The sequence below is a fragment of the Siniperca chuatsi genome, linkage group LG17, assembly GCF_020085105.1.
Source record: "Siniperca chuatsi isolate FFG_IHB_CAS linkage group LG17, ASM2008510v1, whole genome shotgun sequence".
Taxonomy (NCBI): domain Eukaryota; kingdom Metazoa; phylum Chordata; class Actinopteri; order Centrarchiformes; family Sinipercidae; genus Siniperca; species Siniperca chuatsi.
In genome coordinates this window covers 14,125,283-14,413,640 of record NC_058058.1, presented here as the reverse complement: position 1 = coordinate 14,413,640, position 288,358 = coordinate 14,125,283, and the positions used below count along the sequence as shown (strand labels likewise).

The 288,358-nt window shown below is 40.0% G+C and overlaps 13 protein-coding genes, 1 long non-coding RNA gene and 1 other non-coding gene across 35 annotated transcripts in view; 6 read left to right on the top strand and 9 right to left on the bottom strand.

Moving 5' to 3' along the window:
• Window positions 1–19,157, bottom strand: part of necab1 (N-terminal EF-hand calcium binding protein 1) — a 40,673-nt gene extending 21,516 nt beyond the window's left edge. The window contains exons 1-5 of one of the 2 annotated variants that reach the window (XM_044170754.1): window positions 18,978–19,157; window positions 16,540–16,564; window positions 12,921–13,029; window positions 3,478–3,503; window positions 3,092–3,189 (exon numbers count right to left, since the gene is read on the bottom strand). In XM_044170754.1, coding sequence (XP_044026689.1) covers window positions 3,092–3,189; window positions 3,478–3,503; window positions 12,921–13,029; window positions 16,540–16,564; window positions 18,978–19,067 — 348 coding nt within the window. In that variant the 5' untranslated portion in view covers window positions 19,068–19,157. The remainder of the gene's footprint in view (window positions 1–3,091; window positions 3,190–3,477; window positions 3,504–12,920; window positions 13,030–16,539; window positions 16,565–18,977) is intronic. The other variant, XM_044170753.1, reaches the window with a different exon arrangement.
• A 2,391-nt stretch (window positions 19,158–21,548) lies between these two features.
• On the top strand, window positions 21,549–35,669 carry tmem64 (transmembrane protein 64). Of its 3 annotated transcripts, none has more exons than XM_044170752.1 (4): window positions 21,549–21,821; window positions 22,011–23,121; window positions 30,469–30,624; window positions 32,522–35,669. In XM_044170752.1, the coding sequence occupies exons 2-4, from the start codon at window positions 22,411–22,413 to the stop codon at window positions 32,711–32,713; spliced, it is 1,059 nt and encodes a 352-aa protein (XP_044026687.1). In that variant the 5' UTR covers window positions 21,549–21,821; window positions 22,011–22,410; the 3' UTR covers window positions 32,714–35,669. The 3 variants fall into 3 exon arrangements, with proteins under 3 accessions (XP_044026687.1, XP_044026686.1, XP_044026685.1); XM_044170751.1 differs by having other exon boundaries at window positions 21,987–23,121; XM_044170750.1 differs by having other exon boundaries at window positions 21,549–23,121.
• Window positions 35,670–39,516: 3,847 nt separating this feature from the next.
• tdp2b (tyrosyl-DNA phosphodiesterase 2b) lies at window positions 39,517–42,361 on the bottom strand. Its single transcript, XM_044170749.1, has 7 exons — window positions 41,919–42,361; window positions 41,554–41,672; window positions 41,265–41,414; window positions 40,944–41,035; window positions 40,470–40,588; window positions 40,201–40,371; window positions 39,517–40,070 (listed from the first exon to the last, which is right to left on the bottom strand). The coding sequence occupies exons 1-7, from the start codon at window positions 42,063–42,065 to the stop codon at window positions 39,789–39,791; spliced, it is 1,080 nt and encodes a 359-aa protein (XP_044026684.1). The 5' UTR covers window positions 42,066–42,361; the 3' UTR covers window positions 39,517–39,788.
• Window positions 42,362–46,951: 4,590 nt separating this feature from the next.
• Window positions 46,952–48,628, top strand: acot13 (acyl-CoA thioesterase 13). The gene is made up of 3 exons (XM_044170748.1): window positions 46,952–47,168; window positions 47,321–47,505; window positions 48,174–48,628. Exons 1-3 carry the CDS (start codon window positions 47,085–47,087, stop codon window positions 48,331–48,333), a joined length of 429 nt encoding a protein of 142 aa, XP_044026683.1. The 5' UTR covers window positions 46,952–47,084; the 3' UTR covers window positions 48,334–48,628.
• A 1-nt stretch (window position 48,629) lies between these two features.
• Window positions 48,630–53,623, bottom strand: lg17h6orf62 (linkage group 17 C6orf62 homolog). The gene is made up of 5 exons (XM_044170747.1): window positions 51,976–53,623; window positions 51,589–51,765; window positions 51,372–51,497; window positions 50,094–50,228; window positions 48,630–49,989 (listed from the first exon to the last, which is right to left on the bottom strand). The coding sequence occupies exons 1-5, from the start codon at window positions 52,102–52,104 to the stop codon at window positions 49,864–49,866; spliced, it is 693 nt and encodes a 230-aa protein (XP_044026682.1). The 5' UTR covers window positions 52,105–53,623; the 3' UTR covers window positions 48,630–49,863.
• A 62-nt stretch (window positions 53,624–53,685) lies between these two features.
• On the top strand, window positions 53,686–58,329 carry gmnn (geminin DNA replication inhibitor). 4 transcript variants are annotated; one of them, XM_044170742.1, is made up of 7 exons: window positions 53,693–53,810; window positions 54,213–54,284; window positions 55,469–55,585; window positions 55,757–55,910; window positions 56,487–56,569; window positions 57,004–57,114; window positions 57,282–58,329. In XM_044170742.1, exons 2-7 carry the CDS (start codon window positions 54,228–54,230, stop codon window positions 57,471–57,473), a joined length of 714 nt encoding a protein of 237 aa, XP_044026677.1. In that variant the 5' UTR covers window positions 53,693–53,810; window positions 54,213–54,227; the 3' UTR covers window positions 57,474–58,329. The 4 variants fall into 4 exon arrangements, with proteins under 4 accessions (XP_044026681.1, XP_044026677.1, XP_044026679.1 ...); XM_044170744.1 differs by having other exon boundaries at window positions 53,722–53,810; window positions 55,484–55,585; XM_044170745.1 differs by lacking the exon at window positions 53,693–53,810 and adding an exon at window positions 53,973–53,991 and having other exon boundaries at window positions 55,484–55,585.
• A 2,103-nt stretch (window positions 58,330–60,432) lies between these two features.
• ripor2 (RHO family interacting cell polarization regulator 2) lies at window positions 60,433–129,144 on the bottom strand. Of its 7 annotated transcripts, XM_044170740.1 has the most exons (24): window positions 106,725–107,027; window positions 98,926–98,977; window positions 86,649–86,769; window positions 81,622–81,777; window positions 80,989–81,067; window positions 80,265–80,288; window positions 79,719–79,772; window positions 72,868–73,017; window positions 72,390–72,453; window positions 71,896–71,939; window positions 71,457–71,582; window positions 70,999–71,147; window positions 69,794–69,923; window positions 69,163–69,309; window positions 67,968–68,720; window positions 67,442–67,623; window positions 66,899–67,061; window positions 66,610–66,742; window positions 66,294–66,455; window positions 65,755–65,928; window positions 64,897–65,099; window positions 64,696–64,779; window positions 63,660–63,750; window positions 60,433–63,090 (listed from the first exon to the last, which is right to left on the bottom strand). In XM_044170740.1, the coding sequence occupies exons 3-24, from the start codon at window positions 86,741–86,743 to the stop codon at window positions 62,990–62,992; spliced, it is 3,264 nt and encodes a 1,087-aa protein (XP_044026675.1). In that variant the 5' UTR covers window positions 86,744–86,769; window positions 98,926–98,977; window positions 106,725–107,027; the 3' UTR covers window positions 60,433–62,989. The 7 variants fall into 7 exon arrangements, with proteins under 7 accessions (XP_044026675.1, XP_044026672.1, XP_044026669.1 ...); XM_044170737.1 differs by lacking the exons at window positions 98,926–98,977; window positions 106,725–107,027 and adding an exon at window positions 129,105–129,144; XM_044170734.1 differs by lacking the exons at window positions 98,926–98,977; window positions 106,725–107,027 and adding an exon at window positions 122,727–123,139.
• Window positions 129,145–136,263: 7,119 nt separating this feature from the next.
• trnat-cgu lies at window positions 136,264–136,335 on the top strand. Its single transcript has one exon. It is a non-coding gene; the product is annotated as a tRNA-Thr (tRNA).
• A 5,675-nt stretch (window positions 136,336–142,010) lies between these two features.
• On the bottom strand, window positions 142,011–157,086 carry si:dkeyp-120h9.1 (Y+L amino acid transporter 2-like). Of its 3 annotated transcripts, none has more exons than XM_044170732.1 (13): window positions 156,930–157,039; window positions 156,694–156,778; window positions 155,130–155,517; window positions 154,600–154,775; window positions 153,697–153,839; window positions 152,241–152,366; window positions 151,472–151,616; window positions 151,127–151,250; window positions 149,459–149,562; window positions 149,226–149,322; window positions 148,963–149,112; window positions 147,086–147,269; window positions 142,011–144,670 (listed from the first exon to the last, which is right to left on the bottom strand). In XM_044170732.1, exons 3-13 carry the CDS (start codon window positions 155,256–155,258, stop codon window positions 144,576–144,578), a joined length of 1,473 nt encoding a protein of 490 aa, XP_044026667.1. In that variant the 5' UTR covers window positions 155,259–155,517; window positions 156,694–156,778; window positions 156,930–157,039; the 3' UTR covers window positions 142,011–144,575. The 3 variants fall into 3 exon arrangements, with proteins under 3 accessions (XP_044026667.1, XP_044026668.1, XP_044026666.1); XM_044170733.1 differs by having other exon boundaries at window positions 156,694–156,781; window positions 156,930–156,944; XM_044170731.1 differs by lacking the exon at window positions 156,694–156,778 and having other exon boundaries at window positions 156,930–157,086.
• Window positions 157,087–159,164: 2,078 nt separating this feature from the next.
• stmn2b (stathmin 2b) lies at window positions 159,165–170,058 on the top strand. 2 transcript variants are annotated; one of them, XM_044170730.1, is made up of 5 exons: window positions 159,165–159,330; window positions 165,272–165,367; window positions 165,485–165,657; window positions 166,343–166,534; window positions 168,265–170,058. In XM_044170730.1, exons 1-5 carry the CDS (start codon window positions 159,312–159,314, stop codon window positions 168,310–168,312), a joined length of 528 nt encoding a protein of 175 aa, XP_044026665.1. In that variant the 5' UTR covers window positions 159,165–159,311; the 3' UTR covers window positions 168,313–170,058. The 2 variants fall into 2 exon arrangements, with proteins under 2 accessions (XP_044026665.1, XP_044026664.1); XM_044170729.1 differs by lacking the exon at window positions 159,165–159,330 and having other exon boundaries at window positions 165,235–165,367.
• Window positions 170,059–171,949: 1,891 nt separating this feature from the next.
• On the bottom strand, window positions 171,950–174,945 carry hey1 (hes-related family bHLH transcription factor with YRPW motif 1). The gene is given in 6 exon segments (XM_044170727.1): window positions 171,950–173,471; window positions 173,474–173,710; window positions 174,075–174,156; window positions 174,300–174,383; window positions 174,508–174,583; window positions 174,749–174,945. Coding segments are annotated over 6 exon segments (996 nt in total). The 5' UTR covers window positions 174,835–174,945; the 3' UTR covers window positions 171,950–173,040.
• Window positions 174,946–184,264: 9,319 nt separating this feature from the next.
• On the bottom strand, window positions 184,265–198,289 carry LOC122863886. The gene is made up of 3 exons (XR_006375104.1): window positions 198,160–198,289; window positions 185,791–186,142; window positions 184,265–184,868 (listed from the first exon to the last, which is right to left on the bottom strand). It is a non-coding gene; the product is annotated as an uncharacterized LOC122863886 (long non-coding RNA).
• A 27,139-nt stretch (window positions 198,290–225,428) lies between these two features.
• Window positions 225,429–249,330, bottom strand: zbtb10 (zinc finger and BTB domain containing 10). 2 transcript variants are annotated; one of them, XM_044170720.1, is made up of 5 exons: window positions 248,369–249,330; window positions 240,572–241,598; window positions 232,049–232,114; window positions 229,560–229,735; window positions 225,429–228,530 (listed from the first exon to the last, which is right to left on the bottom strand). In XM_044170720.1, exons 1-5 carry the CDS (start codon window positions 249,041–249,043, stop codon window positions 228,240–228,242), a joined length of 2,235 nt encoding a protein of 744 aa, XP_044026655.1. In that variant the 5' UTR covers window positions 249,044–249,330; the 3' UTR covers window positions 225,429–228,239. The 2 variants fall into 2 exon arrangements, with proteins under 2 accessions (XP_044026655.1, XP_044026656.1); XM_044170721.1 differs by lacking the exon at window positions 232,049–232,114.
• Window positions 249,331–251,395: 2,065 nt separating this feature from the next.
• On the top strand, window positions 251,396–272,076 carry tpd52 (tumor protein D52). Of its 5 annotated transcripts, none has more exons than XM_044170724.1 (7): window positions 251,396–251,551; window positions 264,197–264,324; window positions 265,513–265,661; window positions 266,266–266,367; window positions 267,942–267,983; window positions 269,272–269,320; window positions 269,707–272,076. In XM_044170724.1, the coding sequence occupies exons 1-7, from the start codon at window positions 251,533–251,535 to the stop codon at window positions 269,827–269,829; spliced, it is 612 nt and encodes a 203-aa protein (XP_044026659.1). In that variant the 5' UTR covers window positions 251,396–251,532; the 3' UTR covers window positions 269,830–272,076. The 5 variants fall into 5 exon arrangements, with proteins under 5 accessions (XP_044026659.1, XP_044026660.1, XP_044026661.1 ...); XM_044170722.1 differs by lacking the exon at window positions 251,396–251,551 and adding an exon at window positions 259,745–260,338; XM_044170725.1 differs by lacking the exon at window positions 267,942–267,983.
• A 9,550-nt stretch (window positions 272,077–281,626) lies between these two features.
• Window positions 281,627–288,358, bottom strand: part of znf704 (zinc finger protein 704) — a 52,120-nt gene continuing 45,388 nt past the window's right edge. Inside the window, 5 exon segments of the mRNA XM_044170711.1 lie at window positions 281,627–285,616; window positions 286,279–286,370; window positions 286,474–286,608; window positions 287,603–287,762; window positions 287,764–287,895. Of these exon segments, the coding sequence (XP_044026646.1) occupies window positions 285,502–285,616; window positions 286,279–286,370; window positions 286,474–286,608; window positions 287,603–287,762; window positions 287,764–287,895 (634 nt within the window). The 3' untranslated portion in view covers window positions 281,627–285,501.

Here is a 288,358-nt window from a genome sequence, read left to right as displayed (position 1 = left end):
ACGAACGCAGCATCTTCTCCTTCTCGCTCAGCCAGTACTTACTAACGTGTGTCATTCGTTTCTTCTCTCTCTTTTCTTGTGCTATGACTCATATCATTTATGGTGTCACATGCCACATGTCAAGAGTAAACACTTTAAAAAAGCTCCTGGGGTAGTCTGAAACCATCTCTGTTCACAGTGTTGTAATTTGATTTCAAAGTTACTGCCTTGGTCAATTACTCCTCAATTCTGTCCAATGAGTGACTCATTTTCATTTGAGCTCAAATATCCATTTTGTGCTGTATGTCAGTGAAGTATAACAGTGAAGAGTGTGTTGATGGAAAAAACATGATTTGTGAGATTGACTGAGGTAGAGTGGTTTTTCCTGTGTATTTCACGAGAGCTGATTTAATGCTTTTAAAAGTCCACAGCAAGGTGAATTATCCCTCTCCAAATGACAAAAACTTAAAATACACATCCACTGCCTCTGCTGTTTCTCCTCTGTCTCTCATGCTGTCTCACTTCCCGCTCTCAACTATTCTCTTGGAAAACAGAAAAATGATTTAAGGTGCAATTTGATTTTTCGCACCTCATCAAAGCTTGGCACATGTTGAGGTCTATGAAAAATTGCAAAGGGATTGTGAAAGTATCTGTATGTTTCATTTACTTTGCAGAAATAAAGGCTGAATTTCAGGCACAAGTAATTCACTGCTGTGGTCCTGCATGCCAAACCTTTTTGTAACCTATTTCTAGAAAAATACCTTTCTCTTGGAGTGAAAAAGTTATGTCAAGGATATAAATTGTTTTTTCTACTATTTCATTTATTTATACATTATGTTCACTTATCTGTTGAAATTATGTTACCATTTTTTCTTAAAATCTCCCCTCACTGCTGTTTTTTCCTATTCATGTGTCCAAACATTTACTAACCAAAATCTTTATCTGCCGTTGCCGTTTAGCTTTGTCACCACAGTTTTTAAGTTAGATGTCATCATGTGTTACCTCTTTCTGTGCTAATAAAAAACTGCCACTGACAAATGAACGGTTTGACTCCGATACTGTGTTTCAGAAGGAGCCACAATGAGACGCTTCGGTGCAGATCTGAGGGGCAATTTGAGCTTCACAGCGTGTGTCATATGTGCCAGATGAGAAACTACATAGAAAGAAAAAGAAACTGTCCTTGCAGATCTAATAAGCCACCTCTCGTCCTCATCCTAACATCCTTTTCCCCATTTCTCGTCATCATTTGTCCCTTCAGTCCTCCTTTTTTCTTCTGTCATCTCTGATCATTTACCTTCATCTCTGTCTGTGTGCCTTTCTCTCCCTCGCCACCCTCATCCCTCTTCTTCTCCCTTCTGATAATGTAAAAGGTACTCAGCTTAAGTCACAGCTCTACAGTAAGATCAAGAGGATATAAAGCTTTTTCCAGAGCATGATCAAAAGCAATATTTGTTTGGCAATGCAGCCGCAACCCATTTAATTCCTTATAAGTCCAAAAAGAAGCATAACATGTTTTGTTCTGGAGGTTAATTAGTAGCATAAATGTGCCCTGCCTTGTCCTTTTTGGCTCTGTAATGGAAATCTGACTAATGGGAGATCTGAGGAAGCCAGCTGGGCAGCAGAGGAGCATGCTGGGAAAGATTTGCAGTGTGAAGTTTAGGCCACACTGTGAGTAAATCAAACATCTCTTATTATTATCATTATGTTCACTGTGTGGAGGTGTGGGTGTGTGAGCTTGTCACAGGGATGTAATATGAATACACTGTTCGGATATGAACAGATAATGTACTCTAAACAGACACAAACAGCATCCACACACACACACCGCTAACTCACTCTTTACACTGGAGTCAGGATCTCCAATATCCACCAAAAATAAATGCCCATAAATCCATTTAGAAATGACATATAATAATTGTGGCTCATCAGATTCAGGCTTTTTCTGAAGTATTTAAAAGTAACACAGGTGGTCCACCACTGTTGTCTAGACTGAAATATCTCTACAACTATTTGATGGTTTGCCGCAAAATTTTATAGAGAAATTCATGGTCCCCAGATTTCTTTTTAGGCATCAGATAGTGATAGCTGCAGAGAAAGACAGGAAAGGCGGGAGAGAGGTGATGACATGCAGCATTTCTAATGACTTTGATCCCCTGCCAAAGTTTTCACTTCTGTGAAATATCTCAAAATCTATTAGATGCATTGGCACAAACGTTTGTACAGACATTGATGGTTCCCAGAGGATGAATCCTAATAATTTTGGTGATCCCTTAACTTTTCCTCTAGCGCCATCATCAGGTGAAAATTTCAATTTGTCCAATACTTTGGTTTATGACCAAATACCAGAAAAACAGACATTCTCATCATCCTCAGCTGTAGTTAGTATTTACTGCTAATTAGCAAATGTTAGCATGCTAACATGGTAAACTAAGACTTGATAGCATCAATACCTTCAATCTTTAAACACACTTTATTTTCATCAGGATCACCTCCCATCATATACACAACCTCTAGTTTTTAAAGAAAAATCATACAATAATGTAATTCTGACTAGTATTTTCCCAATGTTAAAACCTCCTATTTTCTGTGTAGATTTCCATGTGTGAGTTCAATTACAAATTAAGCTTTATTATTTGATTAATTTAGTTACTTGGTTAAAATACTATGTTACTTTGTATATTTTGTGAGCAGCTATACATATACTGTACATATATACGTATATAGCCTTTCTAGTCTTCCGACCTCTCAAAGCGCTTCACATTACATATCACATTCACACATACACTGGTGGCAGGTGCCAACTGCTCATCAGTACAAAGAAACTAACTCATTCACATACACACAAAAACACACAGCCCTCAGGAGCAATTTGGGGTTCAGTGTCTTGCCCAACGATACTTTGACATGTGGGCTGGTGGAAGCCAGGACCGAACCGCCAGCCTTCCGATTAGCAGACGACCCACTCTACCACTAAGCCACAGTCACCCATGTTACAGATTACAGATCAGAATACAGACATTAACAGACACAGATACACATAGCAGCTTTGCAATACACCCCTTGTGTGTTATGACGAGAAAAGCAGGGTTAGCTTTCATTTCTATCATCTTACCTTCTTTGTTTTGTCCATCGCCTTCAGTATCGACATATTCAGGTCTTCTAAGGAAGCGAGAACATTCTCATATTCACTGAGGTGCTGGGAGAAATACTCTTTGCAGCAGAGAGACAAAAAAAGGAAACTTTTTGTGAGTTAAACAACTAGGACAGGGCTGTAGGTGTTTTGTTTAAGCAGCATTGGTGTGACACCTCAGTCACACAGCCTGTAGGGGTTTGATGTGACCACATCTAACATAGTTCTTTCCTTATGCTGGGAAAACATCAAATAGCATTTGAGTCTATGGTGTTCCTGACTGTGAGGTAAAGCAAGATAAAGCTAGAACAAAACAGCTTATTACTGATATTAAAAGTAGTTCTTATTTAGGTGAAGGATCAACTTACCACAGAGTTCATCAGTGTCCACATTGCTGCAAAACAAAAAAATTAGAGAAACATTTAAATAAAAAGAATTCCTTAAAAACAAAAGTTTCCAAGGTTAAAGGAAGTGACAGGCTAATCTTTCATCTCTGCAAAACCTTTTCCTGGGCAGACTATGATTTGGTGAATCAGTGTGTGGTGACAACGGGAGCGAGTTAAATATGTCTTGAGGCGTAGAGACCAGACAGCGAATCCCTCACAGACAGCCCTTGAGGAATTTTGGCTGTTTGTGATAAATGTCCATGCATGAGTGTGTTTTGGGGAGGTCTCGGTGTGTATACAGCAAGAGCGTAACTTTGGGTTGAACATGGGGGCACCCATGTGGGGTTATTGGTGGGGTTTCATCTCCCCTGTAATTTACGCCTTTGGTATACAGTATGTGTGTCTGAAAGAGAGAGACAGAAACAGAGAAATAAAGAAGAGCAAGTGGAAATTTAGCCATTGTATCCTCTGTCCAGCAAGAGACCCAAAAGAGACATCTTATTCCTTGTTACAGTGAAAGAGGCTGGGGATTTACACTGGTTTTAACTCTATTGCGCACACAAGCTGTAGCTGTCATTCACAGGGGGGAAAGTGCCTTAGAAATCAATTGGTTCAAACAGGAGAAAACACTTAGAGCCACAGAGGACAGACAAAGACAGGGGATTACCAGAGGTTAGACACTAAACCGAGTAACAGACTAAAAAGCTCTTGCTTGTGTTGCTTGAAACTTGGATGACATTTTAAGATACATTATCTACTAAGACTATAAGAAACATGATGAATTATAGTAGAGTCTAGTTAAACAGAAATGTAATTAAATCCATTAATTTTGCACATGCTGGACTCCTTGTGTGAAACTGCACTACAAGATCTTCAAGTTAAACTGTCTGCATTTACAGATTACATGCAACATCATGTAGTCTGTAAATACATGTGAATATCATGCAGCATTTTAAAATGATCTAATAAGTATCGAATAACCTTTCAGTCTTCGACATCAACCTGAGCAGGTTAGCCAGCCTGTCAGGCAGACCTTACAGTTCAGTGACTCATTCTTTAATCAATGCACGATTCAATTTAACACCTCCAAATTACTTCCTAACAACTTTGCCATCTGCTTCCCTTTGTGTTAATTTCACAGAGGGAGGCACATATTAATTTTGGTTTAACATGAAGTCGTTAGTACGCTGTCATGGTGGCTGCGATGATAATGATGATGACAATGTGTGTGTATGTTTAAATTGGATGCAGATGTATATCAGCCGGAGGTGCAAATAATATACATTTGTTTGTGCATCTAATTACTCTTTAGACATATATGAAATACTTCATGTAGCATCATCTTTGTTGACAATGGTGGTTAACACAGGTAAATTACACATCTTATGATATTCATATAATGAGGGTAACAAATTACATCATGGATAAAAGTGATCATTATGTTGTTCGTAATCATCGGAATGACTGTTTGAATTACTCATCTTTGTCCCTTTGACTGCTGAGGCATTCAATCAGCATCAATACTAAACTGTGGAATTAAATACCATGACTCCTAATCACATCAGCAATGAGAAACATATAATGAAAACATAAAATAACCTAAAATTGATCCCTGAGGCACACCAAAGTAATTTCTAACACCAGAAAAATAACTCTGAGGCAGGACTAGAGCCATTTGATGGTACTAGCTGTCAGAGAGAGCAATATATTCACAGTATGTAGTCTATAGTAGTAACTCTTGAATCTGTGGAAAAACACACATTATAGAAAAGAAGCTAGAGGAACACAGCTCTTTTCATTAAGAATTTATGGTGTTGTCTATGAAATATGTTAAAAATGGTTAGGTTTAGGTATAAGGCAAGAAATGTTTACTTGTAGTTTGCATTCAGTTTAACTCTTCAACCTTGCTGGACCCACCTGTCTCCATCATTACAAACTATTGTTGTATACAAATGCACATATAATAATAAACTTATAGCATCTTTCATGCACAAAATGTAGCACAAAGTTCAGCACAAAACAAAAAACCAAAGCAGACAATTCAAACAACAGTTTAAATATTAATTAGTCAGTAATTTAATTTTAAATATGTTGAGATCCCCTTGTTCCCTAAGATACCACAAATGTCAGGGTGAATTACAAGGAAAAATGACACAGCTCAGCACATTCAATTCATTCACTCACTCACGCTTCCCTACAATGACACTCGTAATAAAGTTTAGGATATGATTCATCATAATTTTGCAACATCACTGACAGGTGTAAGGATTGCCTCGGGTTCGAATATATCCCTCATATTATCACATATGTGATAGTGACGTCTCAGTGAGAAACAAACAGTTTTGTTTCATTACTTTAAAGCTGCTCAGGTGAAAATTTATGGGTGTATATTTAGAACAGCTGACCAGTTAAAAATATTTGTAGAAACTCTCTGGTGTATTTGTATGAGTTCAGTACAGTAGTTTCACAAGATTAGATTTTTTATTTTATTGATTATTGGAGGCATATATTTTTGTAATGTTTCAACTTGTTAACCAACAGTAATATATTTAGTTTTTTCCCAAGATGAGTAGATTATTCTTAGATCATTTAGGCTTTTACACAGCATTAACCTGGATGTGTATATATGAGAAATGACAGCAAAAGATTTGTAGACAAAGATTTTGTCATTATTGAATGCAAGCAGTTTTTAGTTCACTTTCAATTCCACCAGTGAGGTTTATTAAATGAAATCACAATCTGCAGACTGAAATATTGACTTCTGGTCTGAGATTGTTGTTACATTGAGAATAAATGCTGTGTTTACTGAGTTAATTGGAAGTGGATCAAAATTAGCAATACATTTTCCAGTGTTGATGTCATCAAGGCAGAAGTGACACCATCATCATGGAGGATGTACTATGGCGCTCATTACATGTCCTCACTTCCATACTTTTTAAAATAATACAATTTTAAAAGCAAAATCTTTAATATTGTTGAAAACAGATTAGTGTGTTTGTGTTCCTTTTCCATGGAATTCATTGTGTCATCAAATAATCGTTTTATACTTTCGATGAACATCTCCATGCAGTAGTCCCCATTGACATTGTTTGGCTCCCTTGAGTTCCAGATGACGTAGCTGAACCTGGAACCATCACTCCACCTCCATTCGTTCTCCTGAAAGATGAAGCTTAATTTCAGAACATTAACCTTTTGAAATTTGCACAGTAACAAAATGTGAGTGCTGCCAATAGGGCTGGCTCAAGCCTTTTAGGGTATTAAGACAACCACAATGTCTTGGTTCCCAGTGCATAAATTGCATTCTGTGGTCACACAGCTGTCGATCTGTGTAAAAACTTGATAACAGTAATGACACAAGAATGTGGTGAACTTAAAAGTAACCATAAACCAGAATGCAAAACATTTAAGCAAGGTAACCTCTTTCAGCATTATATTCCCAAAAACAATTTAAGGTTAAGCAATAAGCATGACAAGAATTCCCAATGTGAGAAAATGGAGGTGGAGGAGGGCATTGTGGCTCTTATACCATTACGAACAAAGGAAAAATGTGGGGCTGTAAGTATGTTTGTAGTCAGCTTAACCCATGGTAGCTGAAAGCAATATTACTGTGAAAATAGTAATTTTCACATATGTTGTTTATTGGAATCTTCAGGACGTTTAGTTAATATACAGTCATTTTTCAGTTTCTATGATTTCAGAAACACAAATGTGCACATATCTAATAAAATTTCCTGCAGGTATTTGTTGTTGTTAGCCTTGGCTTGGCTTCAGCATAAGAAAAATACAGTTACAATCCTACACAACATGCACATACTTCTTGTAATCACACTTGAATTGAAGTGATCACAATAAATAATAAAACTATAAAAAAAGAGCAAATGTTTATAGGACTAACTGTCAGCTGCAGATGTCAGCTGTAAACAGAAAGAAAACATTATCAGCAGTTCACTTTAAACTGATTAAACATTTTAAAACATAAACTAAACTCCAATTAATTCTTTAACCATTTTGCTGCACTAAACATAGACATATTTTTAACTGAAAATAAACAATGTTTATTTAATTTTCAAATACGTTTGGTGCTATTATAAACACGACACAGGGCCAGGGGAGACTAACGTGGGACAGAAATTTAGTTAAGTGTTATAAAGAAGAAATATTAATAACACAAGTTTTTCTATAGATTTTACTTACAACACACTGCATGGCTGTTTGCATGCAGACAAAGCACAAGAGCAAGGCAGCCATATCCCTGGGTTCCTTTAAACATATTTTTGATTAACTATAATTAAAAATGTACACTCAAGACTCACATAATAGCAAGTCAGGCTTAAGCACCTTGAATCCACCTCTGTGTATGAAACTGCCTTGCCTTACTGATGGATAGGATAACAGAAAAAATAGAATATGTTTGATAACTTCAAGGAATCAAGGCATCACTTACTACTTGTGTTTATGTCTTTCTACTGCAATGACTAGCAGTAATAAAAGTGATACTTAAAGTCTTGGTAAGGTAAATGTCAGAAATAATGCTTACAAATGATAACAGCATTGCCTGGAACTGTTGAAGTGTATTGTTTTAAGATTTCAAACTTAAAATAAATAACATATAAATGTGGAGAGGGAAAATGTCAGGCAATGCAACTTGGTGGCATTAGAGCAAAAAAAGATTTCTCTTTTTGAAGGAAGTGCAAAATATGGACTAATGATCAACAGCACAGATCAATAATCTTTTTTTGATACTGAGAAGTAAGAGTGAATCCTGCAGTCTTACCTTTGTTGTGATGATCAGTTGCAGCAGCAGGTAGCAAGTTAATTAGGGAGAGAAAACGTAGCCTTTATAAACCTCCTTCAGCTGCTGTGGCTCAGAGCGTCTCATCCTCTGGTCTGTTTAATTATACCAGTGAAGGCCGTAACACGATTGACACACTGCCTTGAGTCAATGTTTAATGAACATCCTTGTTAGGATGTTCATTAAACATTGTTAATAAAATCAAGCAAAGCCATTTGCTTCAGGTGACACAGACGACAAGCATCCACCTGCTACTATTATTCATCAGCAACCACCACAGCTGAATGTTGAAGATGCTGACTGACTATACTGAACTGAACAAAGCCTCCACTTCTCTCTTAAAATTACTTTCAGTAGTTACATTATACTAAATTTCATGTATCTTTCTGCATCTTGGTTTGTATTATACTTGCAAGGACTCTCCCTCGACATACCATTTCCCCCTTTTGTTTGCCCTGTTGTTGACACTGCACTGATTTTACACATGAAGTTCAGTTTACTTGTCACTATTGAGACTATTGAGTTGCATTATGGGAAATGTATGATCCAGTGTTTTTGGAGCTTGACCTGTACTAAAGACTAAAAGTCGGGATATTTCGTCTTCTGCCGCTTTGATTTTGACCATCGTTTTTATTTGTTTTGTTTTTTCAAATCTGACTCTTGTGAGTTCCCCCAATTTTATGTGAGTGCGATACTAAATCACTGGAGTAATCATTTAAGTAGCTTTAAGGTTGTTTAAATCATGTTATTCCACACTGTCTGATCGTATTATTTAGTATTATGTAATGTATTAGCTTGTTTTATGGCTTTCTACATATACATGTTTCCCTGAAATTCAGTCTGACATAAATAAAATTTAATAACACAATATAAAAGTTCTATGGGTTTGAACAATCTGTCCTTGCTCTCAATGTCTGAAAATCAAATTTGTCCCTGGACAGAAGACATACAAACACACACACACACACACACAGTGGCGGACTCAGGCTGTCTGAGGGGCAGGGACAAAAAAACAAGGTCACCAGCTGCATATAATGGGGAACCAGCACGCAGAAAGTCATGATACATTTATGTTGAAACTGTTCTATTATGTTTAAATCTGTGACACATATTAAAAAGTATAAAGTATTACACCTACACATTAAAGTACTACACCTCTGTAATAAAAATGCACAGGGAACTATTAACTATTTATTCATTTAGAGGCATGTAGTGGCCAACAAATTTTCTAGCATGTAGGGCAGCCTTTATGGCACTGCATGGTGTTTTCTCCATTTTAAGGGCACCCATTAGTGCACTTAATCACTTTTTCTTCACTGGAAGGGCACCCTACAGGGAGTTATCTACCACACACATATCCAGGCTGTATGATCCTGCGCTACAAAGTGCACTATTCTACACTAAGTTGCAGCATCACTCTACTCTACTACTAGAAAAGCTGCCACAGTCCTTTTAACAGGGCCAGAATGTTCATTGGACCAAAACCCTCATCACATTATTGTGCGTTAGCCAAATGTCTTTCTTAGCCTGACCAAACAACAAACAACTGCTACAGACTATATTCAAAAGTCACAGAGAAACAGGTCTCCCTTGACAGACCATTAATTGAGACCATATCTATCAATATATTAAACTGATTCAAGCCCCAAATCATAACTATTAGACAATGAATATCATGATTTTTCCAAGTGTAGCGCAGCGTGGGTTGTTCAAACAGGTATTCAGTTACTTTAAAGCATCAGAGAAAGAGAAAGATATTGCTAACAGCACCACAGTAGCATCTCTTACAGCAAAATCCAGCCATAACAAGACAACTTTCATTTTCCATAATACAAAAACTGTTTCAAAATGATTCTCAGGGGTTTTTCATCCTTTTCTATCACAGGACAGAAGAACTGCTACAATTATGCGATGTAAGGTTGCTTGACTAACGTTATCTGACTAGTTGATCTTAAAGCCTATAGATATATTGTGTTTTATCCCATTTATTATTTCTAATTTCACTTGTCTACAAGGAAGTATACACATACTGTAAATACATATCTCGAATAAAAAGTCTATCTCTGGCCTTCATCACAGCCAGTGCTATCCCAAATGTTCACCTCAAATGTCACCCCTGTATAATGCAGCACATTAATGACTTTCACATAATATTTCCATGTTTAATCTCAATCAGGATATTAGTTAAAGTTAAACAATATCATCATACAAACCTGTCCATAGGGGTTTGCTCAAAGGATGCATGCAAATTATAGGTGGAGGGGCTCTTTTCATACTTTTCTCTCAGTGGGAAACAGCCTCAGTGCTGAACAGTCATTTGAGCCATTTTATTGCAGCAATAAAAGGTACCAAAGCTGTCATTGCCTGAATGGCTATATAAAATAAAATATAAATGACCAAAGGCAAATTTTTTGCTGATCACTTATTCAGTCTGTCTGTCCAAGGCGTATGTCCGGACTCCCCTTAAAACATAATGGTCCTCAGAGGATGAATGCTAATGACTTTGATGATCCCCTGACTTTTCTTCAAGCGCCACCAGCAGATTAATATTTTCACTTGTCTAACTCTTGCGTAAAGAGTTAACTTTTTTACTGTAACAGCAAACTGAAAAGCAAAGTTTCACTGACCTCTTCTGGTTGAAAGTCTGTTGTTGCAGACTTTGTGTGTGTGCTCTGTTGCACTTGTAACTACACCTGACAGAGATGCTGATGTGTACTGAACACACCGTGAGTGCACTTCACTACAGCAGAAAACAGGATTTTGAGCAGCCGTTAAATAATTCTTTAAATTCATGACAAAGATAACCTTCAGTGTCTGATAGCTGACTGTGCCGTTAAAGATAAGGGTGACAATCGTATTTGGGAGATTATTTAAGTTTCAGTCATCGCTATATCACCTCAGCTCATCTCTGCTGGCCTGTGTTTCCCTCCCTGACATAACAGTGATCTTGTTACCTCCTCCATGTGTCTGTTAGGAGGATTCAGCTGGTGAGGGTGCAGTCCATAAGCACACTTGCTTAACTTAAAACTGAAGGCATGCAGCTGGTCCCAGTTGAGTACTGAATTTTGAATGAAGACCTTGCATCAAATGCAAAGCACTGATGGTGTGCATTGGGGACATGGAAATTAAAGTAATAAATTATGCAATATATAAAATGGTTATTAATTAAATGTTTTAGTTGCTAAGTAATAAAACATGCATGAAAAAAGGCAATACAATGTGGGAATGGACTATAGGCCTGTTGTTGATGTAAAAAATATAACAATGCTGTTGTTCACTTAAAGTACATTTTGTAATTCCAACAATATAAAATGATTTATTTATTTACCCTTGTAGCCTTAGATAAATAAATAAATATATATATATATTATCTATCTATCTATCTATCTATCTATCTATCTATATATATATATATATATATATATATATATATATATATATATATATATATATATATATATATATATATGTATTATCTATATATAACTGAGACTGATTTCTAACTTAGATTAAATTAAATGGAAGCAGTGGAGGATAATCTTCCAATTCCTCTCAGCCTAATATTAAAGGGATGTACAAGACCCGCACATTGGCAGCAACAAAGTATGCATGCATGTATTCCTAATTCTTATTTTATCTATATGCCTATATCTTGTTATTTCATGCAGTGGTGCGCATGAAGTATGTTTGTGGTGGTTGATAGATGGATGGTAAGGGTTTCAGACGGTTATTATGCATCATCAGGTGGTTTCCGTGCAGTTGCCTGTTGCTACGGTGGTACTACCACCATAGTGCTCTGAGTGGTTACTAGAGTGTTGCTAAGTGGTTGCTATGATGTTTAGTATGGTTGTCAGGGTAATTCTGGGTAGTTGCTGGTGTTTTGAAGTCTGTAAGGGTAGCAAGTGATGTGTTGTGAAAATGTGCAATATTTAAATATATATATATATATATATATATATATATATATATATATATATATATATATATATATATATATATATATATATATATATATATATATATACATATATATATATGTAAATCTGTCTTTAATCCTTACATATAATAAATAAGAGTGTGAGTGTGTCTTCTCTTCACATCTTGGTCCGCTTATCATCACTTGAACAATTCTGAGCTTATGACTAGAAATGTATTATCAGAGTGTGGCCCAAAGTATTTTATATGAGCCACTTTCTTTTGGATGTTTCATATTATTTTCGGTACACTGTACAATACAATGATAAATAAATACAACATGATTGATTACTTATACAACTTCATGGCTGTGAGTGTACAGCTTGGTTTGAAAACATGTCTATTCATCAACCAGTGGTTCACTGTTCCTGTACACTCACACTCATGTGTCACATGTTATATATGTTCTGATATTGTAGAAGTTCATACAAAAATTCAGTGTTTTTTGAATAGTGTATTATACGGGGACTATGCCAAGGTTATGTTTATATTTGCTATTATTCTTTCTTTAAGCACTAGACCACAGTCACATATATTTTGGTTATTTTCGACAGGTGATAGAGCTGTAAGGCGGGTTTAGTCTGCGTGGGTAAAGAAGTTTAGGAACAACGTGGTGCTTGTAAGATGTAGAAAAGTCTACAAAACTTAATTGACTTACTCTGTGTTATGAGTGTCAATTGTGTGGAAGAGCTCCTTTAATTCCTCAGCTGTCAAGACTCCATCAGAGAAGTAGGCTTTGAATTCATCAAAGGACAGCTTTCCATCGTCTGAGGGGGGGGGAGCACAAATGCAACATGTCAACACAGTGTCAGAACGACTCAGTCAGGACCGGAACATGCTGTGAGGTGAGGCGGCCATTTTCTAAAAAAATTCTTATATAAATAAAAAACTTGTTTTGGTCAAATGAGCATTCTGGTTTGTGTCTGCAGCAGTGGTGGATGAAGTATTCAGATCCTTTACATGAGTTACAAAGTCCTGCACTGAAAATGTTACTTAAGTAAAAGTGTGTAAGTATAATCAGGGAAATGTACTTAAATGATCAAAAGTATGCAATGCATAAAAATGTCCCCTGTGACTGTTATGCTATTATATATTATGTATCATTAGATTATTATTACTCATGCATTAATATAAAACCAGGATTTTACTGCTGTTTAATGTTGCCTATTAATTTTCTGTCAATCGACTAACTGATTAATCAACTAATCGTTTCAGCTGTACTTGTATATACTGTTGGGTAGTTTAATTTATAACAAAGCATCATATTTTATAAGATATGTATGTTTTGTGTGCAAACATCTTTATTTGTAAAGTAACTAGTAACTAAAGCTGTCAGATAAATGTAGTGGAGAAAAAGTACAATATTTCCCGCTGAAATGTGGTGGAGTAGAAGTAGAAAGTGGCATGAAAAGAAAAGAGTCAAATTAAGTATAAGTACCTCAAATTTAAAGTACAGTTCTTGAGCAAATGTACTTAGTTACATTCCACCGCTGACTGCAGGTGTGTTGCACATAAAAATGTAATGAAATGTATCATGGAAGTGAAAAGATTTGAAGATGGTCAGCAGCACAGATTTCTTTCCTCATCATCCCATTAGGAAATTGGTATAATAACTTTTAATGAAGAATTTTAGTCCACCGCCTGAGCTGGAGCTGAATCGGCAAAAGATGGCATCAGGTGTATAGATCAAATTCCCTTCAAAGTAGAAAAAGCAGTAATAAAACCTAACAAAATAACTCCACAGTGAAACATTCTTCCTTGTTTTTATTATTATAGTTAACAACACTGTGAACGTACAGGGTCATCACCACTTGTTCAGCTAGACCAACTTAACGGTAATCTCAAACAATCAGTCATTTTTATGCTTTGAGGTTCTGCAATTATGAGTAGAATAAAAAAGGCCCAAGCTGTGTGAAATATTCATGAGGTGAAAATAAACAGAATTTCAAAATGAGCAGCCCCAAACTGAATATCCTTCAGCAAAATGAAGATAATCAACCACAGACAACATATTTTTCACACAGCTCTGGCTCCAGTGGTTTCTTTGGTCTTTTAAATCTTCTCTGCTGACCTGCTGCTCTGGAGGTGATGTTCAGTCTTGCTATCTTGTCACTATAGTTGCTGTGAGCAAGAGCCCCTTTTAGAAGATGCACAAAGGCAAACACACATGCACATAAATCAATGACTCACTGTCGATGAGTTCAGAAAGACTTTTGGAACAGCCCTGACATATAAGTGCTGCTGTTTGCACAACACTAAAAACAAACATGTAGGATGACTTCTTATATTGCTGCACAACAAGACCTCAAATCATTCACAGCGTGGGACAGACATTTAATGAATAATGAAGCATGTCATGCTGTGTGAATAATGAATTCTGATTAGCTATTTTTGCATGTAAAGGAAATTATTTTTGATGTCAGGGTCTCTGTCAAAATGTCAGAAGAAACCTGATTTCAGTGTGCTCCTTAACTAAAGACACTCAATTTGATGTGTTTCGACTGTGTGATACCAGCAATGAACAAAGCCTGTGGGAATATTTAACATGATGTGTGAAAGTGTGTGTCAGTCGGGCTAAATTTTACAACTAGTGTTAGCTTAACAAAAAAGATACTGTCAGTGTACAGTCATACAAGCAAATGGTGGTCTCATCTCCAATCTGTAGGATACACCATATGCATTTTGACAGAGGTTCCAAAATATAAGCAGCACACTGGACAAAGCACATTATACATTATTAATATTATTTCATTATATAAAAACCTTAATCAGAGTGTTCGTCGAGATTAATAGAGGCAAATCTTATCTGAAGCACAGCTGTAAGAGCTTCAGATTAGATTTCTTACTGTGGTATTATAGTGTATCTACACTTTTATTTGCATGGCAGGGCCATTAATGAAAAAACAATTTATATTTAAAGGTATATTTAAGGTATATATACTGAATATCCCTCCCAAAAATGGAAGAAATTAAGAACGAAGAGAACAGTTTGACATTTTGGGAAATTCACTTATTCACCTTCTTGCAGAGAATTAAATGAGAAGATTGATACCACTCTTATATCTGTACACTACATATGAAGCTAAAGCCAGCAGCCAGTTAGCTTAGCTTAGCATAAAGACTGGAGACAAGAGGAAACATGCTAGCCTGGCTCTGTCCAAAGGCAACAAAATCTGTCTACCAGCACCTCTAAAGCTCACTAACACGTTATATCTAATTTGTTCAATCTGTGAGCAGTGAAAGTGTAAAAACGATATTTCGTGGTTTTACGGGGGTTATATCCGGGACTATTTCTTGGCAGGGAGCAGTTGCCAGGCAACCAGTGGAGACTCCAGGAAGTTTCTGGTCCTGGCCAAGAAATAGTTTAGTCCAGCAAATAACCTCCCATAAAACTGCTTATTCTCATTTTTACACTTTGTTTTTTTTTTCAAAATTTTATTTTTCCAGCAAAGAAAAACTAAATCAACACTTTTATTTGCATTTAATCTATATTAGTTTATACATTAGTTAAAATTAAAAATATACACATAGGCTACTGTATGTGTTACTCAGAAATGAAGGAAAATGCTTTTAGTACAGAAAAATATGAGTGATCGCTGTGATTTATTGCAAATATGACATTTAAAAATGTTATTACTGTAATTGAAGGAATTTTATTTAATTTTTTGACTGCACACAAATGCAAGAAAAGCAGTCTATCAGACCGACTTGAATAAATCAGACTCAATAAATTAAAAAGCTAGAGATCCACAGCGTTATTTCACTTCTTCCTTTTGGATCTCCTGCCTTTGTGGTTTGTTAAAGAGTATTTAGGTTGAGGGGAACAGGATGGATGGGCAGATAACCTGGATTCAGACTCCTGCTGTCCCTAGTTAATAACAAAATAAATTATATATATTACAATATATGTTTATACTGCATATTATGATAATACTGCACAAGACAGCAGAGGTGAAACAGCAGAATTTGCCCTGAAGCTCCAGGCTATACACCTCTAAGTCATTAAGCATGTAGTGCCACAATAAAAATGTCAAATTGGTGCAAATTTTTGACGTTTTTCTTCGTTAATGTTCTGATACTGAACCTCAGTGAGCATAGTCAGTTTCCTGTTTCCATGGAAACTGAAAGAGTATCAGCAGAGAGTCATGATCGGAATTTCATTGAGAAAGTACATCTGCTTTCACAAACGAGAAAGAAAGGTTGAAGTAATGCCAAAGAGAGAGGTGTGTGTGTGTTCATGTGTGAGTCTGGAGGGAGCTTTTTGGTGCAATATTTACCGTTTTTATCAGCTCTCCGCAAAATCTGTAATGAGAAAAGGAAAAAAAAGAGAGACATCAAAAAAGGTTTCACATCATCAAAGTTAAAGTAAGTGTGTGTGTGTGGGGATCATCGATCACACGCTCAAAAGCAATGTGTCATTAAATTATTGATAGTGCTGCTCCCGAGTCCAGAAGAGATGAAAGGCAGAGCGGCAATGACCACATCAGCTTTAAAAAAGGGTTGAACCACCTCCAAATAGCAAGGCCCACTTTCTCATCTTGTTGGGTTTGAACAATTTGACCAGGCTTTGTATTTCCACATTTTCACTATAGGCTAAATCTGACAGCATAACGCTTCATGTGCAAGATCAAAATTTTAAAATGCCATCCTTCCATTTTTGGATTTTCCTTGCTTGGGGGACTTCAGCTCTGCGCCACAAAGGGGTAAAAATACTAATAAAAAATATCCTCCCACCTTCTTCTAGCTCCTGGCAGTCTGTCGTGTGTTCAGACTTACATAATTTGTTCACATTTTCCTGCTAATCAGTCTTTGGCACCTCTTTTTCTATCCCCAACCCATTGTTTCCATCTCAGTTGTACCTGTTACCCATCTCTGATCCATCTCTAATTTCTATAATCAATCAATTAAATTCAATTAGATTCAATACAACTTTATTTATCTTAGCAAGGCAATTGTACGCAGCAGCATCCTCCCCACCCAGGTCAACACATACACACACACAAAAAAACAATAATGTCAATCTCAAAGTTAAAACAATCAATCATCACTTCTCCATGCCTTCATCCCATATTGCTTCATTATCTTTTATCTACAGCTGCAACCATTAACTGATTAATTGATTAGCTGACTGACAGAGGATTAATCAGCAACTATTTTGATAATCAATTAATAAAGTCAGTTTTTAAGCAAAAATGCCCCAAAAATGTGATGGTTCTCAAATGTGAGAATTTGCTGCCTTTTATTGTCTCTAATTATAATAAATTGAGTATTTGTGGCTTTTGGACTGCAAGTCAGACAAAACAAGACAATTTATGGCATCACCTTGGGCTTTAAGATAATGTAATAGAAATGTTTCATGGTTTTCTGAGGTTTTATAGACCTAACAATGAACTGATTAATTGAGAAGATAATCTGCAGATTAATCGATAATGAAAATAATCATTAGTCGCAGCCCTACTTTTATCTGCTCTCCAAACTCATCTACAGGACAACTGCTCCTTCTGCTCTTGTTAACTCATGTGTATGATCCATCTCATCTCATCCTAATTAATCTTTGACATCTAATGAGTAAGATGAATTAATTTAACCAAGAATAGAAGTCTGAGGGTCCTTTTCAATTTTCCCTTCTATTGTCTGGTAATAAAGTGGAAATCTGGCACCACAACAGCATCAAAATAAGAAAGAAAAACACACATGGAGACACAGCACATACTGTAACCTGTTGCAGGATGAAACGACTGTTTGGAGTCAGCATGTCTGTTTTAATGATACACAACCAACTAAGGCGAAAGCTATAGGAGACGTCAAGAACAGAGGCAACACTCTGTCGACCAACTCGCCTCTGAAGACAAGCAGTGGTTTCATTCCCTGACACTCACAAGACAGAGCACCTGTTCAACACCGGTGAGACATTTGATGTGGCGGATACGGCTTTCCATCTTGACTCTTGCATCCTCCCCTGTCTTTCTCAAACACTGAAGCCAGCCAACAGTTTACATCACAAGCAAATGAAAGAATGGAAGAACGAGGGGAATATAATTAGATGGTGGGTACGGAGGCAGAATGAAACGGGAAGAAAAGCTCTTGAGAAAGACGCACTTGAGGAAAATCAGTAGCTGTACTGATATGCATGTAATATGTGATTTTAATATTTAAATCCTCATCATCTGAGGGAGATGAATCCTCATTGTATTGTCATAGTATTTCAATAAAAAATGATCTTCTGAGATTGAAAAAGTTCTAAATAGCAATATTATGTTTTGCCTAATTGAGCTAGATTTGACTTAGTAAGGTCAGTATGACCCTGACTTTTATCAACGTTTCATTAACTTGGTATTTGGTTATGAACACTGACATAAAAATGGACGGAACAGCCTCTGAAATCCTTACACCATGAAGCTAAATTAAAGGTCAGCCTTGTCAAATTAATGAATTCTATAAAGCAGGGAACCCTCTGTACCCTGCATACATTAGGGGGATCCCATGAACTAAAACCTCCAACAGAAAATCACTGAAACTTGGATTTAAAAAGTAAAATAAATTTTTCACCCCTTGTGTTCAGGCTATAGATTGTTAAATAGGAAAATTTGAAAATTATATTATAGACCATTAAGTTTTTGCACTTAATCAAAATGATACCTCAGTGTAAGTATTAATATTGACGATGAAATATATTTTGTACTATAAGTAAGGATTTAAAATTTGTTTTACTTACATCAATGAAAATCGACATTCCCTTTTTTAGCTCCATTTGAGCGCTGGGCTCCTCAGACACAGACTGAACCTCCTCTGAACAATCCATCATTCAAAATGTGGCTTCACTTGCAAACTGCAGAAGAATGTGTCCGCTTGAACCTCTTATCTGATCAAAGCCACTGGTCAGAAAGAGCCTCCGTACCACTGTCAAGTCAGTCGGAGTAAAACACATGACTTCCGGATTAAAATTTCACAATTCACCATTCATCGTAGCTTCGTGGGATACCATAATAAAAAAAAACAGATATATATATATATATATATATATATATATATATATATATATATATATATATATATATATATATATATATATATATTTATTTTTTTACTGCTCTCCTTTCCCTCCACATGTTTCGCACAAATATGATCTGAATTGTTCTGCGGATGCTTTTGAGGCTGTTCTTTGCATTGGGCCTACACACACTTGACACCATATGCTTTTATTTTGAAAGCACAATCACCAGACTTCCTGTCACTTACCGGCCTCACCCTGTCAGTCTTCACACCGCGGTACTCGCCTCAGCTGCTGCTGTAATGAGTCCAAACCTGCAGCGCGTCTCCGTTGGAGCAAGCAAAGTGTCACTCAAATGCACACGCGTTTCATTGTGTTTTGCACTTTAACATCGCGGCGCACAGGGTAATTAACTTCCACTGACTGATACTCCGAACAGAAAACATCACTGTAATCAATTATCATGTTTGCAGTACAACATACAGCCAAACGAGCAGCACAAATAGCTTATATGTGCCCAGATAAAAATGCTTTTTTTTAAAGATGCAAAGGCCAGATTAAAGGTCATTTCATGCGCTCCTTTAAATTGACCATAGTGGTTGGATTTTAGTTGAAATGACGTTTCTATTTGGTCATTATTTATGTTTGCATTGATTTATTTCATCAAGTTGTAACATCTACAGCATCACAATAACATTATAAACTGCTTTTTGCATACCATCAATTTGGAAATATAATAATATGGGAAAATACACTTTCTACGGTTTATAAATTGTTAGTTAATCCAACTCATAAATTCTACCAAGCAGCAGCAGCAATGTGCTTGGATCGGGTTGTAAAACAGTGTAACAGCTCCATCTAGCGGAGTGTTCAAACAGCACAGCAGTCAATCCCACCAACAAACTAACCATGAGCATCTTTAAGTGTGAAGCCTTTAATGTAATCTATGTCTGTATCTCTGTCTATACTACGCGTCACTTCAATGAGAAAGCCTTTGAGAAAGTGGAGGTGACACAAAGTTTCTTTGTGGACTACCACCTGAAGGCTTTCTTTGCCCACAGCTGGGAGAGCCAGCTGTGGGCAAATTGATAGCTATGGTTTAGCAGATTAAGATTTGAAATTAATATGTGAGCAGCCTATAAATTATGATGCACATAAAAAGCCACTATAAAAAAGCACTATAAAATGATGTTGCAGCTTACATGTTCATTTGTCAGTAGTAATAATCCAATCATATTAATTGTATAAAAACATAGCTCTCTGAAAGAGGCCATTCTGCATAATGTGTGTAATGGGTAGCATTTTAACTACATTGTGTTGAGAATATACTTACAAACTATTACTTAAGTAAAGTTTTGAATGAAAGACTTTTACGTCTAATGGAGTATTTGGATATTGAGATATTACTTTTACTTGAGTAAAGGATGTGAGTACCACCACTGCTAATTATCAGCATAGTTTATCAACATATTTTCTTCCTAACAGTGGTGGAAAGTAACTAAGTACATTTACTGAAACACTCCACTCAAGGCCATTCTGCATAAGGTGTACTTTTGGCAACCTACTTTAAGTACATTTTGTTTATAATACTTATAATATAATGTATATATGTATAATGTTTTTTTACTAAAGGAAATGAATGAATGCAAGATGTTTACTTGTAATGGAGTTTTTCTATGCTACTTAATGCATCTTCTCAAATACATTTCAGAGAGAAATATTGTACTTTTTAACTACATTTATCTCACAAGTTACATTTCAGATAAAGTTTTTTCAAACAAAACACATGATCAACTTATAAAATTTGATGCTTTGTTGTAGGGTAAACAACCCAATAGTGTAGCTCCTACACTAGCTCCACTTCTGCAAGCTACATTAAAATTCATATTAATGCATGAAGATCTTGTGGTATTGATAGTTTCATAGATAAGTAAAATATCTAAGTACATCTTCCACCACTGCTTCCTACTTGATAAAGTGCTTCTCATTCTTGAGTTCTGTGAAGCCAGATACGTGGTTAGATTTGAAAGCCCTATTAATTTAAGAATCAAAATAATTGAAGTAAAATAATACAATTTGAAAGTGAATTAATTTGCACATCATGGCACTAGTAGTAGTAGTTTATTCTGCGTATGTGGCAGCAAAGTGGCTGGCAGCAAAAACCAAAGATTATATTATTATTATTTTTAATTATTTTATTTCTCGCGAAACCCCGCGGAAATCTCGCGATGACAATCGGAGCGCTCTGATTGGATGAGAACGTCAGACGGTCGGTCACGTGGGCTGGGGTTACTTGGCATTCTGGGAAACAGTGCTCGGTATGAATACAGTTAACAGCGACAACAGCAGCAGCAGCCACTGTGGAAGGAAGGCGACGAGAGAAACAACAACACCCAGCTAGTAGAGAAACAGCAAATTGGTTTTTCATATCCGACTTCTGTTTTTTGTTTGTCCCTCTGTTGTCCGGGAGAAGCGGGCGAGGAGGCCAGCTATGGCGGTTTAACGTTAGTCTCTGAAATGCAACGGTGGACTTTATCCACGCAGAGAGTTATTTAGCTAACGACAGGAGTAAGTTAGCCTTATATTGATTTATGCTAATGTGTTGACGTTAGCTGGATGGCACTGCTGGTGGAGTTATAAAAGTTGATGTTCTTGCACCACTTCGATGGTTCGATGATTTCTGGTCATCTCAGTCTAAAGAAGCGTTTGGTTGTTTTGTCCCTGTCCTCACAGCTCGTCTCTTTCCTGCCCTGACAGCTCCCTCCATCCATTGACTCTACATTGTCCTGAGCTGAAGGGTGACGACTCTGAATATGGCGAGTGTTTCGGACAGAGACAACAAAACTGGCACTTTAAAGTCATTGGACTGGCACGTTGCCCAGCTAGTGTTCCCAAGATAAACATTGTTTAATTGGACAATTCGTGTAATGGCCAAGGAGAGCGACGGGTTTTATCTTTGTGTCTCACTACACAGTTAAGCCATCTTCTTTAAAGTTCATAAATGCTTTCCTCTATTGAAGCTCAATAAATTGATATTGACATGGACTTGCGCTGGATGTAAAGACTGTCTGGAAATCTCAAACGTCACAGCTGTCTCCAGGTCGGACAGTTCACCTGAGCCCTGCAGCTGGTCCCCAGAGCTTACTTGAGGGCCAACATGTCAATGTCGGGGTCCACGACTGTGCATCTTTTCACCAAGCTTGTCAAGCATGCGATGGGCAAGGCGCAGATTCAGCTGAACCGCTGGCTGCAGAGGACTGCCACAGATGAGTGTGACAAAATTGACATCCTGATATGCAGCGCCTTTGACGAGACTGGGGCCGGCATAGGGAAGTCAGACGGTGACCCCGAGGTTATCAGTGCCACAGGGGGAACGACCTTCAGCAACAGTGGAGAGTTCAGACATCCATGCTGTATCACCACCTTTTGCTTCAAGAGCGCCTTGCTGGCATGCGTCCTGACTGCTGTGTGCTTCTCCTCGGTGGCCCTCGTGCGCCAATACCTCAAGGACCTCCTGCTCTGGGTGGAAAGCTTGGACAGCCTTGTCGGAGCCTTGCTGTTTATAGTTGGGTTGATTATCGTGTCATTCCCATGCGGATGGGGATATATTGTTCTTAATGTGGCCGCTGGCTACCTCTACGGCTTTGTGCTGGGCATGGGACTAGTTATGGTGGGAGTTTTAATAGGGACCTTTGTAGCACACCTGGTGTGCAAACGACTATTGACTGACTGGGTGCTGAACAAGGTTGGGAACAGTGAACAGCTCAGTGCTGTCATACGAGTTGTGGAGGGAGGAAGTGGACTCAAAGTTGTGGCCTTAGCAAGACTCACTCCCATACCTTTTGGGCTCCAAAATGCAGTTTTCTCGGTGAGTATGAAAACACTATTACCAGCTTTTCCTTTTCACTTCAGAAGGACATTAGACAGTCATGTAATGTCCATGGTAAACTCATATGGGTTTAAGCAGAAAGGTCACAGCAATGGACCAGTCACGTGCAGAGCTCATTAACTTGCTGGGGAACCATTCAACAAATCACTTGCACTGGTGTGAATCGAACTTGTGACCTTTTTGATTTTCGAAGGAAATTATTTTCTTATTGCTAGGCCAACCTACTACACGGGGGAAATCATAACTAGCCGGAAAACACTCTCAAGGAACAGACAGGAAGTATTGCATGTAGATGTTTATCATTGTAGTTGTGATGAATTTCAGATGTTGAGCATAGTAGTTGACCTGTTACTTCACTATTCAAGGCAGGCCACAGTCTAATAGCAGACATGAAAATATAAGTTCAGTCCCAAGGGAACTCATTCCTCTTGTGGATAGAGGAAGTGGAATGGATTCTATAGCAGCCTAAGGACATCAATTATTTTATCAATTTGATAAAAAAGTCCTAGTTTGGGTTTTCATATTTGGAGCCATGTTTGTCCTGAACTCAATAATGATCTGGTGATGTTAACATAATGTAGATTCACACACACACATTGATGATGGACACATGTTTTTTTCTGTAAGGTAAATCTGAAGTCATTGGTGACCTACATTATAAAACTAAGCAGTATCAGGATATTGCTTTCCGCTGCATTCCTACATTTAACCTGAGGCCCTTGACCTTCATACATACCATAAATAATTTATACTCGTTAATTGCCCTTCTCAGGCAACTCATTGATACCTCCAAATAGTAAAAGCCTTGATGTATGTGTTACTGTATTGTAGAAAATCAGCTGGGAGGCCATGCAACATGAAAAATGTTATGCCAGTTGTAATTGAATGAAAAAGATCTCCAGAGTAGTATGAGCCATGCTGCTGCAAAATCACTGTCTCCAATTGCACCAGATTATAAAATATTTTTCACATTGAGCTGGAATTGCCTCACCAGTACCAAATTTCCAGACTGGTTCCTTTCACATAATTGTCTTACATTAGCCTGTCTCCTAAAAAATATTCACAAGGTTATTTACTCTAAATATTGAAATAATAAGGCTGCAAAAATTGAGAAAATTTAGATTAAATAGTTGTTACTTCAGTGTACTGGAGAAGCACTAACGGCAAATCAGTTTCAGGTTTTGCACAATAGAAAACTTTATAGTAAAAAGTAGTTTCCTGCTTGTATCGTGTGTGTGTGTGTGTGTGTGTGTGTGTGTGTGTGTGTATATATATATATATATATATATATATATATATATATATATATATATATATATATAAGAAAGCAACTGCAGAGTTAGTTTGTTAATGTGCATGGCATACATATATACAACTATACACAAACATTTTGACCTGACTTGTCTGATCTGACTGGGATGAAACAATGTCCATCTATATACATTTGTGGTTCAGAGTCAATGTGCAAGCATTAATGTTTTTATCAATATATGCAGGCACAAATTTTGGAATGTGAGTCAGGCTGGTCAAATTGACGCTCATGCAATGCGATACTTAAAATGACTAAAATATAACTAGCATTGAAATGTGTCCAAGGATGAAGTCAGCAAAAAGGACAAAGTTCAGTTCATTCTAGTTAAATCGGAATTTAACCTGTGTACACACTACGTACGAACACCTCATTTCAGTAGCAGGATGCATATTTTAAAACAATTAACATGCCAGAAAGCAGCTGGATCAAAAGGCAGTCAAAGCCATCATCATACGCAGTATTCCATTCCATTAACTTTTTTTGAATATTGCACTGTGTTTATGGAAAAATATCTGGCGAGAACAGAATCAAAATAGTGTTGAAGGCAGAAACCAACAGTAGCACAAACATCCAGATGCATAGTGGGGAGCTTGAAAGGCATTTATAGCTTAAAGCATGAAGGACTTGATGCACAGGCCTTAGGCAGGAAAAGGAAAAAGTACATGACGTAAGTGAGTTTCACAAGCACAGTAATTGCATGCTGTAAAACCAGTAAGTTTTCTGGGGTGACTGATTTACTTAGACATTTCTCGGCTGTATGGAGATTGGGTATACGGCTTTGGCTTTTAACAGTTCGATGTACGCACACTCATAACCACCTACAATAAACACTCACTATGTGAAACTCACATATTCTCGATTGTGTCAGAGCTACATTGACCCAACTCTAAATTTTGAGGCTATAGTTGGCAGAAGTTTTACATTTGATTTCATTGTATTGAAAGCTGTTTTTAATGATTTGTCAACCCTCATTAACACGCATAGGGGTGCAACATATTAGAAACCTTGTTCAAAATGATGTAACCCAAAATAATAATACCCCTACAGCCTCCAAAATCACTATAGAGTTGAGTCAACACCTGCTCTCTGTTGACAGTGTCAACAGAAATTAGAAGTAAAATGTTTCAGTCATAGTATTTATTACTGGATTGGATTGCATTGCAGCGGTGTAGATCAGATTCCTGTGCAGAGTTTTGATGCCTTACTCTAATTGTAGTATGTTAGCATGGTGGGCTGCCTTTTCCAAACTATTTTTGTCATATGTTATGGTAAAGATAATGTGTTGAAGATTAGTTATAATTAACTTGTTATAATATACATGTATTCCATGTGGTCCAGCTCAATATATTTTAATTCAGCATCAAATATAATTATTGTCAGTGCAGTATATGTTTGTATTAAGTGACAGAAAGGCCACCAGTGAGATCATCCCAGGAATCAGTTGACTGTAGGTACAAGAAGTACTGCTGGCACTAAATGTTTGTGCTGCACTTGTACATTAACCGGTTATTTGAGAAGCATCTCAAATTCAAATGCTTGAGCTGTGACATTAGAGTTGAACAGTGAGGCAGTGATTTTAGCATCAACTAACAAAAATATGTGGTGAGAGTCAGGAGCTGACTTGTTGAGGTGCTGTTGAAAAGAGATCATTTATTTGTAAGCTCGTTTGAATGGAGGATGAGGCTGAAGGCGAGTGTATCCCTCCATTGTTAAGACGTTTGCTTCACAACTCTACATTTGTTTTAAATTGAGGGTTTAAGAAACTTGTTTATCCACAAGTTGTTTTTTACGGCTGTTGTGATGGCTACACTGGAAATACTGCTGTGAACAGTTTGTGATGGTAAAAGTGTTCCTTTGTGTTAGCTCCTCTTTATGGTCAGCTGTTCACCTGTAAAACAGGACTTACAACCCTAGCAGATGGTCTTTTTTTTGCCTGACTGACTTAAATGGCTTCTGTTGGGTCATACTTTCGGGTTCATGTTTGGGACGTAGCTCCGTGTCCAAAGGTTGAAATGTCCCTCTCATGTCAGGATCGTGACTCAAGCTTTAACAGTAGTTACAACATTGAACTTAACTGTTCTAGTCTGCAGAGGTGAAAATGAGGTGTCAAAGGGACGTACTTTTTACAGTGTTGCCCAGTTGCTGCCACTGTCAGTGGCATTATTGGTGCTCCATAATCAGTTTGCCAGAGTCAAATTAAAAGGCGGGCTAATTGACAGCCTTGTAAAATACTGTTTTTGAGCTTGCTCTGGGTCATTATCTACAACCAAACAAAGACACAGGATGTCAGCTTTCAAGCAGCTCAACCGCAACTGCTACAAAAGTGGGTCATATTTGGTTTGTATGACAATTTACATTTGTCATATTTCCGTTGGTTAGTTTCAACTTTTGACAGCTGTTTGTCTTTGAAAATGCAGCTTGCCTGTTTTTGACTCATTGTCATGACTTTTGGGATGGTTCCCTTTTTTATATATTTTAGGTTTACAGATTTAGAGACCTATCAAACAGGTTTTTTTTTTTTTTTTGGTTTTTTTTACTGATGCACCTACATTTTGGGCAAAGGTTTGGCCTCTTTTCAGCTGAGTTGATTGGGTAATGTTGTTTTGAAATCTCACATATCAAAGTCCTGATTTCCACACCTGTTTTATTGAGACATCATTTTGTCTACTACCTGTATCTCAATTGAAGTTAAACTAACTAGCATTTCTTTAAAGCCTCTATAATCAATATTTTTATAATAACAATGTGTCAAATGATAATGTGAAAGGGGTTGCTTGTAGTGATGAACCTACAGAGAATTATCAAATTATTGAATCTGCAGCTTTCCTTGGCTTTATGGGGCTTTTATAGTGAGTTTCAGCTCAATGTTTAGCTGTTTGTTTTTGGACACAGCAGGCAGCGGTTTTCAGTGTAAAAACTACCTGCTCAGGACCAAACAGCGGACAGACAAAGTTAGGGCCCAGCTGGTGAACATAGGGGTGCATTTAGCTGCTAAAGAGCCACATATTTCCTTCAGGAGTTGGTGGAGACCAAAAACAGAGCTACTGTAAAAGAAGAGTGAATATTGGACATTTTTCAGGTGGACACGACTCCAAATTAATAATATTGTAGCTCCATAACTACTGGATGTATAAATAAGCAACTGTTTGTTAACATGTTTGCTGACAACTTAAAAGGTGATATGTCAATGTTGTGTTCACATCTTGTTTCTGCTCCCCCAAAGTGGCCAAAAAAAGTACAAAGTTATTGCAAATTTAATAACCAAACCATCATTCAGGGTTGGTGGAACTGGAGAAAATCGGGTGACTCCTCACACACAAACCTCAGTGTGAAACTATTTTTCTTCCAGCTGGTGAAGTGAATATCTGTGTGTAGCCTTCACTGGGGAGTTTAGCCGGCCCTGCCAGAAGCAGACTAATAAGCTGAATCCCCCAGTTCACCTGCCTCCACTGCTACATTTTCACTTCCCAGCCCCAAGGGGTTTCAAACCCAGCTCAGCCTCTCACTGTACACCTTGTAATTCATCTTATCTGTAGGCTCATTATTAAGCCTAGCTGATATTGTATCTTTATGATCTTATTCTCAACAATAAAAGGTGAAACTAGCAGCGGGTGGGTACTTCTAGACCTGTACTAGCTCGTGATGGAAATATGTGTTGTCTGCTCTGCCCTTGGTAAGCACTTTCTGTGGATGAGGCTACATTTCACCGTGCCCCCCGCTTCTTTCTGCTGAAGTGGATGGTGCTACATTATAGCGGGTAACCTTAAACGACACAAAGACTATTGCAGTTAGCAAAACAATGGGACTGCTCAGGAAAAATGTTTGTGAATCCTTTGCGGACGAAGTGGACATATTCATGTCTCCATGTGTATTTTATTACAGCCTTAAAACCTTTAACGCTGCTCACTGGCCTGGCTCAATCTCTCTGCTGTCATAATGAGCTGATGAAGCAATTAGGGAATTCATCGAGTGATTTATAGGACCCTAACTACAGGCAAACATGTTTGTGCAACCTTTAATTATGCCCTGTGCTTCACCCTTCGTTTCAAAAGGGTAAACTCTGCATGTGTCCAGATAAAAAGGGATACAGCATCACAGAAGCAATCCTAAAATTTACTATACCATCAAGATACCCTACTTCCTGTTTTGTTTATGAGCACAAACTCAGACCTGCATTGCTGCTGCTCTGAATAAATCAGGTAAAGCCAAGGATGGGTGTTTTTTTGTTGTTGTTGTTTTTCCTTGAATTTGCAGATTATCTTGATACACAGGCTTGCAAAAGCGAGTAGGAGGTTCAGTGGGAATTCTCTGCACGGTTATAAAAATACCAATGACTAGCCCTTCCCTGGTCGTATATAAGACAGCTGCTAGATGCCTGGGTGGGAAGAGACTTCAGAGGACATGTGTCTTCACAGCTCGGGGATGATGGCTGAGAGAAAGAGAGTGCATTCCTTTTCTTCTTCTGCAGCTCTCACATGCTCACAAGTCATGTCTCAGAGATCAGCTGAAGGCATTTTGACTGTGTTGACACGTTATGTGGACACATCAGTGCTGATCTTTCAAGGACAAAGGCCTGTTACATGATTGTACTGATGAAAAAATGCTCAACTAAACATAATATATGAGAAAAAACAGCTTGATAACAACATTAGCTTGATTAACCACATTTTGATAACGTCAGTGTCCTATGAAGTGTAACCCTGGCTCTTATTACTGTGTAGTGTGATAACAGGAGAGGATTTACTATCTATCTTTCCAGGAGACATTTCGTCTGGATCTAGCATAAACGTTTTCCTGCCCTGATAACATTTTGGCACAGGCAGTGTCTTGCAGCAACACGCCACGGCCCCCGGCACACCGCCATCAGCCACAGTTTAGTCACAGGGTACACAGTGCCAAGGTCACATCCTCACACACCCGGCACAGACGGCTGATGTCATCACTTAATCAAGGGATCAAGGGTGACATTGACACAGACATTTGTTTATATTTAGGTGGTTGTAATGAGATATGAAATGAGACCCTGAGCTGGACGTGTGATGGCATGTTGTAGTTCAAGGTAATTACACAAGATGATATTTGGAATCTATTTACCAGCCCACCAGGATCGTGCAGATATTTTTGTAGTTATTGTGACTCAAAATGAATACATTTGCAGTTTATATCAAAAATTACATTATAGCTTGTGATCTTTTGTGTATTTTTAAAAAGAATTGTGGTAGTTTAAGTCACAAAGAAAATATATTTAAAAAAACAAAACATTGGTGCACTTAAGCCTCACTTCAAGACAAGAGAGTCATTCAGCTATTGAATGTATTTTACAGAGCAATTTGTTTTGTCAAAGTGTGAATTCATTTGACCTGCACTCAGTGGTGGAAGAAGTATTCAGATCCTTTACTTAAGTAAAAGTACCAGTACAGCAATTTAAAAATACTCTATTACAAGTAAACGTTGTGCATTTTAAATCCTACTTAAGTAAAAAAGTATCATCAGGAAGTATGTAAGTACTTAGTATATAGAGACCGTTTCATTAAGGGCCAATTCATTCAGGGCAAGAATCCAGTGACAGTATTTTTGGAATTACCTTGTATAGCACACAGGGCAGCTATGTTCTATAAAACCTTTAACAGGTTACAAGAAGATATCCTAGGACCTAGGGTGTGATCTGAGCGAGGAGGAATGATTAAAAATACTATCAAATACCTTAGAAGTCTGTTACTTTTGTACGCAGACAAATTGCAGGCCTCCAAGAGTAATGCAGGAAATTATTCAATTTGAAGTATTTTCTATTCATTTCATCTGAATGAAATGACGAAACAGTGATGCAGGAAATGCTATTGAACCTCAACCCTAATCTTTATTATGAATGCATAATAGAGGATTGACATTGGCTTGTTGACTGAAAAATAATTTTCTCATTTCAGTGTAGAACTATAGTATAGTATAGTTTTTTCCAGTGTGCTTAAATCCTTTTATTTTTTTTTTAAGTTTGTAAGATGTTTCTCCATTCTAAGATCACAGACGTGTCCTTGCCAAACTACCTGGTGGCCTCCTCTGTGGGTCTGTTGCCCACTCAGCTTCTCAACTCCTACCTGGGCACCACGCTTCGCACCATGGAGGATGTCATCGCTGAGCAGAGCGTCAGCGGCTACTTTGTGTTCAGCCTGCAGGTGAGCTGATGGTGATAATACATTAAGTGTGAAGGTACTCATTCCTAAATGTGCTGAAATAACCCTTTGCTTTGTAGTGGTCTTAAAATGTCAAAGTCAGTGTTAAGCAGCGTATCTTCACTCCTTTACATATGCTGCATGAGCTAGATTACGTAGCAAATCTTTGGCACGTTGATTGACCAGGTACATTATTTAGTCCACTAGGATATTGAGATGGCAACAGAAAGAAACCTTCTTTTCAAGCCCAGACTGCCTCTAGCACACAGACACAAGAGACTGCACGCTGTTTGGTTCGGAGAAATGCAGCTTGAACATTTTGCTTCAGAGTTCCAGTAATCTCTTTTAAACACAGTGATAATGATGATGATAATACATCAAGCACACGCAGACTGCTGGTGACACACCTGTTCCTCCTTTTTGAGAACAACATTTAGAAGCAGTGATGAGTGAAGCTGCAGTGCTTGTTGATAATAGTGAAGTGACACACAGCTCTGGATCACACCCTCAAGATTAAGGGATATGTTTTCTTGGTGGATCAGTGCTTTCTTCCCTCCCCTATATTCAAAGTATATCTTGTCTACCAAGTCAGTCAAACCTTATCCTAGTGCAAAAGCATTGACATCTGACCTTCCCTCAAGTCTATAGTTACATAAACGTCTAGAGTATGAATGCTAAGCCATATGTAGAAATGCGAAATATGCCCACAGTTCACTTCAGCTCACCCAAAGGTCATTTGAAGCTGTCACGACATCACCAAAACCTGTTCAGCTTCATTTATTCCTCACAGGTGTTCAGGGACCTTTTTTTAACACTAGTGGTGGGAAACTCCATCTGGAAAAAAGATATCTCTTACTGATGTGTAAGGATACACATAATACACATAATAAATACAAACATTTATTTTTCTCAGTGACAAATATATAGAAACAAACAAATATCAAGAATCTTGAGGAATATGGATTTTTTGTGGCCCATTACTTTTACCTACTAGTAGGGAAGGTTTGATCCGATTTGCCGGATGGGAATCTGGGGCCAATACTGACCGGACGCCAGGCCTATCCACATTAAATACATTTCTTTGTCAGTGTTATTTTAAAATTCAGTGTTTCCACTATCAGTTGCCGGCCGCCGACTCCGTTTTTAGTGCCATAGCAATCCTGACCTCATGCTTACGGGAGTCTTTCCTGGAGTCTTCACCAGTTGCTTGGCAACTGCCTAGCCAATGGATAGTCCGGCACATATCCCCCATAAAATGGCAAATTGTAGATGAGATACAACATGTTAATTATTAAGATTTAGAGGTGCTGGAAGATAGATTGTGTTACCTTTGAACAAAGCCAGGCTAGTGGTTTCCCCCTGTTTCCAGTCTTTGTGCTAAGCTAAGCTCACCAGATGCAGGTTGTAGCTTCATGTTTATCATACAGATTTTATATTTGGGAATAACAGAGCATTTGTATCAGATCGACAGATACTGACACCCTACCCCTGATTTGAGGCATCTGAATTTGTATCGGGATAGAAAGAATCTCAGCGGTGCATCCCTACCTACCAACATCTGTCCCAGACGGCTAGGTAGTAACTTACTAAGTAGCAAACTAGCTTCTTTGCTCTATACAGGCAGTTTTTCCTAAGATTTTTAATAAATTTTATAGCTGCTTGGTCTATCTGAAGGTCTCACAATAGACTCAGAAGAGTTGACTGTGCTGAATACTATAGTAATTTTTGAGACAAGAGTTTGTGGTTGTTGTAATGCACCTCAGAATATAATGAAGTTCAATTCACCACCACCACACCAAAACCCGAAGCCTCAAAAATGACTAATGAATAAACAAGAAATGGCCGCTGTGTGCGGCTGTGTTGAACACAGCATCATGACTTCCTCCTCTGTCCTCTGCAGATCGTCATCAGCATCGGCCTGATGTTCTACGTCGTGCACCGGGCTCAGGTAGAGCTCAACGCAGCCATCGCCGCCTGCCAGATGGAGCTGAAGTCATCACACATGAACGGCTCCTCCACCAATCACAGCGGCTTCACCTACTGCAGCAAGAGGGCGATGGCTGGCGGTGGAAACTGCGTTAATGTGGTGTGACGCACGAGACAGAAGCTCTTATGACTTGGTCACTGAATTGTAAGACTGCAGAGCTTAGGGGAACCCGCTGAGATTAGACGGTGTCTGAAATATGTTGGTGGCGTGGTATTTAATTTTCAACATCATTAAAACCCTAAAAGCGTATGTCTTGAGTCATTATGGTGTTTTAGAAGTGTGGGACCAGGCACCTTTGGATAAAATGGTGCTGATGGAAATGGTTTTGCAGTACATTATGTTGGGAGTTTTTTTAATTTATATTAAGGATATGTCAATGAAATGACGATGTTTAGAAATAACAGACGTGGCTAAGCGAGTAATACAAAAATAGCAGGCAGTTAATGTCTAGCTAACACTATGAATGTGCAATCTGGAGCTTTCTAGAGAACCAAGGAATTGTTTTTCCATTTCAGTGTCAAAAGAATGCCAACCTATGCACCTTTCTTTCATACTACATCTGTTTTTGTTTTATTTTAAGAGATTTTATGATTTGTCTACATCCAGTGCTAATTCACAATACAAATGATAAGGGCATTATTAATATTTTTGAAAAATTTGGCTGTTTAGTCCAGTTCATTTGTGTTCAAGTGTCTTATTTTTGAAATTTCGAGAGAGGGGGAAAGCTCTCACTGAGCAGTGCCGGCCTCTCCGACTGTGATTTCTGCTGACTTACAGCCACATCAGCTGAATTGGCCTTGCCTGCCCGGAGATCATTTAAGTGCTTCTGCAGTTTTGATAAGAGCAGCTGGAGAGGAGAGCAGATTTCACAGCAGGAAACTCAGGAATGTTTCTGCCAGGAAAGTTGAAGTGCAGCGTGATCAGCTCCCCGGTAGCACAGCCACATGTTCTGCTACAGAAAGATTCCCACACTGAACTGAAACTGAGATGTCAAGTGTTCCTGTAAATGTTTATAATGCATTTTGGATTTTACATTTGTTTTTGTTTAGCATTTTTATTTAGCTGTTAGGATAATTACATAGTTTTTGCTTAAGATTGTAGTTTAGACAATTCTGTGCAATACGAAGAACAGTGACAAAATGGCATGAATGTCATATTTCAGTGCTGAAACCAAACTAATCAGAGATGCTCTCACGCATACAAAATAACACAAACCTACGTCTGTGTTTATTAAAGGTTTTACTTACTTTATAGACTAGTAAGCTAGATGAGATTAAAGAGGCTCTTATTTTTTATGTGCCATAATTTGATAAATCTTATCAGATGCCATGACATTGAGCTGAGGCTACATGTGACTTATGACTTACTTTATTTTATTACTTAATGTTGCTGGTAATTCTAGAAATTATCTGTGAACAATTTTTGTGTTTTAGCTCTTAAAAATACAACAAAATTCTCATGCTGTAGGTTCCTTTGCAACAGACAAAACATTATTTTCATACAGATAAGTTAAACTAGGAAGGGGTTTGGTTGGTCAAAAGTTGAAAATGATGTGTCTCAGAAGCCGACAATCAAACACAACATGGACACTAAGTGATGAATGTGATGATACATTTTATTTTTTACAAAAATTATTGTGATGCTGCTCCTCAAACAAAGTCTGACTGAGGAATAATAAGGGCTCCTATATGAAGAATCCATCTTTATGTCCCTGTATTTGTTCACAAAAGCCTGTTTTGTAATGCTGGCACACCTTTTTATTTTTCGTTTTAATTTTTATACTACTGTTTCTTCGTCAAAGCCAGATTTAGTGATCGCCCAAACACATTCCATGCTGTCAGTCCTCTGAAAAGCTGTAGAGTTATTTTCAAGCTAAATGTTGGTTGAAAGGGCCCCTTCCTGTCTGAAACTTAGCAATAATGTTTGTAAGCAAAAAATATGATAGCAGTCCAGTGTTGGGAATAGCTGTTTACGTCCAGTATTAAAGATCTGATCGTAATTTATTTTTTTTCCAAAAGTGAACAAAAACTGCATTCGAGTTGTTAGTTGATCCATGTTCTGCTGTGAGGTTGAGTATCAATATTCCCAGGTTTGTGTTACAGTGTTCAACCTGCCTGTTACCTTCCGCTGCCTCTGACAGACATTTCTGCGCTGCCAATAGTGTGGAAGAGACACACAAACATCTGAGATCAGAACAGCTTGTTCAGCACCTTCTTTGGAGAGTCCCTAAACCTATTGATCGCTTATTGGTGTTTAGCGATGAGCCACTCACTCCTGTCACATAAAAAGCTTCTGAATCCATCCCAGACATTTTCCAGTTCCTTACTTGGATTGAAAGTTTACGCAGAGAGAGAGATGAGCACATTTTATGGCAGCGAGATTTATCAAATCTGCTCACCACTCTAACTTTCTCACTTGTTAAAGGCGTGGAAGTGAGTTTTTCTCAGTTCCTGATGAGATGTTGTAAATATACACGTCTTTCCACCTGACAGCAGTGACATTTTTTAGGCGGTGTCCCTACCCTCCAAACAAAGTGTGATTTGATGAAGCTGTTCTGCTCAGACGTGGGAAAGTAGTGGATGTTATACCATGTTTAATGCAAAAATCAAATACATGAAACTTGATCGGCCTTCGTGGACACACTTCATAATATTTTAGTCTCTTAACTGGGACTTGTGATTGTGAAAAAATGAGCAGTTTTACAGTAGAGGCTTTGGTTCTTCCTAGGTGGGCTCTACTTAGATATAGTTATGCAACAACTGATTCCTAAGGGAAGTATATTTCATAGACACCCACATAAGACCTGAACCTGGGATGTAACTGCACACCTGAACTGTTTTAGAGTTGTGCAGTGTGATATCATTAACTTAAAGGGTCAAGTTGAGGGTATCGTTTGGTGCTATGAAATGCAATACTTCCCATCTGTATCAAGTGCATTACACACATGCTGTATTTTGTAATACAGAGAATTTTACAGTGTATAAATATATTTATCACTGTATGATGCTTGTTCACTGTTATTTATGAGAGAAAATAAAACCTGTCCGATTTTGTTACAAAACTTTTGTTCAGTTTTTAAAAAAAAACGTATTTACACTAATTTTATTACATATATTTTAAACCTGATCTTAAAGGAATAGTTTGACATTTTGGGAAATACACTTATTTGCTTTCTGGTAAAGAGTTATTGATTGAAGATTGATACCACAATCTTCTCATCTAACTTTGCTAGAAAGCACACAGTATAAGCATATTTCCCAAAATGTCAAACCTTTGCTTTAACGTAGAAACTTCTATCTAGTCCACTCCTCTTCTTGTTTAATAATTTACAGCTCAGGATACCTTATGTAATACTGAGTGAATCCCTGTTCTTGTTTGCTTTTACTTAACTTTCTGTCAACCTTGTTATTTAAAAAGCAGCCTAAAGTAACTGGTAACAGTGGGGCAACTCACTCAAATGTGTTGATTTTTGTCTTTGTTGAACTGCCACACATTTCATAAAATCCTTTTCCCCCCTACATCATAATCTCACCCCAAATCCTAGCATGAGTCCCTAAATATTACCTGGCTTCATCCCCGACCCTTTTGAAGGTGATGGAAGACAAAATGTTCTCGCTCAGAAGGCTTCCCCTTATCTTGCAAACCTCTAAATAACTGTCAGTCCTCAAATATGCAGCAGAAGCAGCAGCACTGTACAGCCAGAAATAATGCTGGCTTCTGGGGCAGTTTGTCACAGCGATTTTGAAGTGAAGTAGTGATGGATGTGGCGGTGGTGATGTAGAGTGGAGCACCACTTACGCTTGCCCTTGCCTTGCCTGTGACAAGCTATCTGTACATGGGGAGGTGGGTGTTTGTGTGGACAGGGTCTGACAGACATGGTCCACATAGACTCTTACTTGTGAACCCCCCCCCCCCACAGACACACACACATGTACAGTGGAAAAGTTGCCCACAGCCATCTGCTTACACCCCAAATACAGCACAAATACAAAAACCCAGCCACAGTCTATCAATCAAACAGTAACAGACCAGACTCCTCTTGCATGTTATTGCTCCATCTGTTACCAGGAGCTGCAGCACAGATTCGTCTGCTGCTCTTCACACAACCCGCCGATCTCTTCCGGGCTAGGGTCAGATCTGTGTCCGATCCATCATCGTCCAACCCTGCCTCAAAGGACAAACCTCATCCCAGAGCCTCCCCACCAGCGCATGGATACGTCCACACAAAACCAAGAACATTCATTTTGACGGGCCTCGAATGAAAGCCCTAGTTCTCACTGAGGGCTACGCTTTTGGAGGCAAACTCCAAAAATACATCTGTGAGGCTGTTGGTGCTTCAACACATCTCAGTGTGTTGAAGCACCAACAGTGAAATTCTAAAAGGAAATAACGGGGTGAGTGAAATGATCTTGGAAAACGTCCACACAGCCTTCCAGAGGGAAACTTATGATGCGGCTGTTTAAGGATTTGTGGAGGAGGGAAACGCTGATAGGCTTCTGGCAGAGGGATCCTGCTCAAGGCAGACGGATAGATCACATGATCACAAGCCTATCTTGGCCCAGACAGCTGTTGCCTCCATCTGTACCATCTATGACCTGCTGCTGTTCTCCTCCTCTATGCTGTAGTGGGAAGCTGCTCAGCACACAAATAGGACAAAAATAGTGCACCTCTGGAGGACCAGTTTATTTCTATTGTATACTCCTGTCTCTGGTCATGCATGCTGACCCTAAATCTGTTTTGCTGATGTTTTTATGTATTTAATTGCATTACAATATTCTGGACTATCAACACAAACTGTCTACCACTTTCACTGAATGTAAAAACTAGGATTGAAATGATTATTCGATTGACAGGAAAAAATAATTGGCAACTATTTTGATAATTGTTATTAATCAATAGTGATTTTTCAAGCAAAAAATGTCCTACCTACCAAATCTGGATTTTTGCAGGTTCATACAAACCCAGGATCTTTCAAAAGGTTCAGTTCTTCATTTGTCTTAGAAGACAAAAAAGAGAAAGCTCATCCTTAATGTTTTAGGCTTTAGGTGAACTCATTAGAGCTGGACAGGCTTGGTTCATGTGTCCTTGCTAATCAGGAACCAGTGAGCGGGGGACAAACGAGGGAGGGAGGCCTGTTCTGACGCCTGCTCCCAGGGACGAGTCACATCTGTGTCCTCTCCTAAGGTCAGCTCTTCTTCACTCTGTGTGACTGTGCTGTAAAAACTGTGCTGTCTGCTCGCTGAGCAAACATGAAAACACACTCTCAGATTTGAAGGGTGCATTACAGAGAGAGGTGAGGGAGACATCTTGACAGTGTGTTGGCAAAGACTGTGAGTTTACATCTGGGGTAGAACTGAGGCCTGCAGTGAGACAGTCATAGATGCTATTAAATCATTATATACAGTATCATTCTAATAGGCCTTTTTCCACAACAGACATTTTACGTGCAGGAAAACCACAGATGTAATTAATAATATAAACAAGGGCTGCATTCCATTTAGCTTTACTGGATTTTGGACCCTGCCACGCTGACAAGGCTTACTGATACACTTCAATGGTACAGAGCCATCGTTAACGATATTAATTGCACCTGTGCTTTTCCTGCTATTACAAGTCAAAATGCTCACACATACATGTACAGTACACCATTACCTTCACTACAAATGCGACACACATTTCTCCCACTAACATACGTAATCCTAATAAATTTGGCCGTTCCTCTCCTCTGATTAGTTTGACAGGGCTCAGCTTGCTGATGATCGTCAAAACAAAGAAGACATTTCAGCTTATTACAACTAGGGTGAAAGTTTTTCCCTTTTTTAACATTTAATGTAACATTATCTATAGTATCCAAGACTATGCAGAATTTTTAAAATCAAAAACAGTTAATTATATGGATATTTAAGCTCCTATTCAACTATATAGTTGAACCCCTCTCCTACATGAACATTTTAAATTAAGCTATTTTATAACGATTGGGCGGATTCTAGGCTCTAATTAGATAACTTTTTTTTTTTTTTTTTTTTTTTTTAAATCAGTCAAATCTGGCAGCACTGAACTAGTCAGTTCTGTCTTGTATGTCACGTTGCACTATTTTAAAAAAAAGTACATTTAAGTAGTAATAGTAAATTTGCTGAAAATTAAGGATAGCTTAATTGTACTGCAATGAACAGTGAAAAAAAAGTGTTTCAAAGGGTTAAATCAGCTGCAAATGCTTTAACAAATTCCTGATATGTGTTTGAATTTTTAATTGTAATTTAAATTACAGTGATGTAGTGGTTAACATCAAGTTGAATTTGGAGTCACCATTCAGACTCAGACTGAACTTACTTTATTTCTTTTTTATTGTAAATACTGAAGCCTGGACTGTCATCAGAAAATGACACTTTTTTTAAAACTGCAATTCAACTCTGTAGTGCTCCGTAGTGGTCAGATGCCAGTACTACATACACAGTGCTGCCCACATGTGGTTTCTCATACTGCAGAGTAAAATATTCTAGACTACAGTATAGTTGTTACTGTCGATCACATTCATTACTCTAATGTGACAGAAGCTACAGCTGACTTTATTTTGAAATACAGACTATATGGAAACAACTATAAAATGTTGACAGAACAATCTCATAATTTTCCAAGATTAAGAATGATTTTTCAAACTCACCAACTTTTAATCCAACATGGACGAGAAGACCTTAAGGTTCTCAAAAGAAAATGGAAATTTGAACATTTACAATTCCATGACGACTGGGCAAACTCCTTCTGCCGAGGAAGATTGTGTGATATGACAAATCTCCAGAACAGCTACTAATAAACCTTGTGGTGAGATTGTTCTGTCAACTGCTGTTTCAAAAAGGTCAAGAATGACCTTTCAGCCTCAACTATAAAATGAATTTCAAAACACTGCAAACTTTGATATTTTAACATTTATTGGTGCTTTCTACATTTATTTAGCTATCAGAAGAAAAGGCGCCAACAAGACACACATAAGAAAATAAAACTAATCAAATCGAGATATAAAATGTACAGGTGACCAACCTCAGATGAGGGTGGAGCATCTTCTTTCACAGAGAAAGTGTTACTGTGCTCTGAACCGGGACCGTAAAACACACAAGAACAAACTAGACCAGCTGATCTAAAGCAAAAGCTTTAACTGGCGCGTTTCGGGTTGTTTTGTGCATTTCTAAGCAGCAGAGAAGCTACAGTAGATTCCCCAGTGATCACTAGTGTAGCGTCCACAGTCCAGCTTCTCCAGTCCCACCAGGGCCATATGGTCAGGGACCAGGCGTGGGACGCCGTCCTTGGTAGCCGGGCGGAAGTAGACCCGGTCGAAGCGGCAGCGACTGACGTAAGGAACAGTCTTGTTGCTGTTGGCTTTGGTGTCCCATGTGTAGCGGCAGTGCTCCTGCTTTCCCAGTCGCTCCCACACATCGCAGACACTGGGAGGCAGACCCACCTTGGCCACCTGATGGAGATGGAGCCCAGGGCAATAGTTACTAAAGATGTACACTGTGTGATTGCATGTATGGGGAAAGTTGATAACATTTAATGTGTAAACATGCTGTTTTGTTCACACATTATGACAAACGACTGACCTCTGTGTCCCGCAGGTTTGTGTCCCCTCCAAACAGGACGGTGACATCGTCGGGTGCCTCTCTCATCCTCTGCATCGCCACTCGCAGCTGTTTCATCCGTTCCTCTGCGTGGCCTTTACAGCTCTCAAGGTGGGACGTCATCAGACACAGCTTCTGGCCTTTGAAATTCACCTGATTTCAAAGAGAAAAATCCAACTTTGTATCAGCTAAGGTGAGCTGAATTCAAGCACATGACAATGGAGCATTTGGACAATTATCTGTGCACGAACCTGAGCTACAAGCAGATTCCTCATCATTTGAGTGGTGGGGTAAGTTACTATCTGGCTCTCCACGAATTTGACTCGTGACTTCTTCAGCATCATCCCAGTGAAGTAACCATCTTCACCACCTGGTCAGCACAATTATTTTATATAAAATAAAAATAAATAAAAATAGTAGAGTGCACTACAACAGTAGACAATTTTCCAGTGAAAATACATACATCATAGGTCTTTTTCACAGCAGACATTTTAACTTACAGCCGGAAAAGCACAGGTGTTATTAATAACATTAACAATGGCTCTGTTGTATTCAAGTGTCCCAGTAAGTCGTGACAGTGAGCCAGCATGCACAATACCAGGAACCTGAAACTGAAGCAGCTAAATGGAATTCAGCCATCATTCATTTGATTATTTACACCTGTGCTTTTCCTACTGCGACGTGTCAAGAAATTCTGTGAAAAAGGCCTTTTGAACATACCGTACCTTCAATGATTAGGTAGCTGACAGCCCGTTTCTTCAAGTACTGGATGTAAGGTGGAATGAGCTCCTGTAGGAACACCACGTCAGGAGTGTATCTACATGGAGAGAAGATTCACTTTTCAAACACTATCTGCCTTCACTCTGCTGAATAACCTGGGGAGGCTGTCCAATGTGCGACCTCTGGATCCTTGAGCTACACATTATATCTCCAGGGGCACTGCTCTGCAGCTGACCTCGGCTATAGTTTAATTAAGAAGATTGGATTTCCCCCCCACAAATAAGTGATGCCAACAAAGAGTATAAAATGTATAAACACAAGCTTACAAGACTAAGAAGGAGCACAGGCCTCTGGCGCGCTCTGCAAGGTTGTCTGTATCAAGTCCATCCACGTTCCAGGAGATCAGTGACAGTTTATTGTCATCTTCTTCTGAGGGTTTGCGTGTGGAGGCTGGACTGTCTCCAGTCAAATCTATACTGGAAAATGTTCAGACACTGTTAATTAATTTGGAGTTAAATGTTGGCTGGCTGTAACAGAAAGAGTCCCGGGTAAATGTCATCACACACAGTAACGTTAACTTGGACAGTGACATAGGAGGGAAGACAGTAGACTTACCAGTCTCCTGGAGGTTTTTCCTCAATCTTCTGCCTCTTTGTTTTGGGGCGTGCCTCTGTGTCTGGAAGATCTTCAAATACTCTCTCCATGTCAGCCTCAAAGAATGAGTTCAAAGCTCTCTGAAAGACAAGGTAAATCAGGGCCAACTGGCTGAAGATTTTCATGCCATTCACAAGAGATTTTTAAACATATATTAGCAGGCTTTTTTTTAGCATTAGAGGCTGACCTAATCAGTAAAATCAGCTACAGCAGTGTTGAATCAGAATAAACGATTTGGCATATTGGCCACCAGCTTTAGCATTCTGTTATCTAGCTCGGTTGGTAATGTCATGTCTGAGAGGCCTCAGTTGGTGTAGCTACTGTACCTCCATCTCCCATTCATTTTCAGCCAGGTAGCACTGAGCCACGGCGCTGTCAGTCCCCGTTATTGCAGCAAACTCATCGCAGAGGCGAGTTCTGTTTTCTTCCACATTAGAAACTGACGGTTTGTCCGAGTCGGATGTAGAAGCCATATTTTCTAGCCACTAGTTTTACTGACAGAATTACACAAGAAAAGTAGAGTTAAATGCAAACATCATCCCATGTTCGTTTTACTCTGCAAGTTATCTCAGGTGCACCAGTGAAAGGCTTCCGATTTGCTTACAACAAACAAACAAACTACTTTGTATGGTTCAAAGTGAACAACTGTAGGCTACGTGTACAGTTACTAATGCATATCAGCACATATTGATATTATTGTGGTTCTGTTTATTTTTTGAACTACAAATCTGGCCGAAACACAGTTTAGCGAGCAAATGTCGCCCTGGAGTTCCGGAAGTGGAGGGGAGAGAGCGGCTAGCACAAGGAAGAGTTCGCGCGGCGAGTCCACGAAAAGGGAGGAAACAGCGCGGATTTTGAATATTGTGTAACTGGTTGAAATTCAGTGTTGTAGGTGATAAATCAGAGCCAGTCCATGCCCACGGGAGGTGGACGAGATCAGGCGGCAGCAGCAGCAGAGGGCGGTGACAAAAATCTGCAGTCAAGTCGGACAGTTTTCAGCAGCTTTCTAAGAAAATACATAAAGTCACATAAATATTTACATCCTGTTAGATCCATCTGTTGCCTATCGGTAGTTTGCAGAGTGTATTTCTTATGCTTTACTGCAATGGTCCAATAAATAACCAATACATTCATCAGAACTCAGACTCAGTGTGAATAATTTTTCTTTAGCAGTTTACTCTTACGTGATATGTAGCCACAGAATAATGGCTACTTTGCACATCATTCCCACTGTGTTAATCTTAACGTGCATGTAAGATGTGGTTTGTGATATTTAAAGGTGGGGTGTGTCCAAACTGTCCCTACAGTTGCTAACAGCCAGAGACAAGAGGTTTCCGAGAGCAGCACAGCAGCTCCAGACAGCGATACTCACAACTCTCCTGTTACTATAGCTAACATCACATCTTGGCAAACTAGAAAGTAAGCTGAATGTCCGTCATTTAACGTTACCTGACACACAAATCATGGCTGGTGTTGTGTGGCTCGGTCCGAGCCACTTTGTTTATTTCACATTTGCAGATCCAGGGCTGTGTACAAACACCGAATTTATTTTCAGCACACACACAAAACGGACAGCTAGCAATCCTACTCACACTCAAGATAACAGAATGGTTTTTAATAAGTGGAAATGTGATAGTTCGTCCTTGTATCATCGGATAATTCGTACATCATCTGTAATTAAAAATGAAAAAAAATCTATTTTGTTTTAATTCTATGTTCATTCAATATATACATGTTCCAGATAGTATGTCATTATGAAAATTGTTGTAAATATACAGCAGTATATAATATAAAAATAAGAAATTATTTTTAAATCACAGTGTAATCCTCTGTAGCGTTCCCTATTTTTAACTTAGACTACTTTAATATTGTGTTATTTAATATTGTAATGCATATGGCATAAAATTTGGCAAAGGTGTGAGTTTTTTTTTTTTCATTTGTTTTCATTCGCTCTGTTTCATGTGTCTTTGCTGTACAGAGATAAAACGTGAGCTTGACTTTGATATAGAAGTGCAAATTCCCTCTATAATTTCTTCTTATATGCTTGCAACACACACCTACACAGAGGCACATACACACCCACACATGCACTCCTTCAAGTAATAAAAACATGGGGCATCTTGCAGCGCTTCAGCTGTGGGTAAAATCAAAACAAATGCTGGCTTTGTTTTTGAGACCATCAGTGAGTTTATGCAACTATAAGTATATCAAGCTTGAGGGGATATTAATTTCATACCTGGCAAGATGGAGAAAAGATCTTTCACAGTGCAGGAAGTTATGGATGCAGTCATGCAATCCAAAAGCGAGGAGGAGCATGAGGAAACTAAGAAGGACTCAGTAAAAGGAAAACTTTTTTTTTTTGTCCTCTAATGCACTGAGTGTGAGTTGTTTGTTTTTTTAAAATCTAACACTGCACAAAAAATAATAATGTATAAAAATCAATGTTGTTGTTAATCATTGACATGTCCCAGGCTGTGATAACCCCCCCCCCCAAAAAAGCCAGTTTGCATTCAGTATATGGAGCATATTTCATTTCTTGTGTTTTTCTCATAAACAACAACAGTGGCATCATGTCAAACAAATTGACAATTACAGGGTTAAAATCCTGAAAATGAATGAATATTTAATTGTTATGATCAGGACTGATGTGGGTTAAAAAATAACTAATTGAAAGTGGAAAAAATATTTATATATAACATTTTTATGGCAGTTTTTTGACACGGACATTTGTCCTCTATGCATTTGAGTGTGAGTGTTTTCTTTACATCTAGGACGGCACAAAAAAAAAAAAGATTCATAAAAATCTATTTTGTTGTTAATCATTGACATATCCCAGGCTGTGATAATCCCTCAAAAAAAAAAAAAAATCCAGTTTGCATTTAGTATATGGAAAATATTTCATTTTTGTGTTTTTATCATAAAAATTTACAGTAGCATCATGTAAACACATTGGCAATTAAAGGGTTAAAATCCTGAAAATGAATGAATATTTAATTGTTATGATTAGGACTGATGTGGGTTAAAAAAATTAATCAGTGAAAGTGGAATTTTTTTAATATATAATATTCTTATGCCAGTTATTTGATACGGACATGTTTTGTCCTCCATACTTTTAGGTGTGAATTTTGCTTTAAATGTCACGCTGCACAAAAATAATAATGCATAAAAACAATGTTGTTGTTAATCATTGACATATCCCAGGCTGTGATAATCCCCTAAAAAGTCCAGTTTGCATTTAGTATATGGAAAATATTTCATTTTTTTGTGTTTTTATCATAAAAATTTACAGTAGCATCATGTAAACACATTGGCAATTAAAGGGTTAAAATCCTGAAAATGAATGAATATTTAATTGTTATGATCAGGACTGATGTGGGTTAAAAAAAATAACTCATTGAAAGTGGAAAAAAATATTAATATATAATATTTTTATGGCAATAATTTGTACAGTACATTTTTTCCCACTAATACACTGAGGGTGAGTTTTTTTAAATCTGGCACTGCACAAAAAATAATAATGCATAAAAATCAATTTTGTTGTTAATCATTGACATATCCCAGGCTGTGATAATCCCCCCTAAAAAAGTCCAGTTTGCATTTAGTATATGGAAAATATTTCATTTTTTTGTGTTTTTATCATAAAAATTTACAGTAGCATCATGTAAACACATTGGCAATTAAAGGGTTAAAATCCTGAAAATGAATGAATATTTAATTGTTATGATCAGGACTGATGTGGGTTAAAAAAAATAACTCATTGAAAGTGGAAAAAAATATTAATATATAATATTTTTATGGCAATAATTTGTACAGTACATTTTTCCCCTAATACACTGAGGGTGAGTTTTTTTAATCTGGCACTGCACAAAAATAATAATGCATAAAAATCAATTTTGTTGTTAATCATTGACATATCCCAGGCTGTGATAATCCCCTAAAAAGTCCAGTTTGCATTTAGTATATGGAAAATATTTCATTTTTTTGTGTTTTTATCATAAAATTTACAGTAGCATCATGTAAACACATTGGCAATTAAAGGGTTAAAATCCTGAAAATGAATGAATATTTAATTGTTATGATCAGGACTGATGTGGGTTAAAAAAAATAACTCATTGAAAGTGGAAAAAAATATTAATATATAATATTTTTATGGCAATAATTTGTACAGTACATTTTTTTCCCACTAATACACTGAGGGTGAGTTTTTTTTTAAATCTGGCACTGCACAAAAAATAATAATGCATAAAAATCTATTTTGTTGTTAATCATTGACATATCCCAGGCTGTGATAATCCCCCCTAAAAAAGTCCAGTTTGCATTTAGTATATGGAAAATATTTCATTTTTTTGTGTTTTTATCATAAAAATTTACAGTAGCATCATGTAAACACGTTGGCAATTAAAGGGTTAAAATCCTGAAAATGAATGAATATTTAATTGTTATGATCAGGACTGATGTGATTGCTAATAGGGTTTAAAGTTTAAAAAACTCTGTCAAGTAAAATGTTCACACATGCGTGGTACAAATCGGGCAGAATAAGTACACACATGTACAGAACAGATCGGGCACTGACAAGTGGCAGTAAATTCCCTATTACATAATAGTTAATTTCCAATGATTAAAAACCTTTTTGTTATCTTGAGTTGAAAGATTTAGTTTCAGTATTTTCAACAACGGTGCAAATTGTTTTCCTGCTGAACGTGCACCAGGTAGCCTAAGCCTACAGATGGATCTAACCATGGATATGTATTATTGGAGCTGGATACCGGAAAATGGCTGCGCGGCAGCGCCATCCATTTCTTATTAAACATCCATCTCTTGGATCTAACAGGATGTACATATTTCTGTGACCTTCCTGTATATTCTTTGAAAGCTGCTGGAAACTGTCCGACTTGACTGGAGCTTTTTGTCACTGCCCCCTGCTGCTGCCGGCTGATCTCGTCCACTTTTCAGGCGAGGCGCAGTTCATCTCAAACAAGCCAAGACACATCCTCATCCAATGTTAGAATTCACTTCAAAGGAGGAAACTGGAGAAACAGTTTTTACTCTGCGCACTTTACTCAACCTGGAGAACTGGACTACAATGAAGAAACTGATGGAATATCTTTACAGTATTAGACTATATAAAATGTCACAATGAGCATTAATAACAAACAGTAAAAGGCAGTAATACGCCACTGTAGCGTCTAGTCTGCCGAAGAAGAAGAAGAAGAAGAAGAAGAAGAAGAAGAAGAAGAAGAAGAAGAAGAAGAAGAAGAAGAAGAAGAAGAAGAAGAAGAAGAAGAAGAAGAAGAAGAAGAAGAAGAAGAAGAAGAAGAAGAAGAAGAAGAAGAAGAAGAAGAAGAAGAAGAAGAAGAAGAAGAAGAAGAAGAAGAAGAAGAATAATAATAATAATATTAATATTATGTCGCCCGGACGATTAATCCGACGCAACAGTTTCCGGTACGACGTAAACAGAAGTTTGACATTGGCTGAATTTATTACCGTTAAATATGGTTTCGCTGTCTTTAAATTCGTTAAAACAAATAATGAGAGCAATGGTAGATAATCCAGGCTTCGACAGAGTCCTGAGAAAGGTAAAGGACACGTTCTGCGATATTTCTTGACCGTTTTAAGATTAATTTCTGTGACTCTGTAACTCAGTTTGCGCTTTTGAACGCAACAGTTTACCTAGCTGGACAACGTCCGCATTGTTGCACTGTCACAGATAGCTTTGTGTTTTCCTCAGGTGGACGTTTTGTCTGCCAGCCCAGGTAAGGTGGTGTGTGAGATGCGGGTAGAAGAGGAGCACACCAACCGGGGAGGGACGTTACACGGCGGGTTGACAGCCACCCTGGTCGATGTCATCTCCACCATGGCTATCATGCACAGTGAGAGGGGAGCACCAGGAGTCAGTGTGGATATGAACATAACGTGAGTCCGTGAACAGTGTAAAGCTCGGACTTATACCTCACCGATCCCCAAAAACCTTGATCACCTGTAGATGAACCTGTGAATTTAAACTGAAATTTGTGTATTGGTTGTAGGGTTCATAACTTCATATCTAATGCCCTGTGTTGTGAAGTGTGTGGAATGAACCTTCACAGATTGCTAAAGCATGGTCCTGAGGCTTACAGCATCCACCTAGAGCTGCTTTAATATTTTTGATTTATTTCCTCCAAATTACTATTATTATTATTAAGGCATGGCAAGGATTTTAGAAAAACCCATGAAAGAAAATCTCTAAAATGCTTTTATATTTTTCATTTTAATGTTTCAGTTAACCGTGCAGTCATTTTCTGTAAATGTAATGCATTTTTATTCGATTATTTGTTGGCCTAAAAATGGTCAAATGTGAACATACTGACTCAGCATATGAAATACGACCATGTGTACATTTTTAGTTGTAGATTGTACCCTCACCCAATGTTCCTAAAAACCCGAAATGCCCCTGCAAAAATACAGAGGACATGATCTCAGTGTACTCAACAGTACCTACAGCCCTGATTTCAGGCCTTGACCTTCAGTGTGTTAACCAGGTCAGATTGAAGATTAACTTCATAAACTACAAATGACTGGGGAGAAATGTCAATGTCTTACAGATACATGAATGCTGCCAAGATGGGAGAGGACATACTCATCACTGCTCAGGTTCTGAAGCAAGGACGGACGCTGGCGTTTGCAATCGTAGACCTCACCAACAAGGCCACAGGGAAGCTCATAGCACAAGGAAGACACACTAAACACCTTGGCAGCAGCTAAACTGTCTCCCCTCAGTGCCTATCTGTAAATCACATATCATGTAACTGTCCAGTTAAAACAAGGGACGCTTGAGTAAAGATGTAAACTAACCACTGAATGTACCAAAAAAAAAATTTAGTTAATAGTGCTACAAATCCTTCTCACAGCTGGTTACTTAAAGACCTGTGTTGTTACCATTGTTACATATTTGTCAACAGCTAGAGAGAAAATATTAGCTGTATAGCCAGTCAATCCTGACCTAACTACTATATCAATTGTACGTTTCATGCACATGCAATAAAACAAATAGACAAGAGTTATGCTTTCAGAATTTGCATTGTATTGGGATATGCTCAGCAGTATTGATTTGAGAATCAACAGAAAAAACCCAGAAGTTACACACCTTATACCCTTTCAACTGAACACACTGAATCAACAAGGAGCAAAATTATATGTACTTCATATTCTTTGGCAAGCAAGCCTGCAAAACCCAATTTTAATTTGATGAGCATGGCAGCAAATTATCTTAATTTTAGTAGGTCAAATTAAACAAAAATCAGTTAGCTTTCAGCAACTTTTGTTAGGTATGTTAAACATTAAGTATGTCACCATTTCAGTTTCTCACCAACCCACATCCCAAACAAAACAAAACATAAAACATCAGTTTTCAGTAGCTTAAATGAATGGTGCTTGAACGGTGACAATGACCTTCATCATCTAACCAACATGTCTCAACTTTGTGTACAATGCCTTTCAAGTCACTCAAGATTTTAGTAAAGGCCTGCCTAGCATGTTTCAGAGGAAAGCAAATGACACCAAAACATTTTTTTAAAAGTCCAGCAAAAAAACTAAGGCGGTTTATAAGAAGCAATACCTACACCATATGATTTGACAAATATTGTTCATCTTGTTTTCTTTTCTCATACAGGTGTTTTAACGCCTATTCACACTTGTCCTTGGTCAAAAGATTGTGTAAAGTTGTTCTAGAAACCCCATTGACATTACAAACAAGCTTTAACAATCCTTTCTTATGACAACAAGGATATAAAACACGTCCATCTGAGAACCACCGTGAAGACCTGTGTATTGTTTGTTCCTGTTTTGATGCAACATAAAGAGTTCCTTCAATGACCGGTGCTGCTGACAGTGCGGCTCCAAGAGAACAACCAACCACTCAAAATCAATGTTCGTGCAGGTTCAAATAAACAAAAATGGATGAGTGAGTAGGAGGGAATGAACAGGGAGTAAAATAAAAAAAAAAAAAAAAAAAAAAAAAAAAAATCAGGGGAACCAATCCAAAAATGGCAGAGAGAAGAGGAGGAACATTGGGAGTGTAAGGGGAAAAAAAAAAAACAAGGATGGGAATTGAATCAGCTTCAGGTCAGGGAGGGAAGAACGAGTAGGTAAAAAAAAAAAAAAAAAGATCCAAGCACAAGTTCAAATCTTTTAAAAGGAAACGGGTGGAGATGAGTACATCAATTTGCTTCTGAAAGCTTAGGCAGGAAGGAGGGGAAGGGCTTCTCCCTATGTGGCTGAGTGGAGCAGGAAGCCTTAATCAGGCATGTATGGGCGAAGGTGATCCTCGATGTCTCCGACACCCCAGCAGGTCAGCTGGTCCTGGGGCAAGTACAGGCAGAGGCTGCACAACTTGAAAACTGTGGCCTTGGTTTTAGGAGTCTGCAAGAGGTGGACAGAGAACATTTGTGATAAACTGAGTTAAGAAACTGTCTGAGGCATCAGTTGATTGAAATCAGTAACATCATTTCAGTGGACGGACTCACCTGTAAGTGCTGTCTATCCATGAAGAGAAATACAGACTGAGTTGGGTTGTTCATGACCATTCCAGCCTTGTCTTTACGACCCAAAGCATGCAAGCACTGCTTCTCGTAGTCTCCATGATGAAATTCAAACTTGGCCTGTAAATCAGAGGACAGACTTGTGAGCCAAGAAGTACATTTTGTTATATCCAGGCTAGGGACTATTTTCTGACATTTTATTATTAACTAAACAACCAAGGCCTGGTAATATTTAGGCCTGGGCGATAAAATGATAGCGATACGTACTGGCGATAGACACTTCATTAATAGCAATACGAAAATTATTAAATAGTTTCATTTAAATGCAAACTGCCATGAAGGCGCATAATGAATACGCCCCGGCTCATGAACAGCCTATCATATCCCTTGATTATGGAGCGTGCTACGACTGACACGCCAACAGCCAATCATTTAACAGGTGTTGTTCGGTTGCACCATCAAAATATGACAACAGCGTGGAGTGAGAAGTGAGTGCGGGTGTGCTGCACGGTAAAGAAATTGTTGTTGAAATTAGCTCAATTCGCTGTGCAGCTAACTTAGCGGTTCTAGCACAGGATGGCAGAGAGGAGGAGCTATGAGGAGCGGGGCGTGGGGGACACAGCAGGGAATGCTGACAGGTGCCGAAGTGGGGACCCGAACTGGAGCAGGGTGAGCGGGCAGCCTCCCAGTGAACAAGTCCGGACCGGGACAGACAAAGGCCAGTTTGACGACGAATACAGTACCGAGGTGATTTACAGTGGCTCCGACCAGGACTCTGACTCCGGGGACGACGAAGATGCGACGGGTTTAGGAGGAGACAGGAGAGACGTCAAGAGGGAGAGCAGCGAGGGGGAGGCATCAGAGAGGCAGTGACAGCTGTAGAGCCAGAATATTTTTCTCATCTTACTCTGTGAATTAAGGATTTATCTCCACCAAACCAGAGTTGGTGATTGTTGGAATAGTGGAAAGACTAACTAAGACAGTTTTGGTGAGTTTTACTTTGGTTCTGTCGAGTTTGAACGAAGTGTGTTTTACGATGAGTTAACAAGGCAAATACGCTGGTCTTAGTTCGGTAAAAGAGACAAACTTGAATTCAGAAGGTGCATTTTATTGTGATGGATTTATCAGCTATATCGGCCAGCCCTAGGCATATTAATTCGATAATGAAAATAATCGTTAGTTGCAGCCCTAATCAGAATCAAAATTACAACAGGCTTCCAACATTTACAGCCTGAGTAATCTGACGAGGTGCCAAGTTCTGACCTGAACAGGCCTAAAGGGTTCATCATCGGCCCCCTTCCATCTGGAGAACAGCAGACAGACAATCTTCTCAATATCGTTGCGTGGCCAAAGGATAAAGTCCATCTCCTGTGTGCAGCCTATCACATCCTACGGCAATATGAAGAGACAAAAAAGAACACTGTGAAACACAACTGGTCTTCTTCAAAATATCCCCTCCTCAGACGGTGCACTAACTTACCCTTCGCATTGACTGGTATCGGGGGGCGTGTAGTTGCACAACATCTTTTTGCAGGAGTTCTATCGAACTCTCAAGAGAGTAGCTGGAATCCCGCACCCCTCGTAGGATGTTTTCTTCATAATTGTTGGTCATCACTGGCACCACTTCAGCTACCTCAAAAAGTGCCGACTTCTTCTTCTGTAATGACAAAACAAACAAAAAACAGATACAAACACACATATATTAAGCCATCGTTTTGCCTTGGTCATATAATAAGGAACGAGTCTGAAAAAGACATTAAAATGTGTAATGAACAAATGCAGAAGAAAAGTATGTTGAGGTATGAGAGACAAATGTGGTTTGAGACTGTGTCAAGAATAAATGTGTTCTTCCATTTTACTGACAAACCTTTTCTTTGAAAACGAAGGCTATATAAATCTTGAAGTCAAACTGATCAGCCAAAGATTCCCTTTTCTTCCGAAGTTGAGCTCGAAGTCGATTTCTTGTCTGATTTCTTCGTGAAGTTGGGTCCCCCATGGTTAGATTTTGACGGTAGTGTCTTCCTCTCTTGCGCAGAATTTTTTGGCTACACTCTACTTTTGTATTTATCCGTTGGATAAAGGATGGAGCTAGCTACCCTTTGCAGAAACAACGCATCAAACAACTCTAGGCTAGATCTGTGAATTACTCACTAACTACCAACTGAAAAGGTCAACAAATCAGAAACAAAACTAAGTCATTTTAATTTTTGTAAAAGGGCAGTGTTGAGGAGGGGAATGATCAACAAGCTAAGACTACATCTCCTTATTACTGGTTCAGAAATTCATGTTTTAAGACATGACTTTTAAGCCAAATGAGTTTTTTTTTCAACCTGCCATCGACAAGGGATTACAACAGATATTTAAATGAAAGAGCAACTCAAATTTGACTAACTTTTCTTGTTTTGACTAACTTTTTCTGTGAATGTTACTGAAATCAACAGAAACGGCTGCTACTGTAAAAGCCCATACCGGCAATATATTGTTGCCAGTAAAATTGAGGATTACAGAGACTAGCAAGCAGACAAATATTCTATTGTTTGGGTCATTTCAAAGTCCCTCGTCCATGGCTGTCGTTTTGTGTTTGTTTCTCTGTAGAGACTGCGTTATGTGCGTGTTACAGACGGATTGGGGATACAGACGAACATGGCAGGTAAATACGGATGCCAGGAGATATTGGCACCGGGTAACATCGAAGACTACTGCGAAAGTACCTTGACATTTCCTTGACTGTTACTGCCACTCATTTGGCCCACGGCCTGCGGTGCTGCCATTGCTGATAGTCATGATGTGGGCGTATTTTTAGCACACTAGCTAATGTGAGCTAGCAAGCTAATCTAGGCATTCACTTCCAACACTAACTAGTAGTGAACAAACAATTTAGCTACATCTTATCTTCTGACTGATTGGCTTAATTGAGGCCTATGTGTGGTTGGCTAGCTAGCGTACAGTCATCTTTCCACGCGTTTACATTTTCTCGCTCGGTTCAATGTGACTGCCAGTGCTGTGAGAGTTAAGAGACCTGCAGGGTTGACTGACTAACTGGTTTTGCTTGTGCTCAGCATTTTAGCTCGGTATAATTCGCTTCAGTCGTGTCTTGTCAACAACTACATCGACAAAAATCAGCCAGGGAATCAATGGCCAACCAACGACAAACGCTGAATGGCGAAATAAACGTTAGCGTTAGCTAAACAAAATCTCCCCTTTCCACGTCTGAAGTTTCGAGGTGTTTGCTGCGCTTGTTTTCTTTCTCTTCTTTTCTTCAGTCGTCACAACCTCCGACTCGCCCTGCTGCATGCCATGTCAAGATAAATCGACAATCCAGCTGAAATCCTCCGTTCTTTCAGTCGACATGTGGCGTGTTCTGTCTCCCGGTGGGCCCATATTTAACGGCGTGTCGTCCAACGTTTTTCCGTTTGGTTTCTTTGTGTGTTTTTGGGCAGCTAATAATGGCACACACAAGCTCGTCGATCCACAGCCTCCCCAAAATGGCTGCACAGTCAACTACGAACCACAAAGATGTGACGTGTGTTGACACGTGACCGCACGAGGAAAAAAAAACAGCAGCACGAAAAAAAATCTTCCTCGTGAGTGGCGCCTTTGTCACGTGACGGAGTGGGCGTATTTAAGCCCCTGGCGCGAGATCCCCAGAAAAAAAAAAAAAAAGAATAGGCAGTTCCAACAACGAGGTGCGGTTCATCAACGGTAAGTCGAGTTAACGTTTATGTACTTTAATATTGCCTTAATTTAATTCTCTCCACAGCTGCTGCTCATGAAGTATTACTGACGGCATCCACTTTTGTGCTCGCATTAGCCGTGGTGGCTTATATTAGCTTATGTTTAGAGTTAGCTGACTCAGTTGGCCTTTTGTGCCGCAACTTCAGAGGTGGCGACACATTTCACGTTAACTTGTCTTTTAACATATAAGTAATTAATTCGCATCATAATTAACACACGTTTAGCAATGTTGTTGCGTTTAAAATCTAACGTTACCAAGTTATTAACCAAAGTTAGCTGTTAAACTAGCTTGCTTTGGCTGTTCTCAAACGTGTGTCACAGTCGTCACTTTGATGTGTAGTGACGTTATGTTAATTATTTCCCCATCAGGTCTTTTGAAAGAAAATGAGTTTCAGTGGAAAGCTAAAACACAGCCACCAGAGGTCTAATGAGAATATAAAGGTGAGTAAGTTAATTTGTCCTGTTTGAAATGTGTTCCTTCAAATTAATGTCAATTAAAAGTATTGTAGCTCAACAGTTAATGTTTAGCCCTGAGGTTCAAGGGATAATAAACAAGTAGACTATTATCACGATGTCTTGCCATTGTTGGTGTGGATGATATCATCACAGGCCACAGTGACATAATTAACAGCTGGTAGCTCTCCGTATCTGTAGGTGAGGGACCGAAAGCTATACCGTGTATCAAAGGAGGAATCACGCCTAACTTTTGTGTCTCAGTAAATGGGTTTTCATGACTTAAAAGACTCTTAAACAACAGATTTCTATAGATGACCGAAATGAAGATGTGTACGCAATCTGACATGTTGAAAAGCGCCTGTGTAAATAATACAACTTAATGACGGAATTCTGTTTTGCTGCTTTGGTTTCAGGGTTGGCTTATTGGGGAACTTTACTAGAACAGGGCTGTTAATGTTTATTGGTAACGCTTGTTTTTCCTATAAAAGTCTAAACTTTTGCTGTGAAAATCCTAGCAAGCAGTTAAATTACTGCAGCAAAAGGAGACTAATGTGGCAAGAGACAGTTGACTGTATTTTGACTGATTGATCTTGAAGTGAAGGTTGACTCTATTGTTCAGATCAATTTGTCCTTTTTTGATCTGTAGCAGCGTTATACTGCTTAGCTCCTGCAATTTAGACAAAGAACAAGTGTTTTGATTTCTACATGCTGTACTTCAGGTAGTTCCAGACTTCATCTCCCCCACAGCTCAAAATTGTCAAGACATGCTTTTTATAGGCATGGAAACGCACTAGCCATGTTGTGAAGCTGTGGCCAAACATTAACAAACTGAGCTTGTTTGCTGTTCTGTAATGAGCCTTGAGCAGAAACTTTCCCACGGCTGTTGAAAGAATTTGGGCCCTGCCCCTGTTCCCACACCTGTGGGCCTTTTGCACATGCCAGCAGTGTTAAGCCACTTCACTCATGCCCTCTCCCATGGTGACAGTGTAACTAAAGTAATGAGTGCAAAGTGACTTGATGAATGGGTGTTGAAAATGAGAACACAGGTCATGTTAGTTTCCCATGTGATTCGATCTTAGTTTCTCAAGACACCTCTGGTAAGAGGTTAGGATCTTGCCTTTTGTTCATCATTCTCATATCTATCTACTCAGCTATAAATGAACCCTTAGGTTTTTGTCTTCCAGAGCTTTTTCACACCGTCTCAAAAGGCAATGGGACCCCCCAGGCAATCCCTGCAGGTCCTCCATCCCTCAGTGGTCAACAAAGACTTGGGAAGGTCAGCTCAGGTATGCAGTAGCTTGTTGCTGGAAGTCAATGGATTTGGGTGACTATTTTGTGCATGTTTAGATAATTTGATCAACTGTACATTGTTCAGTGACAGAGCAAGCGAGTAGCCATCTTTGTCTTTTAAAACATTTTAAAGAAATGGCTTCTAAATTATTTTTTTCTTTTTTAAGATGGGAAAGGTCATTCCTAAACGAAAACAGTGGAGCGCAGAACAAACTAGAGGTCCAAAGAGGGTGAAGGCAGAAGTCAAATCCACACAAACAGAAGAAACTCAGTGTTTAACAGATGGCATGTCCAATGAAGCATATGAACTTATGGTCAAAGGTAGGTAGGGATTCATAATCAATACACTATACTTCAATAGTCACTTTTTCCAAAATAAAGTTTGAACAAATTGCGTGGCCTTTCAGATTCATTTTTAACTCAAAACCATACCGATGGGCAGCATATCCTTGGATATACATCTTGCTATCTTGTCAGTGATGGCATTTTTAAGAGTTTCTGGCAAGGGGCCTGCTGAAGGAGAGTGTGCCGAATAGTAGGCAGTCAGACGAGGTTGTACACTTGATGTTGCTCCCCTCATCTGGTGCCTCACTTGGGTGGCAAGCTAGCATGAGAGATCGCAGATTTCTTATCGCTGTAGAGTAAGACAGCTGCTTTGTACAAACAGCCTTAGTTTGGGTTGCAAAGCACTTCAACACACTGCTTCTCAGATGTTAGTCGTGATTGTCCGTTCAGGACGGCGTCATTCGAACAGGTCATTACAGTTCAAATAACCTTTTCCCACATTCAAACAATGTCAAAAAGTGACAGCCCTACTACATACTAACAAATTGTGGAATCTACCTCAAGAATTAGAAATATTTTGAATTTATCTTGACTTTAATGTTGCTGTTCTAGAAACACCTCCTTCAACCTATTGGAAAGAGGTAGCTGAGGAGCGTCGGAAGGCCTTGTACAATGTTCTACAGGAGAACGAGAAGGTGAGTTAATCACTAAGAGACGGGTAATGTTTAGCTGTCAATTGAGGTATTCCCACACTCTGAGTGACTGAGTCAACTTTAGTTGGCTCCAGTCCAGCTGGCAGTAAATTTTCAAGTAACACTGCACCTAAATACACAAATTTACTGTTCATTTTTTTTTTTTTTTGAGCAATTCTACATGATTTTTATTCTTTTAGACTGGATTATTTATAAAGCTGGAAGTTGGGCCTCATATCCTCTTCCCAACAGCTTTGCTTTTGTTTTCTGAATGATTTGGCCCACGATTAGTGCTACATTGTTTAAGATGCATTATTTTGAAGGTTTTAATTTACTAAAGCTTGGTTCAGTTTGCCCATTGCACCATGAGTTCTGGCTTATTTTATTTTTTTAAAACAAGCTTGGTATTTATGCTTGTTTCTCTATTTTTAAACCAGTTACACAAAGACATTGAGGCCAAGGATGAACAGATAACAAAGCTGAAGTGTGAAAATGAAGAGCTGCAAGAGCTGGCACAACACGTACAGTACATGGCTGATATGATTGAGGTAGGCACACTGGTGTAATGGGTCTGTTATGTCCTGATGTCTGTGGTGACCTTTTTACTGGTAGATGATGTCGTTTAAATTGCATGCTAAATTCCTTAACCTTAAGAACAAAACTGACTACACTACACGTGTGGAAATTTGATATACTGTATCATGTCCTTCTTTAGAGGCTGACTGGAAAGAGCCCAGACAATCTGGAGGAACTGAGGGATATTGCCCTTGATGTGGAGGAGGATGAAGGTGACAGTGAAGTGGCAGATCAGAGTGAGGATGAAGATTCTGATTTCAGTCATTGTGATGCAGAGGAAGGAGAGACCTCAGACCATGAACAAGCTGGGACCTCAGGAGAGCAAGATTAACTGAAACAACTCTTGTATGTTATGGGACTTTGACCTGCTTGTAGAGGTCAGCAGAATTTAGCTGACGTGTGCTTTGACAGCAACAAGTGGCCATCCATTTGACTAAACTTGCTTTTCAAAGTAACTTGTGTTATGTACTTTAAACTTCATTTTTGAAACAACTGCTATTTTATATTAAGCATTGAACAGACAGGCGCTGGTTTTAATTATTTTAGCTTTTGCTGTCCTTGTTCAAGTTTAGAGGTGGTCAAAACTTTTCAGACATTTTGACATGTCACAGTACAAAAAGCACAGGTGTAAATACCAGATTAATGATAGCTGAATCCATTTAGCTGCTGCTGTAGTTTCAGGGTCCTGTTATTGCGCATGCTCATTCATTGTCATGGCTTAGAACAAAAACATTGTTAATGTTGAGTAATGTCATGGCACAAGGAGTACTGGGGAAATTTGTTTAACAGTGGCATCACCTGCTGATGTAGCTCCAACCCGAACCCCTGTGAGCCTGACTTGCCTCCTGTCATTTCACACATGGGTGTGTGGGAGTAATACCTAGCATCCTCCTTGCACGTCACCAACCTGTACAGACTCAGCTTGGTGTCAGATTATTTTGACGGTATAATTATCCCATCAGCCCCTTCTTTGCCTTCTTGACAGCTGGCAATCGATCAATAGGATAACGATTTGACTAACACCTGTTCTTCTTCTACTATGAGAAGTCAAGGTGTGCTGTGAAAGACTCACTTAGGTGATTTGGCTCCAAATGATGGTGCTACAGCATGACCCTGAAGTGTTTTGGTTTACAATGTGAAATTGTGTATTGACACTTGTGTATGTAAAAATAAACACTTTAAATCAATGACTGTCTTTGTTTTGAAGAAGGTGGTCTTCAGGACTATAAATTGTCATTTACTGAGTAAGCAGCAACTCCACTTCTGGGCCCTGTCCTCTAAACATGGCTTAAAGTGCCCTCGGTTTTTTTTTTTTTTGGTTTTTTTTTGTTTTGTTTTTTTTAAAAAACATGTATCAAATGACAATGTGAGAGGGGCTTCTTGTAGTGATGACTCTACAGAGGATTATGGCCTGAATCTGCAGCTTTCCTATGCTTCTATAGAGAGTTTCAGCTCATTGTTTAGCTGTTTGACTTAAATATTTTGGTTCAAACCCACTGACTACCAAGGCACCAAACAGCAGAAAGACTAGCAGAACATGGTGGAGCTTTTGGCAGCTAATAACCCTCATATTTCCTTCAGGAGTTGGTAGAGACCGAACAGAGCTAAAGTTCATTTCGGAGGGAAATATTTAACTTTTTTTTTTCTCCGCTACATTTATCTGACAGCTGTTACTTTGCAGATTAAGACTACATTTTAAAAACATGTTTAGCAATGAATTGTATTTTATAAAGATCAAACCAATGCTTTCCAACCTTTTTGGCTCATGGCCCCATGTCATGTTTCAGATATGTTAGCAGTTCCACTAGAGAGGCACGTCTCCTAAACTTCTCAGTTGGTTTCATTTAAATAGCCTAATTGTTTGAGGCCCAAAGAGATCAAATTATACAACATTTCACACACAAACGCAAAGATTATGGAAAAGTCTGAAAAAGGAATACAAATTTGTGGGTTGGGACCTGACCCACAGGTTGGGAACCACTGAACTGACATACCTAACTGTAAAGTAGTTAAAACAAAATCTACTGTGCAAGACTTTTACTTGTAATGGAGTATTTTTAAATTGTAGCAATGGTGTTTTCATTGAAGGATCTGGGTACTTCTTCCACCGCTGTAGACAAGTCAAAAATATAACTGAATACATCAATTAACATCATTAAATGGAGTGTAAAAATAAAGTTTCATACTTCTTTTAATTTGCAATCACCTGGTTTAAAAAGCTAAAACTTTTTTTTTCCCTTTACCACAAATCAGTTTAAAACGTAGTGTATTGTTTTCTGTGAAAATAATTATTTTAGTATTTTGCAACTTTGATAGGTGAGTGCCCTCTTTGAGTGCTTTCAAGTGTTGGTTTCTTCAGTCAAGTAGTGTTTAATCATTCAATCATGGAATCAAAGTTGAAAATTGAATAAAATGTACTATCTTGACTCAAGATTTCATTCAAATACATGATTCTTGAGACACATATCTTCTCATTGAGAAGTTGAAGTACTCCAAGGTCTAAACTTTAATCAATGGAGGGCAGGATTTCCCTATATGAAATGGATCAGCTCTCCAAATTCTCAGCTTTGAGAGCCTTCTTCTCAGTCCTTATTTTGATGATCCGGCTCACCTTCCTGTCAAAGTTGTCCAGCAGAGTTTTGAGCTCAGCGGCTACCTCCTCCCGTCTCCCAAATCACCAGTTGTCCCAATCTGTGTAAGGCCATCAAAGTCTTCAGAATCACTTCAAATCACTGTCAAAGGTAACTGATATCCTTAGCTTCCTTCTCCCAGGTCTCTGCAGTCCAGTTGTTCTGCTCTTTCCAGAACGTGGTGACCCAGTGGTATTACCTAGAATTGAGGAACCTTGATTGTGAGGTATTTAATTCATGGTAATGGCCAAAAACAGCAATTCCCATCTCGCTATTTTATAACATAATATAGATAAAATTACATATACTGTGATAGATTTTGTCCATCTCCCACCCCCAGCCTCTACACCTTCAATGACCATTGAAATAGATGGGATTTTATTTAAAACATTTTTTAATTGCAGATGTAATGTTAAAAATGGTTATCAGTGAAAGGTTAAAATAAAATCTTGTCCTTGGATATCTGTAAAATACAACAAAGCACAACTGTGCAGTTAACAGTGTGGCATTTACTACATGTAGTCCACATATGTGACAATCTTTGAGCTGAATATTTGAAGTGTAAATCCAATCCACCAAGACAATGCTAACAAAAATGACAAACATCAGTCTTGACAGATATTTAAGACATTCGGTTAAAAAAAAAAATTCCACAATTTGTTTTAATTATGCAAAAATAAACTTTATTGCAACTTTTGATGAGCAGAGGAAATACTGCTAACAACTATGTAGAAGAGTAGTATGCAACTAAATGGATCAGTAAGGAAGCTATTGACCACAGAGATGGATGAAGATCAATTTCAGCAAAGTGCACCAAGTTATTCTTAAACCCACTCTCTAAATAGTTAAAGATGTGCACATTTTGACAACTTGTAGTTTGTAGGTGATTAGGAATTAAACAGCCAACAAATCAACTTGACTTAACACTGCTCAACTGCAAGTTTGTAAAAAGAAAGTAGTTCACTCAAAATAAAATGAACAAACACTGAATGAGTAGGTGAATTAGATACTTTACCAAAATACTGTAATGCTATTCACATCATGGAAGAAATAAAAGTGTTACTTAACATGGACCATGTTTTGCCGAAGCCTGGAAAAAAAACTTAACACCATCTTCAGCTTTTAGTAACAACTTCACACATTTACAGATTATAATACAAAAGAAAAAATACATTTCATAAAAATATTACTTGTTTTTAATCAATATGGCTTTTGGACTGTGCAGTCAGAACCAAATAAGATTCATATATTATGGGTTTGTCTTATTTTGAAGTTGTGCTTCTAAAGTTAAGTCTGAGTATTCTGGCCAAAATGCAAATGTGTTGAAAATACATTCTCCTTAATTAATTATGAGCTCTTATTAAAAGACCATTTTAAAATTAATTCTTCCTTTGGTTACAGTAAATCTTCTAAGTAATAAAGTAACATTTCTAATATATAATGTCCCATTTTGTTTGGGACTTTTTAGGGTAAAGAAATCTATAATACTATTAGACTATTAGCAAATCTTAATCTTCTCCAAAATAATAATTTATCTAATATAATTCATTCAAAATAAACTCCAATTAAAGTTAAGCATGAGATCATTTGCATGGTGATAACGTGGATAAACAATATTTCAAATACTAGACCCGATCCAAAATAGAACATAAATGTACAATTAATTTACATAACAATGCCATCTGCACTATTACAGTATAACTCCAAAGAATATAAGAATTACAAGGAGTAAATAATAAATAAGATGTGTGAACAAATGTGAGTTTTGTCACCGTGCACTAGCACAAGACTCAGTAGTACAGTTACAATGAGAAAAGTTGGAATTAGGCGCTTACCTCAGGTCAGTTTTCCCACGATACAGTTACGATGCAGGGAAATAAAACAGACCCAAGACATGCAGAACACAACAGAACACTTCATAAGAAAAGCTTAATTTCTAATCCTGCCATTAGCTCATATACTGTATGAATGTGCAGTTAGCCAAAACTGAGGCATTTACTCAGCCCAAAGGATCCTCCTCTCTGTACAGTTACTGCGAAAGTGCAAGATTACGATTCTGAACCCAATTTATTGCCCTCGACTGGCTCCGTACCTGGTAGGAAAAATACGTTTACAAAAGAGTGTATTTGTGGAACCCGCCTGCTCGACCATATCAAGGCTCAAATGGTCAAAGCTGACTTTATCAAATGTCTTCACATGTCAGCTAGGTGCAAAAGAGTCACGTATGTACAGAAAAATTGCACTTGTTCAACTGCAAGTATGAGAAAACTCAGATATAAACTGCTGAGTGAGTGAACCTTGGGCACTGTGCTGACCACTGATAGATAGCTGAGGTCAAAATCTGTTCAAGACTGTAAACTGCTGTTAAACTTGGGCTTTTAAACCACAACATCACTTCCACTTAGAATCCATTCTCAACTTATTAATGGTCCTCCCTGCCACAAAACACACATCTTTCACCTATACAAGAATCCCTGAAACTCAAAATGGAACGTACTAGAAAACAGAACTTAAAAATATATTTTAAATACAAGCACATACATTACACCGGCTGTGTAAAATATGCCATATTTACATGCCTTACAACAGTGCAAATCTTCCGAAAGCGCCAGAAAACATTTCTAATGCAAAACCACCAACTAAAACATGTGATAAACAGTGATTATGAAAAGATCATAGTTAGCATATTTCGTCACACAACTGACTGTAACAATCAAGATGATAATTAATCAGTGAGTAAGTGATACAAGTGTTGTGTGCAGTGGTGGGTAGCTTGTTGACAGAGGTTGTGTGAAGATGCATTGCTCGAATTCTTGTTTCCACAGTCTTTGGAGCAGCTTTCAGCGGCTTTGCGTACAGTCAAATTCTCCTGTTAAACTCAAATGTGAACGGTCTGCCTGGCTCAGAAAGCAGGGAGAGGAAGGGGGGAGTGTGGGGGTGTCTGAAAGTGGAGATGGTGGAGGAACGAGGAGTGCAAGTGTGTGTGTGTGTGTGTGTGTGTGTGTGTGTGTGTGCGTGCAGGAGGGGTATGGGTTGTGGGTCTTTGTGGTTAAGACAATTTGTTTGGTGTTAGTTCCTTTTCGGAGGCAGTATCAGTAAGAACAGTGATCTAATGTGGCGACGTGGAGATTCTTATGTCTGTGCCAAAAAGCAGATCAAGCTGAGGGGCAGTGCTGCCCTCGGAGGTCGGGCTGAGATGTCCTTTGTGATGTTTGGCTCAGAAGGCAGTGGTGACGGCGTTTCCTCGACGTGTGCCCAGACGGATTATTTCCCCCGGCACCGTGTCCAGCTGCTCGTACGCCAGCCGCCCCTCCTCACCTGCCACAAACACAAGGGTTATCTATAAACACTGCACCACCAAGCAGGTTTCAGTGATGACAAATAACTTATTACTTCTCAGTCTACAATGGTATCCCTGCAGTCAAAATATTTCAGCTTTTGGTCTCAATAAAGGCGAGTTAGGAATGGTACAAACCATTGAAAAAATTAACAGCATCCACACTATGGATTATATATATATATATATATATATATATATATATAAAAAATATTGTGTACTGTTTATGTTATAGTCAGATCCCTTAACTATGACGTCATGTTGACTATTTGCCTGATGAAGACCCAGGAGGGGGGTTTGTTGACTTTTTTCCAATCAAATAAAGCTTTAATAGGTCTAATCCAGTTTGCATCATCAGTTCTTAAGAAAACCTTAAGCCTGAAGAAAACTTGAGCAAAGGAAAACAAATGTGTCTCGGTATTACACTGTACACACTACATTTATATACATTTTGTTAATATGTTTATACTTCATGGCGTGATGTCATTCGTGTGGCAGTCGTGTATAAAATACAATTCAGAAATAATAGTGTTAAAAATTTGTTACTCACCAAATGTGAGCAGGGTTTCTATGGCGACGTGGCGAAGCTCTTCATCAGCTGAATCACACAGTGCTACCACCGCCCTGATACTCTCTACTGCCTACAGAAAGGCAGAAAAGCTCTGTCAGGAGGGTACTTATCAAAGTACATAAAGGACACAAAAATCCAATGCACTAATTTAGAATGATTTTCTCTTTTTTTAAATCACATATACTTAATGGTACTGTTACATTACATAACTCCTTAGCCATCATAGCACGTAAGATAAATTAGAAACAGATTATTTTTTAACCATGCCCTGACAAGTAGCTCATCTCTCACATGACTGCATGCTGAATCAGTAATATTTTTAGAACAAGACTAATAAAAAAAAAAATTACATGTTTAAAACAGTTTAACTGAATGTATTAAATTATCAATGCTTCAGCTCGTTCCCAGACTGGTAGCAAATGAGCAAATTTGTTATTTCATGTCCATCTTAATAGAATACCTATATGCCACATGTATTGTTCATTGAAAGTATAATGGTTTGCTGTAATCATTCTTCCCATCCACACTGTCCTTGTGTGCAAAAATGCATTTTAAAGTTCAGCTGTAGCTAATGTGAAGCAGTCTCATTAGCCAAATCAAGTGGTTATCTTTGCCCTGGCAGTTGGGTGTAGATTTAGTCCTGGTGTTTTGTCCCAGCTACAAACCTACATGCAACTATCAGTAAATGGTCCCTCCACCATGGCTCAGCAGGCAAACACACAGGGAATTTTGTGCAACAAAAGACCATAATTATGGAAGATACCACTCGATTTGACTAACTCAGACTGCTGAAGCGTCATAACAGCTTTGACTGAACTTAAAACAAAGACACAATATGTGTTTTGTCCTCCATCTCTTACACTGGAGTCACGCTAGGAAGAGATCTCTTCAAGACCTATCTTTGAATTAGTATTGCTTTGAAAGAAATGTAGCCTCAATGAACACAAATGGACACCTAAACTAGCACCAAATCTTCACAGTATGACAACTGTAGATGATGTCAGAAGCCACCGACCTGCAGACAGCTGAGAGCTGAACAGGCTGCCCTCTGGCTCTGACCTCCAGCCTCTGACAGCGCCTGGGTGTAGCACTCCACTGCCTGTAGACACACACAGAAACATTCAAACATGGCTTGCAGCATCTGTCAAAACTATTTAAAATGTTGTTTACACACATACGTTTCTCAAACATACTCCATCTCTTTAGCACTACTCACTCTGGCCCTGAAGTGGCTGTGTGATGCTCCAGAAGAGAGGTAGTCAGCTGCTGCCTTGTTGACCTGAGGGTCCTCTGCAGTGAGCAGGGAGGCCAGGGCCCTCAGGGTGCTGTTTCTAGGCCACAGGGTTGACACAGGCACCTCCTCCATCTCTGCTAGACAGCGAGAATAATCCCTACTGCACAGAGCCTCTTCAAACACCTCTGAGTACAGAAACACAAACACAGACAACATGTCAAAGGTTTAAACATTAAATAGCCTGCAGAGTGTCAAGCGAAGGGGCATTTTCTGTAATCCTGACACAAGCTTTCAGTTTGCTTCTGATCGATATCTGTTTAGTTTGTATTTCAAAAATCCAGGAAATGATCAGCGGTTTAACTTGGTTATTAAAATGGAGTGAAAAACATGTAAAAAACACTCCATTGTTTAACCATTTCTTGTTTTTTTTCTTCCTACACAATGACTCATAATCAATGTTTTTGTGTGTTCTCTCTCTATTTTCTATTAATTTTCTGTTACACAAAGCATTTTACGAGCAATCCAGGACCTTATTTATTCTAATCTGGTCAAGTTTTGGGTGCTTGTAGACAGAAAATCCAAGTGAAATTTGGTTTAACTGATCTGCTCTTTAAAAAAATAAAAATCCTGGTGTTAATCAGTGAAAATCAGTTAATTTTATCTGTAATGATTGATTTACATTCATCCTTCTGCTGAGATGTAGCTGAGGGATTTACACGATTTAGTGGCAGAAAGTTGTATATCTGTGTTGTGCTCAGTGCAGGTTAAGGCCATTCTCAAAGTTAGTAGAGTCATTATTAATAAGAATCGAGCAGACAAGTGTCACCCCCTTGTGCTTACCCTCTCTGGCCAGATGCAGCAGGTGTGTCTCCATGTCCTGTACTTCATGTTGTAAGATGTAGCTGTGGAACTGAAACACAGTCAGGACGTCTTGGGAGAGCGCAGCGGCAGGAGGATTGTGTGCCGCCACCAGATCGCTCCTGTCCACCATCTCGCTCACTACGACACCAGTCACTGGAGAGAAGAGAAGGAAATCTGTCTAGTCAGAGAAAATAGTTTCTAGCTAACTGGAACTACAGCATTGTGAAAATCTATTTAATATGTAACTCTGGATTCACAGTCTATTGCATTTAGACTCTTTAATAATAACTTTAATAAGTATTCTGTTTTCAATGTTTTTATATTCTTAGCAGCTACAATGATCTAATTTTTTCCACAGGGACAAATTTAAAACTGATTTACAAACCAATTTAGTGACTCATTTGAAACCTAACAGTAACTAAAAACACAGAAACAAGACTGTGTTGCAAACAAAACAGATGTAATTTTAAGTGTGACCTTTGGCTTGTTTGCAGAAAAGAAAACAGGCATGATCAGACCTGTGTCAGCGCTGTGTGGGTGTCTCTCCTGCAGCACTGCTGTGTAGCGCTGGTTCATGTGTTTGAACACTCTGTCCAGTGTGGTGTGGAAAAGTCCTGCAGACCCGCTGCACTCTGACCACAGAGTCATCAACTGTGGGCGCTCTGCGAGGCCCGGGAGAACTGAGAGAAAAGAACAAAACAGAAGGTCAGAAGCTACAAACCCTCAAACCTTTTCACACAATACCTAAATAATAACACATAGACTGCAACGTTGCCTGGTAAACACACATAACGCACCAATAAAGCAAATTGGTTTTCACTTGTTGGTACCTACCGTCAGCAGCAGATGTAATTGCTCCCAGTCTATCCACACTGATCTCTGCTAGCTCCTCTAACAGCTGAGTCTGTCCGGACAGTTTGAGGAGAAGACTGCAACGCTGCCACACACCCACCCCACTGGTCAACAGCTGCCATTACCAGAAGAAACAAAGGCATGTGAGATGTTTGATGTTTGAAGTTGCAGTAAGCTGCTGACATTAAAATGTTTTTAACAAACTGAATTGAAGTCAACTATAACTATTTATACTCCAAAACATGATGTCAGATGTGATAAGGAGCTCTACCTGTATGAGGTGATCACAGTACTGCAGGTGAATCACGATAGCCACGTCCAGGTTTTCGTTTCCAGTGGTAAGCGGCAGGGGGCTTCCCGCCACGCTGTTGCCCACCCCGGTGTCCTCTGTCAGGGCTTCACTCAGGTGTCCTCTGGCTTCTGGATGCTGGGCCCTAAGTCAGGCAAATACCCAGAGTCATCACACAGAACAGTAATCTACTGTACTTAGAATAAAATGGTTTTCAGTCGGGTGCTGCCGTGTTGCAAGATAATGCAGATTTTCTGTACAGTCTTTTTTGCAGTGAAACGAGCTGCTTGTCTGTTTTGTCAGAATGAAACCCTTCATGCTCTTGAGTTATGACTGATTGAAATATTTCATGCTGTCATGAATGAATAGCTGAGCATTAATCAACAAGCACCTCCTGCACATTCTACTTTTTGTTTGGTATGTGATACCTCAACAACAGCATTTCATTTTCATTTTCAGTGCAGCATATACAATAACAAAATGTACTAAGTGTCAATGTCAGCCAACACACTGTCTCCCACTCACCCGATCCTTTCCCCGTCGGTATCAAAAAGCGGAGACCTCTGTGGGATACTGAGGATGGCGTTATCGTCTCCAGTGTCCTCGTCATCAAAGTCAGAGGTGTTGAGGAAGTCAAAGCTCTCCAGGGCACTCTCCACTGTCAGACTGAGGCTGGATGACCGGCTCCTGTGACCCGGGAGACGACACTGGAGAGGAAGGGTGGTGGGAGGGAGGAGATGTGGGGTTAATAACCCCTTGGTTAACCTGCCACTGTCCATTCCATGTAGCTAAAATGATTTTAGATCATGTTTGATTATTAGTAATTTTTAATTATAATTTTCTTTATTATTTATTTTTATCTTCATCATAGGGTAGATATTTCCTAAATATACTGTATATTTTAAGACATGACAGTACGTCAGATGCACTACAGAAGACAGCCTCTTCAAAATAAAATCATTTAACATTCCCTGAAACTACTTAAAAAAGTTTTTTCTTCTGTTCATTCCCATATGAAGATCTTGTACCCATTTAAAAAGTGTTCAGTCACCTTGAGCAGGTCCTCCAGACGCATCACTTCCTGCTCCAGGTCCTGCAGCTCTCGGCAGCGGTGAGTCAGTGACTCCAGCCTCATCAGCAGGCTGTGGATGGCCTCCTCCAGGCTGCTCTCCAGGAACGCCCTGCTCCCCTCTCCTGCCCAGCTCAGGCTTCCTCCTCCCTCTGTGGAGCCCCCACTTGGCGGCACAATTTCCGAAGAAGTCAGCCTCTTCACAAGCTGCCGGGTCAGGCTGCCCGCCTCCTCTGTGTCCAGTTCCACAGGTTTCAGTTCGTCAGTGTGATCTAAGAAAACATCCTCTGGAGTCACTGTGGACAGGTGGCCGTCAGAGCAGAGGGACGGGGCAGCTGAACCACAGTTTGAGCCAGAATTTCGCTGGGACTCTGTGCGCTCCCACTCAGAGTCCTCTGCCACCTCGGCTTCATCACTGGCAAGGCTGGCACTGGTGCCCCTACTTCCTCTACTACCTGTCTCCCCATCCTCTTCATACTCCTCCTCCTCCTCCTCCTCCACTAAATGCTCCTCTGCAATAGAGTCCTCCCTTGTTGGGAGGATTTGTGTAGGTGATGGGTCTGTTTCTGGAGGAGTGACTGTGATCTCAGGGTTGGACTGGCCGGGGGAGTGGGAGCTCGGGGCGGGGCTGGGGCTGGGCGTGTAACCAGAGGTGTCGGAGAAGGTGAAGGAGAGACGCTTGCACTCAGCCACGCCACAGCCACCGTTCTCAAAGACATCATCTGGTAAAGTGGACTGAAAGGAGAGATGGGGGTGTAAATATGTGTAAACAAAAAAGATGGAAGATTAAGACTGAGATATAGCTTGAAATCAGTGCATGTAAGACAAAGAAGTACAAGAGAAAACTCTCAGGTGGAAAAAGAGATGTCAGATAAACTTATAACATCCACTCTAACTCCACTTTTCTCTCTAAATTCTTCTGACCAGATCTGTTCAACGAAGATAGAATCACAGTAAGGTAATTCTGAATAGAAAAGCATAACAAGAACACAAACAGCTTAAAGCATGTCATGCAAACATGCAAACAGCCACACATGGCATTCTGCCGCGCACAGAAAGGAACTGGACAAGCCCAAGTGTGTCCACACCCGCAGAAGAGTACATCCCCATCATGTCAATGAGGTAGGGGGCACACAAAAGTCAGGTTAGGAGGGGCGAGGGGCCACAACACACTCACATAGACCTCCAGACTGGATTTGGGCCTTGGCCGGAGTGAGGCCAGGTCACCAAACGAGCGACTGCGCCTTAGCTTCTCTAGCAGGGTGTCTCGGAGCACGTGCAGGAAGGAGAGGCGCTGGCGCTCCACGGGATATGGCCGCCACTTCTTTACACAATGCACGCAGGCAAATAGGTGTTGGGTATTCGAGTGAGGGGAGGGGAGTGAGATACAGGAGGGATAGATAAACGTGTGAAGTGGGACAGAGTGTGGGTAAGGGGTTTTGATGTGGAAATGCAAAGGAGAGGAGGATAGCAGGGAAATGGGTGAGGGTTAGTTTAGGGGTAGCACTAGCGTAGCTAACATAAGCATGATGCATCAACAGAAAAAATGTGTGCCATGATAAAGTATCCATGTAGTAGGGTGCAGACTCAGGTTAGTTTGCAGGGACAACAGAGGTGTAACAGACAAAATATCATCTCTTTCAATTCACCCAATTATAAGCCCAAAAAAGTTAAGATTTTTTTCTAGCCTAGATTGTGAGAAACAGCAGCAGCTGCTGTGCTCAATTCTACAAACTACAAAGTCCTGCAAAATCGACTGTCTCCCACCACACCAATGAAGCTAAAGTAGGTTTGTGTGTTGGACTCACAAAGAAGGTGGTGTCCTGGAAGGTGGGGGTGTCCGGCGTGCCCTGGCTGTAGACCGACACTCGTCTCTGGAGCGCTGTGGCTTTGCTCACGTTGCCAGATGACAGAGTCAGATCCTCGACATCGAAGGGGCTGGATGGGGGAATGAAAACAAGGTACTTATTGTGATTGCTCCATGTGATTAATTTATGTTATCCATAACTTGTAATGACCATGTTTCACCACCAGATGGCAGACAACCATAAGTATTGTAGACTGAATTTAAAGCTACTAAACTAATAACAGTTACTGTAGGTGTTCACTGGCAACTTCACAAACAGTCAGTGTTTGAGATACTGACTGTGCAAGAATCCAAATAGCTGTAGAAAGTATCACTGTTGGGTAGCACTCTCGAGAGATAAAATCATAGTGTTGAAAGGCTCTGTAGATTTAGCTGACCAAAACACTGCAAACCCAATGTTTATCCCTTTCATAAACTGAAAACAAAATATACTCACCTTAATGAAATTGCATTGAAACTTTAGTGGACCGAGCATGAAATTAAATTTAATCAATCTCCAGTATATTTTAAAACTCGCATTGATGTGTACATGCCTATTTACGGTCCGACGAACTTTGAAATATGATCACAATCGGCCCTTCTATTCCTGAGTTATGGTGTTGAATAATGGCCAAAAAAGGTATTTTCCAGGACATTATGATGTCACAGGGAAGTTGACCGTTGACTTTTTGGGTAATAAATGTCATCACTTCATCATTGTATCCCCATTAAACAACTGTGTGAAATTTTGTCATAATTACACATCAGTTCTTGAGTTATGGCCAAAAATGTGTTTTGTGAGGTTACAGTGACCTTTGACAACCAAATTCTAAAAAGTTCATCCTTGTGCCCTAGTGGACATTTGTGCCAAATTTGAAGAAATTCCCTCAAGGTGACGTTCCTGAAATTTCACATTCACGAGAACGGGACGGACGGACGGACAACCCGAAAACATGCATAAAAAACATTCCTCATTTTGTACTGCATTTTCAACACTGAATTTCTACAATTCAACCTTGAATACTTCTGCAGGCTCAATTGATCCTATTCTGCTGAACATAGATTAAAAAATTACTAACATAACACTCTACAATATAACAAAAAAAAAAACAAAACATGAATAGCACAAAAAGAAACTGCTCGCTGTTCGTATATGAGCCTACTTACTACCACGTGACCTCCAGGTTGAGTTTGATGGTCCCTAGGTCGTTAACGTCCACAGCCACCACCTGAGGCATGGCAGTAAACAGCTCCTTGGTCTCACAGATCACGCTGCCCACCAGCATGTGAGTGGCCAGGCCCTTCAGCTCTGTCACCTGAATGGGGCCAATGACAACAATTATTTTACTACTCAGGTCAAGAAAACAATAACACAGGTTCCTCTGACATCAAGACATAAGTCAGGTGATTGTTGATGAATTGTTTTCTTCCACTAGCTGTAATATGGTCATGACCTATCAGAATGATCACAAATCTATCCTGGATATTGTGCATGAAAAACAAACTTGTACATAAGCTGCGCATCTGATTTGTACATTGTTGTTTTCTTTACCCTGCAATGTGCTAATTTACTGAAATACAATAGTTTTAGGCACAAAGTTAGTTTATCTGGATTTCTTCAGTACCTTGATGCTGATAAGGTCAGTGATGAGAGGCATGAAGACCATCTCGTCTCCATCCCAACTCTGTCTGGAGTTAACTTCAATCTTTCCTTTCAACTTCCACCGCTGGCGACCGTACCGCATGAAAATCTAAAAGAAGGAATGGGAAGGGGAGTGTAAAAAAAAAAAAGAAGAAGAAATAAGTAAGCCTGAAGCCAGAGAAAGGACAAAACTTTGATAGCCTCATAGTATATACTCAATAGCAACCTTTTTCACTAATGGAGTGCAAGATGGATACATCTTATTCCACCATTTCATTCTGCGGGAAACTTTAGCTTAAAAGTATAAATTGTGTCATTACTCTTAACTAAATGGTTTTGCAAAATTTCACACATGGATTTCAATATTAAAGTAAAGTGGTTTTTAACAGCCCTGTGTTACATAAAAATAGAAAGGAACTTGCCTCATATTGGTCTCCAGGACAGAGCCTAGCAAAGCCTGCCAAACCTGTCAGAGAGAGGAAATTGATTTAAAAAAAACCATTTGGACAGGATTTTTTTTTTGGGAGGGGGGGAGACAAGCCAAGCAACCTCGTCTGCTTTTTAGGTGTCTTTAGTATTTAGCTGGGTGATTTCCAATGAGTGATCGTTTAGTGTTCAGTGCCTCATTACAGTACACATGGCTTTTAATGGACATATTTCTTGTTGTCAGGATCAAAGCTGTGACCTTTCTGTTATAGGATAAGGTTTTTCCCACTTGGTCAATGATTTCACCTCATGAAGTGTGGACATGCTCCATAGGTAGGTTGTGTAATGAATACAGTATGATCATTAGTCAGCTCATCACCACAAAATTCTTGAATTTTGTGGTGATGAGCTGACTAATCTGAAAATTAGAAGTGAATATCTGTATGTGAATGGGTATACTTGTCATTTGGAAGACTTTTTCTCATCTCACCTTTCATTTTGATATGAAACTCCCCGAGCAGGTTCTCCAGCTCGCTCTCGAACGTGCTCATGTTCTGGAGAAGAGAGAAAGATAGACCGATCACATAAGACAAGAACAACAATAGCAATCAAGTTATCTCAAGGGACTTTGACAATGCCAGTCAACACTAAACTGCAGAGGAGGCAGGACAGCTGGTCTAAGCCCTCAGGACAGGTAATGACAGGTATGTGTGTGTTATTGGGATTTAAAGGTCGTTCTGTACATATGTGACTATAGATTTCAGTGTTTACAAATGACAGTGTCTCCACAAAAGTCAACTTGTCTGGAAATGTATGAGATCATTGCTCATAGACTCAATTCTCCAACTAGCTTTACTTGATTGATTTTGACAAGGTAAATAAGCATTTTCATGTAAAACTCCTCAGACGAATTTGCAAATTTTTGCTAGTATTCGCCATACACTGAAGACGATGCTCTATGCCAGTACCTCAGTGTATTCCTTGTAGCGGCGGTTGACCTCTGCGATGCTCTCCTTGGTGCCTTTAGTGGAGGGAGAGCAGGAGAAAGCCTGCTTCATCCGACTGGCACCTTCTCTCAGGCGGCTCTGGATGCAGAAGGCCTCGTACAGTTCGTCCACCTGAAAGCACACACAGAGTCCCTCCATCTTTAATAAATGTACCACTCACACGCACAGACACACGAGAGAGATACTTGTACACTAATGAAACGAAGCAAGTCTTTGAAGTTTGAAACCCTCCATACGTTACATAAAAACATCCCTGGGCAGGAAGTGAACTCCTCAAAAACTTCCAACTGCCATCTAAATTATTCTGGATGTGTTCACATCTCACTGGGATTCATTCAAGGATGCCCAACACAGCTTTAGGCTTGTGCAGTAGTCAGTAACTTTTATCAACGGGTCTTCAACAAGAGCAATAATAGGCATTACTGAGAATGAAACACTGATAAATAACAAGTTAAAATGTGACCAAGAAGAATTTTTCACAATGTTCAGATTCCAGAGAAAAGAAGAGTAAGAGGATGCAAAGGTAGAGACAATGAAAGGGTAAGGGAAAGAGTAATAACAAAAATTATAGCTATAGACAGAAAGACAGTCATCAAGAGAGAAATGTGAACACATTATGAACTGAACTGACAAACTGAGCAGATACAGCTGGCATGTTTCAGTGTAACTATAGCCTCCAGTGGCAGACGCCTATGCCGTCCCAGTAAGCGACCCCAGTGGGACACTCCCAAAGTGGGGGAACAACAGACGGCGTTTAGAGCTCATTTGGAGACGTCTGCTCGACTTCAGTTTGCAGCAACAGCCTGACGTAACCCAAACCCACAGGGAGAGCGAACAACTCCATCAACATCCTGCTGCCTTGCTGTGAAGCTGAAATGTTAGACTTTCAACTGGAATGAAATCATCAAGAGAAGATGACGTTGTAACGAGAAGAGCAACAACAGTTATATTGAGCCCAATGGTGAGGAATTCACTTTTCTGGAAAGCCAAAGGTGATGGAGCCGCTAAAGATAGCTACAAAGTAGGGACAATTTGTTATCAAACAAATTTGAGTTTAAATTATAACCTCCCAAATTAAAGTAAAAGTCCATGAATTCTCCTTAAATGATGGAAACAAAAATGCACTTTTGCTGAGTCACTCAAAGTAATTTCTCCCAGAAACCACAATCTACCAGCAGTCCATATTTTCAGCGTCCTGCCTGTCTAATTTTCTGGCTTCCTAAATTCACATATGATCGGAGTGGCAGCCAGGCAAAACAAAACACCTCTGGTGAACCTCATCAAAGGGAAATGTTGCAGCCCGTCTGACGAGAGCGCTGAAATATTGATGCCTTGCGCTCTTTATGGCACTCATTAGGGAGAAGCGGGAGAAAATGGGCCATTCTGGCTCCTGCCGTCCTAACAGCTTCTCTGAGTGTTTGTTTGTGTATCTTTATGTCTGAAGCGTACACTGCCAGCACGCTTGTGAGAGTAGACTCTGTGACTGTGTATGTGGACATGTTTACATGTGTATGAAGAGGATATTGTTGCAGTGGTGGGTGAAAGTGGCTTGCAGTGGGATGCTTTTGTTCTAGAGGATGGGAAACATAGCCTGATGATGTTATAATAACTTAACTTGGCACAAATACATACATAGGGCACCCACCCCAATCCCACCAACCCCACCAGCCCCCCTCAGAACCACCCACCCCTGACTGGGACCCAGCCCTGTCTTTCTGTCTGTGGTATGTGGTGTATGTTTCGGGTCTGCAGCAGCTGAGCTGAGCCAGCTTTAAAACATCCTCCAACCACAACTGTTATCCTCAGCTCTCTCTGATTGGCGTGGAGCTGCTTCAGAGCCACCAATCGACAGCTTTAAAACACGTTTGTTTACAACAAAACAAGGGAAAACATGAGCAGTGGAAGCTGAGCTAAAGTCAAAAGAAACACACATCCATCTAAGTGAACTTTTGCACTGATTAAGCCAAGAAATACTATATTATTGTACTCACATAAATGAGTAGACAACTACAATGAGTCATTCATTTGGAGAAAATTATGTGCCTCTGTAACAAAATTGGGCCTTCACAAACTGGGGCTGATGAATAGCCATCATTCTTCCCCGGCAATCAGTAATCATATCATTATCAGATAATTAAGCTATTTTTTTGTCCCCAATTACAATAGCCCCTTGCTGCCTTCAAGGAAATGTCCTTTTGAAGGTCAGCCAAGCTCCACTCCAGAGGGTGGCCGTCAGCATATTGCTGCGCCTCGGGGCACATTTCACCCCAGAAAAAGAAGAAATGTAAAAGGCAAAACACAAACAAAGAAATGACCTTGACACAGGCAAATGGATAAAATGTGTAATAAAAAACATACATGTGCAAACAGTACTGAGCAGAGGAGAGCTTGGGCAACAAAAAAATGAAACACATACAGTATTGTTGGCTAATGGTCTGGCTAATGCTCCTTTGAATACACACACAGGCATATAGTTTATATTTGGCACACACATCCTATATGTATTTAATCCTTTCTTTTGTCTTCCTGAGTTTTTGTATTAGTGAAGAAATTGAATAAACATAATCAAATGAAAAATTACAGGTGAAATGATAAGTTTTAGATGAATTAAAAAATGAATCTGCAACAATTTAAATAATCAGTTAATGGTTTCAGTCATGTTGTAGGCGAAAATGCCAAACAATTAACTAGTTTCTGCTTTTTAAATATCAATATTTTCTAGTTGTCTGAGTTTTCCATGATAATAAACTGAATATTTTGGGGTTTTGGACTCAAACAAGCAGTGTCAAGACGTAACCTTGGGCTACTGGGACTTGTGTATGAAGAGCATGTTGTTGCAGTGGTGGGTAAATGTGGCTTGCAGTGGGATGCTTCTGTTCTAGAAGATGGGAAACGTTGCCTGATGATGTTATAATAATTTACCTTGGCACAAATACATACACATTTGGACACATTTTTACTATGTTTTGACATTTTATAGAAAGAAAATAACCAGACCAATTGATTATGAAAATAATTGTTAGTTGCAGCACCAAAACAAAGCACCATCACTAAGACAAAGCATGGAACTATGTACAAATTTACATCCATAACCTTCCTAACATAAATAATGGATTTCTGGTCACATTTTTTCATTAGCAATCATTTTCTACATGAATTACAAACACAAAATGTGACATCAGTGCTCATTTAAAGGGCTATTTCAATACAGAAATCAAACCAGTTTTAACATTCATAAAAAAACATCTGAACCTTCTTAATTAACTCTTACCAGATGTTAAGAGAAAATTTGATGCCTCTATTGGACGCAGAATCCCTGTATTAATTACAGCTCAGCGGGATGACAAAACCTGCACGGCTCTGAGACCCAGTGAGGGATCGTGGGGAAATCTTTATTGGGGAATCAATTATGCCCAGGGTGAGGGTAATAATGTGTTGACATTTATTACGGGTGAAATATCCATTTTAGCTCTCATTTTTTGTATTTTTAAATCCCTCCCCAGCTAATCCTTGTTAAAATACTACATAATAATACTTGCTTGGGGGTTTGACAGAGCAGTCAGAGGTGGTTTTTTAAAAGTATCACTGGCAGTTTTAAAGGATTGTCTCTGTATCTACTGTATATCGGATTTTAAACTGTGGGATTTTAAATACGAGCAGAGAATCTTAAGGATATGGAAGGAATCCTCTTAAGATATGGCCATTATCCTGGATTGTAGGATAATGGTACACACACACACACACATATACAAACACACACTCACACACTTTCTGCCAGAGGGCGAGTGATTATAAGAAGATTTAAACAGGCGGGCCACATCAAACTGCATCAAACACACAGGCCCCTCTCTGGGGAACTGTGTGTGTGTGTGTGTGTGTGTGTGTGTGTGTGTGTGTGTGTGTGTTGGTGGCAAGATTAGCATTCAAGGGAAGGGGGGAGGGGGGCCCTATATTAAAAATAATAACATGCAAAGTATTCACGCTCATTCTGTATTGAATTTGACACATGGTTTAACACACAATTTCTCTTTCTCTCTCAAGGGGGAAGAGGAGGCGCCTGGCAGCCACTCGTCTCACCTTCAATCTCTGTCACTGATCTCTTTAATGATCCCCTGCTGATATTAGCGGCCAACACACACACACACTCACACACACACACACACACACACACACCCCCTATCCCATGCAGGACATCATAGGGGTTTGTATTGTGCCACCTGCTTCCTCCATGTGTGCCAATTACTGCTCGGACATCTGCAGGCAGCCAGCAGCACGAACAGGAACAAAAGACCGGACTGATGTGAGTCACAAACACACACACACACACAAACAACTTGCTGATGGATGATTGTTAAGTCATCCCTCATGGCAGCTGTCCTGCACAAAGAGACACGCCTGTGCCTGAGCAAAAATTCTGACAAACATGCACACACTTACTGTGGCTCACAGCTGAAGATTGTTTTTATTGTCCTGTCCTGAGATGAGGTAAAGTACATGTGCTGTCTTACATCTTGCAGACATGTCTGGGCTACAATGAGTGTGCTGAAAGCTTCATAATGCTAAGGTACACACGTTCCTCTAAACATTATCGCGCAACTGGATTTTTGAGGACGATACTGATAGATATTTGGGAGTTAAACAAAACTGATGACGTCATATCGGATATAACACACAACGTAAACAAACAATCTTGATACAGATCAATAAGATGTCCTACTTGTCAGTGCTCTCTGGTGGATAGACTCTGTAATGGAATAAATTACCTCAAACCTAGTTCTGCACTGACGTTTCTTGTTACTTATCGGCCGACATACACACAAATATGACATATCTGCAATAAGCTAACATCGGCTGACATATCGGCCTGTCTGACTTATCGCTCTAGCTCGACAAAACATATTACCCACAAACACATATATAGACATTCAATACAGTATTAGAGCTCTGTCAAAGGCAAATTAGCAACCTACAGTTCACAACAAGAGCCACTCTTAATATAAGGATGAGGCAGCTCTGTGTGTGTGTGTGTGTGTGTGTGTGTGTGTGTGTGTGTGGGTGTGTGTGTGATTTAATTTCCTGACCTCTATGCTTTTATGGTTGGCTGATTCTCTTAGCTGGACACTCAGCAATTGATCTCACTCAATAGCTATCTGCTGATGCTGAGGTTTAGCTGTTATGGGGCAGGCAGGGGGCATCAAGGGCTGCTAGTTGACTATGCACTGACATTAGTTTTATTCATGAATCCAGCATGCATTTCCTCATCCCTATTTGACTTTATACTTTTACAATCCACTTCAAATGTAATGATTTGTGTGTGTAATTTATAAGTAATAAATAAAACTTTATTGAAACATTTTCACAGGTCTTATAAAACTGATGTTGCACAAGAACATTTCAGGTTGACATTAAAAACATTTAAGTTGCAGCCAACATTTTTAGAGCATCACACTTCTGTTAGAAAGAGCCAGGACATGTACTACATTACAGCACTACAAATTATAGTAAATAATGCCGCTTGTTGCACAGAAATGCGAGGGGAAAAACTAGACACTGCTAAGTTCAAATAATGACAAAGAATTTGTGAAGTCAATTCTCTATACAAAGACTTGAGAATTTATTTAAACAATTTTATCTCCAGCAAATAACCCGCACAAAGCCAGACAGTCAATGAAAAGACGAAGGTTTAGCAAAGGAGCACTGGCATATATTTAGAATGAGAGAGCACAGGGAGTGCTAGATTTAACTTGCTTTTTAGTTACGCTTTGACTTGAGGCTTTTTACCTGCCTGACGAGATAAATCAGTCACTCCTTCACCATTTTAAATATTTACAAGTGCAATCAAATCTATTTTTGCACAGAAAAACAGAAGAGCTTCAGAATAAAGTTGGATGTAGAAAGGTGTTGAGTGTGTGTTTTAACTGCATCATGTGATAACCTCAGAAGACTAAACAAGCTTTGAATCTCTGTTTTTTCTTTGTAACCAGAGTCAAAGTAGAGTACGCAGGCAGATCAGCTAATTTTAAATTACTCTCATCAGACCCTTTTCTGTTTCCTCCATCTCTCCTTCTCATCTGTCAATCGCTCCTCACTGTAGCCTACTAACTGCCCTGACCCAGATTCACTGTTGCCTTCAACCCTTCAGAAACACATCTGCCCAAGGACTGTCTCTGTGTCTTCTGTCATATTTTTCTGTACATGTGTTTGTTTCTGGACATCTGAAGGTGAGTTTTTATTGTCTGTTAGGATGTGTGTGAACATAAAGGGTTAAGGTCAGCCACTAGCTGGCACCTCTGTGCTCCTCAGGACTTCAAAGGCTCGGTCTTCAGGTAACCATGGATACCTTTGGAGCTGCGCTGTTGTTTGGATGTGTGCATTCTGATTGCCTGCTGTCACGTCTGATTTGACGCACAGTGAGGGAGACCATTACAGGACGGCAAAAGGGAATGTGGAAGAAAAGTCACAGAACTGTGTGACCTTGCAGGGGATTAATGTACCCAACTGGCAACCAGGGAAGAGACTACAAAGGCGGATATAGGAAAAAAGTTTCCCTACCTGGTAACCTTTTGCCTCAATCATTGAAACAGCTGGAAACTTCCCTAATACATCAACACACAAACCAGAGAAGAGCAGGAATGCCACCCTAATCTAATCTGGCAGCAAAAATCCTTCCTGAAGCCAACTTGACAAAATCAGCGGACCGTGGAGTAACACTGCAACTTTACTCAAAACCTCAAATCAGACTAAAGACTAATGGGAACAGAACCACAAACAACTTGTCTTGTATGGATATTGGCCAAAGTCTTAGTTCTTACCTTGCTCATGTGAAACTCCAGACGTCTCATGTACCTCTCAATGGTTTTGATTTGCTGCAGAAAGACAGATACAGCACACAAATTTACTAGTGCCCATGAGAACATGGCTACATATGGTTTAAAGCTGCAAACATAATGATTTGTATGTCCACACTACAGGATATAATGAGGCGCAGTTTGCAAGCCCGAGCTTACATGATCATTAATGATCACTAAATGTATGTCACACATTGGCAAAAAATGTTTAGCTAAATGGTATGTGTTGTTTTTATATGCACATATCTCACAGCAGATCCCTCTTAAGCTGTCTCTCCCGTCCCATCACACATTTTCTCTCAAGCTTTTTCCTGCATTATTCCTCAATCCCTTCAGCTCCTCACTCCTCCACTCTGTCTTCCCTCACTCTTTTCTTCTGCCTTTAGCTGTTTTTTCTCCCTCCTTCAAGTCTTTTGTTTGTTTGTTTGTTTTTTTAACGTCAAAGATTCCCCCAACGCACACCAAACGTGGATCGGTTGTTACGGTAGACCCTCCTCTCCGTCAACTCACCTTGTCAAGATCGTACAGCACTCCCTGGAGAGACACAAAAACACTGTTAGTACAGAAGGACAGCACAGCTGAGGCTGCTTAAGTAATGCAAAGCAGACTGCAGTTGTCTGGCATCCTATTAAATATCCTTTCCAGTGGCAGCCTTGACTCTTGTCTGTGTGCTATAGGTGTGACTGTGTGCATTGTAAAATCTAAAATGTATTATTATTGTATGGAGATGTTTTATCATTAAAATAAAAAAAATAAAACAGAGCTGAAATCTGAAAAGTGATCCCAGCTGCCAAAACTTTTGTTCTTGCTGCTTTCATACACTTATGTTTTTTTAAGATATAAGCAACATACATGATGGAAGCAACAGTGATTTTGATTTCTAGAATCCAGGAACTGTTATTAACGTTATGTTTCTTAGAAAAGTGGCCTTTATAGAAATAGTTTGACATTTTGGGAAATCTGCATATTTGCTTTCTTGCTGAGACTAAGATGGTCTATACCACGATTAGCTTAGCAATTAGCATAGCATCCCCACAAACATGGAGAAACAGCTGGGCTCTGTTCAAAAGTAAAAAAACTGCCTACCAGCAGCTCTAAAGCTTAATTTATACACATCTTTTGTATGACTTAAACAAACGAGATAATGCATGTTAGTTGGTGAGCTTTCAAGGTGCTGGTAGGCAGATTTTGTTACGTATGCTTGTATGTAAATTGATGTACAGTAGCTTCTCACCAGGCGAGAGTTCCTCTTCATGTCCTTCATCAGAGACGTGAGTTTGTCCAGCTCTGTCTGATGAACTTCAAGATACTCACTACGGAACAAAAAAGTAAAACACTCACGGTTTTATACAAATCCAAATGGATGAAACTTTAAAACTCGATTAAAACATCACTACAGCAAAAGTCATAGCATTCAGCAATGCAAGCACACCACAAGAATATAATACGAATAAGACGGTGTAGTCCCTCATTCGTCCAGGAGTGTTCCATCGTAGAAAAGGTTTCAGTCATAGTCATCTGGACACTGATTTCAAATTCAAGATGTTTCGGCTCTTCTGGATGGGAGCCGAAACGAATGTGAAAACAGTGTCCAGATGACTACGACTGAAACCTTTCCTACGATAATACGAATAGTATGTATATAATAACAGCAATATAAACACATTGGTATATAAACATTTGTGCAGTTATGTAAATGCAGCAGAAAGTATCAACAGGCTCAAACGGGCTGCAAATGTACACATCAAAGAAACATTTATGGACTGAAACGGTTATCTCATCATTGTCATTGTCTAACCTTTTTTCATTGCTTGACTGAGTGTGTGTGCACACAGTATAAGTGTAAATCAGTGTATGGGTTACTCACTCCAGGCCTTGTTTGAGTGCAGTGTAAACCTCCTCCAGTCTTTTGGGCTGCGGCTCTCTGGAGCTGCTGCCTCCCTTGTGTCCTGACAGGTGGGGTTTCTTTGGCTTGGACTGAGGCTTCTTCTGCACCGCCGAGTTCCCCATGAAAGAGTTACACCTACACACGCACACACACAAACACACACACACACTTAGTCTTCTGGGCAATTATGTTGAAAATAATTTTCAAACTGGAAAAACATTTTGCAATTCACAATGTTGTCAAACGTTTCATGGTAAAAGCAGGATACAGGAAGACTACCTCTTCAACAAAACATCTACTAAGGACTACAAGGTGCTGACAGTTCAGAGCAGAGGTTTTCAAACTGAGTTGAAAGGGAGGCCCAGTGGGAGAGATGAGAGGCATGAGCCGCAATTTGCGTCAAAATTTGTACTACTTCTTGGAGTCATAACTCAGTCAAATCTGAACGCACAAACATGATACACATATTTTTAGATTGCAGTGTGACATGCACTTTCCAATCTCTGATGTCTATTGCAGATAAACATCCATAAATCCACTTAGAAATCACAGAAAAAAGACGCTTCTTATAACTCCAGAACTTGCCTGAGAATCATCACGTTTTTAAGTTTTACTCAATATCAAACTAATCCAGTGATAGCTGTCTGTACATCCATGGGCACACTGCAAACAGGAACTGCTAAGAGCTGATTCAACATACTTTTAATGGTGCCAATTTGCCAAAATGTAAACAAATAGAGGCCAACTACAAACGGGGGCACATGTTGGAGCCCACAGCTAAATAACTGACTCAATAGCAACATTCCTGTTTACATCCCCCAAAGCCCCCAAAATGATGGAAACTGTAGTTCTAAAACTTAAAGCGTGATTATGCCCCAAACTGAAGTAAGACAAAGAAACTGACAGGACAACAGGAGAAGATCAGGGTGTCAAACCCCCAATTCAGAGTAACTCACACAGACACAACATTACTTCTCATATTAAATATTTAGCATGGGATTTCCACAGTATTTCCGATAACCAGGCCTGCAGCTGCCTATAATAATGTAGATGTTAGATGAGATTTCTGTATTATTTTACAGCATCCTGAACACGCCCTTGGGCCGGTCCCAGCATGAATTCATCTCATTTATGTGATGGAGGGCTCGTCGAGTCCGTTCACACCAAAATAACTCAGTCACGCAGGACTGACACATTTAGCCTATGTATTATTCAAATACTGTCAGCAAAAACCTGCACACACACAAACTCACAGCATAACCTCAGTGGTGAACCTCTTCATCAATCACAGGCAAGTATGCACACATATTTGAACACATGCAAACATGTGCTTCCCAGCCCCCACTTTCTGTGTTTGACCTGTGTAAGGTTGCCATTTGTCTTCTGCTGGAGGGAACTTACAAAACACACAGAGGCACAATCACACTCCCGGCAATCAATGACATTCACGTGTTCTTCCCTCTCTTCCCCACAGTCCTACAGCAGTTGACCAGCAGCAGTGTGACTGACTCAAGGGGGGAAGCCAACAAATGTGGATAGAGTAAAACAGAGTTCATGAGTTGATATATTTGTATAAAAGGCAGTGACACAGGCTCCTTTAAATGGTATCATATATGTACAAAAGTATAGGGCTGCATTTAATGATTATTTTCACTATACATTTATCTTATTATTTTTCGATTCATTCATTAAATCGTTGCACTATAAAACATCCGAAAACAGTGAAAAATGCCCATCACAACTTCTCAGAGCCAAAGGTGACGTCATCATATGTCTTGTTTTGTCTGACTAACTGTCCAATACCCAAAAATATTTAATTTACTATAATGTAAAACAAGAAAAAGCAGCAAATTCTCGCAGTTGAGAAGCTGGAAACATCAAATGTAAATGGTATTTTTGATTGAAAAGGGACCTTAACAATTAATCCATTATCAAAAATGAGTATTTTTTAGATTCTTTTTTTTTCTGTCCATCGACTAATTGATTAAACAACTAATTATTGGAGATCTTCAAATGTGCCAAACTGATGTACCCACACACTGATCATTTCTCAATATCCTGCTGATCGATGTCTAAGCGGGGCTGCAACTATGGATTATTTTCATTACCGATTCATCCGTTTTTAGGTTAAGCGATTAGTCTAAGAGTGCCCATCATGATTTCTCAGAGCACAAGGTAAAATCTTTCAATAGCTTGTTTTGTCTGACCAATAGTGCAAAACTGAAAAACTATTCAATTTATTATCATATAAAACCGAGAAAAGCAGCCCCATCTTCACATTAAAATAGCTAATATCAGTAAATGTTTGGCACTTTTGCTAGATGAATCACTAAAAACAATTCATAGATTATCAAAATTGTTGATTGAGAACTCCATTAATGGTTTCAACACCATGTCTAAGCCTAGTTTCTATGTTCAAATAAGACAAAAAATGCCCATTGTTCTCCACAGTATAGCCACCTCACAAGACTGTCTCTCCTCAGATCAACCCATTTAAGGTCACGCTCATCTTACTCGCTCATGCACATTTCAGCTTTTAAAACCATTATAGATTTAGCTGACAAATGACATTTCGATAGACTTAATGAAACGACCCCAGAGTCATCTCAGGAACTCGGTGACAACCAATTCCAGCGCTCGACAAGTTGGAATGTGCCACGTCTTGCAGTGTGCCAGGGAACGCAGCACAAGTTAAGCTAAGCTGCCACAAATGTAGGGCAGCACTGAATGAGAGCGCTGCGTAGCCTTGGGGTCACGCAAGCTGTAGTGTAGAAGGGTCCCTTGGCAGGGATACACACAGAAACACACACATGCAGAGATGCTAACACAATTCCATACTGAATGTGAATTTGCACCCTTGCACACAAACCGCAAACTCTTCAGTATGCATACATGCATAAATGCACACAAAACATGCACATGGGTACACACATGGAAGGTCCTTGCTCAATAACACTAACACACAGCCACACACACACACACACACTAACACACTCCAGTGGCCTCAGAAACCATAGCTCTGTAGCTTTCCACCTCGCTCATTATGAGAATGGTAACTTGTCAGTCGCCCACACACACGATTCCAACCAATTACCCCGACCACTGTCTGAGCAGAGAGGAAAGAGGGGGAACAGTCTTCAAATAGGTTCTTTCAGTAGGGCCAGGGCTGCAGAAGAGGACCAGGCGCCAACACTGAAAGTCTAAGATCTTAAGAGATATTTCTGGGATGTGAGTGTGAGAGTGCTTTGTCTTGTGATGATGGAGTGAGAGCTGTCACAGTTGACTCAAAGAGGGAGGAACACAGATAAAACTCTTATCTCTCAAGAACTTTATCGACTTCCAACTTCTCGTAACCAACATCTGGCTTTGAATGAAACAATTATCAGGACGCTGAGTTTAGTTGGGTGGTTATGCAATAGAGTGCTGATCACCCCTTAAGAATTCAGTTCCTTTACGGGATCTAGAGACTTGCTGGGGCTTGCTAAGTGTCATAAAGGCTGGCACCAGATTATTGATTCAGTAAATTCCCTCTTTCTGCATGAGTGATGCTTGAATCCATGCAGGTCTGGTTACAGTGATGGATTTCTGAATGGGACATTTTACAAAAACACCAAAGTGGCAAGCAAATAATGGTTTTGTTTGCTTTTTTTTTTAAAGTTGTGTTGATGCCAACATTATTTGAGGCACTGTAGGGAACACCTGCAGGGGTATGCAGGGCACAGACTCAACAGATACATATTTTAATTTCAAAGGCAAAATATTGACCAAAATGTTAAGAATAGTTTCCAAGAAGTTTCTCTCCTTTTCTTAAAATCCTGTCTCTAGGCTTGAACATCATTCGTTTCCATCAATATCTCTCCTACAAAGTCACCGATTTTACATCGATTCACCAGGTATTATGAACAGCAGTGAATGAATGCCAGTGAAATTACTGTTTACTGCTTTTACATAAGAGGATTTCAAATGTCACATCTGAGGACAAGTCACAAGTTATGTAAAAATGATGTAAGGTTTCCCTAAAGAAAGAGGACTTTGTCTCACTGTTCTTTGCCCTACAGGTCAGCTAATTACATGAAAAGAACAGTTGATGCTGATGTTCATATTTAACACAATGCATGCAAAACAGCAAATAATCCACCGTATTTCTTGTGTAATGAATCCTGAGAAAAACTACTTGACACTGAATAATAAAAAGGTAGGAGGTGAAGGGGGTGGTTGCATCTACAGTAAAATCCCTGCTAAGAGAATAAACAAATATAATTTCAACAAACTGACAGAAAGTGCACTAGAAACTGTTTAAAAATATGTGTAAGTTAACATTCATCAGATCCAAATGGAGGATATTTGCTGTTTTAAAGAGATACTCCACCGATTCTACACATGAAGGTCTGTGTACTTGTCACGAAGAGTACAATCCTGCCTGTAAAAACAATTCAATAATGTCAAAAGTCTGAGAAAATAACCCTAATGATGTCATCAGGGTTATCTTGGATTGGGCCTGAGTTATAAAATGGGGGTGTGGAATTTGAAAGACATGGGCATTTATCAGGCAGGGGCGGTCTAATGAAAAACACTATCAAGTTGCATTATGTGGGATAATCTAGGAACCAGTATGTTTTGGGGACATCTCTTCTGTTTTGATTTTAATCCGCCTCTTGCAACTTCCCCAACTTTATGGAAGTAGGCATGGAAGTACTATACTAAATCGGTGGAATACCCCTTTAAGAATACCATAATGATAAAACAACTCTTTAATTCTTTATCTACTTTTAACTATTCATTTGATACCTATTAGTGAAATAGTGATCATTAACGTATTTTCTAAAGAGCTTCACCTCTAAATCAATACAGTTTGAGGATATGATACTTTAAACTTGGTTGTGGAAAATCAATGCTGCAGTGTTTTAGAATAAATCTGTTCAATCACACCCTGACCTCCATTGTCATTTCAGAAATGAGTAACATCAGCTGACCACAGATTAACATCTTTAAAGATTTCTGCTTACCGAGAGCGTCGCTCCTGTAGTGTGCTGAAGCCGGCGAAGGACTGACTCCTGATTATGCCATTGGGTCCTCCGGGGGAATGGGTGCCGGCCGCCATGATCTCCGGGACACGGGACGACACACCTGGAGAAAAGACATAAGTACAAATCTATTACATACAAATCCATTGACATAAAGCATCATGCGTACAACAAAAGCATCTTTTGAACTCAAAAAACACCCAAACCATGTCAACAAAAAGGTTAACTGGAGTGCAGGGAGCATTTTATATAGCAGAACAAAGTAGGCACTGTTGGTGAAGCTTGCCACATGTGATGTGGACAAGCAGCATTCAGAGCCTGCACTAACATGTCTCGACTCCTCTGGCCTATCTGTCACCACTCAACTGCAAATGTACCTCAACGGTTACTGTTTCATGTTTTCCTTCCTCAGGCAGGTGTCACAAAACATGACTCTTGTCACTTTCAGTTAAGTGCGGTGTGTACTTTGTGCATATTTGCTCCCTGTACTAAGAGGTAGACTCCTTTAAAAATTATATATCAGCCGTTTAAAAGCCATAGATGTAGCACAAGCAGAAGTCACATCATACACATCTGCTGTGTGTTTTAAAGGCCACGTTTTCCTTCTAGAAATCTAATTGATGGTAAATAAATTCCAGGAAAACCAATCCAGATTTTCCTATGGCCGAGTTTTCCTATAGTTGAGACACCTTTTATCAATGTGTGTCTAGCAGCAGCAGCCGGTCGGATTTCAGACCTTTTTCAAGCTGGAGATGTGGAAAGACTCACGTGGGCACTTGGGGAACAAGCTGAAAATAGACAAAGAAACGTCCATGTATAGCTGTCAGATAATGATGTAGCAGAGATAAAGTGCCTGGAGGAAAGAATCCACTGAGATAACTGAATCACAGTTTCAACTATTATGTTGAGATTTTGTCCAGATCATGGTGCTATCATGGCAGCAGGTTGTCATTTAAACTTAATGGGCAGTTCAGTGAATATTTAAACCTGTTACAGACAACGCAGAGATGCACTAATCTTCTGCAGTATTGGGGCCAATACTGACCTTATTAAGCAGATCAGGTATCTGCCAGACATGACCTATCAACATTAAATCTTGAATTTCATAATTAAATCTGTTTTCTATCAGTTACATTCACTGGGTCCCAGCGGGCTGCCAACTCTGTCTTTATTGCCACAGCAACCTGCAGCCTCATGTTACCTTAAATAAAAAGGTGAGTTTCCTATGAGTTTCATGCGGTGAGCTACACAGATTTTAAATTTGGGAAAAAGACATATCAGCAGATTCTTTGGGTTGAGATATCAAAATCCGCGTTGCTAAATAAGTAAAAAAGTCAGATCGGTATACGCTCTAAGACAAAATAGGCAGAAATATTTTCCTAATTTCTCTCTCAGTTTTGCTAAATTCTGTTCTTTAACCACAAAGTAAGAAAAACAGACATGAAAATAATGTACTGTGTAAATTAGATCTATTTCCATAAAGTGAAATCCTCATTTTAGTAACAACCCCCGATCCACATGGAGGACAGAGGTCAGTGTCAGCTATAAAACAGCTCGAGAAGATTCAGTTTGTTAATCGAGGACACTTCAGCAAGGCCAATATGAGGGGCTTGAATCCGCCCCCCCAACACCCAATAAACACTTGGACAGTGTTTCAAATCCATACTACAAACTAATTCTTAGCAGGTTATGATTATGTTCAGTAAGTGACAGTGCAAAAGTGACAAAATTAAGTATGCTTAAAGTTGTTTCAAATAACAGTACAAATTTTAGTGGAGACAAAACAATTAATTGATTAGTTGAGAAAATTAATGGGCAAAATTTTTGATAATCACTTAATGGTTTAAGTCAATTTTTAAGCAAAAATGCGCAATATTCTCTGATTTCAGCTTCTCAAATGGGAGGATTTGCTACTTTTCACCATGTTAAATCATTTATATTGAATGTGTTTGGGTTTTGGACTCCCTCGGACAAAACCAACAATTTGAAGACATCCACTTGGGCTCTGTCATTTCTGACATGAATTGATTAACTGAAACAAAAAATTGCCACATTAACCAATAATGAAAATTACAGTTAGTTGCAGCCATAAATATTATTATATGGTTAGTATACGTTACTAGTATAACGGTTCACAGTTTGTATGTGGAATGGAATTGAGACACAGCTTTAGTATGTAGCCACTCTAGCAATTTTGACAGTAAACACATGCACACCAAATCCACAGAATCCAAATATGCATTAGTCAAATACACAGATGGAAATCCTGAATGGAGAGATACTTTAGCTCAACTGACCAACATGCTGATCTCAATGTTAATAGTGTAATGACTGTAAACACTGTAGTGAGGAAGTGTCATTTCTGTCTTGTTAATCTGTATCGCTTTCACAACTGAGCTAAAGGAAAAGTATGGTGAACACAGAAATGCCTGTAGGAGAGAAACAGATTTGTCAAATCAAATTAAACTCCACCAACAAGCAGAGGAATCAGCCTGTGAAGCCTCAGTATTCAGCTCTCCTCTGAGTCTGCTTCTCTTCCTCACACAGATGAGATAAACCGTCCTGCAGCATTACTAATCAAACAAATTTGCCAAAAGAAGTCACAAGCAAAACATTGCATTTTTTTGTCTGTGTTTGTATGTGCTCTGTTTTGTTTTTTTCACCACTGATCCATCAATCTTTCTGTCTCCAGAGGACAGACTACCTCTGGGGGGAGGCAGGCCTGGCTCGTTTCGTCATACAAGTGCAAGCATGTACACACACACACACACACACTTTTGGTCTGTGTGACAGACAGGGAGCCACACAAAGACCCGGCATGGGGCCCAAAGAAAGACTAGAGCCTTGTTTTGCGGTGGGGGGACAATAGGCCGGTGAGACTGATACTGTTCAGGCTATTAATAGCAGCTCGGTCAGTTTAACACTGAGGTCGCTGATGGCTGTGACTCAGTAAATTAATCATCAGGACCATTGGCTGGCTGGATGTTTTGGCTTGGAACAACATGGTCTGGTTTGTTTGGTTAGATGTAGTCGTCTTGTTTGGTTTAGACTGGTGGTTTACCTATGAAAAGATATAGATTTAGTTAGAATTTAGTTTTGAATTATAGGCTAACCACAGCTAGCGCCAGGCAATATGGTTGAAATCAATATCACAATAGCGTTAAAGCTGCACAAATAATTTTTTTTACATTAACAAAGGATTAAATTACTATGTGCAATGTAACACCTGTCGTTCGCAGTGATGGACCCACAGAGAATTATCACCCGTTTCCCTCTGCTCTACAGAGAGTTAGCCTCTTTTAGTTGCATTGTTTTGGTTTTGAATGTGTTTAATGCAAAGTGGGGTAACACTGAAAGTTGATATGCAGGCCAACAGTTAACCAAGCTAACCAAGACATCACTAGATGTTTCACAATGACACAGTTTTTCCTTTTTTATTATTTAATACTTAGTCAGGAAGAACTATAAATGAAACCTAATCTAACAGTCTGGGCCTGCGTTAGGGCTAGGTAAGGTAAGCTGTACATTCTTAGCTGGCTTGCTAACGTTAGCCTCTGATAAACCAAAATTCAGGAATTACCTACGTTGTTCAGAGTTGGAGGGCTGTGAGGACAAGACTTGTGTAGTGCCTTGTGCAGTCACCGTGGCTAAGCTAGCTGTTGACGGTCAGTAAATACCTCTTAACTGTAGTCTGCTGCTAGGGGGTTGTTACACACATGTCTTGTTTTCTGTTTCTACATATGTTGACTACAGAAGATGACACGAGTGAGTGTGGAGGCTTTAGAGTTGTTTAAAAGGCAGCTTCGACAGACCTTGGATGACTGATTAACTCATTGTGTTAAAACTTACTCAGAATCATTCATTTGGAGAACAGAAATTTGCCAGATGAAATGTATATGATCATATCATCATGATATGATTCTGCTGAAAGACAATAATCAGTAATATTGCATTATTTCCTTGTTGTAACCACAGTTGGCTGCAGGCAAAAGACAGGAGAGCAGCAATTTGCCCTAATGCTCTGAAGCAATTTGGTCTATTCTGGTCTCTGGATGTTCAACAACACAGTTTTCTTGCCATGTTTGTCTCTCTGACTTTCTGACTCACTCTCCTAAAAGAAGAGAAGTGGGTGGCAAATGACGGTACATTTTGTTACCTAATGCTCTATGGGATAATCACAGAGCAGGCTACAGACACTGTTCCCTGCCATTTCCTGAAGATTTCCTGTAGATTTAGACGAAGCAAAATGATGAATGGTGAGAAGATGTGGACACTTGAACACTAAACTTAACTGTGACAAATGTGACACACAATGATACCAGTTTTTCAAGTTTCAGTTTCAAGTCCCTTCAATACCCTGATGTTCCCAAATGATACAAGCAGGTAGTTCTGCTCATTATGAGGACCCGAGGGAATAACACTGAGTATGACTTACTGTCTTCAGAGAATACATGCAAATGTGAAATATCAGCACTCACACAATTCAAACAGGGGAAATAGCTTCATATTTGCCTCCGAATTACACCGTGTGCTCACTAAAAAAATCTAATGTTGACTGTATGAAATTAACTCAGTGTTTGTCCTACATTCATTTATCAGGGACTCGCCCACCCACTGCTGGATAAATGTGGCAAGATTATCATCTTGTCTCTTCTCTCCCTCAGTAACACAGCCAATACATGTGTTTTAACATCAGCTGTTTGTTTCTTGCAAAGATGATTAACTTAATTTTCTGTCATTTTTCAAGCAAAAATGTCAAACATTCTCTGTTTCCAGCTTTTCAAATGTGAGGATTTGCTGCTTTTATTTGTCATATGATAGTAAATTGAATATATTTGGGTTTTAGACTGATAGTTGGACAAAACACCACATTTGAAGGTGTCATATTGGGCTCCGGCAAATTGTGATGAGCATTTTGAACTATTTCCAAATAAAGCAATCAAAAATATAATCTGCAGATGAATTGATAATGAAAATAATCGTAGTTGCAGCTCTAGATTAAATAGCCCATTAGTGATTTATTTGTGATATTATTCTATTACTGGTTTAAGAGTAAAACATTTGCCATTTACTCATATTACTCAAAATATTGTTTTTACTGTTTTTACTCTCAATGTCTTTTTTCGCATGAGTGGTATGCTAAAAGTACACACTCATGTCCAGGCTTCTGGATTTTCCCAAAACCTTTCCCAGCCTCAGAAAGCCCCTACAAAACAAACTCATTTGAATCAATGTTAGCCACATATAAAGACATACACACACACACACACACACACACACACAGAGTTGAGTTCATTCAACCACTGAATTATAAAAACCTTTCCTCCGCACCTCTTAGTGTCACTGCTCATCTCGTCTAAAGAGGCTTTCAGGACGAGAACAACAATGCCAACTCGCAGTGTGTTCTGGTTTGGTGCCAGCCCTTACCCATGTTGAATACAGCTGCCATTCAGTCCATTCACTGGTCTTTCTTCTCTGGCACTCTCACGCTAACAGCCTTAAATGCCCTCAATAAGGTTTGTGAGTGTGTTTCTTTTCGGAATATATGAGCATTAGATTGATCAGTATGCTGAGCTGCGGCTTGGCAAGAGTGGACAAATGATCACATACAGACACACACACGCACACAGGTTAGTGAAGGGGGACTGGCATGATAGAGCAGGACACCTGATGTAATCTCAATTTGTTCTTAGCTCTCCGAGGTCCATGTGCATTAATGCATTAGTCCCACCCCTTACTCTGTGTGTGTGTGTGTGTGTGTGTGCGTGTGCGCGCGTGCGTGCGTGCACTCACGCTCTGAGAGATGGGGGCCGAGGAAAAGACTGGATAAGAGATGGATGAGTGATTGTCAGAAGGGAGGACAGGAGGAAGGAAAGGAGGCGCCAAGCCATGGTTCTGGGCTGTAAGAGACCAACGCTAACTGGAAGAGCCGGTTAGGGAGACACAGGGACCTCTCGACGAACCGCTATGACCTGCAAGACGAGGGTCACGTGACTGACGGGGACAGTCGGACTAACACTACTGCTAGTGAGATAATCTACTAGCAAGTTTACGGCTGGCTGACCACTATTGACTGTGGGTGTGATGTTGTTGTTTTATGAGTTGTTTTGTTTGTTTGTTTGTTTTAAACGGCTACACGGCGAGCCCCTGATAAATTAATGTAGGACAAACACTGAGTTAATTTCATACAGTCAGCATTAGATGTTTTTAGTGAGCACACGGTGTAATTCGGAGGCAAATATGAAGCTATTTCCCCTGTTTCAATTGTGTGAGTGCTGATATTTCACATCTACATGTATTCTCTGATGACAGTAAGTCATAATCAGTGTTATTCCCTCGGGTCCTCATAATGAGCAGAACTACCTGCTCGTATCATTTGGGAACATCAGGGCATGCGCTATTGTGCCGTAGCTCCGTCTTCATACTTCTATTACTGCTGTGCAATATCCTCCGTCTCATTATAATCTTAATAAGCTACACTTAACTTGACAGTTCATGCACTATTACTTTATACCATATTATTATCATCAACCAGTAAACCCACTTTATACTTCACTTATTTTAATTTTATACTTATACCCACTTGGCACTTAATTTATCTGACCTGTATTATAATGTATAATATTTTTTGCTTAATACTTCTATACTAAACTAAATAGAAGTGAAAGAATAAAGAAACATGACAGGTTGATTAATAAAACCTACTGCAATGTTCTCTTTGCTGTATGGAGTTTTACAAATTTTTCAAGGACGGTTATGTTATGTGCTTTTTTCACGGTTTACTTTCTGTGACAATACAAGTAGACAAGCTAGCAAGGCTACCAAAAACGAGCTTCCTAACGCCTGTGGCTGTCTCAGTCGGTCATGTGACCTCCTGGGAAGATACTGGACAAACAGCAGCACCATCACACAACTTCACGCTTTCTTTCAACAGCCACAGATTCAAACATCTGCCAAAGAAACACATAGCACAACTGTTTTTGTCATCGTTTGAATCCTCTATTTATTTTTAGGGGTTTGTATTCAGGGGACTCATATATTTGAATTGATTTTTCCAAACATTTCTCCCACCGAGGTCTTCTCTTCAATGACGTATGACTCACTTTCTTCTTCCTTTATTTGTTTGTTCCATTCTTCCCACTCTCTCTACTTCCCACTCTCATCCTGACTTTCTCTTGTCATTTTTTAATACAAATATATATTGATTGTAAAACACATCGAGACCTTTCCTCTTTCCATGAAGTGTACTGACGAGGTGAAGCCAGGTAAAAGTTCTTACTGATTTCTTTTATCAGTAAGAACTTTTTGTCTATTATATAGTTTGCAGCAATCACAAAAGAAGAGACGTAAATGAGGAGAAACAGGCAGTTTAGATTAGAACTTTTAGGCGTTAGGTGACATTGAGTTGCAGCATATTTTGCACATTTTCATTAACACGAATATGTCTAATATTTTGTATATTCAGTGTATGTAAAGAAACACTGATGTAATTATTAGTGTGAGTAATTTAGAGATGCAGCAATCATTCTGAGCTTCTCGTCTGCTGTTAAGTGTTGCTGCACAAAACAAACACTCACACTTTGCTCATTGTGCCTACTTCACTCTCTTTTACACAGGAGTCTCGCCCAAACTCACAAACAGCTGTACACACACACACACACACGCACGCACACGCACACACATTTAAGTCTTGAATAATCCTCTGAGAGTGTGTGTGTGTATTTATGTGTAAAAACCAGCATCAGCCTGCAGTGCATGTTAACAACAGAAGCCTAATTCTCAATGCCTGTATAAATTAGCCTCACCATGGCAACAGCAGACAAAATGGGATGAAGTGTGTTACGTAAAACAACGGTTATGAGCCAAGTGCCAAGAAGTAGGACACACGCCCTCGTGTTACAGGGCCGAGCACCATTCCTTCATTTGGAAAAAGTGGTTTATATACAGATTTCTTACAGATGCTGCTTTAAATGTGTCTGCAACTTCATCAAAAGCATCCTTAAGCTGCTTTTCATTGTCCTGTCCTTTCTAATTTTATTTCACTGTGTTTAATGTGACAGGAAGTGCAGATAAAAATAGGGAGGAAATTAAAAAATAAAGCAGCCAGGAGATGAGGGATTTGACACGGGAATGTGTGTAAAAAGAAGCAGCAGTCTGGTTACAAGATACAAACAATCAGGCTTCTGTTGAAACAGAACAAATCTAAAGAGATTATAGTGATGTGATATACTGTCTACATATGACTGGAAATGGACTAACGTGTTCCAACACACCCTGCAGGTTGCAAGCACGTGCCTGAAAGCTGCTCAGTTATTCCTCGTGCTACACTGAGCCCACATTTGTGTGAACTGGTTCAGTGTATTCCTGTAATCCTGTTCAAAATTTAAAACAAGAGTGCAAGAAACCTGACAGAGCTTGATTTTGTTTTACTTAAGCACATCAGCTCTCAAATGTCTCGACCACAGTCAAAATGAAACTAAGGTAGCTTCACTTAGGTCTACTTAGCATGCTCATATTTAAGCACAAAATGAGAGCATATAAATGAAAAGTTCCCTCAAATATTCCCTCAAAGATTTAATACTTGCAGTTAGACATCTTGAAATTTCAACTCTTACAGACTTTCCACATAATTACATGCATGCTTAAAGTGTATAAGATTAAATTTGAGATGAAAGGTAGTGTGTTTTAATCCCACTTTCATCACGTGTCCCATTAACCTGTTGACCATTTTGGAAAGAACATGTTTTAAATTCAAAATTCCCTGCAGGTAAAGTGTGCAACACCGACAAATCTGCCTGCAGAACACACACAGGCGCATAATCACAAGCACAGTTATCTATATGAAAGGTGACACTAGAGCGCTGCACATGCAAATGTGATTCTACAGTACTATACAGCAGAAAAATCATGATTTTGCTTCTTAACTGAATTCAGGATTTGGCCATTTATAGCTACTAAAATGACTTCAGGAAAAGAGAGCCTCATTATCCTCAGTGCTGAGTGAAAGTGCAAGCTTCTCCTGAGGAAGGAGTACTTATTCATCTTCACTAAAAAGGCTTCTCAAAAGGTGCTAAAAGGATAAGAAAAGAAAAGGAAACTGTTTTAGGATGACAGTGCTGAAGTGGCAATGAAACACCTTTAATATGAGGATGGTTCACAGGACAGTCAGCTCAGTTCTCTGTGACGGCTCACTGCCGGCAAAACAATTTGACTGAAAAGGGATCAAAGTTTGATGTCATTGAAGAGTTTTATGTTTTTTTAATTTTTACTTTTATCACAGACAAACACTGACATTATGTACTTCTATACCTATACATGCAGGAAATTAAAGCTGCTATTATCAATATTTTTATATTACAATGGATTAAGTGACTATGTATATATATGAAAGGGGTTGTTTGGAGTGATGCACCTACAGACAATTATCACCAAATTCTGCAGTTCCCTCTACAGAGCTTTTAAGATGTTTCAGCTCATTGTCTTGGTTTTCAGACCTGCAACTTTTCTGTTTTGGTTCACTCTCATCAGCACTGTTTTCAGCCATAGCAGGCAACTGTTTTCAGTGATAAAGCTCTAAAAATCTGCTGTACACTACCTGCTCAGCACCAAACAGACAACAGACACATTTAGAGACTAGCTGGAGAGCAAAGTGGAGCATTTAGCAGCTAAAGAGCCAGATATTTCTCTCAATAGTTAGTGGAGACAAAAAAAAAAAGAGCTATAAGGAGAGTGGACACAAAAACAACTCCAAATGAATACTAATGTTGCTACGGATCTGCTGAATGTGTAAATAGGCAACTGTTAGCTAACATGTTGGTGGCAATATCAGCTTAAAAGGTAGTATGTCACGTGCTGTGTTAACCGCTTGTTTTTGCCGCCCCCAAGTGGCCAAAAAAATCTGTTATTGCAGGTTTAATGGTTTATTTTATTTTTTGCTTGAAACACAAAGACAAAAAATATGAAGTTCATATATGTGAACAAGTGAAATTAAACCCAGAAAACAACCACCTCAAGTAGCCTGACTTCACAGATGTTAAGTAGTCGCCTCCTCTGGTTACCAGCATTCAAAACATTCCTGCATGTCCACACACACACACACACACACACACACACACACACACACACACTCTTGAGATGTTAAATAACCTGACCCGGTGACAGTCAGGAATTCACCAAAAGCTTTGAGCCTGAGATAGAGACCCTGTTATGGCTGTAGTCACCTCTACTCTGTCACCTGTAGGATGATAAATAACATTCTTACACTCGGACTAAAGACTAAGAATCACCAGCTTGGGGCTACAGCAGTCCCATCACACAGACAAATCACACAAAAGAAACAATGGGCAGTACAGAAATGTCAACATGTCCTGTGTGATGCATGTATGCAGCGCTTACACCTCAGGTACAAAAAGAATCAATAGCTTGGTCAATAGTCATCTCTACAAATATGAACAATGCCTCTTTATAATAGTCATTTTGAATGGCCACAACAGTGGAAAATTCCTGAAGGAATGCAAACAATTGACAAAACAACAAACTAACACAAGGCAAAGACGAAGTCACTGATGACCCATTTTATAAGAGTTGTGTGACCCAAAACAAATGAAAAATAAGAAATGAAGATAATAGCACACTGCTACATTTGAAGATGTGAAGATTTATCAAGAAAACGTTTGTTAAGCCAAAAATAGATAACTGAATAATTTGACAAATTTTCTTTCTTGCCAAAACTTGATGAGATGATCGATACCACTCTCATGTCTATAAACACTGGAAGCTAGGGGAAACAGCTAGTCTGGCTCATTATCAAAAAACAACCAAAGCTTTATCAGGTCAACATTAAACTGGTCTAGACTCTATAAATAATATTAACCAGAATCAGCTGATGGTCTATTCAGTCATCTCATGTGGTTAAACAGTTTATCACCAGACAGATTGGGAACTGGATCGTTGTAGACGCCACGTGACTGTTGTGTGAGTGCCAAAGCGTGGGAATCGAACAGAGTCTGTGCTGTGTGTGTGTGTGTGTTTGTGAAAGGAAGCCAGCAGCAGTTCCATCACATGAAAGTCAAGACAGGTCAGAAATGTTGCCAACAAGCTGCAGAAATACACAAACATGAAATCTGACATCTAATTTGTAGATAGGTAATTAGTATTCTTTGTATTTTTCTTTAAGCCATCATATTTAACAAGAACCAAAGCTTGTTTCTCTCCAAGTATGTTTCAATTATAGTCACTCATTTCTAATTATAGGTCATCAGTGTCCTCATGGGGCAGTGCATGCAGGAAAAATTAAGGCCAGGATACGGAGTGGCATTTAAATGTACAGATGACCAGATTAACTGAGGCGTGTCTGGACTGAAGTAACATTCAGGCAGCTGCTGCTGACATTTCAGCAGCAGAGATCAAAACTGTAAACCACACCAGTAAATGCACAATCCACATTAATGGACTCAAAGATTATTTTTATGACATTTAATACATTATTAGACAGTATAGCAGCAGCAGCAGCAGCTGAGAGATAGGATCTTAAACCACAAATAACATGATGTGTCTCTTGCTGACTTGAGTGTCCACACACTGACAACAAATGAAGTAGTGCCACGACAACATCATCAACCGGCAACTCTGATTCTGCTGCACAGCAACCATGTCATCAGAATGATCCACTCAGTATTAATACCACTTTGCAGGGATTATAAAACAATAAAACCATTAAAACATATCAAACAGCAGTATCAAACACAGCCTGTCAATCCAGTGAACTGATGCTCAGATTTCTGAACTGAAGGACTCATTGTCATATTTGTGATGGTTAGTTCATCAAGCTGTCTTGTCTACCTCTACTTGAAGAGCAACTTAAAGGAGAAGGCCATCAGTTTTATACATCATAGTCTGTTTATAGGTGTTGAGGAATACTACTGCATATGTGAAAACAGTTGTATAAAGCCTTTTTGTGGCTCCAGTGGCTACATTAGCTGCAACTAGGATTACACACCCAAATTGCCGACTGAGTTGTCTGCTTTTGAGTTGCATTGTGGGTAATGTAGGCGTCAGGTTTCGACAAGGAAGAAGAATACATGGGGGAAAAAAAGAGGATATCTCTGGTTTTGCTGCATCGATTTTGATCCTTTTTTGTTTTAACTTTGCATTGTGAGTCCAAAAATGTTATAGCATGCAATGCTAAATTGGTGGAGTACTCTTTTAACACCCCCTGAAAATCATGTTTTTGCTGACCTCCAGTGGTTTAACTTCTCACCTTGCTGCAGTGATCTACAGGTGTACTCCAGGACCCTGTGACATCACCCAACCTGTAACCACAACCAGAAGTGAGACAGACTTGAAACTTTCAACCAGAGAGGGCATTGAAACCCTGATTTCAGTCTCATGTCAAGTTACTCTTACATCTGCAATTTCCTACATTTCTCAGACTACCTTATTGTCCCCAAGAGAAGAAGTGCAAACTTGTTCAGCTGTTTGTTTTACATGCAGGCGAGCGACATCAGCACAATAAGCAAATCAAACAAACTCAATCAAATGTCTTGTAGCTGCACTGGAAATATTTGTGCGATGTCACATTGTCTATGTAGAAAATTACACTAACAAACTAGAAAATGAGCCTTGAAATGCATCAAACCAAACCAACAGCTATTTTCTCTCTTGTTGTACTTCTTCTCTTCACAATGTGCTATGCATATTGGTCTGATACCTGTCTGGCTGTCATATTAGTATCCCCCTGCATTTGGGCCAGCATGAGAACCAGTTTCCCCACTCTACTTCTTTGATTTGCCCATTATGTGTGACTCTGATTGAAAGTGACCACCTATGCTGCAGCGATGGAATGCAGTTACCATACAAACAGGATTTTGCCGGTTATTTCAGCTCCATTTGTTATTTTCAGCAGGAAAAGACAACATTCTTTTCAGTGATAGCTGCTACTGTTATAATACAAGAGTGTTGTACAGCCATGTGTGGATTAGCTGGCCATGGGAAAACAGCCAGCTATTGTAACAATACATAACTGCGCTGTATCAGCTGGGTGGGTGGCAGGACAGCGAGGTGTGTTCCTGGGCTTCAGGGCACAGCTGTACAATGACATAACTAATTACTAAACCATGGGCCAAGACTTTCAGAAATAAAGACATGGCTGTTTATTTCTGAGAGATTCAAAAGGGATTTAAGGGCACAAAATGTATGAAAAACTGCACTAATGACTATCTTTGAATTCACAAAACAGCAATTTACGCTACAACTGTATATGGTTTTCTGTGACAGCAGTAACACAAACATACATTGACCTACATTCATGGTGAACGTGCTTCATGTATTTTGTTCCTAATGCTTTCTGGTTATATTGCTGGTGAGAGAGAGAGTGCATTTACAGCAGCCAGCAATGCATTAAACGCTGTGGGCGTCATTTACAAAACAGAAGTCACGGTGGATTTCTGTCCCACTCATTCTTCTTGCAGCCTTGACTAAACCATTACCATAATGTTAACAACAGAATAACAATTTACCGAACGGCTGGGCAAAAAGAAAAAAACACACGTCAGGAGAAAAAGGCTGAAGCAAGAAAGGAAATTGACAGAAAAAGACACTTCCACATGTTCCTGAAATGAGCTCTCCCTGGCAGAGAAAATACACTGGAGGGGACAATTGTTCCTCTTCTCCCTAAACTGTGGTTTCACAGTTAAATATTTCAACTAACTGTGGAGATTATCATGCTGTTTGAGGTGAAGAGTCAGCAGGGAGTCTGGCACTGAGGAGATATGAAGTCAGCTTTTACCTGCAGTACAAGATCGAGACAGGCAGGGAAGATGACAGGGACAGAGAGGAGGACATGGAAAGAAGGTCAAGAGCCTCTCAAACACACAGTGTTCCCAGTGTGCTGTAGCCTGGTGCTTCAACCTGGGTGCATGGCCACTTATTGAATGTTATTTATTTCTCTGATATGTTTATGAAGGCATCTGAGCGTAAGTGCTTACTAGGGATGTGCAGCTGAATCACTTAAAGCGTGAGTTATCATTTCAGATCATAATAATCACACAAAAAGACAAACTCTTCATCTACAGAATAATTAGGGTTCAGATGTGCAACATAATCTCCCAAAAGTGGTAGCCAAACAAATGATGTATCTTATATTGTATTCCCTGTATTTGTCTCAGTGCTAGCCCCAATAATTGTAAAAGTCTAGGAGAAAATGGAGATGGCTCTAAAAGGCCTAACTCACCTTCTGTTTAATGGCCCTACAAATTTTAAATGCCGTTTTACAGCTGGATTTTAGTTTAGGTTGACCTTTTCCTTTACAACATGGGTGAAGAAAGACAAAAAAATTCAATCTTCCAGTCTGATGTGACATTTAGTGACCCCAGGCCATTCTGCAGTATCACATCTAGGGCTGCAACTAATGATTATTTTCATTATCAGTTAGAAAGTTGATGATCTTTTTCAGTGCCAAATGCCCATCGCGTTCCCAGAGCCACCAATTGTATTTCTCTTTTTTTTCTTTGCAAAAATAGTTAAAAAACCCAAAGAGATTCAGAAGGGTATAGTCCATGGATTTAGTATTGATCATCCATAAAGTTGGGAGACAAGGGTCCAAATTGAAGCAGCACAGGCACGATATCTTGACTTGTAGTTGCTAGTATGAGTTAAGCTCAGAAAACACTAGATCCTACAGTTCCTATAATGCAACTTTTGGACCAAAGGGTCTGTAAAAAAAAAAATTTGTTTCCATTATCTGACACACATATGTAGTTCAGTGCCTCCTTTAAAAACGATGAATCGATTATTAACACTTCACTTCAGGTAGACTGATTATCTGTTGATCGACTAATCAATTCTGCGCTGACTATATCCACTGCATTTCCAGCTACAGTGACATTTTTGGGTTATGATGGTACCCAAAACATAATCGTCACACCGGGCAGCTGTGACCTTGAAGGACATATTTTGTTGCAGGAGGAAAAGCACAGTACAAAGAGTGAACGGTCATCCTGGCAACGACTCGCCACAGGACGAAGGAGCAGCGTGTCCCCCCTCCCCCCTTTATTCATCTGTCATCACACAGCTGTGTGTCACGGCCACACCGAGGCAGATGGGTAATGGAAACAGTCACTTCCCGGTGCCTACAAAAAACTCTAGTCTCCTCTCAAAAAGTTGCAATGGCGGACGTGCCGGTAGCTCACCTGTCTCCCTCTACAATGGCTGTCTAATAAAGCAGAAATGCCGAAAAAATAATCTTTGAAAAAAAAAAAAAGGCGTTGCAAAGTTGCAAAAGGCGTCTAGGACTAAATGTGATCACAGCGCTGAAATGCAGCACTCGGTATTCTGGGCAAGATGAAGAGTCAAAAACAAAATCTGCACAAACAGCGAGAGGCAACAGATATAACAACCAAAGAAGCAGAGACAGAAGACTGAATGTTGCTGAGAGATCATCACAATTTTGACAGCACATGTACAACTTATTATGGGTAACTATGAAGAAAACTGTCAGGATTGCTGGCACTGGATGTGTCACACACCAAAATTGTATCCGCATGTTGTTCTCATGCTGGCAAACAAACAAACATAAAACCTTCATGACACACAGACATGAACCAATAGTGTCTCTTCCAGCTGCTGGGTGCTGCAGAGGGACCACACCAAATACCAAAACAGACAGATTATCAGCTTAGAACCCTAAAACGCTTAAGGCAATCATAACGCTGCTACAGCTCCCAGCTGCTCCGGCCAGAGTGTGTGTGTGTGTGTGTGTGTGTGTGTGTGTGTGTGTGTGTGTGTGCCAGTATGTCAAATATCATGTGTCGCACATGACGTCTAGTGTAGAGCATGTGTGTCCCTCATAGCATGGTCACAAAGTTGGAGGAGAGGATTTACGTGTGAACACACACACACACACACATGCACACACACGCACACACACACACACACACACACACACACACACACACATACAGCATGCCATGCTGATCTGCTCAGAGACAATAGGGGAGGGGTGTAGATGAGTTCAAACCCCCTTCCATAAGAAACAGAGGAGGATGGGGGAAGGGAGGGAGGGAAAGTTAAAATAAATAAATAAACAAATAGAAAACCCAAGGGAGACCAGCACACACACACACACACACACACACACACATAGAGCTGGGCATTCATTAGTCCATTAGCAGCACATAATTTTCCTGGTTATCATTTCTCATACATCACTGCTATTTACTCATGCGGTCAGCAGAGAAAAAACACACACAGACGAGTGTGCACACTTACACTCACACCTTGCACAAGCATGCATTTGTGTGTGGATATGCTGACTTTCATGTGATGTACATGTAGTGACCTATACTGTATAGTGGTTTCACTCTATCCCTTCAAGAGCTGAGAGAGACACACTGGAAAAACAGAGAGAGAGAGGATAAGCAGCAGAGGGCCTGAGAGGACAGCTGAGCAGACACAAGAATGACTTTCCTATTTTTATTTCATCTCTCAACTTGTGGCCTCATCTCACACCTAGAAAAACAAGACAAGAGTCTACAGCCACGCTAGCGGCTCTGTGAGGCTGCAGACTACTTTTGCTCAGTGGTGCTTTGAGCTTTATGCTAAGGTCGGCATGGCAACATGCTAACAATGATAACGCTAAAGTGCTGATGTTTAGCAGGTATAATGTTTACAATGTTTAGTTTAATGTCAGTGTTGGCATGCTAACATTTCCTAATTAGCACTAAACACAAAGTACAGCTGAGGCTGGTGGGAATGTCAGTAGTTTTGCAGGTTTTGGTGCTACAGTCAAGTGGGGTCACCAGTTATTACAATTATTGGCTCTGTTTTTTTGTCTCGCTTTTTTGTTTTTTTGTCTCACTTTAAAGCTCTGTAAAGCAGAGGGGAGCTGCAGATTCAGGTGATAATTCTCTTTAGGTTCATCACTACGAGCGACCCCTTTCACACTGTCACATTGTTATTTGATACATTCTTATTATAAAAATATTGATTATGGACGCGTTGAAGTTCTTCATCTCTTCTTCTTACGTTCCTGTCTCGCCTGCCACCTCCTCATTCCTTCCAGCTAGTCGTCTCCACTGTCCCAGTCAACCCTCCACTCCCTGCCTCTGCCCCTCCCTCCACATACCACTTAACCCCAGTGTAACAACCACAATTCACCTTCTTGACACCAGAAATTCCCAACACCCATAAAATACCTCCCACCCCCTCTAAGGAAGCGGTGATTGTTGGACATGTCAGGACAGTCGAGCAAAGCCAGACCATCATCTTGAGACGAGATAACCTCTGACTCAGAACAGACGGGACGGCCTCTTTATCAGACTGTGGTGTCACTAAACCACAATCTAAATGGAGGTTTGTCACTGTTAACTCTGCAAGTGATGAATCACTTTGCCCAAACAGACTTACTACAAGCACAAGAGGTGTGAAAAGTTGAGAAATAACTCTGTTTCTAAAATAATACCTGTTTGTATGCACTGTGACAGACATATCAAATAACAACTGTCTTCTGTATCTGTGAACAGAATGACCCAATTTCCCCACAGGGAACATTAAAGTTTCATCAAAGAACCAGAACAAAATCAACCTCTTGCCAGTTATGGGTTTTATCAAAGCAGCTTCTGGGATGCAGACTGAGGATCGAGTTAAATTTGGAAGTCTGGATCATGGAAACTCAGCAGGAGACTTGACTTTATTATTTAAATAGTCTTAATCATTCAACTCAAAGAGTGCGTCCAGAGTGGCGAAAATCTCCAAGTTAAATTATTTTTTTCCTCCCCATCCCAATGGAGCACTTAAACTTTCCTGCAGCCTACACGCCTTATGAAATAACTATCAGCTGTGGAGGAAAGGAAAAGGTCAAGTGCTCAGTGTGTGAGACGTCGATAGACTTTAAAGCATTAAACTCCTTATCATGGTTGCTCGCACAATGCACTTCCAGGTCATATTTCTCCCCCTTTCTTTTGGTTTGATATTTACATAGCCTTCATTATCTGCTTCTACTGAATTAGCTGCGTGAGACAGCCAGTGAGGTTACTCCAGAGCTGGAACAATAAGTTGATTAATAGATTAGTTTGGATAATCGATTAATGGTTCAAATAACAATTTCAGTATTGATTATCATCTGCTGTATGATGTTTTGACTTCAGATGGTGGAACATGTACTGCTTTATGCAAAATTCTACAATCTGGAGCTGACGTCGATTAATCATTTTCAATAATTTTTCAAGCAATGATGCCAAACTTTCTCAGGTTCCAGCATCTAGCGTCTTTTCTTTGTCTTATATGATAGAAAACAAAATATCTTTGGGGTTTGGACAAAACAAGACATATGAAAACATCACCTTGGACTCTCATTTTTTATTATTTTCTGACATTTCATGTCGAGAACATAATTGGCAGATTTATCGATAATGAAAATAATCTTTAGTTACAGCCCTAGATTAATTGTTCAGGTGATGCTGACATAAAACATTCAGTTCACGTCAACATCGCACTGTTGTGTTTTAGTAGTTTGGGGGGGAAAAACCCAACAAAAGGACAGAGCGTCTGAATTTTCTCCAAACCATGCAGTCATAATTCCTTTAATGAGGCTTCGGAGAGAAAGAGGAGAAAATGAGTCCGTGTGTGTGTGTTAAAGTGAAAGAGAGAGAGAGAGAGAGAGGGAGAGGGAGAAGAAAGAAGGCTGAGACTAAGGGAGCAGATGCAGGGAATGAAAAGCCGGCTGGGGTAAAGTAGAGAGTAGGTAAGGGAGAGCTTGTGTGTGCGAGTCTGGGAACAGACGCTGGTCTTGGATCCCTGCAGCCCGTCTCGGCTTGGCACAAACACGCTACCCCCTCGTCTCCAGCCCCCTTCAAACAGCTTAACCATGGCCCAAACAGGCTGGCAGGGAAGCAAAGCACTTCCACTTAACCATATCAAAGTCAGCCTGGCGCTGCACTGAAAGAGCATTTAGCCCTGAAAAAAATGCCTTTTTTCTCAAAAACAGCATGAGCAGCCGGGGGAAAAGCCTCGCTGCAAGCTGCATGGTTATTTGGGCGAAAGATTTAGCTGTTGTTTTGTTTTTATTTCCAAGTGTATTGGAACTGGCTGCGAATTGAGGACTTGGGATAGCTCTGCAAATTGTTGCTTTTGATCAACTTGGAGGACATGCAGCTGAGAAGATAACGTCAGCTTAGCTGGCAGGCTTTTAAAAAGGAGGGGATTTTAAAATATCAAGGAATTGACACTTTTCTCTAAGGAGGTAGGGTGTTTTTAAAGCCCAGAAAGCAGGAAAAAGAATGATTTGCAGACCATCTGGCAGGTAGAAAGCACTACCAACTGGAGATATCTCCTGACAGAACAATCAAGGCTGCTCACTTCACAAACAGGCAGTTTTTCTTCAGTACTGCTGCCATGTTTATCTGCTCCGGTTCAGCTGGAAGATCCAGAGTACAAGACATGACAAAAGACTGATGCCCTTTGACCTCCATCCTCAACAAACATGGAGGGGCATTTTAAAAACCACTGACCTGATTTTCTCACGTTTCACATGCGCCTCACGAGTGTGTGTGTGTGTGTGTCCTTTTGCACTCTGTCTCTCAGGAAGGCACACACCCACATGCATGGACACACACATAAACACAGTGACAGAAGCTTCACAATCATTTCCCCCAATTTAAACTTATATCACGTGTCTATAGGAAACACAACGCGACTTAAAGGCAAGACATTACTCACAACATCATCATCTGTCAAAAGGACTGACTGAAAATACTTAAAATCTCTGTAATTAACATTTTTGCTATTTTGGTGTTCAGTTTCGTGTATTAAAACAGTGATCTGACCTATACTTTCAGAAAAGACCTAAAATGAAAATATCGGTGGTTTATGTGGGTTTATCCTTCAATGAGTTGCATCCTTGGTGAGATGAGTTTCTCGCATCGCTGTGATCCACTAACCTACTGCCCCGGAGAACAAGCTCTCCCCCCACAGCTTCAATCTGAATGAGTGCACCTCACAAGCCCATTTTAATGACCGTTTTGCGCTTTAATGTGACTTGCACTGGACGAAGCTTCAACTTACCTCTGCAAAACTTCACAAGAGTGGCTCCTCAGTGGCGACTCTGCCCGTCTACCTGCGCCTCTCCATCCATGCGTAAAAAATAATAAAAAGGAAAAGTATGTTTTCGCTTCTAACGCAAGAGGTCTTGCTGCTGATCGCGATGTAAATTAAAAGAAAGAATCTCCACGTCCCAACAAGGAGGAACCAGCCACCCAGATGAGCGATGGTTGTTCGACGTTTGTCCCCTGGTGAGACTCGATGCAGCGGCCGTCCAGAGCAAACACTGAGCCCCCTCACTCACATTCCAGTTTGTGTTTGCAGCGCTCCTCCTGAACAACGGAGAGCCAATGAGAAGCTCGGGATGTCACTGGGAGGGCGGGGTCAGCCCCAACGCACCCTTGTGTGTGTACGTGTGTAAGCGTGCGTGTGTGTGTGTGTGTGTGTGTGTGTGTGTGTGTGTGTGTGTGTGTGGGGGTGTAGCATGAATCAAGCTTGGCGTATGCCATGTCTCTTTCTCTTTGTCTGTCTGTCTGTCTCGTAAAAGCAAATCAAATGAGCTTTATTGGTATGAATTTCAGAGTTGCGCTACTGACAAAGATAAAGTACATATTAATGAACATGTACTTTTCCATGAGGAAATAAACAAGAACATTAACAGTAATAGAAAATCTTAGTACCTAGTCCACAGTACCTATGGACGTACTCTCTCTCTCTCCCTATTTTCTTGACAAGCAGAAACAAACACACACACTCTCACACACACATAGGGCCATAGCCAGGTTTTTAATACTGATACTGAGGGCATGAGTTCAAGTACCCCCCCCAAACCAACTTGACACCAAGTCTGTTAATTTCTTTCTTTAAATGAATTTGGACAAGGCTGGATTATCAACCAGCCGAAACAATGAACTGCCCCGTGGGCCGCAAAAGTCCAAAGTTTACTGCGTGTCAGCTGTTTTTTGCTTATTGAGGTTAAAATTTATTTAAGAATTTGACCACTAAAGTACAATATTAACTAGGATGGTTCAGACAGACAACAGACACACAGAAAACCTGGGACCTGGCAGTATTATTCCACTATACAAGTATTTTGTTGGTCTCTCGGTATACGGTCAAGCTTCCATGTACAGTCTGCTGTGTTCAGTGTATCTAATGGAAACCTGGCACATACACAATGCACAGAGGGTGGGAGGTGAGGGATGGATGGTCAATAGGGGCTCAACAGCAAAAATTTTGCGCCTGGGTTAATTCGACCATGAATTGAGAGTATTCCTACTTTTTCTCTATATGATTTGGTTTTTATTTTGTCTTACATTCATATGTTAATAAGTTGTATAAAGATATGTTTGTGCCAATTATTGTGACACACATACATTGTAGTCTGTGTTGTATTGCTACAGGCATTAGCTGCGCCTTCTCTGTTCTCTTTGCACACCAGTCCGGCTTGCAGGGCGAATCCACGTCTGAGCACCAGATCTAACCAGCTGTCACCTTATGCACTATCTCTAACATTTCTCTTTGCCCTTGCACTCTGGACAGCAGCAGGGCCATTTTTAGGAGCAAGAGCTCATACCTTTTCAGTCTTGTGGGTTTAAATTTAGACCTTTCATGTTCACTTGGACGTTAAACCCAACTTTATGCAGAGGTACAGTACGACCTGACTCATTCTGAAGCGTTTTACCAGTGCATGAAAAAGAAGTTTTATTTGTCCTTGTAAATGTATTGGCAGGTTGTGAACACGTGTGATTATCTGTGATTACACAGTTTAACAACAAGGGCTTTTTCAAAATTGCCTGTCCAATCCGTTCGCCTCAAGTGGGTTTACAGCGATTGCTTTCCCCTGGAATTGAATTACATGGAAGGGAACCATGGAAAAGACAAACCTCCATCTTTAGGAGCTATAAACAGCGTGAAACACACAGGTGCTGCTTTATGAGGGCAGACAGAAAATACATTTCTGTGAGACAACTTGGTATTATTTAGAGTGACGCGTCTTGAAGTGCTCCTGCCAGCATAATTGCCCTCCATACAAATCCAATTCAGCAAGAAGAAGCAAAGGGAGCAGAAAATGGCTTGTCCCTTTTAATCCATCAGTTTGGTATCAGTAGAGGAAGGGATTTCATAATGACTCATTGATATGATTAATCTTAAAGGGAAGGTTCCGGGATTTTTCACCTCTGGTCCTTCGTCTTAGTGTGAGCAAAGAATTGACATGAAAATAAACTTTGTGATTTCAATTTTGAGAGAAATCATCTTTGCTGACAAAGTGCCAAAATTAGGATACTGATAACTTTCCCCCCCAAAAAACAAGACAGCGATGAGAAAGCTTTCCTCACAGGGTTGTTGCTTAGGAATCGATGAGAAAAGCTGGCAATATAAATGAGGTGAAATGGTTTCAATGCTGGGAATGTAGTTGTTGTGAGACACTGTATAAGTGCTGAAAGGATGGAAAGACTCAAGAAGAAGCTCTATACTTAGGTAACATGATGACAACTGAGCAAACTGAGGTAGAGCATGAGATGTAATCTTTGGGAAAAGCTATAATGGACCTTAAGCTTATTTTTTAAACTACAATTTCCAAGGTCAAGAATGAACTTTCATGTTCACTCAAGAAGAAACAATGAGACAGCTGTCCTCAGATGGCTGTTGGTAGGGGATCGATGAGATACAGTATGCTGTCATAAATGCTAAATTGGCAGTGATGGGCTTGAAGCTGGGAATAAAGTGGTGTAAAGATGAGAGGCAATACAGAAAGCTATGCGTAGAGAGAAAGATGATGATGGAGAGAGAAGAAAGTAAAGAAAGAGAAATTAATACAGATTCAGAGCAAGAGGCAGAGGTACACGAAGAGCCAGAAAGAGGAAAATGAATGAAAGACAGGGTTGTAGAGGCAGTGAAAGTTTGAAACCAAATGCAGCAGAAAAATAGTACTTTTAAGTCCTCCCCCTTCACTCAAAGTCCTTTAAAGGAATAGTTCAACATTTTGTGAAATGATTTGCTTATTTGCTTTTTTGCTGAGAGTGAGATGAGAAGATTGAGACTGAGACTATGTTTTGGACAGGCAGAATCACTTCCTTGAGTCTCCACTTGTTGCCTGGCAACCTCACAGGAATGGCAAGACTCCAGGAAGACACTGTGCCAGGCCAAGAAATAGTCCAGCACATAACCCCCCGTAAAACCACAATATGTCGAATTTACACTTCAATTTTGTGTGAATTAAACAAATAAGATATATTGTGTTAATTAGTGAGTTTTAGAGGTGCTGGTATGCAGACAGGCTGGCTGTTTCCCTTTAGTCTTTATGCTAAGCTAAGCTAACCAGGTGCTGGCTGTAGTCTTATATTTAACAGAAAGACGTGAAAGTGGTATCAATCTTCACATCTAACTCTCGGTAAGAAAGTAAATAAGTGTATTTCCCAAAATGTCAAACTATTCCTTTAAACAAAATACAACAAAATAGCAGTCGACTTTTGGGGGCCTTTTCCTTCCACATAGTCCCTTAAAGCTCAAACAATTAGCAGCAGCAGCTCCACATGTTCTACTATCAGAGAGCTTTCCCACCTGAGGCTGCCAAATACATTCAGTCACACACCTCAACCAAACTGACCTCATACCAGTCCTTTTCTGTCCCAGTTCCTTTCTCTAACTGTGACTCTGATTGGTCCACTCTTTTATGTTCTTTCAGGAGTCATACTTCAACTGTAATGTCAAACATCACTTTCTAATCACTCTGCATCCTACATTCCTCTGTACATTTTACTATTAAATGCTGGGCAGAACATATTCAGAGAACTCTGAAGGGTTTCCATAATCCCCTCAGCTAGCACTAACACACACACACACACACACACATACACACACACACACACACACTTGTGCGCATACCCAGACACACCCCTCTCTCTTCCTCCTAGACTCTCAGCTGCTGAACAGCTCAGCCTGTAATTATGGCTGTCATCAACAGGCCCTGACTAGCGGCTATATTTACTGAAGAACCAGTGTGCACAACACCCACACATATACATAGCCAACTATTTATAGCAGCTGCCAATCAAAATCACAGCAACAGGTAATTTGGCATTGGGTTAATCTGCATCAACGGCTCTAATCCTCTCAAGAATATTCTCAGTAACGCTGTGCATTTTTATTAACTCAAGATCATAACTTTAATGTCAGTTCTGTATTGTCCATCTTCCTGTGGTAGTCCTTTTTCCTGTTTTCGGTCCAAATATACATTTAAAATCACGATGAAATGAAAGTACTTTATCACCTTTAAAAAAATATATTTTTATTGTAACATACAACTATATAACAATATATGTTAGAAATTCTATATCCATATTGTTACAGAAGATCTATAGTATTTGCATACCATACGCAACCAAGAACACAGTGGCAGACTGTGGACAATCTGACAATCCCTATCCCATCATATAATATCTGCAACTTCACTAATTCTAAAATGTGTGCAATTTCCAAAATTTCAAAATCATGCCAGAAACCCTGTTTTCTTTTCCTTGGACACCGTGGATAAAAAAAACATTTCTGACAATTCCAGAGAGGATTGCTTCACCAAATAAACTGAATAAACTTTCCTCCCTCCATTTCTGATGTGGTCCAGCACACTCACTTTATTTATACTGCACTTACTTACTAACACATACTTTTTCAAGATGAAGGACTTTATTGAAATGTTGTTCACTTTGTGACTTTTGCAGAATATTCATGACCCTCAATAAAACCCACTCAGATCTGTTTACCGCTCTCTGTTCAACCAACTATATAAACAGTAACTGTAGATCTTTGGGTATATACTGTATAAACAGTATGTACGCAGGTGTGTGTGCCCATTCATAAACCCATTCGTACACAAAATGTTTGAATGAAACCAACCCACTGACCTCCCAGCAGAGCAGTTCCTTTCCTTCTGTACAAGCCACAACTGCTGTTGCTCACCGCCATCGATCGCCTGCTCCGCATGCAGCGTGGCACTGAAACACCTTCTGTCACTCGCTCTACCTCCAATTCTTCTCTGCTTTATTCAGTTAAGCATTTATGTCCTTCACTCAGAATCTTTATTTTACTCCTTTTCTTTTTCTTTTCCCCTAAAGATTTTCGTCGTCTCTGCCTGACAACATTTGACCACTAAACTGGGATGATTCCGAGAGGCCACATGACTGGAGGGGAGGAAGGTCAAGGCAAAGGGATGTACAGGCACAGCTGACAATGTGTATGTGTGTGTGTGTCAGAGTGAGAGTGTGTGGCACTAAAATGTCAGAGAAAATGTTGCCTCTTCTCCAGTTACCAGTCCTGTTAAGGTTGACTCATTGTTGGACTTCCCTAGTTGTAAATGCCGAACTTGAATCCAAGTAAAATTCTGACATTGTCAACTCAAACTTTAGTTTCTGTTTACAGCAGGGACATAAAGAAACACACAGTGTACTGTATGTGTGTATAAAGCTCTGAATACACAGGTGTGTTTACTGTATTGCTTAACTGGTACATGAAAAGCTTCTGTACAAAGTTGCATATTATTCTGTGTGTCTCAACAGAGGTGAACCAATTACAGGCTGTATACTGCCCTGTGGCACAGCTCCATGCTGGGGCTCCTTTGGTCTGTAATGAGAGGTTACTTGTTGCAGGTAGAGTCTCTCCCCCAAGGGGTTTGGAGGCACGTCATAGGCCTGCAGACTGCAGGTGTGTGCCAACAATATCATTTCACCAGCCGCTATGTACAGAGACCTCACAAAGCAAAGACATGTGAAATGTGATGCGATTTTTTTCTACTCCTTCCTTCTTAACTGTTTTCTATTAAAGTTTCTGACTAGTTGTATATTTTAAAGCTGGGCTAATTTTTTCTTTTTTAGCTTTTTAGCCTGCTTTAGTTAATTGTTTTGGTTTTCAGGCTTGCAAACTCCACTCTGATCAGCCCTGTTTTAAGCAGGTAGCCATTTTCAGCAACAAAAGCTTTGATATAGGCTACTTGCCCAACAGTAGAAATGTTTGCAACTAGCTGGTGAAGAAAGTCAAATACGTAGCAGCAAAAGAGCCAGATATGTGAGACAGAGACAGAGCTAAAAGGAGAGTGAATATTGGACTTAGATTCATCAGGTGAGCAGAAACACAACTGCAAATGAATGCTAATGTTGCACCATATCTGCTGGATGTGCAAAGAGTCAGCCATAACAAGTTTAAATGTGATAATATGTTGTGTTTTCAGCATTTTGCTCTGATCCTAAGTAGCCAAAAAATGAATGAATTAATTAATTAATGCCGCTTTAATTTCAAGGTTGGATGTACTTCTGTTATTTATGATTTGGCATAACTGTATCTTAACTATACTGACATAAAGAGCTGGAGTTTTTAGAAACATCTTACTGTTGGGTGTATGTCAACTGAACAAAAGTGATGCTGGCATAGAGCACAAGTCTTAAACAGTCAACTATAAATGTAAGCTTGCTTCTTAGAAATTTCAGAACTTATAAAAATAGTAAAACACTTGTGACCAGCTTCCCACTGTAGAGCAAAACTTGATCTCCAATCTTCCTTCAGATTACCCCTCTATGAAGAGTCATGGGTGGTCTGTTACGTTTCACGCTTTAAACAGGATTACCTCATTGTGAAAGAGGTTCCAAACCACTGAGTGTAAACCTTGCACACCCAATGTTGCCTGGAGCACAAATTGTCATGGTAACCGCATGGAAATTGTAAAGGAAAGGTTAGCAGTACGGTGAAACTGCCATCTTAGATATAAGCCACATGTAAACATCTGTGACCAAACAACTGAGTTGAGTTTACACTTAAAGACATGTCTGCAAAGAAAGAAAGATTTCTGCTCTTGCATCATCTGGCTTACTTGATGTTGCACCATTAAAAAGTTACCTTGATGCAAAGAATGTTTTCGTCTCTTTTAGCCTTCCCTTTTATTCTTTCTCTCCTTTTTTTAGTAAAAACAGCAGAAAATAATAATAGTTTGAGTCTTTTGGCAAAAGTAGGTCAGTGGAGCCAACTGTCAGAAGCAGGAAGAGGGAGATGCGGAGCGGTAATATTCCAGCTACAGTGGGTCCCCTCAGGTCACAGCTATTCCCAACACAGAGCGGCCACTGACGCACAAATTACAGTACTGTCATGTTCTTCAGTGTGTTGTATCGCTGTGGACAGACAGTGGAGGTGTATGTGTGGGTGGACTGTCAGTGTGTGAATGTGATGGAAGACAATGCTTATGTGTGTGTACGAGGTTGCAGAGGAGTGGGTCAGTGTGTTCGTGTTTTATTGTAGGGCAAGTAGATCAAGTCAGTTTTACATCATTCTCCAACCTCTAGCAGTGACCTCTTTAGCTCTAACTCTGCCCCTCCTGTCCCTATGTCCACTGCAGCTCTGAGAACAGATACACACTTCCACTGAATCACATAAATGATCACAACACCACTGATAAACCAATTGTTTGATTGACAGCGTGGGGAGGAGGGTGTTACTGTATTTGCAATGCATAAAAGTTGAGCTCAAGTTGACAGACTGTAATAAACACTAATTGAATTATTTCCTGGCAAGACCATAACACTCCGGCACTGAAAACACTGCTTTGCTGCAGGGAGAGTTCATTAAGTTAGCTATAATTATGGCATCCATTTGAATTGTAGCTAATATAGTCTAAAAAATAAATTAAAGTAGAGTCATGTTCAGAAATATAAGGGTTTGCATCTGGAAAATATCTTTGGATATAAAGGTATTTTATGCTAAATTCTTAGTGTAAACAAGTCCACATTTGATCTTGAAGTTATTATTGAGAGTTAAGATTCAACAAAAATCCATGTTCATGGGCGATGTTTCCTTTGAGCTCTCTAACGTCTGAGCAAGTCAGTTTTCAGAGCTAAAACCCAATAAACAACTGTATCACATTACCAAATCATTCTTCATTACCAGGAAATAGACATTACTTTATTTCCCCAGAAATATTTAGTTCCTGTTTTAGAGGGTTTAACATTGACTCGCCTTGACAAGACATGCCTTACATTATAGTAAAATGACCCACTGGATATTAAGATGCTTGTCAATATTGTTGCCATGAGGTAAAAACTGCTCAACTACATTTTTTTGTATTGATTCTCATCTGGATTGAGTTGCACCAGATAAATCACTAAATTTGTGTGTAAAGTCCTTAGTGGTAGTTCTTAGAAACTACCAGCTAGTTTCAAACTAGTGATTTGACTAAATAGGGTTGCATAAGTAAAGACAGAAGTCAAAAAGGTTGCTAGACAACATGTTGTCCAATCAAATTCAATCAACTATGTAAACTGTAAATCAAGAGCATAACAGAGTTGAAAATAACTGTTTAAGGGGTCCAAACAATAACTTAAATGTAAATCTTTTGTAACCTTGGTTAAGATGCAACCCAAAACAGTTTGAAATGCAGGTTGAATGGCTTTTCAGTGTCTCTAATACCTTCTAATTCTTTGTCAAACACCTTTTACAATTGTTTCTTGTATCTCTCTATATAAATACTAAGCTATTAGATGGTGCTGATAAATCACCTCCCTGGCAGCTTTCGGCTCAGAGGAGGATACTGTTTCCTGGGGTTTGCCACACAAGACAAGTACAGACAAGAGACTGAGGGAGAAATGGATTTGTGAAATTTGACCTGGTTTCTAGTCTTGCAGCCTTCTCCGTGAGCTCTGTATATCATGCTAATGCCCTGTGTGAGTATGTGTGTGGTGAGTGTCCTGTTTCACCCTCTGGGCAAGAGTTGAAAGCTTGTACTGTAGACTTGAGATAAATTTCATGTCATCAGCCTGATAACATTATGAGATCTCCTCAAAGCTCATATGAAGTTTGGTTTGGTTATAACGTACTCATTACTCCATAAAATGAAATACAGATGTGATTGTGTGGCTGTAATGTACAAACCTTTGGATTTAAAGGTGGGATATGCGATTCTAATCCAATACACGTCTTTTTGTCAAATTCAGCGACTATCTACTCACGGTCCACTAGCTGTCCATTCTGTGTGTGCGCTGAAAATAAATCTGGTGTTTGTACACAGCCCTGGCTCTGTAAATGGGAAATAAACAAAGTGACTCGGACAGAGCCACACAACACAGTTCCAGCCATGATTTGTGTGTCAAGAAACGTTAAATGACTTGCCCACGGACATTCAGCTTACTTTCTAGTTTGTCAAGATATGCTGTTGTTGTGATGTTAGCTATAGCAGCAGGAGAGTTGTGAGTATCGCTGTCTGGAGCTGCTGTGCTGGCTCTGGGAAACCGTCTCATCCTCTCTGGCCAGCGCCGCCGCTCCCACCACGCGCATCACGCACTGTGCGTAGGGCACCAAGTGCTGAGGGGGCACCAAAAATAGCCTAATGAAATTTTTTTTTTAAATGCTGGTATTATTTCATTAGCCTATAGAAATATTAGGCACATTTTAGCTATGTATATGTAACAAAAAAGGGGGAACAAGAAAGATATTTAATAATTGCTGTAGTCTAGTGCCCCCGCGCGCCGGATGGTCCGTCCGGTTGTTCGGGCGAATAATAAAGGAATTATGCTTAGGGCACCAAAATGGCTAGCAGCGGCACTGTCTCTGGCTGTTAGCTTCACAGCAGCAACTGTAGGGACAGTTTGCTAACCTACAACTTAGCTAACGTTAGTTAGGCCTACATTCCTTGCTGTGTCGTTTTTCCCTCTATATCATGGTATTTGCCATGGTATTGGATTTTTCCATAATCGCATACCCCACCTTTAAAGGGACAGTTCACCCCCAAATCAAAATTACATATTTTTCCTCTTACCTGTGTTATTTATATTTCTAGATTGTTTTGGTGTGCGTTGCTGAGTTTTGGAGATATCGGTCCTCTGCCTTACAGAGTGCCATATAGTACTATTATATTCTAAAAAGGTACTGTATAGTAATTTACTGTTACTAATGAGAATCTCTCTTTGAAAGATATTTTATCTCAAGAAAGTCACTTGCTATACGTAAGTACGCTAGCTAACATTAGTCATTCTTGTAAGCTAGCAAAGTTGGATATTTCATGTGTTATCCCTTATTTTTTACTAATTTTTACATGTGTAATGTTACTCAAAATTACTAAAATGAGGTGTATGCTGTTTAAAAACACGAAACAAACTAAATGAAAGCCTATTAATGTTGTGTAAACAAAGACCTAGCTATATACGTAGCTATTAGCCAGAGCTATATAGTTAATGTATGTGACTCAGTCCTTGTTTCTTTTATTACCTGAGGAATGCTACAACCACTTCCTGCAAGAAAAGGTCCTTCACTTTGGAAATGAGACCAAAATGTAGTGTTTGTGACATGCCTTCTTTTAAATAAACCTTCATGTTGTGTCATGCCCTAACATACTCTAGTTTATTTGTTCATTCCTTAAATCTCAGGTGTTGTTTAGCTGAGAACATTAAAGAAACCCCCTTTGGCAAAGTCTGGAGCAAAGGCTTAAAGAGCACAGGTGAAAACTGAAAGCTTAAACCCCATTCAGGTGTCGTATCACATCACACCATTAGTCTACATACACCTGTCCCCTCAGGATTTATTTACATTCTCTAAATCTGTCGAGGAACATTGGCTGAATGGAAAACTCCCAGAAAATCTGAGTGATTGACATGTCATTGTGCCAGAAGAAGTTTTCAAAAACCAAACCAAAACACCCCCAAAATAAACAAACAATAGCTTTTGAGCCCACCAATTAGTGGTTTTATCATGTAATTGGTAGCCAGGGGAAGAGTGGAAACGCATCCCATTGCACAAGGAACAGGAACAATACAAAACATTCCTGCATCGGAGCGGGTCAACTTTTCCAAAACCAGCACTACAGCCTAAGCCACAACTGTATTAAATGACAGTATTTAGTTCAGTTTAACATACATAAAACTGCAAAGCACCAACATATAATACGTTTAATAGACTCTCATGAGTTATTTCCTATGTGGTTCTTGAGCATAACTATAATTCAGGGTGCCTCCATTTCTAGGAACTTCTCACTTGTGACTGAAAGCAGCTCTGTCATGCTTTCTGACTTGACCCAGTTAGTCAAACGCGGGTTTATTTAGACACCAAACACCAACGCTTCATTCCAACCATGGCACCATCGATCTCATACTCACCTATGTTTTTTACTGTCATTAAAGCCCTACTACTGCGGCTCTCTTTCTGGACACACTACTCACTTGTACTTTGTTTTGGCAAACTGTTTTCTTAGTCTGCTGCTAACCACATGAGTAGATTAGCAGAGCAAAATCAGGCCCTTTGAATTACTCATAAGTAGGAAGAAGGAGTTAAAGAAGCCATTGTGTTAATTTTGGTCTCAGTGAAGCTGCTGTGCACTTTTACTGATATCTTTGTTTCAGTCATTTTTTTCTGAGATATGTTTCAAGAAAGGGGGCTGTGCATGTGTGTACATGTGGTTAAGTGTAATGACAAGGGAATAAAGCAGAGTTGTGTTTGTGTTAACTTGTGTGTAAAACCACTTAAGGGCTTTGGCTGTAGTTTCTGTAAGATCTTAATAGAATCATATGATATTGAATATTATTGCTATTATTATCGTTATTAATATTAATATTATTACCACTACCACTACCATTACTATTACTTTTACATCTCTATGTGGAACTTGCATTGTGCTACTGTATGTTCTTGTTCCTCCTGCTCTCTTTCTCTCTGCCCTCTCCCCCTCTCTCTCCGCCCACCGGATCTGCTCAAAGTTTCTGCCTGTTAAAAGGGAATTTTTCCTTGCCATGTTGCCAAGTGCTTGCTCATGGTGGGATTTGTTGGGTCTCTGTTAATAAAATTATAAAGAGTACGGTCTAGACCTGCTCTATATGAAAAGTGCAATGAGATAACTTCTGTTATGATTTGCAGTATATAAATAAAACTGAACTGAATTAAATTGAATCGTTCAGGTCAGGTGGGTGTTTGTGCAGAGGTGATTTTGCAGGGGCTCATGGGTAATCATCAGGGGCGAGCTGATACTCTGTTCCTGTGATCATAGAGCCTGTCATCAAACCTTTCGAGATGCATGTTATTTATAGCTGCTTTTTTCAATGGAAAATCTTTGTTTTTATTGAAACTTATGTTGGCTACAAAACTGCCTCGTGATCCCAGTAACCTGAGAAACTAAGTGCAAGATAAATAAAATTAAAACAAAAGCCAAACAAAAGCAAAAGGGGTTGCAGGGAAGAGAGAGAACCACGCTGGAAGCTTGGGCTTTTACATAATTTTATATAAATTTGTTGATTGAGTTGTTATGTCTCTACATGAACTTATAATGGTACAACTTGTACTCTGCATCAATCCCATCCACGCTTGTTGCTGTTTTCTGATGCTATTTTTCATGAAGGTAGCTTGGTAGCTAGCTTGCTATGAAGAAAGATAACATCCCTAATGAAAATTCTAATGAAAATCCTGCCCTTAACGCTTGGTTTGGTTGATTTGGGCACAACACCAGACCTACATGAATGCTGAATAAATATGATGTGGGCAGCGATTTAGAGGTCTGGAACCAGGCTACCTCCACCCCACAATGGAGGTAAACGTTGTTTGTGGTGCTCACAGCATTGCAAAATGACATCCATCCATAATCCATAGACCTCACCATATCTCAAAACCTGTACAAAATAAAACCCATCAATATCTGCATGCCTAGTAGATACTTCTAAAAGTGAGCGAGGGAATATGTTTTTGTATTCTGGGTGAACAACATCTTTAATCCAGACACTAATACTGACTACTCCAGTATACTCAGACCTCTGTGGTAAAATGTGTATATGTATGAACCACATTTCTAAATACAAAGGGTACAATCCGGTCAACATGTGCCCCAAATGTCATGGCTTGAAAAGGGCAATCCACCCACCAGGAGTCCCTTTTAAGATTTCTGCAAAGTAACTGCTTTTTGTTTTGAGGGAGCATTGACTGAGTCGGGGATGAAGCTAAACACATTGTTCCCACTGAGTAAAGCTAACCAAGGCTTTTTGCTAATTCATATGACCTGACGTGGACTCATTGAGTGTGAGTAAGGAGCAGGGGCAGAAAAAAAGGGAGGAGAAAGTGAGCTTGTTGCTGTGTATTTGCTCTATTCAGGCATTCTGACATTTCAGGCTAAAAGTAGTGCTCCTTCAGTCATAATTCAGTTCAGCGCAGCAGCAAAAGCATGACAAATTAGAGTAAATATTCCATATACAACCTATTGTCTCTGGGACTGAAGAGATGACAGCAAAGACATCTGATACACTCCTTTTTTATTACAGTAACTCTGAAGTCAGTGCCACATGTAGGTTTTAGTTGTAGTAATACAAAGTGTGATGTCTGTTACTTGCCTTATGGTCTGTATTGTTCACTTAATATTTAATTTCTACACTGCCAACACCATCAAAAACATTATTACATGACATGAGATCAGTGGTTTTAAAACCTTTCAAACTGAAATATCTCAGCAACTCATGGATGGATTTCCATGAAATATTACATTATAGTACATACATTCATGGTGTAGTTGGTGACTTTTTCATCTAGCACCACCAACAGGTCAAAGTTTTCACTTATCCAGTGAAATATATCAATATCTACAATACTGAATGACACAAAATTTGGTACAGATATTCAAGGTTCCAGATGATGTATCTTAATGACTTTAATGATCCTCTATGAGGTTGACTTTTGTGGTACTGAGTGAAATATTTCAACAGATATTGGATGGACTGCCATGACATTTTGTACAGACATTCATGTCCCCCTCAGGATGAATTGATGATCCCTTATCATTTTATCTAGCACCATCATCAGATCAAAATCTCAATTTGTCCAATACTTTGATTGCAAAAGTAATGACATCCTCATCAGCTTCAGCTGTACTTTATGTTTAGCTAACATGTTAAAATAAGATGAACATAGTAAACATTATATGCTAAATCCAAACATGTTAGCATTATCATTGTGAGCATGTTAGCAAGCAGAGATGTGTCTAAGTTGCATGCTGTAGATTCTTAAGAGCAACACACATCGGTGGTGATTGACTTCAATTGATGCATCGCTCCATTACCCTGCCAGTGCGCGTTCCCCTTTAGTCTTTATTTTTTTAGCTTGAGTCTCTTAATACAAAGCCATGTACTTGTGAGCGCTCATCACAGGTTGTGTGTCCCTGAGTTGTGACTGGTTCAGTTCAAGAGTGATTTCTATTCAGTATTTTACAAGAAATAACCAAAATATAATCATAAATTTCTGTATTTCCTGCCTCGGTAGTCATCTGGCGACCCATGGGATTCATCTTGTGACCCCTTGTGGGGTTTAGACCCCCAGCTTGGGAACCACCACGTAAGACTGTCGCAAAATCACACATCCCATATTTTAAGCTGAGTTCATTCAACACTGAATTCTAATGTTGTGGGTAGAAAAGCTCAAAGATTTGCAAATCCACTACTAATGATGAAAACTAAGGATTTAGAGAGAAAATAGGCCAGTGGTAGTAAATTTGCATTCAGCACCAATAAGAATGAAACACTTGAATATTCAACACAAAACACACAGTATAATTTCCATCACTAATCCAAAGAGCTAATTAGAACAGAAAATAAAAGTTATCCATATTCTGCAACCTTCAGCTGTGTCTCTGAATAAACACACTGATGCCTGCTGGCCAACCTCTACATGAATCTGTGCGCTGTGATTGGTTGGTTTGTTGCAGAGAGTCATCTAACTACATACCTCCTGGCTTTGATGTTCAAAGGGAACGTCACATTACCATCGGTGCATCTCAGTCAGAAGTGGGTCAGTGGAGGCATTAACATACATTACACACCAAATGATGCAATATCTGGGAATATCCTCCAGCTCACTGTCCACTCATCATCAGTGGAGCTGCTGCAGAGCACATAGAGCCTGTTTGGAGCTTAAATATGTCTTAAAATGTATAAATACACTGGTGTTAATGTGTACTATGCAAGCAGCTATAGCCCGCCCCTCATTTCTGCTTGAGGCTAGCAGCACAAGGCTACTAGCATACACACTGAAATCTCCAACCTAGCTGTCAGTGGTTGAGTTGCATTGTGGGTATTGTAGGTGTCAGGTGGAATAAAAAAGACAATTTCTCTGGTTCTGCTGCATCGATTTTTTTTTAACTGTCCACCGTAAGTTCAACACTGTTATAGAAGTTCAATGCTAAATACTCTTTTAAACACAAAAAACACACACAGAATGTCATGATAAGAGCTGAGACAATCTATGAAGCATCATTATTCATAATGGTTCAAAATGGCTGCAAAAAAGAGAACAATATTCAAATATTATACAACCTGACTTCTCCCTCAGTCTCTTGTCTGCATTTTTTCCTTTTTCTTCTACCTATGAATAATCATCAGTCAGGTCCTGCTGTAATTCTACTGCTCATCACTTTTCCAGGATCCAACTGAATGTAAGTTATGATTACAGCTGGTTTTAAAATAAAAACACTCACACAAAGTATATGCTGAAAAGGTTTTCTTGTGGTGCATAGTGCTTGGTTAAAAACATCTGCCTGTTATACAAGAACGCCCACACTGCAGAGGGCACGGCTCCTCTCGGCTTTCTAAAAAAGGGTAAAAGTTTAAAAATCAATAAACAAACTCTGCACAGAGCTCCTGCAAAGGGGAACTGGAGACAAAAAGCATGAAGTCCTCATTAGTCAAGGATTCATTACACTGACTAATTGTTACATCATTGCATGTAACAACAACTGATATAACTCTTACTCTTCAGTAAGATAAATCAGTTTTTGGTGGTGATTTTTCAGCATCAGTGTGTATCTGAGCCTACTCAACCATGCATCAAACAACCACACCTACACAGCAGAACAAGTCCCCAGGGGCCACCATTCAGCCATCACTTCTACCCTCTTCCTAACCCGATCATAACCACAAGTCACAAACCAACCAGTCTGACCTCACTGTAAACCTCGAGCAGCCGGTTCAGCCGTGCAGCCCACCTGTAAACCTACGCCTGCTTTCACACTTTACAACTAACTCTTGGCAAGCCTACCGTCCTCGTAGAAGACATCCTCCGCTTCTTCGTGCATCATCTCGTCCAGGTCATCCTCTGCAATGTCAGTCATAGCCATCACTACTCCTCTTCTTCTTCTTCTTTGTCTTCTTCTTTGTCTTCTTCGTCTTCTTCTTCTTCTTCTTCTTCTTCTCTCCCCCTCGTCTCCCTCGGCTGACTAATCAGAGCTTCAAAAAGAGTGACTGGGCTGTAAAATTGAATCAACGCCGGCTCGGCCTCTTCGCTTCAGGCGACAGTCCGATCACCGGCAGGCTCCTCACTCGAGTTGCAGAGGACTGGGTTTGAGCTGAGCTTCAGCTCTCTGCACGAGAATGTGTGTGTGAGTGTGTAAGTGCCAGGTGAAGTGTGTGTGTGTGGGTGAGAGAGAGGACTCCCAGCGACCTTCACTAAGTTTCAGCAACAGTGCTATTTCATAACATCCTGTGCAAAGCTGAAGTGAGAGTGTGCTGTTTTGAGAGCACTTGTGTGAGTAAATGTGCGCATGTGTGTGTGCGCGCGTGTGTGTGTGTCCATATGCACAGTATGGCTCTCTACCATGAGTCAGCTGGAGTGGCTGGTAATTAACAGGAATAATTAGATTCAGTATTTTGAGCCAGCAAGGGCATGCAAAAGGGTGTGAAAATGTGTGTGTTTGTATGTACGTGTACGTGTGTGAGATGTGAGGCTGGCTATACTTGTCATTCCTTCACAGCGCACTAGGAATCATGGGACCACACTGATTGCTCCTTCTATTTTTTTCACTTGGCCCACATTGAGGGGGCCTCAGCAGAGCTGATAACGTCTGGTGTCGTCTGCTGCTGTTGAAAGTCTCCATGGTGCTGCTCAGGATAAACACACTTACCTGCTCTGAAGAAGACAGATTTGGACACAGTGGGAGGTTCTGTCTGTACCTCTCTTCTAATCTACATTTGGGCCTTTTGCATTGAGGATTATATTTGAGTTACAGAGTTGCAGTAAGCATCTGTGTTTTTGAAACATAAATTTGAGCGAAATTCTGAACTCCACAGATTGTTTGACACGACTTATTGCCGTTTTGAAGATATTTCCAGCTGGAATGAAAAATATTCCACCAGCTGCACAATAGAGTAGATTTTTAACAGGTTTTCCAAGCTGCAAGTCTTCTGTTCAGCCAAACAAAGATGGTAGCCAGAAATGACAAATGTTTTATTATCAGATTGATTTAGGCTGTCACACTATGTATATTAATTGTATTTTCTATTGTTGACAAAAACAATCTATCCACAAGGTCCACTCAGTAGCTGCTGTGGAGATTTATCATATAAATATGATTGAAGAGGACCTTGTGTAGAGATTGTTTTTGTAAACTATTTTCCATCATTTATAATGCATTCAAGCCACGTCGCTAGGTTGGCTAAAAATGCTGTTGTATATACAGTATGTTGGACATAGAATGACCTCAGTTTCAGCCATTGTAGCTTTGTCAATGAGACATGTTTGGTACACCCAAAGCAAACTTGGTGCAACTTGTGAACCAAGCAAACTCCAAATTCTTGTCATGGGTAGGGTGACTCTACTTTATGACTTGAAGACCAACTTTTTAAGAGTTTTGCACCATCTCCAGGAGGCCTCTTACCAGTGCCTCTCAAGCATTTCATGTCCAGTCCCAAATTACTGGTAACATGCAGTCTTGTCTCTTTTTGACCTTTAATTTATTCTAAGATGAAAACGTCAAAAAAGCAGCCAGACACAGAATTTCTTCCACTTTCTCACACCAAGCCTCCATCTGTGTTCACTGTGCAGTTTCTCTGACTCACACACCATTTACACAAACCAATTCCCAACCAAAATAGAAACTAGGCCTCAAGTCAATTCATTATCACTGTTCCTTCAGACTTCCTCTCCCCTGCTGCCACCTCACTTTAAGGCCAAAACTCAAGGGAGCGAACCTGGAGACAAACTCATTTTCACTGAGGCTAGTCCAGACAATTCAGATACACCACATCTATCAGGAGGTGGGATGTGGGGTCTGAATACTTATGAAGCATATGCACTGCGGACTTAAAGCTGTTTTGTGTAATTTGTTGGGTTAACAGCGATGTTTGCAAATTTATAGGATGAGAGAATCTCTTATTTGTCTGAGGTCCTTGAGGAAGAGGAGGATGTGAAAAATAGACTACAATTAGGTGTTTGGTTATGTGCGTTAGAGAGACAGTGTGTGTACATATGTTTGTATGTTATCTGTTGGTCTGAACCAGGAACCAGAACTGTGACAGTGTCAAAAACTGGAAGTAAAAATCCTTAAAAACAGGGACTGCTTTGGCCACCACAACCCAGAACACTCACGGAAATCACTTTTTAAAAACCATCAAAAAAGTGAACTAAACAATTTTTACCTTACCCCATTGAACATATTTTACTTGATTAGTTGTATTATTTCAAAAAATATACTTGTTCTTCCTCCACAAATGACCCTAAGCTACTGTAAGTGAACGTGTCACTGTTCATGCCGCCATGTTGTTCTGCGCTGATTCAGACTGTCTTCAGTTAAGTAGTCCGTTCAGTTTGTTGCTAATCCAAGCTGTTATGTTCATGTCTGTGCAAAACTAGCCTATACAAGCACTGTTTGTAAGGCTAACATCTCAGCAGCCACTTAAATGCGACAGTAATCACATTATGAATTTTTCTGTGGCTTTCGTTGTCTTTTACTAAGCTTTTACCGTTCTGTCAGTGACAATGGTGATTCAGTATAGTCACTTCAGTTTAAAGATTCAGAGGTAAATATTTGTTCATACATGTACTGAACACTGCTATTTTTAGCCTATAAGAGGTGCAAGAGCCTTTTGGTATGCCAGAAGGAGAATCATGCTGAGTAGAGTAAACAAATTGTAAACTGATATATAAAACTGTTTTATATCCTTGCAAACTGAATATGTTTGGGGTTTGGACTGTTAGTCAGACAAAATAAGGAATTTGTAGATGATAACTTGAAATTGTGACCAATGGAATATTTCAAATTTTGTGACATTTAATAAATTATTACTAAATTATTGAAAAAAGCAAGTTGCAAACAAAATGCAAACACATATTCACACACGCACACATACAATCACGTTTCCATCACTTCAAAGGACATTACATTGACTTACATTCATTTCCTGGAGACCCAACCCCAACCCTAACCTTAAACCAAGTCTTTAGCCTAAAATTTAATGATTTACATTATGGGGAGTTTTGTCCCCATATGGGAGTTCCCATAATGTGACTGTGTAAACAGATTTATGTCCCCACAACATGAGTAATACATGTCCACAAACACACACACACAAGTCTTTTGAACTTTCACATACAGTGTGAAGTGCAGTGATATAATCCTCACATAATATAGTGATGACAAATAATATTGCCCCCAAAGTCATACAAAACAGCCAGAGCTGTGTCTTGTATTAAATGATGGGGATGGTGGTTATTCGAACAGCTATAATTAATGTTTTCCAACCAATATGTTGGTGCACAGCAGACAGCAGAGACACTTTGACTTAGTGCTCTGATCCTAGAAACATGATGCAGGGAATGGAGAATCACTGGTCATGCAGGCAAGTAAACAGAAAACACACTCACATACAGAACACTTAGCAAAGCCCACTGTCTTATGCAGATACGTCCCACTCCCATCTGTTCACCGCTATAATCATCACATGTTCTGGTGACTGTATCATGATTTATGTGCAAAACATTTCTGAGATTAAACCCGGAGTTACATTATTCACAGCAAAAATGGCACATGCAGTTATGAAAAGTTCCAAATCCGAGCATTCACATCTCAACAACTTTTTTCTCTGTCTCTCTCAGCAGGCGCTTCTGAAAATGAGCTACTTTACAGGCAGCAGTGACCAGAAAAATGGGGTCATGTTTGGACTGCATTTACCCTGCTGCATTTCAATGACTGGATACATTGTTATCACCAGCAGAGAAAACCCCCTGCTTTGGGAAATGCAAACGCATGCTGCTGGGATGCAAACACGCAATGCCACGCACATGCACAAACAGACACACACGCACACGTCCATATAATAACACACACAATGCCACAAAATACTGCGCAGACAAACAGGCAAGAACATACACACACCACACACACACACCGTTGTTACTCCGGCCTTGCAAAGAGTAGCACAATCAGAGCCGCTTGGTACAATGGTGTTGTTTGAATGGGGTCAAACAATGGAGCTCTTTGGCATCTGAATCGAGCCAGATGATGAGTGTCCCAGTAGGCTGAATAGCCTCCTACACACTCGCTCTTCTGGCCCTGACAATATGCATCAGTGTGCCGCCTGCTACTGTGTACTAAAATATCCGTTATTAGCTTGGAAGCAGCAACTCATTAGCATCTAGGCTAATTCTATGGTGCGAGCTAATTTGCATGTATGTAGCCTCTTGCACAGATGCTATGCTACAATGGTCATAAAATACTAGAAAACTACAGAAAGTAGTTACGAACAGTATTCAACAACAGTATTCCTACAGTAAATACCTAAACATTTAGGTGTACTAACATTATTTACTGTACACTTTTCTGGATTGGCCGACCACAACATCTCAACATACAGCAAAGTACACAGAACATTCAATCTAGTTGACGTTTTAAGTAATAAATGGCAACTTAGCTTGGAAATATTTAAAAGATCATGCAGTTCTTTTTAATACTTCCCTGTTTTAACATTAAAAGCTATTATATATGAGTTGGTCAGATCACCTGGTTTAGAGAAGAGTTAGGCTCACCTGCTTGCATCCAAACTGACTCGTGGACAAAAATGATCAGTGTTCACATCTAGATGCAGGTTATATATGCTCACTGAGTTCATGTCCTGGTTTTCTTCTGGAAATGTGGGTTTTTAGCAGCATGGGGGGCATTTAAATTTGGATAGTGCCAGGATTTTATTTCTAGCATATATATATGTGTGTGTGTGTGTGTGTGTGTGTGTGTGTGTGTGTGTGTGTGTGTGTGTGTATGTGTGGGTGTAAAATAAAAGAAACAATTAAACAGGAAACTAAACTTTAGAAGCATGAATGAAGAGTGGAGAGCACACCCGTCACACAACAGGATATTGTTGCTACACAGCCAATTCATAAATCCTGTGGAAACTGGATTTCCGAGGACAGGGAACTTGAGTAAATGCGTGCTGCAACAGCAAGTCACCCGAGGCCCAGACTGCAGGTGAGGAAGTTTAAGGAGGAGAAAGATGGCAAAACTTCTGGAAAAAGTTCTTGATGTCAGAGTGACTTCCAAACCATGACAGACAGGTATGAGTCTAATGTGATGGAAAAGGAGGGAGGACAGAAATATAATGTCCTTTTTGGAGGATGTTGCAAGGACTCCTCAGTTCAACTCGCCTTTGATAATTCCCACAGGCTAACGTGAGTGAGAGTGAGAGAGGATGATGGGTGGAAGACACAGGAAAAAAAGAGACAGTCGGGTAAAAAGAGACCTCTTTGGGCATTTTCTCTTCTCTCCAATCATTCCGACTCTGCTCCCTCCACCCAGGCCTCTGACTCCTTTTCTCTTCCTCTAAGAAGGATGACAAAATGGGATGATTGTGAAGGGGCGCCTGGTTTCCCTGGTAACAATGATGAGGGCATTGCATGGTAAATCCAATTTCCCATGGCACTCTATGACTCATTTGAAGTGAACGTGTGTGAGTTAGTGTGTGCGTTCAACGCACTTCATGTGTCTGACAGAGGACAACCATAATGCACTATACTCTAGCCCACCTTGCACATACTCATGCATGTAGACACACACACTTAAAGACACACACAGGCTCACACGTCTTTTCTAGGTCTCTGCAATTTCTTAACAACCAAGAGCTGTTCATACTTGAAGAAACAACAACAAACTGGAGATCACAGAGTGAATCTTGATGCTACTTTCCTACAAGAAGTCACAGTACAGGAAAGTCGTAATCACACCAATGATACAAGCAGGTAAAACCTAAATTATCCAAATCTTGGACCTGAGAATGAGTAAAATGAATTAAACTGAGAGCTACTGCATAAAACATGTGCAATCAGTGTGAACTGCTGATTGAAATACCTCATGAATACCTGAAGTTAGAGGTATTTAACCAGAAAATTAGTCTGTGCAAACAAGAGAGCATCATAATGTATGAACTTGCAGATGAGTCCTGAATTTCAAATCATTGTAATTCAAATTTCCCAGTTTCTTAGCAGCATCCACAGATTATTTAGGTGAACACCACCTGGACAAACATGCAGCCTGTAATTGTTTGAATATACTGCCTGGTTTAGTATGCAGTAGGAAGCATGGTGAGGTGAAAGAAAACAGCAAAAAGTAAAGCCCAAAGTAAAGCTGCAAGAGAACAACTGGTAGATACTTACTGTAAGCATATCGATATCTTTTCATCTTTATATGGTTGTATGTCCTGACTCTGTGGTACATTATGTTAAAGAATAACCCAGCGGACGCCTCCTTGTCAGTGTGAAGCCTACAACTCCTTTTGTGCTGTCACAAATTTCTATTTTTGTGCTCTCTCCCTGTCTCTCCCTGTCGCTATTGTATTTTGTCTTTCTCTGTTCCACAATTGGATCCTTTTCTCTCGCTCATTTACTCTTTGCCTTTCTGTCTCTGTCCTAGAGTGCACAGAGGGCATCAGACAATGGCAGCAATACAGCCGCAGCACACCAGCTGGGCAGACTGGCACCACAGAGATGGCAGTGCCCACGTTGTCAGGGTACACCTGGAGGGAAGAGATAACAGGCAGTTGAAGCACTCAACCAAATGAATCAGCAGACCACAGCCTTATCTGTTCTTGTCTCTGACCATCAGTATCAAATGTACATGGTACACAAGACAGTATGGAGGATGATCTCACTAAAACAACTGTTGTAGCTGCAAACTGCTTTTTAATGTTTAGATCTGGTATTCATAGGATGGAGCTGTTTCAGGAGGTGTAATTGACTGTTTGCTAAATCCCATCCATCAATCCAATGCTCAAGCTGTGTGCATGGACCTGTAGTAAAAGTGATATTTGGCATTTAAAGAGTTTGGAGGATGATGTCTTTTTTATTAGCCTTTCCAAAACCAAAAACATAACAGCATACGTGTGAACGTTAAATATGTTAAAAACAGCCACGTGCAAGACAAGCACATTCACTGTGTAGTATTTCCCCACTGTGTGGAAGCCGGTTCTGGATGCTATTACAGTTTAGGCTAACGTTAGTGACTCTATCCTACTTTTTATTAGATTTGGGGGAGGTTTACACTCTAGCAACCCTACCCAAGGTTGATTAGATAGTATTACATTTGCCAAACACATAGGTTCATCATCCTAAAAACCTTTTCTCTTAACTTTAAAAGCGAAAAATACGAACAAGTAAGCTGAAAAGCTGGGTTATGAGGGTTATGTAGATTCAATTTTTCCTTATTATACTTATAGTATTAGGTCTAACTAGATCTAACACTACACTGTGCAATACAAAACCAATGCTGTTTCTTTATTTAAATGTCTTATAAATCGATTATCAATGAGTTGATGCTGACGTTCTGGCTGGAACATGCACCTTTAGCTTCAGTATTTTAGCAAGATATCATGGATTTAGCCATCAAGTTCATATTTGAGACCCCTTTTATAAACTTCTCATAAAAGGGGCCTTAATAGACAGCTGGAAACATCAAAAAGTCAGCCGGAGACAGTGTTTTCAACCAACTCATAAAACATTTGCTTAATGAGCTAGCTAGCTACAGCTGATAAAATCAGCTAGCGACAGTTGTCATTTCACCCGGCAAAATTGACGGTTGTCGGCTAGATTTGAGAAGCCTGCTTTTGGCTACCTCTTCCTGAAATTGAAAACCTATTGTTTGACAAATTATTTAGAGGTGAATCTGCCACCATTATCACCATTATTATTGTAAACTACCTGTGCTGTGAAACAGGCAAACAGTCAATTAGAACACGAGACCAAATGGAAAATGTGCTTGTGTTTAAAACTCGTTTATGAAAAGTACCATCATTTACATGCTACAGCCATCAAATCACCTTGTCATGACTGAGCAGATTTGTGACAGTTAATATTTCCCCACAGCCCAAAGCAGTTCATTAGATATTGCATAATCTAGTACTATTTTTGACAGGGAAACATTTTCCTGTTGGGGAGCTCCAGAAGCCAGATGAGGAGGGTTGCAGCAGGGTGGGGCAACAGGTTGACAAGAGCTCTGAAAACCACAGTTTCCTCTCCCACGCCACCCAGTTCATCACCATGTCCTCCAGCATACATTACAGCCAACACCTGCTGGCTACAGAAAGGGGAAGTCAACTTTCAAAACTAAAAAACACAGGCAATTGATGCAATGTACTGTAGATGGGTAGTATTACCCACGTTATGACCTTCACTGTTATTGTTGGAGCTGTGAAACTCATGGCGTGACACGGTGTATCCATGTTGCACTATTCCTGTGGTCAACAGGTATGTACACACTTACAATCAAACATCTGGATTCAAAACATAAAATGAGCAGGCAGAGGTGGGATGCCTTTATAGATTTAAACAAATTCTACCAAGCGAACAGGAAGGGAGGATATCACAACACAGCTTCTGAGAAGTAGGGTGTGGACATGGAAGGAAGGTTGTGCAATAGTGTGTAAAATAACATTAAGTGCCTATTGCAGCTGTATTTCTCTGAGAGTACAACATAGTGCACATGTGCCACAGTAGCCATAAAGGGTGTCACAGATTTATTCAGAGTCGGAGGATGACAGAACTGGTAACTGTGAAAGTGTTACACATGTAGCCATTCTGCCCCAATGGCCAGAGGGACAGGGGGGCAGTGGGAGCTGGGCTGGAAACTGTAGTGACAGCTCATCATCGCGCATGAGGGCATCTAAAAAATGTATGTGTGTATGTAAGTGTGTTTTCACCATGTCTAGCTTTGCATCAGGTCACTCCAGAATGATGACATCTGCCATGACTACACATCTGTCCTCCTCCCTGGAGTATGAGAATGTACTAGTTACACCAACCACATATGACCTACATACATCTACATTTTTGTCAATTTGTTCCTGAGACTGGATTTATTGTATTTAAACACCATCTAAAGTATTTCAGATATTCCATGCAAATCCTTACATGAAATAATGATGCATCACGCTTAGATAAAAATAACAAAGAAATATATACTGTGTGTTATATGCTGACAATAGTGTGCTTTGTTACTAAGGCTGGGTATCATTTAACATTTTTTAAAACCGGTTCTAATACGATACGATTCGATTCAGATTCCAAAATGATACTTTTAAAAATGTACCTCATATTGATGAATATAAGCATGTTTTTCTACAAAGCCCATTTTGCTATTTAAAGGGGCACCCCCGCAATTTTGTATTGCTCGTCCATAACTTTGGGAAGTTGCAAGAGACAGAGTAAAAAAAAGAATGGTCAAAATCAAAGCAGCAGAGGTGGAGATATCCTGACTTTTACTCCAAAGTATGTGTCAAGCTCCAAAAACACTGGATCCTACATTTCCCATAATGCAACCAATAGCTTCCTTTCATTAAACACTCCCTTCCTGGTAAATGCCATCATGATTTCAAACTCCACACAGGCTTTCTCTTAAAAATTTGTGGTCTCCTAGCTCAAGCTGAGATAACCCTTATGACATCATCAGGGTTATTTTGTCAGATTTTAGAAAACTCATCCAGAGCCACTGATGAAATTATACAACTGTTTACTTAGGTTGAGTAGTGCTCCCAATGATGAATTAACTGACCTTTGACAAAATTAACCAAACTTCTCAAATGCATCAGTGTTTTATTTTGTCTCAACACAAAGCAGCCATAAAAGCAACCTTATTTTGATGAAATACAGTTTTAAATGAGTAAAAGGAGGACTCAAATGAAGACATTTTGATCATCAAAGAATAAGTAAACAAGACTAATCTGAACAAGCATACAATGCCAGATTTCAGTATGTGACCATTTTTGAGACTCGATGCCAAGGACACGGTTTGGTTGGTACTCAGAAAGGTTTGACACCCAGCCCTATTGGTCACAGCAAATATATTTTAATTTTGTTAAAAGAAATAGATTTTAGCTGAGAGACACAGACAGAGACTCTCCCACAGCATTGGAGAGTCGAATCAAGGCCTTCTTTCCGGTTCATCAGCATTTGAATGTTTCTTCTCATCTGTGAAGCCAGCATGGGTTTAACTAAGGCAAGCATCTCGCTCTCTTGCACACAAGAACACACACACACACACGCACACACACAATTATATATTATGTTAGTCTGGCATCCTTCTGAGGGGAATGGACACTCAATAAAGCCACATCCTGGCCACCATGAAAACCCAGGAGTTCTACAGAGAAGCACAAAGACGAAACTGGCAACCCAGTGACATGGGAACCATGAGCTCATGAGCTAGTGTTGCCATATACTCAGAGTATGCCAAATCTTCCAGCCTTGGCCTTGAGACACTGAAACTTGCATATAGTTTGATCAGTCAGCCTTATGCTATTCAGCAAGACCTTGTTTGTGTCACAATGAGTGAAACGAAGAGGTGGTGGGAGGCGTTTTTTTTTGTTGTCTATGCAGTGTGTTTAGTGTCTGATAGCAACATGTCTGAAGACCTGACAGAAACTGAATGTCGATCTGGCAAGTACACAATAAATCCTGAGACAAGAATCTGGACACACATTGAAAAGAAGAGGAGACAGAGCCAACGGATATTGAGAAAAGAAAGAGGACGGTGGATCAAGTTCTTTTATGTAATAAAAATGTTGTGACATGGACTTTTCCTCTAACTAATTCATCCTGCTATGCTTCAGATCGACTTCATGTATTTGTTTTTTGTTTTTTTATGGCAGTCCAAGTATATTGTTCTGCTGCAGTGGGATATTAAAATAAATGCCTCCGAGAAAAATGAAAAAACAGCCTCATCTGCTGCTATGTAACTGCATTCATCACAGCATATTTTTGAGCATTTTTCTTGTATTGACTGTGTTGTGTTTTTAAATTATACAGTCGCTTTCAAAGTGTTTTTTTTTTTCAAACATTGTACCTTGTGGGTCACCATGAACAAGGCTTATGGAAAGCCAGAAGACAAGGTCAACCTGAACTTTTCTTAAATTACCTCTGGATTGTGACAACAACAACGACTACGACGACAACAACAACAACATGCTACTTCATCGATTCTATTTGCTTTTTCCATTATACAGAGAGGTCAGAGGTCAGGCATGGCTATAGCTGCACCGGAGGCTGGCTGGTATTCAGTGTCTTGCTCAATGGTTTTTCAGCAGTGTGGGTGTTGTCTGTTAGAAGGCTTGATTCTGAACACTCCCAACATTAAGTGCATTTCCAACCACCTGTTTGTATGCTCGTTTTGTGTGGAAACACTGGAAATTAAAACTAAAAAAAGTCAATAAATCGGAAAAAAGTTTTATGCTTGGCTGAGATGGAAGTTGGTGGATTGATAAAAACAAAAGGCAACAAACTGCAGTGGAAACAGACTTGATGCAAATGCATCATGACAACATATATGAAGCGTGTGACTTAAACGTCATTCAAGCTGCTCGGAAGAAAACATTTGATGTGTGTGGACCGATGAGAGGAGACTGTAATGTTCCACAAATTAATATGAAATAAACATAAATTCCATATAGTAATTATAAGTCATTGTTATGTTTATAGCTTATTTCTGCTGCCCCCAAAAGTGTTATTGTAGCTTTAAAGACTTAGTTCACAATAACTACAAAAACTAAACATATTTTCTCTTAGCTTTGGTCAGAGGTATCGCGCCATGAGGATAGTTTTGGTTTTATTTGGCCAGCTGTCTTATCTGTCTCAGAGATTTCTTAAGGTTTAACTGCTGTTAGAACCATAAATGAAATTCCATTCACCTTCACATTATTGGGATAATGGCAGAAATCTCAGAGACAGATATCTCAAAACCTGAGCAGAATAAAACTCTGCATGGCTAGATACACCACAGGTATGTCAGAATTTTTATTTTATTTGGATGAACAGACAATTCAACACTTTTTTTTACTAGTATATTTTTGATAGATATAGTATAATATAATGACACCAGGAGTACATTCTACATGTCTGAATTTATAAGCATCATGATCAAGGACTGAAAATAGTGGCATATATGGACCTGCTGTCAAACACAAATGGAAATCAAAGCTACAGCAGAAATAAACAAGTACAACATGTGCCCTTCTTCTTTGGGAAATACAGGCTGTGTTTTATTTTGTTCTCTCCTCCCTCTGTCTCTCACTCTCCCCTTGTCTTTCTCTCTTTCCATTAGTCTTTCTCTCTGTGTTCATAAGCAGCCCACGCAGCAGCCCTGCTTGTTGACTTTATTGTGTGAAAATTACAGAGAAAGGGCCAACACGATTCCACACTCACATGCGCCCTGAAAGCTGGTGAATTTAATTCTTTTCAAGGTGAGAGAGGGAAGAAACATCCAAGAGAGAAAGAAGAGAAAGAGAGAAAAAAGAAGTGTGTGAGAGAAATAAAGGAAAGGAGAAGAAAGAGGGGAAGAAAGTATAAGCGAGCAGTGAGAGAGACAAAGAGAATCACTTCCAGCTACAGCTGACAACTGTAAAATGAGCCGAGGTAATATGTAATCTCCTCTGATGTAGTTTTACATCCCAGTGCCGCCTCCTGCATCAGTGGCAGCAGAGGCTACAGGAGTGAGGAGGCGCGTTGCTATGGAGTGGGAAGATTTTCAGAGTGAGCACCATTACAAATCTAGTTGGAGAGAGGAGAGGAGGATAATGAAGATCTGCAGGGAAGGGGGAGGGGAGAAATAGGGGACGGTGGGAGAGAGGGAGGTCACAGGGCACGAGGATGATAAGTGAGAAGAGAGGAGAGAGGCTGAAGGAGAGATGAGAAGAAAGAAAGCAATAAAGCAAATGCAACAAGGGCAGAGGTGAGGGACACAGGGTTGCAGAAAAGAGGGGAGATGACAACAACAGAAATAAAGGAGAAGAAAAATGTGCATGAGTCAGGCAGGTCATAGAAACAGAATCATACAATCTGGTAAAGTGTTTCGTTTTAATCCCCTTCATTATGGCTTCAGCTCTATTTAAAGAAAAAAATCGAATGACAGATAATGAGCAAGAGATAGTTTTGACAGGTTTTGCGAATCTCGTCACAGAAAACTTCTGTATTATTCACAAAATCAGTCGGGTGATCCTTTGAGTAGCTCTTTGCCTGTAGCGTGGTGCCAGAAACAGGAAGAATAAATTGCAATCTTGAAGAGGAAGAGAGTCATTTTCATCACATTACACACACTACAACACTATTAAAAGGAGAAGAAGTGCAAGCTTGGTGTTGCTTCACTTCCTTCTGAGCTAAGCAGAGGAACATGTGTCCTGTATGTTTGTGGTGCACTGAAATGAAGACAGTATCCAGCATTCAGTCATTATATTATTAAACTGTGGAGGCCCCCTTCTGGTGACAACTGGGAACACAATGGTTTAGTCAGGATGGAAACAGACACAATAACACATTGCAATGCAACATCATGGGCATGGTGGCCAAGTGGTAAGGCGTAGGTCTCGTAAACCAAAGATCATGAGTTCAATCCCCATCCATGCCTTTAAAATGCTATAAATTTCTATCTGTTTGGAAGACTAAAAGGCCCAGGTGAAGTCATATGCATTGTAAGTTTAGACTGTAGACCAAACAGGTTGAAAGCAGCAATTTGTAGAACAGCAGTAATGTACTTGATATGACTTTAAAACTAATACACAATATGATTGAATTTATGATTTCTTCACTACAATTCCAGACTGTAAAGAAGAAAAATATGTTTAAGTCTAGCTTTCATTCACAGTTAAGAACAGTCTGAAACAACTTACATTTCTCACACGCATACACAAACGTGGAGGACTTTGGGGTTCACGGTCTTGCTTAAGGACGCTTGGACTTGCTAATGATTGAACCACCATCCCTGCTCTTAAAGGTCCAGTATGTACCATTTAGGAGGAGCTATTGGCAGAAATGGAATATAATATTTACAAGTAAGTTAACATATAATCACCTGAAAATGAAAATCATTGTGTTTTCATTACCTTAGAATACGCCTTTTATCTACAAAGGGAGTGGGTCCTCTTCCACAGAGATCACCATGTTTCTACAGTAGCCCAGAATGGACAAACCAATCACTGGCTCTAGATTGGGCCTTTTGCGTTTTTCGCGAGTTTTGCGGTCACCATAGTTTCTCCTATACGCTTGGAAGGGGAGGGTGAGGCGAGCGGTATTCAAATGGTTGCAAACTGCAATTTCAATGCTAGATGCCACTAAATGTTCCACACTGGACCTTTAAGCTACAGACGCTCAAGAAAAAAAATCTCACACTCACCATTACATTCATTGGGCAGAAGCTTTTGTTAACTTAATAACTTATATATTCTTCCATACACATACATCAGGAGCAATTTGGAGTTCAGTGTTCAGTGTCACAATGTTAAACCCTGAGACTTTATTTGATTCAAATCTGTTTCTTTTGCCTCATGTTATTGTCCAGTTGTGTCATATAACCACAGTTTTTTTGTGTTAGAATTTTATTTTTTTCTAACTTATCTACTGCTTCCACAACAAAACTAGACCACCATAGTACACAAAGTCCTGTAGGCAATAACAAAGCACAAGTAGGCTGTCAAAGTGAGTCACCTCTGAAAAAATACTTGCAGATATGAATAACCCACTGAATTTAAGTGGTTGCCAAGGCTACTGAAACTTACCAAACATGTGAGATTAAATGTATTCAACAATACATGCACAAGTCAGCAGAATAATTCAAAATGAATTGAAACTTCAGACACGTGAGTGAGAAAACACTGATATGTTTGGAAGCATCAGCAGATTGTCAGTTAACTTACAGAGTGAATATTCAACACTTTTAATCAAGAAACGCAGCAACTTTAAATCCAGAATAAATGGCCTTTGTGGAAAATAAAAAAAAGACTCATTCAGGTTTAATCAACATATAAGATAGGAGGCAATCAACTTTATTGATCCTGCAAGACAGACAGTGGAATGATCACCATGAAAACAAAATATGGAACAATAAAAACACTCCAGCCTGGACAACCTGCAGTTTGTCTTCACAGGCACAACAACAAGGCTTTATGAAGGACAGTAAACTATCATGCTCATGCTGTGCACCAAAGATAAGATAGGCACCCAGAGGAACATTAATGTTTCTGGTCAAAGTGATTAGGCAACCATTGACAGGATGACTTTTAACTGTACCTTTTTTCAACTTCCTGTTTAACTACTATTTTAGCCTCAATTTGACAGTCAGAAAGCTGATGAAAGCCTACAGCGTTATTTTTATCAAAAGTTTGGTGGTAATGCTGTTATTGACTGAGCAGTTCATATCAAAGCTTTAATAAGTGTTTGTTCAGAAGTGCTATGAAAATATAAAATGCAATTATTATACGTTCAAGGCCTTTACTCTGTGGTGACTGCTGGTAAAACCCTACAACCTTTACTCTCTTATTAATAAATACTGAGAGAATCAGCAGTGGACAGAGCCACTAGGACATAATCAATGACCTTCTACCCCAGTGCTTCCTCTTTGAAGCGTTGGCTTCCAAGCGATGCTGCTGCTGACAGTCAGATTGGAAAGAGCTGGATGGGAACAAGTTTTCTACTAGCGAAAGGAAACAAGTGCAAGAGAATCAATGAGATTATCACACACTTGTGCCAATGTAAGTCTTCCTAGATTTGTAATAGCTTAAGGATGTTGTTGTGAGATGTTTTAGGCCTTGGTAGCTTAATGTTTAATAATTAGTTTGGTGCCTCATGTCTATGTAATGGTTACTACACACATGTAACTGCAAGAAATTTGCTTAAGTTACTAGATAATAGAACATATTTGTATGTGAATGTAAACTGCAACTGAACATTTCCATTTCTGCTCTCAGTGCTCAAAGCTTTGCCAGCCACTGGAAGCATTTTAACAAAATTCAAACAAGAGCACCTGTTTTGTTTAACAGGCAAAAACTTTCTGCATCAATTGGTGCCTCAGTTTGAATTGCGTTCACAAGCAAAAGCCTAAAGTGAATTCAGGAGTTTATTCTAAGATATTTTACAGGAAACGGGGAGAAAATGTTTAATAACGCATCATTCAGAGCAACTGAACATCTCAGTGCTACTTGTTACTTTTCAATTTCATCTGATTTTTTACATAATTTCTAGACAAATAACAATGTGTATTAGTGCATTAGTAAATTATCAGAACCCAACTGTGAAAGTGTAATGGGTTTCAGTGCCTTCATTAAACAACACTGATCAAATGTCATCCAGACTAATTGAATTCTAATGCAGGACATGCTCTCCTAAAAGTATCAGCAGTCTTTTCCCTGTAATAACCACTCAAGGTGATCAACGGCCGCTCCACACCGACTCACCTGCCCCCAGGCTGAAACAACCTAATGTTGAACATGCAATTAATGTAAAAAAAAAAAGTCCATCACACACACACACACTCTCTAGAAAAACAGCCATACACAAAGCTTTTATGCTTTGTGAAGAAAACATTTTATTGATCCCCTGGGAGAAAACTGAATACTTTTGTGTGCAGAGAAACACAATTTTCTCTCTCACTCTCCTCATCCCTGCTTCAAACATATCCTCGTAAAATAGCGCCGACAGGATGTGGGATAAGGATAAAACTGCACTTTGCTCAAGACAGAAGTTGTAGCTACTAAATCCTTTCAGCTCAGCAACATTCAGACAACAGCAGCCAGTGTACACTGAATCGATCTACACTCCTAATGTACCATGGTGGCATGCACTTAGCACTACACACATGTTCTCCCTGTGCGCATGTACCCACAGTTATTATTTTTAGTTAATATTTGTCAGTCAGCAAAAATCTTTAAAAACAAATTACAGTTTTTTTTCCCAGGACAGCAACACCAGATCCAAACAATACTCCACTAGACCCACTTGGCACGGCCGCATGTGTGCTGTAATCCATTCTCCCTACAATCTAATCCTTCTCAATCAACACAGATGCTATTTCAATTAAACATTCACTGATTAAGTCTGATCAAATAGACTGCAGTGTCGACTGACCAGCATCTCTGTTTGTGTGCGAGCCAAAACTTGTTGCTGATGGGATTTTAGGATTTGAGGTTGGTGTACGGATGGGTCCAGATTTTATGATTAATGCAGACAGAAGCTATTAGAGTTTATGTTAAATAACATATAGCCCAGTGTATAATTTTACTCCAAAACTGAGACATTTCCCACACAATATCATGCGCAACAGCAATATTATCTGACACCTAGTCCACTGTGGGGGATGTAAGTGGCGTCTGCATTGTTGAAAAAGAGAGAACGAACCACTTCACTAAGCCACATCACTATTCGCAGGATTTTGCAGTATATTTTGCATACATTTAAAATAATCAAGTACCATTAGAAGCAATAGATACGTGTCTATCTACAGCATGCAGCACGTAAGGGTGTTCTCAGAGCAGCAGCAACACACAGTCTGTAGAAGTCACTAACACTACTTGACAAGACAGATGACTTCACTGGGAGCTTCTCAGGTTCACAGCAGCACTTAGACAATTAAAAGTAGCCAGAAGACAGACAGAGGAAAGCCAAACTAATACAAATCAAGACTACAATGCTGTAGTTTTTCAATGCAGTCAGAAATAAACAAGAAAATAAGCACAGGACCACTAATCCTCTCATTCAGGCCACAGACACTTACGGTTGAACTTCCTGCGGCAGACATGAGGCCTCCAGGGTCGGTTTCGTATCCAGTTCAGGCGTCGAGGCAGCTCCATGATGCCAAGTTGGTGCCAGTGTGTAATGGCCACTCACCCATCAAAGAGCAGCACATGGGTTCCTCTGCCCATCCCCAGGACAGATACTCCCTCCAGAGCATTAGTGGTGCCAAGTACCACCTTAGCAGCCTGGACCTTTTAAACCAATAATTCACTCTGTGTGCAGCCTGTCCTCCATTCTCTGGGAGAGAGGCGTTACAGTAGCTGTTGTGGTGCTCGGCTACATTTGCCCTCCACTGCTTTATCTTTTATGCATGAGTCAGTGGAACCCAACTCCCTCGGTCCTGAGAAGGGACAGAGGCAGGCCTCTCCCCAGGAACGAGCACCTATCGACAGGCAGCATCTGAAGCGAAGAGTGCTCACCCTGCTGAAATGTGACGCCTCTGTACCAAGCCCCCCAGGGGAAGCAAGGTGGATGGCTGGGCAGGAGGTGGGGCTTGGCCAGCCACCTGAGGAGGCTGGAAGGAAGATGGTCAGTCAAGATATGGACAGATTGTGTGCGTGTGTGTGTACACATAAAGATAGACACATTAAGTGTTTACAAATGTATTGGAAAGTAATGGAGCAAGCACACAAAAATAAACCAAGTTACAGTTAATAACACCATTTGGAGAAAACTAAGTAACTTTTTGGTGAACTTGAGTCTAACTTTGACATTCTACTGAACCTACTCTTACAGCTATGTTGGTCATTAATTCACTGCCACCCTGAATATTGGCGTTTGTTGCAAGCTATGGATCTTGTAGCGATGATTCAGAACACCGATGTTAAGTATTATTTTGCTCACAAACAATGAGGTAAGTAAAATCTACATTGTACATTTTGAGCGACATAAAGGCATTCATGACTGTATTTCTCCTCTCTGGGGTTGTTAGTAATGCACACAGCAACCCCAAGGTTTTCAACACTTCTTCCTGCATGTTGATAATATAATACATGCAAGATCATACAAATTCCTCCTATTGCAATACTCCGATCTTACTATTATTATTATTATTATTATTATTATTATTATTATTATTATTATAGCCTAAAGTGAAATATTTAAATTGCTTGATTTGTTAGACCAACACCTAAAGATATTCAGTTGGCTGTGATAGAAGACAAGACAAAAAATAAGAAAATAAAAAAATAAAGAAATCTGTTATTTCTCACATTTACAAAGCTAAAAACAAGTGAATGTTAGGCATTTTTGTTTGGAAAACTGATTATCAAAGTAGCTCCAGATAAATTTTCTGTCAATAGACTAATTGATTAATCGACAAAAGAAAATGGGAATAATCGACGAAAATGGCAATATAGAAACAGTCTGTTAATCCTAAAAATAACTAACCAGAAACAGCCTAGAAACCTATCTACAAAAACAAAAGAATGAGACCATGACCTAGTGGATAAGATAAGATATCTTATGTTTACAATTCATGTAGAGGACAGTGGGTAAGAACAGTAAGAGTCACTGAAACGCAGTCTGTACTTGCCTTTATTCAAATAAAACAGCACTTTCCTGCCTTTAGTCTGGGCAAACAAGACTTCCTCCACTGAAAAGCATCTTTACATTTGGTTCGTCCATGTCCAAGATATGATAAATAAAAACAAACAGTCAACAAAGGAAGCACTTTAAGAGAAAATTCTACGAATACACAAAACACAACGTTGACAAACGCACAGACATTTGGTACCCAATGAAACACGTCAAATATACGTTATACTGCAACATTTAAGTTTTCTGAGTGTATAATAAGTTCATAAAATGCCAATATATGGATATACATTGAAAATATTCTTTGTGTTTACTGCAGATATATGGTGGTTCTCTTGACACACAAAATGTACTAGTTTAGTTTAAAAGGGGACTTTGACCCCCAGAGAAAAACAACATTAAACAAATATCTGTGCTTCTGCTGGCTGGTGTTGTGGAAGTGCTTGTGTCAAGACAAGGCCTGAATATTCCCTACTGACAGTTAAAAGACCTTAATTACAACATCTGCAGCTGAGTCATTTTTTTCCCCCCTTTAAACTGACCACCTGAAAAACATTTGGTAAACCCTACAGCAACGTATCAACACGATTGTGCTGAACACGCTGTACACAAAAACTACAGTACGTTACAGTCTAAAAAACAGACAGGGCCTTTGGGCCAGTCCACACTCACAGAAGGCACATACAGTTTGTAAAGATTACAGTACAATGCAAACAACAAAGTTGAACTAGTTTCTACCTGTAGATCGACACACTACAGCTCTAATTGTTTTTACTAGAAAGCAGAGACACTCACTGCACTCCGTGAGCAGAAAGATGGTCCAAACTATTAGCTTGTTTAAGACCTTTGGTAATTCACTGTGAATAAATGGTCCGAGTTGGTGGTATAAAAGGCAACATTACATTAAATATCCCATCTGTGATACAAACTCCTAAGACAAGAGTGGGTAAAAAAAGAAAGATAAATATCAGCCTTGTGTGCACATCAGCATGGTTGATCCTGAGCTTTGGAACTATGAAGACCCCATTCTGAAGAAAAACATTACCCAGAGGAGTCTTGCAGGTACAGTTGCGTAATCTAGAAACTATCACAAGTTTAAACTTTAAAAATCTTTTATATCCATTACACTTCAGTTAGATTCCTCTCACAAGTTTGTGTTTGTAAAAAAGAGAGAACGAGGTAACAAGATGACAGTAACAGCATAAACAAACACACAAGTTGTAGATGGACTCCTGAAGGACACTTGGGACAATCTTATTGCTTGTCTCTGGAAGTTAATATTAGCTACCACTAGGAGGCACCAGAAATAAAATATAGCCCTGAAGATGCATTCAAAGGATTTAGCTGAAAGGAGAAAACATTTCACATGCATTACTGAGGTGGAACAGAAGCAGGATGCACATGGTGACGGATTTCTGATCATATTCACAGTGGGATTTGTAAAATAAGACCATTCAAAGTCAACTGACATGTTCAAACTAATAACAGCACTTGTAAATAATCTCTTCCTCCTTCTAAACTACCTAATTATTACAAAAACCTCTACACCTGTCTGTTTGGTCCTGCATTTCAGTAATGGAACAGAATAAAGCTTTTCTATAACAAAAAGGTAGTTGTCAAACAAAACAGAAAATGCAAGATGTCAAGTTTTTGGACATTGTCTGGCTGCGATATCCATACAGTAGATGTTTAAACTCACTTAACTTACTTAAAAAAACTCAAAACTGTAATACATTTATGAGTACCACACAATGGCAAATTACCTGTCTGATGTTGATGCAAAGCCATTAAAACCTTTATACACAAGCAGTGGGAGGGTCTTGAGGTCTGCACCTTTCAGCATTTAAACCAGCAAGATAAATCTGAGGGGCTGTGAGAAATGTTTATTTTTCAGACTTTTTCTTAAGGAATGCTTTTCGCTCGTGAATTACTGAGTAATGTTATGATATTAAGGCCCCTAAAAATATTCAAATAAATGACTGTTTGATTAATCCCATGACATCTGCAACCTGTGCGGAGTCACAAGCTTCATTTCACAAGCTCAAAAGGTTGGGAACCACTGGTTTGAATCACCCAGGCTCATCTTTCTTGAGCTACAGTAACTTACTCTGTTAACATGAGAAACATGATGCAACACATGTAAGGCATGTGACGAACATTTTTAAAATCCACCTGTGTTTTCTGTAAAATAAATAAATCACTGCAGGCATCTTTGCTGAGTCAATTCCTTCTGGCTCAGGTTGTTAATTTGCATTTGTTGCAGTGTCACCCTAAAGCCTTCAGTCAGCTTATGTGCCCGTGTGAGTTCTAGTATATGAGCATGTGTGGCAGGAATTGCACAACCAACACTGCATTGCATAATAGCATGTGAAGTTCCACCGGTTTAATCTGTACAGTGCTGTTTGTTGGAGGTTTCTCAAAATTTGAATCCTGCTCCTTTATACATATGGTTCATGTGTGAGAGAAGAGCTGTGCTGAGCTGTTCGTGTTTATTGTTCCTCTTTCATCCTTCCATACAGTATTTCACCCGGGTCCTTTGTTGCTCCATCATTCGATCTTTTCTAGGTCTATATTGTCCAGGTCAATATCAGACGAGGTCACACAACACATGCACAGTTTTTGTGTGTACAGAGAGATCGTATCTGTAATGACAGGAAAAAAATAAAAATCATGTGTTGCACTCAAGAGAACATCTTTGAAGATACAGTAAACCAGTCCTATTCAATTGGTGGCCCGTGGGCCACATCCGGCCCAGAAGCAACCTCCGAGTGGCCCAGCATACATAAATCTGATATATGACAAAATAAGTAAATTACAGATATAGCGCATCCGAAAAGTATTCACAGCGCTTCACTTTTTCCACATTTTGTTATGTTACAGCCTTATTAAATCTGGGGAAGGGTACAAAAAATTTTCTGCAGCATTGAAGGTCCCACTGAGCACAGTGGCCTCCATCATCCGTAAATGGAAGACGTTTGGAGCCACCAGGATTCCTCCTAGAGCTGGCCGCCCGGCCAAACTGAGCGACTGGGGGAGAAGGGCTTTAGTCAGGGAGGTGACCAAGAACCCACTGGTCACTCTGACAGAGCTCCAGCATTTCTCTGTGGAGCGTGGAGAACCTTCCAGAAGAACCACCATCTCTGCAGCACTTCACCAATCAGGCCTGTATGGTGGAGTGGCCAGATGGAAGCCACTCTTTAGTAAAAGGCACATGACAGCCCGCCTGGAGTTTGCCATAAGGCACCTCAAGGACTTTCAGACCATGAGAAACAAAATTCTCTGTTCTGATGAAACAAAGATTGAAGTCTTTGGCCTGAATGTCAAGCATCATGTCTGGATGAAACCAGGCACCGCTCATCACCTGGCCAATACATCCCTACAGTGAAGCATGGTGGTGGCAGCATCATGCTGTGGGGATGTTTTTCAGCAGCAGGAACTGGGAGACTAGTCAGGATCGAGGGAAAGATGAATGCAGCAATGTACAGAGACATCCTTGATGAAAACCTGCTCCAGAGCACTCTGGACCTCAGACTGGGGCGAGGGTTCATCTTCCAACAGGACAACGACCCTAAGCTCACAGCCAAGATAACAAAGGAGTGACTACGGGACAACTCTGTGAATGTCCTTGAGTGGCCCAGCCAGAGCCCAGACTTGAACATCTCTGGAGAGACCTGAAAAGCTGTGCGCCGACACTCCCCATCCAATCTGATAGAGCTTGAGAGGTCCCGCAAAGAAGAATGGGAGAAACTGCCCAAAAATAGGTGTGCCAAGCTTGTAGCATCATACTCAAAAAGACTTGAGGCTGTAATTGGTGCCAAAGGTGCTTCAACAAAGTATTGAGCAAAGGCTGTGAATACTTATGTACATGTGATTTTTTTCATTTTTTATTTTTAATAAACTTGCAAAGATTTCAAACAAACTTCTTTCACGTTGTCATTATAGGGTATTGTTTGTAGAATTTTGAGGAAAATAATGAATTTAATCCATTTTAGAATAAGGCTGTAACATAACAAAATGTGGAAAAAGTGAAGCGCTGTGAATACTTTCCAGATACACTGTGTAGTGTATGGAAGTAGCTAACGAGAAGGTTTTAAAATCTGGCCCAACTGAATTTGTAATTGAATAGCCCTGCAGTAAAATGCTTTTAACAGATACTGGTGTTAGCTTTAGAACAAACAGCCTAAAGCATTACACGTTTAAACATTTTAGCATAAGGCTCATAGTATAAGGAGGGGGTATTCCTCAAGAGCCCACATACCTTTACAGTATGTGGGCTCTAATACTACACTGAACTTTGAAACACTAATCTCAATCACTCTTCCACTCTTAACTTCTGAAAGTAGCTTACTAGTCTTAAATAGTATACTGACCAGCAGTTATCCATAATAACATCACTCAATCACATTCATTCCCAGGGAAATTTTACAGTTACGTCCCAGGACTTTGAATGTTGGTGTGTCCTAAGAAATGCCGGTATCAATGTTGCTTTGCAACTCTGTAGCTTTGTACTTACAATTATGTTTCAAATAAAAATACACAGTGAAGCCTACTTTTATATTCCCTTATGAATATCAATTTGAGCTCGACCGATAAATCAGCCAGGCCAATATATCGATATTGACCCATTGCAGATGTATCGGTCGACCGATAATTAACAAGAAATTGCATTGCAGACATGCAAAGGTAAGTTTGAGGTCAAGTTTATGTAAAAAAACATTATTTTTTAAAAAGCTGAGAAAAAAATCAAACCCTAACCTCCCAGTCAGCTGCTCAAGGAATTACCTGCTATATTTTCTCATAGCGATCACCTTTAAAGACAATCAAAGCTAAAATCATTTTGCCTGGTTCTACAAAGCTGTTTGTGGATGAAATTTGTTAGAAAATGTAAATCTTTAGTAAGTCAGGCATGTTGGTACCCATGGGTCTCTGCATGGTGGCTGAATGGCCATGATTTCTATAATATGCATCTAAATTTAAAAGTGGGTCCCCCAAAACAAACATGACCTGCCAAAACCACTGCTATAACATGCACGACAGCATCAGTCGAAGCTTCTTACCGAGCATTACTTTGAAGAAGGCTGGTCTGGAGCTGGGCGGCAGATGGATGCAAATGTAGTAGACTGGTACACCAGACAACGCCACACCAATTCCCACCAGAGAGTTGATGGTGTCACTGTAGAGGGGAACTACTACCAGGAATATGCTGCACAAGCAGTAAACGATTGGAAAGAACAAAGACAGCTGCAGGGAGCAGAGAGGGAGGGCAGAGGAGGACAAGGGCAAAGTTAAAAAAAAAAGTGGAAGTATAAAAGAAGAAGGGGGGGGGGGTAGCAAAAAGGTTGGGGAGAAAACAAGCAGGAAGATTAAAACAAACAATTACATTAACAAATATTATTAGTGTAAACCATATTATCTCTGATGATTTAATTGAGGCTCTAATAGACCTTAAATTGCTCAGCCAGTATTCAGTGCAGTCACTTTTATGGTGTGAAAATCTAATAAACCAAGTTATCAGATTCAAAACGTCATGGGCTTTTAACATTGTCATAACTCATAACTAAAGCCATTGCTGAGGGTGGTCAGGCCTACAATGGAGGCACCGTTGATGGGTAAACAAACGTAAATCAAAATGTTGGGGATGAAAGAGGATAGATAGCACCTGTATCTGCCCCTATCGGTTTAGAGGACAGCTTTTTGTATCATCTTACTTTTTATGTTTACTGTCTCTATAGTTTTCTGCTCAGCATCTAATGAGGGTTGTGGACGGTTAAAAGCCATGATGAGAAATCACCTGGAGATTTAATAGGTATAAAGTAATGTCATAAGGTCAGGGCCAAAGGGTGGCCCTGTTCACATAGCATTCATCTCTCACCATCTTTTCCAGGTGTGTAGAGCCTCTTCAGCCAGAAGGCTACATATATAGTTTCTGAACATATTTCATGCAAACCTAATGTATTAACATACCTGCTTTATTTCTTCCACAGGGAATGTTTTGAGAACTACTGTGTTCAGTAAGAGTGCAACCCAGGGCCAGGTGATTAAAATTACCTCATAACCACAGTGATTTTTTTAAATAGTAATAAATCTGTTTGTTTTTGATATGGTTATTTGTGTGTGATTGTATTCAACTAGCCAATCAGGCTGCAGCTGTACAATGCAGCAATTCAGGCTTAGGTTAGCTTGCACTTTGTCACAACTGCAAGAAAGCAGAGAGGCGACTGACTGATGAAGAACAGTATAGAAATACCTGAGACGTAAATAAAAAAGTGAGGGTGAACTCTGGCTGTTGACAGAAAGAATTACAATACATCATATTTAATCTATTAAACATGATTTGGGGCGTCTGACATAAGTTTGCATAAATGGTCAATGGCAAAAAATAAAATCATTCTAGGACATTTTAAACTATAAAATTACAAAGTGAGGCTGAGGCATAGCTCACATTTTCCTCATATGAGGAAAGACCTGAATTCCAGTTATGCTGCATTCCAGTCAAAGTTGAAGTCGGTATCGGTATTTCCCAGTTGAAATTTCCGACTTGTCTGGCCTTGACTTAGTTTGACAACATGACCTGTTTTAGTGTTTTTTTGCAATGCATCTTAGAGATGTCTCTGCTGTAAAAAGCACAATGTAAATAAAAGATAATTCATTCATTCATTAAACTGGATGATGGAGGATGTTCCCTGTCAGTTTAATCAATGCAATTAATGTGTTTTGTCATCAGTTATTTTGCTAATATTTGTCTTACACTGATTCACAAGTTTCAAGTTGTCTAAGTTTCCCACAGACACATAACGCACAACAATGACAAGTTGTCAAAACTGCATTGCCACAGTCAGGTAATCTAAATTTCACGTCTCTGTATGTTTCATACCACACTGATGTATAGGAAACTCACGTGTCACGTGGCTGCATGCATGTTTATTCTTTTTACCTTAACAGGTCTGTGCAGATCAGGAGCTTTGAAGCGAAGGTAGACCAGGCTGGCAATTGACAGGCCGATGAACAACCAGTAATTAAAACTGAAGTAGTTGATCAATTGGAAAACGTCAGGCACAGACAGGTATAACAGAGACATGGCACCCTGTAAAGAGAAGACCAAACACACACACAAAAAAAACATTGTTTGGTAACAAGCAGCCATCAGGGGCACAGGCATCCAGAGGTGATCAAAACAACCAAATCTGCAATACTAACATTGAAAAGCAGGGCAGGAATTGGGGTGAAACGCTGAATGTGGATCATGCAGAGGACATTAGGTAGGTGGCCTTCTCTGGAACCAACAAAAAACAACCTGCAGGAGGGGGGAAAAAAATGGTCACCATGCTTGCTCATAGTTTTCATTTTAGGATTTTGTAGAACAGCGAGGTAAATCTGCATTAAGGGAAAGGTAACCAGGAGTAGCTTCAGGTGTGCTTGTATCTACTGACCTGGAGGCAGCGATGATGGAGGAGTTGAGGCCTCCGTAGCAGGAAATGGCCACAGACAGAGGGATCAGCCATCGAGCCCAGCCCAGCACCTCATCTGCAAAAGTCTGAGGAGACAATCAACAAAGTTCTTACTGCTCACATGAATTTATTGGTAAGATCAGTGGCCCTCAACATTAAAAAACAACAGGATTAGGGTGTTAATAAATAAAAGTAAAAAACAACTGATTGCCCAACATCCTGATGATAAATATTTACATCTGTAAAACAGAATTCAAATTTTAGGTTTAGTAATAATGTGACTTCTAAGTGCATACTGATGTGTGCCAATAATTAAAAGATATTTTAACTTACCAGACTAACTTTCTAATCTCAATATGTAACCCCCCTGTGTTCCCTGCCCTTTGCCTTGTGAGGTAATATTTCTGACTATAAAAAGGTCATAAAGGCCTGTAAAGGTTATCACTCCACTTCTGGCCACCTGTAACTTCTGCTTTTAATCTCCTACAGTTATGAATGAAGGCAATAAATAAAGTCAACTCAGTAACAAAATGCAGCAGCCTAGTGTGGTACTATAAATTATGGCAGCTGTAAGATAGGGGGTATGTCTGCATGTATGTGAGAGTGTGTGCTTCTTCTGATGGAAAATCAGAAGGAAAAAAAACCCCAACAGGAATTACCACTGCAACAAAGAGATTTGGCAAAATGTTGTAGTCCTGTATCATTTGGGGAATCACTGTCTTTAGCTTTCTCTCAGCCAAAGAAGCTGTGAAGTGGACTGTTACTTACTAAGAATTACTTAATCTCATACTACATAACAAGTGCTATTAGGCTGTCTTCAAATGATAAGAAGTCAGAGCTCGACTCACCAGGTCACTGACCAGAGAGTCTGTGTCAAAAGCTCAAATCAATGTCAATATGTCATCATACAATGTAATTAACAAATAAAAACTGATACACACTTACAGTATGTGCAAATTAGAATAATACCTCTGAAAACTCAAAGAAGCTTTCTTGTAATGTATACGCTTCTTAGACAGGATTCTTAACAAGGATGTTCTTTAAAATGTCTGACAGTTTAAGTTCAAATATTTTGAAGTGCATCAGTGCAGGGTCTAAGCGGTGCACAATGCCCAATGACACAAGGTTTGACATCATCACTCTCTCCAAAATCTGAGAACTATTTGCTTTGGCTTAGCGCATGGCTTGTTGGAACATTAGTAAACCATTAGAATGATTACTCTAATAAAAAGACTATCAAATACCATTTTCAACAAGCCTGAGTACAACTCTTCCTCCTCCAGTGCACTAATCACATCGTCAAATTCCCCATGTTCCTGTGTGGGGCGCTAACCTCTTTAGCTAAATGAGGTTCCTGTCATCATCTAGACTCCTACAGTCACAGATAACTAAAGGGAGTACTGAACCAGACACTAGTGCCAGTGGCCGCCAGCCAGACTGACAGAGAAGACAGGAAGGAAAGATCAAAACCTGCTGCCCCTGAGGCTGAGCATGTGGTATCAATTTGGATAAGTCCTGTGATGTGCTAATAGAGTAAATGGGTAGACATGAGCATGCACACGGTAACACTGCTCATACACAGCTTCTTTAGTGCACAAGGAGAATGCACGAAATTTGTGCTGAGGCCCACGATGATCTTCAGACACTCACCACAGCAACGGCTTCGCTGCTGAGCACTTTGTCCGCATCCATGACGACGTAATAAGCTACGTTGGTCAAGATGTAGATCACTGTGACAATGGGCATGGAAATAGCGATGGACAAGGGCAGATTCCTACAACGGAAAATGAGAAAAGTGGTTTTCATTAACTTAAAGCTCTCAGTTGTATCTTCAATATTTACAGAAGAGAGCTGAGAAAAAGAATTGCTACAACACACACAGATTTATGTAATACTAGATTTACAGTATGTAAAGTTATGTAGTTAAGTAAAGAAATGCCGTCAAGACTGAAAATCCCCTCTTGTAAAATTGTTCTGAAATACCAGACCTCGTACCTCTCTGGGTTTCTGATCTCCTCTGTGATGAAGTTGAGTGTGTCCCAGCCAGAGTAGGAATACAGTGCTGAATAGAGGGCTAAGGCCATGTTACCAGGGTCCAGCTTAGAGCCTCTGAATGAGTCCTCAAAGTTCTGGTCAAAACCTATCAACACAGGGTTGTTACGTAAACACAGTACATAAAGAAGTGTTGAAATGTTTTGCTTTCATCATCCAAGGCTAAATATTTTCTGAATATTTAATCCAGCAGATGCCTTAATTATTTATTTTGCATAATATATACACTTTAAGAAGATACATGCCTGAACCAGTTTAGTAATAGAAAAGGACAAAAACATACATGCCAATCATTAATAAGAAGTGCCAAACATCAAAATAATAATAAAATCAGAATTTCAATACAGTTATTTGTATCCAAGATGCATAAAATTAAAAAAAAAACTAAAAAATACATTTAATATAGGTAGTGTTTTGAATGAGCTGGTCCAATATCAACATTTTACCTATTGGCCAATCAGTAAAAAGTGCATAATTCTAATGTCAATGTCAAGCTGCTTGATGAGTGATTGGGGCGCTTTGACAAACTCCATCATCCCCTCCATGTTTATCAAAATCCTTTTAACTAAAACTTTAACCATTTACAGCATTCTGTTAAACGGATTTAATCCTATATAGTGCAGTAGTGCTTCATTCCTTCAATTTTCAGCAAAGTCAGAGCAGTGGTCTTGGAATAATATGTTTGACAGAAAGAGTTTCTAGGACATCCTACCTTGTGCCAGCTTAACCAGGCCAGTAATGATGATAACAATAAGAGCTAGGACCTTGGCTACGGTGGAGATGACCTGAAGAATAGCACCCCATTTCACTTTCATACAGTTCACACAAGTCAGCAGACCTGATAAAGAAAAAGAATAAGAAAGCAGCAGTTAATCAATATTAAATCTACAGAGTTTACATTGAATGATGGACACAAGCAGAGAGGAGTAGTTGAGCAGGGATTCAAATTAAAAGTAAAACAATTCTGAAGAAAATATTCCTTGCTTTATTGAATTTCTGCAATATGAATTCTAATTAATTTCTATAATGGACTTAATGAAAAGAGGGCTTGGACATACAAAAATATATGAAATATCTGAATATTATCAGAAGGATTTCCACCTTTAAGCTGGCTAGCAGACTGTCCTGTTGACACCATTACTGAGTTTGAGGCCCTGCTCAGTCACACACACACACACACAAATCCTTCCTGCGCAGCAGAAAGAGCACATAACCATAGATCACATCTAAAAAACAGGTTTAGTTTAGGGTTGAACTGCTGTATTTACATTGCATCCTTTATCTCGTAGCAACACAAAGCTTTAGGGTTTCCATTTACTAAGCACAGTTTACTCAAGGCAGAGTTAAGACGAAATCAAGTATAAAGTGTACTTACACACACGTGTCCCTCGAAGTGCAATGGAAATGAAGACTAATAAAGCAGCTATGTTTGGAAAACTCCTCACGGCTGACCGCATAAAAGTGTGTCATCCAATTAAATAGAGCATGCATGGCTTAACATGTAGCAGTAGTGCTGCCAACAATAACTACAGAAACTATTTTAACACGATGCTTCCTTAAATACACATGCCTCTTCACTGATGACTCTCCCTTTCAGCTTTTATGAGAGCTTCTCCTAAACACTTCCTCGGACATTCTACAGTCTGACTTAACAGTGGCATAGGAGGTTAACATGAAACATCAAAACCTCAAATTATATGAAACCGTTACTGTAAAACACATAGTGTACAAGAAGTGCACAGAAGCAATCTATTTTGTTCTTTGCTCCAGGAACATGTATTCTGTTTAAACACTAGTTTTCTAATGCACCATGTTGCAAGAAGACTGCAGAGCAGCATTGCCACATAAACATTAGCCAACAGTTTCAATTAATGATGTCCACACAGAGCAAGTGATGAGAGCAGAGCCAGTCTGGTTTACATGTATTTCGTGCAGTGAGCCTTTTAAAGTGATGCTGTTGGTTAAAATTACATTTTGTGCATGCTGCTCCACAGTGACACTCCTCTCACTATGGATACTGTACAAAACATAGCAAACGTAGCATAACATAACACAGCATGTCAAACATACACACACCCTCACCCAGGTCCTTTCACCACTAAATGTAAACACACATATTAAAAGGTTAAGTAGACCATGTAGTGTATTTAGTATAAGGAGAGCCTTACATATGATGACAGCAGCGATGAGGCGGACGCCGTCATAGGGAGCTGAACAGGTGGGGTAGAAGGGCTGGACCAGGTAGTTGGAGAAGGTCAAAGCTATTACTGCCTGGCAAGCTGGCTCAACTATCAACAACGACGTCCACAGTCTACAGCAGAAATTGATGAGTTCATTATTATAAAAAGGCATAAATATAAAAAAATTAATTCTAACTTCAGTAAAATAACAAATGACTATCAGACTTTATATACCTCTACCATTAGGAAAGTGGCTTTCCCAATTTGAATTTCAATTCTGCACATGCTTGAATAATAATCTTCTCTGATGTTAGTGATCTGCCTCCACTAAAGTCACAGGAAATTAAATGGCAAATGACATTAAGTTTAATGTGCAAGGCGGCGGTTTAAATCATTACTTAATTGAAAGCTTGAGATGCTGTTAGGATATGGCAGAGTTAGAGGGGAGACTAACCCGTTGCTCTGGAAAAATGCATCTACTATACTGTACTGTATATGTGAGCTTTTGTATTATTAGCATAATGTTACCATCAAAGAGACAAATGGGCACAGAGTTTATTTACATAAGAGATAACCATCAAAAGATAAAAAGCGACATACTGTACGTATTTGCGAACAGTAAAAGCTGTTAAAAAGTGACCAGACATACAGTAGAAAGGATTAGAGTACTGAATGTGATGCCCTTCTGTTTAATCGCAAGTGTACCCTGTACTTCATATGCCACATAGCCATATGGACCAAATCACATTTTACCCACACTATACTTCACGTTTGGTGGTTTAAAGACAGAACATGTGGTATAAGTATCAAGTTATTATTGTGTGTTGTTTCCAGGGATAATGTGTTAAAAGCATGTGTGTACAGCCACAAAGAGTAAAAACAACAACATACCGAATAAAAGCCAAGAAACCTCCAAAGGCCTCCAGGATATAGGCGTAGGAGGCTCCAGATTTACGGATGGTGGTACCCAGCTCAGCATAGCATAATGCTCCAAACACAGAAAATATCCCTCCAATGGCCCACACTACCAGCGACAGGCCAAATGAACCTGTGTACTTAAGAACCCCCTGCAGGACAACAAATGAGAGTAGAGAATTAGATTTGGTGCAGTTCAAAATAACTAGTGCATTTGTGTGTTTGTCTCAGTTTGTTTAGGGCGGTGTGAAAGCTGTCATCTGATCTCTGGTGCAGACCAAACAATGGCACCAAGACAATCTGAAAATATAGCTTGCCAAACAGGATCACAACAACTGTTAACATAAACCCTTAACATTACTCAATAAATACTTAATATTAAAATGTTTAAATAATAGTATGCATTTTACAATTAAAACCAAAAGGGCAAGAAACTACTTTAATTTTGTTGATCTGAAAAGAAAGAACAAATCAATTCATTGGCTTAACAAAGCAGAGACTCTTACCTTAGGTGAGACGAAGATGCCAGAGCCTATCATGTTTCCCACGATGAGACAGACGCCGTGGAGGAGGGAAATCTCCTGCTTTAGCCGAACACCGCTGCCCTGAGACGCCGAGTCTACTTCAGCAACCATGCTGAGGGATTTACAGCCTTCAGCCTCAACTTAGGAGGTAAAAGGGAAGTGATGGGGAGCAATAAAGATGGCAGACTGATTCCTGGCAGCACCAGGAACTAAGCCGAGGTGAAAGAATAGAACAAAAAAATAAAAAAATAGTGGACAAAATGAAACGAGGGGTGTGGACCAACACAAGAGAGAGGGAGGTGGGAGTGTCACTGGAAGGCTAACACTATGCTTGTCTCAAATGGCCATGTTGATTCTCCACTGGGATAATCTGTAAGAAAAAGAAGGAAACACAGTGTCACAGAAGTGCTTAACGCATCTCGGTAGCTTTGCCGAGACAGGTGATCCTGATTCAGTGTGTCATTGGTATATACCGTGTTTTGGTGGTATTTACGGGGGCGCTGCTTCTGTCCTCTGCTGTGTCGGAGTTTGACACACGCACACACACACACACTACCATATGTGTTTTTACTCAGGTCTTCAAATTTTGCTCTGGCCTCTTCTTTAAGTTTGAGTTCAACATAAAACCTTATTATGTCAATGAAATGTACTGATACAAATGTATGTGTGATACAAAAAGGCAATTTATTATTTTGGCCAGTGGATTTTTTCCATCTACCAGTCCCATTGGCTGTGAGTCAAAAGGTTAATTTCGGACACTGCCTGGAAACAATGTAAATAATTTCTTTGAAAAACATACTGATTGGGGCTCCACAATTGTATCACTTGTAAAGCTAGCTGCTAACTAGCTAGCTGTTCACAGTCAGAGTTGTTACCTGACTAAAAAAGGAGAACGGGCACAAATGATTTTTTTTTATTATAATTAAAAAAAATATATATATATATTTTTATTTTTTTTTACATACAAATCTACACAACACAAGCTGTATATCCAAATATTACAAATCAATATAGCTTACATCCAGTCATGCAATAGTACAACAGTAATCAAATAATATACACAGGTAAGAAAGTAATTAAAGTGATGTCATTCTGCCATGGCTTTGTGCTGGCGGTCTCTAGCACACAATGTCACATCTGACAAGAGGAAGTCTGCGAAGATGGAGGTGTTGAGTTGTGAAGCACTGAGGTGACATATAAATAAGCACGGCTGTTTTTAACACGAAATTGCTTTATTTAGTGTTTCAGCCGCTAAGTTATTAAACTTCACTGTTAACAGTAAAGTCACGGCTAATCACGAGCAAAGAAGCAGCTTCCTCTCAAATGTCAGAGTTACCGCCTTAAACACTTAACATCCAAATGTCAGCCCGACACTCACGAATCTATGTCCTCTGTGACTCTCAGTAACCGAAACACACGCTCCTGTTAGTCCGATCTAACAAACCCACATCGCCGCTACATTAGCGCCAGATGGGTCGATTATTAGCACGCATGATGCACACTCAGAAAGGGGATAGAGAGGGATCAATTAAACCATCTAACCCACCTGAACAGTGTTAGGCTCGCCGAGTGGCACATGACACAGCTAACAGAGCTAGCTAAGTCACGAAACTGCCACAGCTTCCACGATGCTGCTGATGCACATGCTAACATTAGTATGTGATATGTATACATATATAGAGACATATGATGGTTAACGTAACGTACCTGTATGTCATTTAATCTCTTTAAAAAGTGGGAGATAATGTGTGTTTCCAAAAAGAAAACACGAGAGAAAGTTACCTTTGTTGTGCCGTCTTTTTTTTTTTCTAGAGGAGCAAGCAGCAACACATGTTCCGTGTTTCAGATTTTGTGAGACCAACTTTAGTGTGCTCTTCACAAGCATCTGCTGCTATCTCCTCCTCCTCCTCCTCCTCCTCCTCCTCCTCCTCTTCTTCTTCTTGATCTTTGGGATTTTACAGCAGTTGGCATCCACGATGTTGCATTACTGCCACCTTCAGGTTTTATTCTCCCTCAGTGTCCATTCATTTTACAGCCGTCTTTACAGTCCAAAACACACATGGCCTAATTAATAAAATAATAACTAGTAAGCACACGTTATTTTAGAATTTCTTAAGTCGTTCTTATTCTGTGCTTTTACCGCATTTGTTCTTTTATTTTCATTTGTTGAACTGCACTTTATTTTTTATCTTGTTTATCCTCTATTTTTACACTCTGATCTGGTTGTCTCTTGTAAAGTAGCCTAATTGTTGTTATTGAAAGCTGCTATATAAATCCCTGTTTGTTCTTGTACCCCAACTTGAATTATTTTATTTAGCCTGGGCCTGCTTGTTCTTTAAATCCACAACTAAAACCCTGTTCTGGTTAGTCAGTGGCCATTCATAAAGTCATGCTCTTGACAGTTTGTGTATCGATTCGTTTTAAATAAACAGTAGCAACCTAACTTCTTTGTTATCTATGCAAACACATGCTTCCTGATATGGAACATGTCGTTTGAGTTGGTATGGACTGTGGTGGTGCCCAGTGTGAATACATGTAGTAGTTATACATTAGTTGTTAATAAAACTAATGCAAACAGGCCTGTAACTGCAAAAAACCTGCAAATTAAACTGGACATGTCTTGCTGACTGGAGCTTGGTCTGTAGGGTATACAGTATAATGAATGATTCATACCATACATTCATGCTGCCACCTAGTGATTGTTGTTTTAATGAGTCCACCCATTTATTTGGTAGCCTATGATTTGACCATCAGTATTTTCTGCAGTTACAAAGAGGTGATAACTGGTATCCTTCGGTTGACTGTGTATGTGGAGGATGCTCCAGGCTTTGGGTGTCATCAAATAAAGACATTTGAAGACTGGGCAAATGCTTGTAATTCTGCTTCAGCCTGATACTCCAGGAATGGCATCACCTTGCATGGTTAGGATTGCAAGGAACTACCTCAACCCTAAAATTTTATGAACATGTAAAAAAAATAATAATAAAGTGTGCTAAATCTAAATGTTATCCTTTTATCCTTTGTTTCCTCTTTCAGCACCATGAACAGAGTGTGGATGTGCTGCTCATCACCACTGAAACAAAGAGGGGAAACACCCACACTGTTGAAGGCCTGAACTCTCCAATACAAGGGGACATTGGATTTGTCAGGCCTTTGGTTGGGAGAGGTGCGTCAAGGGGGTATGGTAGCTAATATGCTTTAGGAGGCACATGAACGCTCATTACTGACCCAGTGTCAAGCCAATCAGATTATAGGTTGAGACTTCCCATCATTAATTTCAAAATAAAGCCTTGTAAAAGATAGTGCTTCTTAATGTAAACATTACATTAGACGGGTGTGTTGTGGAGAATGACACAATTTGTTGGGTGGCTTTATCGTACCAAATACCACCAAACAACAAAAACTCTGCCAAGAGGTTGAGGTGCACAAGTAGGCCTACACATGGATATGGCTTATGGTATTAAAACTGAAGCACTTTTTTTTGTGATAAAAATGAGATGATGCTCAAACAAATGAAACAGATTACACTCAGTTCGGAGACAGCCATTGGATCAATGTTTCATCAAGATCAAGATGGGGTTTAATGCAGATGCCGCTGAGTTTGCCTGTTTGCCTGCTGCTAAATCTCACTCTGGGTAGCTTGGAGAAAACCTTTTTAACTCAACATAACCCAACCTCACCAAATAAAATGTTCTTTACTATCATATGTGACATAAAGAAACATCAAATCCTCACATCTGAGAAGCTGGAAGTACGGAATTGGGTTGGCATTTTTGCATGAAAAATCAATCAATTATCAAAATAGCTGTAGATTAATTTTCTGTCAGTTGACTAATCGATTAATCAACTAATTATTGCAGCTCTTTATAATAGATGAGGCCAATGATCTTAATATCTACTCGAAACTGTGTCAGTCCATGTAGGCTGTTCACAGTGGGACATGTTCATGTCTTTTATTCTGAATGCGAGGTCTGCAGACTTCCGGTTTTGTTCTAGTTATTTGCCTCTGATTTGACGCAGTTCATAACAGACCACCAGGCGCACCGGCATCCCCAGTCTCTGCTGACTCAGTGCCTTACCAGCAGTCCCTTCACCCCGAGGTACAGCACCCAGCAACCGACGCACACTCCTCCGGTCAACCCGCCCCGGCACCACCGTACAGAAATGGCTAAGACCGCAATCGGTGAGTTTTGCACTTAATATCTTTTTCTGAGATAACAGCGGCTTCGCAGGTTTGAGGATGCTGAGAGGCTGTGGCGACACCCATGGCACAAAAGGATGCTGAGGGTTGGTGAGAGGGAGCGGCCAAACTCCTTTGCAAGTCTCTTGTATAATATTAAGTTGCATAATTTAAGCAACATGTTCCTGTTCTTCAGTCTTTATTTTAGCCAATGAGAGTCATATTTGTGGGTTTTGTCTGATCCTAAATCCAAATTAGTGCTGACCAAGATGAGCCAATTTGGGATTCAGTTATCAGTGACGCATTATTTTTTAAATTCATTTTAAAGCAAGCGAATTACAGAGAATTAATCTATACCAACACAAGAAATGCGATTTTTTTTCTCCTCACACAGCAGCATTTTGTCGATGCCTACCCTGCCGCACCTGCCCCTTATTGCCTGACTCAGAGCCGTGCAGCATAATGCAGCGCCAGCGACCCCACCCAACATCTCCGGTCCCTTCAAAGCGAGCCAGCCGCTCTCCAGGGTGGGAAATATTCCACCGTGACAAATCTCCTTATAAAAACTGGGCCATCCTATGTAGCGGTGGTGTATAGCCTGCTGAACCCATTTTGTGGGTGACCGCTAAAGACATGAATGAGAGAGAGAGAGAGACAGCGAGAGAGAGAGAGAGGGAGAGACAGAAAAGAGCATCCTTTTCCAGAATTGCTTTGCAGTCGAGGGAAGAATTTATGACTGCCGACGAAAATGTATGTCGTCTCAGGAATATCAGACTTCAATCCTATTATGGTCGATAACTGCATTATTATCAGGCTACAACAGTATAATGTGACGCTATTTGGTAGAAATATATGGAGAAATAAAATTAGATTGCATGTTATGGCATGGTGGTAGGCCATAATTTGTGTCAGCCTATGAATTCCCACATCAAGGCTTGATATATTTATTATATTTGGGTGGATTGGATTATTTGAACATATCACTTCGTGAGCTATCTCAGGCCTATAAACACTGGATTTGACCTGCAGGCTTTATCAAAAAGAAGCCTATAACCACATCTAACATTTAGGAAAGTGTGTTTGCTTTAAGGGGTGTGTATACAGGCTGAAAAATGCAATGTGTGTGTGGACAGTCTAGGGGATACTCTGTTTGTTTTCTGGTTGACTAGGCACTTGGTGGGTGGAGGGACCTGCAGACAGACAGCGGTAAGGGTCCTGGTGTCTGCACTGAGGGACATCGGCCACTAAGCCCTGACTGTTATATTTATTCCCCTCTCTTCCTCCTCCTCCTCCTCCTCCACCTCCTCTTCTTTCCTCCATGATTTGAGCTGTGGACAGGCAGAATGGGATGGGCAGGGAGCAGACACGCTGGGAGAAAGCAGTCATGCCAGTCAGCACCCAGCAGGTCGTTGAGTTCATGTCGGCTCTTAATATTATAGAATCACATGTGGAATTTAACTCTACTGTTTCATACTTATGAACACCCAAGGTTTCATGGGTCAATAAACATTTACTACTGTATTTAAGGACTGTAACACAGGATAAATACCCCTGTATATATGTGAATTTGTGGGATTTTTCATTCCTTGGAGGATAACTGAGGACAGAGACATTTAAAGCCTCTACATTTCAAGATGTATCAACTATCCCACAAACAAACTCGTGCTCAGAACCACGTGTGCATTAAGGCCTGCAAGCACTTTTCCTGATCCTTATCATGCACACTTGTCATATCCAATTAGGCGTGGTCATTCAGCTCGTTTTCCTAAAATCAATTCCTTTGTGTATAGAAACAGAAGCTTCACAGACAATTGTACCATCAATTTTCAAGCAACTAGTCATGTCCAAACTCAGCTATATTCCTCATCTTATCATCTGCATCACTATTGTCGTGATGGTCCGTGTCCAGTAAGCTCGAATGTCTCCTGGACTCTTAATAATAATTAATCCTGATTTATCACGGAGTCCCATCGATCAATGCAGCACACTCCCATTACTGGTTCAGATGACTGTTGCTCTTTAAGGAAGAGATGACATCAATCCAGCGGTGATGGCGTGCCATATGCTCATGATCTGTTCATCACTTGTGAAAATCAGCATCTGTGTAAGACGGTTCAGACATTTTAGCATCCTAGTTTGGCACATGTGACGTTATCCTCAGGTTTTATATGCAGTAGATTCACACATTTACCTCTTTGGCTTAGATATTTGGAAGAAACCCATTTGCTACCCATTACGGTTTTGGACTGACTGTTAGACAAAACAAGACATTTGAAGACATCACCCTGGGCTTTAGGAAAATGAGATGGGTATTTTCGCGATTATCTGACATTTTATAAACCAAAAGATTTATCGATTCATTGAAAATTATCTTTAGTTGCAGCCATAAACTGATATCCTTGGACGGACACAGGGTGCGGTTTAGGAAAAACTTGCCACCAGCCCATCCCTCCTACATCAAATGACTGCCCTTGATCATCTGGGTGCCATAATGTTTCCTTTAATAGCCAGTTTTGCTGGTGTAATGACCTTCATAATTTCGCGATTATATTGTTGCCGGGTGGCCCTGCTGTAACGAGCCTGTAGTGCCGAGCACAGATGCCAGGCCCATTCTGCTGCGAGGTTATAGGAGCCAGGAGGGCAGAAAACACTGTGATACACAGGGTCACATTTTGACAGCCTTAATAGGCAGTTTGCTCAGTTGCCGTGTCAACAGTAACTTTCACATGTTCTTCACTCTGTGTCTTTATGCTCAAAGTGACTCTATTGCTAATTGTTCACCATTTGCTGTTTAAATTCTTATAGTTGGGGTTGGGCCTTTAAGAGAAGAGGAAGGCTGGGAGGACGACTGTGGTTGAGAGAAATAAAGGAAGAAAAGTACCAAACAGAGGTGTGGTGGTTTGCGCTAATGCAGAATTGAAGCTCCCAGGAGATGCAGAGAGTGAGGGAGAAAAATAGAGAAAGAGAGTAAGACAGAGAAACTGGGGTTGAGATTGAGAGGGAGAATACATCAGTAACAGATGAAACGGAGGCTTGGGGATGCAGAAGGTGCTGGTGAAGAGGGATGCTTACGGGGGAGGAGGTGCAGCAGATATTGATGATCTGTGCTTTCTGGCTGATGGATTGAAAGAGGAAGTGCAGTTTGCTGGCTGTGTGTCTGTGGTCGGAACAGGAGGAGCAGCTCTCTGAGAGGATGCAGAGCTGACTGGTTGAAACCAGCCTGCTGGAGTGGGGTGGGAGCATTAAAGTGGTGTCGTCTCTGTCTGACATCTCAGATTGAGATAAGAACCTGACCAGCATGTCTGAAACTCAGCCAATATCTCTGAACAGATGCTGGCGTTTGGACACTTCCTGCTGTGGAATGTCATTCTGGATCATTTGTCATTTTTATGTGCCTGGGTCCACTGGGAATGAGCTTATTACTACAGTGGTTATAGAAGGAGAAGATATTTTCTCTCAGGAGAAATACGGTGGCAATTTCATATTTTTGCACATTAGAGAATCTCATATATTTTTTATTAGGGATATAACAGAAAAATCTCCATGGCTCTGAGTTAGAGAGCTGTTTCAATTTATAGTGAGCGCTTATCTTCCAACATAACAAAGAAATGAAATTTACTCTGATGCAGTCATAGTAAAAACCAAGCTTACTCACCTCAAATGAAACTAAACAAACTACAATAGAGCTGCAAGGATTCGTTGATTATTCGACTGGTCGATTAACAGAAAATTAATCAGCAACTATTTTGATAATCAATTAATCTTTAATGTAAAAATGCCAAACATTTGATGGTTCAGCTCTTCAAATGTGAGGATTTGCTGCTTTTCTCTGTTTTATATAATTGTAAATGGAATATGTTTGGGTTTTGGACGGTTGGTCGGACAAAACAAGACATTTGATGACATTCCCTTGGGCTGTAGGAAATAGTGAAGGGGATTTTTCAATTTTTTATGTTTTACAGACCCAAAATTAATCGAGAAAATAATCAGCAGATAAATCAATTATGAAAATATTTGTCTTCTAGATCTAAACGTTCAGTTTGAAAACATCATTGAACACAGAAAGCCACAACCACTAAACAAGAATCTCTGCTGATCTGCTCCATAAGCACTTAACCCAAATTACCCGCTCCACTGAATTGTTAACCGTTTGAGTCTTCAGCTGTCAAGTGGGGTTGTGTGTGGGAGAAAATGGCAGCAGGGGTGTTGACATATACATAGCACTCAATGAGCCTGTGACAACCATCCAAAAGCCATGTTCCCCCTCTCCTATCAGCAGAAATGGCACAGTCCACTGATTACAAATTAAAGTGCTATCTACCTGAGGTGGCTGCTTCCATTAGGCTGTCCTAGGGGCAGTTGATGGCGGCCCACTGGGAGCTGCTGCCCCCGTTGCTGGTATTTAATCCTCCTGTCTGTGATTTCTGTTTATATCAGTAAGGTGTTACCGTGACTGTAAAGCCCCAACAACCAAACATTTTCTCCATCTTCCTCCATCCACTCTTTCCTTTCATCTGAGAGAAATCTCACTATTTTCTGCTTCTCTCTTCTCCATTATCTCCATTCCTACTCTTTCCTTTCTTCCTACCATGCTCTCACCCTGTCTCACTTCCTCCTGAGGGAAGGGGTTAACAAGGCCATCAGAGAGTAGTGGGAGCTACATCTGAGAGTTGATCACATTACTGTGGCGTCTGCCAGTCTGCAGGGCATAAAGCGAGACACAGAGACAAGAAGAGAGAGTGAGCAAGTAATATGAGTAAGGAGGAGGGTTTGGATTAATCATACTGTACACCGTACCCCACCATGGAGAAGCTCTTTCACAGTAAATCTTATTTCTGGCTTTGCTACTGTTGCCTGCTGCAAATCATGAATCAGTGTGGCGCACTTCAGCCCTGCAGGCCTTGTGCTCTGGGTGATGGATTATGCTACAATATGACAGTCGGCATGCAGATCTCCACTATGAGGCAGTGTACCTTAACAGAACGCAGCAGCCATGTGCAAAAGCAGAATATTTCCCAACCTGCAGTGTGTTGCAGATATGTTTGCCATTCTCCCTGCAGGGACTGCTGCTGACCCCTGGGCTCATATTACAAAGTAGTAGGTGCCAAAAACACAGGAATAAAAAAGAAATGAAGGTTAGACAAGGTTGGTTGTTCTTTTCTTTTCTGTTTTTTCACTGTCTGCCCTTTGGAGCACTGTGTCCCTCCCTACTGAGCAGGGAGCAGGTTGCTAGATACCACCGGCATGATTTGATGCCAGCTTTGCTTCAGTGTTATTAACTTTTTGGACCATAAATGGACCAGGGCTGGACAGTCATATTGCTGTGTTATGCTGATAAGCTAAACCCTCAGATATTAGCTTTTATCCATAAGCCACAGACAAAGATAAGAAACAACCCAAATATTATCCCAACATCTATCGTAGATCCTGGCTTCTGTGCTTAGCATAAACTAATCTCTGATGTTTTTAGCCACAGAACTGCTGAGAGGCAATAGGGTGTTGGTCTGGCTACGTTAATAAATAATGTACCAAAATGAAATGCATAGCTAATGATGTGTGGAGAATCCTGTGGGGACGGCAGCATCTTGGCTGTTGGGGAAATTAGGCCAAGTAAGGACACATCCATCCTGCTCCCCTCGCGGCTTGGTAAAAACAAAGGCCACATAATGCCTACAAAACCCAGGGCAGTTCAGCTCCACAAGACATCCTTTGATGAGGTTTTCTTTTTAGAGGACTTTTTGGATAAATAATTATTCCTCTTAAAAATCTCAATATTTACATCAAGGACCTCCTGTGGAGGTAGAAGTGGGTTAATGATGTTTCATCTTTTTGTATGTTAGTAGGTTAATGATATTTTGTCTATGTGTGTGTGTTTTTAGCAGTGTTAAAAGTTACATAAAGCTGTAAGTGTAACACACAGTCATGTTTCAATTTATCTCCACAGCGTACAAAGAGAAGATGAAGGAGATTTCAGTTCTCTCGCTCATCTGCTCTTGTCTGTACCCCGAGACCCGCAAAAACATCATGGGTGACTTTGAAGGTACGTCGTCATAAATGTTTTATCTTCTGTATTAAACATACTTTAATGAAAAGTCAGAGGCAACAACAAAGGGTTTTTCTGTCTGTCTCTCTTTCTCGTTAATGCACACACATGCAGACATGGACATCAAGCCCATTAACAAGCGAGCCTCAGGCCAGGCCTTTGAGGTCATCCTGAAGCCATCCTCCCCTGTGTCTGATGTTGCCCACTGCGTCACCAGCCCCCCAAAGAGGGACCTTTCCCTGGAGGACATCCAGAAGAAACTGGAGGCAGCTGAGGACCGAAGGAGAGTAAGGATGTTTCCAATCATTTTCATTGCCCCCAGCTGCCATGCATCCCTTTGCTTCAATAAGTGTTAAAAGCCACAAAAAACTGTAATAAAGCTTTTTGTGATACCAAAGCTAAACTATTTCTGACCACAAACAAAAGGAGAAATTCAACCTGGCCAAGTTTACACAATGTCACTGGTATGCTGTAATAACTGCTTGATTTCGCCTGACATTCAATTTGATATTTGGTTGTTTTGTGCATCACACTGACTATTGCAGCTGCAAAACTGCCATGAAAAATCTAATCTAACATTGGCTTATTCCTGCATCTCATTGATTTGAATGTCAATACAGTCAGTCCAGCAGCTGATAAATCCAGCAACCCACCAACAAATCAATCACCCAATCAATAACATAGTTTGACAGAGTTTTTTAACACCAGATGTTCAATACTGTAAGTCAAACATACAGTATATTACATAAATTATAGTACATGCCAGGAGAGGATGAAGGTGGAAAGGAGAGAAATTCTCTTATGTCCAGACATTTTTTTGCTTAAAATGAAATGTGTTATTCTGATTAGTTGCACCAGCTGTGACTCATGCTTAAATTTTAGAAAAATCAATGAGTGGTACATCAGTGTCTCATTATCGACCCTTGCACTCTGACTCATTTTCTCTGCTGCCCATCGCTCTTCCTCCTCCAGTCCCAGGAGGCACAGGTACTTCGGGCCCTGGCTGAGAAGCGGGAGCATGAGCGTGACGTGCTGCTGAAGGCCATGGAGGAGAACAGCAGCTTCAGCCGCATGGCCGAGGAGAAGCTCCAGCTGAAGATGGAGCAAAATGAGGAAAACCGGCAGGCTTACCTGGCCGCCATGATGGTGCGCCTGCAGGAGAGGGTGAGGAGCAGGGCCGGAGCCATGATTTAAATATACTGAGGTCGTAAATCCAAGTCCCCTCTCCCCCAGAAAATTGTGACACCAAAAAGAAAAGAAGAAAAGTCTCACAATTATTCTAATTATTTGGATTTTTAACATTCTGTTTATTCAGTTAACTGTCCAGTTATATTGTCTGCACAGTAAGTTTTATTAATACGAACAGTAGCTCTAAATGCTGTTTCCAAGCCTTCCAAGCACTGTCAAGAATTTAAAAAATACTTTTTTATAGGCATACATTGAGTCAAAAAAAAACCCAAATGCTTGAATCAGCCTAGCTTTTAACTGTAGAATGTAAACTTCTCCAAGATTACTAAAACCCCCAAATCCCCAGAAAACATACTGAGGACATAACCTCAGTGTCCTCAATGGTAGCTACAGTCCTGGATTGGGTTGCACTTGCAACAGCTATTTGTAAATCCATCACTAAGTTACTACTCGCTAGTTTCAAATTTGTGAGTTACTACTGTAAATTGGGTTGCACCATTAAAACTTAAAAAATATCTAAGCCAAAGTCTTTAGTAATCTGTAAATCGGTAGCTAGAAATAATCCTTAGCGGCGTCCAGTCAAAAGCAATTAACTCTGTAAACAGGAAGTCACTGTAGCATCACAAGCTGTAACATAATTGTCATGCTACAACGATGACGATGTTATATTTATATGTGCATACATGGATAAATAACTGTTTCAGAGTTAGTAGTATTCATGCAGTTTAGAATGAGTGGGAACTAAACTGGACATTGGATCATTAACATCACTACAATACTTGAAATCATTGTGCAACATTCTCTGTTTAATACTGCTGTGCAATATACTCTGTTTTCAGTTTAAAATTCCCTATTTATTGATCTTTATTCATACTTCTATTACTGCTGTGCAATATCCACCCTCTCAAAATCATCTTAATAAGCTACACTTAACTTGACACTACTCATTATTGCACTATTACTTATTACTTATATTATTACATTGTATTATACCGTACATACTTATCAACCTCTAAATCCACTTTGGTACTTAAACTTATTTTAGCTTTTATACCTATATCCATTTTGTACATAATTTATCTTACCTGTATTATAGCGTATTATATTTTGATTTGCTAAATAACTCTATTCCTCTATTCTCAAGTGTTCATCGACGTGATAGTTAGCAGCTGTAACGAAAGAGTTTCCCCTCAGCGATCAATAAAGTATTTCTGATTCTGATCTGATTCTGGTTCTGAAATATCAGATTATGATAATGTAACTGACACTATTTAGCTAGTCATTTACTCTGATGTTTTGTAATTTGAGGTATATAATGTTATTTGTGAAATGTAATTTAAAATCTTCCCAGTTTTTACGTCATTACTAAACACCATTTTGATCAAGTGTCAGATCAGATATGTCAGCCCTATTCCATTAGTTACCTCTTTTACTCTTCACTCTATATATTAGCAAGCTAACATTAGCTTTGTCAGTTATTAGCTACATAACAGTTGCTCCAGGCAGTTACAGGGTTTATATATTCAGTAACAACTATGCAAGAAACAGCTAGGGGGACAGATGGGAGAGTAAGGAACATTTATACTGCAAAGGTCAAAGCAGAGAAATAGTGAAGTGAGCAAGAAACAAATGTCAGGAAAGGGCTGGCAGCAGAGGAAAAAAAATGACATCCTCAATCTGTGTTTGTGTTTTCTCGTTTTCTCTAGGAGAGGCGTGCTCAGGAGGTGCGCAGGAACAAGGAGTTGAGAGCGTGAAAAGCCCCAACAGGTTCTACATCCCACCCCCAAACCCCCCTCCACCACTTCCCAACCCTGAGGAACACCCCTCTCCCCACCTAATCCCACATGTCTCCCCCCCCCCATACTCCCCCATACTACCACAGCCTGAGACGCCAACCCGAGACAGTGGGAGGTTCAAATGGGGTTGGGGGTGGATTTAAAAAAGCAAAAATAATTTAAAAAAAGTAAAATTAATGTCTCCCACCCACTCTTCCCAAAAAAAGAATGTTTTTGCTCCGTTTAAAATGAGAAGAAAAGAACAAAATCTAATTGACAAGTGACAAGTGGGTAATGGTTTTTGTAAATACTTCTTTTTTTGTTATATACAGTACGATACAAGCAGCAAAAGTATTGATTGCAGTGTGCCATTTTTCTATATAAGTTTCCTCTCCTTGCATATATATGGATGTAATAATTTGTTCATTTTCATGTTAGTTTATTTCAGCCTGAGAATCATTTCAGGCGTAGGTGTTTGTTGTGAGTTTGCCAGCTAGCTGATGTTTGCTGTGACTGGCTGCGTCCTCACTAGGCCCGCATCCTGGCTCCGTTCCTTCGTCCCTTCAAGTGGACACTTACTCATTTGACCCTGCAGATCTGGAAACAAAATTGGATTTGTGTTTGGTTGGAGTGATTTTCCATCCAGTTTATGCCAATGTTCCAATTAGCGAGGGACATGTGCAGGAAATTTGGCAGAAGGAAAGGGGACAGTTTGCTTTCTGTGGGGACTGCAAGCCATCGCTGCACATCCACTCCTGTGAGGTAGATGGTAACTGTACCACAGGAGAACACTATAGCATTTAATGAGCCCATCATCCTCCTCCTCCTTCCCCCCGTCTGCAACCTCTTCATCTCTCCACATACTTACATACTGTAGAAGCACTCACTCACACACTCTCCACATGGGCAGGCATTTAGCCAATCATAGCACAGAGCTCAGTAGGAGCTTGCTAAATTCTGTCCATCTGGCACCGGAAAGCCCACGTAACATCCCTGACCAATGGCGGTCCTCTTATATTCCTCAGAAACAAGCTTCCAATCACATTTCAATCACGTGTAACCGTAATATACAACACAACTAAGGTTAAAGTGCATCTGAAGAACGCTGGAGCGCAAAAAATCTTCACCTGAGATCAGACTTGTTACTGTTTCTTACACTCGAGAAAATACAATTAAATTCCACCTTTCTCCATTTCATAGAGGCTAGAATAGTGCTCAGCATCGTAAGCGCCTACTGGAATCATTGCACTCCACTCCAAGACACTGTAAATGCCACTGAAAGGTCGGCACAAGAAAGATATTGAAGCCATAACAGGTATCGCTGCAACAATGATCCATGAACACAGTATTGCCATCTGTAAAGGTGTATATGAGTGTATTAAAGTATCCAAATAGTTTGAAACCAGGGGTGTTGAAGCCTGAGGTTGAACCCTGTCAGTCACACACGCATGGTAGGCCCATAGATGTGTGTGAGTGTGTGTGTATTTCAGAAAGGGCAGGTGGATAACCGAATGTTTGTGCCATGTGATATTGACCCAATGAAGTATAAACCAACACCATTACAGTGTGTAACAGCTGTCACAAGTGCATCACAGACTACAGTGACTATCCTGCCTGCCTCTCTCTCTCTTTCTCTCCTCTGTCCATTTGTGTGTTTCCCCCTCTCCACATGTATCTTTGTGAGCAAGCAGTGGTTAATAAAGATTTGGGGTTCAGTGAATGAAACTTGTTTTGAGAGTGACTTCTTTCAGATACTGCGATCAGTCATGTTTCCAGTGTAGCATTCAGGTAGTGCCACTTGATTTCCTTGACATTCTTGATTAATGCAATCAATTTAGCTTTACCAGTTTCAGGGCCCTGCCATTGCGGATGCTGGCTCACTTATGCGGCTTACCGACCTACTTAAATAGAAGAGAGCCATTGTTAATGGTATTAATGACACCTGTGCTTTTCCTGCTATGACAAGTCAAAATGTCTACTGTGAAAAATACCCTTTTACAAACTGAGAAAAGCAGTAAGAAAAGCTTTAACCAGTGACAGTGGCATTTTTTGATAAATGTCTTACATGATTAATCATTATCAAAATTGCTGTTGATTAATTTTTTTGTAAATCAAAAATCAACAAGGCTGATTTTACACATACCAAGTTCTTGGCCAGTAGTGGAATATACCTAAGTACATTTACTCAAGTACTGCACTTAAGTACAATTTTTGAGGTACTTGTACTTTACTTGAGTTTTTCCATTTAATGTTTTTTATACTTGTACTCCACAACAACTGAACTTGTCAGGTGAATGTTCTGACATGATCTAAAAGTGAAAACTAGACATTTTAAGTTGAATTAACTTGAAGTGAATAAAACATATACAATACATTTACATTAAGTTAATGACAAAAGATTAGTTGATTCCACTAAATTCCTGTATGATGTTTTACAGTGTATAGTTACTGGTTACTTTGCAGAATCAAATATTATATACAAAACATGTCATCAGTGTATAAAATAAGACAAAGCCTTGATAAGCTACAACATTAAAATACTGCTTACAAGTTAATTTATCAACAATAATAATCCAATAATAAAATATACATAATAATATAACACTTTCAAGGGTTTAAAGGTGTCATTCTGCATTATTAGTACGTATATAATTATATTCAAGTTGAATTTTGAATGCAGGACTTTTACTTGTAACAGAATATTGCTACACTCTGTTATTGCTCAGCACTTCTTCCACTGCCCTTGGCCATCACAAGTCTTCCTGTTACATGGTCTCAGTTGATGAAGTACCATTTGTGACCAGCTGGGGGAGACAAAAGACAAGTTGTCCCAACTAAAGAGCTCATTGACCTTGTGGTTTTGGCTGCAGTGAAGCTTACATCACTACCTGGCCCTGCATCATCCTTAGTAATAAAGGAAAAAGTTTAAGGACAAAGACAAGCGAGATCAAAGGGGAAAGAGAGAGTGGAGAAATAAATAAAAGAGCGAGGAATATTTTGGCGAGTAAGAAAACTTTTGGTTTCTGCAGAAAAGGGGACGGCATGTAGGAGCCGCGAACAGAAGGTGCAGCTGGTGCGAGCTGAAACGATGGCAAAGGGACAAAACTGTTCTCTGCACACTTCCTTTCTCACAGTCTTTCAGTCCCTCTCTCCTGCTCTCTCCTTTGAGCCCCCTGTCCTGTTTCTTTCTTCCCCCTTTCCCTCCATATCCCACTCTGTGCTCCATCCCTCCTTCCTTTCCTTCTTCATCCTCTTCCAACCTTCCCTCCCTCCTTCTTTCCTCCTCCTCTAGTTCTCACGCTGCACATGGGGCCAGCAGGGCTGCTATTGTCCAGGATATCCCCTCCTTGTTAATGGTTTCCTGTGCACACACAGAGGGCTGCTGAGAGAAACAAGCAGCCTCATCTGATACCAGGCGTCGCCACGTACTGCGAGTGCACACAGACACACACCCACACACACGCATAAAAAACAACTGCAGGCATAAATAAGCAAACACATTTACCGTACATGCACACAAAAACAAATTCATACCCACACACATACTCTCAAACATGCTTGAACAAACAGGCATGCAAATGCACACACATAACAAAGACGCTGATAAAGCCACAGGTGATTTATCGGAATTCTTTTATTACAGGGAAGTTGTCATTACCACCAGAAACAACTTTGAAAAGCTGATTTGTCTGTGCTTGCTTGTGCTTTGTACAACCATAAAATATACAAACTCTCAGTATGGTTCACCAGGAAACACCAAAATATCAGGTGGAAAGCAGGAATTGGGCTTTCTAAATGAAAAAGAACTGAATTATATTGCCTTGTGTTACTGCAACTGCTGTGACGGATACAAATGAACGCCCTCTTGATAATTACAGATTGATAATGCTGCTACTTTAAACAGAAGAAAATAACTTGTAGACAAGGTGATAAAAATCGCCCAAGCATCAGTTACATGAGACATGAAAAAAATGTGGGAAAGCTGGCAGAAACTGGTTAAACATATGTGAAGCCTCAATTGTTAAGGACAAAATTTACTGTAGAGAGGAAACGTAACTTGGGGAAGCAAGCTTAAACAATGGAGCACCATATGAACACCAGAGGCTTTGGGTAAATCATGGTTAAGTTTATTTCAACCAAGCTGGTAGCTAACTTCTGTTCCCAGTATTTAGTCAAACAAACACCTGGTTTCAGTTATTCCACCCCATAAAATGCTTTAAAAAGGGGGTGACTCTCAACCACCTCGAGCCCTCCTTTCACACACCCCTCTCTGTATGTAACCAGGGCACCAACACTGGGTGTTTCAGCTCAGAGGGAAAACAAAGGGGGGGGGGGCAGTTTCGCCCAGGAACCTGACAGGCAGCGACTGCTTGACCATCTGGAAAAGCCATTCTGATAGGCTGACAACAGTGGGTGAAACTTCTAAAGAGGTGGGCAGGAACAGAGATCAATCACAATAAATCACTCTTGTTGCTTTTAAGTCTGGGTCTCCCTCCTCACTGTTTTTTTCTACAAATACAAAACACAATACATTAGCCAGAAAATAAAAATCCTATAGCTAGGTGTATCCTCGGTGGGATGTCAACATCATAGAAAAAATACTTTCTTAGCTGGGAAAATAAAAAGTCTTGAAAGTCCTTGAAAGTCCAGCTCAGCTGGGTAGTGAGTTGAGTCTATATGTAGATTGTGTTTGGGTTTTCACTTCAGTCAGAAAGCTCCTATCTCCATAGACCAGGGTCTGTAGGGTTTGCCCACACTGGAAGTAGGGGCTGGTGGGCTGATGGCGGTGGTGTGGGAGATGAGGGGGAAGGCGCTGAAGGGGAAGGGGAACGCCGAGAGGGAGGAGAGGAGAGGAGGGGAGAGCTTGGACGCTGATGAGGGGACCAAGGCGTGGTGCGGGACGGTGGTAGGAGTGGCAGTGGTGGGGGGAACCCGGATCGGGCCTTGATCTGAGTGGGGGGTGGCGCTGCCGCTGCGCCTGCCTGGGACATGAGTCTCTGCAGCCGTTGAGGATGATGAAGAAGAGGAGGAGGAAGAGGTGGATGAAGTGGATGTAGATGACAGAGGAGTTTGTGGGCTGCTGGTGGCGCTGCGGGGTAAAGATGCTAACGGTGCCCCCTGTTGGTGCTGAAGGAGGAGGGGTGGGTCAGGTGGGCAGGAGGGGATCCAAATGCAGAGCCCCACGCCAGGTGACTCAGGCCAGAGTGAGCCTCCCTTTGACTGGCATAGTTGTTGAGGTGGGAGACCAGACGGAGCCGCAGAGGGTCTGTGCTGTCCAAGCCTTCGATTATGCTCAGATAGCGGGCCGTCTCAGCCAGGCACTCCCTGAAACCCAAACCACGGTAGTCCATCGCCAGGGCATGGGCGTCAAAATAACCTGAGGGGAGGGCAAGAAGACAGCAGATTAGTTAAAAACAGTCACCTGAACTGCACATTACAAAACAAGTTTGTCCAGAACTGAAGGAGCTGACATGAATCAATATGCCCCTGGTTCTGGAATGGTGAGAGTAAATAATCAGTCCAAACAAGACAAATATAATTAGCAAACCTGCAAGACCAGGATACATTTAGAATCTAGACATTTCTTTTATTTATACATTTATATGCTGTTTTTTTTAAATCAGAACCAAATGTGCACAAAAGTATTCCATGTCCAGTTGTTGCCCTCTTAAGCATATGAATATGATTCATCAACAAGTGAAAGGTGTTTTTCTGTAACAATGAATGGATCCCAGACCGACCTTTGCCTCCAGCAGCATGAAGCATCTTCAGATGGTCAACAGTCATCTGCAGAATCTCTGCTTTCTCCAGTTTGGCTGAGCCCTTCAGTGTGGGGGAGACAGAAAGGAGCCAATTACATATAAATAATCCAAAAAGAGCATAAATGAACACTGTGTTTTCATATTTTTGGACTTAAAAGTTTACTCTGTATAAGTGATATTAAAGTTGTGTTGCCTGTTGCTCACCTGTTTCTCAAAGGCGCTGGGAACCAGCCTGCGGAGTTCGCTGAGGCTGTTGTTGATTCTGTCACGGCGACGTTTCTCAATTATCTGAGGGAAGACAGAAGACAAATGATTTGGTTATTTTCAGAATATGTGCATATGGCAAAATCACATCATGCACAAGGTCTCCAACTGCACAAACGGATTGTTCTGTGAATATAAATGTACTTACTCCTCGACGCCTTTTCCTCGCCTGCACCTGAGTTGACGTTGTGGGAGACATGGATCCCAGAGGAGAGCTCATGTTCCTTAAAAGAGATGAAAAAGAGAGGCTCAGTCAATATCCTGTTAGATTTGTACATATTAAAGTTAGTGTTACAGGCGTTTTGTCCATTTCGGCTATCCGTTCATCTGGATGACTTTATAAGAGGAATTAGAGAAAGCAGCCTACACTTCAGGGCCAAATAACTTACCCGTTCTCATCCGCGCTCTCCTTCTCCACCTCAATAGTCTCATCCAGCTCGCTGTCCGAGGAGCTAAAATCGTGATTCCTTTTCATTTTGATTCGTCCACAATAGTCCTTCAATGTGCCTGTTCTGTCTGAGTCTTGCGTGCGTCTGCCCAGGTTTGCCCGGAGCGCCTCCGTTTGAAGCGCTCAGCTTTCCCACGGTGTCATTTCAACTCTGGAGCCGGCCAACAGGGGCGGGGGCTCGGGCCAAAGTGGCCAATCACAAGGCGGCCGTGGGTTTGAGTGACAGCGCAGTTGGCCCAAGCACATCCCAGTGCGCTTTGACAAGTTAGAGAGGAGAAAAAAATCTAAGACATCTCACTCTGTGGGTATTACTGGAAGCTGTGTCAGTTAGAGCTGGCCTCTGGTATCTTATTATGGAAACACTTTCATTTTATTATGAGCAAACACACCAAAACTATTCTTTCTACTCTATCTTTTGAAAGGTTTAAATCTAAGATGGTTATAAAAACTGCAATTAATGTTGAACAGATATGTTGTTCTATCCTCAAATTCTCCAGAAATGTTGTTGACGTTCTGCGAAGTAGCATACTTTTTGGTAGTTGTCAATACAGTCTCACCAAAAGATCCACTCATTAGTAGTTCTGAAGTTTTCGATCATATCACATGACCTTCCTCAGCAGATTTTTCAAGGAATTGTAGATTTTTAATTTTCTATTTTCAAATTTGAGACCGAGAGTTCATTTCTGATGTTGGAAACAGAAGTAACAGAAGCAACTCTGTCTGCTGAGGAGGATCGTGTGCGCTGCTACTGAAGGGAACTTGTGATGAACTTGTTTTGCCAACCACTGCTTCCAAGGTCAAGAATGAACTGTCAGTCTTTACTTTTTAGTAGCTTAATACCTGAATAAAGTTTTGGTGCATGTGTGAGTTGAGCCACTAAGAATTATTTCATGAGCAGAGTCTAGTCACATTTTTCTCAAATATTGTTAGAGTGATTTTCATGCCTTTAGTTCTTTTTAAATGAATTAGCTTCATATAATTTCCTCCTTCCATTTGCTTGTCAGCTTGGCTTTGCTCTTTTGCTGAAAAATGAAGCTTAATGTGTTTCTGTGACACTTGATATCGGAGTGATTCATCTTCTACAACATAGCGGATCTTTGGAGAAACTTTGATAGCGGTCCAATGGACTTTCGGTCCGTGACCCCCCCCCCGTGTGTGTCCCGGTGGTGATGAGGAGTGGCTGGCCGGCTGTCAGCACGCGCTGGCCGTGGGAAAGTTCCCTAACCGGCGCTGATAACCAATCAGAGGCCGACGGCCGTCTCCGGCGCTGGAATGAATGGAGCAATTGGTCGGGGCGACGGGCGGTCTGCGAGCGAGCGTGTGAACCTGTAATCCAATACTAACTCAGCCCGGGAGGAGAGACAGGGAGCACTGCCGCAACCAGAGGAAGCCACCAAGTCTAATCTTACCCCACAGAGAGACCTCATGCACGGTAAAGACGCTGTGGGGACTTCAAGGACTTTGTGAGCGCTCTCAACAAAAGACCATAACGCAATCAAAGCCGTCGTCGTCCTTTCCCCCTGGAGTTTCCACATCAGCACCACCACAAGACTGGTGGCTCCTATAATGGTCACACTCCCCAAATAATTTGACAGAGCTGCTGGTGTGTGTTTGTATACATGGAGGGCTCATGTTACTGCATGTGGAGCTGGAGCTCTTCAGTGGAGGGTCTCCTGCAGGGACTGGACTGCGCCATATTTAAATAACACTGTCATTCAATAAAAAAGGATAATATTATATAAGATAGGCTTTTACATAACTGAAGTCATTTTACATCACCATGTAAAAGCCCTTTGTTACTTTAAAGCACCTTGTCATTTTGTTTTGAAGTTGGTTTATTAGCCTATAATAATAATAAAAATTATTATTATTATTATTTATTGCACTAAGGATGCTATTAACCATTTTATAGGCCTGCTTTAAATCAGGTGTTTTATTAGTTTTTAAAGGAATAGTTTAATATTTGAGGAAATACTCTTATTTTTTCTTTCTGGAGAAGAGATGTGAAGATTCCCCTCTCATTTCTGTACAGTAAATATGAAGTTAATGAAAGTGGTTAGCTTAGCTTGCAGCTTGTATATAGAAGAAAAGAAGAGCTTAGGAACCTCACAGCCTTTTAAATGAATAGTTTGACATTTTGGAAATATGCTTATTCGCTTTCTTGCATAGAGTTAGAAGATCAATACCACTCTCATAAAGCTACAGCCAGAAGCTAGTTAGCTTAGCTTAGCATAAAGACTGGAAACAGGGGGAAACAGCTAACCTGGCTCTGTTCAGCAGTTACAAAATATGTCTACCAACACCTCACTGTAAAGCTCACTAATTAACATGTTACCAAAGTGTAAAAACGACAATTCATCGTTTCATGGGATGTGCCGGACTATTTCTTACCTCAGAGCAGTTGCCAAGGCAACCAGTGGAGACTCTTGGAAGTTACTGATCTTAGCCAAGAAAAGGTCCAGTACATAACCCCACAGAAAATGGGGAATTAATGTTTTCACACTTTGTCTTTTGTACAGATTAAACAATATAAAGTGTTAATTAGTGAGATTTAGAGGTGCTGATAGGTGGATGTTGTTACCACTGGTTAGGCAGAGCCCCTGCATTCCACCTGTTTCCAGTCTTTATGCTAAGCTAAGCTAACGCCTGTTGGCTATAGCTTCAATACTTATCATACAGACATGAGAGTGTTATCGATCTTCGCCTCTAACTCTCCACCAGAATTTTCCAAAATCTCGAACTATTCGTTGTTGCAGTTTTGTCCATTTTACAATGCTGCCCAGACCTGTTATCTATAACATAAGAGGGCTACACTTATTACAACTTTACCTTAATTAAAAACAATAACATTACATCACATATTAATGGTAATATATTGAAATATCCCTTGACATAAAGAATTTAATGTCTGTTTATGTAAGAAATTCCCACAAACAGAAAAGAAGTATATATTTCATTTATCAAATTAAAACTTTAATTTACATGCATGATTTTAAAAGCACATACCACACCCAAAACTGATTTCGACATAATTAACCAAAAAAAAGCTTTTTAGTTTCATACACATCGGCTTGTTCACATTGAAACCAGTTGGCACCGACAGCACACTGAAATTTCGCCCAACTGTCTGAAAAGAAAAACTGTTTCAAAATATCAGTGAAGGTCACTTTTTTTTAAATAAATAATGCCTTGTGTGAAATATCCCCTCCAGGCAACAAAGCCGAAAGGCTACAAGTGAAGAAAGGAAATATGCACCATGAGCATGCAGTAAGGAAACACAGAATCATGATTCATCAGACATGAAAACAATATTTCAATATGAATTAGATACACTACCAATCATTCTCTGAGGGAATGTACTGTTTCTGTTCATTACTAACCCCCACTCACACACACACACACACACACACACACACACACACACACACACACACATACAGTAATATGGTGATCCTTATCAGTGGGAAGCAACCAAAGGCGTAATAGTCATCACAGAGAGAGGAGGCTGCCTTGTTTGGTTTATATGAATGAGAGGAAGCACTTAGGGCTGTTTTCATCTTATTGTTGTTGTACAAGGTTACACTTGTAGCAAGACAGACGCACAGATGCACTCCCACATTCATCGAACTGATTATTGGTGAGCTCTGTGTGTTTGTGGGTGTGTTTGTGTTTTGGAGAGTGGGAGTGTGGGAGTTGCGTTCACATACATCCGAGTTCATGCAACCTGAAGCCTCTGTCACAATAAACACAGGTGTGAGTCCACATTAGTTGCTGACTGTGTGTGTGTGTGTGTATGTGTGTGTAACTAGGGGGAGTGAGGGGGCGAGAGAGAGGAGGTGGGGGTGGGGGAGGAGGGGTTGAGTCCTCTTGTTGTATTTCAAGTTCACCCAGAGTTCCCACGCTGTTATTTTCTGCACGGCTGTCTTTGTTCTACCGGTCTCATCACATGTTGTGATTAGTAGGGCCTTTCAGGGGCCGCTCTTTGAAGGTGAGGGCCCGCAACACGACATCATCAGATCCCCCTCCTCCTCCTCCCCTCCTCTCTTGCTGCAAATCAGGCCACCAAACAGACTCAAACTCAGGGCCAAAATAATCAGTTGCAGTGACGGTTCACCTCCATTGCTCTCTCCACTCTTGTATTCATTTCTCTTTTTCTTTCATGTCTTAATTTCCTGACGTCACATATTTTCCTCTCTCTTGTTTTCTTTAATCGTATCCCCACTCTGTCTTCTCTCCCTCCCAATCAGTACTTTGCTGTGAGATTGAACTCAAAAAGGTAATTTTGTTGCTCCAAACCGTCTCCTTAGTTGCCAAACGCTGAATATCGATGCACATGGTTTAGGGTCAGTTCAAATGGGAGACATTAAGACATTTATTTAGAAATTAAATGTAGGATCGTCCTGAAATTTTGGCCAGAAAACGATATGTTTCCATGTCCTCTGCCCACTCGCAGTGTACAATCAAAAAGGGTTTTGAATTTCAGTTTATTAGTGAGCCACAATTTTTTTTCAGCAATAACATGTCATCAGTGCAGACAGTACTTGAGTCTAGACTGTCTTACCAGAAGGAAATGGTTGGAGTTATAAGTGCACACTCAGGCTCTGAAGTAGTTTTAAAGGCAGATTTCACCAATAAATTTGCTACATTGCTGTACACAGTCCATACTTTTTGCGTTAAGTGTAATCACCTCTGCTGTACATATTTACACAATGGTCATAATGTCATCAGGTGTTAAGTTGTTACAGTTTGTTTAGATCTGGCTTCCTGTAAAGAGCTTATGTGGATCTACATGACTTCAGTGAGTGTAAATTAAGCTAGGCTGCAGTGTCGACAGAGTGACATTGATGAATGATGTTGATATCATGTTCAGGAACTCTCAGTTACCCCTTAACCAAACAAAGTCATGCAAAACTGTTAATTGCTTAAAATATTTTTGATGGTATCTGCCTCACGAGGGCTGACCTCCAATGAGACAACATTTATCAAAACAAGTGAACATTTCCATTTGTTGTTTCAGTCATATTTCATGTTAGCTGTGTTTTTTGTCTAATTTGGAGCCATTTATATCACAGAAATAATATTAATAGACACAAAATGCAAAAACTAACACTCATTAATAAGGCTGATTATACAATGTTCTGTATGTTACAATAATTGTGCTACTTGTCTGGGTCAAAATGAGGGTAAACTGTAATTCCGGGACAAAGAAAATAAGTGCCTTAAGAAATAAACAGAATCGTTCAACATGTGAACCAGCTCTGAATAATAATACTGAGAGACATCAGCACTTAAAGTATCAGTTAAACCTGCTCACCTCCTCCTCTTTGCTTAAATAAATTAGATCCTGACTGACTCAGCTGATGACTGATATTAAAGGATAAAGCTGGAGTCTTTTAAGGTTTGTAATTTGCCCCTCTCCTCTACATCATCCCGGCATGTTCTTACCCTGTGTCCTTTACTTTTTCGCACAGTGTAATACATTCTCAATTTTATTTATAAAGCCCAAAATCACAAATTTGCCTGAGGGCTTTACAATCTGTACAACATACAATAACCTCTATTCTTCTAACCTTAATTTGGAAAAACTCATGGGAAAAAAGGGAGAAACCTCAGGAGGAGCAACAGAGGAGTGATCCTTCTTCCACAATGGACAGACAAGCAGATGTCGTACATACAGAGTATATTATTTGTTTATTGATTTATTACATGTTCAGTAGATCTGTAAACACAAAGCTTTCATTTGGCGTCGTCAGTGTTTCAGTTTTATTGTTGCTTCATTGTACAAAACTCAAAATCATCATGTGATGTAATAAATCAACTGACATCTGCCAGGAAACAATCCCTTAACACATGTTGCCTTATAAAGTTCATTGTCAAATACATGTTTGTCTTTTGATTTGGTTCGCCTTTAAATGTGACAATACTATAAATGTACAAATGCTATACATTTGGCATTCATTGCAAAAGGACTGGAGGAATGTAAACTAGACATAAAAGTTGTAAAAAAAAAACTGCAGTAGACTTGGTTCATTATGTAAGCAAACACAGCTGATGTCAGCACCGTCAAGGCAGGTTTCCCATACCTTTTTAAAGATGCCCTCCCGACAAGTTTGAAGACACAAATTAATACTCTGCTTTGAATGACAATTTTTGTCTGATAAGGTTTTTTCACAAAAATATCAATAAACTTGTGAACATTTCTTAAAAGCATATTTAATCCCTCATTGAAAAACCCATAATCAAGGAATATACAAATGTTTTTCATTTCAAAACTTTAACAACTGGGCACAAGACTTCCCTGAAAAGTCCTTTTCAGTGAATGTGCGCTGGAGGCTTCAAGTTTCCACATCACACTTGTATATTGGACCGTGATTGGCTTCCAGTTGTGATAAAGTCATGCTGATACTCATAAACTCAGATTTAATGTGAGCACAGAGAACTTTTTCCCCTTCAGCAGATGAATGTGAAAACAGCCTTCTAGTGTCAAACTCATCTGCGCACACACCATTCTGCACAGTGAAGCTTAAACATCAAAGTGAAGTAACAATAAGCAAAACATATTTTTGAGTGGAAGAGGACTTTAAATATTTATCTGTTACATACTTATCTTTGGCTTTGCTAAAACCAAATTCTACAGTTTCTGAAGGTGAGTCACGGTGAGACACTGAGAGCTGCGGCATCTGCAGGTTAGCCACAGACAGATGTTTGTCCGTTCGAAACAATACGGCGAGCCACTCTCTGGTGAAACCCTGGGGAGGGCGAGCCTTGTTATTGTTTATAAATAGAGCTGTGTGGAGCACTGAGGAAGGCCATCTTTGTTTCCCCTGACAGGGAGAGGAAGTGATGGCTAATTCTGCTCCAGACGTGTGTGACACCCGACCATTGTGCCTTACAGAGAAAGGGGGTGAGGGAGTGAGAGAGACATTGTTTATGAATGTGTCTTTAGAAGGGAGGGCTGTTTGTGAGGCAGGGGTGAGGGTTGTGTGTGTGTGTGTGTGTGTGTGTGTGAGAGACACCCTTGTATTGTCCTTTGGGAGGGAGGGGGTTTGAACGTGGTTTCATTGTTTGCCCTTGTCTATCACTAACAGTTCCCCTGTGAGTTTTGTTAACAGGCTCCTCTCCTTCACATTGGTTATACACAGAACACATTTTTCAGTGTGTGTGTGTGTGTGTGTATTGAGGAAGTGAAGGATGTGTCAAAGTTGACCCACTGACACTCATCTCTGTCTTGTCTCCCCATGGGAAGTGTTTGAGTGCCTCCCCCTGTCTCTCTGTCACACACACACACACACACAGAAACACACAGAGAAAGAAAGAGGGAGAAACCGATTCTGTCTCGACTCAAGACAAATGTTTTATTTTGAAGATGCACATTTCTTTGCTGCTGTAATGGGTGCTTTTTTCTCCTTTTGTGCTCTCAATGATTATTACATATTTTTCTTACATATTTTAGCAGTTCTTAAAATCTATTTTACAAAAATCCAGATTATAGTTTGGAAAACAATGCAAAGAAACAGTTTTTGGTCTTTTTTACAGGTTAGTTGGATATTAGGATGCATCTCCTCTAATTATATTATTTCCTCTAATGATCCAAACTTTGGTTTCTGTTACACCTGAACTCTAGCTTTTTTTAAATGTATTTTATTCATGAATTGCTTTGTAAAGCAAGTTGTAATGCAACCCTGTCTCCTAGGAATTATAAATTTATTAAAACAGCAAATACATTTTGAGAGAAATGTAATGCCATCTGAATTAAGTTTTTTGTTCAACATAATGAGGAAATGTTGAACCTGTCTGCCAAGTTGCAAAATGTTCATACAGAACGTATCTGCAAAACATTTACTTGTAGTGTATTTCTCTTTTTCCTTACAATATTGCTCAAAAACACACTGACAATTCCATTACATAAATTTCAACGCTATTCTCATTATACTTGGATACAACAAAACATGGACTTGCTCCTTGTAGACCTGTAGATACTGTAATGCACCCGCTAAAAGTTAGAAAAACTAAAATGGCTTTATTTTAGATTGTGTAACATATTACATGCAAATACCATCACTGATAACTGATAATACCTGTCCTAAACAATGTGTTATTTTGCCTCATATGCTTTGTCTCTGACTTCCCCACCCTTACTGTGACACTCAGACTCCAGCCCATTGGTTCCTACCAAAGATGTAAATCTTTAAAAACGTCTCACAAAAATACATAGTTTAATTTTTATTTAAATGCTCAGTAAAAAGTTAAATTCCTAAAACAGCTGGGTACAGTATTGGGTACATTTGTTGGGGGAATATTTTCAGCTGTGGATTAAAACACATTCACAAAAAATAAAAAAATACAGTGCTCGTGTTCATTGTAATGAAGGAATACGTCATCCAGTGTAATAGTGTGTCTCACTGGTGTGTTTTTAATAGTTTTTGGACAACAATGGCGCTCTATGGCACAGAGGAATACGCTACATCAGGCTCTGGCTACACAGACTGTTAGCAGGATCACTTAATTTTTAGTTTTGGTCTTTTCATGGGATTTACTGACAAGAAGAAAAATGCAGAATATTGCCAGCCATATCTTTTAAAACAGAATAATAAAAAAGTAGAATAATTAAAATACTGTACATATAAAATTTGCTGTTTGCATTAGCACAACTGAGTGTAACTGTACAGCTTAAGCTGTTCTTGAGCCTGAGGGCTCTGAGGCACCTGCAGCACTTCCCAGACAGCAGAGTTGATGGACATATGTTGCAGGGATTATGTCTGTGATTTTTTTTTTTTTTTTTTTTGGTTACAGGAAACTCAGATGACCTGAACCCCCCTCATCTGCAATTCTCTGATCTTCTAAATGGTCCTCTAATCCTCAGTCTGGTACATTTGATATCTAAATTCAACAGGTGGATGGGAGGCAGAGCTTGGTATTTGACTCCCATTTGTTGCATCCACTCAAGTCAAATCAAAAAGACTGAAGTACCTGCTAGTGAATATTCACAGGATGTCATAATCAGAACTGTCTGACTTTAGTCTGGAGGTCTAGAGTGGGAAGCGGAGTGGCTGGTTTGTAGGGATTTGGGTGTGACTCATGTCTGGAGTCAGTGAAACTCCTGGTGGGTGGTCACTGTGAGGAGCAAGTGAGAGAAAGTCATAGAGAACAAAGGCATTCATTTAACTTTCATCTCAGCTTGAGGTAATTATTCGCTCTGAGTTTGACCCAGTCACACTTTAAAACTAGACTTGTGCCCCTGGCTGACTGTGAATTTTGTCCTGTTTTGACATTTTATATAATGAAGAGTATATAGGACAAGAGTGGCAGCTAACATTCGAGAAAGGATATCGTGCTGGCATGCAACAGAAGTCACGAGTAGCGTAAGAAGTTCATGGTTTGTGCCTGAAGACTGACACAGATTGCTTCAAATGTGATCCTTTGATATGGCTGCAGTGTGATCTCTGGGCCTGACATGAAGGTATGTCGAAATGTGAGGTGAAAAACAACATTGGTTTCATGCATTTGTCAAATGCGCATACACACTCCTAATGCACACAAACTTCTAATCACTCATCTTTACTCACTAATTCGATAACGAGCCTGAACAGTGGAAACATGTTTAAACGTTTGACATTTGGCCTCAAGAAAAAAGATTTCAGGAACAAAACTCCCTCTCCCTCCAGTAGCTTTGCAGTCTTGGGAGAAAGCAGCACCCAGCCCCCCCGCGGCAGCGAGGGGTTGCTGGTCCTCTGACCCCAGTAATGACGGCGGGTCAGGAGTCAGGTTGTGTGAAGGAATCGTCTACGTCTGCAGTGCGCGTGAGGAGCGCCTGGGAACCAGAGCTCGCCATGTGATCCCGAGAAATTGAGCTCTCCAGAGGGGACCAGTGGTGTCTATTTATTTTTATGTGTAGTGGTTGTGTGTGTGTAGGAGGGGAACAACCGCGACAGTAGACACACCAGCGGAAACAGTAGATCCCGGTGGTTGGCCTGTCGTGCCGTGACCAGGTTGCCCTGTCTGCCTGCCTGTCTACAGCAGGAATGACAGGAGACACTGGAGAGAAAAGCTGTCGCTGTCTCCTGAGACAGAGAAAAAGAAGCAATTTAACTCATAGTTAAAACAGCAGCACAAGACTATTAATTTCAAACAGCCAACAAAGCAGAGAGGAATAGTTTGACATTTTGGGAAATACACTTATCTACTTTCTTGCCAATCGTCTGTATGGTAAATATGTAGCTGGAGCCAGCAGCCAGTTAGCTTAGCTTAGCATACAGGCCGGAAACAGGGGGAAACAGTTAGCCTGGCTTTGGCCAAAGGTAACACAATCCACCTACAAGCACCTCGAAAGCTCACTGATTAACACGTTATATATTGTTTGTTTAATCCATACAAAAACCAAAGTGTAAAAACTAGACTAAATCAAGTTGTGGTTTTACAGGGTGTAATGTGCCGGACCCTTTCTTGGCTGGGAGCAGTCATTTACTGGCAGACTTTATTACCTTTGGATTGGCTAGCTGTTTCCCCCTGTTTCAAGTCTTTATGCTAAACTAAGCTAACCAGCTCCTGGCAGTAGCTTTACATATAATAAACAAATATGAGATTGGTATCAATCTTCTCATCTAACTCTCAGCAAGAAAGCAAATAAGCATAGTGCGCAAAATGTTGAACTATTCCTTTAAGTAGATTTTTCTGTTACAAAACACTTCTAATTATATACTTTCACTTGTGAGATTGTTTTGCCAAGTGTTATTTCTACTTTTACTGAAGCAAAAGATCTGAGTACTTCTTCTTCCACTGTCCTGATGTACATGTGTGCATAAAAGTAATAATTGTCTTCCACGTGCTGAAACACCACTTTAAAGGAAGCACCTTTAAAATGCATTTAGATCAGGAAGAGTGTATGTTAAAGAGAACAAGAGACACATGAGAAGAGGTTGTTTTTATGTATGTGTGTGCATGTGTGTGTTGTGGTGTGTGTGTGTCAGTATCTGTGAGACAGACCCCTCCAGTGAAGGCCTGGCTGCCCTTTAATCTTCAGCATCTGCTATTCTTCTTAGCGCTCTCGGGCCAAACCGCCACCGTCTGTCTGTTCTGCCTATTTAGATGCGACCACTTCAGTCATATCTGCAGGCTCGTTATGGCAGCTACAAAACCAATCCCTCCTTGTGCTTATTCAATCACAGAGGGATCTTGTGAGCTTTTTTTGTCTGTCTGCTCCCTCTCAGAGGCTTTGCACAGACATTTCGAAACAATCAGATCTATTAGTCGGGACTTGTGATGTCTGTTCCCTCTACTGTACATGGGGCATGCGGGGAAATGCAGCACACCCCGTTCAGAAATTCCTTGAGGTTTGCTAAAAACGAAAGAGAGAAAAACTGTCAAGAATCCAATCAGAATTTACCATACCTTTGAAACAATGCTATTATTGTCTTTAACAATTGATATCCTCTGTATTGTGATGTGACTAGTGCTGATGGTAATGGAGGTGTCACATCAAACACACAACTGTTAATATTGATTTCAACAGTATTATCTGGCCATGTTATGCAATATGAGATTTAGTATAGCTGTTAAACTTTTGTCCCGTTAGAACATTTTAACACAATACAACAATAAGTTTGTAAGGATGGCATAAACTTTAATTGTAGTTTTTTACAGTATTGTTTTGATGGCTCTTTTACCAGTTTTTTAATCACTTGGAGAATTAAAATTTATCTAAGGTTATATTTAATGTGTATTTATTTCTTAAATTTAGTAATCAGCATTGGTTGATTACAATGGGAGCACTGCAAATTCCAAGATTTTATGGATTAATAAATGTACCGTTGACATCAATATAATGAAATGTTTCTGCCATAAATAATAATCTCTTGACCTCCAAATAATGAAAAGGACTGCTTTGTGAAATTAAATGACAAAACACAACATAATGTAAAACAGTTGATGATATAACACAATGTGATATATAAGACAGTGTTTAGTTTGCAGATGACATGCTGTTGCTTTGTTGCCCACACAAGTCAAATCCAGCTTTGTGGGAAGTCACACACTCACCAGGCTGAGAGAGTATGACTTACGCGTTGTCATTACATCACTCAGAGGCCAGATTCAAAACATTAATTAGACAGACTTCCCTGGCTTGTTTGCTTTTGGACTTTTGAGTGACGTGTGTATGCATTTGTGTGCATGCATGTGTGTATTTGTGTGTGCACGCGCATGCATGCTCTTCTGTGCATTGTGAGTGGTTGATATGATTTGAGTTTGAGTTTGCGCACCAAGCTTTGGCTTTGCTGTGTGTGTGTGTGTGTGTGTGTGTGTGTTTTGTCAAAGAGTGGTTAGCGCAGCGCTGATTGCTGTTTATTTGGTCTGTGGGTTGACACAGAGCCTAGCAGTCAGGAGCGCTACTGACAGCTCTGTTTTTATTGGGTCCCTGTGGCCGTACCAACACTAACACTGGGGTCGCACTCTTCCCTCTGTCCCCCGCACCCTGAGACTTCCTGTCTGTGCTTGGAAATAACATACAGTAAATCACTGTGATTACAACAAGATATTTTCAAAAGTTATAGAGGAAAATATTGAGAAAAATTCTGTTTCAAAAAGGATATTAAACTGAATCACAGTGTCACTGAGACAATGTGGCTGATTTTTAAGAAAATCTAAAAAACATTACTGACGTGATGTTTGTCTATAGAAGAATAGAAGAGCTTACGACCCTCTCATCTTTTTAGAGGAATAGTTTGACATTTTGGCAATTATGCTTATTCGCTTTCTAGAGAGTTAGAAGATTGATACCACTCTCAGGTCTGTACACTGGTTAGTTTAGCTTAGCATAAAGACTGGAAACAGGGACCAACAGCTAGCCTGGCTCTGGCTCTACCTATGATTAACACGTTATACCTTGTTTATTTAATCCGCACAAAAATCCAAGCCAGGCTAGCTGTTGCCCCCTGTTTCCAGTCTTTATGCTAAGCTAAGCTAACCAGCTGCTGGCTGTAACTTCATATTTACTGTACAGATGTGAGAGTGGTATTAATTTTCTCATGTAACTCGGCAGTGAATGAGCATATTTCCCAAAACTATTGCTTTAAGATGGTTTTAAATGAGTGGAAAAGCCCCTATCATGTTTTTCCCTGATTTAAATGTCGACTCTTATTTTCACAGTTTTGGGCATCATTCCAAGTAGTTATAAATACATTTTCCTCATAAACTTAATTCCTGAGGTCTAATATTATTTGGAACATTTGAAGAGTGAAAACAAAGGAGAAAGTTTTAAGAATTAAACTCAGACAGTCTCTTTTAAACATCTGTTAGAATTAGAACTACAAGATGACAAATAAGTGATAACATACACAAAGATATTGATTAAATCAATCACATTTAGAAAAAAACTTTAATTTTACTTCCAGGTGGCTGAGATTTGTTTTGTTCACAACAAAGTTGTTTGTGTGACTGTCTGACCACTTGTGTTGCTGTCCGACATGGACTTTTATCACAACCAATAGGAATGATGGCAGAAACTATGAAAACAAGAACCAGGTTGTAAAAGACAATTTTCCTTTAACATTTTAGGTTTTTTTACAGTCTGCAAGCTTTGAATTGAACAAATCAGTTCTTTGATTTTCTGGCTGAAGCTTCTGTTCACTGTGAACAATCTTCGCTCATGACTTGTCATGTTGCAGCCCTGCTCACACAGATGTAAGACAAACACACACACACTCACACACACACACTTACACATGCTGACATGCTCAAGATGGTATATGGTACATGAACACTTAGTCAACCATGTAATGTGACCCTGTCTCAGCCAACACACTCACTCACACACACACACACACTGGTAAAGAGGTCACCGCTTTACCATCTGGTGGTCAGACCCCCACCACACACACACACACACACAGTCACACATAACGATATAATAACCTGTACTGTCCTATGCACTGGACCAACCCAACCACTGACCCTGTTACACACACAAACACACACACACACTCACAGCTGACATCTCCCTTTACTGAGAAGAAGTGACTGGGCGGAGGAGGGGGGTGGGGTTGGGATGCCGAGATGGGACGGCCATGTGTGTGTGTGTGTCTGTGTGTGTGTGTGTGTGTCCCTGCTGTAACGGCTGCTCCTGGCCATCCACACAGCTGTCTGCTAGACACACTCACACACACTGAGCGGCTGTGAGAGATCCCCCCCACGACTGCTTCCCAGGCCTGTGACGGAGAGAAAGGAGAGGAGGGGAAGCGGCTGGAAAGGATTACACACGAATACACAAACTTACACACCAACAACCAAAAATGAAACATTATGCATACATACAAATACACAAATTAACGTTACCTTAAACGTTATCTTAAAAATGTTTTGGTGCCAGATGGCTGAAGAACAGAATAACGTCGTCTGCATTTGACCAGTCCTGGTTATTTAAGAGCAGTGAGGCAGCAACAGCACAGCTCCTCATAGCTAACTGGTTTATTACATTTATTATTTTTCAGTTTTGGGTTATCAGTTATGATAACGTTGTACTCATCAAAGTAATCGCTGAGGAATGGGAAATCTTACAACACTGCAACATCTGTACCATGAGGGACGACAGAGCAAGAAAAACAAACAGTCAGACAATCAAACGAGCTGACAATTTAGTTAAATCACTTTATTAAAGGTAAAACCAAAAGTGAGTGCATGCGAATGTATAATGCCTCATCCCATGGAAAACTACGAAGCAGTAGATCAGCCAGAACTTTGGTCTGTAAACTGTGATGAAAGTTTACAACAGACACTTTGGGTAAAAATTTTACTGTTTGACTGAATTTTCTCTTCCAAATAAGTTTGGTTAACTGATCATCTGACTGCTCCTGTTCCTTGCCGCATCAAACTTATTTTTAGATATCACTGCATTAGCAGATCTCAGCAATTAAATACAGTGTAGAGTGTTATTATTACCTATAGAAATGTCAAACAAAGCAAACATAATATCCAAGTTGTAATAAAAATAACAATATTATCCTTTAAAACGGCATCTTGCAGTGGTCTTTCCACGAAAACATCGGTTGTTTATCGAAATGGCATATCTTTTAGTTCAATAGCAAAAGCACAAGTAGTGTGACGTTTTAATATTGCTGCAGAAAGAGGTTGAGGTGGATGGTCGGGCGCACTACTTTGACTTTGAGAATATAAATCTCAGTTCTTCAGTTAAACATGAAGGCAGTCTTACTCTAATCGTGTCCGTGACCATGATCATTCTTTAAATGTAGTTAAAGTTGCCTAAAGTGAACCATAGTTTTAACCTAAGGAACATGGATCTGAAAATGCTCATATAGGTCATTTTAAAGGACAGTGAAAAACTGTGTGTTATGTAATTGTTGTTTTTTCTGTTTGGACACTCTAAAGGAATACCATTCCCAATAATACCATAACATTTCAGTAACACTTCAACATATGTCAGCACAGTGTGGGCCCTCTACCACTCTATCACCAGGAAATTGTTCATAGTTAACAGGAAACAGGACCATAGTCTCAACAGGAAACATTGGCAGACACTTTTGGTGAAACCAAACCTCATGGGTAGTGGGTAAACTTTTTGTTAAAAGGATGTGTCCATTTAACACATCTTCTTTTCAACAGATATAAATAAGTGTCAATTGGCAACATCAGTGTGTGTTGTCCTGACAAGACAAACAGATTTGTTACATAATTGGTCACATCCCTTTAAAGAGTGTAGGTTTCGCTTCTGGAAATGTTTTGATTGCAGAAACTGTGCTATTTTAGTTATTTGTTGAGGGCCTCATGGTATTTCGGACGTGCCATGTGAAAACACGCAGCAGACTCAGGAATATTCCCCATGTTTATGTTTGTATCGGGCGCTTTGCGCTGTGTTTGTTATCCCTGCAGATGGAAATAGACAGAGGCTGGAGTTTCACAGGCACAGGAAAGGCTTTGTTGGCAACCAGGGCACTCAGAGCTGTCACTGCAGGCGTTAGTATCTGGAAATCTGCATTGATATACTGTAGCCTTGATGTTGATCACATTCAGTCAAGAGGTATTGCATGCATTCAGTGGGTTTTAATGAGAGACTACTGTAAAAAACAAAAAGAAAGACAGAGAGAAAGAATCAAAGTCACTTGACAGGATGAGGCTCCGTGAAAATCCAAGCTGTGACATCCATGCAAAGATTCCAGACCCCAGATTTAATGCTTGGTGTTCACCACACATATTTGCTTTGTAGCTTTTTCGCGTTTCTCATGAATATTTGGGAGCATGTTGTTTAGGCGACAGCGGGTTCCTCTCTGTGTATGTTTGCGTGAGTGTGGTGTGCGAGTGAGTACTGTTGTGGTTATTGATGCATACTTCTTCTGAGGCACGGCATTATGAGCTGGGCAGAAGTTAATAGGGTGGTGGTGTGTTTGTTGTGTGTGTTGAGAGTGTGGGAGCGAGACAGAGAGGAGAGACAAAGACACAGAGACAGAGGGAAAACAAGGAAGCGAGAAATACACCGAGCAAAGTTAAAGGTTAACAGAGAAAGACAAAGAGAGAGAGAGACACTCATGCCAAAACATAACGATTGCTTGTGTGTGATTAAGTGCAAATGAGAGAGTCAGGAAGAAAGAAAGAAAGACTTGAAATTTGTGTGGAGAGGGCAAAGCAAGACAAGAGAGAAGGGTCATCTGCACTGTGTGTGTGTGTGTGTGTGTGTGTGTGCGTGTGTGTGATACACAGGCAACCTGATCCAGTGGGAACGTGGAGTGAACATGGGCCGCACGGAGCCACAAACATAACAACAGGAAACCGTGAGCACAATTACCATCTTAACCCAAACTCTTCTGCTCAGAGGCACACATACGCATTCACAAATGTAACTAATATACATATATACAGACACACACAGATATACATGATCACTTGGTATTGTACATAACCAACCCTGTCTCCAAGAAATTAAGTTTATATACTATGAATTTGCAACAGCGAATGCTTTTTGAAAAATGCCTACTGGATTACGTATTTTTATTAACATAATGAGGAAATGTTATTAATCAATGCATCTGGCAAGCTGCCAAATGTTGATATTAAATGTATGTATATATGTAAAATGTTCACTGACAACAATTTGTTTCAATAGCAACTACACCATTATTAAACGTTTTTGATGGTTATGTTTAGGCACCTGCAGAACTTGGTTAGGCTTAGGAAAAGACCATGGTGCTGAAAAAGTCCATAATGACGAGGCGAGCACGAGACACGCCACATTAACATTTAACTAAAACCACAATCTTTCCTTAACCTTAACCAAAGTGTTTCTGTCACCTAAACCTGACCTCAGACAGGACTCAGAGCGCCGAACCCCGATCTCTGGTGTCAAAGTCAGAGAGTGTAATTGGGAAAACAAATTAGTAAACGTAACTTCTCGGAGACAGGGTTGATATAACAGCAGTCTTCACACACTAGACATCATAAATATACAGTGTGCCCTTTAATTGCAAACATTTCTATTTGATTTCTTGCATTTAGTGTTAATCATATCATACATAATGACCCTATCTTGTCTGACTAAGGGTTCAATATTCATACAAGCTATTAATAGATAAATAACTGACATAAGTTATTCTTTATTAATTCCTGTGGGGAACTTTTTCTATTTTTGACCCATCCTAAATATTTAGTAGCCACAGAACAGACACTGGAGTGCAACCTATTTTTGGAGTACAGTTCTTAGTCAAGAAAACCTGGAGGACATCTACGTCAACACGGGAAGAACGTGCAGACTCCATAGGCCCTAATCAGGACTTGTGAGCTTTGAACTTATGCAGAACCTTGTTTTTGACATTTTAAAGACTAAACAAGAGATCGTTTATGCAGAAAAACTGATCGATAGATGAAGCGAAAATGAAAATAATAATCAGTTGCAAACCTAATATATAAACATCCCTGCTCACATAATGATGCAGCAGGCGCACACTTTCCCACATTTCCCACATTGCAGATGATATAAAACTAACAATCTTGTCCTCAGCTCCCAGCATTTGGCCATGAAAGACTATTTAAAACATTTAAAGAAATGATGTTTGATTTATAAAATGTTATTTTAACAAAGTGGACTGTGCTCAACGTAGTCCTCTCACTGATTTACAGTAATTCCTCTAAGTGTGTGAGCGTGTGTGTGTGTGTGTGTGTGTGTATATGCTCATGGGTGTGGGATCTGTAGCAGCAGCTGGTGGATTATACAGAGCTGATGTGTTCCTCATGTCCTTCAGAAGCTGTCGTCATGCTTCCTGTGTTTTGGCCAGTAGTGCATGATGTCACTTCCTGTGCTGGATAGCTTATGTGTGTGTGTGAGAGAGAGGGTGTGTGTGAGGGTGTGGACCATGCAGGGACCCAGCTGCAGTGGGCTCCCAGCTGTCTGTCCCAAATGAATATAACTCACAAACTCACACAGAACAAAGAACAGACATCATTACAGGAATCTGACATCAGAAATCTTACACACTGAGTCATTGTTTCTCCAGCATTAGGAGATAATTGTAATCACTCGTTTGCAGTGTTGACAGAAACGGCTTCCTGTCTCAAATATTCTTAGCTAATGACAGCAGAAGGTGGAGGATAGATGTCAGTTAGGCCTCATTAGTAATCAGACTTCCTTTTCCTTTAACGCCAGCTATCTGACATCCTAAATGTCAGACTTAACCCAGTTGCTATGGCAAACTGGTATACTCATAATTGACGTAATGATTTTCACTCAATCTGTGATCGGTATATTTGATTCCATTTTTGACATTTTTGCACATATATTTTTCCAAACATTTTACCTATTTATACTATAATCATGAGGATCATTAGAAGTTCAGTGGAAACTGGTGAAGGCCACGAGTGAAATACCTCAGCTGCGGCCGAGATGTTCAGAAGGCATTGTAGTGTACAGTTAATATCTAATTTGAGATAACATGCATATTAGCCCATATTCACCACACACAGTTGGGCAGTAAAGACCTCATACAAAAGAACTAATAAAATACGACTGAGTATATGAGTATTTATGTTCGACATGGCTCTGTTTCAAAGAAAAAGTATACATTAGATTGTAAACTATTGAAGTGAAAAAAGATGCCGAGCATTCTCAGATGATGATGTTTTGTGCGTGTCTATATGTGAGTGCTTATAGGTTTATGTCATCTACATGATATGTTAAACTTAGGAATATGTTTTGAAAGTCATTGGCAAAGATTTAGACAAGGAAGGTTAAGGTGCATCTTAAAGGAAATATATCAGAGAATCAAAAAGAAAAATAGATACAATATGCAGTATAATGTGCAGATGGAGGATGAATGTTTAAGAGGAAAGAGCTGAGTAAATCACATGAAGGACGTGACAGAACTGAGAATAATGAAAGGACGTCAGAAAAATAAAGCTGAGTCATACTGAGATGACAAATATGATGGTGTACAGTAGGAAATGTTGCTGACTCATTATGGCAAAAGAACAGTAAGTATACTGTATTACTAGACAAGTGTTTCACAAGTGTGAGGTGTCTGTCTGGTTTGGCAGTGATACAATTATGAAACAGGATAAAAAGGCTGATTGACTGAATGTGAAGTTAGTTTATACAAACAAAGAGTGATATTCAGATTCTTAACAAGAAATGCAAAAAAACCAAAACCACTTCCATAAGCTATGCTGCTTGGTTCAAAAGTCTTTGTAGCAACTGCTTGGTTCAAAAGTCTTTGTAGCAACTGACATGTTGATCTTCAATATTTTGCAGAGCAGTAAAATACCAGAATCAAAATCTCTCAGCAATCAAACAAAGATTCGAACATAGTTTATTAAGCTAACTTTAACTGTTGATTTATGAGACAATAATGAGACAGTTTAGATTTGTCTTTCTCATCCAAGTCAAAGGTAAACACTGACTCTAAATATTTGGAGGCACCTTGAATAAAACTGTATGTTAATCATAAGAAACTGGACCCTAAATGTGCCCAAATTCATAGTCATGTTGTAAAACATAATGAAATTCTTTTTTGTAGAAAATGGTATGAAAACTTAAGACTTCTGTAAGAATATGTTGCTCTGTGAAGGCACCAAAAAGCACTAATGCAGTCATCTTTCCCAAACAAATATTACTACTAATAAATACTCACTGTGTGTGTTTTCTTTTGCATTGTGTTCACATGATTCTATATTGCATTCATTCATTCTCAGTGCAGGCACTAAGTGTGATGTTCATCCATGGACCCTGGGAAGCCCATACATTTCAGATCACCCATCCATCCATCCATCCGCTCCATGACAAAGCCATTCCTCCCTGAAACCTTCTCCTCATCCTTTCCTCCATCTGTCCATGCCTCCATCTCCCTGATCATTTCTCTTCCCTCCACTTCTCCCCTCATCTATTTGTTCTTGTTAGTGTGACCCCGTTTCAGAGTCTATGGTTGGCAGCCGGGCTGCTGGGACACGTGGTTCATTGACTAGGAAGGTCTGGCAACACACTGTCCTATGTTCCTATCACACCATTTATTTTCTGGACTAGGAGACTCCCAGGACCCAGGAGCTTGTGCTCACATGAACACACTCATACACACAATCACACACACAGAGGAATATAAACAACATTCAGTGTGAGAACTTCAGCAAGGTCTCTTCACCCGTGTCACACAGATGTTCCTCTTGGCACCTCAGCAGGTTGGGGTGGGGCGGCTTAGGGGGGGTCTGGGGGGGCCGCCAAGGGCCAAACGGGGCCCCAGGGCCTGAATGAGAGCTTCCTTTGTGGGACACAAAGCATTGTCTGTGCTGGGAAAGGCCATGGGGATGGGAACATCGCCCAGAGCTGGACACTGAGCAGCGATTCTAGCTCTGTGAGTGTGTGTGTGTGTGTGTGTTTATATGAGACAGAGAGACAAGGAGAGTGAGTCTGAGTGTGGGAGAAAGAACAAGAACTTGTGTCCTCACATACAACACACAGAGAGATGGGTGCTGTGTGTGCGTGCGTGCATGCGTGAGATACTCCAGACTGCTCCATGTACGATTAAGAGACGTACAGCAGAGTTGTGTGAAATTTTGTCTGAGAGTGTGAGAGAGCAGCTGGAAGGACAACGTCAGAGCGCTCCACTACTTTTCTCTTTAGGGTCTCATCAGTTTGAGCTCAGCGTTAAGGCCCAGTGGCACAGCAAAATTCATCCATGTGTCTTTGCTAGTTGGTGAACAGCCAGCGTGCTAACAGCCAAGACGCTAGCCAGCCAGGAACATGCTAGCACTCAGCTGCAATAGTTCCCAGATGTTTTTTCTCTGTACTGGGCTGTTTACTCCCCATTCTGCCTTTTTGTTCTCAGGATTGTACATCATTTCATTTGATAAAGACTTTGTTGAAGGGGGATAAAAGCTCTCTGAGGTAGCGAACCTCCTAACTGTGAGCTAGCCAAGGGTTAACTGTTAGCTAGCAAGCATGTTAGCTTGGTTGCTAATGGGACAAAAGATTCCCGTAGTTTATTCAAAAGACATATTTGTAACATAAACTCCTGGATTTTAGCTATCATTTCTGTTTTGTGGAGCAGTTAGAACTCCGACAGAGGAGATTAAATAAAAGTGGATGCAGCAACACAGCTAATAAGCTACCATAGCGTCCTCCTTTTGTATTATCCTAAAACTGCCATCTAAAAACTAAAAAAGAACAATGAGAATCACTGTATATACTTTTACTGCTCTATGAGCTTTACAGCAGTGAGTACAAAAAAATGGTCACAAAATATGGAAGCAAGAAAAAATTTTCACCAGAAACAAACGTCAACATCAAATTAACCCTGGGATAAAGCTGTTACCATAGCAACAGTCAGTCTAACAAGCAGCCCCACCCAGCTTTTCTTTCAAATATGATAAGATATGGTGCTGATGAAGGACCAGGAAGCATGGTGGCTATTTTAAGCTTGCATGTGTGCGCGAGTGTGAGTAACAGGTCAGAGTGGGGGTTTTTAGGGACGGTGGGAATGGATGAGGAATGTCAGAAAGCCAAAGAAGGGGAAAGAATGAAAACAAAAAAGCGAAGAAGTGGTTTATGCCCACAGAACAAAGATGGAGAGAGGTTTTTTTTATAATTGGCCTTTTCCTTCGGGTCCCAGACTCACTGGCTGAGAGGAGGAGACAGGGGGACAGAGGAGTGCATGTAGTCTCTCTCCAACACACACACATTCACACACACACAGACCACAAAGACAGTCCAAACTGCAGAGGACTCCAGGAACATATTAGGAGAGTTTGAGACTGAGGTGATGTGGGAACCTCGATAAACCATCACCGTCTAATTACTGTCGCCACGGCTCTTTTACTGGCCAAGCACATTACACCAAAACAAAACACACACACAATCACTCACAAAATACCACACACTCCCAGCTCTTACAAAAACTTCTGAAAACACACACACAACACTCTACTTCAGCACATGTGAACATCAGAGCAGGTTGGCCCCAGGCCCTGAAGTTCTCTGTGGGTAGCTGTGTTTTACATAAGGAAAGCGTGACCCTCATGCTCCATGGAGAATGTGTATGTGTGTGTGAGTGTGTCCACTTTGGAAACCACTTTGGAAAGCCCCGCTCCTTAAAAGCCATGTGGGTCTGCAAACCCTGCAGAGCTGCTGTCTCATAGTTTATTCAGCTATTTCTGGGAGTACGGTTATTTCAGTGTTTAAGAAAGCAGGAAACCTGAGATAGTTTGTGCAGAGGTTTACTCTCTCACAGGGAGGTTCAGGAAAGTTGAATGTTTTGGTTGTGTTTTTGTTATTTTTTTTTTTTTTTTTGCAGTGTTGCCGGTGATGAGGCTGATGCACCCCAGAGTTTTAGAGAGAAAAGGCATCAATTATTTCTTTTCCTCTCATGAAGTATTTACAGACCAGTGTTTTTATCCACTGCAGTACTGATCCTCTAACATAGATTCATATTCCAAAAATATGACTATTTTGTAAGATGAAGATACCCTTCATGTCTGATGTGCAGGCACACAAGAATAATACAAATTCATGTCAAAAATTTAAAATTATGTGTCAAAGCTTTGAATTAAAAAATGTCAATAATGAAAACACACACTTTTAACATGTGAAATGATTGTTTTCTAACTACAGTGCTCTACAATGTAGGAAAATCAACCTCAAATTACGTTAAATTAAATTAAATTTGTAATAATGTAATGGTTAGTGTAGAGGGTTCAAATAATAAGGCTGCAATTATTCTATAATTTTCTTCTTGATAAGAATTCCCCTTAGACTAAAACCAAAAAGGCGTCCGTCTCGCTAAACTTTCCAATAGACCTACTCTGTGGCCCCAAGCCCATTGATTCCTACTGAAGATATAAATCTTTAAAAACAGTCTAGTCTAAATGACTCACCCCCATTCTGATGAAGTGCCATTAGAAACTGGTTCTCCAGCACATCAAAGACTTTATCCCAGTCAGCCTGGACCTCACCAGTTTGGATTTAGAGCCAACAGATCCACACTGCCCTTCACTCAGTCTTGACACACCTTGAAAATAACACCTACATCAGAATGCTGCTTGTTCAGCGCATTCAACATAATCAACCCCATGAAACTGACTGGGTAAACTTAGCACTCTGGGCTTGAGTACCACACTCTACAACTGGATATTGGACTTCCTTACAAACAAACCCCAGATAGTTCAGATTGGCCTCCACTCTAGTGCTGAACACCGGAGCCCCCCAGGGCTGTGTGCTCAGCCCCCTCTTGTTCACGCTGTACACTCACGACTGCAACTCCCAACATGGAGATAACTCTGTTTGAGGACGACACTCAGGCTCAGAGGAATAAGATAAATCAGGCTTTGGCTACATAGACATTACTTGTTAGTAGGATCAATTCATCATTGGTTTGGTTGCTTTTGACAACAGTAAGAAAACTATAGAAAATTGTCAGATTTATTTAAAATTTAAAATAAATAAAACTTAAAGGAAGCACAAATGTATGTGTTAACACTGACACTACCGGTCTACTAAAATTTAACAATTTAAGGTGTTACTGACCAACAGTCCCAATCAACGTGTGTCACTATTGTTGTTTACTGCCTAATACAGCTCTTTTTCTTTACTTTGGTTGATTTGGTTTACATACACAGACGACTGGCAGTATGCCTACACACACACACACACACACACACACAGAGTCAGATAATAGTACAGTAGTACAGTGGATGTTGTCACTGAGCAGGCTGCAGTAGCTCCGGTTGCGGTGTCTAGTTTCCACATGATGAGAGTGTAATCCTTGCAGGTTTCTGCCTGCTGCTTTGTTTTCCTCGCTGTCTGACTCATCCCTCCAACCTGTGGGAAGGAGGGAGCGATGGACTATGTCACTGTCATAACATGGGATTACTGTCTACAATACACTTTCTCAAAATAATGGGAACGATGCCCTGGAGTTTCTATCCTCTCCTCTGTCCTCTCAGTTTTCTCAGATTGCACTTTTCCTTTATGGGTCCTTATTGCTTTTCCTTTTCTTCCTTCTCTATCCTCTCCTGTCTTCCAGTGTTTCCTGGTTTATATTCATATTCTATACACACAATAAATGAAGGCTTTTATCCTAAAATATACTTTGAATTCTTTCAGTTCTTCCAGTTTCACCCATTAAGATTTTTTCATTCTTAATCACAACAGAGACTTGCCCTCTTTGTTTTTAATCCAATTATCTCCCTTTGTTACTTTCAACAAGTGAAGATTATCACATCCTCTAATTTAATACTTACGGCCGAGATCATATCATCTCTAAATTCTTTGGAAGAATTTTGTGTTGTGTTACAGTTATGTCTGAGACTCAAAGGATTTTTGTGGGTTATTTTTGAGATGTAAAACATTTGCACACATAAATGTTCTTGAAACTCTCTCTTAAAAGCTTTGGGTTTCAGCCCCTTGGGGGTTTTTCTTTTGAAAAAAAAATGGTTTATGGGGCTCATAGAAATATAAGTGATTTATTATGTTTTGAGCAGGAATAGCCAATCAGAGACGAGGATTTACCCTACATCTGACATATTGTTCATTCTTATCCTAAAAAATCTTTACATTTCACATTTTTCTCAAGTCACCAAGACCAGCACGCTCTTTCACTCATCCCCCCCTCCACCACCACCACTTTCTCATCTGTGTGAATCTCAGGTTTTATCAACCGGCACCTGCGCCGCTGCTCAGCTTCAGCAAACTAAATCCAGCTGGATCACAGCTAAACACTGTGGAATTACAACATGGTTTAACACTGAAGCATTGAGACTTGGGCCTGAAACCTTTTCTGAAGCTTGCCTCCCAACACGTTAACAGTTGGCCCATTTTGCACCCATCCGATTTGACTTGCGGTGTGGCTTTGCAGCCGAAAGCCACCTGTTTGTTTGATAACGTCATAAAGCAGCCTTTTAACCATTCACACCCTTAAGGTTTTATTTAATGTTCTATCAAAGGGCATTCTATCGTAGGGTAATAAAGAATATTTTGTTAAGTTTTCCAAATGCAGTCCTCAGTTGAGTTTCAAAATATTGGCTGCTCCAAAGAAAACAATTTCAACCTGATTCAAGATCCTACATGCAGCCACAGTGGAGTCGATGTGAGAGAGCTTTTGGGTCTTGATAGTTTGCCCTTTGGGTGAAGTGGCAACATCAAAAGCTCCACACACATTGCTTTCCTGGGTGCCAAAAGAGCACACACACACAGAGAAGAGCTTAAATCTCATCTCATACAGCTCCAAAATACTGCTGTCCACCTGGCAGGAAACACAGTGCCAATAACAAAACCTCACCTGCACCTGTGCTGATTATCTGCCCCTTTGTTTCAAAATCTTCCCCATTGGAACGGAAGGAGAAGTGAAAAGAGTTCAAGTGTGCCATGTCAAGTCTGAGTTTGATGTGTGTTTTTGAACTTTGGGGTTTGAAATAGTTTTTTTTGCCCCAGGAGTGGAGATGTGGCCACCTAAACAAGGCTGGTAAGAAAAACAAATGAAGGTCGGCGTATTTTCATCTGAAGAAAAGCAGGAAGCTTTGAATACCGAATGGCAACAGTTCAAAGAGCTGCAGGGAAGGTGGGGAAGGTACACACACACATACGTATACACACAGTATGTCATTCAATTTAAACAAACAGGAGGCCTCACGGACCCACACAAGGACATGGTCATGGTTACTGAGGCTACCAGTTGCCTTGCACACACACATACATGTTCGAACAACCATTGCAAGGCCTAATTTGAGCTAGTCATTGTTGAGTTACATTCACACACACAGAAACACATTCAGTCAAACGCACACAAGGCCCCTCGTTGCCTCTCCTGTTTCAACTGCATGCAACCAGTAATGCGTACAGCCACACAGGAGAGGCCTTGTGTGCGATGGGTTGTAACAACTGCGGCAGTAGCTACACAGTGACTTTTAACCCCTGACAGCATGGGAAAGTGGGTGTACTCAGCTGTCAGGACCCCAGTGGGCCAGTTACCCCCCTCAGTAATGGTTAAACGATGACTAGATATCAATGGGAAAACACCCACAACACTCAGTGAGGAATGTCGTAAATGTACGTAAGTGGACAAAGTGTACACAAACACACATAAAAGAAACATCTGAGCATTTGATGCACACACACACACATAGACACACACTTTATTAGATTGTTGTCCTGACCTCTGCTTTAATGAGTTAGTGTTAAATATGACAAAGAGACAAAAAGGGAAAAAGACTCCACACATTAGTCTAATTGACCATTCTCTAAACCCCTCTCCCAAAGAGTGATTGTCCAATCATAGCTTAGCAACCGTAAGTAGGCCTGTCAAGCTCTGGATTCATCCAAATGCCAAAATCGTGAGCATGGGACTGTTGTAAGTACTTTTTAGCCTTTCCAAAAGACAAAAACACAAAAGCAAAAGTATAAGGAATTAATTTAACAGGTTGTTTATCTGCTTGAACATAAGTTGCAACCATTAGCATGTCCAGCTAACTAGCTTACTACCTACAGTACTACTATCTAGTATTACTTCCATAGCCAAGGAGCACAACATTAACTACATTAGTTGGTGGGTTTACCGGTCTTGTTTACAAAAAAGACCAAAAAATAGAACGACTACTACATCCACCGTGTACTGTAGTATTTCCCCACTGTGTCGAGGCCATCAATAATGCTAAAGTTTACACTCCAGCAGAACTTCTTCTTTTCCTCTCGGCTGTTCCCTTTCAGGGGTCACCGCAGCGAATCATGTGCCTCCATCTAACCCTGTCCTCTGCATCCTCTTCACTCACACCAATTAACTTCATGTCCTCTCTCACTACATCCATAAATCTCCTCTTTGGTCTTCCTCTAGACCTCCTGCCTGGCAGCTCCAACCTCAGTATCCTTCTACCAATATATTCACAGTCTCTCCTCTGAACATGTCCAAACCACCTCAATCTGGCCTCTCTGAGTTTATCTCCGAAACATCTAACATGAGCTGTCCCTCTGATGTACTCATTCCTGATCCTGTCCGTCCTCGTCACTCCCAAAGAGAACCTCAACATCTTAAGCTCTGCTACCTCCAGCTCTGCCTCTTGTCTTTTCTTCAGTGCCGCTGTCTCTAAACTGTACAACATCGCTGGTCTCACCACCATCTTGAACACTTTTCCTTTCATTCTTGCTGATACTCATTTATCACACAACACACCTGACACTTTTCTCCACCCGTTCCAACCTGCTTGCACTCGCCTCTTCACCTCTTTTCCACAGTCTCCATTGCTCTGAACCGTTGACCCTAAGTACTTAAAGTCCTGCACCTTCTTCACCTCTGCTCCCTGTAACCTCACCGTTCCACCTGGGTCCCTCTCATTGACACACATGTAATCTGTCTTACTGCGGCTAAGCTTCATTCCTCTGTTTTCCAGAGCAGACCTCCATCTCTCTATATTTTCCTCCACCTGCTCCCTGCTCTCACTACAAATCACAATGTCATCCGCAAACATCATAGTCCATGGAGATTCCTGTCTAACCTCATCTGTCAGCCTGTCCATCACCAGAGCAAACAAGAAGGGGCTCAGAGCCGATCCTTGATGCAGACCCACCTCCACCTTAAACTCCTCTGTCACACCTACAGCACACCTCACCACGGTCTTACAGCTCTCATACATGTCCTGCACCACTCTAACATACTTCTCTGCCACTCCAGACTTCCTCATACGCTTTCTCTAAATCTACGAAGACACAATGCAACTCCCTATGACCTTCTCTGTACTTCTCCATCAGCATCCTCAGAGCAAATACTGCATCTGTTGTACTCTTTCTAGGCATTGACCATATTGCTGCTCACAAATGCTCACCTCTGCCCTTAGCCTAGCTTCCACTACTCTTTCTCACAACTTCATTGTATGGCTCATCAGCTTTATTCCTCTGTAGTTGCCACAGCTCTGCACATCTCCCTTGTTCTTAAAAATTGGCACCAGTACACTTCTCCTCCATTGCTCGGGCATCCTCTTACTCTCCAAGATCTTGTTAACCAAACTAGTCAGAATCTCTACTGCAACCTCTCCAAGACACTTCCATACCTCCACAGGTATGTCATCAGGACCAACTGCCTTTCCACTCTTCATCCTCTTCAACGTCCTCCTCACTTCACTCTTGCTAATCTTTGCTACTTCCTGCTCCACACCAGTCACTTCTTCTACTCTTAGTTCCCTTTCATTTTCCTCATTCATCAACTCTTCAAAGTACTCCTTCCATCTTCCCATCACACTCCTGGCACCTGTCAATACATTCCCATCTTTATCTTTAATCACCCTAACCTGCTGCACATCCTTCCCATCTCTATCTCTTTGTCTGGCCAACCTGTACAAATCCATCTCTCCCTCTTTAGTGTCCAACCTAGCATACAAGTCCTCATATGCTCGTTGTTTGGCCTTTGCCACCTCTACCTTCACCTTATGCTGCATCTCCCTGTACTCCTGTGTACTCTCTTCAGTCCTCTCAGTGTCCCACTTCTTCTTAGCTAACCTCTTTCTCTGTACACACTCCTCGTTCCACCACCAAGTCTCCTTGTCCACTTTCCTCTTTCCAGATGACACACCGAGTACCCTCCTACCTGTCTCCCTGATCACATTAGCTGTAGTGGTCCAGTCATATGGGAGCACTACCTGACCACCCAGAGTCTGTCTCAGCTCCTCCCTGAAAACTACATGACATTCTTCCTTTTTCAACTTCCACCACTTTGTCCTCTACTCTGCCTTTGTCCTCTTCATCTTCCTCACCACCAGAGTCATTTTACACACTACCATTCTGTGTTGTCTGGCTACACTCTCCCCTACCACTACTTTACAGTCACTGGTCTCTTTCAGATTACAACGTCTACACAAGATGTAGTCCACCTGAGTGCTTCTACCTCCGCTCTTATATGTCACCCTATGTTCCTGCCTCTTCTGGAAGAAAGTGTACACTACAGCCATTTCCATCCCCTTTGAAAAGTCTACCACCATCTGTCCTTCTGCGTTCCTGTCCAGAAGACCAAACCTGCCCATCACATTCTCATCACCTCTGTTCCCTTCACCTACATGCCCATTGAAATCTGCACCAATCACCACTCTCTCACCTCTGAGGATGCTCTGCATCACTTCAACTAACTCACTCCAGAATTTCTCCTTCTCTTCTAACTCACATCCTACCTGTGGGGCATAACCACTCACAACATTGAACATCACCCCTTCAATTTCCAGCTTCAGACTCATCAACCTGTCTGATACTCTTTTCACCTCTAGAACATTCCTCACAAACTCCTCTTTCAGGATAACTCCTACTCCGTTTCTCTTCCTATCTGACCCATGGTAGAACAACTTGAACCCTGCTCCTAAGCTTCTAGCTTTGCTACCTTTCCATCTGGTCTCCTGGACACACAGTATGTCCACCTTCCTTCTCTGCATCATGTCAATCAACTCTCTAGCCTTCCCTGTCATAGTCCCAACATTCAAAGTCCCTACTGTCATTCCTACATTCTTAGCTTTCCTCTTCTCTCTCTGCCTATGAACACACCTTCCTCCTCTCCTTCTTCGTCTTTGACCAACAGTAGTCCAATTTCCACAGTTACCCTGTAGGTCAACAGCACCGGTGGCGGTCGTTGTTAACCCGGGCCCCGACCGATCCGGTATGGAAGTCATTTTCACGATTCGCATTTTTAATTTGGCATGTGTTTTACATCGGATGCCCTTCCTGACACAACCCTCTGCATTTATCCAGACTTGGGACTGGCACAAGAAGACACTGGCTTGTGCCCCCTTGCGGTTGCAGAACAATTGTGTTTATTCTTCTACATGGATTTTGCCAGGGGCATGTAGCTTTAGCCTCAGTCTTTTAGCACAATATCATGTAGACTATGTGGCCATCACCACTTCACAGGATTCTTGTTTTAAAACAAGGCTATACACATTAAAAGGTCAGCGGCAGAAAGCATTTTAACCAATTCATGGAGTTAATGTTAGCTTAATTAGCAAGCTAGCTACTGCTGATAAAATCTGCCAGCAACAACTATGTTCTTTCAGCCGGCAAAGTCGACAGTCTCCAGATAGAAATGCTTTTGTCTACCACTGTCTGAAATCAAGGACCCATTTAAAAATATATATATATTTTGAGTAAATGTGCCACTGTTATCATTGTAAACTGCATTATGTGCCAAGAGAGAAAGGAAGTTTTGACAGGCGTAGCAAGAATAACTATGGGGGTGGGGGTTAGTGAGTGGACACAGAACACATGCATGCACATACTAAGGCTGCCCCCAACTAAAGCTTTTTCTAGTCGACTAGTAGTCGTTAGTTCAAGCCATTAGTCGAGTAGTCGTCGAACATCAAATTAATTTAATTATTTAAATATATATTTTTGGGGCACCAGAAAATGGTTTTAATTTCAGGCCTGAGAAAGAATGTTATAAATAACATTGTTAACACTGTGCTACATTACAGAGAAATACAAAACCATAATAATGAGCCTTTAAAATATAAATTTTACAAGGGGTCTGTTTCTAACGGCAAAAGCGGTAATGATTCTGAATGTGTCGGAACAACCAGCAAGGAGACTGAACATTTTGTTAATTTATTTTAAATTATGTATTATTTATTATTATTTTAATAACTGAATACTAATAGCCACAGTAGCCTACTACACAAAAACGGTCAATTATACACTCACTTCTATGTAAATGTGCACCTACACACATATACACACACTCTGCATCAGTTTTTTCCAGCCTTTTAAGACCTAAGAATATTTCTGCTGGTGTCTTTTGGTTCTCACAGTCCTCAGTCACTGCAGGAATGCTAAGTATCCAGGAACCCCCCCGGCTGAGCAGCCAGTGGTTAGGCCCGTGATTTAAAACAGCCCTGGTTGTTCCCATGTCACACGCTGTGAAAGGGGGCATGTGGAGGTACAATATATGCCACAGCCCTCTGCAGTCAGCTCTCCATGTGGCTTTACATACTGAGTGTTTTTTTAGGTGGAGCAGAGCCAGTCACCTACTTCAAGGGACTATAACAGTGTGTTTCATGTTTTAGCCCATTAACTACAAATTGTGAACATTACTACAAACCATTTTCCAAAGCATAGTGTAGGTTTTTAAAATGACAAATGCATTTTTCCTACCTTCCAGTCAGCTGTAGGTTTCAGTTCATCATCAGCACTATTTTAAAGCCAACTTGAAGAAGTTTCAAACTTGTTGTAGAAACCAGCAAACTTTGTAATATAAGAAACTATTGAATTCATAGTATCTATGTTGCAATGTCCATGTTTGCTTGCTATTTGGCTTCTTATTTTGATTTTGTGTCAACAAAACCAGTGAATGTATTACCTTTCAGCAGCCAACATAAATCCAAGATGTTGGAGCTTCCTCAGCCTTTGATATTGGATGATTCTCTAAAACCTCTGATTATGTTCAATGACAACAAATGTTGACATTCAATGCCAGTGTTTTTAAATGTCTTTCTTCCAACAATGTAGGCAAAAAGCAACTACTATATGGTTATGGTTAGGGAAAGATTGTGAAAAAACAAAACTGTGTAAGCTAGGGAAAGATGGTGGTTACAGTTAAAAAAACATTAATTGCAGGTTGAGATGATAAACAAGAGTAGCACATGCTACACACCCATCCACCACCATGACCTCCACACCCTTACTTTACACTTTGCTAAAGTTTGTCTTCTGCTTCTAACATTGGCACTGAACATTGGCATTGGACGTAAATCTTGAGGTGTGGAATTATCCAATATTAATGTTATTCCTGGGAATCCTGGGATGACTTTCCCACAAGCACCTGAACACCAACAAGTATTATTACAGTGAAACTACACCTGATTGAACTGCATTATGCAATGATAAAGTATTTTAACAAAAGATTTTTAAAAATAAAATAAAACAACAATTAAAGCAAACTGAACGCTCATAGCGATGGATTACTCATTACTCATGACATCTTTCAAGTCTCTGCAAGTTGACTTTCATAGTGGCATCAACTAAAAACAGGGGCTCCCGGCAAGACAGGAAAAAAGCTTTTTATGACATTAAAAACCTATGGTATGCTTTTGTAAAATGGTCAGCAGTAATGTAAAGACTATGCAATTTGTGGTTAATAAGAAAAAACATGTAATGGTTAAAAAATAATCAGTTTTGACAGGTTGTGTCTATGTAAGCATGAATTCTGTGGTTCATCAGAGAATATGAAAACATGCTGAACACTGAGTCACTGCTGAACACTGAGTCACTGCTTCCTTTAAAGCAGAGCTGATTTTATATTTGACAAGGCATGTTTGGCATGTGTTAGGCTACAATGAAGAAATAAATATGTGTCTTTACTCTCATCAGGCTAGTTATAACAGGTCAATGAACACACTGCCCTCAAGGATCATCCTTCGATTATTATAATTCCTCAGACAGCTGGGACCCACAGACACACAGATGCCCAGGCGAGAGGAGCTGAGACTGATAATGAAAGGAGGGTGTGTGTGTGTGGTGAAGAACCTGTTACTGATATGCATGTGAATGTGTACATGTCTGTGCGATGCAGGTTTGTGTGTGTGCGCATGTGTGTGGCGTAGAAGGTTTCATGCTCTGCATCCTTTCCTTGTCAGGTTGGCAGCTGACTGTGATTAATATTTCACAGCTAACAAATGGAGAGCACAGGCAGGCCCATGTGTGTGTGTGTGTGTGTGTGTGTGTGTGTCTGTGTGTGTGTGTGTGTGTGTGTGTGTGTGTCTGTATAACCTTGCCATGACAGCAGTATAATTGACATAATTACCCACCCTCCCTAAACATCACACGCACCCTGTCAGACACAGGCACACACAGACACACGGACAGCGCTCTACACCTTTCACTGTGTATGTTCACATGTCTAAACTGATATATGTACAACAGTCACATGCAGAGGAGTGACCAAATTATCCCACCTCAGTGCCCAGACCAAACACACACACACACACACACACACCACTGTTTCATCATGTCACTGTGCTACCACTGATGAATATAAAAGCATTATAAACAGTGTTTCTAAATGGGATAAACATGTAAGTAAAATGTTCTCAGTAACTTAAACTGTGTAATAAATTACCAGAAAATGTAACAAAACCACATTGCATTATTATTTCATAATAATAACTGATAATGTAAAAATTAACTAGCAAAAGAAGAATTCAGCAAGAAAAATGACACAATCAACTAAATAATATTGAGTATTTCTCACCTCTAATGTAGCGATAATTACAGGTAAATATAATAATGTGATGCAACCTTAATATGTGTTACTTTAACCGGTGTTAATTCTCAATCTGGGACATTTCTTGGACATTTCATTACATTTTGATGCATTATCTTGTTGTTCATTAAAATTATCTTTAATTATAGCTTTAGTTAAGCTTTAAATTATCAGTGTCTACATACCATACCTGCTTAGCATCATCCTGGTAACATTGTCATTGCCAGCATGTTAGCATGCTGACGTTAGCATGTAGTTCAAAGCACAGCTGTGCCTAAGTACAGCCTCTCAGAGCCGCTAGCATGGCTGTAGACTTGGTGTTGTGTGATACAAAACAAAACTTTTTTCATAAATTGCTTTGGGGAATAAAAACATAGTTTCCTGCAAAGCTCTTCTTCAATTAATCAAAAAACACACAAGTTCTCAAATGTAAAATGTTGTATAAACAGAAGCAGTACTAAATAAAATACTAAAATTGGCAAAATTATGATTTAAATAAAGATATTTCTGATCAGAGTAAGTAAACAAGACAACACATCTGACCAGGCATTTGATGCCATCTTTTGGCACGTGACAGTTTTTGATACTCACTTCTCTGGACACATTTCAGTACCAAAATAGTACAGTATAACTGAGGTTTAACACCCAGCCCTAAACACAGTAACTCAACATAATGAACTTCTTAAAGGAAAAGTCATTTAAGTTTTCCCCCAGAACACTACAGAAAATAACCTCACATTAAATAACATTAAATATCAAATGCATTATTTCCCAAACGTATATACACACATGTAGTTAATGCGTTTTTTTTAATGTCTGAATAAAAATAACAATCATTCAAGATACCTCTGTCAGAGTACCATATTGTACCATATTACAGTAAGTTTAATTTTAAAATCTCTTTCTTCTCAAGTAAGTAATCTCCTTACAAGACTAGGGCGTCACATGTTTCAAACAACAGATAACTCATTTTGGAATGATTAATGGCCAAGTTAAAACAGTTATCTTTGTTGTTTGCTGTTTTTGTACATGAAAACATCAAAAATAAAATCTTTATCCCATGTGAAAGTTCTCCCTGATGAGACAGCTTTGATGAGGCCTTTGAAGTGGAGGAGTCGTGGTAATAATGGTGATGATGGTAATTGATAACGGTGAGCTGAATGGTAAATGGCTGTTCATCGGGGATAGGAAGTGCCGAATGGAAGCCAGACTGAATGCTGCCAAGCCTCGGGCTGTGTGATAATAAAAGGGAGGGGTTGGAACGACAATGATAAGAAAAAGTAGCAATTGTGTGTGTGTGGGTGTGTGTTGTTGTTTCTGTGTCTATGTCACTTTGTCTGTGTGAGAGTGTGTGTCTATTTGTGTGCTGAAAAGCATGTGGGTGTACACTTCCAGTACATAATGTGTGCCTGAGTGTGTTTTTGTCATTATGTCGTGCACGTGGTGTGTGCTGGTGGTTGTGTAGGGCTTGTTGGGGGGAGTGGGTGTAAAGGTCATAGTGCATGTGTGTAGCAGGTGGTAGAAGGGCAGAAAACCAACACACTGTCACTCTGATTAAGGGGGGGGAAATGGGAAGGAAGGAATTAGGGAAAGAACAGAAAAAGAGAGTGGGAGAGAGGAATAAAGAGGGACTAATTTATAGAAATGAAAAGAGGGATGAAAAGTATTGACGCAGGTCTGATTAATCCTGCCTGGAGACTCATCACTGCTACCTTTAGATATAAGATACAAAGAGCAATTGATCAAAATAGCTCTGATTGCCAGAAACAAATGGATTGCTACAGTATTAGATGGATGAATAGAAATCCTCCCACCTCACTGTGTCTCAAGAAGGTACCCTCACATTTGAACTACCTAACTATTTGAGCGACACACACAAGTATTTTCTGATCTGACGCCTGTATTAGCAGCACATCATTTGTCTGTGCCTTCCAAAACCGTTTCAAATCATAATTGAAAAATAAATCTGTTTTGTGATGTGAAAACACTATGGGTAAGGTTTGCTTAGGTTTAGGCACAAAACCAACTTGGTTAGGTTTAGGGAAACATCATGGTTTGGGTTAAAATTATTATTTCCTTAAGGTTAATGGAGCTTCATCATCGTGGTTGCAATTATTACCATTTTTTTTGGTTAGGGAACAATTGTGGCCATGCTTAAAAGCCAACCAAACGAACAGCTGTCTCCTCCCTCTGTGGATATTGTGGCTGTATAATAACATCACCTGACTTACTTCTTTGCTCCCAACACACAAGACTCATAATTCCTATGTCCACTAGAGGGCTTTGTGACTTGAACGTAAACGTGTCGTTTTTGGGCATTTGATGAAATGTCTGATGCTGTCAATGGCTTCAGAGATACCTTTAAAATAATAATGTTTAACTTCAAGAGAAAATCGTCTCTTTTTGATCAGTATATTGGATTTACATCAGGCAGTATTTGGCAAACAGTAGCATAAGGTTACCACTGGTGTGAAAGTCTATAACACCTGAGGTAGGGTATGCAATATCTCTGTAAATTTTCTTTATTTAGTTTTGCTGTTGCTCTTTTCTGAAGATTGTGTGAGTATTTCCTCATTCAAATCTAGGGTCTAAAGATAGAGGGTGTGGTATGTTGTACAGATTGTAAGTCCTCTGAGGCATTTGTGAAGTTGAGATATATAAATAAAACTGACATAACGTTTTTGTTGGGGAGAGAGGGGGAGCATGGGCAGCTAAAACTTTTTTTTAATTCACAGTGTTACAATAGTACTAATTGACATTTTCAATAAAGATAGTGTTGAAAAAAAGGAGGCAACCAGACAAATGCATGGCAAGAGAAAAGATAAGGATAAACAGGCGAAGACAAGAAAAACAAGAAAGTTAAATAACGGAGAAGAGGCATGACAAATACGAGGAGAGCACGTCTGGGCAGCCTTTATCTTGCCCTTTGTGTGTGTTTGTCTGTGTGTGTGTGTGTGTGTTTGTGTGTGGGACTGTGCTGCAAACTAATGGAGCTGGCAGGGCGGAATCAATTACTGACCAGCAAGGATTTTCCCACAAGCTTGAGCTGGTGGGAAAACAGGAGCTCCTCAACATGCATCTGTATGTGTCTGCATGTGTGTGTGTGTGTGTGTGTGTGTGTGTGTATGTATGTACCTGTGTCTGAGCATGTGTGTAAGCATGTCTGCTTGGCTGCTGTAAGTGCATGTCTGCATATGCAAATGTGTAGGTGTGATAGTGTTTACTTTAGTGTGTGTGTGTGTGTGTGTGTGTGTGTGTGTGTGTGTGCTTGGACAGCTGGCAAGGAGCAGACACTGGGAAAGGAGCCGGCGGGCCTTCAGAAGAGAAACAAGTTGACTTATAAACGAGTGACTCAGTGTTCAGTATAAACCTTGTTATGTTTTCTGTCTCCTCTGTCGCTCCCAGGGGGGGAAAACAAACTAATTTCATTACATGTGGCTTCTGATTTCACCCAACACTTTACAACATAAATCCTCCTCCTGTCATTGTAATTGTCTGACAGACTGAAACACGTGAAGTTACAGTACAGAGTGTGAGGGGGTGTACAGGGTCTAAGAGTGTTTTCCAAAACAACACGTACCGTTAAATATGGGTGAATTTATGTGAGAAAACAGAAATTGTACTTATGAAGGCAGGTTTTTCGCTGCAATCATGTGTATTTTCTCTGAAAATCTGTAAGCAAACATCTGTTCCAATACAGAGTCAAAAGAGTCACATTTTGAATATACTGTATTTGAGTGTCTGTGGGTTTGAGAGTGTGTTTGTACTATTTTGAAGGAAAGAGCCAGTATTACAAGACTGTAACAATCATTTTCCAGCATTAAACAACTACTCCTCCCATGAGTCTTTGCCGTAAGCACACTTTTGAAACCTAATGGGAGGTGTATTTGTTGAGTGCTGGGAAATAATTGTTGATACAACCATGCTAAAATGATTAAATGTTTCAGGTTTATTGACAAGTACAGCTGATATTTGATGTTTTACATGTGTCAACTGAAAATCTAAAGAGGTGGATTATGGTCCAAAGATGGAAGAACACAACTTTCAATCAAAGAAAAACATTTTAGAGAACAGGTTACTGTCACCAAGCCACCCTTTGTTCCAACTTCATACCTATGTCTATAAATATTTCTTTGCCATAGTCACCTTTTTAAACTTGTAACATAGCTGCCTGTCACCATGGCAACACATACTCAGTCACTCAGCTGGGTCTTTTCTGTTGGACAGAAGAAGCTTAGCTGAAGTTTAATCAGAAAGCAATATAATATAATATATTTTAATATGCTTTCTTTCTTATTTTGCTTTTTTCAGCTTCCAACTCAATCAGCTGACTGTGGGTGTTTCCCTATTCACTGCAACCAATCAGATTTTGCCACAACTTCTATCATCCAATCATATTGCTGCTGTCTGAATTTAAAACTGCTCCTTTGTGGGCTGCTGTCAGCTGTCTTTTTAGTTTCTAAATTAATGTGTCCAGCCTCCACCCTCTCCACCTTTTGTGTTCAGAAGAACTAGCCCAGGACATGTCACAGTTTTAGGTCTGTCCAATGAGCTACTCAAATATCCATCTCTAGGTCACATTCATCTAGATCATCACCACCAGACTCATGGTATATTATAGAAAAAATACTTGTGTACTGCTATTTCGTTCCCAGTTCTTCTTTTATTCTACATGGACATACTGGTGTGTGGGTATTGTTTCATTTTTTTGTGCACCTGCAAAGAATTTATGGATGTGCATGTGCCTCTTGATGATTGCCTGTGCGGCTCATGGCATTACTGCCACCATAAAAAATAATAGCTTCACTATGGGATCTAGTTGCTATAGACTCTTCGTACTGTAGCTCTATACTGTGCAACCTATCAAATAAATGAATTTAATTGAAGTCCTTCTTTCTGTTCTTTCTAGTATCTCCTGTTCAAAATTGATTTTGTCAAATTAATTGGCTTAATATCTGTATGAACCTCTATCTTTCTCCACGATCAGCTGTAGATGTAGGTGTATGTGTTCATACATTTCTGTGTGTATAAGAAAGAAAGAGTCCTTGATGTTCCTGTTCTTACTCAGAGGAAAAGAGCAGGAGTACATTATTGTTTACTCACGCTTTTAATGTGTGTTTGTGTGTGTGTGTCTCAGCCCCATGCGTGCATGTTGTCGGCTTTTCATGTCCCTGATTGTTCTGTTCAATAATCGACTCTGTATTGAGTGGCTGCTGCTCTATAGTGAACTGCAGCAGGAAGCAGTGCCATGCAGGATAACGCTGGACTGAATGTAGGGCTTGGTGACCCAGGGGATACTGAGTCTGGCGACACACACACACACACACAGACACAATTAGGAGCCAATAGGGCTGGACAACAGTCTCTTGGGTGGGTCTTTTAAAAACCAATCAAGCAGACATCTTGGCTCTTGTCATTGTTGGGTGCTACAGTAACGCTGCCTTTGTCACCAGATACAACTACTGCAAGTAAAGTCTTTACACACATGCACACACACACTTTCAGCCCTAGTTTGAAGCTGGCCAGTGGCCTGTGTGTATCTCAGGATGAAGGGCGTTGTTCCAAACACACACTTCTATCAGAGGAAATACACTTCTAACACATAAATATAATATTTAAAAAGGTTAAAAACTTGATTAAATGATGGTTTAGAGTAGGGGTTGTGGCACAACTTCACCTGCTTGCAAGGTGCATGTAGAAGGAAGCCGTCTTTAAAGCAAGACCATACAACTTTGACTGAATAACAGTGGCCACAAGTGGTAATTACAGGATCATGGAACATTGAATTTGCCTTCATTTGTCAAGAAACTCTTGAGTCAGATGCTTCAGGGGACATAACCATGTTTATCTGTGACACGTTAAAATGTAGTGCAACACAAGCCCATGTAGAGAAGAGCCATAAAGTCAATACATATATGGGTCAATGTAAGTTAAACAGCATCTAGCTACAGTTTTTAACATTTTTAACACTAGTTAACATTAGCCACCATAAGCTACTGATGATAACAGACCAAAAAAGGCTGCAGCAGCAAAACCTGAGTGCATTCAAATGAATATGGGTGTGTTTTATTGCTAATGAATTCAACTATGCATTCATAAGCTGAAGAGCATTATTTCTTCTTACAAAGGTAACATAGTTTCGAGGACATTCAGATTTTCCCTATAAATAGTACCAAATTACATTTCCCTTTCCAGAAAACTTTATTTATTATTAGGAAATTGCAGGCTTTAAAATTAAGCCCCAAAACTCCAGTAGCACTTGCAGTATTGAGAACAACTTTGATTTATTTAATTTTCGAATTAAATAATGAATATTTGTAGCCAACAAGCTTCATCCAGGAATGAAAGTGAAGTGAAACAAGGCCTGTTTGCTGCCATAGTTCACAGTGTTCAAAATTACAGTGTGTAAATGTGTCAGCAGGCATTTTATTGTGTTCGGGACTGAGAGCCATCATCAAATGAAACTGTGTGTGTGTGTGTGTGTGTGTGTGTGTGTGTGTGTGTGTGTGTGTGTGTGTGTGTGTTTGTGTAGATGGAGAGGACGGATGAGTTGTTAAAAAGACCAACAACAACACCTTTAGCCACAGTAGCATCCCAGCTGCTAGGACTGAGAGCACACACGCACACACACACACGTTTAACAAGCATTCCTCTTGCCTGGTCTACCACATGCTATTGAGTCAGTACACAATACACACACACACACTTGCATGAATACAACAATAACAAAGTGCTGAATGCACACCAGTGACTGTATAAACACTTGAATGTTAAAACTCACGGTGGCATGCACACACACACACACACACACACACACCCTCCCGGCCTGCCTGATCCCTCAAGATGTTTTTTTTTTTCATCCTCCAAACGCACACAAACACAGACACTCTCTCTCTCACACACACACAAGCACAGCACTAGTTCACATTTGATCTGTTTGGATTTGTTTTTTGGCTGAAGCAGCCCCTTCCATCCTTCACTCCCTCCCTCCCTCCTGGCCTCCTTACTTTCTTTCCTCAGTAGCCTCAGCAGGCCAAAGGAAACTTCACACAATTCACTCTGTCTGTTGTTGTGTACCACTCATTGGTGCATATTCTAAACTTGCTCTCATCATTTTGTAACCTGCTGAAGTCCTGTCAGGTTGGCTGCGCCATCTTCCCTTAATATCTTTGCTATATGATTTACTATATAGCACCCAGACCTGGTTATCCCCGCAAAATCTGCTATAATAAAGCTACATTCACTTGTTGAGCATAAGCAATATTGCTCACTGAGTTGTCAAATTTTGGACGAGGTCGAGGCCATGACTGATTGGGACATTTGGACCCTTGATTGTATTATTGCATTTATATTATGGCCACATAGCAATGGAAAAAAGGAAAGTTAGGATTAAAAGGTCATTAATTTTGTAAAGTTTGTTTGTAGTAAGTTTAACCCATGGGTAGGAGTGTTTGGCAGCAAGCTTGTATAAAATATGTAGCAGGAAGCATAAGTAATGTTGCTATGGATACATGCAATTTAATAGCAAGTATCCATAGCAAATAAATAGATTCAGACAGCTTTAACATACAGCTGTCAGCCAATCAGAAACTATCACTTTCCATTGCCATGAAATAAATAAAATTAATAAATGTGTTTCATCCACAGAAATGACTATATACTTATTAAAGTAAATTAACATCCAAAGGTAATAATCGATTGCAATATGCAATTTGCTAACAAGACATTTCTTAGACTTTTCTGAAAGTGACAAAATGTCAGTTTAACACCTCTTTGCTCTCAGTTTGTTGGACGGACGTGCATCATGTCATGTCAAGTCTCATCCCCCCGGAAAACCCACACACACACATACATATATATATATATATATACACAAACAAACCTGCACACACACACATCACCAGTGTCCCATAACCTCCCAGATGTCTGAATGGTAGGTATAGGGTGTCCCACTTGTGTGTGTGTGTGTGTGTGTGTGTGTATGGACGTGGCTGCTGCTGCCGTCAAGCTCCTGGCGTTGACACAGTAAACTGATACTGAAGGGGTCTGAGAGGGGAAATGTCTCCCTGCCACCCACCCACACACACACAAACACACATACGTATATACACTCATGTACACACTCCAGAGGGAGAGGAGAGCACTGGAGGACCGGCACTCACACGGAGATTGAGTTACAGCTGAATTAGATCTGAGCTGTGGGAACCAGCACCTTCCCTTAGACACACACACACACACACGTGTTGTCACTTCTTGACACCACAGCCGCGCTGGGACACACGCTGAGATGATACGGTATGTGTACACATTCTGACACACACATGCTCTCCCACACACGCATCGCTTCTAAACAAACACACAGTCATGAACAGATGCAGGCAGACCCTCAGGAACACACAAACACACACACAAATATGACATCAAAGACAAACTATGTGATCCCACGAATAAAAAGCAAGCATGAACATGACACGACAGTGTGTGTGTGTTTGTGTGTGTGTGTGAGTGTGTGGCTGGATTAACAGACATAATCATAAACACAGATTCTCATCTGTAAACAGAGAGGAATAAAAACACAAACACACATTTCTGTCACCCGTTGACATGAGAGAGAGAGAGAGAGAGAGAGAGAGCCTGAGGTGGCAAGTTTATATCTGGCACAAACACCTCCATACACAATGTGTTTGTGTGGATGTGTGTGTGTTACCGTATGTGTGTATTGAGCATGTTGGCCTTGACTTGGAGATGGTGGCCCTAAATAAGGCATGGCTGAAAAGAAAAGGACAGAAGAGAGGCCACCACACCACAAGCCTGTAAACTCTCCTCATCTTAATTGCCCTTTCGTTTTCACATGGTAATGCCTTTCCTCGTGCGTGTGTGTGTGTGTTTATTTGCGTGCCCTGCCAGGTTCACACAGTAAAGCCCGCCAGTCCAACAGTGTGTGTGTGCGTGTGTCCTGCCATAAACACACAGACTCTGCTGCCCCAAGCTCCATTGTACACACAGCCGGATGGAAGGATGGATGGAGCGTTTCCACCCCCACATACACCCATTTTATTTTATCAACCGATGTTTCCCATCACTCCCCTGCTTAGCCACTCCTTCATAAAGTGTTCTGACATTTTAGTGAGTGAAGGACCTCTCTGAGTCGCTCTCTCACTTCACGTGGCAATTCTTACAGAGGATTGTTCTAACAGTCTGACTATTTGGTGCCGTTAACTGAGAGCAAAGAGAGCAAAGGTCAGGCCGTACTTTTACTTTTGCTGGGTCAGGTCACTGTCAAGACATGAACTGCTTTTACTTTTTTTATAATCACACCAAAAGCAGTTCACATGACAATTATTCTTTATTTACACAAAATGTAAAAAACTGGGGGAGCAAACAACACATTTCGCTTCCAGTTTGAACCTTTTTGCTTTATCTTGTGTAAATAAAGAATAACTTTGGATATTTTCAACAGTGATTCTTCCATCAGCTGTGTAGAACTGAATAAACTCTTTATCCTTTTATTTTCATAGAAAGAAATGAAGAAATGGGCCAGAACAATTGAAAAACTTAGCTATTTTTTTCTTTTTTACATTCAACAGGTTAAAAGGCTGCTCCAGCAATTTAGTATTGCAAGTCTTACAAGAGACACATTTGTTAAAAAGTATAGTCAAAATCTAGCAGCAGAAGCCTGACTCTTAGTCCCTAGTGTGGGTCAAGCTCCAAAGGCACTGGATCCTACATTTCCCACAATGCAACACAAACGCAGATAGCATCTTTCATTAGAACTTGCCTGCCTGTTAAATGCCCTCATGTTTCAAACCCAGTTCATAAAGTAGGTTTTCTCGCAAGCCTCAGACTTTGACTTTCTCAAACTTTGGAAAGCTCCCCCCAGAGTAAAATCAGTGGAGTGCCCCTTTAAAGGTAGAACAATGAGAAAGATTAGTCAGAAAGACAGAAAGAAAAAGTTTTGTTGTCTATGTTCAATTGTACAAACTGTTGCTCTGTCACTTCAAAGTCCCTTTTAAAGCTGCAGTGTAAATGCAGGCCACGTGCAGTGCATTAAGCCGTCCTGCTGGGAACACGATTTGTCTCAACACCAGTGCAGGGTCACAGCAGGTCACACAGGAGATAATAGCGATCAGAGAATAATCTTCTCCATTAATGTTTGCTCTCCCTTTGACCTCTGAGTGCCTCACTGTGAAGCATCAAGCCATTACATTGCAAAGGACCGAGATGATGTAAAGGTCAAAACCACACACACACACACACATTTCATACCCACACAATAGGTGACACTGGGGTTCTCCTGTTAACAGCTGCAGCTGTGACCACATGATTACCTGTCTTTCCACCTTAGATTTTAATGTCCAACCCACCACTCACACACACACACACACTATGGACAAGAGCTTGAGGAGCACCAGGGGAGAGAAAGGGGAGTGCAAATAAACTCCCCAGGTCCGGGGCTCCGGTTTCAGCCTTCCGTCAGCCGTGGCTAGGGGGCCATGGGAACACGAAGCGCCAGGGGCCCTGTGTCAATAAGGAGCAGTGGTTCAACACAATGGGGGCCTGCCTGCAGACAACACCGCTGACAGACACCCACACAAAAGGGCCTGTGAATGGGAAGGAGGCTCATGCACACACACACACACACACACACACACACACACACAAATAGAGCAGTGTGTGGTTGACCACAAGGCCAATGTTTGATGACTGCTTCTGTGTGTGTACATACACTCAAACACACAACAGTGCTTATGCCCATGAGGAAATAAACACACTACAATAAACAGAGGCCTGTACACAGTTTAAACTTACAGTACATGTACCACAGAAAATCAGTGTGACAAACATCCGTAGATTTTACTTTTAATGCATTCTTTGCATTTGTTTCAGTCTGTTTTCAGTCTAAGAGCCAAATTGGTGGAATTTACTGCATTCAGCCGTTCAGATAACATTAGATAAGTTGTCACAGAAAACTGTACCATCAGATACTTTCATCTGACTGTGGAACCAGTGTATGCTCCTGTCTGACAAACCTGCATGTTGAAATGCCCATGTTTTAATTCTGCTTTTCATGCATGAATGGGGAGATCTAATCGGTTAATATGGATTTTATGCCATAAATGTGTTTACACGACTACCTGAGAAGCACAAAGGTTTTGCTGTACGTCTCTAATGTCTGAATACAAGGATGTAAGACAAATGTTGTTTAGGTTTTGCCACTATACCAACACTTATACAGCCATTTGTGTTACGTGTGGTTGTCTCTACATACAGTAAGCACATCGATCCTGTAGCTTATATAACTCATTCACAAACCAATAACATCTTAACTAAATCTAAGCCAGGATCAAATCACTGCTTGTATTTAAGAATTCATACATTTAAAACAAATCACATGAAATTCTTACTGGCATTCAGTAAATATTATTCCAAATATGTGCAGGGGGAATCATTGTACCACCTCAGGCCAAAACACAGTCACCAGGCTTACTACCCCAGTGTTAGCAGAAGCATATTTCATCAATGCGTCAATCAATTCTTCCAACAATGGTCTTACTAAATAACTGGGACGGTACAGGAGCTGTGTGGACTGTTTGACTGTGCAAGAAGAAATGTAAAGAGAAGTGCTGCCACCTGGTGTCAGTCGACACAAAAAGCCAATGATGTTTTAATCCTGAGTCTTAACAGCAGATGGCAGCACCTTGTCTTTTAGGGTGAGGGTGAGTTCATGGGGTCTTCTAAAACCACTCACCCATCCATGCTATGATATCAGAATCCAGAAATCAACAGAAAGCACATTCCTGGGCAGGACTATCTAGAGAGAAAATCCGATTGAACATAGCTAAGTGAAGAAACATCAGAGGTTGTTGGATGGAGGACAAAACAACTCAGCACCAGTGTGTCTTTTTGTTCCTCCAAAGGTTTATTTATAGATGTGTGTAAATCTGACAAACTACTAACTGCACTGTAAAGTGACCTGATTTAAAACTGTACAGCTGTCTGTAAATCTCTGACAATATTATCTCTTTACCAGGAATGAGTTGCTCTGACTGTCTGCTGTATGTCATCCTGTTGTTATCCTTTAACCACAGGTGTGTCGATATGAACTGTGCCACTGTGCAAACTGTTGGTTTACAGTATAGGCAGTTGGTGGACACTCTTACAGTTTCAGTTGCTTAAGAACATTTTCTGAAACACTGCTGCAGTTCTCAAAACACTAGAGCGATCCCCACATCATTTATACTGTGCAGCACAACACTTCTTCTGTCCTGCAAAAGGCCGTCACTCACTCAAAACATTTAACTCCTGTGTCAAAAGCAAATAACTTCAGCTCATCACTACCCCTAAAATGAGTCATACAAACAGCAACATGTCTCAGCTGTGACGTCCTCACAGGCAACATGTTGTCTCTGTTGTCCCTGTCTCTTCATCCGTGTCCACATCTCCCTCTGACCAAACCCACGCATACAGCCTACTTACACATTTTCCTACTGCTGATGTCCGTCTGCTCCACATTCACACCTACTAATGTAAAACTTAGTTTCACCCTCTGTAATGTTTGAAAAATAAAGAGTACATGAGTTGCATCTGTAAACGTAAGTGTCATCATTTTCACTCAAATCATCAGTGCATCATTTGGTCAACTGTAGATGGGAATACTTTATCTGGATAGAGTATTTGTAACATTTCAACTGTTTCGCTTTGTCTGTAGATGTTTAACAGATTATCAATAGGGTATATGAACATCCCCTAACAGGATGTTTTTTGTGCCTAAACTTAACCAAATCTAGAAAACAGCTTTATTTGACCATCAGCTGAATTGTTGAATCTCAACTAAGAAGCTGCTGAAATGTTACAAATACTGTATCAACTATCTGTAGGAGGACTATCCAAGTAAAGTGTAACCCTGTGGATATTTGTACGTCAACATTTGGATTTTTGTGAAACCAACAAGAAAGAAAATGAGCTATGGATTTGAGAATTGCATACAGAGAATCATCAACAAAGTATAACAGAACAATAAATGCACATCTCTTGAGCATGGGCAGGGTAGGTAGCCAGATAATTCACAGGGCTATGATAGTATTAATAATAATTGTTCTGGAGGATGTGGAATACAGGTCCAGGCTGCTTTAAAGAGAAGATGGTTCCACATTGTACTAGTTTAGCGTCACCAAAATTGGTGTACAGAGTACAGCTTTACATGTGCCATTTTCATATATTATCAGAAACTGGTTCATAGTCTGAGCTGCATCTATTTGGGGTTTTCTGAAAGAAAATGTTTTGTGCTCTGGGTCAATATCATAAATGGATATCTTTGTTCATTTTTTCCCCCAAACAGAAATAGGTTTGTTCTGACCATAATCAGAAGAGCTAATGTCTCACTGCATGAAAATAAATGGACAAAAAGGTTAAAGCAATATCAAAGTTTTATTCTTAAAATGTAGTATAGAGAGGAACAGTAGTACAATTCAGACAGAAAAAAGGAGAATGTAGTTCCATCTTTGAAAACCTTAGATAAAAACGTAAAAAAGAGTAACCTGAATTTGCTTTGTGTTCGGAGGGCACTGAGGCGCGGCCCAAGTTTTGCATCAATGTTAAAGTTCGAGAGAAATTGAAAAATACAACCTTTTGCAACAGCGTAAAAAAATACAGCTGGGGAAAAAAAAACCTCTGCTTTACATCTGTAGTGTTTTTGCTTTGTTTTTCATGTGTTATTTTTTTGTCCATATAACAAATACAGCATAAAATCTAAAATGATACATCATAGTTTTGAGTTTCATTCATTACAGTAAAATCAGTAGGATGGTAAATAGTATCAAAAGAACAAACAAGACAACAGGATGGTGTGATGAACAAGCACACAGCGTGAACAGAGAGAAAGCGGAAGGTTAAAGTTCACGGAAATAAACCACCACGCCAGGAGGTCTGTAGCTGACTGTCAATGTGTTCCATTACGTAGATCCACTAGTTAAATAATATATTCTTCATATATATATATATATATATTTATCTTATATATTCTCAATATATATATATATAACCGTAATATAACCCCTCCCACAGCGATTTGAAGGTAAAAGTGACACGAAGAGGCTGAATATCTCTATGACTTAAAATATATCTTCTTCCACTGAGCGTAAAGGGAAGTTACACATCTTCTGTATCATTAGCACTTCAGTACATACTGTATATTCCACTGCATATGAACAGATACTGCTGTTCCAAGGTTTCAACCGCAAACAATCCGTGTTTCTTTAGAAAATATGTGCTTAATGAAATAACAAAAGGAGAAAGGAAATATCTGTGGAAAAGACAAAATTAAACAAAATATGTATCTAGGGTAAAGTGAATGATTCTGTAGCATAAAAACATTTAAAAATCTCAACAATTACAGACACAAGCAAGGATTTTCTACACTAAGCAAGTTTTCACCTGGCTTTTCTCATACATTATATTTCAACAATAATTAAAAACAACAATTTTGGTTGGACAAATAGAAATTAACAGTCTTGATTGCATTTTGGAGTCAATATATAATATTAAATAACAAAAACAAAATGTCTAATAAAAAAGTTGCTCATTGGAAGAAAGACACAAAAGTTTTTATATCGAGTCAAACAAGCAATGAACAAGTTACCCGATGACAAAACCCTGAAACACCAAGGGAGAGGTGCCGTCTCCACAGTAACCAGGGCAGATGGGAAACTATGCGTGGTCAAGTGGTACGACAACAAGCCAGTTGTGATGCTCTCCACTGTTCACTCAGAGCAGCCAGAAGATACTTGCCAGCGGTGGTCCAAGAAGGGAAAAAAGTATGTGACCGTGACAAGACCAAGCATCGTGCGCGAGTACAACTCAAAGATGGGAGGTGTAGACATGTCAGATAGAATGATGAGCTACTACCGAATGTCTGTGCGGACGAAGAAGTGGACAATTCGCATGCTGATGCATTTCATGGATCTTGCCCTTGCCAACAGCTGGCTGCTGTATCGCAGAGATAACCAGGAAAATGGCACCCCAATTTAGCCATGTTTCTGGCTGTTTACATTTTATGTAGGCTTTACACTCTGATGTTTACATTTTCAAATAAACTGTGAAAATGTGTCAAATTAACTTTTTGTACCAATGGAGTCTATGTGTGTCATACAGTAAGATAGACCCACTGTACTCAGATGAGGACATTCATTTTTGAGAGAACTACTTATTGTATTAAGCTGAAATTTTGAATTTTGACTAATTAGGACCTTCTGGCCCCAACAGCAAATAATATTTCAAAAAGTTATGATAGACCCACTGTCCTCACATGAGGACATCTTTTTCTGCAAAAACTACTTCCTGTACAAAAACAAATTTTAGGTATTATACTTATTAGGTCCTACATATCCCAAATAGCAAGAACAATTATAAAATGCACACCAGGCAAACTCTCGGGTCTCAGGAGGTTATAGATGTGTGTAAATCTGACAAACTACTAACTGCACTGTAAAGTGACCTGATTTAAAACTGTACAGCTGTCTGTAAATCTCTGACAATATTATCTCTTTACCAGGAATGAGTTGCTCTGACTGTCTGCTGTATGTCATCCTGTTGTTATCCTTTAACCACAGGTGTGTCGATATGAACTGTGCCACTGTGCAAACTGTTGGTTTACAGTATAGGCAGTTGGTGGACACTCTTACAGTTTCAGTTGCTTAAGAACATTTTCTGAAACACTGCTGCAGTTCTCAAAACACTAGAGCGATCCCCACATCATTTATACTGTGCAGCACAACACTTCTTCTGTCCTGCAAAAGGCCGTCACTCACTCAAAACATTTAACTCCTGTGTCAAAAGCAAATAACTTCAGCTCATCACTACCCCTAAAATGAGTCATACAAACAGCAACATGTCTCAGCTGTGACGTCCTCACAGGCAACATGTTGTCTCTGTTGTCCCTGTCTCTTCATCCGTGTCCACATCTCCTCTGACCAAACCCACGCATACAGCCTACTTACACATTTTCCTACTGCTGATGTCCGTCTGCTCCACATTCACACCTACTAATGTAAAACTTAGTTTCACCCTCTGTAATGTTTGAAAAATAAAGAGTACATGAGTTGCATCTGTAAACGTAAGTGTCATCATTTTCACTCAAATCATCAGTGCATCATTTGGTCAACTGTAGATGGGAATACTTTATCTGGATAGAGTATTTGTAACATTTCAACTGTTTCGCTTTGTCTGTAGATGTTTAACAGATTATCAATAGGGTATATGAACATCCCCTAACAGGATGTTTTTTGTGCCTAAACTTAACCAAATCTAGAAAACAGCTTTATTTGACCATCAGCTGAATTGTTGAATCTCAACTAAGAAGCTGCTGAAATGTTACAAATACTGTATCAACTATCTGTAGGAGGACTATCCAAGTAAAGTGTAACCCTGTGGATATTTGTACGTCAACATTTGGATTTTTTGTGAAACCAACAAGAAAGAAAATGAGCTATGGATTTGAGAATTGCATACAGAGAATCATCAACAAAGTATAACAGAACAATAAATGCACATCTCTTGAGCATGGGCAGGGTAGGTAGCCAGATAATTCACAGGGCTATGATAGTATTAATAATAATTGTTCTGGAGGATGTGGAATACAGGTCCAGGCTGCTTTAAAGAGAAGATGGTTCCACATTGTACTAGTTTGGCGTCACCAAAATTGGTGTACAGAGTACAGCTTTACATGTGCCATTTTCATATATTATCAGAAACTGGTTCATAGTCTGAGCTGCATCTATTTGGGGTTTTCTGAAAGAAAATGTTTTGTGCTCTGGGTCAATATCATAAATGGATATCTTTGTTCATTTTTTCCCCCCAAACAGAAATAGGTTTGTTCTGACCATAATCAGAAGAGCTAATGTCTCACTGCATGAAAATAAATGGACAAAAAGGTTAAAGCAATATCAAAGTTTTATTCTTAAAATGTAGTATAGAGAGGAACAGTAGTACAATTCAGACAGAAAAAAGGAGAATGTAGTTCCATCTTTGAAAACCTTAGATAAAAACGTAAAAAGAGTAACCTGAATTTGCTTTGTGTTCGGAGGGCACTGAGGCGCGGCCCAAGTTTTGCATCAATGTTAAAGTTCGAGAGAAATTGAAAAATACAACCTTTTGCAACAGCATAAAAAAATACAGCTGGGGAAAAAAAAACCTCTGCTTTACATCTGTAGTGTTTTTGCTTTGTTTTTCATGTGTTATTTTTTTGTCCATATAACAAATACAGCATAAAATCTAAAATGATACATCATAGTTTTGAGTTTCATTCATTACAGTAAAATCAGTAGGATGGTAAATAGTATCAAAAGAACAAACAAGACAACAGGATGGTGTGATGAACAAGCACACAGCGTGAACAGAGAGAAAGCGGAAGGTTAAAGTTCACGGAAATAAACCACCACGCCAGGAGGTCTGTAGCTGACTGTCAATGTGTTCCATTACGTAGATCCACTAGTTAAATAATATATTCTTCATATATATATATATATATATATATTTATCTTATATATTCTCAATATATATATATATAACCGTAATATAACCCCTCCCACAGCGATTTGAAGGTAAAAGTGACACGAAGAGGCTGAATATCTCTATGACTTAAAATATATCTTCTTCCACTGAGCGTAAAGGGAAGTTACACATCTTCTGTATCATTAGCACTTCAGTACATACTGTATATTCCACTGCATATGAACAGATACTGCTGTTCCAAGGTTTCAACCCGCAAACAATCCGTGTTTCTTTAGAAAATATGTGCTTAATGAAATAACAAAAGGAGAAAGGAAATATCTGTGGAAAAGACAAAATTAAACAAAATATGTATCTAGGGTAAAGTGAATGATTCTGTAGCATAAAAACATTTAAAAATCTCAACAATTACAGACACAAGCAAGGATTTTCTACACTAAGCAAGTTTTCACCTGGCTTTTCTCATACATTATATTTCAACAATAATTAAAAACAACAATTTTGGTTGGACAAATAGAAATTAACAGTCTTGATTGCATTTTGGAGTCAATATATAATATTAAATAACAAAAACAAAATGTCTAATAAAAAAGTTGCTCATTGGAAGAAAGACACAAAAGTTTTTATATAGTTCCATTCAGACCCGCTTTTGGGGAAGCGAAGAAACATTAAAGAAAATTAATTTCATGAACACAAATGTAAGTGCATGTCTATGAGGCGCCATAGAGCTTCACTTTTTGTGGAACAAAGTGTTTTTCTACCTGGCAGACCTAAAAATAAAAACAAACTTACATCAAATTAAACTGATGACATTTTGTATACCTTTTACACATGAAAAATGGAGTTCTTTCAGACTTAAAACATCACACATCATGATTTTCTGCACACTTCTTCACCCTCACAGCCAAGGTTCAAGTGATTCAAAATATATATACTGTATTTACTATATAACTCAGTACCAAATATAAACAAACGTATACAGGTATTGATGTCCACTTAGGTCCTCAAAACGTCAATTAGAAGTACTGCCGGTAGTTCTATAAAATGGTATGTGTGTGTGTGCATTAAATAAAATAAAAGCTTAAAAACAATGGCAAAGCATACCTGATAGTCGCCGTAGCACAACAGTGTTCTATAGTTTGAGCTGATTACATATTTATAACTGAGTCAGTTTAAGCTTTATGATTATAAACATCATATATAGCCCGTAGGTCCAGTATTCTGCGACAAGCATTACAGCACCAAACGTTCATCATTTGGCAAAATTCAAGCTTTAAGTGAAAGTCAAATGCTTTTGTTTAATAATAATAATAAAGTGTTACTGTGACGCCGTGATTTGTATAAAGCTAGCAATAACATTTCCCCTTGTACTTTGCTTTTTTTTGTCTTCATCTTTTTTTCCCGCTTAACAAAAAACCTCACGTTGTCTTTTTTTTTTTTAGCGTATTCAGTAGTTTTTGTTTCCTGCTAAATCTTGGTGTGCGGTCTGTTTGGCACAATATCACAGCCCTCTTAAATTAATCATAAATATGGCTGAGATACATTAGAGTCACAAAACAGATTTTTTGGTTCCAAGATTTGTGCAGTGAAAGAAAAAAAAATAATTAGAAAAGAATATAATAATTTTTAGCGCATCTAAACAAGATCTACAGAGCAAGTTAAAAATCTTCCTGTGGACAATAATGCTCTTCTTCCGTGTATTTCTACAAGCACCAAGCAATATACTTTCAGATTGTGCAGTAAGCAACAGCCATTTCTGTGCCTCTGCCTGCAGACAAAAACAACAGAAATAAAAATTATAGCATTTGATAAGACCATAATAACCTCTCTTCATAAATTAAATAATTAACATTTCGCTTTTTTTTTTAGATGATTGGCCTACCCCAACTCAAAAACTACATCACCCTGCCCAACTCTCCCCCCGAAAAACAGGAAATAAAAATACATCACCAAAAACCTGATTTATCATATTATTCGTCGTTAGAATCTTTCTCTTGTGGGCGCTGGGCCCAGAGTTGGACACATTTTAATAATAAAATCTGTACATCTTGGAGTTTCCACTCTACCAAAGCTTTTTTTTTTTTTTAAATCCATCTCTTTGTCATATACTTGCACAATTAAGTAACCTCGAGGTTTGATAGCACTTTGGAGTTGATTGTTTACCAGCTAGTTTTTGTATACATATATATTAAACATCAACTTTTTTTATTTTGTTTCTCAAGCTTGTTAAAATTCTTAGTCCTCTTCAGGGGCAGCACCGCCGTTGCCTTCACCCCAATTTGATTGGTCGTTGTCGGTAGGTTCCTCCCCCTCCAGGTCCTCCCCTTCCTCACCTTCGAAATCTTCATCGCGAGGAAACTCCATGCCCTCCATAGCCTCCAGGCCCTCCTGAGTGGCCTGGTGTGAGTCAGCGCAGTCTGCACACACACCGTAGCGCCGCGAGCCGTGGCGGATACCAACACTGGCTGCAAGCATGAAGATCTTCTTGCACACCATGCACTTGTACTTTTTGTCCTTCTTGTGCACCTGTAAGAGGGATGGGCAGAGGGAGAGGGTTGAGGAGATGAGGTTTAGTTACCATGTGAAGTTTGGTTTCGCTGGTCACTGCTAATTTGTCAATATGACATTTAAAGAAATAGTTGGACATTTCTCGGGAAATAGGCTTATTTGCTTTCTTGCAGAGGGTTAGATGAGAAGACTGATACCACTCCCATATCTGTACATTAAATATGAAGCTACCACTAGCAGCCAGTTAGCTTAGCATAAAGACTAGAAATAGGAGGTAACACTGAATCGTTTTTACACTTCATTTTTGTAAGGATTTAACAAACAAAATATAGGCAGGAAGGCGGATTCTGTTACCTTGGGAGATAGCCAGGCTAGCTGTTTCCCCCTGTTTCCAGTCTTTGTGTTTAGCTAAGCTAACCTGCTGCTAGTGGTAGCTTCACATTTAGCACAAAGACATGAGTGGTATCAATCTTCTCCTCCAACTCCAAGCAAGAAAGCAAATAAGCGCATTTCCCAGAAAATGTCAAACTATTTCATTAAACACTAATGAAGATATTTTCCAAATTTTACATGTGGAGCAATAAATCAGAGGTAGTACAGTTGCAAATTTGGCATTTTTCTACACAGGAAATTTGGGTATAAAAGAAAACTTTTTTCCATTAAACTCAACAGACTGACAGATTACATTAGTATTTCACAGGACAATGCCTGCTTATTCTTTCATGTTTTACTGCCAGTACAATGATATAGCCTCCTGATTTGACGTAATGTGAGACAGTCTCACAAATCCATTTGTTTTGTACCACGTTGTGAGAAACTACAATACTCCCTACAGTAGAAAATAGATATCATAACCAAACATTTCTGCTTTTAAATATATCTTGTTGCACTCACTCCCTTGAGCAAAAAGCTGCCAGACACAAACCATGAGGTGGAGTGCAAAGATGTGAGGGTGGCCAAAACGCTGTAGTGTTTGGCAGAAGATGGTGGACGCACATCACGTGGTGGTAAAAGAGAGGGGAGGAACCTGCACATATGTGGACTCACCAGGGAATGTCTCTTTACATGCTCGCGGCGGGTGAACAGCTTGCCACAGATGTCGCAGCTGAAGGAGCGTACGCCCGAGTGGATGATCAGGTGCCTCTTGAGCGTGCGGCGGTGCTTGGCGATGTAGTTACAGTGGGGGCACTTGAGCTTATTGAGGGCTAGGTGTGAGGACTCGCCTGGATAGGGACAGAGAAAAACACAAGGTCATCAACAGACAGTAACATCATGTTTTAATGTAAGATCTGATTTTAGAGTTGTAAAATCAGATTTTTTGCTTTCCATCTTAAAATAAAACAAACATGGTTTGTTCTTTGAGTGAAGTTTTGATTTGACTGGACAGGACGTTACTCGAACAAACTGGAGATGGAACAAGACAATGATCATAGAAGCTACATTTGCATCTATAGATCCTGTAATGAGAGAGGGGTGTGTCAGGAACCAATATCCTGTTTATCAAATCAGTGAGTTAGGATGCGGTAACCATTAGAGAGAACAAGAAACCACAAACTGATGCATTACAAAAAGCTTCTTTAGTGAAAGACTGCTACGGAAGTTTGGTAAACTGTGGAGATACAAATGATTACTGTGGCAGCCATGTAAACTTCACCATCCAGCTCTGTCACTTTTGCAGTTGCTGAGTAACTGGTTCTTGTCTGCACCAGTCTGCAATGATGTTGGAGGTCTCACCATGGCAATGTTAGAAAGGATACAGATTCACATTAGCAGTGAATGTAAAGCAGCAACATGGATCGGTCGTCGATCTGTTGTGTGTACTACTGTACATGGGCATAACAATGCAGTTTGGTGTAAGATACTAAAGAAATCATCATTACCAATGTAAAGGTTGTGATTGCAGCTGGAATACCTTTTATTTCCATTCATATGATGAAGAGGTACAACTCATAATTTTGTGACTCGGCCTAATTATATTAACAAACTGTATCAATCTGCAGCTACTGTTTATAAACCATAATACTAATTACCCAATACTGGAAGTTTAAAGCAATTTTCTGCAAAACTGCTAAAGTGCACATAGTTCTGGGTATGTTCCATAATATTTGATTACTAACTCCTAGCATCAAACACCATTATAAAAGCTAAAAATAACATCTAACAATGAGAACACCACCATTATGCATCATTCATCAAGCTTGGCTATACTTAACGACTAGAGTAGATGGTATCACATGTTTTTTGGTTCATTGTGTAAAAGAAAGAAATCAAGGTGTCCCCACGCCAGCACTGTCTTCATTAACCCTATTGGGATGTTAATGCTAACAAGCTACTGAGGACAGCTGGGCTTACAAATAAATAAGCAATCTATTGATTTTGAAAAGGCTCCAAACAGAGTGCTAGTCTTCACTGTTGAGAGAGTGGGGTAACAGGCCTTTTGTTTGAGCCCAGGCGCACACAACAGAGGCGTTGTCAGGGCATGTTGCTTGGGGGAGGGGGTCACCTGTGTATTCCCGGTGTGTGTGTGTGTGTGTGTGTGTGTGTGTTGTACACAGCAAAGAAGCACTTTGTGGAAGTGCAACAAGCTGTTAATTTAGGCTTTAGAGGTGTAGGATAAAAATTTAATTTTCCTGATCTGTCTTTATACATACAGAGCGGACAGAAAAAATAGCCTTAAGAGGGTATGAATTAAAACTAAATCTTTATTTATTTATTTTTAAACTGAAGTTCACTTTTTTCTACAGTTCATCATTTGCCACAACCTTTATAGTTTTAGATATAACCTTGCTGGCCTTGGACTTAATCTGACTGGAGCTCCCTTTTCTGTGTCCCCTTCATGACCCTTCAGCTGATGTCTCAACCCACAACTCCACCAATGCATGTCAATCAAACTGTGACTTAATGCCAAAAGGCTTAATTTTCAAAGATTTAACTGTTATTTTTGTTCTCTGGGGTGTTCACAAAGAGGATTTTACTACCGTCCATGATTATTTTAAAATTTGTGAGCAGCTCCTCCATTTCCTTTGTGCAATGCATTGTGGGAAAGTAGTGTCCATCAGCAGCACACTCAGAAATCTAGATGTTTTTTTTGGTATGCACGCTCTCATTTCTAAGTACACTTCATTTTGACACTTGCATACTTACATAATACATGCTTAGAATTAGTGTATAGTATGGATTTGGGACACACAGCCTAGTGTACTACTAGTGTAGCCTACTTATGCGACGCACTGGCTTCCCCCCCACCCATTTGAGGCAAATTTGTGATTTTGGCCTATATAAATACAATTGACTTTCATTCATGATGCATTCATTCCCTGAAATGGGGAGAACATAGATCATCATTTGGTGTAAAAGGGTCATGCAGATCAACTACGCATTTACACGTAGCTTGAACACGAGTCCTTAAATATTCAAGGAGACATACTGACTGGACTGCCCACACTCATTTGAGAAGATACATTTTAGTTAAAGATTCCAAGTTTCATTGAAGCACCCTGCTCTTTTGATGTAGTCTAGAGAGTGCGGCGTCTTACCATTCTCCCAGGACTCCCCCTGCTGTAAGTCTTGAATGATGCTATACGGGATCTGATTGGCCAGCTCTGGGAAAGGGGGGAGGGGACAAGAGAAGCGAGAGGGAGAAAGAGAGATGAGAGGTGGTTGAGAGCCTGGGGGGTGCACACCTCGCAACGCCTCGTGTACACGACTAACCACCCCCCATATGAAACAATGGAAGTTTCAGTTAACAACATAGGCAAACAAACACACACAGGCCTCCTACTATATGTAAAGCAGTATGCTCCCCAGGCGAGAGCAACAAACTAATGGTGTAACCAAGGCTCCAGCAGGGAGGGGGTTAATTAGAGAATGAGAGTTGAGCCCTCACAACAGCTCAGCTTACACTCAGCTTTTGTAAGCACTTGTGTGTGAGCACCTGTGTGTGTGTGCATGTCCAGTTCCTTCAGCACCAGCGCTTAGAGCCCATTAAAGACACGCCCCTGTGAATGTGTGTGTGTGTGTGTCCACTCTCCCTGGGTCAATATTTGGAATAGTGAGGACAGCCCCAGTGCATTAGACTGGATTAAGGAGGGAAGGGACAGCCCCTGGCGGCTTTGCACCTCGCAGGGATTGGGGAAGTTATTGTGTGTGCATTTGTGTGCACGCTTCAACAGAGTCTAGTGTGTATGCAAATGCGTTTCACCTGCTTTGTGTGTGTCTGTGTGCAGCACCTACACTTTAAAATCAATCCAACAGTCTTGTTTGGAGAAGACCCAAGAATTTATTGGCCACGAGTGTTGGCCGTGGGCTCAGTGTGGTAAGAGCGGACAGCAATGGCAAAGTACTTATATCGCTGAAACCACCCTTCACTTTCAACTGTTATTTTCCTGTAAACTGTCCTCCAACACCAGTTGCCTCTGCAGTTATATTTGTCACTGTTTTGTCTTTTTTGGTAAACCAGTACCAATAATTTTCAAATGAGATATCCTCCATTTGGCAAAACGCTATTAGCCATTTTCAGATTTTATGTTAAATAAGCGTGGAAATGTGTAATAACATGTTAGAGCTGCAACAACCAATTGATTAATCGATTAGAAGAGCAACAGAAATTGTATCTGCAACTATTTCATAACTGAATTTGATGGTTCCAGCCTCTCAAATGTGAAGATTTTCTGCTTGTCTCAGATTCATAAAATTGTAAACTGAATATTTTTGGGGTTTGGACTGTTGGTTGTACAAAACAAGACATATGAAGATGTCACCTAGAACTCAGGCTATTTTCTGGCATTTTAAAGACTAGATTAATTGAGACAATAAATCAGCAGATGAAATAATAAAAGACAATACTTGTTAGTTGCAGCCCTAAACATTTAATTAGCTGAACAACCTCTTTAAAAAAGAAAAAGAGAACAAAAAACTTAAAAACATATTTAGATAGGGGCGACAAACACAGCAGAAAGAATACCACCATTTGGGCTACTATGTTTCCATCCTTGGAGCATGACCGCACAGATCAAACTGGAGCAAAATGAAAGCCAAACGAGTGACATCACTGTGGGAAACTGGGGCAGCTAATATTGGTGGATGACTGCTCACAGGCTCAATCAGAAATATGCAAGCAAAGTACGACTAATCGTGCAAGACGGCTGTCTAGTTGTAGAGTGAGCATCTCACAACCAAAAGACGAGTTTCTGGTGTCTAGTCGTGCCCACAAGCAAAATGGTAAACCGTTCCTAGTCTCTTCCGCATTACTGTGCGGATATCAAATATAGAATAATCTAATAACCCATAGTAGACCAATAATTGTACGCATTCTCATTTTTGCTTTGTAAAGCAATATTTCAGTAAAGCAAAACTAACATTTTGGACATTATGTGACACATATCCAGAGCGAGTCACAACAAATGAGCATTGTGTACAATATAAGACTAATCAAGCTTTGACAGCAGCGAGAGGCTGTGGGGAACAGTGTTGAAACTTTTGACAAATGACTTTCTGTCCATAAATGGTACTGGACCATCTTTTCATGTGCATTCTAGGAGATGTGGAGTGAAATATAGCATGAATAATGTAAGTGCTCTGGCGCTACACATACAGTAGACTCTGTAATACATTCCATGACACAGCAGCTTTCTACCCAGAAGTACTTGTAAACAAATGCAGAATATCACATACACACCATTGGATCCCAATTCTTCCTATAAAGTATTATTTCTATGAATTCATCAAAACCCTAGTCAGCATCTGATTAATTCATTAGCTCATCCACAATAACACAGATTTAGCAGGGTTAGAGAGGTCAGCTAGTTTAATTGTGAGACCTGAAAGCAAGGCTAAAAATCTTTTACAGTGTGGAGAAAAATATGACCAATGTACATATGACTACACATCACACTACTGTAAACAAATATTATTATTATTCATAACAATACTAAAAATAATAATGATAATAATAATAATAATAATACATTTTATGCAGCTTTTTCTCAAACTCCACCAGCCCTGCAAAAATAAATAAATAAATAAAAATATGTCAATGAAGAAGCTTGGCTAAAAAGGTGAGTGTAGTCTAGATTTAACGACTGAAATGGACTCAGCATTTCAGATTTTATAGATATAATGTACATGTGGCTCTCCTGTCTGTCTCACCTGGTCTTAATAGATGGACAGAGTAAAAAATCTCCTACACCTTTGATGTAGTCAAGCAAAAAAAACACAGTCAGTAGTCTGAACTACAACTCGACTCAGGAAAAAAAAAAGCAACACAAACACTTCAGAAAGCATTTTGGGAACCGAGAAACTGTTTTCTTACAATAGGAACTGAAAAAACGCGATATATAGTCTGAGTCCACCGATAAACAGCACCAGAGAATAATGCAATGTCACTCTTATGATATGTAATTACATCATGCAAAAGACCCTCCTCTCAGCCCAACATCAAAAAGCATCAGGATAATATTTTGCATGTTTCTGCCTCAAATTCTTAAGACACCAACTCTCACACATGTCAAACAATAGGGCGTCCATCAGGTCCAACAGACTTAATGTTCTTGACTACAGCAATAAGTGATTTGACTGTCAAGATTGGGAGAAGGTTATTTTTTGGTGATCTTGTCTACATGGACAAATCATTACAATTTTATGACCTTACAAAGAAAGTTGTAAGAGATATTTACAGAGCTATATTTAAACTGTAAACATACTGTATGAATAATTCTACCATTTAGGGTAAATTGACTGTTGAATACAAAACTATAATTTAAGGGTAAACAGTTACCTTGAAACCTTTTACTGTGACTAACAGCCTACTTGAAGTGTTAACCATATCTTTATTTGGAAACGTAGTATACATTAAATAGAGACATGGAGCTAAACGACAAAGATACACAAAGAGAAGAAGGTTGAAGAGTTAGCACACATGCAGACAAACTCAGTCTCTATGTGAGCGTCTCTCTAGGCTATTACAACACCCTAGATCACTACGCGCACACATTAAAAGAGCCCTACGAGGAGTTGGAGGCACTAAGAGCATTCAAGTGCATTTAGGGAAGCCTGGGGGGAGAAATGTTGCCCCTGCTTTCTTCTCTTTCCTGCATTAGGGATGGCTTTCCTCTCACACACACACAAAATGTAGTTCTCTCTCTATTTCTACACACACTTTGTGCCTCACACATCCCCCTCCCCCTCATCCATACCACTCCACTTAATATGGGATATCATCATGGTTAGATGGAGTGCCACGCTTAATGGGGCCAACAGAAGGAGACGGCTGGAGCTGAGAGAAGAGATTACTATGAGCGCTACACTGCATGTGGATAGGATGGATGAAGCGATAGAGTTTAAGGGACAGAAAGAAGAAGGTATCAAAGGGTGAAGAGAAAGAGAAGATGACGAGTGCTTAAGTTTTATCAAGCAAATTAGAAAAATTGCTTGAACGAGTGAAAGCCACTTATGTTTTTGCCAACCACAGCATGTGGGTTCAAAAGTTATTCTGGGATAGACAAATTATATATTTTTATTCCATGTTTTCTAATTCTCTCTCCAACTCACTCATTTTCTTCTATAAAACATTATGACATACCGATCTGACTCATTAAATACCATCAAAATCATTGAATTGAACTTAACCTTACAAAAACATCTCATCTTTCCTTTAGAAGGGAAGTCTCAGCTGTAATGTGGCAATACATCTCTGTGTTGAGACAAAGCACTCCACTTTCATAAGCACCCCTGCTCTGGTGTGATTAGTAGAGATCATGGCTGGGGGGGTGACTCACTTGTTGGCTATGCACAGCAGGTTAAAAGCTTGATAAGCAATTATCCCTGCTGTTAGGTGTAACAGCAGGACATTGATCAAACGCTTGTGATGTGATCAATAATTTGCTCATGAAAACTAGTGATCATGTCAGTGTTTTCCACTGCGGGTGGCCACAGCTTAGCTTATTAGCATTGAATTACATCAGTAATAACGGGTGTGACATGATTAGATATGTAACTATATGGTAACAGATCATTCGTATAAATGAGGTAATGCTGCCCCAAGCAACAACAGTGCCATCTTCCAGTGCAAGATTAAAATTGTGCAGAATTTTACAGGCTGGAAGACCGCAAACCGAGGATCAAATACTGAAGACACGTGACCTACAAGGGTTATCCTCTTCAGCCCCACTGACCCCCTGGTGGGTAAATCATTAAAAATACATGGTGTGGGGACAAATACACAGTTTTTCAACATATCAAATGTGACAGGTTACTTTTGGGGGACATATGTATAAAATAATGTACAAAACATCTAGAATATTTGATGCAATGGTGCAGACCATAAAAAAAGACAGTATCTTGTTTGTGTGAGCATCATTTAGCTTCAAGAAGGAGTTGGTAAAAAAAGAAACTAAAGGTCACCGTAATTTAAGGTTTTAGAGGTTAAACTGATGGTGATGGGGGAGTGGGTGGAGCATAAGGCAGAGAGGCATCAGACTAGCTAATGATGTTACCTGCCATAGCTGGTTATTGTGTCTCCAACTAGCAGTAGCTTTAGGCTAAGTTTGCAGACATAATCGTGATGCATCTCAAAAGCAGTAAAGGGATGCACACAGAGTGCACAGGGCCTTTACATGGACTAATATCAGTAAATTGCAACTTTTTAGCTAAAAAGGGGCCACAAAAAAGGGTTAGCTGAGTGCCAATGAAGAAATGTGGCAGGATTGGTCATCATAAAATGTTACTACAACCGCCTCTTTTAATGACATTCTTCCTTGACCCTGACCATGCTGTTGAGCTTTATGCAATAGAGGCTACCACTACTTAAACATGTAAAGCATGCTCTACATTGGTGTTTAAAATGCAATACAGAGGCCCCGACTATTGTGACTTAACAGAGCTTTCCATACATAAAAGGTAGAAAAATGTGCATTTCCATATCATAAATACAGTTGTTACATTCAACTGATCTCTTGATTATATGCCACAAAAATTCTGCATGCACCTCTCTACCTTAAAAAGGATTCTCTTCCTTTTAATTACAGTGAGTACATAATTAGACTAATAGGAATAAGAAATTCAAGAGTTAAATGTGAAAGCTATACATATATTATAGGGGAAAAGACTGGGGTGGAGAGTGTGTGAGGTGTGTTTAGAGGTACAAATGCGTCTCGACTCAGGAAAAAAAAGCAACACAAACACTTCAGAAAGCATTTTGGGAACCGAGAAACTGTTTTCTTACAATAGGAACTGAAAAACGCGATATATAGTCTGAGTCCACCGATAAACAGCACCAGAGAATAATGCAATGTCACTCTTATGATATGTAATTACATCATGCAAAAGACCCTCCTCTCAGCCCAACATCAAAAAGCATCAGGATAATATTTTGCATGTTTCTGCCTCAAATTCTTAAGACACCAACTCTCACACATGTCAAACAATAGGGCGTCCATCAGGTCCAACAGACTTAATGTTCTTGACTACAGCAATAAGTGATTTGACTGTCAAGATTGGGAGAAGGTTATTTTTTGGTGATCTTGTCTACATGGACAAATCATTACAATTTTATGACCTTACAAAGAAAGTTGTAAGAGATATTTACAGAGCTATATTTAAACTGTAAACATACTGTATGAATAATTCTACCATTTAGGGTAAATTGACTGTTGAATACAAAACTATAATTTAAGGGTAAACAGTTACCTTGAAACCTTTTACTGTGACTAACAGCCTACTTGAAGTGTTAACCATATCTTTATTTGGAAACGTAGTATACATTAAATAGAGACATGGAGCTAAACGACAAAGATACACAAAGAGAAGAAGGTTGAAGAGTTAGCACACATGCAGACAAACTCAGTCTCTATGTGAGCGTCTCTCTAGGCTATTACAACACCCTAGATCACTACGCGCACACATTAAAAGAGCCCTACGAGGAGTTGGAGGCACTAAGAGCATTCAAGTGCATTTAGGGAAGCCTGGGGAGAAATGTTGCCCCTGCTTTCTTCTCTTTCCTGCATTAGGGATGGCTTTCCTCTCACACACACACAAAATGTAGTTCTCTCTCTATTTCTACACACACTTTGTGCCTCACACATCCCCCTCCCCTCATCCATACCACTCCACTTAATATGGGATATCATCATGGTTAGATGGAGTGCCACGCTTAATGGGGCCAACAGAAGGAGACGGCTGGAGCTGAGAGAAGAGATTACTATGAGCGCTACACTGCATGTGGATAGGATGGATGAAGCGATAGAGTTTAAGGGACAGAAAGAAGAAGGTATCAAAGGGTGAAGAGAAAGAGAAGATGACGAGTGCTTAAGTTTTATCAAGCAAATTAGAAAAATTGCTTGAACGAGTGAAAGCCACTTATGTTTTTGCCAACCACAGCATGTGGGTTCAAAAGTTATTCTGGGATAGACAAATTATATATTTTTATTCCATGTTTTCTAATTCTCTCTCCAACTCACTCATTTTCTTCTATAAAACATTATGACATACCGATCTGACTCATTAAATACCATCAAAATCATTGAATTGAACTTAACCTTACAAAAACATCTCATCTTTCCTTTAGAAGGGAAGTCTCAGCTGTAATGTGGCAATACATCTCTGTGTTGAGACAAAGCACTCCACTTTCATAAGCACCCTGCTCTGGTGTGATTAGTAGAGATCATGGCTGGGGGTGACTCACTTGTTGGCTATGCACAGCAGGTTAAAAGCTTGATAAGCAATTATCCCTGCTGTTAGGTGTAACAGCAGGACATTGATCAAACGCTTGTGATGTGATCAATAATTTGCTCATGAAAACTAGTGATCATGTCAGTGTTTTCCACTGCGGGTGGCCACAGCTTAGCTTATTAGCATTGAATTACATCAGTAATAACGGGTGTGACATGATTAGATATGTAACTATATGGTAACAGATCATTCGTATAAATGAGGTAATGCTGCCCCAAGCAACAACAGTGCCATCTTCCAGTGCAAGATTAAAATTGTGCAGAATTTTACAGGCTGGAAGACCGCAAACCGAGGATCAAATACTGAAGACACGTGACCTACAAGGGTTATCCTCTTCAGCCCCACTGACCCCCTGGTGGGTAAATCATTAAAAATACATGGTGTGGGGACAAATACACAGTTTTTCAACATATCAAATGTGACAGGTTACTTTTGGGGGACATATGTATAAAATAATGTACAAAACATCTAGAATATTTGATGCAATGGTGCAGACCATAAAAAAAGACAGTATCTTGTTTGTGTGAGCATCATTTAGCTTCAAGAAGGAGTTGGTAAAAAAAGAAACTAAAGGTCACCGTAATTTAAGGTTTTAGAGGTTAAACTGATGGTGATGGGGAGTGGGTGGAGCATAAGGCAGAGAGGCATCAGACTAGCTAATGATGTTACCTGCCATAGCTGGTTATTGTGTCTCCAACTAGCAGTAGCTTTAGGCTAAGTTTGCAGACATAATCGTGATGCATCTCAAAAGCAGTAAAGGGATGCACACAGAGTGCACAGGGCCTTTACATGGACTAATATCAGTAAATTGCAACTTTTTAGCTAAAAAGGGGCCACAAAAAAGGGTTAGCTGAGTGCCAATGAAGAAATGTGGCAGGATTGGTCATCATAAAATGTTACTACAACCGCCTCTTTTAATGACATTCTTCCTTGACCCTGACCATGCTGTTGAGCTTTATGCAATAGAGGCTACCACTACTTAAACATGTAAAGCATGCTCTACATTGGTGTTTAAAATGCAATACAGAGGCCCCGACTATTGTGACTTAACAGAGCTTTCCATACATAAAAGGTAGAAAAATGTGCATTTCCATATCATAAATACAGTTGTTACATTCAACTGATCTCTTGATTATATGCCACAAAAATTCTGCATGCACCTCTCTACCTTAAAAAGGGATTCTCTTCCTTTTAATTACAGTGAGTACATAATTAGACTAATAGGAATAAGAAATTCAAGAGTTAAATGTGAAAGCTATACATATATTATAGGGGAAAAGACTGGGGGTGGAGAGTGTGTGAGGTGTGTTTAGAGGTACAAATGCGTGTCATACCAGCATTTTCGGAGAGGGAGGAAAAGTCCTCTCTGGGGTAGGAGGCCGAGGGCTGGATGAACATCCCCTCATCAAATCCCTCTTCAGGCTCTGGTGGAAAGTTGTACACAAAACGCCGTGTGGTGGTCTGCTTTTTCCTCCGTCCGCTTCCAGCTGCAGCATCTGGTGCTTCTTGCTTTATTGCTGCAGGTGCTGCTGCAGCGCCACCTGTGGCTGGCTCGTTCCAGACGAATACCTGCACCTGGCCACTCGCCACTCGTGTTTCATTGGTCTCTGCTGAATCAGACGAGTTGTCGTTGTGGGTCCAATTACCAGAGTCTCCGGGGATCCCCAGGGCACAGCCCTCACCCCCAACCACTGTCACCTCTATATCGCTGGTCTCCTCCTTCACCCTGCCGCCTTCATCTTCTTCCATTGCTTCCTTTCCTTGGTTGTTGCTGGCCTTGATCGACAGCTTTGACAGGATGTTTGTGGCCCAGAAGTTGCTTGGCTTCCGGTCCAGGCCTCTCTGTCCCTCTTTGGCCACCATCTGCCTCTTGTTGTAGTCCACCACCACTGAATCAGGAGCCTCCTGCTTGATGCTGATATTCAGGGCATCTTTTATAAAAGCCCTACACGAGTGTACAACTTCTGTCATCTGGAGGTAACTAGCAACAGACATCACCTCAATGGCATTTTGGCTTGTGAGCAGCAGATTCCCGGAGTAAAGAAAGTCGAGGATAACTGAGAAGCCCTGCACAGCAGCAACATCCAGGTGTGTGACCGTGGCCTGGTCCTGGGCCTCGCATTTGGTCAGACAGTAGAGGGTTTTGAAGTAACGGCTGCCCGCCACCAGGATGTTCTTGTGTGCACGGAACACCTGGCCCGAGACCACTATGTTGACGTCACAGAGGATGCCACTTTTGCGTTGCTTGTCCAGCTCCTGGAGAAGCTGGTAACAGTAGGAGTTCTCATTGGGCTTGTTGCGGTAGTCTTCCTCTGAGGAGTAAGTGGAGGGGCTGGCGTTGTCTGAGGGCCTCGCCATCTCCTTTTATGTGAAAGAGGGGAGGGAAGAAAGAGAAACATTATTGCAGAAGATCTGCTCAAACAAGTAATTTGCAAAAGCAAGCACAAATGCATTTATACACAAATATATTTTCCCTTCCTGTAACTCTGTCTTTACAAAACAGACACACACCCTCGGGGTTCCTGGTGTGACAATGACACACCTGCCCTAGTGGTGAAACAGGTTTGACAGGCTTCTGTTATGGAGGAGGTGGGAAAGAAGCAAAGAAAGGCGTGTTATTTTTAAACTACATTGTATTCCACAGCCCGATAATCAATTCCTTCCCTCCATTAAACTTTAACTCCACAACTCCTAACACAAAAAATATGATGCTAGGACCAATCACAGATTAATAATTATTAAACTGCAATGTTCAGTGCTTTCCATAAGCCATTGTAATTTGTTGTCTTGCTTAAGACTTTCCTGCAAGGTGGCTCACTTATTTATATTTTAATGAATGATTTCCCAAACTTTCCAGAGTGCATTTCGACAGTCCCAGACAACATGTCCAGACTTTTTGCATTCACTGACTCTGGTCTGAGAGAGCACAGCTATAGTAATAGTAGAGTAAACATTTTCATTCAATCAAATGTTTAAAACAGCAGTGGCACCTCTTACTCAAGACAACATATCTAATAGGTGTGCTACAATCAGTGGTGAAATTAGCATCACCTAGAAAGAAACCTTTGCTCAATGGGGCTGCTACAAAACCTTATGCTTACTGTTTAAGCTTAAGAAAGACTGAATATTTATCCTATTGAATTCAATTTATGCTGTACTGCAAAAACCTCAACATGCTGCTACTTTGCACCTGCATTTGTTCAAATATCCAAAGCAAACACCAAACACCACCAAACAAAAAGAAACAGAAATGCAAGGGACTATTGCTATTTTTTATTTTAGATTTATAAGACCACTATCCATCAGTATTGTCTTTTTTATTAGTTGAAAAACATCTTTTGAGTTTTTTTATTTCCTTTAAAGTAACAGTGAGGAATTAGTTTTATCAATTTGCCAGGAGTACAATTCAATACTTAATTTGTAGTAACACTAGAGAATGTCTTGGTTTTAGAAGACCTCTAGACAAAGACAGATGTTTATTTTTTCATGATTAATGAATACACGTTCCAATTTGGTGTTGTTTACCACTTCCAAAGCAAGATTGGAAAGCAGATTTGCAAGATTCAAGATTTTACACACATTTAGCTACTGTACAGTAAAATTATCTCTCTCTTTAACTTAGAAGTTAGGCTAGATGTAAAACGGGCCATAATTAGACCTGGAGGAGGGCCGACAAGTGTCCAAAGCAGGACACACAACGTGGCTGTGGGATGGGAGGGGAACTGGCAGAAGCATAGAACTACCCTGTAACAGCCCCACTCCCCCTCCCCTGGTCCCCCTTAACAGGGCAAAGGGCCAGCCTGGTACAGAGCAGAGGGAGTTTATACATGTGTGTATGCATACGCTTACATATCGAAAATACATGGCTTGACTTACAGGCATACATGCACAAAATACACAGCCCAATAAAAAACAAAAATGCATATACTCCCTGCATGTGTAGAGGTCTACATTATAGTTTTTACATTCCACACACACACACACACACACACACACACACAACAGCATACATCTCTGGCTCATTTTAGAATTGCACAGCAGATGTCCTAATCCAGAATAATTCATGTTGCTCGAGCCCTGCATTTTTGTCCCCACCCACCATCATCTCTTCTGCGCACACATGCATGTACACACACACACACACACACACACCAAGCTGCCCACACATACACACAGCTGGGGTTTCAGTTTGAGTAATTCAGATTAAATCCATTTCTCTGAGGTCCCCACCCAGTCCCCACCCCCACCCCTACTCCCTCCACACTGCAGCTCTTGTCCAGGACAGCCTGGGCACACAGTATAGTATAGGGGGGCTTATCATCCTCTGCCACAGCTGGAGGGGAAGAGATGGCGAGCAATGGGATGGAATGAAATGAGAGGCTGAATGAGGGAGAGACAGTGAGGGGAGAAAGTGGATGTACTTTGCAGGCTAGAAGAAATAAGAGGAGGACAGAAGGACAGAAAATAATAGAAAACAAGAGAGCAGAATTGGAGAGTTCTGATGGAGAAAATAGTAGAAATAGAGCTGATCAAAAGAAGTGTGAAAAGAAGATAAGAAATGGTTGGCGCATAAAAGAGAAAAGCCTGATAACACACACCAAAACGAGCATGAGGCAGAGATTGAGTGAGCGAGACCTTGAGCCTTGAGAAAAAGGGCGGAGGAGAAAATGTAGAGCAGAGGGAGCCAGAAAGCCAGCGCGAGAGAGAGAGAAGGAGTTGGGTCACCCCATTTTAGCCTTCACAATAGCCTGCGTTCTCCCCGAGGCTCATTGTCCACTCACTGTGTGCCTTTGTGAAAGGGCTCAGCACTCACTCTCTTATTACACAGCATCTCCCACTCGCAAGCATAGAAAGGAGCCAGGGTGCATGTGGGTGAGGCGAAGAGGATGGGGAGAGAGGAGAAAAATTATTCCATGATATACACATCAAAGCCTCTGGAGGGGCATAGTCATCATGTTGAGTACTGTGGTGGAATATATTGGTGAGGTGAAGGGCAGGAGTGCTATCACAACAAGAGCAGTTGGATTGTTGATGGTCGCATACAGTTTTTGCTGCTTTGGTTTTGTGTACTGCTCTCCTCTTTTGATAAGTGTAGACCCAACAAGCTTTCAACTTGCTGGGCTAACTGGAAGATGAATTATGTTTAGCATCCTGCGACAAAAATTCAGAAGACGGTGAAGGTTGAACAGAAAAAAAGACCTAATATGTCAGAAATGCCATAAATACACAAGCGTTCTCAGACTTCTAGTACCTGGGAATTTGTAGACCCATTTTATCATTTCGTCTAACTAGCCATCCCAGCCCTAAACCCCATGACTCCCTACAGCTTTTATCCATTACAAATAGCAAGGCAATGGGCCAGAGAGGTAAGACTTTGCCTGGCAGTTCTGATACGAGTTGTGTGTGCATGTGCACTTATTGAAGTCAGGCTAGGACGGCCTGGTACTGGATAAGTTGCTCCATACTGGCCTCATCAGCAGCATCATCCTTTCTCCAGATGTGCCACGTGTGAGCTGGGAGCTTACAGAACCAGCAGACCAACCCTGCACAGCAGATGCTGGAGGCAAAACCAGCCTAAGCCTAGAGAGAATGTGGGGACAATATCAACCTCCCCCAATTCGTGACGTGGCTAGGTTTTTATTTGAGCCAGAGATGGTAGGGGTGGAAGAATGAAAGGCAGAAAGACAGGGGAAGAAGAATTCTTTGATCTAGGTCTAACATGGATGCTTCAAAACCTACAGTGAATGGCCAATAAGAATTGATTTACAGGTGGATTAAACAAACCAAGATGGTCACAAATTCAAGCTTAGTGAAACACAGTCAGACACACCTCTAACAGATCATGTGATACAGCACTTTACCCATGCAACATAATGACCCACTGGAGCCAGTTTTTGTTTACCTTTTACGCACACGTTTGCCACCATCCCCTCACTCATCTACCCCCATGCACCATCAAGCCAGTCCCATGACCAGCCCAACCCTGAGGCCATCTCCACCGGTCCTTCACTAACCCTCTACATCTACTGTATCCTTCCCTCTTCCCCCTCCTCACCCAACCCATTTGTCCCCAGATGCCAGAACAATACCGTAGTGTGCGTTTGGCCCAAGGTGTGGGAGGGCTGCACTGAGTGTCTCCCGGCCTCCTAACAATGCTCTGACAGAAGAGGCAGTTACGGGGGGGTTGAGTCACTGGATTCAACACGAAGAATCCTCCCTCTGGCTCCTACCCACCCCAGTCCCCTGACCTGTGGCCCCCAATAAACATCCCAGACAGCAATGGGTGGGTCTCCTTTCCCATTCGGGGAGACTCACTCTTAACAATGAGTGTGGTGTTTGTCTTAACTAAAATGAGGGGGTAAAAAGGACTTGTATAGGTCCCCCATATCTGAAACCCCCCCTCCTGGGGATCAATAAAGTGTTGCGTTATCTTATCTTACACCCCATTTAGACCAACACAGTGATGCAGGTAAAGCATTTGTTTGACCATCAAACTGAATGGGGCAACGTGGATCGTTTGACATGGCTTCAAGAGCCTCATCCTGGCCTGGGTTGAATGCAGTTTGAATATTGCAGGGGTTTGGTGAACAGGTGTCTGTATTACAGATGGAAATTAAATTTGTTATTGACATTCAAACAAAGAACAAAAAAAAGACAGATAAGAAAGTGCAGAAGTGGGTGAGAGAGAAATAGAGTTTAAGGAGAGGCTGGATGTGGAGGGAACTGAAACTAACTTCATGCGGTAATTATGCAATGTACCTCTGTGTTATGATGTATACGGAACTACAATTGTAGAATAGAGTCTCTCTACATGGTGAGGACAATGGATTATGTGGTCACAACCAATATGGGTTTGACACATAACCTTTTACCAATTTGTGAACAAAGGAAAAAACAGTTACCAGACAATAAAATTGACTTAGAGGTCCCAGATATGATCTCATATTTGATCTAAGGGAACCAATGGTTTACCTTTGTGTCGACTTAAGCACAAGACAGCCTCTAGAGAATTAAGGACAACAGCCCCCTTCTCCAAGGAGACCCACATACACCACAGCTGCCCTGGTGTGCTAGGGCTAATTGAGTTAGCTTTAACGAATGCAGCAGGGGCCTGACTAACGTCAGGAATGGGTGAAAAGAAGACGACGTTGCCTCGTAACACCATAATTTCCCTTTAATGTACTGCGTCACAATGCTTCCTTGCTTAACATACACGGTACTGTATATATGAAGATTACAGGTTTTATAAAAGGCAGTCTTAAGAGAAAAACCTAATCTGAGGAATATCAGATCAGCAAAAAATAATTCAGTTTTCATTTCCAATAGTGCAGCAATGGGACTTTATCTTCCCAGCTCTATTCTACATGAGGAAATGGCCTGGATAAACTCTCAGTACAGTGTCTGGGGTCCTTGTTGCTAGGGAAAAGTCACACCAAGCCCCTAATCCACTCCTACTGCTCTCTTTACCAATTAGAGATGTGTACAAGTTAATGGATCACTTTAAGTCATTCTGATTAGTGACTGCGTGTGCAAAGGAAGGAACTAAATGTAGTAGTGCAATCCTCTTCGCTCACATATTAGAGTCAAATAGCACCCCGCTCTTAATTCCCCTGACAGCTCAGACTATTGTCAGGACAGGAGGTTGGATGTAATGCACAAGGAACAGTAAGTAACAAAGTTTTTTTCAAATGCAGGACTGATGGGAGAAATGCCCTTTGACACCAAATTGTTCGGACAAACATGCACTCCCTGTTTTTATGAGGTCTCTGAAGGAGCATGTAGAAATGTGGCCCACACTGCAATAAAAACAATGAACCAATAAAAAGACCTCATGCACATCAATAAAGACACAGTTCACTAAATATAAAACTGGATTGAATTTAAAAGCATTCGATATACTGACACTGTCAATAACTTTAAACCTACCTCAAGCTTAGGCTAACCACATAGTCTTTATATGCCAAGTAAATAAAGAGGGGCAATTTTGCAGTTAGTATGGTTTCAGTCTTGTGCATACAGGATGGGGCCTTAATCATAAAATATGCCCCAAAGGTATAGGCTAACACAGAGCCCATTAATCCAGAAATATGTTGATGACAGGGTCAGGTGATACCATGTCATTCTATTTACTGACATCTATTTCACTCATTCATGCCTATTCAAACGGCTGCATATGGGAAAGGCTAGCTGTCAGGCTCCGGGCAACATGATTTACTCTCCTCCTCTTGTCCAGCCCTGCAAGTGACACTATCTATGGATTTTGGGGGGTCATTCTAGCACAATGCCTCTAATTTAGCTCCCCAAAGGGAGGAGGAGGTGGAGGAGGAAGAAATGCGCCAGAGGTCACCCGGGACTGCGAGCCAGCAGAACTGCAATAGAGGCCAAGAGGCGGGGGGTTGGGTAGGGGTGCGGTTCCCCAAAGGCTGATAGGGTCCAGCCCTTGCCATTGTGTGACCTCTAGCAAGCTAGCAATCAAGACAGCTGCTGATGCAACAAAAGGGTGTGCTGTACAGTGTACACCTACAAAAATAAAAATCTATAATACTATTGTCTATTACTTGTTAATGACTTTTAGGCAGTTTAAAATAACTAACAGTTATTTGTGACATGCAATTAAACCTTCATTCAAAAACAGCCTCCAGTGTGTGAGTAGTTAGCAGGTGTCATACTGGAGCAGGTCTGTGCGTGTAACTTGACTGAAGAGTGGACAGACTCAAATTTTAGACATCAACCGAATCACACAGATTCGTATCACGCTCACTGAAAAGTGGTTCAGTGTGTTTTGCCATTCAGTAACTCAGTTAGTCGACATTTGCCTCGCTAGGGGCTTTCCACAACCATCACTGGCCATGTACCTCCGGCTAGACAGCAAAGCTACAAGCGGCTAGTTTGCTAAGCTAGTTGTTAGCTCAGGTTAGCAGGCTGATGCTAGCTAATAAGCCAGGAGAAGGGATTGTGAAGCTTAGGTAATGACCTATTTTCGCCTCCGTTGTGCTTTAAAGTTGCAGAAACTGTCGTTATTAGTGACACACGAAACAGATAATGATATATGTTATGACAAATATATGACAGGTATGTAATGCTACGTAAGTAACTAAGCGAAATCGTCATGGACTTGGAGCTAACGTTACCTGTTTGGTGGGGTCATTTCTTCCGTGCTCAGAAGACAGGTGATGTCTCAGCAGCAAGGCCCGTTTGTAGTTGCGACTGCCTTTGACAAGCTCGTCGCTGTTTTTAGTGCCAATGTTGTGACACCAAGAACAGGACATGAATCCCGTCTTCTGGCAAAATTTTAGCCATGGAAATTCTTGCAACCACGAAGCATGGAATTGTGAGTGTTTCTGAAGCAACGTCTGCGGTCTCATCTCTACACCAGATTTCCTGGATCCCGTCTCGACTCCAGTCGCTCCGCTTCCCGACTCCTGGCCGTCGGCGTTGTTGGGACCGTTCCCCGCTGTCAAGCTATTCCCCTCCCTGGACCCGTCCTCGTCTTCCACCGAGCCGACACGATCGTCGCCCTCCCCGGCTACCGAGCTGCCCCCTTCCGGGTCCTCTTCTTCCTCCGCCTCGGGTTCCGTGCTATCGCTGACAGACCCAGCGCCCTCCACTCTCTTCTGCGATGATCCTTTCGCCCCCAGATCCCTGTCCTCCTCTTGATCCGGCCTGTTCCCGTTAAATTGTCGGTCTTGACAGGCCGGGGCCTCCCAGCTGTTACAGTTCCCCCCACCGATACCGCTGGAACCCGTTAACCCAGCTAATCCACCTCCTCGGAAAGCCAGCGACCTGCGGTTTCTCTCACCGGACATTTTTCTTAATATATATTAGAATCTTCACTTTCTCAACAGTATCCCCCTCCGACAAAAATACTGTGTTTGTAAAGGATGTTTTTCTCCAAAAGAGATGGTCCGTCGTCGTTTCTTTTCTCCGCTGTGGCCCTCCCGGTGAGAGTATGTAGGTTATGCGGAAATAAATAAAGGTTTTAAACGCATAATGAATTTCAGGGTTCTCGCTGCGTCCGCGCAGGCCCCGCAGAGGTCGAATGGCAACGACTTTCCTCCCCACAATGCACCTCGACCAGAGAAAGGGGGGGGGTTGGAGAGGGAGGGGGCGGCTTTTAAAGGAAGATGGGGGTGCTGTTGATCAGCAAGGGGTCTTTTGTGTTTGAAGGCTGTACCCATGTTCCGCATGCTTTTCATCTTTTGGCTTTGCTTGTCTTCTCCGCCCAGAAATGCTAACTTGTGTGCCCCACTTTAGCCCTTTGCTAAACGGGGTTACCATAGTATTCCTGTAATATTTCTATACGAATTCTGTAAGAACGTGTAGTGGGTCTATAGTTTGTTGCATTTGTATTTTGTTTACAAAAGATAAATATATAAAATAAAAGATTTGTATTACAATATGGATATAAAGATCCATAAAGTAGCTTATATAATATATATGTATAAATATACATGTGTGGGAATTAATTATGATATGTAATTAAAATATAAAAATGCTTATTAATATTCCATTATATTAGTATTAACACTTCATTACAGTAATACATCCCTTTTTTTGTCCAAACTATACGAGCATAATGCAGTATGTCAGTGTATGTCACCATTATATCATAGTTTATAGTATATTTCCTGTTTCTATAAGTTATGTGTTAAATAATAAATTAATATAGACAATTGTAAAATTATGAAAAAAGCATGTTTAATAAAGTTATGTGTGTGAAATTGGCATCTTCCAGAGACTAGTGAGATGTTATAGCCTAGAGTAAAGTATTCTAACATATCAACATGTGTCTCAAGCCTGTCTTTTCCCTGTCATCAAGGTTAGGTCCAGCAGGTGGCACTCTTTCATGTGAACCTCTTTCTCTCTTTGTGTGTGTGTGTGTGTGTGTGTGTGTGTGTGATGCTTGACATAGTTGGGTGTATAGTTTCAGTTCTGTCCAATTAAGGGCTTTGCACACAGTGTGTGAACAAGAGTGGGATTTAACCCAGGTTTTCATTACAAAAAGGTGGGGGTTGTATATCCCACTGTAATGGTTAAATTCCCAAGGGGGTAATAAGACATGCTGTGTATGATTAGTGTTTCTATTTATTGCTCCAGTTCATACAAGCATTGGCTATCAACTTGACATAACCACTGGAATGAATTTGACAAATGTAATTTCCCTGCAGGACTAGGACAGTATATGTCAAACTATTCTCTCAGGTATTAAATAAATGTGCAAGCCTTGCAGGTATCAGTGATTGAGTTTCGGTCACTGTTATGCCTTCAGCTAGGTAATAAATCATTGACTATATTCCGACTAGTATAATTTTTTGAAAAAATGGTGGTGATTTCACCATAAGTGCAGGAATAAAACCTGATAGTCCCCTAAGATATTGCCTTCACGTTCTAATGTTTCAATTTAGAAAGAAATTTTTCAAAAGAAATAGGTTGGACTGACTACATAGCCACTAGTTTTACTTCAATTCAGAGATATGTTATTGGCAACTGCCAAAGCAAAAATTATAAAAAGAAACAGATTTGGGTAGCAAGCATGGAAATGTGACAAAAATATTCAGTAATATCAACTCAAAAAATAAAGTGATGCATTCCAAACATTCTTTCCATTGATACTGTATCTTCTGTAAACAATTACAACAGGTTAATACTTTATCTACATATGTGGTACACCAGTTTTCTCCTCTTAGAAGATATTTTGGTTTTTATTTAGTTTTAGGTTTACATAACTGATACATGGATTTTAATTTACGAAGACAAATGTAGCTTTTTCATAGATATACTGCACAAGTCCTGCTCTGTCTCTGCCTCTCCTTGGGATCAGAAGCCGCAGGTTTGCATGTGATAGACTTTTCTATGTATGATGTGTTAACTGAGACTGTATCTTAACAAGGATGTCCAAATCCGTCTTTATCACTTAACTTATGTTGTATTTACCTGTGTAGACCTTGGATGAAGTGTGAAGTATTTCACTACCATTCTATATAGAAAACTATGTACAACTGAGGTATGATATATATGCATATTTAAGTTAGTGTTGTGCATTAAAAAAAAACCCAAATAACGACGTGTCGCTGTCAAACAGACAGCTGTGCGTTGTTGATAGTGTAAAACTTGATCCACGTGCTCGCCTCTGTTTACACTGCTGCGTGCTGACGTCACCGCGAACCCCACCCCGCACGGCGAGCTGCCTGGCGTGAGAGAGAGAGAGAGCAGGAAGATCTGCTGCCGCGCCAAGTGTGAACGAACTGGCAGGCTTTGGACAAAAAAACTACCAGAGACAACGCTCAGACGTACAATGGAGGATGCAGAGAAAGGTAATTAATTTGCTGAAATGTCTCTCAGTGACTATGTTAACGAAAATGTTTTCAAACTACTTTTGTCTCACATGAAAGTTAACAAACTAGCTAACTTTGCGCGGTGACAGAAGTCCTTGGGAACATATGCTACTTTTCAAACTCACATAAAGTGCATTTTTGTGACAGAGATGACAACGTTGAGACTTTTGGGGGCTAGAAAAGTGCCAATGTTTACCAAAAATATCACGGAAGTAGAATATTACAGCATCCAACATGTAATTAACCAGACGTTAAAGTACTTCAGTAAAAATATTTAACGTTACACGAGGAAGTTGTCATTTCTATTTAAGTAAAAAATAATGTGGTTAAAAGCTTGACAGGCACTGAAAGGTGCATTTGGCGTATAATTGATCAAATTAAACGTTTGATGAGTTGGTTTTAGGATGGAAAACTCTATGTTCTGTAACTGGGAACTTAGCCTGTACAAGTAGCAAGGTTGCACCCGTTTGACAGCTTATCACATGTTCCTTCATGTCCCCACTATACCTGTTCTAGTCAAGTCACGCTTTTTTACATTTCTGCCCCTTTTTGAACAGAGCAACGAGTGCATACGTTTAGTTTGAAAGTAGCACAGTGCATCAGTCAGTGTTGGAAGACTGAGGCTTGTTAGTGAGGTCAAACAGGCCTGAGCACACGTGTGGGACTGCCAAGCATTATAATATTAAGTGAGTGTATGAACCACAGGTATGCTGTGAATGCATTCTACCTGCTTCCTTTCCTGTCCTACACCTACCTGAATATTTCCGTTCCTGCTCGCCAGCCATCTGCTCTCTCATGCCTCTACACCACTTACTTGCTTGTCCTCACCCATCCTCCAGGTTTGTGTACTTGCCTATTGCGACAGCTGCTTTTCAGGGAAGTGGATGTGTTTTTGCTGCAATACAAGAAACCAGACATTTGCAACAAATAAAGCTTGTATGTGAAACTCACTTTAGCTGATCAAAACACTTCTTGTATTTTTTTTGCACATAACAAGACCTTGTAGTTGTTGTGGAAATAAGCAAGTGACGTTTATTTGTTCACCTCAAGGGGATGCCAGGTAAACAAGGCACAGCCCTGACCTCATTTCCCCCCCTGCAGAAATGTAATTTCCTGATGTCTGCATGTTGTATTTTGTGTTTTTTGGCCTCAAGGTGAAAAATATTAAAGGGAAAGGCGCAGCATATTTTATATATTGACAGATGTCAACCGGTTGATAATTACAGTATTAATATTAGACCAAATGAGGTCTATGTTAGTCGGACAATTCTGTGTCTATGTCAGTCTCTGTGTATGTACTGGGGGTGGACACCATAACATAAATACTTTGCAATACAGTTGGCCTGGAGTAAATGCTAAGCTGGTGAAGCTCATAATGTTTGGTTTGGTTTCATTTGTTAGAGAGGTTCTCCATCCTGATGGCATTTTTAATAAAGTTGTATCATAGTCACTGTTGGTTAGGGGCTGCTTGTCTTGTGACCGTGGTTCCTCTTTGGTAGTGTAGGTTTCCTGTGCTTTGCACAGGCTTTTAAGGTTTTCCCTTACGACATTACATTATTTTCCACCGTGTGTGTGCAACTGATGCACCAGCAAATATCTTTATTATCTTTTTGTAGCTCCGATAAGTTGCCATATATTGCCTTGAAAATACAGTTAGTAAATCAGCAAATGTCAGACTTGTGTTAAGGCCATACTGCTTAGTAGTAGTGCTGACTGGTATTCATTACAATCACAGTATGATTTGTGCTGGTTTACAGTAGCCACTGTCTCAGTTGTTGGTGCATCAAGTGAAACAGCAAAATTATTTAATAATTGTTATATGCAAAACAATTAAAATTGTCAGACAAAAAGCAAACTCCAGAAGCTTCACCAAACTGTCCTTTACTGCAGGGCTAAGGTGTTGTTTGTTCGCTTGTTCTGCCTGCAGAAGTACATTTTCATCCTTCCTAGTTGTCATTATATTTCCATTTTTTTATATCATATATAGGAACTGATGAGTTCTCATTTTTATTCACACTGTCATGGTAACAGACAGTGAAGTCCATTTTATTGTCACACTTCTATGGTAGCTGTAACCTGGCACCATCTGTTCCTGCATCCTTGTTAATGTTTTCCCTTGTCACTGTCACCTGTTGGATTTCAGCCTGCTCACCAGTATTTGAGACTAAAAAGGCACTTTGAAGCATTTCATTCCAGATCTCCCCTTTTACATCTTTTTTTGTTTCATCTGTTCCACTTACTGTTTAGGTGTTCTGCCACAATCTTTTGTCAGTATTTCAGGTGAACGATTACAAATAACAGGATGAAAAGGAGCTAGGTTAGCAGGTTTTAGCAGGAGGGAGGTCAGTGTGTATATTGAGTGTTCTGACTAGTGCTTCTCAAAGGAGCTGTCAGGGGAGTGGAGTCTGCTCTCCTCTGATTGTGTGTATGTAGATGACAAGTCTGATAACAAACATCTCTTTCTATGTGCTTGCTGTTCCCTGCAGTTGAATGGAGTTTCCAGTAGTGACTTTAGATCATATGGGTCCTCTTTTGCTTCAGTGGGAACTTCTTTGCTTCAGTAGTTCTCACTTTTTAGTACAATGTCTGGAATTTCAGGCCATCTTTGGGGACTAGCACACAGTTTGACCATGTGATATATTGTGGAAATTTTGATTGATTTGTTTGCATTTGTGGTATTTGTACATTTGTGTACAGAGAAAAGATGATGTTCATTTTTTGCTTTTCAGCTTATAGTGTACATGTCTGGAAATAGGTAACATTTTTCACATTGAGGCCTCATGCTCCACTTGTACTATTTTTGTTTTTTAATTCACATAAGCCTGATTAAACTATCTAATTAAAAAAAAAAAAAGATTCTTTCTATGTGAGGAAGTTTATCCAGTTCGATACCATAGTCTCACAAGTGTTTTTGTAATTCCCCTAAAGGTTTTATTCCCTTAGAATATCTCACTACAGATGTCTACATATCACAAAATGTGGAATTTTGTAGCTTGACAAGAAAGTCATGCATGATTCAAACAACTGTTGTTTGGATGTAGCCTCTTTCTGGTATTTTCTGCTTCCTTGATAGAAGCATATGGTCTTGGCTCAAGTCAGATGTTCAAAAATGAGACAGTCAGGCTTACCAATCTATCTTGTTTTTCAGCTCAGTTGCCTAATGAGATTGATCATGAGCAGTGGCCAACATTTTTGCCTTATTAGATTCCAGTGAGGCAACTGGATGCTTTCAGCATTGTGAACATTTAGAAATGTGTCTTGCTAGAACTAAATTGTAATTTTCAAAATATGTCCACATATCTTTTTAAGTGTTTAAGATCATGTCAGTCTAATCTTTCACTTAGAGATGATACACAATATCTTGATATGAGAATTTATTTTAATAATAAATGAAAATATTGATTTGTCATCCAGACCTGTTTCAAGGTCTGATTTAACCTTCATAAAACATGCTTTTGCATTTTTACATGACTGAATATTTGTTGACCATTACAGTTGTAACGTTTGCTGTACATTGTAAAGTCGTATAGTGAAGCAAGCAAAAACATATTTATGTAAATGAATGTATTATTGCACTGTAAAGTATATCAACAACTATTCACACATTTAAAGGTTTGTTGTGATTGATTAGTCATAATACTTTTTGTTAAATCTTGTGAGCATTGTAGGTCAAATACAACTCAGCAACTGTCTTTCTCTTGTGTGAATGTTCCATGTAGATGGAACCGGATGTTTGTTTGCCAAAACCCCCACTAAGTTTAGTTAAAAATACATCTCTGTCATAAGCTGTTTTAAAAAGAGCTCTTAAAACTCTAAATAGAAAACCTGCAGGTTTACTGGTGTCAGCACATTTGCACATTTCATTTCAGAGATGTCTATTTGAAAACTTTTTGATCTTTGAGCTGATAGTTACATGAATGAAAGGTAGCAAATGTGGTATATGATTAAAATGTTCCCTATGTTCTATATAATGGGCTGAATAGTCTACCCCTTTAAAGCTTCTGCACTGTGCTCAAGATAGTAATGGAAATCACAACATCTGTGACAAGACAAGTTCAGGCAAAGATACTTTTTCTTACCCAAATATAGATACAGATAATCTTACACGTCATCTTTGTGTAAATTATTTCCATTTAATAGTTGTTACAAAACTTTGGAATGCAAAGAAGAAACTCAACTCAAATTATGCAGTGGCCATTTCATTCCTTGTCATTCACTTCTTCTTTATGGAGAATTTTTCATTAACCTGTGAAATTTGGCAAAGCAGAGGTCTCACCTGTCTGGCAGCTCTGGCATCAGACTCAGTATCTTCCAACGTGACACTGTAGAGAGAAACTTTGGGCCTCACTGTCAAATGGAGCATAGTGGGTGGATAAATGATCAATCCTAAATAACTTATTTACTAATTTTATGTGCAATTTAGTCCCTTTTTAAAAATCACTTAAGAGATGCACTACATATTGATAAATGAGACCTACAAATACTGTGCCAAAAACTGCTGTGGGGCTAACTACTAATTCCAGAGACAAACCTCTATCCAGAATCAGAAATACTTTATTGATCCCAGAGGGGAAACTCTTTCGTTACAGCTGCTCACTATCACGTCAATGCACACAGGAATAGATGTACTAATAGAATAGAAATAATAATAATGAAATAAGTCTGCAACGAGACAATTATTTCTAGTAAGAAATAAGAGATGTGCAAATCAAAATATAATACACTATAATACAGCTAAGTTAAATAAGATTATTGTTGTCTGTTGCACTGTAGATAGTTTTGAAGTGCTTCTGTCCTTATATTTGCTATTACCCCTCAACTCAGTTGCTAAAGGAAATATTTTGAAACATGGCTGTTGAAATCTGTAATCCAGGTAAAGCACAGAATGCCAATTTTAAGAAACAATTGGGTGGAATTTAATTTCCTTTTTAATGTAATCAAATATTAATAATAGCTAGTGGGAGTGTCATGAGCCTGACTGAGATACGATTGAAACAAAGCCGGTCCTAGTGTATTGTAACTGCAGAGAATAATCTTTTTTTTAAATAATCTTTAAAAATAATATATTGTACCGGCATTTACTTTATATTTACAAGCCAAAGGGAAGATTTGTTTTAAAAAATGGCCATACAACACCAACTTCCTCTGCATCCATTTTTATAGCCAATGGAATTAGAACCATGTAGACTTCAACCATGATGTGACCATTAGGGGACTGTGCACAAAGTATGAGGGTAACTTTAAGGAAACAGCCTTCTTCTTCATCATCAGGGTCCCTTATATATTTGGGATAAGTCTGCATATGTTAGACCTTGTGTTTGAAGCATGAACCTGATTTAGTGTCTTCACCTTGTTTAAAGGAATAGTTCAAGTTTGAGAAATATGCTCATTCACTTTCTTGACGAGATTTAGATGAGAAGATTGATAGGATTGATTGGCTTTCCTCAGCGCTGAGGAATTAGATTAGATTAGATAGAAACCCAATTGTGAGATGACTGAGATTGTTAAGATGTAGTGAGATGAATACATGGCACTCTCTATTCATTGAAGAGATTGTTTGTTTTTAATTCATTGTAGCCTACAGTATCTGTGTTTCATCTGAGGTGTAGTCACTCTTTGCCCACCTTACTGTTTTCCCATGATGCACATGTCATGGGAACTGTGGGCACTCTCGCTGCATCCCCAGTCATCCATGTCTCATGATTCTTGTTTTAGGCTAATCATGTGACAGGGTATGCCATGAATAGTAAAGTAATGAATCTCATGCTGTGCTTCATTAAACACTTGAAAATGGCTGTTTGTTCCTGGTTACAGTCTGGGTGGATGGGTACCATGGGTTGTTTTTTTGTGCTCTTATCTGTTTCAGTTTATCAGAAATATTAAACAGTCCAAGAACACGCTGAAATTGTTTTGGTTAGAGATTATTTTCAAAGCAGATTTGTGACTTTGATGGAATTTTTATTCATAATATTTAATAAATTATCCAATTCAAACATACCAATGATTTTCTTTTTAACAAATGTCACATGAATCCAGTGTTGCTCATGAATCATTGGCTCCACTGGTCAGGCAGGCTGCAGAGTGGAAGTAATGTTGAGTATTAATTCAGATGTAAAAAGCACTCATTTGATTTATCTAACCATTAATAAACATTTTTCCACTATATTATTTTGTCTCACAGTGATGCAGTCTCAGGCGTGTCTCACTTTTGCAGTTAACAGATTTGGCTTTTTACTATGAAAAGGGTGACTATGGATGGAATAGCATGGAAAGGCTAGTATGTGTGTGTATATGTGTGCTTGGTTTTGTTGAATATGTCCATGTAAGACTTTCAGCAGCTATAATGATACACAATTTGGTTGCAAAATGAATCAAAAGACCAAAAATCTGAGGAGCAAGAGAGGAAAGATGCTGGCAAGGATTCATTGTCCTTGATGTGGGCCTATTTTAGTGCATGTTTGCATGTTGATACTTAATAGTTTGCGATGAGTGACTGAACGCGTGACACAGTGCAATGAAGCCTGACTCTGCAGATCAGGGCACAGCACAATTACATTAGTTAGCTTTGCATGTTGGCCTTGCATGACCCAAGTGATTTGGATTGTACAGAACATCATCACTTGAAAAATCGTTAACCTTTTTCCTTTAACCTGATTCTATAGTACATACAGATTAAGTTGAAAGTTGGAAACTCCATTCTCTTCACATTGACATAGTTGATTGTGGAATTTGTCCCCCAGTGCTTCAATACGTCCAGGATAGTGCCCCATCCTTCTCTCTTAATGCAAAGTATTTCCTGGAGAAGGTCACACAAAAATACTCGTCTGGCTCTTAACCACAGAGGAATGGTGGATGGGAACTCAGTGTACAGAACGTGGTTAATCTGAGTTCGTTTTAAAGTTGACTTACTGGTTGTGAACGTTTCTGTACTGATCAGATAACTTGTTTAAGCATGAGTCTAACGTTGCAAGTTAAAATGCAGTTGTTTCAAATGGGAGATGTTTTATGTTTAATTTATGTTTTTATTTACCATGAATTACTGACTTGTTGGGTGCTTTGCTGTCTTTCTCATCCTTTCCAATTCATTTTCAGTAGTTAGTGTTCAACAGGAGTTTTTGAATTTTAGTCGTGCTTCCTATTAGGAATAGTTGCCTTACAATAATCCTTATTTCATACAGCTCCACTGTACTCTAACTTTACTACTAAGTACTAACTAACTACTTCTATGCATAGGATGAGTTTCTACCTCCCTCCAAACCTCTTGGTGTTTACAGAGCTACACTAAATCCTTGGTAGCATCTACATCCTCTGTCATAAAATTAGTGCTGGAATGTCACCAGGCTGCTCATCCACTTCACTGCAGCCTTGAGAGTATCAGCAGGTGCTTGCACACACTGAGATGCTTGCTGTCTGTTGACAACTCCATGAGTCTTTAAATGAAATGAGACATGACCTATTCTTATATATTTCCTCTCTTTGTGCAGCTTGAATATTCCTGCCTCATATCTCCCCTTTAAGCACTTAAGCGTCACATGACATGAAGACTACTTTCAGAATTTGCGGGAAAAAATATTTTATTAATGTTTTATGTGGTTTGGTGATTATATACTTCATACAGATCAAGCATGTGCCATGTAAATACCTTTGGGTTTTTGGACTGTTGGATGGGCAAAACAATTTGAATATAACTCTTGGGCTTTTAGAAATAGAAACATTTTATGTACCAATTGATTAATCAAGAAAATAATCTGATTGATAATTAAAATAATCATTAGTTGCAGCCCAAGTATGAACACACAAACACACACAGTGGCACATGTTCTCTACATGCTCTCTTTACAACACATAGAGCACTTTCCCTCAAGTACACACACAATACCAAGTGTAGCCTCTGGCATCCTCTCCCCTCCATTCTAGCTGACTAGCGTTACTGCTGCTCCAAGCTGGACTGGCCACCCTGGATTAGCGCTTTGCTGTAATCTGGGACACTGCAGATTATGCTTTTCATCTAATGTCCCCCCACGCACATCACGTGACCAGCCCACACAAATGGGACCTCTTTTATTTCCTCCTTGGATGACAGGCTTGATGATGAAAAGTGAGGGAGGGAGGGAATTGACAGAGGAACCTGAGAGTATTGAAACGCAATATCGCTGCAGCACTAGCTCCGCTAACAGTGACCAGCATCTGAAAATGGCACTGATTGCGCAAATGGATGTTTGGACTGAAAATTGACCTTTGGGATTATGGTGGAGAGGAATAGGGAAGGGTGTGTGTGTGTGTGTGCTTGAAGGGACAGGTAACTTATCAACAGCAAGAAAGGAGCAGAGGGTTCACAACGCCTTGGACTGCTGCAGAAACGGGAAAGGGAAAACCGGCTTCACTGTTCTCTCACTCCCGACCTTCTGACTACCTGAAAGCCAACACAGAACCTCCTCCCACGTACATACACACATTTGGATATTTTGTCTCTCTGTCACACATACTACAAGAGTCAAGGACGCTGTACACAAGGAGTCACAGAGCCAGCACGTGTCTGGATCACATGCAGACAATCAGCACTTGGCTGTTTTTGCTTAGGTAGTGGTGGTGGTAGGGAGGTGGTAGTCACTCTGACCAACAACACACTACAAGCTGTAAACATGGAGCCCCTGGAGGAATACCACTCTCCGTTTGACTTTGAGCAAGGAGTCAACACCAGCTACCTCTACCTCTCCCCGGCCTACAGTGACACACCGCCCAGCTCGCCAGCTGTCAAAACCAGAGGTAATCACAAGGAGGAAAGGGAGAGTCCAGGCGGAGGATGCGAGGGCTGTGCGTGGGCGTGTGTGGGCGTGTGTGTGTATATGTGCTGGACAGAAAGACAAAACATGGGTTTGGTTCACTGGACGGGAAGAATTTGGGGCACAAAGCTGTGTGTGTGTGAGTGTGACAGCAGCTTTTGCCAGTTTTCAGTTCACTTTCATTTAGTTTTCAGACTTCTAGTCTACTTTTTTACATTTAAAAAAAAAACTATACTTCTAAATGAGATTCAATTCATTTTTCTATGGTTATAATTATTTGATCACACAACTCTTTTCTAGTATGCCATGCTTCTTACTCTTTTCTTTCTTACTGAAAATGATATACATACACACGTATAAATATACAATACGTTTTGTTATTGGGTCGTGACTATTTTAATCTTGTCATTATTTTATTTTAACAGTAAAATTGTATTACACTTCCAAAACTTAAATCAGCTTCCAGACTAAATAATCTATCAATTCTACATGTCTTTATGCTGCTTATAGATATCAAAAGTGGCTTAGTCACAAAAACAAAGTAGTAACTATCATGCAGTTATCAAATGATTAGGCTACATTAGTTCAGTGGACCTAAACAATTGCAGAGCTTTGCTTTTGACTCGTTATCACAAAAGAAGAGATAATTATGTGCTGGCGGTTTGCAGAGTCTGTTAAAATGTTGCTCTTTTCAGGCATGCTTCAGCTTTATAGCTTTTCTAATTAACTTTTATGGATTTGACAACTACAGAGAGTTAGGTGGTCATGGGCAGAACATGTTAGTCTAAGAGGAAATTAGCTAAAGCAGAGAGGTAGGGCAGTAATGTGGGTGGGTATGCAGTTTGGTGTAGCAAGCCAAACTTCTGCCAACACCCACATACACACATACTTCTCTCTTTCTCTCTCTCTCCCTCTGTGTCTGTTTTTTCTCTCTCCTGCTTTAAGCACCTCCTGATGGAAAGACCTCCAAGGCATACATTCGCTGCATAGCTACCTCCACGCTCAGATATACAGATCTCGCATTGCTGCCTGCAGGAATGTAATGCAAATTTTTACATAGCAGATAACTCAGGCGAGGTGCCAGCCTACAGAACGTGATCTTCTCACCCCGAGGAGGTGCTGGACTTTCACTGTAAGCTTACAAAACTTGTGTTTGAAGCAGATATAAATTCGATTCCTGAGCAGCATAAAGTAGGTTGTCAAAATAAAAAAATAAAAGTACTATTTTATAAGCAGGGGGATTTGTCCTATTAGTGACTGAAGCACAGCCGTTATAAGGGGAAGTGTCCATTACACAGTTCTGTCACTGTAAGCGTGACTATGTGAATGGCACTGCTGTATCACCAGTAATGGGAGGAGAGGGCAAATAAAAGACGAGAGAGAAAGAGATATGAGGGAGAAAGAGCTTGAGGGCAGATGAAGTATGAAGCTTCAGAGGTGTGGGGGTGGTTTCAGGGCTGAAGGCTGAAAAGAGAATTTCGACCGTATTCTCATCTAATTACTGTAATGCCCGCCTCTATTTCCTCTGTAAAATGATTTACAAATTTTTTCTTGGATCTCATGCATGTTTTGACATAGAAATATTTTCACTTGAGTATCCAATCAGCTCTTCTTATTCCTGTGGTAATAATTAACGTTAGAACAAGTTATGGCACAGCCCAGTCCTGAACTTATGTTAACACTATGTGTTTGGAAGGCTGAGAAATGTTATTTCATGAGCAGCTCTCTAGACAGTTATGTGGAAATTCCACTGTAGTCTTCGTGGGAGTACATATTGCTAGGTTCTTGTGATTTTGGTATCTCTGTCCTCAACAAATATTCTGTCTCAGTTAAAATGTTTTTAAAGTACTGGGAGTGTTGGGGTGTGACATGAAAGAGAGGAAGGGTGCCAAGTGTTTGGAATGAGGAAGGAGGAGAGAATGTGGGGTTTGTTGAGTGAATCATAGGATGGAAAGAATACACTTCTGACCACATGCATCAGTGATGTGGACAGAGGTGAAACAGACTTACAACTTTCAACCAGGGTTAGTTACTGCTGTGCATCTTTAATGTGCAATGGGATCTAAATATGGATTCAATCGATGACTCAGTTTTGTGTGTGTTTGATGTTCAGCAGTCAGTTGCTGCAGATCTAGCTAATGTTATCAGAAATGACACCAGGAAGAATCAATGAGGTTGAGGTTCTACACTATAAAATACAAGCAGGGAATATCTGTTTTGGACCTTCAGTGCATGTTCAAAATGCTTTTTACCAAACCAGACCCAGGATTTGTGAGCCTGGTAGAATTGTAGAGGGAGACTATTGGTCATTTTAAACAGAGTATTATACAGACTATGCAGTGACTTTCTAGAGTCTCTGCTGGTTGCCTGGCAATCTCATGTTTATTTTATTTTTTTGTACCGATTAAACAAAAGAGATATACCTTACTAAGCTTTAGAGGTGCTGGTATGCAGATTCTGTTGCTGTTTTCCACTGTTTCCAGTCTTTATGCTAAGCTAAGCTAAACAGTTGCTGGTGTTAGCTTCATATTTTACACACAGACATGAGGGTGGTATCAATCTTCTCATCTAACTCTCGACAAGCATATTTCCCAAAATGTAGAACATTTCCTATAAGGAGACTAATATGACGAAAACCCAAAATGTCAGAATAAATCTTTAAACTACATCTAAATTCCTAATTTTTCCAGGACAGCATTTGCATGCCATTGTGTTTTCTGAATAAAATGATAACCAACAACAACCAGACAAATGCAGAACAAGATGTTCTTGTCCATTCTATGAGTAATTGGCCAATTAAACAATGTTATTTAGCTTGATAATGTATTTAGAAGGGGCAATGTACAGTACTAGGCCAACCCAAGTTTTCTTGCTAGTACCATGATGCTAGTGGGTTCAGAAGTTAAATGACTTTTGCAAGGCCAGTGTCTTCATGAAATCTACTCTCAGGTCTATTTGGGCCTCTTCTCAGTGTATACTTTAGTTCTGTCTCCCCCCCGCTGCGGTAATGGCACAGAATAGTCCTAAAAACAATTCTCTAGCAGTTCTTTTTTTATATCCTTCTCCCTGCACTTTTTCATTCAACTCTTGGGTTTCCTCTCTTTTTTTTATATCATCCTATTTTTGCCTATTTGTTTCTGTATTTTTACTTTTCATTCTGAATCCTTGAAGTACTAGGGAAGACCAGATAAAAAGAAAAATAACCTCAGAGACACATTGGTTTCTCAATATTCCAGCTCAGTCAGAACCCGCTGTTGTCCTTTTGACTGACAGAGCCTAACAACCCCTTTGCTCTTGTGTTCTCTCACGCTGTCTGAGCCCAGGATGTCTTCATCTAGAAAGTTCTTTGTATTATTGATGCACTGCTGCTCCTACTGGGCACAGCTCTGTCAGAGACGGCAACATCAAAGACGAGTGTGTGTACATCGTATGAGGTATATGTGTGTGGAGTGAAAATATGACGTGAGAAGGTGTTGAAAGCTTGTGTTTTGGATCATAAAAAACCTCCCCCTAGGCTACCACCTATCATCAAACAGCATATTTAGCATCCTTAATTTTCCAAGTCATACTCTCTGATATCTTTCACATATTCATCTACTACCAGCTTCCTCTCTTCTCCTCATCCTCCAGAGGAACAGCAATGACAGCTTGAGTTTGACAACCAACATCAGCCTCCACTCTCATACCACCTGTTTACTGTCACACAGCAAACATGGACACCTACATGTGAACATGTCTTTAAAAAAAAAAGAAAAAAAAGATTCTACAGCCTCAAAGTGGACACATGACTTGCCAAGTGAGAGGTATGGATGTATCTAACATTTTTTATTTTACCTCCCAGGTTCCCAGCAGCATCCGGACTCAGTCCCAGAGATGGGAGAAGATGCAGTGATGTCTGTGGGTCCCTCTTCCCCTCCCCCCGCCATGACAGAGGAAGAGCGGCAGGAGTTACAAGAAGAGTTGGTCAAGGTCAGGAGGGCGATCGGGGAGTCAAGATCAGGTGTTGTACCTGATCTTGCAAAAAGTAGAGATGGGTTAGAATTTTAAAAGCAGGCTACAATATGAATACACCACTTGATTGCTGTTTTTGAGTCTGTCAGGGTTTGTATAATGTCTTGAAAGTTTGGAAAATGCTTAATTTTTAACAAAATCTGTTTCATCTATACAATCACTCATGTAAACCAACCTAGCAACATGGCCAGGCTGTTGTTTTAATGACAACTGGCTGGCTAACGAAAAATACAAAAAATGGCTTCAGAGAGGAGCCACATTTATTCATAGCTAGATAAGTCCTCTGTTGATCCCTTACTCTGGAAATTAGCAAGCAATAAATAATCATGACCAAAACTTACAATCCAAGTTAATATGAACAGCTGGTTAAATAAACAAAGTGAAAATATACACTGATTGCTGTGGGTATAAAGGAATTCTATAAACTTTATTTGTCACAGTTGCATTTATAGTAACAATTTAGATGTGATGATAAAGACTTAGGGTCTGGAAATTCTACGTTTAGGTACCTTGAAAGTGCTTGAATTTTACTCTTAAAAAGCTGTACGAACCCTGTTTTACCTTGTACATGTGTAATGTATGCTTTGAGGCCAGGCTGTGTTCACACATAGTGCTCTTTGCATTTAAAAAGCACTGCCTTCCATAACAACAGGATGCTCATTCCAGGACCCTTGTTGCCCCAGTAGCTGATTCAACCACTTACCTTGCTTCAGATGTTCGATTACTTACCAATTTGTAATTTCCATGACCGTTCTTTTGCCATGATTGTATTGGTAAAAGTCACAACTTCTCAGGGTCCAAGGGGACATCTCCAAAGATATTCCCTTTGGCCTGAGAGAAAAGCGGAAAATCTACACATTGGAGAAGCTGGAACCAGAGAATGTTTGGCATTTTTGTTTACAAAATCAAAGTAGTTGCAGATTCATTTTCGATCAGCTAATTAATTAATGGACTAATTGTTGTGGCTCTATTTGTTAATAAACATTACATTATAATCCACCTGTACTCTCTGTATTTGGTTCTGCTGTTTACCTTTGGTTCTTCAGTTGAACTAAAATAGATTAAGACAAAAGTTTAGCATATCACATGTAAAACCTCAAAACTTTTGATACATTTCAAAGTCTGTGTGTGTGTGTGCGTGTGCAGGTTGAGGATGAGATCCTGACTCTGTCCCAGGTGCTGGCAGCCAAGGAGAAGCAGTTGGCGGACATTAAGAGGAAGCTGGGCATCACACCTCTCAATGAGCTGAAACAGAACATCACCAAAACCTGGCAGGAGGTCACCACCTCCACCGCGTAAGTACTCCCCGACCACTGAAAGCTGACGCTCGACCTGAGAGTGCACAATAGCTCATTTGTTATGTTAGTTAGTTTCTCAAAATGACACCTCCCCTATCAAGCTTTTGCCTCTTGATTTTAGGCAATGACACCTTTTATCAGACACCTTTTGCAGTAGCTTGTCCTTTGGGGAAAAAAAGACAGACCAACAGCTTTATTATCCACCTTTTTTCCAACACAAACATCATGGTTCTGTAGTGATTCTCTGCTTGTTTGATAATGTTGAATTATTTTTCTGTATCCGAATGTCCTGAAAACACGGTTAACTATCTGCACTGTGGAGAGAAGGTTCTTTCTCCTCTGAACAATGAGGGGAAAAAAGTCAGTGCTCTTGACAACCTGCCTGTGGCCTGTGTGAAACTTTGAGTTTTTCATTACAGGAAATGAGCAGCATGCTGATGTTTTCAGGCTTTTTAAAATGAAAAAGACATTGAATTGTTTAGTTCTGACCTTGATGCCTCTCTTCAGTCTTTGATCTCCCAGTCTCTTTTCATCACTCATATCTTTTTGCTGCCCCTCACTTCGCCCTCATTCTCTCTCTGTCTCCCCATCTCTCTTTCAGCTATAGGAGGACATCTGAAACACTGTCTCAGGCGAGTCTGAAGGCTACAACAGCGTTCTCCAATGTGGGCTCAGCCATCAGCCGGAAGCTTGAGGATGTCAGGTGAGTCAGACAGGAGACATCGGCGTGACGGCATGTTCGGTAACTTTAAAAGTTAGAATGATATTTTGTGAAGCACCAAATCTTTGAGAAACCACAGTATCCTTTGTTCCACTGCACATTTTGTGGTCCATCTGTCCAATATTTTGCTGTTTACCTGAGAGCAACCTGACAATTTATTTCATAGAAAGTGCAGAGGGTTCTCAAAGTGCTAGTTAGGTGGGCTGGGAGATTCAGTCCCTCTCTGTGATATCTTCCTGTCAGCCATGCCTACCTGTACTGTGTAGGTATTGTGCACCTACAATAAACACAGAGGTGCAGAGTTCTGTCAGTATTAGCCGTGTTTTAACAAATGGGAGGGAAAGAAATGACAAGTTTTGGTTTTACAGGGGAGTATGTTTGGAACTATTTGTTGGCCGGGAGCAGTAACTTCCATAACCCCCTGTAAAACTGCAACTTGTCGTTTTTACACTTCAGTTTATGTACGGATTAAACAAACAAGATATAACGGGTTATTTAGTGAGCTTTATAGGTGTTGGTTTATATATATATATATATATATATATATATATATATATATATATATTTGGCAGCCTTTCCTACTATTTATTTCATTTTGTATAAACACAGTTTTTACATTTTTACATATTTATCAAATTCTACCAACTAAACTGCAACCAGTCACATCTATGTATAAATGTAGTGGTAATAACATGTTTGTGTACACAGTTGTGTGGCCTATTTTTATTTACTATCCAGTATAAGGACACCATTAGGTACCTTCATCAATAACCACTTGTACCACTTAGTTTTATCAATAAGTGCCCATTCTAATTACATTACAGTCCATAGCTACCAGCGTTCTCTATTATCTTCTCCTTATTCATAAAAGGGATATATTACGGTAGCCATAGATCTAATAGACTGATTTTCTGTCCTGAAGTTCTGCTTTCAAACTGCTAAAGGCATCTACTCTAAAATCTAACAATACATTATTGTTAATATTTCCGGGTTAGACAGAGCTTGAAAAACCAACAACAGATTGTTCCAGTTGAGATATAGCTCGAGTTGATCCCCCTCAGATCCTAATCTGTCTTCTCCCCCGTCATCCTTCTTCTCTCTGGATTACTGAGCTGCAAACAAGATTATTAGGCCCCTCAAAGCACCAGTTTGCTGAGAAATGCAGCCTCACAGATGAGCCTCAGCACAGAGCTGGTTTGGGGGGTGGGGTAGTGAAGAGCGACCTGACAGGGTCAAAGGGAGTGTGAGCGAGTGAGTGTGTGTGTGTGTGTGTATTTGATGACAAGATATTCCCCCATTATACACAGGATTAGCACACACCCACTGTGTTAATACACTATTGATCTTAATGGGATAAAGGAGGATTTATAGCAATATATGCATTTAAAATATTTGCTCATTGAACATATAGTAGAATAAATGAGGGTCTGTATGTTGTGCTTTCATATGTGTGCCTGTCTTTCTCTTTTGTTATCTTGTTCTCTCTGTAAAACTGTCTGTACTATGCTAAGATGACCACTAATGCCCCCTTTCTTCTCCATAATGCTGTCGGATAGCATACGCTCATTACAACACTCAGCTAGCATGCCTGTCATGAGGTAAGGGGATAATGTTAGTGTGACTGGCACACAGCGGTGCCCTCTGAGCTACAAATGTTGAATAAAATATGAAGGAGGTAAAGGCTGCACAATGTTTTTGTGCAACTTGTTTGGCTTTAGCCCTGTTTTTTTCATGTTATAGATTGTATAAAAATGTCTTAAGTGTGTACCTTGAGGTTGCATAGAGCGACCAACGCTAAGAGCTACTTAATCAGCTCAGTGAAGCTGCAGCTTTAATAATCTTGCCCAGACAGACCTCTGTTTTGTCAAGCTTACAGATGTCTTGCAGAAATCTTGTCAAAAATATGGAGATAAAAGGCATCTTTGAAACCCCAGGCAGCATCGATTAGCTGTAAATTTGGAAACACCCACCTTCAAAAACGGCTCCTCTGGTTGGTCTTCTGTTAGAGAAGGAATAAGTTCTGTCCAGTGTACTTTACTGGTTTGAAGTTTAATGACACACCCCTGTCTCTCCACCAATTTTCTAACCAAATTTTGCACTCAGTTTTTCCAGATCTTAGTGAGTTTGATGGGGTGCAGGTCTGGATGTGTGAGATTAGAGCTGCAAGTAACTATTATTTTCAATATCAATGAATCTATGGATTATTAACTGATAAATCAATTAAATAATTAATTGTTTGGTCTATAAAAAAATAATAGAACATAGAAAATAATTACAAATGTTTCCTAGAACTTAAGGGGATGTCTTCAAATTGCTTCTTTTGTCCGATCGAACAATCCAAAACCCATAGAGATTTAGTTTACTATCAGAGAAGACTAAGTAAACCAGAAAATGGCCATATTTGAGAGGCTAGAACCACTGGATTTTTATTCTATTACTAATTGGTTATCCAAATAGTTGCTGATATATATATATATATATATATATATATATATATATGAGCATCCATCTTTCTTGAGAATCAAAAAGGCTATGTAGCTCTCTGTAAATATTTTTGAAATATGTTGACTGTTCCTGTCATCCTGTTCAGACTGCATTCTCTTGATTGTGTTTTCATGAAAATCAACACCTCTTAGTACGTTTTCAGTAGAACAGAATAGAATGGGGTCACTGTAGAAAGTCCTCATTGTCTGTGTTGAGTATCAGATAACATGACCTCTAAAGGTGTGATTACAGTGGATGCCCTGCTCCTTCTTCCTCTTCAAGGGGCGACTCGCTGTCTGCATCTCCATTTTCCTAAACTTCTGGCAGTGTATAAGCATGTCAGATAAATTCTATATGATGGTCTGTGTGTGAACTTGTCACTTGTGTCTTTTTCTTTCACAGGAATGCACCAACTTTCAAGTCATTTGAAGAGAAAGTGGAGACTTTGAAGGTAAATAAAGACAGGACTGGTGGCCACACACATTTTCAGACATGCACAACAAGTTTAAGTGGCAAAGGTGTGTCAAAGGCCAGGACTGCGTATAGAACCATGCCTATGACCTTGAACTAATAATTATTAGGACTTAAAGATCCACCAGGAATGTATATGGGGAATGGCACTAATTTAGTTCCATTGTGTTTGTGTAGTAATGTGTTTTTTACTCTGATATGGCCCTTTAGCAGCTCAATAAAGCCTATTAACCTAAACATCACCTAGAGGTCACAGGCAGTTCATCAACTCTTTTTCCTCTCCCCCCCATGTGTAGAAATCACATTGTTAACTTTCATTTTAACTTTTGTTATTCTTCCTGGTCTTTTCTCCTCCCCCTGCTTCAGACCAAGATCAGTCCATCAGCGTCCACCAACCCCGACAACAAGGACAGCAGCAGTCCCACCACTCCTGAGTCTTTGCTTGATCAGCCTCAAGACTTGCCCACCCAGGAGACGCCGATGAACTGAGGCCTGCCTGACCCCCTCCTGACCTCCAACCGCCCCTCCTCACTTGACCTTCTAACCCCTGGACTGACAACACTCCCCCTAAACTCATGTGTGCCAGTCTCCCTTTGTTGGAAACAAATGACTTACCCCAGCCTTCCTTGTAAAATAATTGTCTGGTCTTTTTCTCTGACATGTGCACTCACTTGTGGAAACTGGAAGCATGGGATGGGTGCAGGCATGTGGTCTTGTGCTGATCGTATATTTTTGAGTCCATTCTGGCTCACTGTGGGAGAAATCCTCCCTGCTGGAGGACTTTCCTTTTCTCCTTTCCTTTTCCTCCTGCACCCCTTCTTTCTCTGCCTTTGTCTAACCAGCAACGCTCAGATGCCAAACATGCTCCTAGTTTCTTCATTCTTTTTATGTGAACCAGGCAGTTGTTGGCTTATTGCTTCCGCATGGTCCTTATTATATGTTGGATATTATATGTTGGAGTTATTATCATAAGCACTTGTTTTGTCTGCCTCCATTTTGGGTACATTCTTGGTTTACTATTGGTTGCTATTTTGGGGCCAATCTGATTTCCATTTTCTTCATTATATACATTTTAGGACACCAATCGTAAAATAGTCTAACACTGTATTCAGAATATGAATGTATGCCTTTTTGTGTAATATAGGTACAACATTTTGTATAATTTAACCCACAGTACTGAGCTACATATACAGTGTGTCACGACTGCAGCCAACAACTCCTAAGTTGGTATTTCAAAACACACATCCCTTTTTCCATTGTTAAGAGTCTGTCAGAAAATAATCTCCATGCTTGGATAGTTGCCAGAGAACGGCCAAGATCAGCAGAACAGAGGCAGAGCAAACACACAGTCAAGGTTCAGCCTTGACCCGAGGTGAGAGTGAAATAAATGTGTCTATTCCAGAGCCAGAGTCAATATTTAAACACTTGTCCATTGTTTCTGTGTGGGAGGTAACACCTAGCCTCCCCTCTTTCTGAAATACAGATAAAAGCAAGGCAAGAGATGCCACACTGATATAGGATACTAATGTAAAAGAGTAGGTTTACCTTGACTTTACTATAATGTGTAATTTTCTTTTTTTAGCCATGCTAGCAGCATTGCTCTGTGGTAATTCTGATAACTTTGGAGATCCCGTAACTTTTCATTCTAACGCTATCATCTGGTCTAAATTTCAGTTTGTCCAATTCTTTGGCTAATGACATTTCCATCTGCCTCAGCTTTACTTTGTGTTTAGTGCTTATTAGCAAATGTTAGCATGCTAACAGGCTAAAGTAAGATGGTGAACATGGTAAACATTATACCTGCTTACCTTCAGCATGTTAGCATTTAGCTCAAAGCACCACTGTGCCTAAGTGTAGCCTCACAGAGCATGGCTGTAGCCTCTTAAGTCATGTTACTTAGTCGTTCTGTTTTGAGAAGTTTCTAGGAAATTGCACAAAATTATCAAAATCTGCTTCTTTTGATAATCTCAGCAAACTGCAGGATTATATACAGTATTTGCTGAAAATGCTGCTTTCATACATACCTTTTTCTAAATGTTAAATGTATGAATACGGTAATATCAGCGTTACATCTTCAGTAACAGAACCATTCTCTTAAGTTGGTTTTACAATCTCATGCTACTTCATGTGATTATATCCTAGAAACTGTTAAACTACGGAACAGTTACTCTCCCCAGACACTTTTGTAGTTGACTAATATGCACGGGGCTACTGATGGAGGTTAAATAAAACAGAGCCAATCTGAACACAGCCAAGGTTTCCTCTGGTACACAAATGGAGGACACAAGGATTTAACACACATTTCTGACACTTCTCCAGTGCTTGGGCAGCACCAGCCTGGTACAAGTCTTCCCCTGCTGGTGGACAACTGGCTAAACATGAATGTGAATCATTAGTAGTGGATCAGCGTCCTGGAAGAGAACCACATACAAACCGAGGGGCATTTGTGGTGTAAAGATAAAGATCTTTTCACCAACCATGACACAACAGTGTTTGCTATTCTGAGTTGACAGCAATGGGTTTTTTTTTTAACAGTACCACAGTATCTAATCTCCCCATGTAACGTCACTTTCCAGCCATGACCTGGTTCACTGAGAGAAGTCATTACAGCTTTTTATCTCAGGCATGAGGTTTTTTTTTTTGTATTTAGTCACACACAGGATTTGTTTGTTGTTTAATTGGAACCATGGGGTGAAGAAATATACTCTAATTAAAAATACCTCTGAAGTAACCTTATTCTGAGTTAACTTTCTTTCTGTAACAAGGAGGGGGTGGAAATGAGAATCCTATTCAACTGCGAGGGGAGTTCCCCAAGTGCAACATACCACCGTGTTTGAAGGATGGGACATTTTTTAATATGTCATGTGTCTAATATGGGAAAACACATTAGAATTAACCCACAGAAGGTAAAAAAAAAAGAAAAGAAAAACGTGACTATGTCTTTGGTTAAGACTGAAACTGATGGAGGAAAAAACAAAAAGCTTCATTCAGCTGCAGTACCTCGTTTATACACAAGAGGGCAGCCAAGAACAGAAGCAACACCTGATGGCTTTATTTTTCTCAATCCAGACCAGACCGGAGATAAGACTGACTGCTGCTGCTGAACTCATAGTTATAACTGGTGCCTATTCGATTTAGTAGCTATCTCCCTTGAAGCTCTGTTCCAGGAGGATAGTCCCAAAATATTCTTAATCTGCTTCTTACTATGGGCAGTGGGGTTCTACATAAACACATCTTTTGCCAAAGTTTAAACAGTTTGGGTTATTTCACACCAGAACTCTCTGTTTGTTTATTGTTGTGGGCAGGACTGGGAATTAAATCTAAACTTGATGATAGTTGAAGGGTTGTTTGCATGTTTTTATTTTTAACAAACTTACTTTGATTGTTGCTTATTTAGTCATGAACAAATAATAATGTTAGATTTCAGGGGCTTTAGCACCTCATATCGTACTGTAAAAGAAGAGCGAGTAAAGCCTGTAGGGAAATGCCAACGTCCTGTTTAAAGTGGTGGCAAAAGCAGACGTATACATTTAGATTGCACTGTAATAATGTGGTTTATGTTTGGCAGGGACAAGTCAGTTACTTTTGGTGCAATGGGGGTTTTGAAGTATTTTGTTAATCCAACAAGTAATGTAGAAAAAGATATTTCATGTTCATAGGGAAGAGTGGAAAGTAATCCATTACAATTACTAAAATTGAGAACCTTTTCATGTACTTCAGTAATTCCAGGGTCCAAGGGTCTTTTCAACCAGATATGTGCACTTTTATTAAGACATGAATTACTTCCTTATTGGGTTGAGATGATGTTCCACATAAGTTTGCTTTGAGGCTTGTTTTCTTCACAAGGTAATGTCTAAATAAGTGTTCTGATAAAGAACAGACTGTCGCCATTTTGGAGAGCATTACTGAGTGGGAGAAGGACAGTGGTGGAGGAGATCTTTTACTTAAGTAAAAATAGCAATACTACAATGTAAAAACACTCTGTCACAGGTACAAGTCCTGCATTGTAAATCTTACATATGTATTATCAGCAAACTATACTTAAGAGTATCAAATTAAAAGTACTCATTAGGCAGCAGAATGACCTCTCTGTGTTATATTATTTGGTGTTGGATTATTATTAATGATGTATTACTGTGTAAGCAGCTTGTGGAGGTGAGGCTACTACTTAATATAGCCTACAGTTGGGTAGTTTAATTCATAAGAATGAATCATTTTATAAACTGAGCACCTGTTTTGTGTGTAAAATCTAAATATGAAAAGTAACTAGTAACTATAGCTGTCAAGTAAATGAGGTGAAGTAAAAAGTAAAATATTTGCCTCTGAAATGTAGTGAAGTAGAAGTAAAAAGTAGCAGAAAATTGAAAAGTAACTCAAAAGTGTACTTAAATACAGTACTTGAGTAAATGTACTTAGTTACTTTCCATTACTGGAGAGACTAACTTGTTATAGTCATAAGAAGAGTTACTTTTGTACTTTTGAGTGTATGTTTTAACATAAAATGTTAATGAGTGTTGTTTGAACCCAGCAGAGATGAGAAAAGACACAGTGACAGCGGCTAACAAACAGCTGCCAAAAAAATCTTTATTCAGTTATAACCAGATGCCTCCAGAGTCTTCCAAGCCACACAGATCACTCTGGAGAAGGTCTTAACTGCACACGGAGTCAAACAACAACAGCACCAGAACGCAATTTGTCAGTAAACACCATTTACAACGAGAACAAAGGCAGTTTCTACACACAGAGATCGGATAAGAAAAAAACTGGTACAAGAGTTAACAGTCAGCGTGTATCAATTCTTCTTCTTTGAGAAAAATCATCATATAGTCATAAAATTCATTTGATTACATTGTGGAAAAGAATATAAGAAAACATCATTGGTACAACAGAGTATACTATTTGTGACAGAACAGATATATTGCAAGTGCTTTGTGTGGTGTGTTAACAAGAAAGAATCCCATGTATAGACTGAATGTGTGACACTGACTGTCTGTGTGTGTAATATGATTAAGTAGGCCTTGTTTTAAATGTGCAGAAAGAGAACATTCAGTTCAAACATGACTTGGTATGTGTGTATGAGTTTAGAAGGCAAAAATCCTTCAGAAATTGTCCCAAAATGACTTCCCATCACCCCAAACAGTGAGCGTGTACACGCACTTTAATGTACAGTCTAAAGGAATTGGTTGACATTTTGGGAAATGCGTTTATTTGCTTTCTTGTCAAGAGTTAGATGAGAGAATTGATACTACTCTCACATCTGTATGTTAAGTATGAAGCTACAACCAGCAGATGGTTAGCTAAGTTTAGGCCAAAGACTGAAACAGCTAGCCTGGCTCTGTCTTACCAGCTCCTCTGAAGCTCACTAATTAACATCTATTAATCTTTTCATCTGTACAAAAACCGAAGTGTTGTTTACTGGGTGCAAGACTATTGCTTGGCCAGGCACAGTAACTTCCTTTCTTTGTGCTAAGCTAAGCTAACCGGCTGCTGCAAGAAAAATAGACCAGACTCAAAATAATTCAGTTTAGAGGTGCTGGTAGGCCAATTTTGTTACCGTTGGACAGAGCCGGCTAGCTGTTTCCCCCTCTTTCCAGTCTTTGTGCTAAGCTAAGCTAACCTGCTGCTGGCTGTAGCTTCATATTTAACGCCCCTACATGAGAGTGGTATCAATCTTCTCATCTAACTCTCAAGTAAGAATCTGAATAAGCATATTTCCTCAAATTTCAAACTATTAATTTAAAGTTCAAACTCTTTGCAAAGGGCAGGGAGTCATTTGTGACGTCATCTACAATATCAAAACAAAATGAGGATCATGCAATAGTGCATTTTTCCATAATCAGTCCCTATTTCTTCTTCTGGTGAAACTATGACTTTGGGGACCTCTGGCTTGGAGACACTACTGTCGTGGTGCAAACAGGCAGAATCTGTTAATTCTCAAATGTTTGGCTCTGTCAAAGCCAGATCTTCCTGTTGCAACTACAGAAATCTATCTTTGTCTTGAGTTTTCGGATGTAAAAAGCTCTATTGCTTGTATAAAACGGATCCATATGTGCCTCCTTCTTCCTCCCCACCGCTTTGAACCTCCTGCGCCCTCACAGTGAAGGGAAGCCACCGATTTCATGGATGGCAACGATTCTTATCAACTGAGGTCACATATGGAGCCTGTGTACATGTGCTGTTTCTCATCACCCTCATCAATTATTCAATGACTTGGACACGCACGTACACATAAACAGCTCCCTGCGCTTTACTGAGACGCCGAACATCTTGCTTGACTCACTGATGCCTTAGATTCCTCTGCACCTCAACCTACTGCTCAAACGGCTCAAAGGAGCAGACAGACAAACTGCGCAGCATGTGTCTACAGCCTGGATAAGCATCACTACAATCACTGCATCATGTAAAATGTCAGTGAGCTTAAACCAGATGTAATGTGACCTCGTGTTCAGGATTATAAACCCTTCACTGTGGGCTCCTTACATTTCATTTTGGTCATCCGATGGAGGGTATGATAATGAAGCACCCAGGCTTTGGCTGGTGTAAAAAGCAGCAGGGGGAGGTTTATTATGCATGTGTCAGTGTACTACTTGATAATGCATGAGGTATGACAGCTTGCACATAGAAACGTGTGCATTTATGGCCACTGGAATGGCTTGATCAGGGAGCAGAGGTGCACACACACACACACACATGCACACGCTCACAGTAAGCTTTTGTGCTCACACTTTCCTTACACGAACACACAAATAGGAGGAGGTGTGAATGCTACATTAAGCAGATGGGACATACCTCGGGCGGTCATCTGAAACACACACTCCATCATCTCACGCTGCACTCACAGACATACATTTGATGCTAACAGCGGCCTGGTGAGACGCGAGCAGCTTCCACCAGCGAGCTCTTCACATCGTCACAGGATGAGAGCTGAAGCCACAGGGACATATGTTGAGCAGCATGGGCACATATTGCCCCAATGACATGATCTAACACAGTTGGCTGTCACACCTCTTTGTGTGTGGAGGGGTCTGGGTTGTGTAACATTAGCTTATGCATGAGAACAGTGAAAGAAGTCCTGCCCAAAAAGATATTTATGAAAAATGAAACACAGTTCGCAGCTGAGACATTTAGTTGCATATTCAAATCCTTTCTTAATCAATTCCGCTTGATAAATGATGCAGCTGTTTGAAAAGGTGGATTGGAAAAGGGGGAGAGCCTTGCCAGTTTAGAAACATCAGGCACACGCTACCTTGCCTCATTCATCCTGCAGTCATGAGACACCAGGCTCATGAAAACATACCGTTACTCCTGATGACCCAGAGGAAGTACACCTGTGGGACCCATCCTGGAGCTCATCCCATAGTTTTAGTTTTAAACCGGCTCCACATAAATATAAAACAAGCAGAGTGGTAAAAAGAGGCTTTGGGAGACAAGTATTCCTATTAGAGCTGACAGTGTTTGAGATATCAGAGCACTCTGGTGTTAAATAATTCCTCAGCCTTTGCCAAAATGAAACTTTCTCCTGTAGCATTGTTGTTTCAGGATCAGAAATTTGAGGTAAATGATTCTGATTGACAAATTTAGGGAGACTGCGCCTTTGTAGCGCATGAAAGGCTGGCACCTGCCAACATCTGCAAACACTGTTCACCTGAACGGCACATAAAAAGGCAAAACATTATAGGAATAATTCGACATTTTGGACAAGAGTTAGATGAGAAGATCGATACCATTCTCATATCTGTACAGTAAACGTGTAGCAGGAGCCAGCAGCCAGTTAGCTTAGCTTAGCACAAAGACTGGAAAGAGGGGGAAACAGCTAGCCGGCTCTGTTGCAAAAATTGCATTTCACCACCTCTAGAGCTCACTAATTAACATGCAAAATCTTGTTTGTTTAATCCGTTACAAAAAGTGTCAAGTACACATGTATGTGCTGGACTATTTCTTGGCCGGGACCAGTAACTTCCTGGAGTTGCAGCTAGTTCGCTAGCAACTGCTCATAGCTAAGTAGCAGTTCGGCACACAACCCTCCACACAAAGGGGAAGTGTTGTTTTTACACTTATGTTTTTGTACAGATTAAGATATAATGTGTTAATTAGTGAGTTTTAAAGGTGCTAGTAGGTGGATTATGACAATTTGCTAGCCAGGTTAGCTGTTTCCCCCAGTCTTTATGCTAAGTTAAGATAACTGGCTGCTGTGGCTGTGGCTTCATATTTACTGTTCAGACCTGAAAGTGGTAGCAATCTCATCTAACTCTCAACAAGAAAGCTAATAAGTGCATTTAACCAAATGTCGAATATTTCCTCAATACTTTGATACTGAACCAAAAGCCGAACTGGCCCTGTTCATGACATGACATCCTGAGAATAGCTTCACCTCAGCACAGAAATAGTATCCCCAAAAACCATCTTCCCTGTTTATGTCAACAACACAAGGTAGTGTTAACATTTTAACCTTTTTATCTAATGCACTGTCCATGAACAGATCTGGAGAAGGACAATGTGTTGCATCTACGATTTAGTTTACAGCCTGGAAACACATATCAAACATTTACATTTAGAGGCTTCAAAAGGATATAAAATGCAACATACTGTGCTGGCCATGTCAGGGTGGAGAGCAGCCACTGCCAACTGAAGTCTTTGCACTTCAGACTGCTTCATAACTCCAGCTGGCACTGTTCCCATCACTGCAACACTCACCGTGAGATGCAGGCTTTAGCACACAGCCTGCTCTAGTGATCTGTCTTCTACAAGCATCCTGCTAGACTCTCCCAGGACCAGCTGTTAATACACACACAACCAGGATGGAGAGAGCTCCACTCAGACTGTGACAAATTGGTCCATGCCAGCAGGGAATCACAGGTACTTTCGGCTCTCTTGTACAGATTTGAAAACCACAATATAGTGTGTAGTTTAAATAAAAGTATACTGAGGTAACCCTGGCTGCTCCCAACCCCTGTCATGGACGCCAAAGCACAAATAGAGCACATTTTTATAAAGTCATGTATCTCGTAATTTCCTTATTTGCATGCACATGCAGAATTAAAAACCCAGTTAGGCCAGAGCATATAGTATATATGTTTGAAAAAAGTGTAAAAATCCAGTGCGACAGTCATTGAGTTCTTGAGGTCTACATGATTGTAATCAGAAAAAACAGCCAATGAGAGGATCCAGTTTAAAGAGAGGGCGGCTCAGCACTCTCTGTGTTTATGTTAAACTGAAGGAGCTGTGGGAGAAATGCCCTTTAATGTTTAGTTTATTAATATTCTGAATAAGCAAATCCAATAATAGAATTAAAAAAGTTGATGAGTGTTTTTCTGTCTGCCTATAATTATTCACCCACCTTCACACATAGCAAGTGATGCCTTTTCAGGTTCCTGTGGAAATCACTTAGCAGCTCCACGCTAAAAATGGGATCATCTCACCAACTGTTTCACATGCTATTTGCTGTATGAGGCTTCCTTGAATTCCCAAACATTTCTAGATCCCCAACAGCGACTCTTGACATTGACATACATTTATCCACAAGCCCTTGTACAAAAGGGAGAGAGGAGTCGTGTTTGGGAAAACAAAGAGACGGAAAAATAACAGACAAAAAAACACATTGAAACACAGCATCATCATGAGTTTGGATCAAAAAATAGTTTACAAGTTACGGCAAAGAGTAGAAAAGTCACTATAGAACCAAGAAGAGGCCAAAAGGGCCTCTAAATGCAGCTCACAGGACATTTCTTCGTATCACAAATCTTTGAATTATAGGTAAAGAAAGCAGAACTCAGACTAGCCAGCACCAGAGACATTCCATCACTGTTGCTGTGGCCCTGCATATTACAGCAACACACCTCCACACATTATGTTTCTAGACATAATGTGGCGACTGCTGAGGTCCACTCTAGAAACTCTACGCTCATCAAGGCACATTCAGGACTCCTATATTCCTCCAAAGATAACCATAATGGGGGCTGAAGCAGCTCCTGGAAACACAGACTAAGGACTTATCTACTTTTTAATCAATTAATGGTCGAACCCAAAAACTGTGAGTGTGTTTGCAGAAGCCATTTCATCCACTTTTCAACCCTCCTCCTCCTTCACATTCCTGAATGAATGACTGAATGAAGGATGGAGGGTCCCCCCTCTTTTTATTGACAACAACACGGCCCTGCCCCAGCTCTGGCAGCGGATAGGTGCAGAGACGCAGAAACCTGTCTGTCAGCATGGTTGCTATGGAAATTAGCCCTACGGTCGGTGGGATCTGGACACTTTGAAGACACACTGCTCAATCTATACTTAAGGTCGTGCAAGGCAAAGCCATGACTACTCAGGTGCACTCAACTGTACACATTGTCAATTTCTGTGTTATTAAGTACAATTTAAAATAAGTCTAATTACATTTCCAGTCATTTTCACATGGCTTCTGACTCCACGGTGTGCCACCTGCTGACAGACTATTGTTGAGTGGTATTACTGCAGAACACAGGAGGGTTTGTGTGAAGGCGCTGCAGGCCAGCTAACAACCCTGTGGGCATCTGCTCAGGTTTTTTATCGCCTGCTATAGAACTGGGTGGTCGGCTAATCTGCAACCACAGAGCTGAGGGGCCTCCTGACTAAAGGCAAACCCCTCCCTCTGACTTCAACTTCTAACAGTGCAAATAAAAATGGAAATAAGAAGGAAATTTGAGAGTATTGAAGTCAGGGATATCACATAAATATACTGATACACACTGATACTGTAGCTTAGATATACTGTACTGCAGCTTAATCTGTATATATTGTAGCATACTGTATATTGACCTATACTTGGATGATATAAGGTATAATAAGTGTCAACTTCTTGTCACAAACAAGTTTTGATCCCAGTAAGGATCAGGTACATAAACCAGGAATGTTTATAAAACTGTCAACACATGAACTGCTGTTAAAGCCATCACTGCTCAGTAGCTAAACTGGACAACCGTGCATGGACATAATGTGTGTATGTGTGTGTGTGTGTGTGGAGATATACACTGAGGGTCCCTCGTAACTCACAAGAGTTGATTTTTATACCGTCTGTAAGCAGAATAATGCTATCTTGTTTTATTCAGCTTATAAATCATGGCTGAACGCTCAGCCCTTTAATAGCACAGGGGGGTAAACACACCAGAGAACAAAAACCAGAGCCGCTGCCACTCCATTTCAAGAAAAAAAAAAAATAAAGTCCTCATAAGTATTCATATCACTCTCAGTAGAGCAACAAGACCGCCTATTGTGGCGCTTTGATTTAATTCTGCTGTGCGAACACGTTTATAATGGCAGCCCATTTCTGAGCTCGTGTTTAGCTGCTCTCTCCCCCCAGTTTGCAGGGCTGAGAGCTCACTTCTGCTCTAATATGAATAAGTCAGATGATCACATCAGGAGGATGATACCATATGGCATGTTTGGCATCATTAGAGTGACTTGAGAATTTGGGAGTACAAATCTGAGTCTTGATCCCCTCTTTTTCTGCCAGTTTTGCCCAAATTAATAAGTAAATTATTCAATTTCCCAAACATCTCTACAACATGTTCATCTGTTGGGTATGAATTTAAAGTTTTAGACTGCTAAAACTGTGAAATTGGTCAAATTGACAATTTCTTTCATTTTTTACAAAATTTTGAGCATGAATGCGACTACGGGTTACTTTGTGTTGCACTTAAAAGCTAGTTTGTCATGTTTAATGTACAATATGGAAAATTCAAAACAATTTGGATACTAACTGACAAAACAATCTCAACTAAGGGCCCATTTACTCCCTCCTTCTGGAGTTTTTGACCATATCACATGGTCAACAGATTGAGTTTGCTCAGTTGTTATGAAATGAAAGAAAGTGTAAAGATGTAAAGTTTGAACATCTACAGTTCCATGACAACTGATACAACTCAATCTACTGATGAAGACTGTGTGATATGGTTGAAAGCTCCAGAACAAGGGAGTAAATGGACCTTGAGTTGAAATTATTGAGTCAACTGCTGTTTCCCAGGTCAAGAATGAGCTGTTAGCTTAGCTTGAGTACTGAATAGTTCTGTTGTTTTGGGTATACCAAAAGCACTTCCATGTTTGCACTTAAGAATTTGTACTTTTGTAGAAATGAAATATAAAATGCACTAATATCATATTCTATGAAATTCATCCGTTTTGCTCTTACTTACAGGGCTAAACTTGACAAATGGGGAGACAGTAATGAACACTAGTCATCAAAATAAAACTGATGAGGAAGCAGAACAGAGAACAGAGGTTTTGGGGCGACACACTCACTAACTTGTGTCTGGACACTTGGTAGACTTGAGGCAGGGTGTTTTTATTTTCATGTTCTACAGCATAACATTGTGTACAAAATGGAGTTAATATGATCACATGGGAGAAACAGCACTGCATGGGAATATAGCACCTCCATTTCTGCCCCACCGAGGCCACAGCACCAGCATGTATAGTATGCAAAGACAGACCTGGGCTGAGTGTCTTTGAAAGCCCCTTTATGCTAAGGCCATCTTTGTGCCGTCGGCATTGAATGGGATCAAGATGTTCTCAGTACAACGATGCAGGCCAGGCCAAAGTCCACAAACAAATCCCCAGAGTTCCTCACTGATCTACAAGGAGATGGACAGGTTTGAGAAATACGGTAGCAAATATCCTTTTGAGGTCATTTGGATTTACCCGAAACAAGGGTGTGAGATTAGCTTATTTTGGCCAATTTTCGTTACTAGCCATTTGATCAACACGACACTGACCTAGAATCAGCATCAAGAGAGAGCTTCTTTTGAAATTAGCTGCCTGCAGATGCTGCCACTTAAAATATCCAGTCTTGCCAGAACCTCTGAGTGGTCTGAACTACTGTAGGGACTTGTTCCTGGACAGAACCCTGACAGAATCTGATTGGCTGCCAGATTTTTCCACATGCCAATGGAGGAAATGGTCCGAACACAAACATGAAGCACCGTAATGTTGGAAAAAGGGCGGCGGGGAGTGCATGGAGTTTAAAAAAAAAAACACATCCAGCCACTGAGGCCAGGAACAACAAAAACATCCTTGAACCCAGAAGTGTGTTTGTCAGGATCCTGGCAGTGGACTTGACCTGCACACACTCTGACAGGGAAACTCCACAGGCCATTTGATAAAAGGTGTGAAACATCTTCAGCTTCAGTGGCAGACTGCATACTTTGCCCGGGGCTCCTTCACACACGGAAGCATGTGACCGCACACAACATGGGCGCAAACACACTCAGATGTCAATCAAACTAATTGCAAGTGGGCCTGCGTGACACCGGGAGACTAGAATTGGAAATAAGATAAAGGTTTTAAACAACTATGGTTTTTGACTGCTTAGCAGCGGCAGCAGCGGGGAGCGTGACGGGAAGGAGCTCCAGGCGAGAGCGTGTAGGTCACACTCACTGAAAAGAGTATAACAAGCTTGGCTTGCAGTGAGAATTATTCCTGGGCTCCCTCCTACAGTTACAACAGCCACAAACATTTCCTTCAGCAGAACATGAAAACAAAATTCATAAACAGTATATATATATTCATATATATATATATGAAAAAAAACAGCCAAATCAATGTCTATTTTTGCTTTGAATCTAAATTCCAACATGTTTTTTCTTTGTGTATATATAGATTTGTCTTTTCTTAAACAATAATACGTTCACATAATACAATGGCAAATCAGTTTTGAGATTATCTAAATATTTCTTACTGAAACATCAATGTAATGACAGAAGAAGCACGATGATTTTTTTAAAAGAGTGACTTTAAGGCTATCTCTATATTCAAAACAATAGTAGCCTGACAGGTTGAACGGTACATTACGCAATGTCATACTTGAACCTGTCTTGTTCATAAGGTGGCGGATGTAATGACCAAGGCAACTGGTCATAAACATGGAGCCTAGAGAAAATACAAGAACTACATATATACATGAACACACAAAGAAAAATAATAGACAAAAGAGAAACAGTTGAGAAAACATAACAGAGAGCTACGGTTTTCAGGTGCAGAAGTTCTGTTAAATGAGCGTGCATGTTTATTAGCTGGTGTTGGTTTTGAATAATTCTGGTGTAAAATGATCCTGTCTGTGTGACAGCAATGCCAATAAAGACTTCAGCATGCATTTAAACAAATTTCCTATAATGCAGACAGTAAATGCAGAAACAATCACAATGTGCCTGTTGGTAGAAACATTTGTCTCAACTTCAACACAGGACATTTCTATCAATTTCAGTACATTGTAATAAAGTAGAACGCAGCCCCTGGTGACAAAAGAGTTGGTCCATTATGACTACAAAGTGAACATCTGTAAACTATTTGGCCTTGTGATTTTGTTTCCTGCCTTTGAGCCAACAAGGAGGCTGGAATTCCAATGAACACATTCAAATGACAAATTAGATAACCTCATTATTTTTTTACCAATCACACTCTTTACCTCTTTCTACCTCGTCAGTAACAAGGTTACGTGTCGATCACAAAGACTCTTACGAAAGTTTGAGCCAAGGCTTTGCTTGCATGTTGCTAAGTGAATGAAGTGTCCAGTGCGAGTTAAACAACACAGGAGTGACCTAATCAAGTCCTTATAACTTATTCCACCGTTCTCCAAAACTCAAAAGGGGAAGTAGCTACGTCTGGGTGGTCAAATATTAGCTTTTTTGCTGTTACTTCTTTATAACATTTGGAAATGAGAAGGACTAGTGGAACACAGAAACATTTTCAACTCAAATAACCACAAATGTACCAAGTGCTCCAATACACACATACAGTGCAAGTACCTCACTTTTGGTTTTCAGCCCTCCCCCTTTGGTTAACATATCATCAAGATGCGCCTCTGGGGCGTACGTAAACACAAAGATATTTTGTTCCCTTTGGGAAGGTGTAAAAGTTGGTTGAGGAGGAGGGCAATCTGTCTCTCTGTATGTGGTAAAAGATGTTTATCTTTTTATGGCCTCGCACGCTGCTGACTTCATGCTTCCAGTGCTGTCAGGAAGGTCTTTTAACACACTTTCTTTAGCAGGTGGTAGGTAAACAGTCTTGGTTTCGCCAAAAAAAGAGAAAAGAAAATAACTACATCATCAACAGTAAACATGGCACCTTAACAAAAACCAAAAACATAAAGAATAAGATAGAGTTTTTGGTTGCAAAGTTGTCGTGTAATGAAAGAGAGACGCTATTGAGATAGTGCTGTGTACAGTATAACCCCTAGTTTTAGCTGCTGGTTTTTGCTTTCTTTAGAATCACATCCCTGATAAAACAAAGAAAATGAATCAACTGGATAAAAAAGTGACATGGAAAACAGTTCCTGTCTTCTGCGTTGATTGTGTGTTTGTGTGTGTAAATGCTGTTGCGGTTTATATGTGGTAAATCACTGGCATGGTCCATCTGCTTTCCCTGACTGTAAATTGTATATTTTTTGCATTGATAATTCACCTTGTGTGTCTCTATTCCTCCCTTTCTTTCTACGTGTGAACCTGCCCTTCCCTGCTCTGCTGTACATTCCCTCGGGGCTGTCAGGAGTGAAGAGCAGGTGAGAGGCTGTGATGTCGTTGATAAATGACCACCTCAAAAAAGTCCAGAAATAAAACAAGAGATGAACACGTTGAAGGAAGAACAAAAACTGCAAGCTTTACCTCCATGCTTTTTCATAATGTTCTTCGAAAACTGCAGCAAAGAGGCCCATTCTTCTTTTGGATAAAAAAGATTTTTTTTCTTTTAACAAAACACACAAAAAAGCTTTTGGCCTTTTTTTCTGGACCCCTTCTTTGACAAGACTTTCCATTTAAAAACCAGAGCTTTACAAAACATAGAAAGATGCAACACTGAACCCAACATAAAAAACAGGAGAAATCTTTAGATCTATTTTTTCTTTACACTGTTTAGCTGCACTGGAGTTTCCCAAAACTGGGAATGATGGGAATGGCGAGGCAGTACTGGGAATCCTGGACGTCAATATAAAAGGTGACTCCGCTGTCCTTTGGTTCCTTCCACAGCTGGAGTGGTTCAGTGGAGCTCAGGGGAGAACAACAGGGGCGGAGCCGGAGCTTGACGGACAGTTGCAATTTTGAGCTGAAGAAAATCAAATGCATGCAAAATGATGCCCCTCCCCCTTTTCTCTGGCGAAAGGCAGCAGTGCCTGTTGGCGTGGAGCGCCATGATGTCGGCGGGGAACTCTCAGTCGGTGAATCTCTGGCAGGCCTTTTTCCAGCGGCAGGCAGTGCACCACATGTCGCGGTTCTCCATCCCGTACACCTTACGGCACTTCTTCCCTTCACCACGCACTTTCCGACTGAGGAGGAGAGATGGAGAATAACAGATGAAACTCCGTCATGTTTTTTTACAACACAGAAAAACAAGTGTGGGAAGATCAATACCTTTGGACAGAGCCAGGCTAGCTGTTTCCCCCCCATTTCCAGTCATTATGCTAAGCTAAGCTAACTGTCTAGTTCTCAAAATATCAAACTATTCCTTTAAGTATGGCCCTGGTGTTTTTCACAGGAGCATAGCCTTTTCTAATTGTAGCTAAACCACCATCAACAGACAGCAATGACCCCTTCAATATGCATTGCCATCACAATCTCTTGATAGTTCACTTTAGCTTTGATTAAGTTCAACAATGAACATTTGTGTCGTAATGTGGTAAATAGGAGACACCACATAAGTCATAGAATCTAAAACAGCTTGGTTCCTTAATTAAGTGGATTAGGCAAGTCAGAGGCTGGCCTGAGCCGACTAATCATGACTTCTTTTTCATTAAGATTCATTGACCTGATTTGTGAGAGTCAATATTCCATTTTTCATCTTTTACCACATGAGGTGATTTTCACAGAAAATCGTATTAGATGCATTTCTTGGTAAAATCTAATATGTGCTTTTAATTTGTTTCGGCCTTTCATTAAAGCTATAAAGGAAATGTCAGATAAGACACAGCAAGCAGTGAAGATCAGGCACCTGAGGGCAGTGGTGGCTCTGGGAGGGGACGAGAGGACGGCGATGGTCTGGGAGCGCTGTTCACCGAAGCTCTGGCTTTTACTGGGGGACACCTGAAGAGGGCAGACAAATGTGTGATTATAAGAACCCAAATAGAACTGTGTACGTGGCTGAGAATAAATGTTTGGTTTCGCACGTGCATTAAAGTTTCCTCACCGTGTTCCCAGTGAAAGTGACGGGCGGTGACTGCCAGGAGATGCTAAAGCTGGAGCTGTTGGTGGGAGTGAAGCTGGTGGAGGCCGAGCCGGCCGAGTTACTGCTGCTGGACGGGATGGACACTGGAGCCGTGGCCTGAGGGCAGAGGTCAAAGGTCAAAATGGTAGTATTTTCTACCCAATGTATGGAGTATGTATGGAACAATGTATGTGGAAAATTAGTATTTCTATAGCCTCCCCAAAGCATTTTTCATTCTTAAAACCCTGACCTCCACGTCATGTTGTGTCTTTTCATGTGTTTTTAATAGCTGCTTGGTTTGCTGTACTGTCTGCCTCTGTTTTAAATTGTAGCACTTTGGCTTTTACTTTTTTCACTTTTTTGTTTCTAATAAAATGTATTATTTTAATTATTGGTGAGGCTGAAAAGAAAACCTGGAGCTCTGTATCTGGGGTTGTGTGCCTTTTATTTTCAAGAAAGGACAATTCTTTGACAATTCTTCATTTGAAAATTAGGCGTGTCCCAAGTCACGTTAAAATCATTTTGCTCCATGAAACTCTGACACAAATTTATGAAAAAAAGTGTGCCTCAAACTGATCCCATCTTTAAAAAATTGGTAATGTTTTTTGCAGTAAAGGTCTGAGCAGTGAGTATCTCACATTGTAAAAACTATGACTATGCACTGATAACTTATGTTGCTGGTAAAACATGTAGCTAAACACACATAGCTGTCACATTAATGTCAGACACAGATTAATATGATTGGTTGAATTAGTTAAAATTGATGGATTGTGTCATTATTCCACCAACAATTAATTATTTAAATCTGCCGCTGTGTGTCTATATACCACAACTGGACCAAAAGTCGCTGTAACATCATTCATTTTTTGTAAACACTGACAAATGATCAGGATAATGAGGACCCTGATAGTGTGTGAGAGAATGTGCATTTTGTGTGTGTGTGTGGCCTGATAAGTGTGTTGTGGTGTGTATATTGATCAAGAGAGTACATCGATCCTTTATCTTCATGTTGAGTTTGACTGTGTGTCTCGTACATTGATATTAATCTTGCTTGTGTGGGTGTGTGTTTATGTGTGTGTACATGTGCACACTGCTTCCTGCGCCTGCTCACCTGGTAGGCGTGGTCCGTGTGGATGAGGTAGAGTGCGCTGGGTGCAGAGCGGCTCAGCGGGGTGGTGCCACCAGCGTGAGGCTCCTTGATGTCAGAGGACTGCGGAGGTCTGTGGGAGTCCGGCAGCTGGCTGAGAGAAGGGAGAGGAGAGGGGGAGGAGCGGGGGAGAGAGGACGGACGGGGACACAGGGGACAGGCTGCTCAGCCCGTCAGCCACCGAGTCTGTGTTGAGCTTTATCTCCGTGTAGTAGAAGTCCTCCTCGCCGTCACTGCAGTCCGAGTCACAGTTACGCCTAAAAACAGATAGAGGATACAAACAATGGGGTGTGATGGAGAGCAAGGAAGGACAGAGAAAAATGAAAACATATAAATGAAAATAAAGACAAATTTCACTATGAATTCTTATTACTCTACATGTACAGTGGAAAGCAAATCGTGTTCAATGCAATCACACACAACCCCGGCAACCTTCAACATTAATGTCATTCCTCCAACCAACAAAACACCGTCATCTGCAGACGGAGTGGCCTCAGTTTAACGGAATGTCAGTATAGCTGTGTGATTCATCCGATATCATTGTTCTCTGTCTCGCTCATTTTCCTTTCACCTGTCACCTCCCTGCTCGCACCCAGAGCATGGGTGTGTTACCGTGGCGATAATCCATCAGCCATTAATCTGCGGTTTTGACAATGAAGCTGGTTGGAGGGGTCAGAGACAAAGTGTTTTGGAGGCTCTGAGTGGACTGTAGCCAAGGTA

What these genes read in the sequence shown, in the direction of transcription:
- si:dkeyp-120h9.1 (XM_044170731.1), bottom strand. Translation starts at nt 155,258, where the DNA reads ATGGTTGCTGAAGTAGACTCGGCGTCTCAGGGCAGCGGTGTTCGGCTA. An exon ending in CATCGCTGCTGTCATCATAT is followed by an intron (nt 152,367 to 153,696) that starts GTAAGGCTCTCC and finishes TTTCTTTATCAG; the next exon opens with GTCTGCTGACTTGTGTGAAC. An exon ending in ATCTGCACAGACCTGTTAAG is followed by an intron (nt 147,270 to 148,962) that starts GTAAAAAGAATA and finishes TGCTCCCTGCAG; the next exon opens with CTGTCTTTGTTCTTTCCAAT.
- lg17h6orf62 (XM_044170747.1), bottom strand. Translation starts at nt 52,104, where the DNA reads ATGGGGGACCCAACTTCACGAAGAAATCAGACAAGAAATCGACTTCGA. An exon ending in CCTTCGTTTTCAAAGAAAAG is followed by an intron (nt 51,766 to 51,975) that starts GTTTGTCAGTAA and finishes TTGTCATTACAG; the next exon opens with AAGAAGAAGTCGGCACTTTT. An exon ending in TGGATAGACAGCACTTACAG is followed by an intron (nt 49,990 to 50,093) that starts GTGAGTCCGTCC and finishes CACCTCTTGCAG; the next exon opens with ACTCCTAAAACCAAGGCCAC.
- ripor2 (XM_044170734.1), bottom strand. Translation starts at nt 122,805, where the DNA reads ATGGCTATGACTGACATTGCAGAGGATGACCTGGACGAGATGATGCAC. An exon ending in GCTACAAGGAATACACTGAG is followed by an intron (nt 72,454 to 72,867) that starts GTACTGGCATAG and finishes TCTCTTCTCCAG; the next exon opens with AACATGAGCACGTTCGAGAG. An exon ending in CCCACACAGCGCTGACACAG is followed by an intron (nt 65,929 to 66,293) that starts GTCTGATCATGC and finishes TCTTCTCTCCAG; the next exon opens with TGACTGGTGTCGTAGTGAGC.
- tpd52 (XM_044170722.1), top strand. Translation starts at nt 260,215, where the DNA reads ATGGAGCCCCTGGAGGAATACCACTCTCCGTTTGACTTTGAGCAAGGA. An exon ending in TACAAGAAGAGTTGGTCAAG is followed by an intron (nt 264,325 to 265,512) that starts GTCAGGAGGGCG and finishes GTGCGTGTGCAG; the next exon opens with GTTGAGGATGAGATCCTGAC. An exon ending in AGAAAGTGGAGACTTTGAAG is followed by an intron (nt 269,321 to 269,706) that starts GTAAATAAAGAC and finishes CCCCTGCTTCAG; the next exon opens with ACCAAGATCAGTCCATCAGC.
- tdp2b (XM_044170749.1), bottom strand. Translation starts at nt 42,065, where the DNA reads ATGGCTTCTACATCCGACTCGGACAAACCGTCAGTTTCTAATGTGGAA. An exon ending in CAGCTACCTAATCATTGAAG is followed by an intron (nt 40,589 to 40,943) that starts GTACGGTATGTT and finishes TGTGCTGACCAG; the next exon opens with GTGGTGAAGATGGTTACTTC. An exon ending in GGAATCTGCTTGTAGCTCAG is followed by an intron (nt 40,372 to 40,469) that starts GTTCGTGCACAG and finishes CTTTGAAATCAG; the next exon opens with GTGAATTTCAAAGGCCAGAA.
- acot13 (XM_044170748.1), top strand. Translation starts at nt 47,085, where the DNA reads ATGGTTTCGCTGTCTTTAAATTCGTTAAAACAAATAATGAGAGCAATG. An exon ending in TCGACAGAGTCCTGAGAAAG is followed by an intron (nt 47,169 to 47,320) that starts GTAAAGGACACG and finishes TGTTTTCCTCAG; the next exon opens with GTGGACGTTTTGTCTGCCAG. An exon ending in AGTGTGGATATGAACATAAC is followed by an intron (nt 47,506 to 48,173) that starts GTGAGTCCGTGA and finishes AATGTCTTACAG; the next exon opens with ATACATGAATGCTGCCAAGA.
- tmem64 (XM_044170752.1), top strand. Translation starts at nt 22,411, where the DNA reads ATGTCAATGTCGGGGTCCACGACTGTGCATCTTTTCACCAAGCTTGTC. An exon ending in TCCAAAATGCAGTTTTCTCG is followed by an intron (nt 23,122 to 30,468) that starts GTGAGTATGAAA and finishes CTCCATTCTAAG; the next exon opens with ATCACAGACGTGTCCTTGCC. An exon ending in ACTTTGTGTTCAGCCTGCAG is followed by an intron (nt 30,625 to 32,521) that starts GTGAGCTGATGG and finishes TGTCCTCTGCAG; the next exon opens with ATCGTCATCAGCATCGGCCT.
- stmn2b (XM_044170729.1), top strand. Translation starts at nt 165,250, where the DNA reads ATGTTTCAATTTATCTCCACAGCGTACAAAGAGAAGATGAAGGAGATT. An exon ending in CATCATGGGTGACTTTGAAG is followed by an intron (nt 165,368 to 165,484) that starts GTACGTCGTCAT and finishes ACACACATGCAG; the next exon opens with ACATGGACATCAAGCCCATT. An exon ending in CAGCTGAGGACCGAAGGAGA is followed by an intron (nt 165,658 to 166,342) that starts GTAAGGATGTTT and finishes TTCCTCCTCCAG; the next exon opens with TCCCAGGAGGCACAGGTACT.
- zbtb10 (XM_044170720.1), bottom strand. Translation starts at nt 249,043, where the DNA reads ATGTCCGGTGAGAGAAACCGCAGGTCGCTGGCTTTCCGAGGAGGTGGA. An exon ending in GAAATGACCCCACCAAACAG is followed by an intron (nt 241,599 to 248,368) that starts GTAACGTTAGCT and finishes TTCACATAAAAG; the next exon opens with GAGATGGCGAGGCCCTCAGA. An exon ending in ATGTAAAGAGACATTCCCTG is followed by an intron (nt 228,531 to 229,559) that starts GTGAGTCCACAT and finishes TCCCTCTTACAG; the next exon opens with GTGCACAAGAAGGACAAAAA.
- gmnn (XM_044170742.1), top strand. Translation starts at nt 54,228, where the DNA reads ATGAGTTTCAGTGGAAAGCTAAAACACAGCCACCAGAGGTCTAATGAG. An exon ending in GGTCTAATGAGAATATAAAG is followed by an intron (nt 54,285 to 55,468) that starts GTGAGTAAGTTA and finishes ATGAACCCTTAG; the next exon opens with GTTTTTGTCTTCCAGAGCTT. An exon ending in ACATGGCTGATATGATTGAG is followed by an intron (nt 57,115 to 57,281) that starts GTAGGCACACTG and finishes GTCCTTCTTTAG; the next exon opens with AGGCTGACTGGAAAGAGCCC.